The sequence below is a fragment of the Gopherus evgoodei genome, chromosome 5 (genome assembly GCF_007399415.2).
Source record: "Gopherus evgoodei ecotype Sinaloan lineage chromosome 5, rGopEvg1_v1.p, whole genome shotgun sequence".
In the NCBI taxonomy this organism is placed as follows: Eukaryota; Metazoa; Chordata; order Testudines; family Testudinidae; genus Gopherus; species Gopherus evgoodei.
Window position 1 is genome coordinate 7068328 of NC_044326.1, and position 258551 is coordinate 7326878.

Sequence of the window (258551 nt, forward strand, 5' to 3'; positions counted from 1 at the left end):
ATGACACTGTCAGTAGAGTTGGTCGGAATTTTTGGCCAAAAAAAAAAAAAATCCCATTTGACAAAGTCACAGCCAAAGCTTTGAGGGAAAAGCTTGAGGTTTCTGGCAAATTTCTTGACTCAAAACTTTGAAGAAAAAGTTTCAAAATTGCCAAGATATGATGTTTTGACACTTTCAAAATGAAAAATTCCAGTTTCTTGGTTCAAAATGACTTCTCTGAAATTTGAGCCAATTTATAGTGAGGTGGGAGGGGGAACAGACAGCATGTGTGAAAAATTAGGGTGGGGGCCATAAGGCAATAGGCGCCTACATAAGACACAGGCCTGAATATCAAGACTGTCCCTGTAAAATCAGGACATCTGGTCACCTTAGTGGGTGTGGGTATGAAACGCACATGTGGAGTCAACTCAAAATGTGTAGATTGATCAGAACCAAATTTTATCAATTCATGAAAATGTTGTGTTTTGGTTTCTTTTTCCCCCTTACGATTTGGAATGTGAAATGTTTGAAATCTCTCACTGCTTGCCCATCTGGCGCTAGTAGCCAATTTTATTTGTTACATGAAAATGCAATTATTTTGTTATCCTTAAATGTTCATAGGCCTTAGAACTTCTGGTATGCATCTCCTGCTTCTTAAACATGATTTTTGAGTGACCTAAACTAAAATAAGAATTATGTTGTCTCTTATGCCTCACATCCCTGATCAGACCGCTAGTGACCATTCTCCACCGTGACCAAAAATCTGAGATAATGGTGCCTACTTGTACAGAAACCACTTTCACATTCTATAAAAAGTGACAGAGTCCTGTGGCACCTTACAGACTAACAGATGTATTGGAGCATAAGTTTCGTGGGTGAATACCAACATGCTCCAATACATCTGTTAGTCTGTAAGGTGCCACAGGACTCCGTCGCTTTTTACAGATCCAAACTAACACGGCTACTCCTCTGATACTTTCACATTCTACAGCATGTTCATAACCCACAGGGGTAATGTTGTCAATTAGTATCACTTTCATATCTCTGAATTGTAGGTCTGGTGGTGGCTCTCATTTAAAATGTTGAGAATGAGAGTTTAGTCCTTGATAGTCATGTGCTTAACTTTTGTGTGAGGTAAGCTGTGATGGGGACCACTGACTGCCTGTGCCACCTAGTTGTCAGGCTGGGGTGGGACAAGTGGCCTTGCAACTTCAGGGTCTTCCCCAACTAGATTCTGTGCCAAGAGAGAACCTTGTATTGTTGTCCCTTGTTTAAGCATTGATAGGAGAGCCAGAGCTCACTCTCTCCCACTGAGTCCTGGATTGGATCCCAGTGTAGGCAGCCGAGCCCTGCCCCTTGGGATGCTATGCAGCTACCTCCCTGGATTACTTCCTACCAGTGCCCTCTCTTCCCTTGGAGTAAAGACAAGAACTGAACACAAACATAAAGTTTCCAACCTTCAAAAGTCACCAGTCCCTCCTTTGCAGGCTTGGTCAGGTCAGCATCGCAACGTGTCGGGCAGCAAGAGTTCCTGTGTTGCTCTTTCCCAGAGTTCAGCGCACAGGTCAGCTACCTCCTCTGTCTGCCCACCACTGAGCTACTCTGCTTCCCTTAATAAGTTCTCGCTCCTCTCAGCCTTTGCAGGGGTGGTGGTATGGAGAGGCTTGGGCCCAGAGCAATTCCTAAACCACTTCTTCTCCAGTGTGAGGTTTGCATACCTCCATCACAGAAGTGTGTGGTTGCTGACTGGCTGGGAAAAAAACTGATTTGGTCTGGAACATGGCATTGTTCTCCTTCAGCCTCTAATCCACTGTTGATATAAACCCTTTATTCCACTTCTATCATTTAAAAATGACTTAGGTGAAATCCAGTTGGGGTGTTTGCATAACTGAATAACTTAACAGTAGGTGAAAAACTTGATCTCTCTCCATAGTCTAACATGAAATGAGGAGGGGGCTGGCAAGGTTTCTACACACATGAGCTTATGTAAATGTTTTAATGCAAATCTCAGCATTCTGGTATGTAGATTTAGGGCAGACCTTGGAAGATTTTAGTTATATAATTTTTTTTTGCCAGAGGCCTGCTCAGATGTATTTCATATACAGTAACTTTAAAGGGAAGCGATATCTGTGTGCTTCAGTCCAACACTGTGAAATTTCAGAAGCTAAGAAGCACATCGGTATTAATAGGATAGTGGAAATTTTTACAGATCTGTTGGGAATCGTGGGTGCTTGAGGAGGGAGTAAAGAACAGAGGCGCAGAGATGTGACTTTGACTTTTGATGCAAGTGCCATGATACAGTGATGGCAATTTTGAATGACTGATCTTGTGTCAGTCTTATGATGCAAATTGCTTGGATGACTGAAAGAACGTACAGCACCCTTCAATCACATGCAGCCTGTTTTCCTCCCTAGAGGTCTATGCACCACTTTCTGTGCACGTACTCCTGCAGGAGGAGCCAATTGGCGTTACTTGGCCTTTCTAGAGTGGCAGGTGACCTGCAGTGTAGATCAATGTACTGTGTTGGTATTTGATTAGGTGCTTCTGCTTGGTAGACGGTTTGAAGCAATTGCATTATGTCTTGGCTGGGGAGGAGGGGTGAGTAGTTTTGAACAATTGGCGGGGTGCTCAGAATCTGTGTATAGATGTCTTTCAATCTGAATTAAAAAAAAAAAGTAATATGTTCTCATGTCCTTAATTTGTTGTATCCTTCGTTACTGTTCATTCTTTATTCCCCCACACCCTCAGGTGCACATCTACCAATTTTCACCATTTATTTCAGTCTTGCATTGTTATTACTCACTATTAAGTCCTCAAGACTAGTAGCACATGAGGTCAGGGTAACAGAATATTTGATCAACTTTTGACTTCCTCCAATCTCTGTATATAAACTGTAGCTAATTTGTCCATTTTATTATCCCTTTAGTGTTATGGTCAACTCCTGTTATTTCATATATAATCAATGTATGCTAAATAGATTTAAACTGTACAATTAAGTATAGATTGACAAGTATTTAGGAGTGATGAGTGTGCATTGCAAGGCCTACAGGCTGAGGATTTATAACGCAGGGGTAATTGTAACTTATTGCTTTAATAAAATGTGTAGTACAAATACGACTTGACTTGTGATTGCGTCTGTGTCGCTATCTTCAGACTTCATGTGTACCTGGAGTCTCCAAATTTTGAGAAAAGCATGAGAGGCGAATTTCACTCTGTCAAGCTTGAAACTGTAGCAACAGGAGCTGAACCCATTGTAGTTTGAATTCAGTGATTTTCTTATTAATGTAAACAAAAACAGGCTACAAAACCTGCTATGCCCCTGAAGGTGTCTCCCTACTTGAAAATGTTTGAGCCTATTGACCAAGTCTAAAACAGTTTCTACATCAGCTCTTTGAAATGTGTCTCCTACAGAGACGAAAGGCAGCTACCTGCTTTCTTTTTAGTCTTTTATACACAGCCTTAATCTCGCCAAAGCTAAAGATGATGCCCAGTTCTGGACAGAAGTTCTGCAAACTTTATTTACTCAGCTCTCCACTGACCAGAAGGGCTGGAATAGGATGGGCCAGGGGGCCATGGCCTTCCTCTGTTTTTGAAAATGGACGGGCCAGGCCCATCCACTTTTCAGTAGCCCCCTAAAGCCCCTTTCCTGCCCCGCCCCTCCCCCAGCCAGGCCAGCAGCTGAGGCCCAGCCGGTGAGCCTGGGCAGAGGTAGGGCACTGCGCCGCGGACTCTCCACTTGCCCGGGAGGATGTCACTGCACCACAACTCCCCTCCCCCACCCCCATCCAGGACAGGGGGGTCCGCGCCTCCCCACAGCTGTCCATGGATCTTACCTGGACCCAGCTCTGGCTGGGAGGCTGCCACCCGGCCATGGTTAGAGCTGTGCAGACAGCTGTGGGCAGCTGTGCCATAGACTACCTGCCCTGGACGGAGGGCCCACAGGGTGAGGACACAGGCTGGGGCTGCTCTCAACCCCCTCACCCTAGGCAGGTGGAGGGTCCGCAGTTCAGATCCCCAGAGCTGCCCACATGGCTTTTACCATGGCTAGGCTGCAGCCACCCAGCCGGATCCACGTCCAGGTAAGAGCCGCGAGCAGCTGTGGGGAACCGTGAACCACCCTGGCTTGGCCAGGGGCCTGTTGGGTGGGGCCATAGACCGTGGGCAGGGCCTCAGGAAGAAAAGGAGAGGTGGGGAGCCCTGCCCTCCCCCACTTTTACGCAGGCCGTGCCGCCCTTGTCAGTGACCCGGCTTCTTTGGAGTAATATTTCTGCTAGTTAATGCCCCAAGAAGGGGATCTAGTCTGAAAACACGTAAATGGAAACTAGCACTTCTCCTCCATTAACTCCTGATTACTTTGAGTAGCTTGTTATCATAACCTAGTCCCAGATTTGGACCTTAGCGTCCAAAATATGGGGGTTAGCATGAAAACCTCCAAGCTTAGTTACCAGCTTGGACCTGGTAAAGCTGCCACCACCCAAAAAATTAGTGTTTTGGGGCACTCTGGTCCCCCCAAAAACCCCAAGACCCAAATCCCTTGAGTCTCACAACAAAGGTAAATAAACCTTTTCCCTTCCCCCCTCCAGGTGTTCCTGGAGAGAGACACAGATGCAAGCTCCGTGAATCTAAACAGAGGGATTCCACTCTCCCCGTTTCCAGCCTTGGAAAACAGAAGTACCGAGAGCTAATCTCTCTTCCCCCCTCACCCAGAGGGAATGCAAAGTCAGGCTAGTAAATCTAACACACACAGATTTCCCCCTGACTTCTTCCTTCCACCAATTCCCTGGTGAGCACAGACTCAATTCCCTGGAGTTCCCCACTAAAGAAAAACTCCAACAGGTTTAAAAAAGAAAGCTTTATATAAAAAGAAAGGAAAAATACATAAAAATGGTCTCTCTGTATTAAGGTGACAAATACAGGGTCAATTGCTTAAAAGAAATATGAATAAACAGCCTTATTCAAAAAGAATACAATTCAAAGCACTCCAGCAACTACACACATGTAACTACAAAAAAACAAACCTATCTTTTTGTACTTACAACTGGGAAACAGAAGATTAGAAAGCAGGAAATAGAGAAATCCTTCCCATAGCCGAGAGAGACACAGGCACAAGACAAAGAACTCAGACACAAACTTCCCTCCACTCAGACCTGAAAAAGTCTGGTTTCCTGATTGGTCCTCTGGTCAGGTGTTTCAGGTTACTTCTTTCCAGGTGTAAGAGACATTAACCCTTAGCTATCTGTTTGACATTTGTCAGTATAGAGTCACTTGCCCCCTCTGTTGTCCTCGTGTGGAGTATTTGAGGTGAAATTTGATTGTGGCTGGGAAGGAAGGGATTTGGAGCTGTAGCTTGCACTAAACCTTAGTGGGCAACTGGAGTATAGGCCCGATAGTCCCTAGGTTCTGGCTTTGGTGCCAGGGTGTATGTACAGTGTGGTGTATGCTGACAATCTACCTGAGGGATTTTTAACTGATATGCTGCAATTAAGTCTTTTAAAAAATCAATTGGAGAAAACAGTATTCCTGGCTTTTACTTGTTATGCAGATAACATGACTGCAGTGTGAATTGTGCCAGTCGTGGGTGTTTTGAGTTTTTTGTTTTTTAACGTCACAACACATCCACAGGAAGGTCATGGGACCGTAAACTCCTTGTTGGCCCAGTTTGGAACTCAGCAGCAGGATAAACACACAATTGCATCAGCCACCCTGATCAGATTATCAACTAGCTGGCTAATATTTTTTCTTGTGCTGTGTGCTTTCTCACAGGCAAAACAGCAGGCTGCTTCTTCTAATGAGCAATGGATGATCACAGGGAGGAGTATACGAAGGAAGTTTTATTTCATGTGTGAAGTTGTGAAGACCCTTCAGTGCTGAGTTGATAGGGGCTTCTTACCATGTGTTCAAATACACACCAGAGTTTGAAACTGGCAGGACTTAAGTGGTTTTTAAACTAGATGAGAAGAGGGATCAGTGGGACCTTTCATTTGACTTCATCTGCCACATGCTTCCAATCTTAAAATGATTTTTTGCAACACAAAATCAAAGTACTATGTACAGGACATGGGCTATGGGTATCATAAGAAACAGCCAGGTGTGGCCCCACACACACTCTGCCCCCAGGCCACCACCTCCTGCTTCATTTGTGGGACCCCATGCAGGGGCGGCTCCAGGCACCAGCACGCCAAGCACGTGCTTAGGATGGCAAGCCACAGGGGGCGCTCTGCTGCTCACTGCCAGGGCGGCAGGCAGGTTGCCTTCGGCGGCAAGCCTGCAGAGGGTCCGCTTGTCCGGTAGCTTCGGTGGACCTCCCGCCGGCGTGCCACAGAATCCGCGGGACTGGGGACCTCCTGCAGGCAAGCCGCCGAAGGCTGCCTGCCTGCCGTGCTTAGGGTGGCAAAATACCTAGAGCCACCCCACCCCATGTGTGGTGGCCCTGGCTTGGGCTAGGACTGCGCTGTATGCCCTCCCGGCGCTTGGAGGTGGGGGGGGAGACTGGGGGCACTACCCTGGGAATGGGGGCCAGCGGCTGCTGTGCAGGGGCTCTGGGCCCCGGTGGGGGGTACGGAAAGGGGCAGGGCTTTCAAGTGGAAGGGGCGGGACTTGGGCTAGCCTCAGCCAGCAGGCAATTCATGTGTCGCCCATGGTACAGGAGAGCAAGACACACTTGAATGAACGAGAAGTGATGTAGATGATGGAGAAGTCTGACTTAATGAGTCTAAGTGAAGTTCATTGGCCTGACGTTCACAATTGGAATGTCAACACTGATCGCTACAATATAGGTCGGGAGGGAAAGAGGAGAGGAGGAAGTGGAGCATGCTCTGAAAATTATTTACAAAACCAATGGAATAAAATTTTCCATAATTGAGGCTAGCGGCACAATATTTTGGGAACTGATATAAGAAATGGAAAAACAAAGGAGCAAGGGTTGTAAGTAATTGTTATGTATGTCCCAGGATTGAAAGGGAATGGACACTTCCTAAGCTAGCTGTTCAAGTTGGAAACCATTAGAAAATTTATATTTGACCACTTGGGCATCTCTGACAAATACAGCTAGGCCTGGGTCACTGCAGAGGTGCTTTAAATTACACTCCTAGTAGTAGTAGTAGTAGTAGTAGTATTAATTATCTGTGTTTCTGTAGTGCCTGGGAGCCCCAGTCATGGACCAGGATCCCATGGCGCCAGGTGCTGTACAAACTCTGAATGAAATCACAGTCCCTATCCCAAAAAGCTTCCAATCTAAATATAAAACAGGAGACAATGGGTGGATACAGACAGACTGATGGGGCGGGGGGGGACTACAAGCAAACAATGAGACATTAGTCCTCATGATAAGCTGTGGTCTCCACACACCAGCAGCCTAGCTGTTAATTTTTTTGTAGGCATCACAGCAAAGAAGAGTTTTTAAGGAGGGATTTGAAGGAAATCGAAGTAGCTTTGCAGATGTTCATAGAGAATACCTCCCAAGTGTAATGGAGAGCAGCCATATATACATGTAAGGGACAGATGTTTGGTGGGGTGCCACTGGGACTGATGTTAATCTGGGTTTTCTTGAACATATTTATCTGGAGGAATAAGTAAATGGCATGTTAACTAAATCGTACCATCACCACCGAAGTGAACTCAGTAAAAAGTTAATTAATATCATGCTTTTAAATCTGGTTAAGCAAGGCTCAAAGGCTGGTGCTTCAGACAACAATTTTTAGTCCTTTGCGTGTCTTCTACATAATTATATGCAAATATGCAACTTTACTAATGTTCTTGTTGTAAAGTCAAGCACTCAAAAGATAGAAAATGCCAAATTTTAGGATGCCTGTGCATATGTACTATGATAATTACATGCTCACAAGCTCCTCCACTATCTTTGTGGGCAACTTCCTAGCTGTTTAAAAAAAGCAAACTGGGAAAAAAAACAACTTGTATTGATGATCACATGGTTCCTTAGCGTGGTTGGAACCTTTATACCCACTGCACAGACTTCTGACATTTTGAGCTACTGAAGTAACTGATAGCAGTAGTAGGTTGCTACCTTTTAACGTGTTGTGTCTTGTCTTGTCTTATACCCCCTCTAGTTCTGGTCTGCATAGTCAGTGGGTTTCACATATTTGTGACAGCCATGGAATGGACAGGTCTCATGGGGATGGCAAAAGGCAAATCCCTGACACAAAGGTCACTCCTGCCAAAGTTCAAATCCCTGCTCCAAATCATGGGAGCACTGGAGCTTTTCAGAGAGAAAGTCACCAGAATTTTTTTTAACATGGACAAAACACATTTTTCTCTAGGCTTATTCTCAGAAATGGCAGAAGCTTTTGGCTAAAATGTTCCAAAACAATTCATCCTGAGACAGACACCTGGCATGTGAAACGTCAGCTTGAATGGTTAAAGTTCTTGACAAACTTTTTATAAGCAACTGAAAAAGCTTTTAGGTAGTGGGAAGTGTCGGGCAACATTATATTGTTTCAAAATGAGTAGTTTGTGGGATGAATATTTTAGGCTTCTTTTCAGCAGAAAATATTGTCATGAGCTGGGTGAAAACTTTTGTTATGGGATTGAGACTGATAGGTGTGAAGTCACCCTTCAGTTAACATAACTGTAAGCATAAGGCCCACCTAAGGTCAAAGGAAAGTGTGAAGACAGAACACAAAGAAACCGAAGGCCTGTCTACAGTGGCAGAGTTACAGCGCCACTCAGAGCACTGAAAGGAAACCACTGTTGTGCGTTCACACTGTCAGCTGCCCGCACAATAGCGTGTTCACACTTGTGGCACTTGCAGTGGTATTCAGAGCAGCGCACTCAGGGCAGCTATCCTACAGAGCATCTCTTCCTTTTCTGTCACTAAAAGTTGTGGGAAGGTGGAGGGGGTAGCAGGGAATCCTGTCCTGTCCCAGTGCCCCGTGATGCATTGCTTCACATCCCACCAATCCCTGTGCTTCCGTCCCCATTTGGCACCATCTTTCAATGGTATGTGTATTGTGTACCCTGCCTCTTCAGGCTGCAGGAATGGATCCTGAACTGTTGGCCAGTAAGCTGCTTGCTCTGACCAACACATCACGAGCGGCAGTGGAATTATATCCTTAAACTACAAAGGCATGAGGAGTGTGACGTTGATCTCGAAACACATAGCACCTATGATATGAGATTGCTTGGGGCATTCACAGAGGTGCTGACCGCAGTGTAACGCTGCTTCTGGGCTCGGGAAACAAGCACTGAGTGGCAGGATCACACTGTGATACATGGTCTGGGATGACGAGCAGTGGCTGCAGAATTTCGGATGAGGAAAGCCACATTCCTGGCACTGTGTGATGAGCTTGCTCGAGCTGTGTGGCGCAAGGACACAAGAATGAGAGCTGCCCTGTCATTGGAGCAGCACATGGTGATTGCACTGTGGAAACTGGCTACTCTAGACTGCTACCAATCAGTCACTAACCAATTCAGAGTGGGAAAGTCAACCATTGGACTCGTATTAACAGAAATGTGCAGGGCCATTAATAGCATCCTGCTCCGAAAGACCGTGACTCTGGGCAATGTGCGTGACGTTGTAGATAGGGAAGCCCATTTGTGCAAAGCTAACTGCAGATGGGTGATAGATGGCATAGATATTCCCATTCTGCCACCAGACCACCTAGCCACCAAGTACATTTATCGGAAGGAGTGTTTCCCAGTAGTTCTCCAGGTGCTTATGGATCACCGTTGACGTTTCATGGACACTAATGCAGGCTGGTCCAGAAAGGTGCATGATGCGTGCATCTTTCGGAACACTGGCCTGTTCAGGAATCTACAAGCAGGGACTTTCTTCCTGGACTAGAAGATCACCGTAGAGGAATTCGAAATGCCTATTGTGATCCTGGGAGACCCCGCCTACCTCTTAATGCTGTGGCTTATGAAGCCATACACAAGGCAACTTGACAGTAGCAAGGAGTGGTTCAACAGGCTAAACAAGTGCAGAATGACTGTTTGACTGTGCTTTTGGCCTTTTAAAAGCCCGCTGGTGCTGCCTTTATGGGAAGCTGGACCTGGCCAATGACAATATTCCTATGTTCATAGCCACGTGCTGTGCACTCCATATATTTGTGAAGGGAAGGATGAAGGCTTCACTCAGGGCTGGACTGCAGAGTCTCAGCACTTGGAGGCTGTATTGAACAGCCAGAGACCAGGGCTATTAGAGGAGTGCAGTGGGGCCATGAGGATCAGGGATGCCTTGAGGCACCAATTTGAAGCTGAAAGCCACTAATATTTGTTGCTATGATCAGGAGCGCAGTGTTTGTAGTGCAAGGATGTGATTGGTGCCAATGATGCAATATGTGGGTTTCACAATTGTACGTTGCTTTGCAGGGCTCTTTTTTTGCTTTCAATTAATAGACTAGAGATTCCTTTAAAACCAAAACAATTCTTTCATTAAAAGACAACAACTGGAGGAGAGAGTCAAACAAACAAAAAAACAGCAGTGTGGGGGATGGGAGAAGGGAAGGTCCCAGGCAGAGGAGGGTCCAGGCATGGCTAAAGATTTGTGCATGTCCAGAGATCATATCCAACCTTGTCTTTTAGAGTACAGTGCAGCAGGTACTGTACTTCAGCCGGGCTAAACTGCAGATGGCTGGGTGTTGAGTGGAGTGGGTAGTGAGTGGGCAAGAGGGGAATGTCATGGGTAGAGACTGGAGCTAGGAGGTTGATAAGAATGTGTTAGTGGTGTCTGGGGGGAGCACTGGAAAGAGTTTTTTGCAACAGTGGCTGCAGGGGAGGGTGGGCGTGGAGCTGCTTGGTTTGAAGAGCGAGTATCTCCTTGGTGCTCCGTAACTTTTAAGAGCCACTCTGTGGCCTCTTTCTGGTGTGCTGCATTCTCCTTTCAGTCCCTCTTCTCACTGTCCTGCTGCTCCTTCAAATCCTGCTTTTTGGCAGCAGTGCACATCAGAATTTCACACAGAAAGTCCTCCTTAGATCTTGGCCGCTTTTGAATTCTGTACAGCCATTCAGCCTCCGATAAAAGAGGGAGGCTGGGCTCTCAAAGTCATCCCTGCAACGTTTAAATGCAACATTTTACAGAAGCAGCATTGTTTGCAACACAGAGACCACGGATTCAGTGCTTTAAAACACAGCCAGTACTCTCAGACCTTTCACTAACTGGCTAATCCCAGGCAAGAACACAAGCCACAAAACCCCCAGAATGATGAGTAGCTGTGGGGGAAATCAGCATGGTCCAGGGAGGGTGTACATTGGGCACGTGCTTTTGGGGACAGCCAGCACTGTAGGGGGGGCCTGATGATCGTTCCTGTCCCCACACTTTCCACAAAATGTGATCGTTATAGAAGAGATCTCACTGCTGAGGGCAAGCAGGGAATCAAGGGAGGGCCTTCTCCAAGACTGCGGCTTCCACCCTGGCCCTTATGCGGCTCACCTGTGTGCAGCAATGGTCCCCCTCCCGTGCCCCCGCCCCCCAGTAACAGCAGCGTGGCAGGGGAAAGTTATCAGTAATGGGGGAAGAAACAAAGTAGCTCTGCCAAAGAACCAGCGGCAGCGAATTGCCCGGTATCCTGGAGATCTCGAAGGGAGATTCCCGTGAAGTCAGGGAGTGAATCCACAGCCTGTTCTGCCACTCAGACTAGGCATATGATGAGAGACAAGCCTGCTTTCTGCATCTCTCTTCCCCCAACAATTCGCTTCAGCGATTTGATTCCCAAAATCAAATTCACTTACCAGGGGCCTCCTCTCCTGTTTGCGCTTTGCCAAGATCCAACAGCTGTGACTAGCCTCCTCCGGGGTAGAAAAGAGCTCCTGACTGCATGCATCTCTGACCTTGGAGTCATCCTCTGCTTCTGGGTCCCCCTCCACATCCTTGTCCCAGATTTCCTCCTCTTGGCTCGAGCCACTTTTGACTGGCCCATGAGCCACCAAAGTATCCACAGTGGCCTTCGTCGTGGAGGTGGGGTCGCCGCTGAGTATCGCATCCAGCTCTTTGTAAAGCCGGCAGCTCGTGGGCGCAGCACTGGAACGGCGGTTTGCCTTCCATGCCTGTGATAAGTGTTCTACCGCTCCTTCACTTTGACCCTACACAGCAATGTGTCCCAGTCACAGCCCCTTTCTGTCATGCATTGTGAAATCTGTCCGTAGGTATCATCATTCCTATGGCTGGCGCGCAGCTGGGACTGAACAATCTCCTCTCCCCAAATACTGATGAGGTCCAGTGACTTGGCACTACTCCAAGTGGGGGATCGCCTGGTCCATGGAGCAGGCGTGGCCACCTGGAAAGATGTACTGACACCACGGCATGCATCACTGACCAAACAGAAAGGGGACCAGAGGTGAAAGTAAGCTGATACTATCCGGTACAGCGTACCAGCAAGACCCAGTACGCTGTGCTGGATTGCACTGGTTTCCGCAGCTGGGATATAAAGGGCTCTGGGCTCCTGCGGCTGTCGGGAGCCCAGAACCCTTTAAATTCCCCACCCCCGCAGTTCTGGCAGCCGGGTTTTAAAGGGTTGGGGCTCCCCTCAGCAGCAGGAGCTCTGGACCCTTTAAATCCCAGCTCCAGCCCGGCTGCCGGAGCTGCAGCTGGGATTTAAAGGGCCCGGAACTCTGCAGCAGCTGGAGCCCTGGGCCCTTTAATTAGCCCTGGGGGCTCCCAGCCACCTCTGCAGCTGGGAGCCCTGGGCTGACTTAAAGGCCCTGGATCTCCCAGCCACAGCCAGTGCCCCAGGGTCTTTAAATCTTGAGATGCACCGCCTCTTCCGGATGAGGCCATGCCCCCTCAGGACTCCGGCAGTACTGGTAAGTCCTGTAAGTTACTTTCACCCCTGAAGGGGACTTTAAAAATTCCAAAGGAATTTACAGGTTGGGGCTCATGGTTGGTCTCCTGAGGGCCAGGCAGTAGAGTTGAAACTGATGTACGGAGAGGCGAGGACAGGCGTTATGGGACACTTCTGGAGCCACCGCAGCGCTGTAACTCCAGCGCAAAAAAGCTCTGTGCCTTTCAGGGTGGTTTTTATATAGCACTGCAACTGCACAGTTTCTGCACACTAAGTGGCTTGGCAGTGTGTACACCTCAGGAATCACAGTGCAGAAAGCTGCTTTACTGCGCAGAAACTTGCCAGTGTAGACAGGGCCTGAGCACAGTGCCACTCCACTCACCCCTCCCATCCCAAAAGCCCCCACTTGATAGAGGGGCAGCCTAAAGGAGCAGCTGAAAACACTGTGGCTGACCCTGGAAGAAACCTGGGAAGAGGGTTTTGGGTTGGGGTGCTCTTGATGCCGTGAGCACATGAAGCTGTTTGCTGCTATTTGATTCCTTCTGTGTTCAGAGAGACAGAACTTTGTATATTTCTTCGTAAATAAACAAAACTGCATCAAAGAAATGCCTGACTCCCACCAATTTCTGCTCCAACTGGTGCACCCACAGGGCCCCAAACTTTGACTAGCCACTTAGGTTCAAAAGGGACAATAATATTTTGCAGATATTGAGTCCTACTGAATTTGCTAAGAACTCGACAAATTCAGATCTCCCCGGGTTTTTATCAGCCCAGAATTTTAGCTTTGTTGCATCTTTCGAGGTTGCATCATCTGTGTTTAAATAGTACATTATTCTTGACTCTACCACGATAGTAGAAAAGACTAATAGGGACTGTATTAAAAATACACTCATAACACATACTTCAAGGGTCATGGGTCACGTGATCCTCCCATAGATATACAATCAGACCCTGAAAGAACATTGTCTGCCTGAGAATTTCCTCTGACACACCACCCTGCTGAAACAGCAGGACAGCAGTCATGTTTCATTTTTCAAAGAGCACTATTCAGCCAAGTTTTGTAATTAGGACAATGAGCAGTGCAGATCTGTAAAACAGCATGTCTTTTCAGGGTTGATTTTATTTTTAAAAGCAGATATGATTCCAATACATTTTATTCCCATTTCACTTACTCTCCTTATTGAATCTCGAAGGATAAATGTGGTGTTGACATACTAAAATCTTTAAATGGAAGCCTAAAGCTGGCTGGTGTACTTCAAATCTGTTCTCCTTATCTGCACTGCATCAGTGTCCATTTTCCGCCCCCCCCCCCCGCCCCTGCCGCCGTTCCTCAAATTTCCTTGTCAATTGCTGGAAATGGGCCACTTTCATTACCACTACAGTTTTTTCTCTCTTGTTTATAATAGCTCACCTTAACTGATCACTCTCCTTATAGTGTATATGGTAATACCCATTGTTTCATGGGGTGTGTGTGTGTGTGTGTGTGTGTGAGTGTGTGTGTGTGTGTGTGTATATATATCTCTTCCTACTGTATTTTCTACTACACGCATCCGATGAAGTGAGCTGTAGCCCACAGAAGCTTATGCTCAAATAAATTTGTTAGTCTCTCAGGTGCCACAAGTATTCCTGTTCTTTTTGCGGATACAGACTAATACAGCTGCTACTCTGAAATCTGTTTTTGTTGAGGAGACTTAAATGTACAGGTCAAGGGGAGGAAAGGTCTTAAAGTAGATGTTCAGACTACAGGAAGCTTGGAAAAGGAGAACTTTTTTTGTACCAAAAAGCAACTTGCCATTGTTTCAAGGTATTTTTGCTACTGAAATTTTTTTTTGTGCTTTTTTTAAAATGACTTTCTGGCTTTCAGTCCTTCGTAATAGCACTTAAATATCACTTTACATGCTCTGCTCAGTGCTTTCACAGACTCTAGGACTGGAAGGGACCTCGAGAGGTCATCGAGTCCAGTCCCCTGCCCTCATGGCAGGACCAAATACTGTCTAGACCATCCCTAATAGACATTTATCTAACCTACTCTTAAATATCTCCAGAGATGGAGATTCCACAACTTCCCTAGGCAATCTATTCCAGTGTTTAACTACCCTGACAGTTAGGAACTTTTTCCTAATGTCCAACCTAAATCTCCCTTGCTGCAATTTAAGCCCATTGCTTCTTGTTCTATCATTGGAGGCTAAGGTGAACAAGTTTTCTCCCTCCTCCTGATGACACCCTTTTAGATACCTGAAAACTGCTATCAGGTCCCCTCTCAGTCTTCTCTTTTCCAAACTACATTACATAAATCTCACATTTCACATTACATAAATTTCACATTACATAAATCTGTGTGACCTCTTGTAGTGAAATCATATTTATGTCCATTGGCAGCAAGTGATTGTGAGGGCACAAATACAGCATTATGATTTCACTGCGCATCAAACGGGAAAGCGGGCCATGACACATGGAGAACTACACAGCTTAAGTGTATAACACAGACACAAAATAGGGGGAACAACGAAAATGTCAGCAGAAGCTTGAAACACTGTGGCCCTAATTCTTTGAAATAGTAAGGTTTCTATGAGCCTAGTTTTTGAGACTCGGAGTAACTAATCTTCAGTGATATTGAGCTAGCATGAGTATGTTTGATGTGTGAAATGAGTGACAAGCATATTGCAACCTATGAATGCAAGGAAAATTGCATTATGAGGAAGGGAAACACTTCTTTATGAATTCATACTGTTAATTAGCAACTGAGATCATTTTTTCTGATTGTTTTCATTACTGTTTTGGATATATGTTGGTCAACTATATGGAAGTTTGCCTAGGGTAAAAATTTGTTTAAACAAAGATCCTGGTCAACATTTTGGTTTTCAATGAAAGGAATTTTAGTGAGAATTTCAGTTTTTCATCAACACTTTTCATTTAGTTTTGGTGGGGAAAAAAATCACCTTGATACTACAGAGGGAAAAAGTGTGAAAGGCAATAAGTGGCTTTTTTTCCACAGAAATCTAATTTTTTGACCTTTTTCTCAAAATTACATTTTTAAAAAACTTTCAGTGAAAACCTTGTTAAAAAAATCAACCACCAGAAGTCGTCGTATCTCAACTTCTAATATAATTTTATGTCCCTGTATTTATATGTGATGAAAATCTGACTTCTAGGGGAAATAAAAGTTTCATCTCTAAATAAATAAAAACCTGAACCTAAAAGCTTTTATGCAGAATGGGAACTTTTAATTAAGTCGTAAAAATGGTGAAACAGAGTGCTAACTGATCTTGGAACACTTCCAAGAGAGTACCTGCAATATCAGAAAGAAAACTGCGCCAGTGCATCTATTGCTGGAATACTGTAATGCCAAGTTCTGTTGTCCACAATGCAAGAAGCATGTTGATAAATTGGAGAGGGTCAGGGAAGAGCCATGAGAATGATTGACTAAAGGATTAGAAAACATGCCTTTATAATCATGGACTCAGAGTTCAGCCCATTTAGCTTAACAAAGAGGAGGGTAAAGGTGAGTTGATCAGTCTATAAGAACCTACATGGGGGAATAAATACTTAATAATGGGCTCTTCAGTCCAACAGAGAAAGGTATAACCTGATCCAATGACTGGAAGTTGAAGCTAGACAAATTCAGACTGGAAATAAGGTGTAAATTTTTAACAATGAGAGTAATTAACCATTGGAACAATTTTACATAGTTCTATATTCTCCATCACTGGCAATTTTCCAATCAAGACTGGATGTTCTTCTAAACTATCTGCTGTTAGGAATTATTTTGGGGATGAGCCATAGCCTGTCATACAGGAAGGTCAGAGAAGATGATCACAGTGGTCCCTCCTGGCCTTGGAATCTCTGAACTACTGTCTCTCAGCATCCATGCATGCTCTCAGTGAGTGTACAGCTGATAGGGCAGTACCCTTAGCCATTAGTTCACTACTGCAGGTTAAAGAGATCAAAAATTTGAAATTGTACTTTAGGGCAACAGGATTTCACACTAGGCGCGTGTGTGTGTGTGTGTGTGTGTGTGTATATATGTATATGTGTGTGTATATATGTATATGTATATATATATATATATATATATATATATATATATATATATATAAAAAATACTGAATCTTAACTTTCCTTTTTCTGTGTTTGGAAGTCAGAATTAACACTAGGTACTACCTTATTTCAACAGTCTTACCTCCCTGGGCTTATGATCTTATCAAATCTCACAAGTTATCAGAGTCTGGCTGGGCCAGTAGCTGAAAGGGAGAACTCTAGAAGCCTCCGGCCCCAATCCTGCAAAGACATAAGCTCATGTTCCACTCGGCATAGTGTGAGAAGACATTGAAGTCAATGGGCTGCTCACAATGCATGAGGTTAAGCATATGCGTAAATCTCAGTGGGATTTGGATGCTAGTTTGCCCCATGGAAGGAATATTAGCAATTCACTCTTCCCCCTGATTCATTACTAAATCAATGCCCCCAACACAAAGGGTATGTCTGTGCAGTAAAGAAAAACCCGCGGCTGGCCCGTGCCAGGCAGCTTGGACTCTCGGGGCTGAGGCTGCTAGGGCTATTTCATTGCTGGGTAAACTTCTGGGCTTGGGTTGGAGCCTGAGCTGTGGGACCCTCCCACCTTGCAGGGGTTAGAGCCTGGGCTCCAGCCTGAGCCTGGACATCTTTACAGCCTTGAAACAGCCTGCAAGCCCAAGTTTGCTGGCACAGGCCAGCAGCAGGTTTTTCTTTGCTGTGAAAACCTACCCAAAGTTGTGAGACACTGTGCTGCTAGAGGTTCTGGAAAACTGATTTCCCAGCCAGATGTGGTTATTAAAGACACTGCAGCACATCTTGTCAGAGCAGGAATATTAACTTCAGATCCTGGTCAAATTCTAATTGAACGCTGACATTCTGCCTGCCTAAATGTTCTGAGGTTCAGTTATATATTGTCTGCTTGATGCCTTAAACTGTTGTGTGGCTATTTCGGTGTGCTGTTCAATTTTTGTCTTGTTCTAGAACAGCGGTGGTTACCATATACAGTAGTTTCTTCACTCAAAGTGCGGCATTAGATTTATTGGGGGGGGTTGTGTTGAATTCTTGTAAGGCACCTTACATTGTTCCATATGTCACGTTGATTACTCATTACTGACACTAATAAATAGTACAGTCTTGCTATTAACACCCTTATTTTAATGCTGGTAAAAATGCCGTCAGATGTATTTGTGTAAGACATTGAAGTGCCTGACCATACCAATCTTATTCTTCAGTTACAATCTAATTTTGATAGGCTCTAAAGAAAAATGTTCACATTTATCGTTAAAAGTATCCCGTTGTCATTTGATTCTTTGATCTTTCTGCTTCGGAGATGAGCAAAAGCAATGACTGGAAATTACACATTTTGGACAACTTTTCCAAAGGGCAGACCGACCATGCATTTAAATGTGCACCTGCGGAGAAGGATGCGGCTTGGAAAGGAATGCATGCCTACTAGATCGCTGGGGGATGAATCGCTTGAGTCGCTGTCTGTAGCGTGAAATATGAATTTGAAGTGGATTTAATAATGTTGCTGGAATAGCTTCTGCAACTAAAGGCAGATGTCAATGTAATTTATTGTAGAGGCCACTCTTTCAATTATTTAAAAATATGCATTTGAAAAATAGTCTAGAAGGACTGATGGGTCTGAGGAAGCTACTTAATTATATAAACCCTAATAGTTCCTATGAAGCTTTCTAAATTGCAGCTTCACCCCTGACTCCATTCTAATTTTGGCTACATTTCAAGGGGTTTTTTTAATATAAAAGAATTGAGATGATAGTGGCACGTTAGGGAAGTTGCTGGAAGAAACGATGGAACTAATATCTGTGCTTTCAACTATGCAGGTTTGCCTGCCATTTGGTAATCAGTTTTACAATCTGGGCACCCTTCCTTGAGCTTTGGCTGCTTCTTGGATGTCCAGCAGTTACTAACACTGCTGTCTTCATTGGCACCATGTATGATAGTGCAACTTTTCTCTTGTTGTAGACCTCGCTACAGTGATCCATGCTTTGGTCACATCGAGTCTGGATTATGGCAGTATGTGCTCTACACCAGGCCACACCTGCACATCATTTGGAAACTTCTGTTAGCGCAGAACGCATCAGTACATTTGTCTAGCAAGGAAGCACATCAGTGCTCCAGTTTACATACTGATTTCTGGGTGCAACTCGAGGTGCTGGTATTGGTTTTTATTAAGGGCTTGTCATGTTTTGACAGTAGGTGAATAGGGTGTAATTCTACACACCATCTATCTATGCAAAAATCTAATCATCTTGTTCTCTGCCATGTGCCTTCAGTTCTCTCAGAACACAGAACGCCAGGTCCATTTAGGAAATCTTGAACTTACCTAAAAAAAATTTTCCCTCTCCTTCATGAAATTAGGTCCACAGATCTGTTACAACGGGAACTCAGCCCGTTCATAGCTTGGGCACAGAACCAGCCCTATCAGTCACTGGCAGTCAGGAAATGTCCCATCCCTGGAGTTCCCACCTGTTGAGACACCTTCTAAAGCCAGGATAATTTCATTCTAATATCTTTAATAGATTTGTAAAGCCTTGGTTAACACAGACGCAAGCTTCTCGTAATGCAGAGAATGGGGATGAAGTCCCCTAATGAAATCAACCTGATTCTTTGGATGTCAATTTTCATCTGATTAGGGGTGATGCCTTTTGTTGACAGGGTAGAATCTGTGGAACTTATTTCTTCAGAAAGGGAAACTTTTCAGGTAAGTTTTTTTTGTCTAGCCCATTGTGATAGGGTACACAAGTTGGTTACAATGGGAGTTGTTTTTTACAGCAGTGTATCTTCCAGGGTGGGAAGCAGGGTCATCCTTTTAACTATAGACATCCAAAATTAAGGTCATTGATACACGCTTAATCTTCCCCTTACTAGGGCAATACAGCATGGAGGTGACTTCTGCTGAAAATGGTGACATTATGTAAAGCTTAGAAGACTGATCTGTAGAACTGGGTCACACATGCACAATGAGGCCCCCAAAAAATCATGAAATTGGCTTAAAAATCATGAGGTTTCTTCTCCACAACCACCATGGAGGCAAAGAAAACAGGAGGGATATTCAGGAGGCAGGGCTTTCCTCCACTACTAATGATTGACAGGTCAAGCAGGCTGATCTGTGGACTGCACAATGAAGAAATTAATGCTGTTGGAGACAGAGCCCCATCTTGGGATGACTTGCATCCTATGCAATTCTATTAACTTAAAAAATCCATAATCTGGCCCATATAAACTACAGTGATTCCCCAATTGCTAACAGAAGTAAACATTACTTCAGTGTTTGCAGTAATTACCTATAGCAAGTGTAGGGAATTATTCTGATACCAAGGTAACTGAGGAACCTAATAATTCTGTTACTGAGGTAACAATTATCTGGGAGGTAATAGGTCAGTTTCTAAAGGTGACCACTATAATCAGTTTTGCATGTCGCTGTCAGTTTAAAGAATGCCTTCTTTTAAATTCTGTACAACAGCCTTTTTACTGCCTTGAGTTAGATGCTGCTGCTTGCAAAAGGAGCAAGCTGTCCACTGACTAAGCATCTCCTCCCCTCCCATCTTCTTCCTCCCTTACTGTGAAAAGAAAAGACCAGTTTGTTAGCAATGTTATCAAGAGGAAGCAGCTGAATTGTTCTGCAAGTTAAAAGTATCTGACGAAAAACAAAGCAAATCGGTCTCTAGGGCTTCTGATGGAACCGCTAGACTGTCCTCTATTTTTGCAGCACTTCAAGATATTCTGTGCTTCTAGTTTCATTCAGAAATAAACCATAGATACTACCATGTGGGGCCCCTTGTGCAATTATCTTCCGGCTTGGAGAATCATTGTAAACCCTTTCAGATGTTTCTGCAGTACCAAGGTTTGAGTGATGAAATGGGACCCGGAGGTGCTATTAAAATACAAGTAACATTCTTGAGAGCATTGCGGCCTCAGTGAAACCTGTCTGAAATGATCACTCAAGGAACCAAGAAAAAAGGTCTAATAAAGGATGGTCGCTTTTTTATTTTATTTTATTTTATTTTATTTATTTTTAATTCAAGGTAGCTGAGGCTGTTATTGGAGCAGTTCAGGGGAGCCCAGAGTCTAACACAATGGGGCTCTGATTCTGGACTGGGCCTCCCAGTAATAATTTTATATCCAGTATGATTTAGTCTATCTGCTTATAAAACATTTGAGGTATTTGTATCTTACCTGTGTTTCAAGTATCTTGTATTTGCAAAACTACAATTAAAAACGTATTTGTAATACTTTTACAGTACCTATATTCTCACTGTGTGTAAAATACAATAATTCCAAAGAGCAAATAAGCCAATAAAAAGTTAGATTCAGCTTGTCCCTCAAGAATATCCATATCCCTCTGGGTCTTCAACAATGTCATTGACTACACATACTCCTTCCTTCCCCTCCGCCTTCTCAAAAGCTTGGGAAGACTCATCAGCCCTGCAGTTTGCCCTGAAGGTGGTCAAATTCAGACTCTCTCAATCCCAGGCAGGAAGCTCATTCCAGATCCAGACTTTGGGTGTGTGACCTTGTAAGTTCCGTCCCTTTCTTGTTCCTTCCTGCTTTTGCTGGTGCTTCATCTGTTGTTCTAGAGATGATGTGGATGAGGAATATTCTCTGTTTCCCCCACTTGAAAAATGAGCTGGGGTAGGGGAGATGGCCTAGGTACTTAGCAGCATAGGTCCCATTGACCTACCTTCACTGACTGGAGGGGTAGAGGATATGTGATGGTGGTGGCTCAATGTTGTGTACCCTTGCTTTTGAGGGTTTCAGGTATGGGGTGTGGGTGGGTGGGAATTAGAGCTGGTCAGGAATTTTACAGGTAAATGGAACCATTTTTATTGGAAACCAAAGTGTTTAAAGGAAAGCTTTTGGTTTCAATGAACTTCCACCACAACACAAGTACAGGGATCTAGCATCAGAAACCTGCCTGGTTTCCCCCCCCCCCCCCAGCTCATCCAGCAGGCTGCTAGAGAGGCTTTCAGAGTCAGTGAGGGTCCCATCATGAGGACTTCCTCAGAGATGGGGATCCCAGCACTTCCCAGCCAGGAGTCTGGGAGCTCCAGCTGGAGCTGACGTACTGAGAGATTCTAGGCTCTGTGGTGGGGGGTCTCCCTGGACTCTAAGGGACTCCCAGGGCTGCTCTCCAGAGAAGGGCAGGGTGAGGTGTTCCTGGGACTCAGAGAAGCCAGACGCTCCATTATGTTTTGGAAAAACTGAGCAGAAGCACTTTAGATTTTTTTCCAAAATGACAAATCTACAGAATTTCCTTCCCATGGGAAACTTTGAATTTTTTAGTTTCATTCCAAATCAGCACAAAAAACTTTGTCAAAGTGTCACAATTTCCTATGAAACAGAAATTCTGAGCATCAAAGTTACGACAGGCTCTATTAGCAACTGTAGCTGCTTCACCAACTCAGATTGTACTGCCTTAATTTCCTATGGGATTTTTTAACGCATAATTGGGAAAGAGACTGAACAAGGAGTGAGGAGACATGGACTTATGACGGGTTAGAAGTGCAGCTCCTGACAGAGAGGATATTTCATGCCTGCAAATCCTTATGTTCCAGAAACAGCTTGCGAGCTCTCACATGCCTTCGCTGTTGCTGGATAAAGTCTGACAGGACAGCATAGCTCCTAATGATGAAGGTTCTGTGTGTGCCTAGTCCAGGGTGAAAGTAATTTACAGGACTTAACCGGTACTGCCGGAGTCCTGAGGGGGCGTGGCCTCATCCTCAACCTCTCTCTCTCTCTCTCTCTGCTTGCCAATGTGATCACTATCCAGGGCCGTCCTTAGGATTTATGGGGCCCTACGCAGTATTATTAAACTGGTGCCCCTATGCCGGATGGCAGCCCAAGCTCACAGCCTGGTGGGGTGGGGGGAGGGACTTGACAGCAAAGGATAATGAGATGCTCGGCCTGCCTCATGGTGGCGGAGAGTCACAGAGAGTCGCAGAGACTTCCATGCACTCTCCCTCATGCAGAATGGACATGAAGAAAGTACCTAATTAAAAGCACTAAAATTTGGGAATAAAAAATGTCAGTCATGGGTTTTTTGATATGCCCTGAAGTTTGTCAGAGATTTATTTGCAAAAACTTCATAGTAAGGGTGAGTCAGCTGTCCTGCTGAATATAACATTACATATAATGGAATACATGATGCAGCTCTTCTATGTTTTACATTTTCTTCATCAATATTTCTAAGTTTGAATTTATATTTTAAATGTACTCAAATCTTAAACCAGCATTCCAGATTACTACATATTTAACTCACTGAAACAAAGACCTTCTTTTAAATTAATCAGAGAGGTTTAGTGTGTTCATAACAATGTTCATTGCTTTTAGAAAAAGGGAACAGTAATTTACTTTGTGTGATCTCCATAACAAGAGACATGGTTATGAAATTTCACCAACTTTAAAAAAAATATGTTTCCAAAGATTTTAGGTATAACAAGGATTTTGTCTTACTAAGGTACTGATTTTGCTGGAGGGTTCTTTTAAAACTAGTTTGTTGGATAGTCAGAAGTAAAGAAAGGGAACTCTTTGTCCAGCTATCTGGAAGGGAAGGACTGTTGTCCCTTTAAGGGCTCTCTTCAGTGGGGAGTGGGGGGAGAGGTGGTGAAGGGATGGACAGAAAGGACAGGAAGACTTGGAAGCACTTTTTTTTTAACTATAGTAATTAAAATGTGTATTTTAGATAAGGGAGGTCTTTTGAAGGATTTATTTAAAAAACTATGTGTGAAGATCCACACATTTAAGGCTAAAGATGATTGTGCATCTAAAACTCTATGCAAGCATTTTTTAGAAATGTGATTTTATAATCTTCACCAGCTCACTAATGAAATATTTTTAAAGCAAATTTTAAACTAACGTCCTGGAGACTGACATGTTCTGTGTAAATATTACATTAATGCACAACTGTTTTTGTCAGTAAAGTCAGAAACTGACAGTATAAAAATTTATTTGGGCATAAGCTTTCGTGGACATCTGATGAAATGGGTTCTAGTCCACAAAAGCTTATGCCCAAATAATTTGTTAGTCTTTGAGGTGACACAAGGACTCGTCCTTGTTTTTGCTGATACAGACTAACAGGACTACCACTCTGAAACCTGTCAGTATATACCTTGGGGTTGGCAAATGCCTGTTAAATGGCTTTATTACCCCTTGAATGTCTCTTTAACAGTTTCAGTGTTGTGCTAATAGGTCTGGCACGCTGGAGGTTTTTTCACTTTTAACTACTAGATTCCCTCCCAAGGAAGACTCACCAGGCTAGAGCAGCCATCTGTGGGAGCCTTGCAGGAAGGGTCAGAACAGGGATAGGAAAACAAGCAGTGGACACTAAGACCCAGTGGTGCCCCAAATTTTCAGGTGCCCTACGCAGCTGCCTATGTTGCCTATGCCTAAGGACGGCCCTGTCACTATCACTTGTTGTTTGGGATAGAAGGCCATGTGTTGGCAGTGGCACTTATCCACTGGTTCTAGTCTTCCACTGAACCAGACTTGTAGCTACTTGCAGCTTGTTTCTCCTTCAGGTATCAAGAACAGACAGGAGAGGGAGGATGAGATTGTGGTCTGGGACTAGGGAGATCTGGGTTTCATTCCTGGTTCTGCTAAAGGTTCCCTGTTTTATATTGGGCAAGTTATTTAATCTCTCTGTTCCTCAGTTTCTCTTACTTCTACTTCTCTTCCTCCCCTCCCATCCCCCAGTGATGTTGTGAAACACTTTGAGAACCTCAGGAGGAAGGTGCTGCAGACCTAGGCTGTACCTCCTTGATCTATCTAAACTGCTTTGCATTGGGTGAACTGACCTGGATAGTGCTCACCAAGAGTGGAGTATCTTGTGCTTTATAAAAGGGCTGCACAGTATTTTAGGATTTATAGTCCTCTTGATACCAGCCAGCATCCTGTTGTTAGTTGCTACCGCTGTGGTGCTTTGCTCTTGTTTGATGATAACAGTCGGTTGCGTGCGTGTTTCCTCTGTGTGTTGCCCCAGCTCTGCACAGATCGTTGACACAGCAAACCCCAAGAGAACCCCCAAAGACCACAGGATCTAGTAAGGTACGAAGGAGCCCGAGCCAGGTTTATTGTCAAATTAAGCACAGTAATAGTTTCCAGCAGACTCTACAGGACGTACTACAAATATGTGCCCCCGGCAATGGACACAGCCAAGTCAATGGCAGGACTTTCCACTGCCCCTTAGGCTGGCCAAAGATGCGCACTCCGGGACCTACTTTTATACATTTACAGGACAGATTACTCATCCTTACTGATGAATTGAGGTACAGCCCCTTGGCTCGTTGGGTGCTGTCTCTCCTTTGATCATATTGTTCCAAACAAACAGATCTTACCATCATGCTGTCCTGTCTTTAAGATGCACCTGCGCGTTTCTTGTTATATCTATGGAGTGTCCTGATGTCATCTTGGCACAAGTTCCTCTTCTCGCTACTTCTGTGAGTGAGGCCTGCCTCCAGCTTTTGCTTAGCAGTGCCTAGAAGTAGTTTGGTTCAGGCTTCATCTTGCTATACACCGTACTAACCTTTTTGCTGCTGTGGTTCACTGAGTGATGATTTTAACATTGGCACTAACAGTACACCCGTATCATTTTTCTCTACAGCATTATCTTATTCAATACTTCTCTGCCAGAGTACTGTTTCTGCCCACAGGCATTACTTGACTGAGTCACATTAAATTTTGCATTTTGCTTGTCAGCCTATTTGCCTAATAGACGGAGAGTATCTTGAAAAATACCTCTGTCCCTCAGTGTCTTTACTACTTCTGTTTCTGCATTGTCTGCAAATTGAATGATTTTTTTTTTCATAATAGCGTAACATTTCTGCTCTGTACAGGTGGTCTTGGCCACTGAGATGCAATCTGGAAGTGGGTTGTGCTGGGTTGCCCACTGGGCCATATCTAACACACTGAGCTGCCAAATCCCGTGGTCACTGGAGTCAGGGCAGGTACACCCCTCTCCTTTTGTGCCCACTGCTGAGTCAGTCCCTGCTGCCTGCCAAATGCTTTGCTCCTGGAGGGGAAAGCCAAATTTCAGGAGGTTGCATAGCAAGCTCTGCAGCCCTTTGAAGCTGTGCTGCCCTGTAGCTGAGCACTGTGTGACGGGAGAGAGCACCTCAGGCAGCCACTACCAGCCTACAGACCTGATGCATTGACCCAAACCCAGCACCCCTACTGAGGACCCACCATTCGCAGCAATCCTCAGTTACCTATTTATTTATTTTTTATTTATTTTACCTCCATCCCTATAGGCCCAACTAAAACCAGCACCTTCATTACCCACCATTCACAACCCACCTCCTTGCACTTAAATATCATCTAGGGTTTGTTTCTTTCCAGGACCAGGACCCACTTTGACTGACTGTGGGATCTGGATCTGGGTGGGTGAGTCAAGCCAAGAAACCATGAATAATTAATGCATCCTGGGTAGGAATAGAATGAGCGTGGCTGACATTCATTAGAATCCTGGTCTATTACAGAGCCCTGTGGGCCTCCACTCCTTGCTAATGTCCATGAAGAATACCATATTTAAAGCCTGCTTTTTGCTTTCTGGCTACTAATCAATTCATTTATCCATGCTAATGGTGAACTAGGTAACTTGGAGAATGGGTACAATAATCCATCATCTGAAACTCCTCAGAGCTTTCTGATTAGCCATATTGTCCGTGCCTGTGTTTTGCTCTGTGGATTGAGGACTTCACTTTCCAACGGCATTAGCTCGGTGTCTCTAGTAAGCAATAAAACTAGAACCAGCCCAATGGATCAATACATTGGCTTCTAACTTCGGGAGACTTCGGCAATGCTAGGCTATGAGTGAAAATTGATTTAGAGGTTTCAGCTAAATCATGCGTAGGTATTTGTCCATGTTATCACAGCTTGTACTAGTTTGACATAACTTATCATGATCAGCACTGTGTGGAACTGAAGCAGTAAGAAAACTTAGGATAGAGGTGTATGGATAGGAGATGCTTTCCTTGCACCTGCCTACACTGTCTCTGACTCGAGCAGTACTTAGTCACTTGCATAACATTACTTGTACTGACACCACTCTTTTTTTTTAACTGACAACTTGAACGTTTTCTTTTTTGTCTGATTTAGTAATATTGCCCAGCCATGTGGCAACACTTTGGGAGACGGTCTAGTGCTGTGCATCTGGTGGGTTTTGTGTTGCTCCAAACATCCTGATGAGTGTCCGTGCTTCCCTGATAGATCTTGACATATCCATTTCTGAACTTACTTTTTCCCCCTGTGCTCTTCAGGCTGCATTCAAGCTCTCTAGGAGGAAGTTTTTGGCTATTTCTGGATCACAGGATTTTTCATAATGTCTATGGAAGTTTGCACATTCCTTCTCCAGACATGATGACATAGGTGTTTGACAGTCATGTGGGATAGACTTGGGGCAGTCTTAATTGCATTAGCCAATCTTGTAAAAGCTTGCTCTATTCACATGTTATATGGGATACAGACTATATATTGGTCAATGAGCTTAGTGTAATTTTCCCAGTCTGCTTTTCTGTAGCTCCAACATAGCCTGGGGCTAATAGTCAGTATAGGTATGAAGATCCCTATTTTGATGAGCATTGGATGATGCTAACGGTAGGGCAAGTGTTTTTAAAGACCCAGCAGGTGGCTGGTAGAGGGCTGTCTCCAGCAGAAGTGACCCCAGCTGAGGTCAGGGGAGTAGCCCTGGTTCCAGCAGACACAGTGAAGAGTTGCTGGTTGCCTAGGGTATTGAAGATGTCATTTATTGAGGGTGGCCCAGTTTGCAGGGTCTATCCTAACTTGATCAGATTCTCCATAGCCCCAGATGGCATGGTGGGTTTAGTCTCTGACAGAGAAAAGGCACTAAAATCAATGAAAACAAGGAAATCCTGAGTTTTTTGACAATGTCTCACCAGAACGATGTCAGAAAGATAGGGTATCAAACAATTGATTACCAGTATCGCCTTCCTTAGCGTGCTTTCGATTGCTTAACTAAAGGAAAAGGATTCTAGAGTTGAAGTACCCTTAACAATGACAACTAATAGTATAGGATATAAGAAGGCACAGATAGTATTGGATACAATTTGGCTACATAAATAAGAAAATTTGTCTATATAACCATTCTTGTTTTCAGAATCAAATCACATAACCACAATAGAAAACAGCACTTCTACTCAGTTACTGCCTTGGGAAAGTGACTTCTAGATTTTTTGACTGAGTACCTCAGAATAGGACCTCACTTGTGACATTTTGGTTCTCAGCTCTGGTGTTGCTAAAACAACAGAGGAAAGAAAAACTAAAGCTAGATAACAAGACAATTTGGTCAGTTACTGACATGCCGATTTACAAAGGTCGTCTTCCCAATGGATCTGTAATAATCAGCTTTTGTTATCTATTTTCCTACAAATTATGTTAGCCCCAGGGTCTAACTAACACTCCTAACTATCTAACATAAATGCCTGCATTTATGACAAACCGTGTAGATTGTGTGCAGCTCAAGAAGTTTGCATGCTTAATCTCATGTTATGTGTGATGCACCTTGAATATGAAAGGAGGTATGAAAACATTAACTGTGGTAGATACATTTACAGTGTTCCACAATTTTAGTCAACAATAGCAATTTGTTAGTTTCAAAGCTACTTTACAATAATCTGAACTGGAACCTTTTTTTTACAAAATAAAGACACACTGTAACTGCGACAATCTTTAAAATACATACCCAAGTGCATGTATACTTTGTTACTAATTAGGTACTCAGTTTAAGGAAGTGGTCAATTTGATTGATATGGGTCAACACCCAAAAGAATGTCTGTGTGTTGTGTATCTCCAGATCTTGCTCAGCCATCAGCTTTCAGCTCAGTTACTGTTCAGAGCAGGAGATGACACTGCAAATACAGATGGAGCAAAGGATGGGCACAACTAGCCTTTCCCTGGTCCACTAGCAGGCAACTGGAATAGCTGGAAAATAGAAAGAGACCATTAAAAGTGCCTATCTGACATAGCAGCAGCAGCAGCAGCAGCAGGCCTCCCAGATGGCCAGCTCAGGACCTCAGTTTTCTTCCTTCTAAGTGTCTTTGGCTTTCAGGCTGTGCTGAAGGAGACAGGCCATTTTGTCCTATTTGATGGGCAGTTCAACTCAGTTCTTCCTCTTGGAGGTGCTGGTGTGGAGCAATCAGATCATGATTCATAATTCTGCCAAAGATTCAAAATGTCCAGACAAAATGCGTCTCCCCCTCTCACAATCCAGTCAGGGAATGAGACATCAGCTTTTGAGTTCTTGTGACTTAAGATGGGAATTTTGCAGGCTCTTTGTGCAATGAAGTTTGTCATACAGGCTTGTTTAAGACAAGTTAGTTTTACCAGCAGTTATGGTCTATCTTGGGACATACCTGAACAGCAGCTGGTTTGCAGCTTACCTCTGCATGTTGCTTTCTGTGATTGCATTTTGTAGTGCATCCCTGGGCTATCTTTGCAGTTGTGCTTATTCAAGTTGCACTTTCTCCATCCACACTCTGCAAGTAGCTGAAATGTCTAGTTTAAATTTCATGTAATTTACAGAGCCCTTCCATATTTTTGAGGCTGTTTTTAAATCCATTTTAACTGTCCATTATACAATGCAAGAAAAGTTGTTCTCCAGCGGACCAGAACAGCTGTATAAATCTTCCATTTCTGTTCTATTTGTTTTAACGATACTAGTGGGACCTTGATGTGTGTGGCTGAGCTTATGCACTAACCAGTTACATTTTTGATTTATTCCATTCTGTGGTCAAGTGTCCTTATAAACACTTGTTTTCGTTCCTTTTTTTCATTTATTGGCCCCTTTCAGCACAGGTGTATTTTACTAACTTGATCACATGTTTGACAGCAAATATAAGCCCTACTTGTTCACTTTGACTTTTAAACTAAAAGAAATTTCTTCACACAATGCGCAGTCCACCTGTAGAACCACTTGCCAGAGGATGTTGTGAAGGCCAAGACTGTAACAGGGTTCAAAAAGAACTAGATCAATTCATGGAGGATGGGTCCATCAATGGCTATTAGCCAGGATAGGCAGGGATGTTGTCCCTAGCCTCTGTTTGCCAGAAGCTGGGAATGGGTGACAGAGGATGGATCACTTGATGATTACCTGTTCTGTTCATTCCCTCTGGGGCACCGGGCATTGGTCACTGTCAGAAGACAGGATACTGGGCAAGATGGACCTTTGGTCAGACCCAGTATGGCCATTCTTATGTAAATCAAAATGAACACAACCCCTTTCTTCCTAACATGATTACCCAGGAAGTAAACCCTGTCATTAGCGTTTACAATATTTTGCCCAGAGTTGTATCACTTATACCTGACTTGGCTTTTATGCACATTTTACTTATAATATTACATTCCATTAAGATTCCTATTTACTACGTCTATCTGGTACATCATGTAATTGATATTGATTTAATATTATTTATATTTCATTTATTATTCAAGACGGGGGGGGGGGGGGGAGGAAGTCTCTTTAGCTGCACCAGCAGTGCACTCTTGCAAAAGGCTGCAGCAGCTCTGAATTTCCTCAGACTATTGAAGAAATCCAGCTATTAGCCATTGGGATTTTATTCTCTTTGTCCTCCAGTCTGTCTTTTCTAAAAGGCTTGATGCCTGAGCAATTTTAAATCATCATAATTCATAATTTTGGGGCCATAGTTACTTCAACTACTGCAACATCTTGGGAAGAAAAGCCTACACTAGCTGTCTCTCCTGCATTGTACAGGAGAATGTGATGCCCAAGATAGGGCAAAAAGCTACGGTGAGAGCTTTACCAAAGCCAGGTAAAGACCACTCTTTAGCAGCTAGCTATTGCCCACTGTCACTTCTGAGCTGTAACTACAAACTTCTGGAGTGGGTGATCCTGCAGAGAATTATACCTACAACAGAGCAACTTTTGAGTGATGATCAAGCAGGTTTCTGACTAAATCAAAGCACCTGAGATGAAGTGTTAGCACTTGGAATCCATTCTCCACATACATACTAAGAAGAGAAGCAAACTGGAGCTCTCTTTTTTGACCTTACCTATGATGCCATCTGGCACACTGCACTGCTATACAAGATGTCAAGAGGTTTTCCTAGATGGGTTGCCATGGCAACTGAGCTGATGTTCCAAGGTAGATGTCCTCAGGTGGCTCTGGGCCACAAACCCAGCACCTAGAGAGATTCCAGAAGAATGGACTTCCTCAAGGTTTAGTGCTGACATAACCTTTATTTAATGTATTGACCAGTGATCTCCCACACATAATCTCCAGGTGGTTCATGTACACTGACAGATATCAGCTTGGCCTTGAGGGACCATGATTTCCAAAAGTTTGAGAACCTGAACTGTGATATGGTTGCCATGAGTCACTTAGGTGAGTGAGTCATTTAACTTGTCTCTGCCTTAGTTCTCCATCTGTAAAATGGGTTTCGTACCTTATTGCAAGCTAGTACACTTTAATGGATCAATTTTTGTCCTGACTTTCCCCACATTCAAACCATTTGAAGTACTGTGGTTGCATGGCATTTCTGAAGAGAGAATTGGTTTGTATCCTTTCAAAGGCTACTGAAAGAAATGGAGACTGAAATCAAGTACACCAAAGACCATGCCAATATGCGTCCACCTACACTGTGCTTGGAGTCAACTTGAGCTCAACATCTTTTTGAGTGGTCAGTGGCTGGCACCACCACTTGCTTTGGATTGTTACTAGGGGTCCCTGTAGATCACATGCTCACATACAAACACCATCTCACTAAAGTAGCTCAAAAGATCAAAAGCAGAAACGGTCTCTGAACAAACTGGTAGGATCCTCATGGGGAGCCAATACACAGACACTGAGTAGTTTTGGGGTTCACTCTCTGCTCCTCAATGTCGAGTACTCATTTGGTGAACACTGTTCCCCGGTTTAACCAAACCCTGCACTACACTAGACTAGCAGACATACAGCTCATTCATATCATCAGAATTATCATAGGCAAATTGAAGCCAACAAAATTTTTATGGTTATCGGTCCTAGCCAATATTTCTCCACCAAGCAGCTGTTGTCAGAATGCAGCCAACAAACTGATCACAAGGGTAGAGCAAATCCCATACTTGCCACTGTTCAGGGATTTATGAGATGTTCCTCGCTACTCACTGAATAGCAGGAATCCTACCTGGACATTGCTTGTCCAGTTTCCCTCCAGCTGATAACATTATCATCTTCCTGTGGCAGACAGAATAGAAACAAACACATCATCACCAGGCCAGATGGATGGCTACCTGACTTTAGCTTCCATGCCATCTCTAGAGCCCGTTTAACAGGTTCAGGTGTGGCCAGGTTCACCCTGTCAAGACCAGCCATGCTGGGGGAACCCAAAACATGTGGTGCTGTGCAGAGGATGTTGCACATACGCTGGATTGTTGTTCTTTTCATTCTGGGCTCTCTCGAGGTCTGACTAAGGAGCTGCTGACTGCATCAAGACTGTTTAGCTTTTGGGTTTTGTTTTTGTAATTTTCCCAACACCCCACTTCTCATGCTCTGTCTTTCTGTTCCTGGGGATGGAAGGTCAGGAAGAGAACCCCTGCTCCTCAAGAAGATCCAGTTAAATAAAGCTCTGTTCTCCTTTGTCAGGTGATGCCCCCTTCCTGAGCAGCTTCAAATGCCAAACCAAGTGATGTTGTCTAACTCCAGTCCTCCTTTCTCTCCCATTCTGATAAGGTGCTAGACCATAGAGAGCCTGTTGTTCCAGCTCAGACCCATTTGAGTGGATGACCATCAAGGCTGATATCCGCTCCCTCACATATATAGATTTCTCTTGACACCTTATAGGTGTCCTAGTTCAAGACTGAGGCTCAGGGCTTGTCTACGTGAACAGTTAGACCATGGCAAGCTGGGGTGTGAATCTAGCGGCTGCTAGTTTGCCATGATCTCTGTGTTCATGCACACCCTGCTAACACTCGCTAACCATTTGTTAGAGCACTTCGATCTAATCCTCTTTGGGACAGGACTGGACCAAAGCACTTTAGCAGAGTGTTAAAACACATCAGCAGTGTGCACACAACAGTTAGACTGCAGCAGGCTAGTGCAGGCTACATCCACACGCCAGCTTGGTGTGGCCTAGTTGTTCATGTCATCAAGCCCTTGGTACAAAAGTGACGGGCACGGGTAGTTTACAATCAAAATGGCATTCAGAAAACAGAATGGGGTTAGAAGATTGATGTAGATGTTTAGAGACATACTAATCTGTCATGTGACTGAATTCCAAAACCAAAATCCATCATAATCAAGTGTGTATTTGAGCTTTTTTTTGTTTTGTTTTGTTTTTTAAAGCTAGGAAACCACTAACTCTCTTCATTGAAGGATATTAATTGCTAAATTTCAGTTTTCAAACTTCAGCAATTTTTGATACCTGTCAAGTAGAAAGTGATCTATTGAATTTTATGTCTTGCTTCTTGTATAGTAGAGTTTGTGGTATTTTTCTTGAATAAATAATAAAGAGAAGATAGTTTTAAAAGTGGGTGGATGCAAGATGGGGGTGAGACACCCCAAAAATGTGACTAGAATTGTTTTAAAATGTATTAAATAGCACTAGATATCCTCGCAAGCTGATACCAAACCCAACTTTGAAGTTTGAGAGTTGTGTATAAAATAATATGTTGCCAGAAATCTATTAATTATACATTTGGGGGGGTTCATGTGTATTTAGTATTACACTTAAAATGTTTCTGATGCACCAGGTGTATAGGTAGGATAGTGCATGAGTAATAAGGGTGTAGGGGTCACACCTTCCATTTAAAACAAACCACACCTCCCTGTGAGAATCTTTGAACACAAGCACACAAAAAAACATATGGAGGCACAGCTGTGCAGGGGCCGATAGTTTTAGGAAACCAGAATCCTGCACAACTACATTTACTGAGCAAGTTGTTTGCGCCCCTCAAATACACAGATTATTTTATTTTTGGTGAAATGATTGAGTTTAGAATCTCATGGCACAGAATTGGAATCGAGCCATTGAATTTAGAGATAAGACCCACTAGCTTTTTCAATTCATTACCTGGAGAATACAGGTTTGCTTGGACATAATTGTTTCTTTTTTTTTTTTAATTTCCCAGCCCAAGTTTTTGAATAACTTTAGTTTTTTGGAAGGGGAAGACTAATTCATAATCTAATAGAAATTCCTGATTGATTAAATCATTCTCCCGATATTTGCAATAAAGTACCTTCTTCAATTGCATTACATTACTTCTAGTGTCCTCTGTGAATTGTCCTAAATGATTCTTTTCCCTTTCATAATGATGGCTCCCTTCAGACATTCAGACTAATTTTGTTTCATTCTTTCCCCATAGGTTAGTTACCCTGAGACCATAATCACTATATTGTTCATTTTCTGGATCCTCTCCAATTTGTCAATATCTTTCTTAAATGGGGGCACCCCAAATTGCAGCCATTAAACATACTTAAATCAGTGCTGAATATTAAGTAATGTCTTTTGACATTAAAATGATCTCCACTATCACTGCAGTGCACCATCTCTTGTTAATGAAAATAAGGCCACAACAAGAGGCTCTGAAATGGCAACTTTTTAAAAGCAAACTTTTAAAAGGTTTGACTCAGTCTGGTTCACATTCTGTGGGCATTTCCTGAAGCTTCTAAATTGTAGGGAAAGTAATAGGTAGGGTGAGGGTGGGGTTCTTTTAAAAAAAAATTGAATAGCAAAATATAGTACATCCTCTATCACAATTTCTTTCCTTCATGATTTTTTCTATTCCGTTAGACATAAGTGAATCGTTTAATGCTAAGAAACTCTAGTTGCATCGGTGAAGCATGTCTGTTTTCTACAGATAAGGGCTTGTGCTGTAATATCACTTGGCTTTTTAAAATCAATATATAAACCTAAGAGTATAATTAGCCTGTGCATTCTTTAGGCATAGTATTCTTACCTTTATAAAGCTTTGCCAGAATTGTGTTTTAAAGAGGCAAGGATCAGAAGAAGAGCTGAGAATTTCAGAGATACATACTGTAATGTTTAAGAAAGCAGAGAGAATCCAGAACTACACCCACACCCATACCCTCCACACACCATGATTTTAAGCACTTTCCTGGCTGTTATTCAGGACTGTAATAGTACAGGTGCCATTGAGCCAATAACACCATGAGATCACTTCAGGATGATGGAGGACAGTGCTTTGAGATTTCTCTCTCTCTCTCTCCTACCACAGTCCTCTCTCACAGACAACTGAGTGAACAAAGTGCCTGGATCAGACAGTTGCAATCTCAACCTCTCATCTGTGGCTGCTTCCTGAGGAAACTTGTCTTTGCTGGAGTCTGTTGTTCCCCATCTTGGGGTGCCACTTGGGAATGGTTGGTTGGTTCCAGGAGTTCTTTAGATTATTTTTGTTACCATCTATGATGGAGTTTGAAGCAAATCCAGGGACACTTAGCGATGGGATCTGATTCTTAGTCTGGGCCTTCCTACTCTATTCCTAGGAATTGCTCTCTGTCCTGCACTACAGCATGGTCAAGGAACCCTATATGAGCCCCACATGCTTCACTTTAGCCTTCTGGGGAAGTTTTGTGAAGGCCACAAAGACCGGGTGTTTCTGTTTCCTTGTCTCAGGACATACCTATTAGGATACTCACTGCCACTTATTTTGTCCCATCTTATTATGACTATGGACACATCTGTGCTTATGCAGGTGCTCCTTCCGATTGATTTGATGAAAGAAATAATGAAGATAGTGCAAGATTCTGACTAGTGTTCCTTATCTCCTCCTTTGAATGCCAATGTAAGTTCATCCTCATCATCTCAGCCAGGTGATTTCCAGAGCTTTCAAAATCTGCTGGGACGAATGGCAAGGACTATGAATCTCAGAACTTTAGTTGTTCAGGAGATGATGTGCTGCTTAGTTGGCTGACTTGAATTACAGTGGAAAGGGGAAATGCTCACCCCCAATTAATGAGATTGTCCTGAAACCAGCATGCTATCTTCCTGCTCATCCTGATCAGGAGAGCAGATGAGATGTCTCCAGCATGGATTGGAGTATTGCTATCCTTACCCTGGATCACTTGTTATATCAGCCGTCAGACAAAGGCTGGCTTACAGATCCACCTGTAGACAGAGACAAAATGGCTGGATTTATTTGCACTGTTACTTATCAGTCAGCGACATTGTAGTTGCAGAGTCCAAATTATTAGGAATTTAAAATAAGAGATGACTCCTCTTTGCAAGGAAACTGTCTTAGTTTTGAATTTTTGGAACACCAGCCAGAAGTGATGAGCCTCAAATCCATCTTGACTGGATGACAGCATGCGTTGAGAGCCATAAATCACTTATCAATACGACAATCTGGGTCTTCTGATGCAACTGGACAAGCTGTCAACAGAAGATGTATAGTTGTCAGAAATTCATGTGTTCTTTCTGTTGATCTCTCACACACACAAGCCTGGTCCTTGGAAATTTCACAAAGTTCATTAGACCTCTGCTCAACTCTACCGAGACTGACAGATGGTTCTGAGCATTCTAATTCTGTACTGAATGTCAAAAATAGATACACTAAATCTTGGTAAGGACTTCTGAATACAGCACAATCAAATAGGTTTGTCTGTCAGATATGAAGGGATAAAACAGGATTAAGAATTTTTGAAAATGTGATTGTCACCTATTATTTGGGAGTCTGGTATCTCTGACATGGCTTATCTGATTTAACCTAAAGAATTCAAATTTTTTCCTCAGGCCACAGACTACACTTGCAAAATTTTGCCTCAAAAGGCCCCTTCTGAGGAAGCTAGAGACTGGCCAAAAACTGGTTTGTAATAGAAAATGTATAAGACCTGTCTTAATTGGGTATGGATGGGACGAAAATGAGGGACACCCATAGCAATTTTTGTTTAGTGTGCAGTTCCACAAAATGATTATCTGTATTAACTATCAACAAGCATTCACTTGAAAAGCAATGTGTGGTTTAGATGCATTAAGGCATACTTCCTTTACAGCCTTCTAGCTAATCAGTATTCAAACCAAGCAATGGACATGCTGCCAAAAACAAAGAAAAAAGTATTTTTGCACTACTCCTGAGTCGTCATCTAGCGCAGACATTTTTCCTCACATCAGGTGCTCCAGGCCATAGGAATCACACTTGCTTAAAATAGCTTTGATGCCTAACTGCCATTTAATACAATTTGTGTGGTTGTAATAGTTAAAAATAAAACTTTGTAACTTCAAAAGAACTTGGTTTCACGTACCTTGCACGGCAGTGTGATTGTTTTTGAGGCTGGGAGTCTGATTGCAAAACACAAAGTAATTTTGAATTTAATATTATTCGTTCCTTTACTTAAGTGTTTATGTTAAAGTTGTGGTTACAGATACAGACTTTAATTTCCTATAAGCAGGGTGAGCTGCTAATTTCTGTCCATGACTATATCTTTTAAGGCTACATAAATAAAGCAAAGCTTCCCAATAGTTTTAGGGCCCAAATTTTGGGCTCTACACCATTGATCACTCAGCAATTTTCATAATTAATTTAAATGGAGAACTCTTGTTAACAATCAATAACCTGATATGGCCCTTTGATTTTGTTGGTGTGTATTTTAAAAAAAAATTACTGTAGCTACAAAAATCCGTGACAACGTACTTAAACTTAAACATCCCCTATTAAGAGTTGTAACTCTCTGAAACTGACTATAGCCAAAAATTAAACCAATTAAGTTCTTTTCACTGTCCAAAATAAGTGATTTGCAGAAAGGAAGTATAAATGGTCATCTCCACTGAAGTCAACAAAGTAATGACAATTTACACCAACTACTGATCTACCCTATAAATGATGAAAATGAAATCTGTGTGTCTATAACAATCCATTTCCTATTTACAGTCAAAGATATTACTAAGCTAGATTTACCCTTGATAGTATTCAAAAAAATCTGCTTAAACGGACTCCATCAATTCAAAATGTGAATAATTAATTTAAAAAATTAATAATTAAGTTTCAGGCCTCCGCCTGCCCTTGAGATGCTTTGCCATTTTGTACATATTTAAACTATTCCGTTTCTTTCCTTGTTTAAAGTGCTTTCCCCTCCCATGTTGCTGCATCCTACAGACATACAGACAGTGAAACTGACTATATAAAGTGCTGTCCAGTGCAGGAAGTGAACAGTTACAGAAATCTTTGCTGTTTACTTTTTTGCTACTGATACAAGTATCATACATTGTGGGGGAGTTTTTGTTCATTTTTTTAAAGTTGATGTCACTTCAAAGGGACACCTTGATATGCATTGGGTCAAGTTCTCACCTGAAAATGGACGCCACAATCATTGCATTGAATACAAGCTGAGAGAATGGAAGTGCTCCTAAGCATCTGAGGATAGAATTGAGGGCACTGGGTATGGCACAGATCTAAAGTGAAACTGTTATGTCAGATCCTACAAAACAAAATTTTGGCGCTGGCTATCCTGGCTTTTTCATCTTCCTGAGGTCTGTTGTTGTTGTATCACTTTACCAAATACCAAAGTGACATGGGATTGTACAGTATTTGGATTAAATATGTATAGTTACAGCCGCTTAGCTTGGGATTCCACTGCATCTCCACTACACGAATCCCTAATCGAATACGAATGCCTAAGTGCAGCATATAGAAAAGAGAAAATTAAAGAATGGACTTTTCACCTTGGGTTGGGGGAAAAACATCAAACAAAGTGTTCTTCACACACCCCAATGTGGCGTGTTGGTGAGTGAAATGCTGTCAGACTTTGACGTTGTTTTGTACTGAGTACCTTGGTGCGAGTTAGTTCTTTAGCTCTTCTTGCACTCACTGTTAGCAGACTGCCAGCAGCTGTTAAGTCTGCTCAGCAAGATGAAAGGCACCATCCCCAAACATGAAGATTTTTCAAAACCACATCCCAGCATATGATTCTTGTTTGTCTCAGAAGTGTATTTAGCCGATCCAAAAGCTGCTCGAGTCGTTCTGTGGCTGTACAGCTTTTCTTCATCGCAAGTCCTTGTGAACCTGCTGCTAAGGAGTCTTGGGCTGCTGAAAGCATCGTTTTACATGGAAGATGTCTTTCCTTGTTAGGTTTTTGCTCGCCATTTTCAATGCATTTTTTCTGCTCCGCATAAAATCGCAGTGTTATATGGCTCTCGGCTCTCCCTGATGATGTTTGTGAAGGTACCAGGTAAAGTTTGTTTCTGCCTATATCTTAATTTAGTATAATCTGGCAAGGAAAACAGGTATTTTTTACACACAAATGTTTTAAAATAAGAATAGAAGTAGTAATTTTTTTGTTTTTTATGAAAACTAAATATATTAGAATCTTGTTTCAGGTCATCAGGGGTCATTGCTAATAATTTAGTGTTCTTCCAGTTATTTGTTACTTTTACAGCTGGGTTGTTCTTTAAATTGCACTACTATATAAAGTACACAGTTGTATTTGATCTTGTTGTCTGTATGTTGAGCTTTATAATACCTTCAGAAAAGGCAAATCTTAGATAAGGGCCATCCTTTATTATTCCTGGTAATGCATCCTCTAACTTCTAAAATAACTAAACAAACTCCATAGTAACGCCTTAGCTAGAGCAAGCTGCCTCCAGCAATAGTAAAAACATGCCCATAGTTGGAGCCATAGCTAATAGGAACAAAGAATTGATTGCTGACAACAGGAGCCAGGTAATTTGAAGTTTTTTAAATTCAGCTTTTGTAAAAGAACAGCTGGTGATTTCTTAGAGTAAGGGGAAATTTTTCTGCAGATGTCCAAAATAAGGTTGAAAAATCAGCTACCCCCCCTCATGCAGTTGCAGCTTTTATACTGGGATCTATATTGTAATCATTATGAAGGAAATAGCCACATTATGCTAATTTGCCTCGACCCACCAGAAGCAGCATAATATAAACTTTTTTTCTTTTCTGGATGAGACACTATGCCAAACAAAATAAGTGAGAAGTAACTTTCTTTTAGGCCATATGTAAGTGGTAATATGTAACTTACGTACAGTATATTTCTCAAATATTTGAACTCATTAGACCATAATCATGAGAAGCATTAAAGCTCTCAAGAGCATACTAATGGCACAGAAATGGAGCCATTGGCATCTATCATGTCGATTAACCCATATATTTAAAGACCCCCTTTATAGCAGCTGCTTATAGGATATAGTGAGCAATGGCTCTGATGGAGACCCTGTATTCTATTGTCAATCATCCATGAATATAGACATGCCTCTGAAGACTCAATAGCGGATGTCTTTATTAAAATACCATAAACACACATCTTAGATACAATAAAGAAATTTGGTGTTCAGGCCTGTACTCTTGCCATGATATCTAACCTGTGTGACTGTTCCTACTCTATCTGTAATCTTTCCTTAAGCCTAACTATGGGCCAAATTTTGCCTTCATCTGGAGATACAAAACTAGGAGTCAGCCATATTCATGTATCTGAGGCCAGCATTTGGTCACAGGCTGTTTGCCACGAACATATCCTGACACAATGAGTTCCACAGGCTAGTTATTTTGTCCCTTTTTCTCTGTTCTGTAAATTTGTTGCCTTTTTAATTTCCTTGTATCCTTTCACTTGCCTAATATAAAGCAGGGCAAAGAGGAACAGCAAACTGACCACCTCTTTGTTGTTTGACTCATCCGGGTATATACCCCTGCCAGAACATGACGGTTCTCTACAAATACCCTTGAGTGTTTTGTCTAGTCTAAGGCTTCATATTACAGGTGACACAATGATCCCACATTCTATCTTGTATAAATAAATATTCATTGGGCCATAGTAGAACATCATCAACAGGAGAGATTGAGACACACACTAGAATACTCAATAGTCTGGTGAGTTATGGGCCTAAACTGAGGTGTGGGAGACTCAAATTCAAATCCCTGCTCTGAATCAGGCAAAGTGAGGATATGAACGCTAGTCGCCCACCTTCGTAGGCGATCATTCTTAACACCTGTGCTATTGGGTCTAAGGGGAGTAGTGCCACCTACTGGGTAGGTTGTGTTCTCAGAGCACAGCTGATCACTCTGCAGGCAAGATAGGATGGGGGGAATGCCTAGTTTGTGAATCCCACCAAGCAGCTTTGGCAGGATCATGGCAGCTTTGTGCAGAAACGTAGGTGCCAAGGGAATTTTGCCAGTGGAAACACAGGCACCCAAATTCCAGAGTCAGGCAGCAGCTGAGAAGTAGTTTTATGAATGGCAGTAGCACTTAAATGTTGGACATGAGCTCCTAAGACCCCCTTTGAATCTAGCCCCTTGCTGTAGGCTGCTTGTTTCAGAGGGAGAGCAGACGCTGACTGCACCTGACTGTTACCTTGTCACATATCACTAACCAAGTACTCACTTGACAGACTGTCCGTATACAAACCTGTCCACCACATACATATGTACCTCTTGTGTACCAAATGGTAGCTGGTATTTTGTCTCCTATGGAAGCGCTCCTTGTAGTAGCCATTGTTCCTCCATTCTCCTTCATATCTTATTTTTCATGTGTAATAACATCTAGCACTTCCAAGTAGGGTCTACTGGGGTATCTTTCAGTGGTGATAGAGGGGAGTTCAAGGGTGTTTTTGTACAAGCAGAAGGCAATGCTGATCGGGTTGGGAGTGCTTCTTGGTCCTCCCACCCCCCACTCCTTTCCTTCCAATATTTGGTGTGCTCCATTTGTAAATGAAGAACATTAACTCTGTTCTAAAGGGGGGGGGGAGTCCAGTTAAGCTTATACATTTAAATATAGTGAGTAAATATTTTTTATCTCCTTTTAGCTTTTACCCTTGTGTATGCTTGGCAACAGGATCTTTTATGCTGTATGTGCGTTACCACGCTTGTGTCTAAAGTCACAGAGAAATGTGCATTCTTCTCCGAACGAACGTTTATATGGATTTTACTCTTGGTGAGCAAGTGCCACATGCACACGAGATCGGATTCTCTAGGCTAACCGTGTGTATCAGCGCCATGCCTGTGCCCTGGATGACGGAACCCCTTCCCACCAAGGGTATAAATGTGGAGTAGTGTCCGACCATCTCTTGGTTCCTTCTCTCCTGTGGCTGTGAGATGGAACACATAGCAGCATATACTTCTGTTGTACACTCTGCAATTTAGCTTAGGGTTTTTTAGGATTAGTGTAGTTTATTAGAACTCATTCTGCTATGGTTCAGGCAGCCTCTGGTGTCTGTTTGGGTAACAGTGTCATACCGGAGATATATAGAGTAGCTATTTGGAGCTTGTTGCACATATTTACTGCTCATGCAGGCATCTAGATCGAATGCCAGTCTTGGCTGGGCTGGCCTGCTGTCACTAGTCAAAATAGGACTCCTCATACCCCTCTCCAAGCAAACTGGCAACTGCCTGTTGGTCACCAAGAGTGGAATGTGTGTGGACAATACATCTTGAAGAACTGCACTTACTATTCTCAGCCTTTGGTATTGTATGACTAGGTTTGGAAGGATTAGATTTTTGTAGATAAATATCAGTAAACATCGATTTCAACCTACCCTTGCCCCTACAAAATGAGGGAAAAAATGTCTATCTATAACTGAACATTATAGATAGGCCTTTTAAGAAAAATGCAGCTTGAGAACTTACTAGCATTCGATTTAAGAATACTGACTTCAATTATTTTACTCATAGACTCTAGGACTGGAAGGGACCTCGAGAGGTCATCAAGTCCAGTCCCCTGCCCTCATGGCAGGACCAAATACTGTCTAGACCATCCCTGATAGACATCTATCTAACCTACTCTTAAATATCTCCAGCGATGGAGATTCCACAACTTCCCTAGGCAATCTATTCCAGTGTTTAACTACCCTGACATTTTGATGTGATGTTGACCATTTGTGTTTTAACGTTTATCAGCTTGTAACTTTTTTTGAATCTCAACATCTACTGCCATTAACTACCCCCATAATTTGATAGCCCCAATAATTTCATGTAATAGTGAAAATTTAAATAGACCAAAAAATACTTAAAATCCACAATTGTGTGCAACTGTGAAGATTAAAATGGGGAAAAATGCTTAAAATAGAACATTGGTATCATCTGTCAAAATTATAACACAAATCAAATTTTGCAAAGCCTGTTTGATTTACTAAATAACGTCGTGCTGCTCAGAAGTTTGCATTTCCTGATGTTACCCAGTCCATAATAATTTTCTGTAATAAAACGAGCACGTTGGTGTAACAGGTGCAGGCAGAGTCCCAGCTCCCCTCTGGTATAGTTGTCTGGCTGCTCTATCCCAATCCTCCTTCAATGCCAGCAGCAATCTTGGAGCAATCTTTGTGGAGAGGTTCGGTGACCTTTCTCCCCAGCAGCAGGTAATGCTGGGTCTGTTAGCTCATGCTTATAAATTCCTGGAGCACCCATGCAAAAGAGGCATTCCTAGGTGTGTTGTGCACTCCGGGGCTCCCATTGGTAGGGAAACCCTGAGAGGTGCAGAAACTGGGAGCCGAGTGAGCTAGTCACCAATGTTCTTCTGCCTGAGATGTTCTCGATCCCTAACTGGTGGGTGGATGCGTGAGAGAGACGCATAGCTGAGAACATCGCGCTTTTGTTTGTGTTTAAAGCATCAGACTCAACTTTGCAGGAGTACGTTTTTTTTTTTTATGCAGGTTCCTGTCTTTTATGCTGCATTAAACCCAGATTTTTTTAACTCCTTGAATAGAGCACTCTGCCTTCACCTCAGTCTGATGATTTTTGTTTTCTCTGGTCTTTTTGTTTTCATGATATGTGGGAATGAATATAAAGATTAGATAAAAGGTTAAATAGGGCTTTAAGAACCATAATCTGACCTACTTTAAAATTGTTCTAATATGACAGAAGTTTTCTTCCCCACATTCTCTGGGTCTGCTTCAATTGTGCCCTGCACCTGGTGCGGTTATTTACACCTGTGCAAAGAGTGTGGGTAAAAATGCTACCATATCATAATGGTAGCATCTAAAATCTAATTTGTGCATGTTGTGCACAGTTGTAAATGACTGCCCAAGGTGCAGGGCAACAAAGAATCAGGCCCTTAATATCTAGTTTGCTTGAAAACAAAACAACCAAACCCTACTGCTCCAAGGCTGGCCCTGCAAATCCACTGGCAGATCAGTGCACGAGAATGAGGAGAATTAGAACCTAGATCTCAGATGTTAACCCTTTGTGCTAGGATTATTATCCTTTGCACGAGAGGGTGAGCTGGAAGAGTTCTGTGTGCTCCTCCAGCACAGCGTTGACCTCTCCGGTGCTGCCCAGTCTTCATTTGTTATCCTCTGAAGAGGCTGCCAAAAATGATAACTTGTGCTCCCTCTGCTGTGCAGTAGCAATTACTGAAACTCAGCAGTTCTGTCTCTAGAGCTGGCCGATCGGCTGCTTATCGTGGTGGTGTAGCTGTGTCGGTCTGAGACAAGGTGGGTGAGGTCGTATCTTTTATTGGGCCAACTTCTGTTTGTTGAGAGAGACCAGCTTTCAAGCGTACAGGGCCTGCAGATGAGCTCTGAGTAAGCTCGAAAGCTGGTCTCTCTCACCAATAGAAGTTGATCCAATGATAGACGTTGCTGCTGTTACACACGCACACAAGGATTTTTGGCATCAGGTTTACTTGTGAAGCAAAACTCTTGTTTAAGCCTCACTCGAAGCACAGCAGAGAAATTTTGAAGGGTTTAGAGTATATTCTAAAGAGGGAATAAAATAAATAGGAAAACATAACAAATGCTTTGAATCATGCTTTGGGTGTGGCTGAGTCAGGCCTTGCAGACAACTTTTCCCCCTGAAATCCTGCTATCTGAGCTGGTGCTAATCTACTATAGATATGTGGATCCTGGTACTTCCTAATGCAACAGTGTTACAAAAAAACCCCTCCTCTCTAGCATGGGGCCACTTTTTTTCATTCTGGGCCTCAAACACTGCTCTGTAGATCAGTGTAGCCCACTGGAATAATCTGGACTCTGATGCATACTGGCACAAGAGTACCATCAAAACAGGTGTCTGGCCTCTGCATTCAGCTGTTTTTTGGGCTCAACCTCTCGCCTCCCCATCCTCCTATCCATTTAAAAGACAAATACAAGCAGTGCTCCAGAAAAATCTGGAGTCTATACATTTTGGTGCAAGAGCACATCAAATATCATATTTATCTAGATCTAGCAGATCTGGCTCTGAACTCCCAAATCATACCACTTACACAGGTAAATGTAAACTGATGTTGGAGTGCTAAAAAAGTCTTTATCCAAATATTCTGTTCAAGAAGGTCCAAAGTCCCTAGCCACCATGTTAAACTCTCTGGAGTAAGCTGCTTTTTTGTCATCCTCCACTCCAAATCAGTGATATGCTGGAGAAGGTAATGAGGTCTCACTGGATCCCATAGTTAAAACCTTTCTACTGCCCTAAAGGGATGGGGACTCAGTTGGGTTCCCTGTCTCTAATGGAGCTTGCACCCCTGCACTGAAATGACTAAATTTACCCCTATGTAGATGGTATTTTGGGTCTCATAGAAATACACATGAAGAGCAGGGTCTGAGCCTTTGGAATGGATCAAATTGAAGGGGTTTTTTTTTGTTTGTTTTTAAACTCTCCACTTCAGTACTCAGTTTCAAATTAAAGACACTGAACAGGATGTACTGCTATCATTATCTAGTCACTCTGGAGTTCAGGAAGAAGGCTAACCATTTCCAGCAATGTCTGACAGGCCAGGGGGAAACTTTTTATGGGAGAACCATGGTGAATTATTACCAGCATATTACTGCCCAGATCATATGGTTAGCAAAGAGACCGGGACTGGACTGTTCTTCAAAGGAAGTCATTCTCCAGAATTAACCAGCCACACTTTGACCTTCTGCAGATGCAACTTTTCTTTTTCATCATTTCTCAGGGTGCAGTTTTTTCCCTCGTTCCAACACCCTGCATCCCTCCCTCCCCCCCCCACGCACCTCCCTGTTTCTGGATGAATTTATTGTCCATGTTGCTGTCCTCTCTCACACAGCCTAACCTTCTCCATCTGACTCCTAGGTCTGGGGCTATTTTGCCACTCACCACCTTAGCTAATTCTCTGGTTCTCTCAGTCACTGAGTTGCATCTTTCTGATATTTTTTTCCTACAGTTTTGCCCTCTCCTCAGCTGATCACTCAGTCCTCTTGTCCTTCAGCTCATAAGTACCTCTGACGTCTTTGCTGCTCTCTATACAGACCCCTGCTGCAGTCAGTGAGCTCTATACCAGTAGCACACTGCATCTCTCTCTCTCTCTCTGAGGCTTTGTCTACACTGTCAAGTGAAAGACAACTTTTGTTGTGCAGAGGTGTTGTTACACAGACACACACACCCCCTCAAAGACAAAAGTTTTGTCGATGACAGGCGCTGGTGTGAACAGCGCTTTGTCACCCGTTGGGGGTGGAAGTTTTTTGTCAGCAGTTGAGCTTGCTTCCACTGACAAACAGCGGCTACACACTGCACCTTTTAGCAGCACAGCTGTAGGGGCACTGCCATGTCGCTAAAAGCGGCAGAGTGTCTCTCTCTTAACAGATTCCCGCCTTTTTGATTCTTTCCTCAAACCTTCTCCTTTGCCCTCCTGACAGGATGCCCAGGATCATCTTGGGAGGCAGCAATTTTCTTATAGAAGAAGTTGACAAGTACTTCCCCATCTCTCTCTCATCTGTCCTTTCCTCCCTGTCCTGTGTTCTTCCTTCATTCTTCCCAGCTTCTGATAACATCTCCTACCGCTAGCCACGCCTCACTGCTCAGCCTTTAGCCTTGACCCCATCTTGTCTATCTGTTGTCCACTCCTGCTCTTTCATCTGTATCTCAGGTCTTGTTTACATGAGAGAGGTTACACCAGCTAATTAAGGTGATTTTTTTAAAATCAATTTAGTTAGACTTCAAAAAAAAGTCTGGGTAGACACTCTTATTTTGGTTTAGCTTACGTCGATTAGGAGCTGGTTTAAGGTAAACAAGAGTAAGCCACTCAAAGTATATCAAGGGTCCACACAGAGGTATTAAAAATGGACTATAACAGGGTTCAAAAAATAATTAGATAAATTCATGGAGGATAGATCCATAAATGGCTATTAGCCAGGATAGGCAGGGATGGTGTCCCTAGCCTCCGTCTGCCAGAAGCTGGGAATGGGTGAAAGGAGATGGATCACTTGATGATTACCTGTTCTGTTCATTCCCTCTGAGGCACCTGGCATCAGCCACTGTCGGAAGATAGGGTACTGGGCTAGGTGGACCTTTGGTCTGACCCAGTATGCCCGTTCTTATGACTAAAGTTAAACCTGCAACTTTTCTGGTGTGAAGGCTTCATGGCATTTTTTTTTTTTTTTTTTTTTTTTTACTCCTGCAAACATTCCTTGGTTTTCTCTAACCTAAAAAAACCCCCTCCAGCTCCTTCCTTAATCCTGCTTACCCTTCCAGTTACAACCCTATCACCCACCATACTGCTTGAGAATGCTGTATTTTTTACTCTGCATTGGCTTTCTCCTCAATTCACCTGCAGATTTGCCTCTGCTTTGTCCTCGTCACCAAACCGGTTATCAAAAGTCTCCAACCTCCTCTTAGCCAAGCCAAAGTGCTTGAACTGGACACTAGAGAGAGAATGTTGGAGGAGGAAAGTGACCAAGTCAGAATGGCAAGTGGAAATTATGAGAACAGCTGCAGAACTTCAGACTGGTTGGAAGAGGGGAGGGGGAGCCCAGAGGGCAGTAACTTAGAGCAATTAAGATCAAAGGCGACCAAGAAGTGAACCAAGTTTTATCACTCCGTGCAGAAAGAAAAAAGGAAATTGATCATTTGTCATCAATATTATTTTAATTACCAAATAATAAAGAACCCAGTTCTGCTTTCGTTGAAGTGCACATGCTTCCCCTTCACCCTCAAAGAAAGCTGCAGGGTGCCCAAGGACAGAACTGGCTCTTGGCACTGTTAAATGAATATTTTAAGTTTATTTGCTACGTTCTTGTAGCTGCGTCGATCCCAGGATATGAGAGAGACAGGCTAGGTGAGGTAAAAGAGATTCTCTCTCTTGCCTTGTCTCTTTGATTTCATTACATGAAAATACCCTACAAGTACATACAACTCCCTATCTGGTATCCACTGACTTTTTCTTTTGGTCTACATGCTATCTAAAAAGGGACTGATTTCTGCAAGGCCCTTAATACCCAATGAAGTCAATGAGAGCTAAGAGCTCACCACTTTCCAGTATAGGACCCCAGGCGATTCTGAATAGGTTTGGGTACAAACCACATCCAAACTGAACATGAAGGTTAAATTATTAAGACCACAGATTTTAAGCCATTAAACTAACAAGCATTAATTTATGCAACATCAGAAAAATGTTAGTAGAACCACAAATCGGTATTCTTTTAAATGAATTCATCAGCTAAAACCAAACAGGATCTGATCAAAAACAGAACACCCAACTCTCCGTCCCATGTTTGCTTTGGACACAAGGAGTCTGGATTTTTTTTGTGTGCTGGAAGTAGTTACGCTTGTCTGTTTGGAGAGTGAACTCCTTTACCATTCGGAGCCAAAAACTAGTTGGGTCCAAATGGATTTAGGTGCTAGATATGTGTGGGTTTCTTTCTACTTCTTTTTTCCAGTGCCCTTTACCAGGATGCCCTAGGGTCCATATGTTTCTGTTGGACTAATACCAGGGATATTTGCTTTTTTCGATGGTATAGTCTGGGGTTTCTGAGCCAAAAGTGAGCTGGCTCCAGGTGCAAGACCAGAGTTTTTGTGGTGCTGTTATGCCAGAATGTGCTGGGGGGCCTGGTTTTTCATAGATTCATTTTTCAGGTGGACTCATGCTAGCGAGTACCATTCTGGGGTTCCAGGCAAAAACTCCTCCCAAACTGGTTGGATCCAGGTGTCTGATACGAGTTTTGTGGCAGTCTAGTGCCAGGATATGTCACTGGATTTTTGTGGTGTAATTGCTGTAGCTATATGGGATCTATATAGAAAATATGATTTGAGGGTCCAGGGCCAAAAACTGGTTAGGTCAAGTTTTTAGATACACCCTGAAACTCTCTCAATTTCCTTCTATATGTTTTAAAGATGACATCATCTTTCCCTGGCCAGTCTTTAAATTCAGAACTTATTTTGTTTCAGTCTAAGTATTAAGTTTCCTTCCATTTCTGTATAGTGAAGCTTTTAATAATGATGCTTGAAATTTAACAAACAGACCTTTAGCCACTCCCTTTGTCTTTTACCTTCTGCACTCCCTAGAGTTATTCATCTATCGCTTCTTTGGTGAGAATGCATAATGGCGAGGCAAATCAAACACTGCTCAGATGGCAAACAAATAGATCATGATGGTAACTGCCAAACGAGTTCAGTAAGAAAACCACATGCATGCCTGGGACTCTAGAGAAGAACTGACAAGGTGTTTGTGTGTCCTGCTTTTTAAAGTGAAAGGGGCATTGTCACGTTAAAAACCACAGGTGTGTCCAAACATTTCGTATCTGCTGTTGTTACAAGCCCCACTCAAGATCATGTATGTTTCTATTTTATCCATTCTGTTTTGTGCATTTGATGGCACTTTTGAGTATAGTCAATTTCACCATTTCCCTATTAATGAAGGGGAAACTGATTACCCAAATTGAATTATTGATTACTCAGAGCCATGTTTCTGCAGAAGTGAGGTTTTTTTCCCCCCCTCAAAAGCTTATGCCCAAATAAATCTGCTAGTCTTTAAGGTGCCATGGGACTCCTTGTTGTTTGTGTGGATACAGACTAACACCGCTACCCCCTGATACTTGATTTCCCCAATAGACCCTTACAAACCTGAGCAGGAAAACAGTTTCTGTAACAACTCTTTTTTCAAAAGAGGAGACAATATTTCCGGAGCTGCTATTGAAGGGGGAGAGGGGGGCGCTATCAGAAAACGTCTTTTCTTTTAATGAGTTGGTTAAAAAACATGCAAGTTGCCTGTGCTCCTTTAAGGAGTTTGCAAGAGTACTTAAGGTACTGGTGGGTTTGCTGATTGGCTCCTCTGCCGATCACTGAGGGCCGGTCCATGCGGTGGGGAAGGTGAGAAGGGCGGGTCCGTGGAACCACCGTTCATAAGAGCAGGTGGGGCTGCAAATCCCTTTTCGAGTCAATGGCAGGGGCGAGTGAGGGGTGGATCAGGGTGGAGGAGCACTAGGACCCAGGCGGGGGCTTGTCGTTGTTGCTCTTCCCCTTTCAGCCCGCACTGCTTGGTGCACAAGGACTTTCAGTTTTGGCTGCGCTGCTGCTGCTTCTTTCAAAAAAAAAAAAAAGTCTTGAAGTGTCAGGAGCAGGATGGTGAAGATGGGGTGAGAGCCACGCAGCCATGGCAGCAGCGAAGCGGGTTTTCCACCTCCAGCCATGCGGTAAGGCGCAGGGACCCGAGCGGCAGCCAGGCACGAGAGCGGGGCGGCTAGTTCAGATCGCAACATGCAAGAGGGGTGTGTGTGCTGGCAGCTCCCAGGCGCGATGTGCAATGTTTGCTGTGGAGGGTTTTCCTGTAGTGCAATGAGACGGGCTCAGGGAGCAGACGGTTCGAGCAGCCTTTGCAAGAGCCTTTCGTTTTCATGTGCAGCTGGCTACTTCCCCCGCCCCCGATTTCCGCTCCCCCCAAATTGCCAAAAGAAAAAGTGTTAAGTTTTGACTGAGTTGCATCATTGTTTACAACCCTTTTGTTTATAAGCGAGTTGTGGTCCGATGCAAGGTAGAAGAGACCGGGTTTGCAACATGGAGCTAATTTGACAGCAGTTGAGGCAATTTAAACAAAATTGGTGCCGATATGACCTGAAAATAAACAACCGCTTCCTTCAGAGGAGCAGGGGGATAAATTAGCAGTTTAAACGTTTATGTTGTACTGTAGTGTTTACATAGGTTGTCATTGGGAGAAAAATTAGCATCGGGTGTCTTTTTAACTAACTGTAGTGAGAGAAGTGAGTCTGGCTTCTCTTTAGAAAAGTGGTCCGCGTAAAAGTTGTAACATAACTTAATCAATTTAACCTGATTGCAAATGGTTGGAGTGTGTGCATGTGTTGGCAGAACCCCAGTAAATTTTTCTGACGGTGAGTTTTGGAAAGGCTGTTTGGAAACAAATCGCTGACATACTTTTAAATGCACTTCGAAATAAGGTTCTTTGCTACCAGATGGATGACAAATTTAATGTTGTGCAATTATTTTGTTTCTAAATGGATTTCAGTACTTCCTTGAAAAGCACTGTGACTGATCTAATGTTGCTTTTTATGAAAAATTAAGTTGCATTGGATTTATAGCTGTTTCTCCATGAAAGTTCATTCTAGAATAAAAGGAACTGTTTAGTTCAGAGGTAGCAATAACATGGTCTTGGAACTCTAAGGTGCCCCAAGTACTCCTGTCTTGGAACAGGGACTCAAACTTTCCTGTTGATTTTTTGTTTTGGCGGAGTTCATGTTTTTTCTCTTCAGTTCATTGGTGATCTTTGTGTACTGTACCTCGTTAAAAACTGCTTGACCTGCTTTGAACACCAATTTTCCAAAGAAATAATGTTTCCTGTCTCTCTACTTGTGAGCTCTGCTAAAAATCTTGCCGTGGTAGTTTTGGGGGCAAGCCTGTGTTAAATGGGTGTTTTGTTGGCGTTCTGCTGTTATCCAGATAGATGATGTTGGTGCCAGAAGTGTGTACATGGACACTCTATCTGATGGCATTTGGATTTTTTCCGAGCTTTTATCCTCATCCTTGTAGATGACAGGAAAAGTTGCAGTGCTTGTTTGTATAGAAGTTTTCTATCTATCGTTAAGTCTTCCAGCTGAGATTTGAAATGTGTTTTAGCAGCCCACTAAACAGTGTGTTACTTTTCCACATAGTCTGCAGTTATGAAATTAAATGACTTTTTTACTGTACTCATGGCCTATGCTGTAGAGCTTAGGAAGGATGGTGCTAAAATACTTAAGCTTCTTCTATGCTACAACCTGCACCATTCCCACCAGCAGCGGTGGGCTTTGTAACTTAACTTCTATTGTAGACGGCCACCACTATCTCTAACTTTTCTAGTCTCTGAGCCGCTTTTGTGAAGCTGCCATTTTGTGACAGTTACCTGCCATAGAAATATTTTCTTCTCCCTCACTCCAAAGATGGATGGGTTTGAAGTCCAGAATTGGCAAGTCAGTCCTTGACAGCTTAAAGGTCTGATGGCCTATGATTAAACACAGAAACACCAGCATTACACCAAAACTGTGTGTCTGGCTTTTTCCAGATAAATACAGCACTTATTTGTAGTGCTGATGGGTCAGGAGACGTTGGCCTTTAAAATGGTGATGCCTTGGCTTATAGCGAAGCCATAGTAGATAAATTGAGGCTTTCATAAGTTATTAAACCAACTTTTTTTACACCGAATGAGGCTCACAATAAATAACTAGGCAACCTGGCTTTACAGGCAGAGGGGTCCAAAAGGAGTACTAATGAACTTTCCTAAAATCACTTTTGCTAAACCATGGAATAAACAAAACACTTGATGCTTTTATTGGCGCTTCCTGGAGGTGATCAGCTTGAGTAATGTGCTTAGCCCAGAGTCATGTCAATGACTTTACCTGACACTGTTGTATATTTGTGTGTGATTCTTTTTATATAACCCCTCCCCTGCCACCCACAGTTTACATAGCACACGTGTGCTAAGTATGTATGGGACAAAAGCACTACACTGTATTTAATAAATTGAGATTTAAAAAAAAGATGCATGTGACATTAACCTCCAGGGGTCTAGGGAGGTATTTGTGAAACCCAATGAATTCCAGTAGTGTCCTGTCAGCTAATGCTCAGGGGTTATTCTCTGAACACCTGCAATGATGCCCTGCTGACCAAGAATCCCATGGATACAATCAATGTTTCTTTGAAGTCCTGCTTCCTTCTAGAATGTTTCACTTGCCATAAACATGCCCAATAGGGCAAACTGTTTAGGTATTTTTAATGACACATCACTTGAAACCAAATCATCCGCCCTCTAATTATATATATATATATATGTAAAACTACAATTAATTACACCATGAGAGGTGAATTATGTGCATGTGTACAGTATATCTGCAGTGATAACTGCATAGAAATAGTATGCTAAATCCACCCCACAGTGCCTCAGTTTCCCTATGTGTGAAAAGAGGCATTGAAATTTGTGTCCTTTTATAAAGGGCTTTGTGATCTAAGGGTGAAAAGTGCTTGATGGTGGTGGTGTTTTGCCTACTCTACTAATGCTAATTTGCATGTAGGCTTGCAGAAATCTACTGCATCTGTCATCTGCCTCTGTCGGAAGACAGGATACTGAGCTATATGGGTCATTGGTCTGACCCAATGTGGCCGTACTTATGTTCCTATGTACTGCCTGTATTTGAAAAGCAGATGCTTGATGGCTCTGTGCTGAGAGCTATTGCAGCAGGTGGTGAAGATTTAGCAGAGGGCAGTTTTTCAACTTACAGCAGAATAGGTTTTTTTATTGCAAGCAAGTCTGTTTTGTTAAAATATTCCTGTCCTGTGAACAGGACTGTAACCATGGCACGGTGCGGTTCCGTATCTGTCAACGGGGGGGGAAGGGATAGCTCAGTGGTTTGAGCATTGGCTTGATAAACCCAGGGTTGTGAGTTCAATCCTTGAGGGGGCCATTTAGGGATCTGGGGTAAAAATCTGTCTGGGGATTAGTCCTGCTCTGAGCAGGGGGTTGGACTAGATGACCTCTTGAGGTCCCTCCCAACCCTGTTATTCTATGATTCTAATTCTACTCATCTGCAGCTAGAACAATGTCTTTTTCTAGCTTCTAGCCCTGTAACCTCACTCGGGGTTCCGGGAGTCAAGCTGTATTCTTTCCTTCTTTCTCATCATCATTTGTAACAGAGGTCCTGCAGACTACACTGTACTGACAAACACCAGTGCAACCCCATTGTCATCAAATTAAGCCGAGTGCCACCTGTGCAAACCCATTCCTTTCAGTGGGCTTTGTTAAGACATAACTAATTTTGAGTAGGTAAACAATCCTGTGGACAGGACACAAAAGGGATTGGAATCTAGTTCCCTCTCCCGTGGTGAGGCTGACTCTTCAGGGCTAATTGTGTGTGTGTTTTTAAAGGCAAAAAACACTGAAAGCTGACTTCACCCATTGAAGTACATGGGAAAACTTTTGCTCACATATGGACAACTAAGAAGTGTCTGTTACACAAGCAACTGTCAAGCAGGCATCCCACTTTTAAGGACTTTTTTTACACTAAATAACTTGCCTCTTGTGGTTCCTAGACATACTCTGGTGTGATGTGTCTTACTGTGGCAGAGATTGGTGTGGGGTAAATTAGAGAGAGCCTTAGCCTGCTGTCTCATAGCATGGGTACGGGAACCAACTTAGAGAAGGTTACAGACGATGTCAGCGGCAGCAGGGTGAACAAGTATTAAAATGTTTTGTCGCAGAGTGGAGTTAGCTCCCTCAGAGCTGAAACTTGCTTTCCATTATAATCTGATTTTTGAAATAACTCCTCTCCCTACCCTGCACCGACTGTCCCTAAGCTAGTTGAGTGTTGTATCCTGCAGATTTTCACACATCCCATATCATCTCACTGTCAAATCTTTCAGAGGAACTTGGGGCCATGGGGGAGGAATCGGAAAAGGTTTTTTTTAGAAGAGACCCCGCATACTGAGTAAAAATAGGGAGCTTCCCATTGTATTTGAGAATGGTGCTTTAGGACTGTGTACTCTAGCACCAGTTCTGGTGCCTGCAATTCAAGAAGGATGTTGATAAATCGGGGACGATTCAGAGAAGAGCCATGAGCATGATGGAATGAATTAGAAAACCTGCCTTAATGTGATAGACTCAAGGAGCTCAATCTACTTAGTTTTAAGAAAGAGAAGGTTCGGGGTGATTTGAAGGAGATGAGCTGGGGTCCATTAATGAGGGCTATAAAATAAGGCAGTAGAAGGATGCCTGGGGATTACCAGGATTTCCTTGCACTTCCCTTCCCCCTGAGGCCAGGGAGGAAACGGGGCCAGGAAGCTCTCTGGACCAGGCCAGGGAGCAGTGAGGAACTGGGGGGGGATACTGGTCATCTGCTTCCACAGAAGGACTTTGGTGCTAACAACTCAGAAGACTCTGTAAGTTAGGGACTAATGTTTTGTCCCCCGCCCCCACAGTTGGGGCAATCCATCACTGTTTGGTGTCTTTTGGAACCCGGGTCTCTAAGACAGGGGCTACCTACTATTTAGCTTGGGTGGCAAGACGCACCCCTGAGTGGAAGTGGCAGGAAGGCTATTGTTTTCCTCCCGCCCTTTTGTTTTCTTTCTTTACCCTGTCACCCTTGGGTCGCACTCTGGCTGCTGCTTGTAATGTGTGTTTATTGAGGAATAATTAAAATCATGTTAACATTCAGAAATGTAAAATGACCAACTGACTTCATTTTGGACTGAGCCAGAGGCTAGTGATGGAGAGGGTGTGGATCACAGCGTGGTAGGAATGAGTGTTGAAATGGGGCGGGACAGGATTCGGAGCAGGGTCTATGGACCTGGGCACCTGGACGGAACAAGGAGTAATGGTCTCAAGTTGCAGTGAGGGAGTTTTAGGTTGGATATTAGGAAAAAAATTTCACTAGGAGGGTGATGAAGCACTGGAACAGGTTACCTAGGGAGGAAGTGGAATCTCCTTCCTTAAAGCTTTTTAAGGTCAGGCTTGACAAAGCCCTGGCTGGGATGATTTAGTTGGGAATTGGCCCTGCTTTGAGCAGGGGGTTGTACTGGATGACCTCCTGAGGTCCCTTCCAACCTTGATATTCTACGATGGGGAGATGCACAAAGGTGTGGCTTGGGGACTTGCTCCTTGTCTCTTAATAAGGGGGCAGGAGGCTGAGGGAGGCGTGATAGGAGACGGTAGCTAAACTATAGCTGTTGGTAGGGCACAAACAGTATTGTTTGGATTGTGAGCTGCCAAGTTATCCCCACTGTATATGCATGGGGGAGGTGGGAGAGAGGGAGTCTCCTCTCCATCCCTCGAGAAGCTGCCGTAGTCTGGCTGCTTGTACTCTGGCGTGGCTGGCGACAACTGCAGTACTGCGGGTGGTTTTCTCTTCTCTGCACTGGAGAAGATCTCCCCCCCCCTTTCCCCTCCCTCTGCCAGCGTGTTGGGAGGCGCAGAGATGACCCCTGTTATAGTGGGGTCATGTAGCAGTGCCATACTCTGCAAGTAGTTCCATTTTAAAGGATGCATGTTTATTCCCGGTCTTCCCTTTATGATCTCTGCTATCCCAGATGCTGCACTCATCTCTCTCGTTCCTTACCTCTCCTTGAGGTTAATTGAGCCCCAGGGTTTAACATGCATGTGTAACACAACAAACGTGCACAGTCCATTCCAGTGGGAACGGATGGGTTTTTTTTGGGAGGGGGAGGGGCTATTTTATGCTTATGGTACACAACAAACATACGGCTTGAGCTATTCCTGAAAACGACTGTAGTACTGAGAATGCTGCTTGAATATATTACCCTGGCTTATCAGCCCAATGCAGAGCTAGAATTGAGGCTTTTCCTATGCAGTCTCTTTGCATTTGCATGGTGTTGAAACGTAGGCTAGAAAAGCAGCATTTCCAGATACTTTACAGTGCTGTGTATCAGCATGCAGGGTGTTTTTGTTCTGTTTATATTATTTCCCGCCAGAGAACTGTACCTGACAGCGAAAGGTTGCTAGATTGCTTATGGTTTGTACTGGTAGGATATGCAATTATTCCATGCCCCATCAGTTATTCCAGACCCTACACTCTGCTCTTCAGTTTCCTTTCTTAACCTGAATTAACCCCCCTCCATATCTCTCTACCCTCCTCCTGAACAGCCACTCAGGAGTTCAATCTTAACTCTGACCACGTTTATTGGTTACATGCTCATGCATTTTCACAGAGAGCTACCCCGGTGGTGGTTGACAGGGCTGGGGGACTGGGAGGAGAGGTTTTGGGGTTGGGGAGGGGGACTGTATAAGTGGCCTGGGTTGTGGGGAAGCCCAGTGATTTTGCTGTGGCACACATTGGTGCCAGCTGGCAAAGGGTTCGCTACTCTGCCTGAGCAACTCCTAACAGGCCTGACAAACTCACTGCACCTAATGCCGCTTTCATAGTATTTATCAGTCAGTGGTGTCTTGCAAGCTTGACAAGCAAATGAAAGCTTGTATAACGCTGGTCATTGATACCTTTGTGACATGTATGTACTGAGGATATTTTTAAAAGTTATGTAGATCTACTGGAATTATGTTTTTAAAGCCTGCAATCAGGTAGAGCTGACAAACCGGTTTCTTCCAGACAGGAGATAAGACCTGTGTCTATCAAATGTAAATTACGCATTGTAAGCTACATCTGCATATGGCATAAACAGGGGGATGGGAAGACACCTGAGACTAAGCTGCAAGGGGCTGTCCTCTCCCAGGGGTGCAAAGACCATGAACTTTGGGGTAGAAGAGGAAAGCAAAAGGACACCTGGTTTATCCTTCATCGAGGAAGCAAAACGGACTGTGCTCATTGCGTTCGTGAAAGCTGGGTCCTGGCCAAGAGGGCTAGTGATGCTGCACGGATGCTTTAGGTGAGAAACCGCTTTAGACAAGGGCTTAACTTGCACAGGCTGTTTAGGTTTTTGTTTTATTTGTGACCGGTGGCTGTTATCCTTGCTCGCTATCTCTTCAATCTTTACCTTTGTCAATGAATGCCGTATCTGTTTACACTATAAGCAGCTTACAGTGCTGTGATGTTATGTTGGAGCTGATACTCAGTTGAATCAAACAAGCTGGGGTGTGTATTGTCTCTGGGGACAGCTTATCTGGTAATTACTGCGAGTGTGTGGTGATGGGCTGGACCCTACAGGGGAGGTTTCTGAATTGTTTGGGGCCTGGGCTGCACCCGGTGTGAACTTGCAAGGCAAAGAAGGAGCTAGCAGAGCCCTGAGGAGATTGTGTGGGTGGCTAACAGACCGGGCGTGTCAGGGAGCTGACACACAGTTTAATACAAGCAAGTCACGTTCTTGCCTGGGGAGGAGGGTACCATGATGACTCTCAGTCCTGGACACCCCAAGACAGCGTCACACCTGCTCGGAGGTATTGGTACTTGAAGGTTTCCCCCGTACTGCTGGCTAATGCACTGGGAAGCAGAGCATTCCTGCACCGAGCACCAGCCCTTGGATGGCTCCTGACCGAGCTGGTGTTCGGGTGCAGCGGAGAACCAAGGCGGTGGCATTGGAGGAGTCCTACAAGGGTCAATGCCTTTGTGCAGCCACCTCAAGCTTTCCCACACAACCCAGGCCTCTGCTCTCCCCTACATCTTCTCCCACATTCAAACCTCGTCTGCCTCCCTCAGCTCCATGTGCATCCCCGCTAAACCATTTCATCCTTCCTTGGCCTTGCTATCTCCAGCTGTTCCTTGGGTGCCTTCAGAGTCCCCTGCTGTACCCCGGCTACTTAGCTTGGCCCAGTAGAACGCAGCAGGGGAGTCAGGAAAAACAAAATCTCGGCCAAAAAAAGGGCAAAAAAACTGTAGACTGTCCGTATGTTTTTGTCTGTAGCTGAAATATCAGGCTGGCAGTGTTGGAAATGAGAATTACCTGATAGACCTGAGCAGTACGCAAAAGGATAAATGGACACAAATCAGATATTAGGAATGGCAATATACAAAAACCTGTAGGAGAACACTTCAACCTCCCTGGCCACACTATAGCAGATCTTAAGGTGGCCATCCTGCAGCAAAAAACTTCAGGACCAGACTTCAAAGAGAAACTGCTGAGCTTCAGTTCATCTGCAAATTTGACACTATCAGCTCAGGATTAAAAACAAAGACTGTCAATGGCTTGCCAACTACAAAACCAGTTTCTCCTCCCTTGGTTTTCACACCTCAACTGCCAGAACAGGGCCTCGTCCTCCCTGATTGAACTAACCTCATTATCTCTAGCTTGCCTGCATATATATACCTGCCCCTGGAAATTTCCACTACATGCATCTGACGAAGTGGGTATTCACCCACGAAAGCTCATGCTCCAAAACGTCTGTTAGTCTATAAGGTGCCACAGGATTCTTTGCTGCTCTTACAGATCCAGACTAACACGGCTACCCCTCTGATACTGGGCAGTACTGTTGGTTAATCTTGTTCACAAAAAAAAATAATTTTGCATTTGTTCATTTACATGTGGTATAGTGCCCAGGAAGGACCTGTACAGGAGGGACTTGCATGTGGGTTGCCGGGGTCTGTGGCTTTCACTTGAACCTGGAGTTGGTTTCAGAAGTGCGGCTGCCTCTAGGTAAACAGCCAGTGCAAAAGCAAGCCTGACTAGAGAAGACGTGTATTCTCTTCCTGTCTCTCTACAGCAGATCTCTAGTAGTTCTGGAGGATCTGGTCCTAGAGTGAAATCTCGAACAAACTCTGACTTCTGTTGAGACACAAATACTAAATACCCCCAACTACAGTATGTGGCCCTATTGTTTCATTATCTGAGCACCCGCTAACAGAATTAATCCTGAGCTAGAAACAAATCTAAATTAAATATTTTTTTGCAAAATTGTTTCTCAATGGTAAACAGCCTTTGATTATATGAAATGAATTTTAGTTATCATAGGACATTTCCTAATGGACATCACAAAATTCTGTCTTAACTGTACTCTCTGTCCATTAACCCCCTGTGTACTGTCAACAGCCTCTCTGCATCCAGGAGTTCCTGATTTATTTGGGTTTGTGTATTCACATAACTGTATGTATTGCTTTCTATGCATAGACTCCTTGCAGCAATTTACTAGAAGACTGTCGGTTACAAAACATCAGGCAAAGAACACAGTTAGATACAGTGGCTGTGGCTTTAAGAGATCTCTGCTCGATCTACCTTTTGGCAGCAGTTTTTCCTCCTTTTCCTACATCTTCACATCCTTTTATTGTCATCTTTGTACTTCTGTCTGTAAGGTACAGTAGCTGCTCACTTCAGTTGGTGCCTGAATGCTACCAGGTTTCTTAAGGAGGAGCACTGGCTTTCTCGATATGGTATTCATCAAAAAGCATTAGCTCGGAAGTGCAGGGTCACTTTAATTGAATTGTTCTATTTTTCCAGAAGCAAATAGCTCTGAGAGACAGTAAACCTCGGTGGCTGCAGGAGAGAGATTCCAAGTTTAGGATAGCTGAACCTGCTGTCGAATGTAGATTGCTTTGACTTAATTAGCTACTGGATCTCCAGTATCTTCATTCCCTAGTTGTTTTACTTCTGCAAACAGTAATCTCTCTGAAAGCCAAAGTGGAGTATATACCTCTGGAATCTAATGGGTCATCCTTTCACTCCACCCATGTACTACTCTCCAATTGGAAGTGAGGGAGAAAGATGGACTGGATTCATTAATATTGGAGCCACTGAGGAACCACAGGCCATTGCCTCTCGTGCCACCTGAACATAAGTGGCATTAGGAAACAAGTGTTCAAGCTTATTGAAAGCTTTAGGGAAAGCAACAAACAAGATCTAAAGCTGTTTGCAATTTAGCAGCATCTTTCATTAAAGTAGTAGTGCAGGTAAGTTAGTCTAAAAAAATCGTAGCTTACATAGAGGTACTGTTGTTGCTGGGTGATGGATTTAACCAGGAAATTTAGAAATCAAGTAATCTGTCTGGTCGATTAAAGAGCTAAGTAAGACAATACTTGTTGTGTTTCCATGGGTTTTGCTGCTTAGTAATGAAATCTGTTGCTTGTTTCTCGTATTCTAGATGCCTGTGTGTTTAGGGATGCAGAATACCTTTTTTGATTCTAATTAAACATCAGTTTACTGTATGTATCCGGAAAACAGTTACAGAAATTGCATGGGGAGATACGAGCAAGGAGATATGTTCTGTCTTTTTAAAAAACTAGTATGCTAAAACATTGTTACAATCTGTCCTTTACATATTGCGAAATGTAAAAAAAAATGAATATATAATTTTCATATATCTGTCTAAGATGAGATGCTGGTAGAACATCCCTGCTACAGTGGCAATGTAACTGATCTTGATGAACTTAATAAATTAACAGACCAGGAATGAATATTGTTAGTCTAATGACATTCTTTTACCTGAATATCAGGCATCCTTCTCTTTCCACTATATTTTGGTTGTTTTTGCTGCTGCTTCATGGAGGTTCATGGTATGTCAGGATATAGAAATTCTGCTGTATGGCTTGGTTTTGTTTGTTAGCCTGCCTAGTTTGTTGGTTACTATTAATTTTTCCCATTTCTCTGGTTTGTAATTTTTTTTTTAATGTGCTGAGGCTGTCTTGTTTGCTTTCAAAGGCTGCTTTCACTTTTATGGGCAATGAGAAATTCTGCCTTTCCACATGCTGTAATATTTGTCTTTTTTTTGTTCTGAAGCAGGGCTGAAGGTACTTTGGTCAGCTAGTCGGGTGATTCTGTCAGCACTTAGCAATGCTGCTCTAGTTTTGATCCTTTCAGTGTTTCCGTTATAAAACTTGTTTTATGTGGGCTACAGACTGGTCACTTTGAGTTCAGTGTGAATTTTAGTTGGCCACAGGTTCAGACCAGATGGGTTTTTTTTTTGGCTTGCAGAATACAAGTTGCAATAAAATTTGTCCAGCCACAGTTAGAGATGGAAACGCCTTTTGGTATTCGTCTCCCTTTTTTTGTTTTGGCTTTTTGTTTTAATTAAAGGTTTTTATTTTAAGAATGAGTATTTCTTATTAACACATTATGTGGGCTCAAACACACACCAAAAATCTTACTACCTTGGGTGACTGTTGTTTTACAAACTCTTCTATTCTGAGTGTCCAAGATGGGGACTTCAAGGCCCATATTTTATTTAAAACTAAATCAGACAACAGTTTTAGCTGTCTTGCACCACTGTTTTCACAATACTCATAAATACAAAAGGAGAGTTATACAGAATGACTTTACTGAGACTGTCTGAGATTTGACTCATACCGGATTGTTTGGAGCTGGTAAGCACTTGCACTGGGTCCTGCATAGTAACAATAGTGCACTCTGCCCATGGTGGTCTCTAATGTGAAAAAAGGCCTGTTGATAAAATGCCAGCATGCAATGACAAAACTGTACAGAATACTGCCAGAAGTTGGATATTATACTTGAAGGACCCAAAATGCCCAAACAAAGTCAGTTTTTTCCCCACAAAGTTAAAATACCATTACAAGATTGATAGGCCTCTGTAAGTACAGCCACTGGATGAAAGAGGGACTTTCAGTGGCACCTGTGCTCCTAAGTCACTTAAGTACTGTTGGAAATTCCACCTGAAGTGAAGAGCCTTAACTTGGAGAACGCCTGGGTCTTGTCAGATTGTTGTATCTCTGATGATTGGGTTTTCCCCACCCTTCACATGTAGCATCGTCTGGAATTCAAGCCACAGATCCCAGTAGACCGTGACTATGTTTTGAGGATCTAACGAAATGGTACTGGATAGCAGCACTTTCTTTTCCTTTCATTCCGAGGAAAGTAAATGGGCCAAAGCTTTTATCTGTGTGTCAGCCAAATCCTGAGTGGTCGTTGTTCCCTGGCTCCTCTTCTTTTTCCTGATCAGCTAATAAAAGCATCTATTGTGTGTAAACCCCATGCAGTTGTGCTGGACTGTAACTGTTGTAAGAAGTGCAGGAAGTGTGGCAGTGCCATAGTTCCTCTTGCTATGGTGGGACCCGTCACTCCTACGTGACACCTGTAGAGGAATGCTGGCCAAGAGAGTGAAATTTTTTTTTTTTAAAAGAAAAGAGTAGAAAGTATTCTGCTAATTAAGCAGCTATACAGATCTGATTCTAAAAAAGGAATAGTTTTGTAATCACCTCTGGGAGGCACCCTTGCATATTGAGCTGTCCAGTGGGTTAACTTGATGACTCAGCTTGGGCAGTCTGGTGCTTTTGGAGAAAATCTATCAACACAGCCTTTTTGCTTTGTTCTGAAGGCTGGGGTAGCACTGTCATTACTACAGACAGTGACCTTTTGTTAAGTGGTTTTATTACTACTAAGGGGGCAGTCTAGCAAAAAAACTCTACAAGGAACAGTAAGGAGAATGCTTTGATACCAGACAAGACTGATCCCCGTGTTTGTGTGTGGATGCATGTTTGCTTGTGATTGCACAGTTTGTGAGGAGGTTGCCTGATGCATTGTTTCAATATGATGTTTTCTCTCTCCACAGCCAGCAGTTGTGAAAATCAGATCTCCCCATCCCACTGCCCCACTCCTATGGGTTGGGATTTCCCCCTTACTAGAAGAGTGTCCACAATTGATTAAGATTTAAGAACAGCCTTTTTCTTCTTGCAGTGGAAATGGAGGATTTTAAAAAGAACACTGAACATACGCTTTGAATAGAATCCCCAGTCTAATAGTTAATGTCCAATAGGCTGTAAAAAAAAAAACAAAAAAAAAAAACTTTTCCCCTGTATTCATGTGGTAGACTTTGGGTCAAGGATGTAACTGTGGTACACGATGATTATGGTTATGGGCACTGCTTTTGTAGTGCACTTTCTGGGCTAGCCTGTGAAATTGGAGTGGATTGTGCTGAGACTCACTGAAACCTCAGAAGCTGTTTAGAGCTTTCTAGTTATAGGTGAAGGAGGTCTCTCCTGCAAATGCTGGATGTAGGTGCATTCTGTATTGGGTGGGTTCATTATGAGATTGGATCCCATTAAGAACGGTGAGGAGTATTTTACATTAAGGGGGGAAAAACCCCTAAGGAAAAGGCTAGAGAACATATTAAATGTATGTAGTTATGGCTGCCCAGGTATTCTATTTAAGAGTGCCCAAGATTTATTGAAATGTCTGTTTGGTTTTCAGTAATAGGCCCAGTTCTTGCCATGGCCCCATCACTTTTTACCTGCCAAAAGGGTGAGGGGAGGGAGAGAGGTGTTGTGGGGGTGTGGCCTCAGGGGAAAGGGGTGGTACAAGGGCATGGCTATGGTTCAGGTGCTGTTGGCCTCCTCACTTTTAGGGAGCTTCCATTGTCCCTGAGTGTACATGAACACTGCTCTGGGCAGGACTCATGGGGGGAGGGCTAAGGTGGCTTTCCATTCCTCTCCCCAACCTTTGCATGCTCCTTATTCTAGGGAAGGGAGCTGTGCTGGCCCTAGGTGCAAGTTAAAAAAAGCCTATGGAGTGCCCTTCACTTGTATCTGGCAGCCTGTGGTTCCAAGAGGCCGTTGATTCAGAGGCAAGTGAAAGATGCACGTAAATCCAAACACATCTATGATTCACAGAAGGATCAAATGCTGTAATTACTTGTCATGTTGGATTGGACTATTCTAAAATCAAAGTTCTTTTTGGTCCATGCTTTGGCTGTCACTTAATTGGTAAATGTAAATACACTCCAGGCTTTAAAATAAGGCTAAGATACCTATAGTACCTTGTATATAAATCGCACTATGCAACTCTTTCATAGAATTATAAGACTGGAAAGGACTTTGAGAGGCCATCTGGTCCAGTTCGTTGCCCTTGAGACAAGACTAAGGGTATATTTATGCTTACCGGGGATCAACGCTGCAGTGATTGATCCACTGGAGGTCGATTTAGCAGGTCTATCAAAGACCCGCTAAACTGACCACAGATCGCTTTCCCGTTAACTCTCGTTCCACCGGAACGAGAAGCGTAAGGTAAGTTGATGGTGGCTCCCATTGGCCCAGCACAGTGTAGGCATCGCAATAAGTCAAGCTACATCAAGTCAGTCTACGTTATTCATGTAGCTGGAGTTGCATAATCTATGTCAACATAACCCTGTAATGTAGACCTGCCCTAAGTATTATCTAGACCTGCCCTAGCAGGTGATTTTTTATTTTATTTTATTTTATTTTATTTTATTTTACTTGCTCTTAAAATTTTTTCCAATAACGTGATTCTACAACCTCCCTAGGCAATTTATTCCAGTGTTTAACCACCCTGACAGTTAGGAAGTTGTTCCGAATGTCCAGCCTAAACCTCCCTTGCTGCAGTTTAAGCCCATCGCTTCTTGTCCTAGCCTCAGAGGTTAACGAGAACAATATTTTCTCCCTCCTCCTTGTAACAAAATAATCTCAAAACACTTTCCAGAGTTAACGGGCAGATGCTATTTGCATCTGCGTACGGATCACTCACTGAAATGAGCCACCTCTGAAATAGAACACCTAACAAGTAGGTACCATGTTACTATCACGGGAATGATGTTGCTAATGAGATGATGTAATGTTATTTTAGGAGTGGGGTGGAAACTACCATCCTAATGCATGCTGGAAGCCTCCTTGCATGCCAAGTAGGAGCATGTGTTTTCTAGAAGCCTGAACAGACTCAGTGAGTTGCATCAATACATTTCTCCTACTAAATGTATTGCAGCTGATGAACAATGCACAGCACCAAACTGTTTAGGACACAAAATGAAGACCAGACTATCTAGTTGAAACTGCAGGAGGAATTTGGGTAGGTAGAACATACTGTTTCAAAGAATGCCATAAGGTATTTGAGGAGCAGCAGGGATCAGGAATGCTGTTTCGTCTCTCTTCTAAAAGACTGCACTTCCATCACCCTCTCACAACAACATATTGTGGTTCGATACTGACTTCGGTCCTGTCTTTGCTGAGGGTTGGCTTTTAGGACAGGATAACTAATGCACATGAGAACTTGCTGCAAAAACACAGTGGAGACAAAGCAGTTTAGTTTTACCGCAAGATGAGGTCCAGCAGGAGGTAGAGGGTTGACCTCGCCCGTGACTTCTTAGTAAACAAGTGCCTTGTCCCCAGTGATTTTTAGCAAGAGGTAATTGTCCCATGTTTGTTGTTGCATAGTGTTTAAAACAATAACAACAACAACAAAAAAACCTCTTGTCCGTGAAGAGACAGTCTCAGAGGAAGAGTCCTACCTCTGAGTGACTAACAGAGCTTATGGTAGTACCTGAGTGTTTCTTGGAGGGCTCCCATCCAAGTACTAACCAAGCCCAACTCTTAATTTGTGAGGAATGAGGAAGTGTAATATGAGAGAGCTGCCCAATTTTGAAACCTGGTATTGCTTGTTGCTGGTGTGTATGTGACTTGTGTTTGTCAGTCATTTTAGTTGTAAGGTAACTATGTACATTAGAATGCAAGACTTGTAGGATTTTGTCTTTGTACCTAAGTATAGCCTGTGAATTTTTGGACAATTTTTGTGGATATTGTAGAATGTATATTTGTAGTTGTCTCTATGGAGACGGAAATGCATACATATATTTAGAGAGATGTATGTTATAGACAAATATTGTTGGTAGTGTGTTGCCTGTCTACAGATGCAGAGGATGTAGTCCTTGCACCAATGGTTCACAATCTAAATCAGATGCACATTATAGTCAAATATATAAGATACATGAGCTGTGGGTTGACAGTTTGAGTGGCGCAGTATTTTAAGGTAAACTGTAGATTTGAAATATTTCTTAGACATTAACTGTTGCTGACTCAAGAAATCAGCAAAAATGAATCCTAGGACTGGAACGGACCTCGAGGTCCCCTAGTCCGGTCCCCTGCACTCATGGCCGGACTAAGTATTATCTAGACCATCCCTGACAGGTGTTTCTCCAACCTGCTCTTAACTTCAGTGATGGAGATTCCACAACCTCCCTAGGCAATTTATTCCAGTGCTTAACCACCCTGACAGTTAGCAAGTTTTTCCTAATGTCCAACCTAAACCTCCCTTGCTGCAGGTTGCGGCAAGTATTTTCAGTACAGGATAGTGCTCTTATGCTGGTCAAGAGCCTGAAAATAGTGTTTTAGGGACATGTATCCAGTCTCTCTTGCACTGAAGTAAACAGTGCTACTGTACTGTTACCATGTTGACCCAAGTAGTTAGCCAGTGTTTGGGGTCTTGCAGGTGTTTCCATTTAGGTGGAGAAATTGATAGTCGGGATTTTGTGTGTACACATCCTTGGTAAATAAGCAGGAATTATTAGTCCTGTTTTCTTGAACATAGTATGACTCAATCAGGGGACGTTTTCTTTGCTCACAGTTCCAAAACTCTTACATCTAGGACTCTGCCCTAAAAGCTCTCTGTAGGCTTCTTGCTTAGGGTCTTGCTCCCAGGGCTTGCTCTAGCTGTCTCCTTGGCTCTGCTGCTGCTTCCTCAGCTTTGGTGCTTCTTCTGCATCTCTCCCACGCATACAGCTGCAAATGAAATCAGTCTTTTGTCCCCCTCTATTTATTATCAGACCCCTGGAAAAACCCTGGGATTGCATAGTGGAGCCACTGGCCAGGCTTGCCATGAGGTCTAGTCCTTGGATGGTAGTTTCCCATAGTTACAGCTGCCTCTAAACAAAGGGGCATTTAATTGTTTACTCATTTTTGCCTGAATGGAAGGCAATCACCATGCCCAACAGCCTCAACCAGCTAGGGTGACTGCCTGTCCTCAAGCACAGCATACATTCTTCAATAGCTGGCTTGCTGATGAAGCTGTGTACTTCAGTAAGTGACTAGCGCTTTTAAGCCGAATGGCCCTGTGTTTTCAAAAATTGCTGTGCATTTTCTGTGTAAAAATGAGGCCCCTTTCTAAGGTGTGTCAAGCAGAATAGCTAAAAACTTATTACTGATTTTTGGGTGTCTTAACTTCTGAAAATTTAGGCTGAAATGTTCCCCAATTAAAGTTGAAGCTTTTGTCAAGGTTACCACAAAGCCTCAGACATTCAAGGAATCTGCATATTTTAGCAGAGGTTCCTTTTTGTTTTGACTTGGTTGGGTTTTTTTTTTTTTTTTAAAGTTCATGATGATGGGATACAGTGATCTAATCATAAGATGGTTGGGTCTCTGATCTTGGAGGCAGTTTGCCAAAGAGCGAGTTTTCTAGGAGATCTGGTATTAAAACATCCTTGGTCAAAGCTAACTGCTACCGTCTGTTAATTTTAATGACGTAAAGCAATTTAAGGTGATTTAATGGCTTTTGAAGGGTATTTTTGTGGTACAAAAAAAGCACGTATCTGGCTATTCTGTATGTCCTAGTGCAGGCAGGTTGGAGATGCCACCAATGAAGATGTATAAATATATATCTAAAAACATTTGGCATGCAGACATCCTGTTTCAAATTTGTGTGTAGCCCTAGTCTTGTTTCTTCTTAAGAGAGCAATTCTTTCATTTCTAAAAATGAGGAAACGTGATATATCATTAGCAAAATGTATGGGAAAAACTTTCAGTATTTATTGAGCAGATGTAAGAAGTCTGCAGTAAATTTTGCACGTTGCTTTCTTTAACATGGAAGGGTGCATGCTGGCAATCAATTAGACAGAGAATTATGTTTTACATCAAACAAGATGCTTGGGTTGTAGGAAAGCTGTTGCCTCAGAAGATGCCAGCAGCAGAACATTTTATTTCAATCTTTTTTTGAAAATATCCAGAGAATGTTTTCATTTGTAATCTAGTAATATTGCATGGCTCAAGAGAGCTTATTACTAACCTTGATAACAAGAAAGTTAAAACTGGTTATTAAAGGAATTGCTAGGACACATCTCCCCAAGGAATTTAATAATGGAAGATGGCATAATGGATTTTTTCTTTTTCATTTTGTTGCTAGATCCAAATGTAAAAATGTAAGAAATCAGGAAGTACAAATATTATTGTCCTGATCTCTCTCTGCTGGGATTGGCCTATTCATCTTTATTGTGGGCTTTTCTGTTTTTGTTTCTGAGACCAAAAATCCTAAACAGCAACATAAATTAGAATTTCCTACCTGACCGGCAGTGTCAGGAATTGAACCATCACATTCTTTAAACTTTGTACATTACGTCTGAGTCATTGAAATGGCTTAAAGTCAAAGGGCGGTTGTTTTTCTGAACGTGTATCTTCTAAATCTACGGAATGGATATTAACATTTACCATTTGCAGCTTTTGATTAGAGGGCCATAACAAACTGTGAACTGAATATATATAAAATCTTCTTTTTTTTTTTTAAAGCTTTAAAAAGCAAGGAAATCATAAGACTTCACCATTTTCTAAATAATCCTAATTTAAATAGATACTCTCTAGGGAGCAAGAAGAGTTGGTTATGCATGCTTTTGACTGATGAAAAGATTTGAAAAACACATTAAATTGCCAAAAAGTTCTAGCGTGATTACTAGGGTTTTGTTGGCAACTAAATAGGAGGAAGGTAGTATTTTCCTTTAGTGAGCAAAGAAGCCAAAAACATAATTGTTTCTTCCTAGAGCAGCTAGAATAATCTACACATTTAACTATGTTGGAAGAAGAAAATTTTTTTTTCTATTGATATTGTCTTTCCTAAATACTGAATTTACTATGTTGCTTGCAAAGTCCTTGTCTGTAAAACTGAAGTGGGCAAGGTAGTTTAGAGTTTTTTTTTTTTTTTTTTTAATGTCCTTGAAACCACTTTTCTTTATGGATCACTGTATGTATCTCTCTTTTTTGTCTCTGATCTAATCTCTCATCTTATAGCACTATGCTACTTGCTACACAGATGGGGTTTTTCTTCTGAGTTTATAACCTAAATTTTAGATTCAAGATTGGCAATGAGTAGGGAAGGAATGGGGGTAAAGAAGGACCACTGTCGTAAGAAGAATATGTGGCTTAGGGATTTATGTATGTGTAGCGTGAAGTCCTAGCCCTACATGAATCAAAAAACTCCCAAAAACTTCAGTGGGGCTAGGAGTTGACCCATAGTTTGGTGCATAAAGATAAAGGTAGGAGATTGAATACTATTAACTCCTTTATTGTGTTTTAGGGTGGTGGCATAAAAAAAGGTTCAAAGACACTTTGTAGAAGAAATGAATGCAGAGGGTAGGAAAGCTGGCTTCATTGGTGGGATGGGTGCCATACGAAATAGATCATTAATTATTTTCTTTGCTTATAGGGTTTTAAAGTCCTAAGCATTAAAATGTGCCAACAAAAACAATTTTGCTAAGCATTTAGAGTAGAAAGATCTTCATTTACTATGGAATTGTTAATTGCTTTGTTTGAACTTGAATCTCTTCATAGCGCATCCTCTTTTTTTTACTGGGGTTGTTTATGTACAGGATTCTGCTCCTTTAATATCAAACTGGGGCTTATACTGGATACTTGATTATGTGTGGATTTTTTTGTTGTTTTCAGGAAAATGGTAAGAATTAATACATAGTATTACATAGTATTTGATGGTTTTTTTTTTTAAACGTTTGAAGGCACAACAGCAAGAAAATGATGGCAAACTGTAGTGCTAAAACCAATCTCCCCAGCAGAGCTCATTCATTTCCATGAATGCAATGTGAACCTTTCTGTTGATAACTGATCTCAAACAAGCTGATACAAAACTGTGGACACCTTAAGGGAGAACATAACAGTTCAGTTACAGACCTGAAGAAGAGCTCTGTGTAAGCTTGAAAGCTTTCTCTCACCAACAGAGGTTGGTCCCATGAAACGCATCACTACTTTGGGCTTGTCTACATCAGAAAGTTGCAGCGCTGGTGAGGGAGTTACAGCGCTGCAACTTAGGAGGTGTACACATCTGCAGGGCACCACCAGCGCTGCAACTCCCTGTTTGCAGCGCTGGCCGTACTCCCGTTTTGTCTCGGGTGTAGAGGATCCAGCGCTGGTGATCCAGCGCTGGTAATCAAGTATAGACACTTACCAGCGCTTTTCTTGACCTCCGTGGAATAAGCAGGTATCCCAGCATACCTGAGGAAGCCTCTGGTAATCAAGTTGGTCTCCTTCCCCGGCTTGCTCTCGCGTTCCCCGAACCCCGAGCAAGCAGGTCTCCTTCCCTGAGGTTTGCAGGGTGGTTCGGGGAACGCGAGAGCAAACCGCGGCGAAGCTGGTCTCCTTTCCCGGTTTGCTCTCTCGTTCCCCGAGCAAGCAGGTCTCCTTCCCTGCGGTTTGCAGGGTGGTTCGGGGAACGCGAGAGCAAACCGCGGCGAAGCTGGTCTCCTTTCCCGGTTTGCTCTCTCGTTCCTCCAACCCCTGAGCAAGCAGGTCTCCTTCCCTGCGGTTTGCAGGGTGGTTCGGGGAACGCGAGAGCAAACCGCGGCGAAGCTGGTCTCCTTTCCCGGTTTGCTCTCTCGTTCCTCCAACCCCCGAGCAAGCAGGTCTCCTTCCCTGCGGTTTGCAGGGTGGTTCGGGGAACGCGAGAGCAAACCGCAGCGAAGCTGGTCTCCTTTCCCGGTTTGCTCTCTCGTTCCTCCAACCCCCGAGCAAGCAGGTCTCCTTCCCTGCGGTTTGCAGGGTGGTTCGGGGAACGCGAGAGCAAACCGCAGCGAAGCTGGTCTCCTTTCCCGGTTTGCTCTCGCATTCCCCGAACTCCCCTTGAAGCCGCCCAACAGCGCTGCAGTGTGGCCACATCTAACACCACTTGCAGTGCTGGTTGCTGTAAGTGTGGCCACTCTGCAGCGCTGGCCCTATACAGCTGTACTAATACAGCTGTAACAACCAGCGCTGCAAAATTTTAGATGTAGACATGGCCTTTGTCTCTCTGATATCCTGGGACCAACACAACTACAACACTACATACTGTTACTTTCCTGTAAACTTTGGATTTTGTTACCGTATGATTTAAAATATTTGCATAAAACAGGAGCTCTTGCTTCCTGATTCATCTGCTTCTGCTACTTCTATCCCCACCTGTAATCAGTCTTTCTGCAGCTGTGTCACAACTGGTGTCTACTTATAGGACTATGATGTACAAGTAGAGATTTTTACCTTCAGCTGAGGTTCAAGCAGGAGACACAGATGGACTCTCCTTGCCTGTACCCTTAGTAGCAAAGAATAAAAGGGAAAAACAGAGAAAACATCTATGAGCAGATTTGTTTTAAGTCACAGGTTCAATATTTTCCATAAGATACTGCTGGCTCTTTGGTGTATTAGAGGGTGACATGAGAAGGGCATTGTGGGACTGTTCCCTACAGTATAACTGGCTAGTGTTTCATTGTCAAGATTTAAACATTCTGAAGTGATGATGCTGCCATCATTACCCTTTGAAGATTATTCTGATACTTTGCCAGAACCTTTCCATTTCTTGTGCCACCCTAAATAACTGTTCTCTCTCCACTGTTTACACCCTGCAAATACTTGTAGATAGATCTGTTCCGTCTGAGTCATTGCTTTGCCGTATATTGTATAAAAGTGTGGTAAACATGTAAGGTTCTAGATACAAACTATCCATAGACGTATGTTCCAATATAATGTAAAGAGACCATACTTTTGTGTTCCATCTTAAACAGAATTTTTTAAATATTTATTAGATACAAAATGCTTTTAGGAAGTAAGATTATGCTGAAAATGTATTGATCCGCTGGATGATAGAGAAAAGAGATGGGCCCTAGTTCTGCAAACATTTATGTACATGCTTAAATGTAAACACAAGTAGTCCCATGCATACATTTTGTGCGGGACTGGGCCTATAATCAACACATATGTAAACATGTTTATCTCACAGGCTCCTAAAGCATATTCCAAACCTATTGGGATACAAAGTAATAAGTTCAGCCAATTCTGTGTGTGTGGTAATAGCTGTCCATTGCTATGCAATAGTTTTAAGACTTTACCCAATTGAAACTGTAGGACAACTTACGTAATGAGAATGCAATTACCGGAGTTGGAATTCAGCCAAGACATTCCAGGGTTAACACCCTACTTTTTCAAAACATGCCACTGGACCTTTAATTACCAGGTTAAAACCTTGGTTTTATGACTCATCTGAAAAACAGCATTTCCAGCATAACTGTCCCCTAGGCAACATGCTTGAGCATTGGTTCGTTATTTACTCAAGGGAAATAGTGCCACCTAATGAAACACTGCTGCTTATGGCAGTGCCCTGGCTTGTCCCTTTTGTTTCCCATCCAAGTAGTGATCAGGCCACAATGCTACTTAAGTTATGATAAAATCACAGCCCAGGAGGGATGCTGCAGATATGAGGCACTTTTAATATAGAATGCAACAGTCTTTGAACTACTTTCATTCATCAGGTTTTATATATATGAAGTATACAAACTCCTTACTCTGCTAGGCACTAAAAATAATGGACTGAACAGGCACACTGAATTTATGGCTTATTACAACAATCTGTAACACACTAAGGGCTAGTCTACACTAGGGTGACCAGACAGCAAGTGTGAAAAATGGGAACAGAGGGTAGGGGGTAATAGGAGCCTATATAAGAAAAAGCCCCAAATATCAGGACTGTCCCTGTAAAATTGGGACATCTGGTCATCTAGTCTACATTGGCAATGCTAAAGCTCTCCCAGCTTTAACACCCACCTCCATGAGGGGCATATCTCCCAGCGCTGGGGCACTGTCTACACTGGCGCTTTACAGCTCTGAAACTTGCTGTGTATGGGGGGCGGGGAGGGGGTGTTTTTTCACCCCTCTGAGCCAGAAAGTTGCAGGGCTGTAATTGCCACTGTAGACAAGCCCTAACCTCCTCTTTTGTCCTATAGCTGCAGAGGTGTTAACAGGCCACTCGACCTTGAATGGTCCCTTACAATATGTAACTACTTATGCTAAACAATCTGTTCCACCTTGCATTTTGCTGTGACAGTGGGAAGCACCTTTCCCAGACCTGAAGAAGAGCTCTGTGTGGCTCAAAAGCTTGTCTCTCACCAACAGAAGTTGGTCCAATAAGATACTATAATCTCACTCGCCTTGTCTCTCTAATATATACACACACATTTTTATAATAAAAAGTATAGGCTTTGGTTAAAATAAATGCAGATTCGTATATTTGTATTATTACATTGGCCATCAGAAGATAACCATGTTAGTTCAGGAATGCAATGGAAATATAATAAATAGGATGTGGAGGAGACTATAGAGTTGAAGCAGAGAAGAGCCCCTTATTTCACTTTGATTTATGATTTCAAAATGTTATGAAAGCACCTGTGACCTGTTTGTTTAAACAAAAACACTACGATGCACAAGAGTGGTTGTGTGTGTGTGTGTGTGTGTGTGTGTGTGTGTGTGAATTCCATCAGACCCTTGATATGTGGACTTCTTGCTCATTATAAATTGAGAGTCTAGGCCGGGGATAGTTAGCTTTTTTTTCTGTCAAGGTCCAGATTTCTTGGTCAAGGTATTGTCAAGGTCCCGACTCCAGAGATGATGATGGGGAAAAAATGTTTTAGGTCCATTCAAAAGCGTCTGGCAGTCTGGATTTGGCCGGTATTCCGCCTATTGACCATCCCTGGTCTACTTTGTGGCTCTTCCATCAGGATATCTCATTTTTTAACTCGATCTGTTTTTTAATGTATGTACGCAGCAACTGAAAAGAAGTGCCTATTGATTGATTGCTCTTGGTGCTTGACCGTGCCTTAAAAATGGACCCTTCAGTCATTAACATAACAATCATATTTTCCCATTCCCTCCCAGCTAGATAAAACAAATGACTCTCTTTTTTGGGGGGGAGGGGGGGATCTTTGGACTGTGGTTCATTGCTTGTCCAGCAGCCCAATCGTTTCTCTTACTCCTCACTCTCCCTCTTGGGGAAGCACACGGTTATTTCTGTTTTGTCCTGGGCTGGTGTCCGGGTTCATCCTTTTTAACTTGTGTTCTTTAAATAGCCCCAAGTGTATAAACACTTGGAGCAAATGCAGCCAAATGGAAGTCTCTGAGACACATTTGGCAGTGACTGATGGGGTGAAGTTACAAGCTGGATGTAAGTAGGTTAGAAAATGACTATAAGCAGCAAAATAACATAACTTGTACCCAAAATGCCAGAGTCTCTGCTGGCGTAACTCAGCTTATGTCAAATGGAGTTATGCCAGCAGCAGATTTGGCCCTAATTGTGTAAAATGAGTGTAACCTCTGTTCCATGTAGGTTGTGGGAGAAGGGTGATGGGTAGGGTATTCGTAGCAGGAAAATGAAGTACCAGGATCCTATACTGTAAATTAAAGAGGCCTGCTTCATGTTGTTTTATACCATCTCTAATAGCTATAGGCCCAAATTTCTGTCTCTGGCCCTTGTTTTGCACATCTGATGAATGCCAGATCACTGCAGGTCATGCCCTTCTTACACCACTGTTTACAAACCAGTGAATTTGTCCCTCAAATACTGCATGTGGCTATGTGAAGTGTTCAGGTGAATGTTTTAATGTATTCATGAGTATTTAGAGCTCCATTCCCACACTTTTTATGGTGAGTTGAACTGAAGAAGGGTTACACCTTGGCCAGTTCCTGGTATAAAGAAGGTCCTCAGTGGTCCCAAACTAGGGTGACCACCTATCCCAAATTGGGCAGGACAGTCCTAAAATGCAGAGTTCAAGTCCCGGTCCTAGGGAATAACACTGGGACAGCATTTGTCCTGGATTCCCTGCAGCACCTCCCTATGCCTGTGTAAGGTCAGGGGTCCTGCCAGTCTCTTCTGGGGCGGGGGGGAAGAGCTGAAGTGAGCAGGTGGGAGGGTCTGGGGCTCCCCACAGCATCCTGGGCAGTGCAGCTCTTACCATGGCCCAGCTCTGGCTTCCGGCTGGGCCAGAGGGCAAGGTCTCGGCAGGGAAGAGGAGGGGTAGGGGACGGGGTCCTGGAGCGTGGCGGTGCTCCTGCATGTGTCCTGCTTTCGCCTTTTGAGAAGACTGTTGCCCTTTCCTAAACCAGCAATCTGGATTGTTTAGGGTGGGTTTAAAAATTCAACTTGGCCCAAATGCCGGATTTACACATGCATCTCTAAGAGTAGGCAGCTGGCCCACATCATCATTCAGAACTGATGGGGCACATTTCAGCTGGCTGTTAAACCCTTTTGTCCTGTGTCTGCCAAGTGTCAATCATACTTTGTGTAACTGCTGATACTGAGTTAAACCTAGCCATAGTGGCAAGTCAACTGTTTTAAGCACGGGTACGCAGGGGCCTGTTCCTGACATGAGTTCAGTCTCCCAGTTGTTTGGATGGGAGTGTGACATTGCCTCTATTTTGGGACACTGTTGGAACAAATGGTATCTGTCTGCTATATCCAGTGTCGGTCTGTGGGCAGGAGAAGACAAGAGCGTGTTTTTTTTGTCATGCGGGAGAAAGTTCTAGTTCAGGTGCCCTGATTGTTCCTTTAAAAGGAGCAGAATGGATTGTAAAATCAAGCTCTCATTTAAGTGAAGGTCTTGTTAGAATTAATTATCCAAGCACACGGGGCCATATTTGGTACATACCGTCTGGATGCCACTCTTTTTTTAATAGGATCGTCCCTTAGCAGACTTTTGTGTTAATACTTGCACCCATGTGGTCCTTCAGATCTGACGTGTCACGGCAATGTAATCAGGCTTGTGCAGATGTTGACTAATGTAGTATCTTCTGCTGGAAGCACTAAACAGGACAGCTGAAGCATGAGTTGTGGGTTTGTTTTTTTTTAAACGCTTTTTGCAGGAGATGGTGACGGTATTGAACATTCTGGGAAATGTTAAAGTCAATAAACAAAAGGTTAAACTTCTCAGTACCAGAATAAATCATTTAATGTCTGTAATAGCTTTCTTCTTCCGTCTGTGTGAGAGCATTTATGATGATGAGCTAAGCCAGGGGTCTCAAACATGCGGGGATATTTTCTGCGGCCTGCAAGCTCCTCGCCCTCCCCCCCACCCTTCCCCAGCGTTTTACCTAGAGTGGCTCCGACCCGACGCGCACCGGGGGCTGTTGCTTCAAGCACTGCCCCCAGCAGCTCCTATTGGCTGGGAATGGGGAATCGCGGCCAATGGGAGCTGCTGGGGGTGGTGCCTGAAGCAACAGCAATACACACCCCTGTGCTCCTCCTTCCTCAGGTTCTGTCGGCTTCCCGGAGTGGCGAGGGGGGCAGGGCAGGTGGGCTGGCGGGCAGGGAGCCTGCCCTGCCCCCGGTGCACGTCGGGCGTGAGCCTGCACCCCTCCTGCACCCCAACCCACTGCCCTGAGCTCCCTGCTGCACCAAGACCCTCTGCTGTACCACGACCCCCTGCCCCCCTCCTGCACCCCAACCCCCTGCCCTGAACCCCCTGCCGCACCCTGCACACCCTGACCCCCTGCTGCACCCCTCACCCCTCCTGCACCCCAGCTCCCTGCCCTAAGCCCCCTACCGCACCCCACATCCCTCCTGCCCCCCCCGGGCAGGGAGGGGGTGGAGTGGGGCGGGGCAAAGGCAGGGCCTCATGGAAGGGGTGGAGTGGGGGCGGCGCCAATGGTGGCAGGGGGGAGGTGTCAGTAAATGCGGTCGTCGAGCCAATGTACTAGTTCTCATGTGGCCCTTGTGGTCATTTGAGTTTGAGACCCCTGAGCTAAGCAGTTAAACCCAAGTATTCAGATTTGTTATGGTTCTCACACTTGGACTTAATCTCTCTCTTTTTTTCTCCCCTCCCCCCCACTTTTTTTTTTTTTTTTTTTTTTAGAAAGTCCACCGGCAGCGATGTCCAGAAATGGGTATTTTTTTGAAGAGACTGGCAAGTATAATTTTATTTTCTACTCATTTGTTGCATGTTATATTGTATATAAAAGAAACTACCGTAGTGACCTAGCTGTATCAGTGGAAAAATAACTACCAGTAGGTTGATTTTGAAAATCATCTGCAACAGATGGCATATCAAATCCATTTCACATATAACCTAAACTGGGTTTGAACCCAGATTTGTATGGATGAAAGGAATGTTGCATAATTCTAGTGCTACAAATAGTCTGTACAATCAAGTCCCATAGATGTTAATGCCTTACTGCTTTGAATATCAGTATCTTCAGATTTTCCGTGCATGTTCCTGTCTTGGGTGGTTCCTTGTCTTGTTTTGTTTCAGGGTGTTCTCCTCCCCCTTGATATGCCAGATACAGCATGGTCAGTATCCGGGAGTCACTCTCACGATAGGCAAACTAGGCAGCTGCCTAGGGTGGTAGATTTCTGGGACATTAGACTCTCCCCATCGAGCACAGCTGAGAGCTTGCTGTATGTTGTGACCGCCTCGCCACCTCCCCACACACAGCCGTCCAGCTCTCTGGGGCTACCACCTCCTATTGTAGGGCTGCTCAGGCTGGGGTCAAGCTCCCCTGGGAGAAGATACTGGGGCTTTGCCCCCCATCTGGGTGGTCTTATAGCAGCTGAGGCCTGGAGCAACTGGTGCCCTGCTCAGGGAAACCAACACTAGCTCAGAGCTAGCTGGGAGGCCTGCATGCGCCTGCTGCTTCCATACCAGATGAGCTTTCCACTCTGGGTCCCTCCATCGGTAGTGGCGACAGCAATGGATGCGGCTGGCAGGGTTGCCCGGCAGAGCTTGATGGCCACAAGCCGGGGCTCTGAGGAGCAGGAAATGGCCCCCAGCCAGGCTGGTGGGGAAGCACTCCTGCCCCCTCCCCAGATGCTTCCCATTACCAGGGCAGGTAAGATGGCGGTCGCAGCTCAGATGCTGGGTGGCTTGGAGTTGCTCTTGATAGCACCACAAGAGCTTGCTGGGGCTTCAGCCTCAAGCACAGGGACCTGCCCAGCTTTGTGTCGGTATCCAGCCCCCACCTGCTGTCCCTCACCCCTCCCTGGTGGGCCCTGCTGCCCCCCCCCCGGACTCTCCTTGCAGCCGGTGCTTCAATTCCATCATGTCTGGGCTCTCAAGGTGCTGCCCCCACACGGGCTAGAAGCCTAACAGCTAGGAGCTCCTCTGGAAAGGTGCAGGGAAGGGCGGACACTTAGGGCCAGGTGGAGGGTACAGGCTGCCATGGGCTGGGGATACAGAATGCTTAGGGCTAGATGCGAGACTGGAGATGTGGGGCTGTGCTGGGGGCTCCTGGATTCAGCAATCCTTCCCCCCCAATTCTGCCAATGGGAAGGAGCCCATCACCCCCTCTGCAAGGGGGATGAGTGCCCCCAGCCTGAGTGGGTTTGTAGGGGCCCTATGGGTGGGAGCTGTTACCTGCCAGTGTGTGGGTCCCTTTGTGGTTAAACTGAGCATCTCCTGAGGTACTGAACTGGGGCCTGCTCCTCCCTTGAGCCCCAGGCAGCTGGTGCCAACCTGCCTGAAAAGGGCCATTGGCATATTGGCCACGCTGGGAGCGGGCGTCAGCCACTTGCAGGCCCCAGAACAGAGCCTGGGGGACTTTCATCCTGGCCTGACCAAGCTCAGCCCACCCGAGTGTCGCTGTTCCCACCCTGCAGGGTCTGTGCCTGGGGCCCAGGGGCCTCTGCAGGCCCAGGCTGAGGTCTGCCCCGTCAGCCTCCATCCCAGCTGGATGTGGGTGGCAGCAGGAGGGGAGGCAGAGGTGAGCGTTTCACCTCATGGAAGGAAAAGAAAGAGTACCTTCCCCAATGCCAGCAGTATGTCCCCTTTCAGGGCATTCAGCATCCAGCAGTGGCAACAGATGCCAAGGGCCCTTAGCCTCTTTCTCCAGATGCCAAAAACAGAGAGACTTTTTTTTCTGGCATTTTGTTAAGACTCCAGAGCTTTTTAGTTCACCTGCTGCCTTGAGCAATCTTCAAGAGCTGGAGGCAGGCTTCCGGCATTTTGTTCTCCAGATGGCCCATGGTCACCTTGAGCGCACTGTGTCCTGACCGTTCTTTTTGCACTACACTGTTAACTAATCTCCTCCATGCATATGGGATGTAGCTCTAAGAAACCCAAGGACTTGAGCTAATCATGCAGACTCTTCTTTTCCATTATTAGGTTTCTCTGGTTTTGATTGTAGGTGGCTCTTTAAATACAATGCTCTTATTGTATTGCATCCAGACTGATTATAATTGTAAAGGTGGATTTTTTTGTTACTTGGTCCTTAAACCTCCTGTTATTCATTTTTCCTTCTCCTAGCCTTACAGTTATAAAATCTGACCTTTTTTAAAAGTTCACATTTGCTGCTAATCCTAGATGAATCATCTTCTTATCTGCGCTAATTGTGATGTGGTCACAGTGAACCTCCTGCACAGAATTTAGGAATAATAATTATTATAGCACTTATCTAGAGTTTTACAAGCATTAATCTTTGCATCACCTGGTGTGTGAACCCGTTATGCTTAATAATCTGACCTACCTTCTATTTAGTTTATGCGCTCTTGTTCTTGTCCCCAGACCCGAGGAACAGCTCTGTGAAGCTCAGAAACTTGCCCTTCCACCAGCTGAAGTTGGTCTAATTACGGATATTACTTTACCATACTGCGTCTCTTCTCATCACCCTGTGAGGGAGGAAAGATTTGTTAGCCCCCTTTCATGTTTGGGGAAATAGGTGTACAGAAGTTAAATGACTTGCCCAGAAATGCAGGCAGAGTCTGAACTACAACTCAATTTAGAGCAAACCATATTTAAATTCCTAAGTCCACTTCCTCCCTCTAAAGTGAGTCACCCTTCCATTTAATATAAATGGCTTTGTAAAGCAGGCTTATCATTTAACTTGCTTCTCCAAACCATGCCCCAATGTGTCACTCAACCAGTTAATCCTGAGATAGCTAAAGTTGCCCATTGTTGTACCAGCAACTTCCTTTACTACTTTCAATACGTTAAGGACCTTTTTGTTGCCCTGTACTGGGGCAATACTCCGACGTTCATGTTTTTTGTTACTTAGATTTCATAACCATGAGCTGGAACACAAATTGTTATCTCCATCCTGGAATGATCTGTTGATAGTATCTCGAAGTATAATTGCAGTCTTTTCCTTCCCTGTTCCCGAGCCCTTCAGCATTGTCTTTTAATTAGGGATAAGAATATCTCATTGGCTTATGGTTTATCTCGCCTCATCTTTAAGATACTGATCTGAGAAACTAATAGTCCCTCTTGCCAAGCCAAATATTTCTGCTCTTCCCTTCTAGGTTTTCATTTTTTTTTAAATGAAAACACTGATATTCTTTATTTCTAGCGGTACAGCAACTGTTAGCTCCACTGAGTTGAAACCCTAATTTTGCTTGGATCGATGCTTGGATCTATAGGCCTTGACCACGGGAAGAGTAATACTTTCTAACAGATTCTTCCTTTGAGTCTTTGATATTCCCAACTCCCAATAATATCTCTAACACCTTTTATCACTTTTATAGCCATCTGCTCCTGTTTAGTACTTTTGAACTCATCCTTCATGCACACATTGAGATTTGTACATTCTGTGGTCCTGCATGTCGACTGAGAGAATTTCAAAGAAAACTACCGCCGAGACCTGGGATTAAGTTAGAGTGTGTGCATGAGAAACAAGGATAAAATATTCTTTAAAAGTTTTAACAAGTAGCTTTACAGAGTCGAGCCCAAGCTGGCAAGATGAGTAGTAAATTTCAATTTTCTTGAAGTACAGTTTGCTGGTCTTTAGCAGTAACATTGTGTTTTGACTTGTATACCAAACTGAGCAGATTTAAGAGACATGAATAAAAATCTCTCTTCTTTGCTGGTAAAATACTTAATTTATTTGGGTGGCTGTTTATTTATCGCTGCTGTTGCGTTGTCTTTTTTCTTTTCCTTTCCTTTTTTTGCCATAGGTGTCAGTATTATTCCCCTCGCCCTCCGCAGATCTGGCAAATAGCAACAGTGTTTGATACAGATAGTGTTTGAGTTGACCAGTTGGTATCCTGAATGAGATTTCATGTCAGTTAGAGTCCTTCCTGGCAATTTTAAATGTCTGTTCGAGTGATTGTAAGGACTCAGTCCAAATCTGAAGATAATTAGAATCTTGATGAAATGCAGCTCTGCACGCAGTGTTCAGAATAACTCATTAAGCTAGTTGTCTTTTTTCCTAGTGGAACCTTCTAGTTCTGCTCATTGTTAAAAGGGATACAGATACCTAAACTTTAACTGTAAGCGGATTAGTTCTAACACAATTATATTCTACTAATACTAATTCTATTTGCCAACATAATTAACTTTTTAAATGATCAGGCAACATGTGGTGGCACTGCATCTTCATTTTATCTGAAGAGAATCTTGTTTTAATTATGAGGGGTGATAAATCCTAAAAGAAGGAACCCTAACATTCTATGGAATAACTGAAATTGTGCATTGTTTTAAAGCTGGGTCAGCAAATACTACAACATAACTTTCACTTTCCAGAGTGAATCTTATTGTTTGCTCTGCTGATTTATTAATTGGTTTTGCTGGCACAATAAATTGCAATTCTGCTGGAGGGACTTTCCTGGCTGGGGATCTTTGGACATATTTTATCTATTTGTTGTTGTTGTTTTTGGTTTTGTATTTAAATTTGGAATGTGTGTCATGGTTTTGCTTTTTAAAAAAAAATTAGTTTTATCTAACCATGAAATTAATCTAAATGCTATACTGAAATGAATCTTTTCACAATGGGAATTGGATTTTCCGGGTACAACGTCTGTTTGCCAGCCACAAATGCACCACAACTGCTGATGAGAAACCAGAAATCAGCTTGCGTGTCTTGCTAAAGATTTTTATTTCTAGGGCCTATTGCTAAGATAGCTATAAATTAAAATGAAGGTTTCTAATTTTGCGCCTTTGTAGTACAGAGCTGGAACTTGGCACACTGCTGTGTTTAAAACAAGCAAACCAACAAAAAAAACAACCCACCACCCATTGATTACTCAGATTAATTACAAGATTTCTTAAGTAACTAGCTGTATAACAGAATACTATTCAGATAAGCCTTATTGCTTTTGTAGTAGCATATCAGTTTTTTTCAAATCTGTTATAAATTATTAAGGCAGCAGAGAAAACTTTGCATTTCCATCTGGCTTATTTTATGACAACCCCCCACCCCCCACTGCAATAAGGTTGGAAATCATGGCTGTACAGTAGTAAAGAAAAAGCATTCATCCCAAGACAGTATCTCATAAGTCTCTGTGTTAAAATAGTGATCTTCAAACCCATGGGGAAATAGTGCCTTTCCTAACTATCTTTTCCATTTTTCCCAAGTGGCTATGGGTCTTGGGGATTGGCAGACATAGCCCATTACCTCTGGAGCGAAGAGAGCCCTGAAATGGAAGTGAAATGCTTCTTATTTAACTCAACACTGAAGTTGTCTAAAGGGCTTCCCCAATTCAGAGATCCATATAGCATAGTTACCTGTTAGGGGTTTGTTATGATTAATTTGCTAAGAAGTTAAATTGGGACAGAGCTGCTCGGAAAGGTCTCGACCCATGGAGCTAAGTAAAAGCTTAACGTTCTAGTAAAGCAAAGTTTTAATGTTTGTCCTTTTAAGATCGGCAGATGTAGTTGTAAACACAATCATTAACTTTTTTATGACTTGTATTAATCTCCCCCATACTGCTTTAATATTTTAAGTCTACTTTCTGTGGGGAGTCAGCTGGAAAAATAACATTTCTCTTTATGGTTGCTGGGTAGAATGCCAGAAGTATTTTTCATTATCCTCTATTATCATGACAAAGGGTGCGGTGAGTACAATCTGTAGCTTGATTTGGTAAATTTTCCTGACAATTTTGCAGACTTTGTTTAAACTGGAAATGATTGAGAGGATTTTTTTTTTTAATTTACCTGTATGTCTGCAGCTGGAAGTAGGATACAAATGTACAGTTTTGATCACCCTGCCTTGAAGAAAAAAGCCTCTTATCCATGCTTTGGGTTCCTGTGGTGATAATTTTGGCTCAGAAATTGCTCTTCTGCATTACCCTTGTTTTCAAGCAAGTGGGTTATGTGTAAGTGTGCATATTAAATGTAATGATGGCGTTTTGTGTGTGTGTGTGTGAGAGAGAGAGAGGGTTTTTTGTTTTGTTTTGTTTTTTTACAAACTTATTCTGGAATGTGATGAATACAAAATAGAGGGAATTGGTAACATATGTATAAAGTAAATTCTTCCCTGTCTGTAAAGTCCTTTGATTATTCTCCTACTAATATTAACAAAGCAGAAAGTTGGAGGCAATACTGCACCTGCATATTTTTGTAATCCCGTTTTCAGTGTGGAGATGCAGGACATGACGCTCCATAGGTAAAGTTGAATTCCGTTTGGCACTTAAAACCAGGGATTCATTCTCTTCGTCTCCCTGAATTTACAGCATTCTCCAAACAAAGAAGAAATTTTCTGAGCATTTACAAGGAAATCTGTTAATTACTCTGAGCTAAAAATTAATTAAAAATTGGGCCCTTTAAGCAGTTTAGCATCTGTCAATCTTTTCTTTTTTGTCCTGAGTGACAAGAAGGGGGAAAATATGGAGTAGCAAAAGAACTGTCTTTAAAAATCAGTTTAATGTAATCTGAGATCCTAAACACTAAAATGTCTTTTAACCATGTGATCATGGTTGGCATTCCTATGGGGCAAAGGTAAGGTCATTTAGATACCTTTTACCTATGCATTTCTTAACTTTTATAACGTTTGGATTTTAAGTATAACTTTAACTCTGAATTCCCTGGATTAACAATGCTTGGTTTTAGGATACAATGATTACAACTTTCCTTTTTAATGTGTTTTATCTTTAAATTATTAGGGTTGCCCACTTTTGGTTGGACAAATTCCTGGAGACTTCATCACATGACAGAATCTTTAATTAAATATTTATCTTTAATCCCTGGAAATTCCAGGACAATCCTGGGAGGTTAGCATCCCTATTAAAGTTATTGATGTGTACTTAGAACCTTACCTCTGTTTTAACACAGCTGTCATGTGATAATAATAGGGATCTGCCCATGTGGGCAGAAACATGCTTCACAACATTTTCATATTGTAATGAATTTGGTTCAGGATAGTCCTTTTTATTATCAACCATACTAACAGAAATTGTGCTGTAGCCTAACTGAACTGATCAGCATGTGTGAGGTTTACAGTTTGAAACCATAAAAATAAGCCCAGTGGTTTTTTGTTTGTTTTAATGAATTGGAATCTATGATAAACACATCCCAAGTAATGATGTTGGAGAGAAACCATCCCTATTTTAGGGGAAAAACCAGTCTGGGCTGCTAAATTAAAACAAGAACGGAGTTGATACTGCTACTTTAATGTTTGGCCGCAGTACCACAAAGGCTAGTTTGCCAAATCAACAGAGGGACTACCCGGTATTTTGCAGTCCATGCTGTCTGCTTAGAAACAAACGTAAAAAGCAATCTGAAACGTAACAATGCAAGTGTTGTATCAGTAACTTTCAATATTGCCAGCCACAAGTGTTCAGAAATTATCCGGGCATCCCAAAATCACGAGTGGCTCAAGAACAACCCCAAAAGTATTGTATGTGTCATCTGGTTTTTGAGTTTCTAGCATTTCCATTTCTTCACGAGGGCTGCAAGTCTTTTTTTTTTTTTTTTTTTGTTTGTTTGTTTTAAACCCCAAACACTGAAATTCTGTTGTAATTGCATGAATGCAGGAGCTGGTGTCATAAAAAAATGCCATGTATCATGAGACTTGCAGTGAAATGATCAGAGTGGGCATCATCGAGCTTGAGTTGCTAGTTGAACACAAGTGCTTATAAACACTGTGCTGTTAAAGTCTTTTTTAAGCAGGGTTAAATTTGTAAAATGTACATGGCTTGGAATGCTTGAGGGTAAAGTGTAACTTGAAAGGCATTTTTCAATAATTGGCCTAAATATTCATGGTGTTAGCATACTGAGTCATGCGAATGCCACCTCAAAACAACCACAATTTTACAGCTCCTGTGTAGATATTGACAACATAACTTTTACAGTTTTATCAATTATTTTGTCTCCCAGTTTCTCCTCTTCACCCCGCCCCCCCAAAACATCATTTCTAGGGAGAAAGCTGCATATGTAAACAAGATGTCAGTTTTTAAATATAGGGTCACAAAAATCTGTCTTTACTCAGCATGTGTGTTCTCAGTGCAGTGCAACATCTAAATCTTGCTACAAGGAGAAATGACTGATCATTTGAAATGCTGTTCTCCGTTCTGTGCCATTTGCCTGCTCCAGTTAATGTTTAGAATTGTGCCCAATACGCTGATGGCAATAATAGACGTGTTCACATTAGACAGCTCTTAAATTGCTTGTGCTATAATGTAGTTCACTCACTTGTAGTCCCAACTGTTGATGTCTACAAAGTGGATCATACAGTGTTTTCTCTACTTGCGCTTTGTACACCTGCTTTTTGAGGACTTTATATTGAAATGGGATCTCATTAAATGAACTATGGTCTAGCAGCGCATATCTCAAATAGGCTGGCATGTAAAATGAAGCAATTACTGATGAGAGTAGTCTTGTTAAGAGAACCTCTCACAGTGAGAATTTAAGGCTGTGATTTTTCAAAGATACAGAGGACAATTAGGTGCATAACTCCCACTGACTTTCAAAGCATGATTTTCAGTGGGAATTGGGCAGCTAGCTTCTCTTTGTGCCTATGAAAACCTCCCACTATGTTGGTGCAGTTAGCAGGGACGCTAGCTTTCTTGCATAAGAACGGCCACACTGGGCCAGACCAAAGGTCCATATAGCTCAGCATCCTGTCTTCCGACAGTGGGCAATTATGGGGTGCCCCAGAGGGAATGAAGAGAACAGGTAATCAAGTGATCCATCCCCTGTCGCCCATTCCCAGCTTCTGGCAAACAGAGGCTAGGGATGCCATCCCTGCCCATCCTGGCTAATGGCCATTGATGGACATATCCTCCATGAACTTATCCAGTTCTTGTTTATCATGTTCATTAGATTTCTTCTTATCGTCAGGGCTGGTGGTGCAGATGATTATTATGGTCGCCTGACACTTCCAACTGTCAAGCACAGTTTTTTTTCAGTTGCTTATAGCGTTGCCAAACCTCAACGGATTGCGTTGAAATTTCACATGCAGTGTGTTTGGAAAATTTCAGCCAAAGCAATTCACTTGTTTCACAGAATGGGGAAAATTCATTGGTTTTTGCCCATGTTAAAAAGTTCATGACCTTTTCTATAAATGCTTTAGCATCCCCCATGCTTTGGAGCATGGACTTGAAATTGGCAGGGTGTGACCTATGCCAAGGATGTGACTTCTGCCATCCCTATGAAATATGCATGTTTTGGCCAAGTGATAAGCCTTTGAAAAATAGCAGTTTGCACGTGCTCACTAGAGACTGTTTGCTTTTTAGCAGCAAAAATCTCCTAAGATTCCATCCTTACTGAGCAGGCTCTGGTCTCTTACATCTCCTACCCATGACCAGACTCCATGTGCTATCCCTACAGAACCGTGCATGTTCCAGCAGGGCTAAAAGCCAAGCGGGACATTTCCCTATAATGGCTGCTCTGTGCCAGGCACTGAATTGAGAGCAGATAGCCTATCTCTGTGTTCTCAATGACCCCCTGTGCTGGTGGCCAGGGAGCATGGAGGAGGAAGCAATCTAACTTTAATGCAGAGGGAAAAAAGTTAGACAAGGGGAGAGGAAGAGGAGTAGATTGGGACCAGGTCTGGTGAGACTGGGACTGGCTGGATGAGGAGATGGGGACTAGGAAACAGTGGGAGAGTGTGGGCAGGAGGAGGGATGATGAACCTGACAAGGAGCTGGCAAGTGGGGGGAGACTTGAGACTGGCTGGGTAAGGAGACTGGACCTGGAGAGGGGAAGAGACTGGGAATGGAAGGGAAGATTTGGACTTGGACAGTAAGCCCAGAGCAGAACCTAGGACTGGCTGGGCTGGGAGACTAGGGCTGGGATGAGAAGCTGACGAGTGGAGACTGGGACACGGGGGTCAGTGTTGGAGAAGAGACAGGACTGGGAACTGGACAGGTTAGAGAGGATGGGGCAGAAGGAGTTAAATTTGGGATAGGCACAAGAATGTGTGACCTCCCCATCCCCCGGAGCATATCCTCTCCAGAGCCTGGAATGGAACCCATGATTCCTGAGCCTGATTGTTCATCTGCAGTCAGCAAATATCTGTGAAATCCACTAGCAAAATTGTGTGCATCATTCCCCTCTAGTGCTGATCCACGTAGAGCAGAGGTTGGCAACCTTTCAGAAGTGGTATGCCTGGTGGTTTAAATGTTTAAGAAGCTTCATTTAAATAAATTTAAATTAAAATGCAAAGTCTCCGGACCGGTGGCCAGGAACCGGGCAGCATGTCGCTGAAAATCAGCTCACATACTGCCTTTGGCGCGCATGCCATAGGTTGCCTACCCCTGACATAGAGGATGACAACCTACTAGTGCTGTCTGTTGTTCCATTAGCTTGAGTGACAGAGGTTTGTGCAATAGATGTAAAGATTCCAACCTTGCTGGTGACCCATACAGGTGTCCTTATGATGCCACACAACGGAATTTTTTTTCATTGTGCTTTTTTAAAAATCCTAGACAATTGCACCCAAAAACTACATTACAAGAACATTACTAAGATAGGAAAGACAAGCAGTCAAAACATAGGACATGCCAGAATTCAGCCCCTGTGTGCATATGTATTCTGATACAATTCTTAATTACATGACCAAATAACTACGTGATCGCAAACTTTTTTTTTTCCCCAGGCCCCCAGACTTTTCACAAGTAGTTTCTTGTTTTCTGGGTGCTTGACTTAAGACCTGAGGTCTCATTTTCAGAAGTGCTGAGCACTCACAGCCACAAGTAAAGTTAATGAGAGCTGTACTTTAAAACTACCAAAGTGCTGTATTTGCAAAGTACTGTGAAAAATCAAATCCAAGGTGTCTGAAATTGGGTACTTGAAATTTAGTGGAGTTTTTTTACCTTACTCTGTCCCTCAGTTTCCAAGCTCCCCATCTGTCAAATGGGGATAGCCCCCACCCCCTATACCTCCCAGAGGTGTTGTGAAAATAAATTAACTTATGTCTGTGGAGCACTTGGCTACTATACTGATGAGCACCATGGAAAAGCCCATGAGGAAAATAATAATTCTGTCTCAGAACAGGGTTTGAATAGTTTGCAAGTAATAGGCCCTGAGGCCATACATTAAACAATGAGGAGAAAACAAAATATTGAATAGGCACTTATTCAGGGAGCACCACCCTTCCTGTGCTCTGAATGAGGCAGGGGTCCTGTGGGGGATAGATCGCATGTGATCATGTAATTAAAGACTGTATCATAATGCATACCTACCAGGGGGCCAGACTAAGATTACACAGGCATTTCCTAGCTTTGGAGCGTTTGACTTGATTAAGGTTGCAGTGTTCTTTAACACAGCTTTTTTTTGTGTCTTTCTAGAGCCGTAGACTGAGGGGGAATAAGGACCTCCTAGATCATGAGTTCAGGGGAGATCAGAGGACAGTAGGTTCTCCCACCGTGAGCAGAGTGGAGAGGGGTGGGCAGAGCAAGCTGGCACAAAGGCAGCAGTGAATTACTCTCCTCTCCCTCCAAGGTGAAAAGTAGGAGCAGGGAAGGCATTTGACAGAATGGTGATTGAGAGACTATTTCTTTTCTTGGCTCTTTTGGAAAAAGACTTGTGTGCCACCTCCTTTTATTCAGGGATTGGAGTGAAGGCTCAATCAAGCAGTTTTGACAATACTTCAGTTCTATGTGGCACAACCCATCTTCAAAGCACTGGCACAGTTATTTTGCTGGTACCAACGGTGTCTTTGATGGAACAATTCAGAAAAAGATGCTGTAGATAGGTACAAATGACATGCTGTGACTTATTGAAGTTTGAGGATCTGACTAGATATTGCAGAGTCTGAATCTATTTCTCAAGTCAAGGTCAAATTAGAGGTAAATGCATTTTATATTTGGCAGAAGATTTTGCTGCAAATTCTTTATTTAAAGTAGTTTTCTATGGTTGTGCAAGACACAAATTGCTTCTCTCTACTTGAAGCTTGGTGGGATATTTTCCAGTGTGAAATAGAAATTTCATCTAAGGCAGCTGAAATCTGCAACACCCCACCAAAAATCCCTATCCCAAAACACCATTAAACAAAAATTAAAACTCCAGGATAGTTAACAGATTCTGCTGCCTCCTGCAGCCTCATCTACATTTTTTTGCAAACAGAGTAGAAACATCACTGGGTCTCCCTTTGCGGATGGATTGTTGCCAGACTTTTCAGTAAATTCTCACGAATCAGTTGCTGAACTACAGAGTCAGGAGAGAGTGCAATGTATTTGCCTGCCAGACAGCTAACAGGAAAATAGAAAATGTTTAGTGAGATCATGGGCAAAATGTGAATGGATTTGAAGAAGAATTAAAAAACGAAATGGAAAGTGTTATGTCTGCATCAATAAATTGATTAAGGGATCCCAAGTGACTGTGGCTTCCTAAGCCACAGGCTTCTATTTTGAGGAAAAATAGAAACCTGCTCAATAGTGTCTGTGTTGTTACTTTCATGAGACTTCATAATCCAAACATGTTTGGTTTATTTGTAAAATTTCAAGAGGTACCAAGCTTGGTTTGACACCACCCCCTGCTCTGAAGAGGGAGGAATGATGAAACTGGACATTTTTCTAATCAGGGAGGTGATTGTAGTGGGACAAGTTTTGAGGCTGAATATGTTGCCTTACCAAAAACCATACCCACGATACTTTTCTGTTTTCCTGGATTCCACGTCCCCCGTTGTTCCGCTGCCTCTTCAAACCCTCCCACCCCTTCTACTCACCCTCCCCTCAGTTCTGCTGACTCTTCCAATAGAAGATTAACAAGCTCTGGCATGGTTTAGTCACTCCTTCCCAGTCTTAATAGCCTCCCATCTTTCTACCGTGTCAGGTCCCCACCAAGACTAAATGTCAGCCCTTCACCTGCCCCTTAAGACCCACTCCTTTCTAACTGTTGACCTTCCTCTACCTTCTTCCTTGACGTCTCACTTTTTTTTTAATGAAAGCTGGTCATGGTCTTCCACACTCTCTTTAAAAATCCTCTACCTGAATGTCCCCTCCATCTACCATCCTCCCTCTGTTTTTCCCTCACTTCCAAATCTTCCCAGTAATGGGGTTGGAACTTACACCCAGTCAACCATCACATCCTGTCCTGTTTGTTTTCAGGACTGACCACTGCTGCTCTGTGCTCACTTAGGCCTTGTCTACACTGGCAAGTTTCTGCGCAGTAAAGCAGCTTTCTGCAGTGCAACTCCCAAGGTGTACACACTGTCTAGCCACTTAGTGCGCAGAAACTGCACAGTTTCAGTGCTGTAAAAAACAAAAACAAAAACACCACCCTGCCGGGAGGCGTGCAGCTTTCTGTGCCGGGGGTACAGCATCGCGGTGCCAGTGTAGACACCCTGATTGATTACAGTGCTGCAATTTGCCTCCAGGAGGTGTCCCACAATGCCCGTTCTCGCCTCTCTGGTCTTCGGTTGGAACTCTACTGCCCTGCCCTTAGGTGACCAACCGTGAGCCCCACCCCTTAAATTCCTTGGGAATTTTGAAAGTCCCCTTCCTGTTTGCTTGGTGACGCATGCAGAGGTGTCATCACATCTTTCCAGATCAGGGACCTCATCAGCACTTTAGGGAGAGGAGGCTGTCCAGTCCCACCTGCACTCCTGCCATTGGAATTATGATACCTCTGACAGATTTCACGATGCATGACAGAAAGGGGCCATGACCAGGACACTTGCAGTGCAGGGTCAAAGTGAAGGAGCTGCCGTATGCGTACCACAAGGCACAGGAGGCAAACCGCCGTTCGGTGCTGATCCCACGAGCTGCTGGCTGTACAAAGAACTGGACGCGATACTCGGGTGGCGACCCCACTCCACTGCGAAGGCCACTGTAGATACTTCAGTGACTTATGTGCCAATCGAGATTGGACTGAGCCAGGAGGAGGAAATCCTTGGACGAGGATGTGGAGAGGTTGGTGGGGCTCGGAGGTTGGAGATGCTTGTATCCAGGAGCTATTTTCTACACTGGCAGATGCCAACCTGTCTCAGCTGTCGGATCTTGGCAAAGTGCAAACAGGAGAGGAGGCTCCTGGTAAGTGGCTTTGATCTTGGGAATTGCTGAAGTGAATTGTTGTGTGCAGGAGGGCTGCAGAAAGCAGGCTTGTGTCTGTATGATGCGCATAGCACTGTGTGCCTAGTGTGAGCGGCGGAACAGGGTATTGCTTGACAAGAATCTGCCTCAGAGATCTCAAGGAAACTCTCATGGAGATAGTGGGCAATTCGCAGCCACTGGTTCTTTGGCAGAGCTGCTTGTTTCTTGCCCCATTAAGGGTAACTTTCCTGTGCCATTCTGCCATCACTGTAGGGGGAACCATTGCTGCACAGAGGTTGAGCTGCATAAGGGCCAGGATGGAAGCCACAGTTTTGGAGAAGACCCTCCTTTGATTCCCTGCTTGCCCTCAGCAGCGAGATATCTCCATAATGAACGCAGCCTGTGGAAAATGTGGGGACAAGGAATGATTATAAGGCCCCCGCAACAGTGCTGGCCCTCCCCAAAAGCCATATGCCCAGAATACAGGATGGTCCTGGCACACTGATTTCCCCTGCCCCTGCGGTTACTCACCATTTGGGTGGTCTTGTGGCTCGTGTGTGCTTGCCTGGGGTCAGGCGGTTAGTGATAGGTTTGTGAATAGTGGCTGTTTTAAATCCGGGGTCTGTATGTTGCAACCAATACTGCTTCTGTAAAATGTTGCATTTTGGCTTCACAATTATGACCTTGGGAGCGCAGCCTCCCTCTTTGTTATCACCAGCTGAATGGCTGCGCAGAGTTAGAAAGCAGCCACAAAGAACTAAAGAGGACTTTCTGTGTAATGTCATGATGCACTCTGCAGCCAGAAAACAGGAATTGAAGGAGTGGCGGGACAGCGAGAAAAGGGACTGAAAGATGAAAATGGTGCACCAGAACGAAGCCGCGGACACACTCCAGGTGCTACCAGCACTGCAATCCGAGCAGCTCTGGACCTGCCTTCCCCTGCAACTGCTATCACAAAACTTTCTTTCCCATATGCCCCCCAGACACCACCAACACACTGTTATCAGCCTCCTGGCTTCAGTCTGTTCCCATGGCATTCCACTCCTTCCCCCCTCACAGTCCAGCCCTGCAGACTCCCAGTACTCGCTACACTGGACACCCAGCCCTCTGCAGTCTAGCCTTGCTGAAGAACTGTACCAGCTGCACTGGACTCCAGCGGACAAGGTTGCATATGATACCTGGACATACACAAATCATTAACCGTCCTGGGACTCCACCTTCTCCTGGGACCCAACCGTTATTGTTTTTTTTAATGAAAGTATTGTTTTGGCTTGAAAGCAATCTTTATTCCATTAACTGAAAGCAAGCAGAATCCTGCAAAGCAACAGGCAATTTTCTGCAATCTTCACAGTGCATCATCTGCACAAATCACAATCACTTCCTAGTATTACAAGCACTGCACTCCTGAGCATAGCAACAAATATTAGTGGCTTTCAGCTTCAAATTGCTGTCTCAAGGCATTCCTGATCCTCATGGCTCCGCGCTGTTCCCCTCTAATAGCCCTGGTCTCTGGCTGTTCAAATTCAGTCTCAGGTGCTGAGCCTCTGCATTCCAGCCTTGAGTGCACCTTTCACCCCTCCCATCACAAATACTATGGAGCATATAGGACGCGACTATGAGCATAGAAATATTGTCCAGCCTCACATGTATAGGCAGTGCCAGTGGGCCTTTAAATGGCCAAAAGCAGAGTCACCAGTCATTCTGCGCTTGTCAGCCTGTTGTCGAACTGCTTCTTGCTGCTGTCAGGTGCCCTGTGTATGGCTTCATAAGCCACGGCATTAAGGGGTAGGCTGAGTCTCCCAAGGATCACAATGGGCATTTTGACTTTCCCTACGGTGATCTTCTAGTCCGGGAAGAAAGTCCCTTCTTGCAGCTTTCTGAACAGGCCAGTGTTCCGAAAGATGTTTGTGTCATGCTCCTTTCTAGACCAGCCTGCATCCGTGAAATGCCCATGGTGATCCACAAACACTTGGAGAACCATTGAGAAATATCCCTTCCGATTAATATACTTGGTGGCTAGATGGTCTCGTGCCAGAATTGGAATATTCATGTCATCTGTCTCCACTCTGCAGTTGGAAGCCCATTTGTGCAAAGCCATCCATAATGTTACTCACATTGCCCAGAGTCACGGTCCTTTGGAGCAAGATACGATTAATGACCCAGCACATTTCCGTTAATACGAGTCCTATGGTTGACTTTTCCACTCCAAACTGGTTAGTGACTGAACAGTAGCAATCTGGAGTAGCCAGTTTCCACAGTGCAATCACCACATGCTTCTCCAACGGCAGGGCAGCTCTCGTTCTTATGTCCTTGCGCCGCACGGCTTGGGCAAGCTCATCACACAGTGCCATGAATGTGGCTTTCCTCATCCAAAAGTTCTGCAGCCACTGCTCATCATCCCAGATGTATCACAATGTGATCCTGCCACTCAGGGCTTGTTTCTCGACCCCATAAGCGGCATTCCACTGTGGTCAGGACCTCCATGAATGCCACAAGCAATCTCGTGGTGTAACTACTAGGCATGGTCGCACTCCTCTTGCCTTTGTAGTTTAAGGAATAACTCCACTGCCACTCATGATATGTTAGTGAGAGTGAGCAGCATATTGGTCCACAGTGCATGATCCATTCCTTCCGACCAAAGAGGCAGAGCACGCAGTACACAAATCATTGAAAGATGGTGCCAAATGTGGACAGAAGCACAGGGATTGCTGGATGAGAAGCAATGCATCATGGGGCATTGGGACAGGACACCCCGCAACCCCCTCCACCTTCCCACAACTCTTAGTGGCAGAAGAGGAAGAGATGCTCTGTGGGATAGCTGCCCAGAGTGCACCTGCAAGTGCCACAAGTGTGAACACGCTTTTGCGCAGGCAGCTGACAGAGTGAACACACAGTGGTTTCTCTTCAGTGCTCTGAGTGGTGATGTAACTCTGCCAGTGTAGACATATCCTTACTATCTGATTGCTTCCCTAGCCCACTGCAATTGGCTTAGTCTTATCTAGAATTGAGTATCAACCAGCTTCTGGCCATCCATGCCTCAGTTGCACTCAAACATTGAAAGACGCTCAACCGCATTCTGTTGGGCTGGGCGAGTCAGATATGAAGCAGTGAGTTAACAATGTACTTAAACCATTATAACCCGAGTATAGATCCTTACTAGGCTCTCCTCAACGGCACACATTGCATAAGAGGGGTGACAACAAAGAACCAGGAAGCTGCTTGGGGCAATTGCTATTCTTCCCCAAGTTATCTTCTGGAATATCTGTCAGACAGAAAAGAATATTAAGTCAATTGTGGGCAGCCCTGTCCACTTCCACCAGGGACTGTAATGAGTCAACAACACCTAATTATCCACGGTATCTAAGGCAGCTGATGGAGCTAATGATATGTGCACGGACACCAGGTATTATCCATTCCAGCAGTGAAATCAGCCAACATAAAAATTGCAGTATCTGTGCCTGACTTAGGTCAGAGCCTTGGTTGACAAAGTTAAATGAAACCAACCCAGTCTCAATGCTCTGAAAGTTTTCTTGCCACAGCCTGTTCTATAACCTTAAACAAAAATGATCAATGGGATACTGATTGGCTAAATTGCCAGTGTCGAGAGATGACTTTCGTTGAGCACAGACCAAACACATGCCTCCTTTTAAATCAATTGACAGCCTGCCCTCCTCAAAGGAGGCACTGATAATTTCAACCAGCCAAAGACTCAATACTTGCCAACTGGCCCCCACCTGCCTGGGAAGACTAGGATTCGAAGCACAGACGGTGGCATGAAGTTCTTCCAAAATGTCCATAAATAGCACTGGCTTAAATTCAAGCAGTGAAGGCCTCGCTTTTGTCTCCTCCAAGCTTTAACACACCTCCATGGACACAGACAGTTTAGTCTAAATTGGATTGATTTCAATCCACAAAGCTACCTTGCAATGGATGGACTTGCATCAGAAACTGTAGGAAGACTGTCCAGATTAATTGAGCATTCCACCACTAAATAAAATTGTTGATGGAGCCACCACAGTGGCAATGCTATGATGGATACAGGATCCCTCCAGGATTGTCCTGGAATCTCCAAGGATTAAAGATTAGCCATTAATTAAAGATTTGTCATGTGATGAAACCTCCAGGAATACGTCCAGCCAAAATTGCCAACCTTGGTCACAACCCCCAGGCATACCCTACCCTGCAGCTCTCAGCTGTTTGCTTCTCCCTCTCTCCGTGGCCGCAGCTTGCAAGCTCCAGGAGCTGCTGCACAGGGAGAGGGCCCGCGTGGGAAACCCTGGCAGAAATCTGGTGGGGCTACGTGACCCTACATGCCCACCCATGCATCGCCTCTGCATTTTCCCTCTCCCATGAGCTGTTGCAGGTAAATCATGGTGAACTGTGAGGAAGAAGCTGGAGAATAGGGTTGCCTGAAGGCTGCTGTTTTGACAGCCAAGCACAAAACATTATTACCTGGTCCTGGGAATAATACAGTCTCCCCCAGAGCCCTCCGGAAGCCCTTGAGTAGGATAATTTGAAATTGTAGAAATGGTTAAGCATGTCCATTGTAGCATTTGTATAAAGTAGTGTGTGTGTGAGGGAGGAAATAAAGTACTTAGCTTGTTTCTCATAGTGGGGAAGGACAGTGAAGAGTAAACTTGGGTTTTGGGTGTTTTTTTGTTTTTGTTTTTTGTTTTTTTTGATGTAGGTAATCTTGTATGTTCTTATTCGAGAAGTTGCACTCAGAGACGCATGGTAGTGCTCCTCTGAGGTGACGGGTCTATTCAGGCTTTTATGCAAGGCCCAATGAATTCTACTTTCTGCAGAATGAAAGTTGGTATAGGCTTCTGATCCTAAACCAGAAGATGCATAATAGGTATCTTCTGAGTCGGCACATTGTGCAAGAACAAGCCTCGAAAGATAATTTTGCAACAGGAAGTCCTGAAGTTCAAGTTTCATAGTTTAGAGTTCCTGTTTGTGGTCTTGAAATTAGGGAGTTCTTTGTTTTGTGGTGGCAAACTGTCAGCCTGATGTCCTGAAATATGTATTTGAGTTTAAACTCTTCTTCTTGGCAGTCTTTTTTTACATTTAGATTTCTTTCAAGGATTAAAAAAATGTTCCATCAATGTTATATTGGTTTCTATTCAAGTGGCTTTTGTTTCTGTTGAAACTAGTTGCTTAGCTTGCTGTTGTCTCTAAAAACACATTAATAAAATATGTCCATATATTTTGTCTGTGTGCTATGTATTACTTGCCACAAAAGGGGTGGAAATTGCCTAAATAACTTTTCTGGTAATATAAAACTTGTTAATGCATCACATTTGATTTGAAGAATTACACTGCACCAGGGTATTTCAGTTAGTTTGTAATAAAAGGAAGTGGTGAATGAGACTAGATTAAGCTATAATGATAAGGCTGCAAAAGGATCTAAAGTTGTCTCTTGTAATTAAGAAATTTGTCTGCCTTTTTGGTGTATCATCTCATCTGATCAGCCATGCTTCTGTTCCTTACCCCGTTAGGACACAACAATTAAGACTTGTCTTCTTCTCATGTATCCGCTACCTCCTCCCCTGCAAGAGAAAATGTTTGTAGCTCTTTCAGTTTTCAAATAACGAATCGAAAGTGAAGTTTCTGTATTGCTAGAAGCTAGATTAAATGGTAAACCCTGGCTTTCTGACTTGGATGGTTTCACTGGGACATGAATGGAGCAATAGAAATGTTCACTTGTAGATCATCCGTTTGGTAGCCCAGAAAGAGAGTGACTGACATCTCAAATGAGGGATGCATTTGTGCTTTGCAGGTATGGGGCCTACATTTTTTTTTCCTCCCCCTCTATCCATCTCATAGCTTTTGAGTGACATGTCTAAGATGAGTTGTTCTCAATCCTGCTTCAGTTGGACAAGTTTCAACATCACAGCCCTCTACCCCTACACATGTTGCATTAATTAGCACCATCGTTGGCAGTCTGATAATAGAGATCCAGTACTGAATGCACATTGGCGTTGGACTTCCCCCTCATAACTAGACCCAGCCTCTAAGGAACGACATGCTTTAGGTTTGTAGGGGTGCTTGCGCTGCTGCTACTCATGCTATGTCTGTTCTGCAGCCAAATGGGAAGCTTCATTCTCCATGACTATTGCTCCTTCCCCTTTCACCAGTGCTATAGTCACACAATTAATCCTTGAAAAAAGGAATTTCCTAACAATAAGCAAATAAATTTTTGATGCTTCCATATAGCATATATAAATGAAATTTACATAATGTGTTGTATTTTCTTTGTTTTTTTTTTAAGCAATATTTTTCAACACAAGTTACTTGACTTCTCTGAATTGTTTGCTACTACATCCTGTGTGAAAGTCTTAGGGCTTGTCTACACTTAGCAGGGGATCAACACGCAGTGATCCATACATCGGCGATCAGTTTAGCGGGTCTAGTGAAGACCCACTAAATCAACGGCAGATCACTCTCCCATCAAGTCCTGTACTCCCCCTGAACGAAAAGTGCAAGGGGAGTTGGGAGATGCTTTCCCGTCGACATAGCATAGTGTGGACTCCGCAGTAAATAGATCTGAAGTTGGTGTAACTTAGCTACGTTATTCACATAGCTGAAGTTGCGTAATTTAGATCAGTCGCCCCCCCCCCCCCCCCCGCATAGTATAGGCAAGGCCCAGGGGTGACAGATTTGTATAATTTTTGGTGGTGCCCAGAATGGGTCTAAGTCCTGCTCCCACTCCCACACCTGCCTAAGGCTCTGGAAGTGAGTTTGGGTGTGGGAGGGGTGTAGGCTCTGGGAGGAAGTTTGGGTGCAGGAAGGGGTTTGGGCTCTGGGCTGGGAAAGGGGTTAGGGTGCAGGCTCTGGCAGGGCATTTGGGTGCAGGAGGGGTGCAGGCTCTGGAAGGGAGTTTGAGCTGGGGCAGGGGTTTGGGGTACAGGAGAGGGTGAGGGGTGTGGTGCTTATCTTCTGAAAGCAACCTGCACACCCCTCTGGCAGCGGCTCCTAGGCGGGAGGACAAGGCTGTCTCTGCGTGCCGCTTCCTGTAGGCACCACCCTCGCAGCTCCCATTGGCCGCATTTCCCGGTCAATAGGAGCTGTGGAGTCGGCTCTGGGGGGGGTGTCTCCCCCCCAGGGCTGCAGAGATGTGGTGTGGAGCAGGGGCAGGCAGGAAGCCGTCTTAGCCTCACTGTGCAGTTGGTGGTGGCGGCTGGAGGTCCCCAGACCCTTTTAAATCATCCAGGGGCAGCAGATGGGGCCAAGAGATTCTCCAAGGGAGGCACACAGGGGCAGCAGGTGAGGCTGGGGGAGAGACCCAGCCCAGAGCAGTGGTGGAGCCGGGCCCCCAGGCCCTGAATATTCCTGGAGTACCATGGGCCTATATAACTTGCTGCCCCGAGAAGGCCTTAGAGGTTTACTAATGCTAATATATAGGACAGCATTCTTCTCCAAGGCCACAGCAGAGCTCTGTTCTGGTCTTCTGTGCTTTGTGAGTGTGTGGAATGCCATAATGTAACAATTTTGAAGTAGAAAATCCTCTTGCAGGCTTGAGGAGATGTCACCCGCAAAGTAAAATTGCAAAATATTCCTTTCTGTTTTGCTCATGAAAAAGGTTTGATATAATGAGGGACCTTTTCATTGTGGTCTTGGTTCAATTGCTTGTGAAGGGCAAAGAGTATAATGAAGGCGTGTTATTTTTATTTGCAGGTTATCTTAAATGTGACACCGATGACGGCTGTGAGAACAAAGAAGAAGTAGGAGGAGAAGAGCTCTTTGACACTGTAAATTCCTCAATTGTTTCCGGGGACAGCATCAGATTCTTTGTGAATGTCAATTTAGAAGTACAACAGAATGTAACTGGTAAGTGTGTTGTGTTCTCTACAATCCTTATTGAAATGTGAGGAGGTCAAACTATGCCTGCGTTGATCTCCCTATTTTTCTGATGAAGACTTCCCTGGTAGGTATTTGCCCAACAAAAGCTGATGGTCTAGACAGTATTTGGTCCTGCCATGAGGGCAGAGGACTGGGCTCGATGACCTCTCGAGGTCCCTTCCAGTCCTTGAGTCTGAGTATCCAAGGAAGATTTTCAAAGTCACAGACCTCAATTAGGAATCTAACTACTATTGACTTTCAGTGACAGGTACCCAAATATCATTTGAGCCTCTGAAAAGCTGACCCCATGTGCATGCCTAGAAGCACCCATTGACTTCAGTGAGACCTGCTGCGTGCTCAGCATTTTTAAAAATTGAGATCTTTTAATGTACGTGCCGACTTATTTGATATAGGTGTAGTTCTAAAAATGGACTTGGGAGACACATTTAAAGAACTCATTTTTGAAATCATATACCTCTGTGTACACTAAGTTCTCTTTTTTTTTTTTTTTTACTTTCAGTGAGTGTGAGAGGGTGGTGAAATGAGGTTGAAGTGGGTTTTCTCTTGAGCTCTGAAAGTACTGAGGTGGACTATCATAATGACCACTTCTAGAAGTGAGTTCCATAGCGGTGGGCTGATGCCAGAAAAAGCTCTGTCTTGCATTTTTCAGTGGAACCTGAATTAAATAGGTTGTTTTCCAGTAACAAAACTTTTCTCTTTCACATCAACATTTGTAAGGCTTGGTCTACTACAATACAGAGTTAGGACAACGTAAGCCAGGTGATCTAATTATTAGGACTGTCGAGATTTAAAAAAATTAATGATTAATCGCACTGTTAAACAGTAATAGAATACCATTTATTTAAATATTCGTTTTCTACATTTTCAAATATATTGATTTCCATTACACACACAGAATACAAAGTGTACAGTGCTCGCTTTATATTATTTTTATTGCAAATATTTACACTGTAAAAAACAAAATAAAACTTATTTTTCAATTCTCCTAATACAAGTTCTGTAGTGCAATCTCTTTTTATCATGAAAGTTGAACTTACAAATGTAGAATTATATACAAAAAAAACCTGATTTCTGAATACAATGTAAAACTTCAGAGCCCATAAGTCTGCTCTGTCCTACTTCTTGTTCAGCCAGTCGCTCAGACAAACAAGTTTGTTTACATTTTGCAGGAGATAATACTACCCGCTTCATATTTACAATGTCACCCGAAAGTGAGAAGAGGTGTTCAGGTTGCATTGTTATAGCCAGTGTGGCAAGATATTTACGTGCCAGATGTGCTAAACATTCATATGTCCCTTCATGCGTCAACCACCCTTCCAGAGGTCAGGCATCCACGTTGATAATGGGTTCTGCTCGATGACAATCCAAAGGAGTGCAGACCGACACATGTTCATTTTCATTATCTAAGTCAGATACCACCAGCAGAAGTTTGATTTTCTTTTTTGGTGGTTTGGGTTCTGTAATTTCTGCATCGAAGTGTTGCTCTCTTAAGACTTTTGAAAGCATGCTCTACACCGAGTCCCTTTCAGATATTGGAAGGTACTTCAGATTCTTAAACCTTGGTTTGAGTGCTGTAGCTATCCTTAGAAATCTCACAATGACAAAATGCAAAGAAGGTACCAAATCTGCAGTGAAAGTGTTCTTAAAATGAACATCAGTTGCTGGGTCATCATCCAAGACTTATATAATGTAAAATGTATGGCAGAATGTGGGTAAAACACAAAGTAGGAGACATACAATTCTCCCTCAAAAAGTTCAGTCACAAATTTAATTAACACATTATTTTTTAACGAGTGTCATCAGCATGTTCTCTTGAATGGTGGCCAAAGCATGAAGGGACGTATGAATGTTCTGCATATCTGGAATGTAAATACCTTGCAATGCCAGCTACAAAAGTCCTATGTGAATGCCCATTCTTACTTTCTGGTGACATTGTAATTAAGAAGCAGGCAGCATTATCTCCTGTAAATAGGGTGACCAGATGTCCTGATTTTATAGGGACAGTCCTCATTTTTGGGTCTTTTTCTTATATAGGCTCCTATTACCCCCCACCTTCTGTCCCGATTTTTCACATTTACTGTCTGGTCACCCTACCTATAAATGCAAACAAACTTGTTTCTCTCTGTGATTGCCTGAACAAGAAGTAGGACTGAGTGGACTTTTTGTCTTTGAGTGCAGTTAAGTAACAAAAAAACCCTACATTTGTAAGTTGCACTTTCACAGCAAAGAGATTGCACTACAGTACTTGACTGAGGTGAATTGAAAAATGCTATTTCTTTATTTTACAAATATTTGCACTGTAAAAATGGCAATCAAAAATAGAAATGTAAAGTGAGCAGTGTCAACTTTGTATGCTGTGTTGTGTTTGAACATGTAGGGGAAAAAAATCCAAAAAGATTTAAGATTTCAGTTGGTATTGTTTAACAGTGTGATTAAAACTGCAATTAATTTTTTTTGAGTTAATCACATGAGTTAACAGCAATTAACTGACCAGCCCACTAATTATATTAGTGTACATGCTGTAGCTGTGCTCACACTGATGTAAGTGCCCTATTACACTAACATAGTGACTCCATCTCCTCAAGAGGCCTGGGGCTTATGTCAATGTTGTTAGGGCTATGCAGTGTCCATGTAGACCCTGTGGGTATAACAGTAGTTAATTAGCGGGACTGCGTTTCCTGATTTGAACATCACTCTTGTGTACTGGTGTCTTGTTTCTAATTTGTATTTTTATTGTAATATATAAAAGGAGAGAGGGAGAAACATGCATAACATGACTGCATCCAATACAAATGAATGTGCCATAAAACAGAACACAGGATTTACATGTATTCACATGTTCCCAGGTCAGATCTTCATTTGATAAACCTGTATCATATTTCTGTGCAACTGTAACTTCAAATACCTTTGTCATGGTAGCAAATGTAACTGGCACATTATACATAATTCTGGGCAAATAACTGATTTGATTTGGTTTGGTTTGCTAGCAGTTCCAAAAAATAGAGGAAAAGGAAAATATCCATAAACTCAATCGTGAAAAATTGATTAAATTGAAACAATCCATTCCAAGATCTCAGTCTTGCCATGACCCGGTGACTATTCATGGTCATTGATTGACTATATAAATTGCCACTATGAATGACCGTGAATAGCCATTGAGCCAACAAAAGAAGTGAGAATGACTCTTGTCTGGTAGTTAGGGACTCACTTTGTATGTGGGAGGCCAAGTTCAAATCCCATAGCTCAGTGGATTGAGCATTGGCCTGCTACCCAGGGTTGTGAGCTCAATCCTTGAGGGGGCCACTTAGGGGTCTGAGGCAAAAATCAGTACTTGGTCCTGCTAGTGAAGGCAGGGGGGTGGACTCAATGACCTTTTAAGGTCCCATCCAGTTCTAGGAGATTTGTATATCTCCAGTGACTATTTATACCAAATGGAACAACTTCAACAAGAGAGATTGAGAGCCCCTTACCAGAATATCCAAAAGCCTAGTGGAAAAGGTCACCAACACTATAGGAGGATGCCCATGTCCAAATCCCTTCCCCAGATCAAGTCAATGGTGAAATTGAACCTGGTTTCTCACATCCCGAGTGACTGTCTTAACCATCAGGCTAAACTTACAAGGAAGGCACTTCTACCTCTCGTGTTCCGAAAAATATTTTTGGCCAAAATTCTTTGAACTCATCTCAATTTTGCAAATAGCTTTGGGTTGATTGAGACAGCATTTTTCAGCAAATAAACTAATTTGTCCAAAAAAATTCACCCAGCTCTAATCATAAACACCGAAGCTTCAGTAAGCAAATCATAGTAATCCTGGATAATTAATTGTGTACCTCCAAGAAGGCTGGTCAGATGATTCTGCTTCCTTAGATTAGCTATTCTATTTCTAGGCTTACCAGCACAAACTATCCTGTGTTCACACAGGTTGTCTATAATCCACACCACGTATGTTGTTGGGAGCTCCAAATGACTGACTAATAGGTTCCAAGGCCAGAAGAGACCACTGTGATCATCTAGTCTGATCTCTGGGATGCGTTATGCAAGATAACTCCCACAAAATAATTCCTACAATATATCTTTTGGAAAATAACATTCAATCCTGATTTTAAAATTCAGTGATGTAGAATCCACCACAACCCTTCGTATATTGTTCCAATTGTTAGTTATCACTGTTCTTTTCTTGAAATAAGGCTGCTTTTTTACAGTCTGGATTTGTCAAGCAGGAGAATCTTAAATGGGAATAGAGAGGTTTATTTTTACTTCTATATTAGGCATTAGTATGGCCACTGCTGGAATACCATGTCCAGTTCTGGTGTCCACAGTTCAAGAAGGATGTTGATAAATTGAAGCAGGTTCAGAGAAAAACCCTGTGAATGGTTAAAGGATTAGAAAACATGCCTTATAGTGGTAGACTCAAGGAGCTCAGTCTCTTTAACAAGGAGAAGGTTAAGGGGTGACGTAAGTACAGTTTATAAGTACCTATGTGGGGAACAAATATTTCATAGTAGGCTGTTCAATCTAGCAGAGAAAAGGATAACCTATTTTAGCGTCTGGCAGTTGGAGCTAGACAAATTCAGACTGGAAATGAGGTGCAAATTTTTAACAGGGTAATTAACCATTGGACATCTTACCAAGGGTCATGGTGGATTCTCAGTCATTCACAATTTTTCAATAAATGTTGGATATTTGTCTAAGATATGCTTTAGGAATTATTTTGGGGAAGTTATGTGGGCTGTGTTATGCGGGAGATTAGGCTAGATGATCACAATAGTCTCATCTGGCCTTGGAAGCTATGCATCTAGGTTACATTTACAGACTTCAGATCATACTTTTATGTGAAAGTTCCAGCTGTGTTTTGAAGTTGATTCATAAAAATGATTGAGGCGCTAATATTTCTAAAAGCATAGAAGACACATACACCTGGATTTTGCTCACTGTTTTCTTTACCTATTTTGTCAAAGCTTAATAAAGCCTCTTGGTAACTTACTCAGTGACTAATTTTCTTGTGGGTTGGGCTATTTTGTCATACAACCTCTGTTGCAGTCAATGGCAGTGGCTGAGCTAACAGCAGCTTGACTCGAGAAATTTAATTGGGGAAGTTCTATGGCCTGCGTTCTGCAGGAAGTCAAACTAGGTGATCGCAGCGGTCCCTTCTGGCGTCAGAATATAAATCTCTGAAAGGGAGCTGCTTGCAAGACCCTTTCGAAGATGTCACTCCACCCCTTGTTCAGAGGGAGCCTGGATCTATCATCTGTAATGCATGATGAGACGCTCGTCTCTTGTGCTAGCCGTTTGTTGAAGAGGCATCAAACATGGTTGTTATCATTTTGACTAAATAATATTTTAATCCTCTGTACCTGGAGGTCATTCAGTACTGATGACATGAAGCAAACTTTAAAATAACTAACTGACTAAATGAAAGTAGCCACAATGAGAGATCCAGGAGATTACGTACATAAGATTGCAGTAACTATTAGGTTGACTAGTCTCCTGTGTTGGGTGCTAATTCTGTCCAACTTCTATTGCAGATTCTTTGGGGCAAGGATCTTGATATTCTGCAAGGCCTGGGCTACACTAGCGAGGGGGGGGTTGAACTAAGATACGCAACTTCAGCTACATGAATAGCATGGCTGAAGTCGAAGTATCTTAGTTTGACTTACCTGGCCATCCTCATGGCCGCGAGTTGACTGCCGTGGTGCCCCCGTTGACTCCACTTACTCCTGCCGAGGTGAAGTGCGGGCGTCGATTAGCAGATCGATTTATTGCGTCCAGACGTGACGCGATAAGTCAATCCCCAATATATCTAAGACTACCCGCCGGCGGGTAGTAAGATGTTCCCCAAGTGTGACAGGTCAGCCTCCAGACACACCAATTGGAGAACAGGGTGTCTGAACACCAAAGTGTAAGCAGTTGAATCAGCTGTGGTATACAATGTCCTTGTGTATGAAAACATATGGAGTAAGATGTTTTATGAAAGCCTGTAATGTTCTGAATTTGATGGTCATTATGGCCTGTATATAGACTGTGGATATGAATTTGTGTATGTGAGTAGGTATAAAACAATGCTCATAATTTATGCTGCTACATTCAGCTCCACCACACAGCAAGGCGGTGGTCAGCCAGGTGTGGGAGGAGGATCTGTCTCCCCCAGACAGACTAGCTCCAAGCACCTAGCATTGTATAACCCAGGAAGAGACAAATGGTTGGCCATTAGCGTTAATGGGAAAACATTGTGCTAGATTTCCCCACCCTAAGCAACCATGAGTAACCATGCCAGGAGAAAAGAAAAGCAGGGAGGGAGCCCTTAAGAAGAAACTGAAGTTTTCTTAATCAGGGGTAGCCTCTAAGCAGTGAAACGCTGGATGCTCTCTATGACAGAGTGTATTCTGGGAAACTGCTCAGTGACAACAGGTAAATTATATGAGACTAATTCCCTGTTCTAATATACCCTATATACTTGATCATAAGCTGGTTCATTTATAAGCCAACCACCCCCTTCCCTCAGATGGGTAAGTAAAAATGGAAAATTTTTATGACCCATTCATAAGCCGACCCTGTAATTCAGGGGTCGGCAAACTTTGGCTCCCGGGCCATCAGGATAAGCTGCTAGTGGGCCGAGATGGTTTGTTTACCTAGAGCATCCATAGGCATGGAGGTAAAACTAAGTAAGCAAAGTGTCCCGATGTGCCAGCTGCTTACCCTGATGGGCCAGAACAGCAACTGGTGGGGAAACTTTTTTTTTGGGGGGGGGGGAAGAAGCTGGGGGTCAGGGGAGTAACCCCTGTGACCACCCCCCACATTACCCCACCCCTAGCCCAGGACCTCCACGCTCTCCCTATCCCAACCCTTCCCAGGTTATCTGGGGAGGGTCAGGGGAGGATGTCTCTGGCCTGGCTGGAGTTGCTCCAGTGGGCCAAACCGGGCAGCGTGGCTGCAGCATGGGCAGACCAGGCAGCGAGGCCACAGCCTGCCAGCCCCAGAGCTGCAGCTGCTTCAGAGGCTGGGGGGAGAGCAGCGTGGCCAGAAGCAAAGAGACTCTGGCCCCACCTCTTCCCTTCTGGCCCTGCTGGCTCTGCTTTCTCTCCTTGCTCCCTCTGTTGGGGGGAGGGGCTGTCTCCCACCTCCCCCTCTCTAGACCCGTTCATAAGCTGACCCCCTTCTCTGTTGCTTCCCTTTTTTACTAAAAACATTCGGCTTATGAATGAGTATATAAGGCAAGTGTAAAGCCTGAAGTTGCTTTTTTATGTTGCGGGGGAGGAGGGTGTATTTGCATGTGTTTGCTATATTACATGATTTTCTCTCTGAATCTGTGATTTTTCTATTAAATAAACTTTTAGTTAATTTTTACCTTAAGCAGGTCTCCGGTGTGCAAACTGTGGCATGTGTGTGCCAAAGTAAGCTGGTGTCTGGGGGGCTGGTTTCACGCCTTCGAAGTGGGGTGGCGGTGATGAACCAGAGGGGAAAAGCCAGAGTGTGTCTTAGTTACGAACTCAGGAAGGATCGATTTGGGGCGACTTGAGAGCAGCAGGCCTGTTGGGGTCACCCTGCAAGGAATGAGTGGGCTGATGAGAGCCAAGGTGAAACTTTTGCTTGGGGGCTGTTTGCGGGGTGTCCTGGCTCTGAGCCGTAGCAGCATCCAAGTTATAGGTTAAGAGGTGACCGAACTCCTTACTGCTCTGGGCAATCCCCAGAACATAGGGGTAAGGCAGCTCCCCCACTTTCAGGTCCAGTACAAATAATCATCCCTTGTGAAAGCACCTAGAGCCACCCGGGATAGGTGCTTGAAAGAAGTGTAAATTAATAGTGTAGAATTATGAGCTGGTTGACAGCTCTGCTATGATTCCTTTCTAGTTAATAACCTCATGTAATGGACATACAGCTCAGTACATGCCTAATTAGATGCTCTTTGCTATAACTTTTATTTTAAAATGTCTTTGCGTGGGATTAAACAATGTTGAGCAACAGAGCATAGCATGGGCCATAAAATTATGCCAACTAATTAACTATTGTCAGATAATTCTGTACCATAGGGAAGGATGTAGCTAAAAAATAGAATATACATTTAAAAAAAAAAACCCTCATTCTTAGCTAGTCCAGGCTATTACTGTATAAACCAGCTTTCACCCATATCAGCCTAGGTGCCCAGATACTAAAGGTTGGCTCAGTTTTGGCACTGGGGTCACTGAACCTGTTCACATACATGTGTGTTGCTTCCTTATGGTTGCTGGAGAGCGCCCAATCAAGCTCGTTCTTCAGCCCCTGGAATTTGAATATTGGATGCTATCATCTTTGGCAGAGGTAGATAGGCTGTACTGTTGAATGGCAGTGTTTTATTTCTGGTAGGAAGCACTCGGGGTGATTACAGGTGCTTGCTTATGTCGGCCTGGGGCCTTGCTATTGCTCATCATGTAGATAAGGTTTTTTGGGAAGATTGGGGTGTGTGTGTTTTCAGGCTGTCTAAAGGAACAGTCTCAGCAAAGCTGCTGCCTTTTAGGATACTCTGGTTGGTTCTTAAAAACTCTTTTGGGGGGATGGAAAAGTGGGGAAAGGTTCGAACAAGGAATTGGTGGTAGTAGGGAAGTCTGTGAGGGTATTGCAATGGAGGCTATACAGGGTTGGCACAATCTCCTATAGGCCTGTTTTCAAGACTCATTTTAATATTTGCAAATATAAAAGCAAAGGGGTTTACCATGTACTTACATCTCTGGGTAGACGTGCACAATAAACACAAAGAAATGCCCTTCTTACCTGCTTTCTATATAGGCCTCTACCCTGGTCCAAGCCGCTCCTCCTCTTCCCACTTTCCCTCTCTGATATCCCATGCAGGGAGCTGTCTGTCCTCCCCAGGATTAGCACCCCCTTTCTGCTCTGTATCCAAGAGTTGCAGATCCCAACAGAGCTTTCACCCTTGTGGAATTAGACTGTTGCATTGTTCTTTGCAACCCCATGCTCCAGAGACCACAATGGTGGATTAAAGTATGCAAAGAATGCCCAGGGAAAAAGGAGAACTCAAACTGGAGTGGTCCATTCAGTTGGAGGTTCATGAGCCTCATGGCTTTAGTTGCTGTCATTTTATCATCTGTTTGCAGACTGTATATTTCATAATAGCAAATACTTATTCATGCCCCTGACTGCAACAAGGAAGCCTGAATGTTTTTGTTCTTGAAAGTTGATGGTGGGGGGGAATTCCTGGTTATTAGTGACTGGTGAAAAATCAATCCAAAGGAAGGATGTGGCTTTGTTAGAAATAATAATGGAACACAATTTACACTTCACAAGAAATTATAAAGACTGTTCCACCCTCTAGACAATAGACCATTCCTAGATACCGAGAGCCAACAGTTTCCTGTAATACACTCCAGAGACACACGCGCGTGCACACACTCGCCTGCTGCTTTACTAGCAAAACACAGCTTTCCAGCGTGCTGTCAGGCCCCTGTTAAGATAATTTTTTTTATAAACGGGGATGAGGAACGCTGTAGTGGCGCCAAGGAATTCCAGGGAGAGTAGTGGCCAGAGACAAGTGGTCTGGGTCTGACTGGGTGTCCTTCTGCACACAATGGTCACATTTCCTCACATGAATACCAAAGGCCTTTTTATGTCTACTGACACAATGCTGACCCAGGGATTACATCTGATAACTCCTATTTTAGAAGTGTGATGTCAGTGTGGGATGTTGGGCTCTTAGGGTTTCCTATACTATAATGGAAAGTGGATACACCAATTGTGTTGTCACATTGTGGAGAGGGGTGGCCTCCCTTCGAGCTTCCTGATCAGGGTATTTTCAAAGCACTCTTTACAAATTTAACACCCTTCCTCCCCCCCTCCCCCCCCAACACACACACACACACACACACACACTTTTTGAGTCTTATGCAAGTATTTATGCAAGAGGTCTCTGCTAATTCTAGCTCCTTCACAGTGGATCTGCTTCAGAGGTGCCTGGAAGCCCAGATGTTTTTGTGAGAGTTTTATTTAGTGCCCTATTTGAGCAGATTACCATTTTAAAAGGAATATTTTCCAGCGTGATGGTTAGGGCTAGAGCAGGAGATTATTTTTCTTGCAGGTATCAAAACCTCTTATTTCAAGAGAATCCGGCTCTGCATAGTGACTTGTGTCTGAACATTTCAATTCATAACAGGAGTGGGGTGGTGTCTTTCTCTAGTCACAAGTGCCTTTGTGCATTTTTCCCCCTCCCACACCTTCTATGAGAGGAGCTTCCAGTCAGAATTCATCATCAAGCCAACACCTTGCTCCCCTTCCAGTTTTCCCTCAGAACTAACAGCTAGACAGACAGTGAGCTGTGATCACCTGGCCAAGAACTATGCACATCCCATTAGATTTGTTACCCTGCTTCCTTTCCCCACCCCCAAGCTCACTCGTTCCTCTTATTCGTTTATGGCTCTTAAAATGTAAGCTATTTGGGGCCAGGGAACACCATTGCTTATGTCAGAGGTTCTAAAACTGTGGTCCACGGACCACCAGTGGTCCGCGAGCTCCATTCAGGTGGTCCGTGGATAGTTCCCTCTAAAGCGTGCGCCTGGGCAGCCGCACGCAACAGAATGAAAGGCCACCCACCTAATTAGTGGAGCAGGCGCAGCTCCACTGATTAGGTGCCTGGACCCTGGAGAAGGTGCACGTCAGAGGTGGTGGCGGCCTTGGGGGGGAAAGAGGGTAGGTGGGAGGAGGCAATGGGGTGAAAAGAGCTGGGGGGGGGGTTTGGGATGTGCAGGGCTGTGGCGGCCAGAGAAAGAGGCACTTTCCCCAGCTCCAGGGCTGTGGCTGCCAGGGAGAGGACCCCCCACCTCTTTCCCAGCCCCAGCTCAGGGGCTGCCATGGCAGGGGAGAGAGGGCACATTCATCGCATTAGAAAGGTAAGACTACTGAAATTAAAATATGAGTTGTGTGCTTTTATTTGTAAAACAAAAAAATGTTTATTATTACGGGTTTTTATATAGCGCTGTTATCCAAAGCACTTTACAATAGTTAGCTAACGGTACAAACACTTGGAAAGATCATGAAGTGGTTCACCGAGACCCTTGGCAATTTTCAAGTGGGCCGCGGAAAAAAAAAAGTTGTGACCCACTGGCTTGTGTTGCACAGCACCTAATACAATGAGGCATCATCTGGTCGGCCGGAAGGTGCTACCACACTGTAAATTTAACTTGTGATAGTGGCAGCAGCCGCATCATTTTGTGAGCATTGAGGATTGGGGGCCCAGAGAGCAAGCCTGAAAAATCAGGATGGGGGTGCGGGGCAATAGGTGCCTATATAAGACACAGCCTCGAATATCGGGGCTATAAAATCGGGACATCTGGTCATCCTAACTGGGGACCAAATTTTGCTCTTACACCTGAAAAATTTCATAGTAATTAGATCCCTGTGAGGAAAGATGGAAGAATTTATTCCTAGGGGCTGTGGTTGCCAATGCTTCAGGATTGGCCTGGAGTCCCCTGGAATTGGCATTGGTTTCCCAGTGACTATTGAAATCAATCCAGGAGATTTTAATAGGGTATTCTTAAGAAAATGATATTGTCATGTTGGAGGGAAAAAAAATCTCCCAGAATAGCATCAGTCAGAGTTGGATACCCTACTAGGGGCTCTGATTTTATGTAGGGTTTAAATCTTCAAATTATTCTCCCCAGTGCCAAATCCAAATGTCAAAATTAGAGTTACAATGGGGGTGAGAGGGAGAAGTTCATGTGAAGCTAATTGCCTTTATCCCTTGTCCGTTTGCAGCTGATAAAGCACTGCTAGAAATCAGGAAGACAGAGGCTCAGGTTTTCAATGCTGGCTGTTGACCAGCTTGCAAATGAAAGGCCCTCAGCTAAGTCGCTGAGTGAATAGTCAGGGCAAGCAGCAAAGCAGAAGAGCCATTTGAGCCAGAAGAGCCACTGGAACGCCCCCTCAAGAACAGTGGTGTGAGTTGAGTTCCTGTCACTGCTCGCAGTGCCCCCACTGCATTCTGTGTCAAAAGCGTGGCCTACAAATTACATAGATCCTGAAGAAAACAAAATGGCAGGATGGTCGTTGGTGCTGCAGTCCAGAGTGCAAGCCAATGCTGTTAGAAATGTGTTTTAATTTGTTTGAGTCCTTGGGGAAGAATCACCAGCCCTGATCCAGAATTATTAGCTTTTGTCTAAGTGCCCAAACATGATCACTTCAAAACCTGAAAATAAGACTTTTAAAACTAGAAGATAATGAAATTGCTCTTATTTTGCTCAGTTTTATTTGCTGGAGTTTACTTATTTTATTATGCTAGCACTTGGAGGAATCCCCTGGGTTCTGGACCCTTTTGCTGTGGCTGCTGTACTAAAAAGCCAGTCCCTGCTGCAGAGATCTTAAATCTAAGGGTCGGTCTACATACAATTTGTGCACTGTCCGTAATGTGGAGACATCTCAAACACATGTGATTGTGATTTTTGCAGACCCCAAAGGCCAGTCCTGGGGGCCTAGGAGGGGAAAGGAAATTTGAGTTAGAGAAAGTGAGATGCAAGCAACAAGCTTTCAAACCTACCATTCAGTTTAAATGAGTTTGTTTTCAAGGCTGCTTTTGCATAGAAAAATTCTGGCAGTTCCTGTTGAAAAACGAAATCTGAAACTTTCTTTTGCATTTCCAAGTTACCCAATCATGGGAGGTTAGCAGGCTATGCAAAGACTGTCTCAGAGAAAACTTTGCCTTAAGGTGCATAGAGTAAATGTCACAATAAACATCCAATCATCCTATTTATGAATCTTTGTCATGTCAGACCCATCCTTGTCAAGCTGTAGAAGCTAACCTGTCCTGTTAGTCTGCTTGCAACTGCAGATGGTTGGAAAGAGACTTTGTCCTAGGTACTAGATAATACTATAATAAAACCGAGAAAAGCAATGGTGCACCGCTAGAAGTTCTGAGTGCCCATATGCAAAGCCACAAGTGTGAATTCAACATGGTGCAATTTGTCATAGTCACTGTAAAAGTATTTTAAAGTCCCGATGAATTTCTCACAGCTCGTCTGAGCAAACCGGTAGACGTGTGTGTGTGTGTATGCGTATGCGTATGTATCATACGAATCATAATGTGTGATACCTAAGCACAGGTTCTGATGTACATCTGGGGTTTATTCGCTGATTTGTATTGATCAGTTTTTTAAATCTCCAGACAAACTGGAATACAGTCTAACAAATGCAAGGTTAGACTCCTTGCCCTATTATTGTTTTCTGTTTGCTACATGCAGAGATACGTAGAGGTAATGAAAGTACTATATTTATTAGACTTTTGTAATAGATTTTCAAACCACATTCTTGGTTGGGATTTTTTAAATTTTATTTTCAGCAAGGAGGAGCTTGAAGAACAGAATTGAAAATACAAAACGACTGTGGTATGTTTTTTAATTCTTAGATATTTTTAAAAATATCAATTCTCCCACCTCCCTTTTTTTAAATTAAATTATTTTATGTAACTGTTCAAATTAGATCCGTGTTTGATGCATTCTATCTAGCTCTAATTTATGCTGTTTGCTCAGTCTGTTTACCTAGGTACCCATCGCTGGGGTATCTAAGCACCAAGAGCCAGCAATCTAAGAAAACACATAAAGACAAAGGCCACTAAAGCTCCTGCCACACGCATGCCCCAGTGTGTTAGCTATGTTCTTTCTGTATCAGATTCAAGAATTCCGCTAGATCAGAACGGGACAGTGTTATTAACAAGGAAGACTTGCATGATATGCTTCCTTTCCTGGGAAAGCATCCAAGCTGTGTTCTTGGATACTGTGATGAATGAGGCTTCAGGCCATATAAAACTTCCATACATTCCTGAGGATATTTGATGAGAAGTTTAAATGGCCCTGGTCCAGAAGATGTAATCAGAGATGCTTTTGCTTGCTTTTGATGATGAAGCAAAAGAGTTCATTCAAGAAGATTACTTAAGAGAATTGCTGATGGTAATTGGACTGGTTTACTGCTGAGTTAGTAGATGAACTGAACAGAGAGGGTCATGAAGTGACGAAGGGTAACTTCAGTTATATTCGATTCATGCGCATCCATAAGGATGGAGCAAAGGACAGACTGCAAATAATCAAATACCCACAGATATAGTTTATTTTGAGTTTCATTTCATTTCTTTGATTGGTGGTTTTTGTTTTGGTTTTTTTACTGGAGCCACCAGATTGCATACTTTCAGCTTTTGCATTCCTCTCTATTTTTACTGATTCCAAGTCTCTCTAGCACACTTCTATCTGTGTAATCAGACTGTAAATGGAGGCTATTGTAAAGGGAAAATATTTGGGAATAATGAAGAGTGACTATAAAAGCCTGGGGAAAATGCCCATTGTTTCTGGTCGCTGGAGGCTTATGTTTTTCTACTAAATACCATTTTCAAGTAAAGATGACTTATAAATCAAATATTCCTGGCAAAGATATTTTAACAATCATAACTTTCATATGGAGACTTACATTAATCTATAATACTTCAGAGTTAATTACACTTTAACTAGTTGATTGATGAAAGAAATGGATGTAGCCTGTGTACTCTGAGATTCTCTATGGAAGAAAGTGATTACATCTGAACTGCCTTATAATGTTTCACTGTGCTTAAAGGGGTGTGTGTGCGGGCTTGTCTTCCCTGTAGAGTTAACTTGAGTTGTAACTCATGTGGTGCCCCAACTTGAGGTCCATCCATGCACGCTAAACCCTTAACTTAAGTGTGGTAGTGCTTTTTAACTTGGGGGGGATATATGTGCACAACTTGTCAGCTGCTAATAGTCATTTTGTGCACAGAGCCATTCACTTTCTGCAGCTCCAGTGTTCTACAGAGTGGCAGGTTGGGGGTTGGGACCCTTCAGGAGAACATGAGGTTATTACATGGGGGGTCGCGAGCAGTCAGCCTCCACCCCAAACCCTGCTTTGCCTCTCACATTTATAATGGTGTTAAATATATAAAAAAGTGTTTTTAATTTATATGGGTGCGGAGAGGGAGGTCACACTCAGAGGCTTGCTATGTGAAAGGGGTCACCAGTACAAAAGTTTGAGAACCACTGCTCTAGAGCAGTGCTTAACTCAAGTTTAACTCTGCAGTGAAGGCATAGCTTGTATGTCTGGTGAACCCCATCTTCTGCTGGTGTCAATCAGCTTTATTTGCACTGAAGATAACGGAGTTAAGTAGAGCACCAGTTGAGGACAGGCCCATGTAGTACTTGTAAATGAGAAGGGGAGCAGATCAAAAATATTTTTGCACATAAAAATAAGATAATAGAAGCAGTTCAGCCATTTAAAGATGTGGCTTTAAAAACAGCCAATTTAGAAAAGATTAGTAGCTTTTAAGATCCTTGATTGTGCTCTACCCAGTCACGGCTCCACACATAAAGCGCTCTTACGCTTTTTGTGTCTTCAGCAAAGATGTGGTCCATATTTCCATTGAACTCAGTGGCTCTGTAGAAGAGTTGTTTAAGCATTTTCACTGTGTGTCTGTGTCATAAAACAAAGTACTGAAAATACACTGGTGCTTTTGGTACTGTGAAGAGCAAAGGAGGAATTTTTAACAAGTGCAATCCCAAGAGATATGAATTCAGACCTGTGAAATATAAGGCAGACGTTTTATCCACTGGCCATTCAACTGTCCTTGGTTAACATACATCGGAAATTACTTTTTACATCTAGTGTACCAAGTAATCACTCTTTTTTTTAATACTACAGTACTTATGTACATAAGCAGAAAGTATTTCCTAGAGTGTTTCCTACTTCATACCAACAGCTATAGATATGCAAAATTTTCTTAATTGATTATGAATTTATTTTGCTCTTTGGAGAGGATTGGGAGTAGGAATTTCCTATGCTTTGCTATTCAGTTCTCCATAATTTAGGTAACAAATTAAAAATCGCTTTACTATATATTGTGTGGCTAGCAAATGGGGGTAAGAATTTAGAATACAGAATCACATTAAAATGACTTTCTAAGTGCCTTTTTTAGGTCTTCATAAGTTTCCAGTCTTATGCATGTAATATTACACACAAAGTAAGTCTACAAAAACTCTAAAAATAGTTTGTGGTGCTTGATCTTGTCAAGGTAATACCATAGAGTTTGATCATTTATAAGTAGATGGTGGTGATATTTTCCCATTCTGTCTCCAAGTCTTCGTGTCACTGTCACCACTGCTCACTGAAGTCAATGGGAGTTTTTTGCATTAATTACTGTGGATGCATGGCTGGACTCTGAATGAGGAAATACTCTTGATCCTTTTGAAACATTTTGTCAGTAAACCTGAATGAGAGACAGATTCGTAGGCTACAATTATATATTTTACCTACTGGATTGGGGATTAGATGAAAATAATCTTGTCACTAATGGAAAAAATCATATTTTTGCAGAACCTTGAAGCATTTTGCTGACTTATTTCCATTTTTTTTGTTCTTGATTTCAATATTAAAGCAAATTTCTGCACACTAAATAGCTCTTTTGTTGCTGCAGTCACAAATTTGTCTGGAAAGATTATTAAATGTTGCCAATGTCAGACCAAAAAGCTTCATTTATCAGTAGAATGATAAACTTTCACCCTGCATTATATTGTAGAATATTTGCAAATCCTTTGTTTGATGCCTGTTGCCTGCCAGTTATCTACGATTGTAATATTCTTCTCAAATTCTTTTCCAGTAGAAAGTGAAAGTGCTGGCTGTGTTTTATTACATACATCTAGAAAGGTAAGTAGCAGTTTTGTTTAACTGGTTAATCCTTTTTAACTCACTCCTGTAAATCATAATATGTTACTAGAAAAAGTAAAGTTGATCATTTCTGGCCTAATCAGAAGACATTTCAATGCTTTGCTCTCTCAGAATACTTCTGTTTCTATTTACATCCCAAAAGCCATGTACTGTCCTCCTTTTCCTAACACAATTTCTTTGGCCATCAAAATCTAATATTCTTATTACTGGGCCTTTTTTATTCATCGCTTGCTCTCATGAAACTACCTGAAAGGTGGTCCAGGCTTACACACAGCAATACAGTCTCCTTAGCTTGCCTCAAACTTAAAAACAAAAGCACCCAATAGATATTGTAACTGTGTGATTCAGTTTCCTGTTTATCCCAGCTAATCAGATCTGCCTTCAGGAGGTTCAGCAGGAGTGAACTCCCTTGCAGCAGTGTAGCCAAAGAGGATTATTGTCAAATAATGTTTGTTTTGCACTTAGTTATGCGGCCATAACATGTTAGTGCTAACAGAGAAATGAAAAAATTCATATAGAAACCACATTACTGCAAACAATTTAATAAATAGGTAAATCAACCAGAAAGCGTGTTGCAAAGGAAATGGAAACTTACCCGATATCACTTAAAATCTAGAATCTTGGCAATCCTGTGGGATCTGGAAACTGGGAGAGAGACAGTCTAAATGTGTGGTGTTCCCTTTCTAACTCTTCTTGACTCATTCCCCAATTTCCCACCCGCCCACGAGCTCCGAAGTAAGACTCGCTAGCCCTTCAAAACCCAATAGGTTACATAAATATACCTTTACCCCAATATAACATGACCTGATATAGCATGAATTCGGATATAATGCGGTAAAGCAGCGCTCCGGAAGGGCAGGGCTGCACACTCCAGCAGATCAAAGCAAGTTCGATATAACGCAGTAAGATTATTTTGGCTCCCGAGGACAGTGTTATATCGGGGTAGAGGTGTATAATTATTAAAACTATTATTATTTTGGGCCAGATTTTGAAGCTTGGGTATTTTTATGTGCAGAAATCTGTATTTAGACACTTAAATGCTTGTTTTAGGCACTTAAATGCTGATTCAGGTGCCTGAAACCATATCCGTGTATAGGCACTCTAATTTAGCATTTGTATACCTAAAATGGGTATTTAGATGCCTAACTTCAGGCACCCATGTTTGGAAATTGGTTTAAATAGTTTGATTGCCCCTCTCCACAAAAAGACCCAAAAATGTTTTGGGTGCTAAACAGAATAAAACACACAGTCTCTTAAAAAGCCAAATTCTAACCACAGAAGAGAGTTCATTTTTAGAAAGAAGAAACAAAGGAAGGCAGTAGTGAATACACAGCAGTTTGTCTGTTTGCTTTTTGAATTGAAAGATGTAGCTCACCTGTTTGTATACAAGTAGCACTTAAAGGATTTTAGGGCATAATTACTATTATTTATTATTCAATCTGTCATATCTGCTTTGACTAGGATTAGCTAAGGATTCTGTAGCCAATTTGCTTGACCCCAAAGGAGGACTGGTTCAGAGGCCTTGTGTTGCTGTGCTCAGATTCATAGATTCTAGGGCTGGAAGGGACCTCGAGAGGTCATCGAGTCTAGTCCCCTGCCCTCATGGCAGGATCAAATACTGTCTAGACCATCCCGGATAGACATTTATCTAACCTACTCTTAAATATCTTCAGAGATGGAGACTCCACAACCTCCCTAGGCAGTTTATTCCAGTGTTTAACCACCCTGACAGTTAGGAACTTTTCCCTAATGTCCAACCTAAACCTCCCATGCTGCAGTTTAAGCCCATTGCTTCTTGCTCTATTCTTAGAGGCTAAGATGAACAAGTTTTCTCCCTTGTCCTTATGACACCCTTTTAGATACCTGAAAACTGCTATCATGTCCCCTCTCAGTCTTCTCTTTTTTCCAAAATAAACAAACCCAATTCTTTCAGCCTTCCTTCATAGGTCATGTTCTCAAGACCTTTAATCATTCTTATTGCTCTTCTCTGGACCCTCTCCAATTTCTCCATCTTTCTTGAAATGCGGTGATCAGAACTGGACACAATACTTCAGTTGAGGCCTAACCAGCGCAGAGTAGAGTGGAAGAATGACTTGTTGTGTCTTGCTCACAACACACCTGTTAATGCATCCCAGAATCATGTTTGTTTGTTTTTTTTGCAACAGCATCACACTGTTGACTCATATTTAGCTTGTGGTCCACTATAACCCCTAGATCCCTTTCTGCCGTACTCCTAGACAGTCTCTTCCCATTCAGTATGTGTGAAACTGATTGTTCCTTCCTAAGTGGAGCACTTTGCATTTGTCTGTATTAAACTGCATCCTGTTTACCTCAGACCATTTCTCCAGTTTTCCAGATCATTTTGAATTATGACCCTTTCCTCCAAAGCAGTTGCAGTCCCTCCCAGTTTGGTATCATCTGCAAGATGTGATGGTGCAAGTGACATAGATGCACTCAGACCAGTGATTCTCAACCTATTTATCATTGTGGGCTGCATATGCAGCTCTCTGTTTTAGGGGGGAGAGGGTGCATTCACACAATATATACACTACATGTGTGGCCCTGAGGGTGTCACATGGGTTGTAGCTGTGTGCTGATTGGGCCCACGGGTTGAGAACTACTGACCTAAGGAGAATGGATGTATTTCTCCCCCCGCCCCCTTTTTTTAAACTAGATTCTCACTTTTGTTTGGAATTTGCTCCTTTCTGGTGAATCCTTCTCTATGAATGCCAGAGTAGTCAGCACTCAAAGCATCTTGCAAGTCATAGGCCACCACGTTATTTGGGGTGCTCAGGGTAGGAGTAAGGTGTTGCTTTTTCTGCCATCCTCCCACACTAACCCTCATCTGCAGCCCCAAAGTCCCCAGATATAACACATTCAGAGCTGTCACCGACTTGTTTTCAGAAAGATACTGCTGTCCTTCAGGACACCCTTCCCCAGCCAGCCACCTGCTATGCTGGCTGAATGTGTGCCTCCTTCCCCACCAGTCAGACGCAGGCAGAGTTGACTTAATTTCTTTTTTGACAGCGGTGATGTGAGTGCCTCTTCCGTACTCTACTCAAGTCTCTTTTTTCTCTGCTTCTGGAGCCCCCCTTCTCTTGGTATTGCCCAAAGATGAGAACACGCCCGATGGGGGCAACTGGGTAGTTCAGAAGGCAGTGGATGGAGGGGTAGCAGTGCAACAGGAGAGGAGGGTTGCGAGACCAACAGAGGAACATGACATGTTGTGACCATTTTGATTGGGGACATGCGGCGCCCCCGCTGCAGCTCTTGGTGAACGAGCAATGCACGAGTAGTGTGTGTGGTGACTCTCAATAGAATGGGAGAGACCAATTTGTTTACAGACTAGCCACTTTTCATTGAGGTAAATTCCAAAGCGTTGTGCCTGCTAGAATGCACAGGCAGATTATCTCCCTTGTAACAGGTGATGGCATCACAGATAGCTACAGCGGAGCACCATTTCCTTATGCTCTTGTAGGTGTTTTGCCATCAACTACTGGCAGGGAAAATGAGAATGCTGAATGTATTTTCTCAGCAGGTATGTCAAGAAAGAACTGATCTGTTTTTTCCATTTTAAATATCTCTCTGGTCCGAGTTGCAGAGCATTGATCGCTGCTAGCTGTTGTCTTTCATTCAAGTCTGCGAGTATATTGCAGTGATTTTTAAAGGAGAATTAAATTCTTAATGCTTGCTTTCCAGTTAAACAAGTTACAGCTTTAGACTGGATACTTGTAATCTTTCTATTGAAGAGTTTTCAATTCAGCCAGTTCTCTGGAATGGACCGATACCTTTGCTTTTTTCTCTGTTGAGACATATTTTAGTATCCAGTCTTGGACAGTGGCTCATGGCAGATACTTGAGGAGTACATAAATTCCTATAGTGCAGCTATTCCTGTAGTCCTATGGATAGCTCAGTGATTTGAGCATTGGCCTGCTAAACCCAGGGCTGTGAGTTCAGTCCTTGAGGGGGCCATTTAGGGAACTGGGTTTAAAAAAACAAACAAACAAAAAAAAACTGTCTGGGAATTTGCCCTGCTTTGAGCAGCAGGTTGGACTAGATCTCCTGAGGTCCCGTCCAACCCTGATATTTTATAATCTACAGAGAGGAAATATTTCTTGCCTCCAGCTGTTGATCAGCTTATGCCCTGTAAGCATGAGAATCAAAGAAGCCAAACATATTGTTTGATTCTAAGATTGTTGGCAGGATTTGAACCTGCTTATGAGAGCCCCAACCAATTGAGTGAATTGCCTCAAGCAACCTCAGCTTTGGGAAAACTAGGAAATAATGTTCATGAGAATAAATTTTTGGAACACATTTTTGAAACTTTCTTGCAGCATTTGTGAGCAGATGTAATCACCAAAGCAGCAGTAGCCCAACAGATAAAACTCCTTTTGGGCCTTGTTAATAACTCACTTTTATTGTTGTTGGCCGTGAAGCCATGGTTATCACTTGTGAAGGGGGAAAACAATGTTAATTATGTTCTTGAATGAAAAGACTCTTTGTTTCCCTCTTGCAATGAAGACAGCTTTGGTTTGCAGTGGTGCAATTGTACTTTGGGAGTACAAAGAATTTTTTTCTTCCTCTTATAAACAACTGTATTGTTATAAGACTTTTTTTCAGTTTTCATTAGGACAATTCCAGCATAAAGCTTCCCATTGTGACTTAAACATTGTTTAAGACAAGATTAATGACCAATCCTTCACAAATATTTTACGCTTAAACAAGTGAATTTTCTCTTCATAGAGCAGATTTCGGGCTTGTCTACGCTACCCGCTGGATCGATCCAGCGGGGTTCGATTTATTGCATCTAGGCTAGATGTGATAAATCAAGTGCTGAGCTCTCTCCCGTTGACTCTGGTACTCCACCAGAATGAGCAGTGCAAGCAGAGTCAGTGGGAAAGGGTCAGCTGTTGACTTATCCCCGTGAAGACATCACGGGGAGTAGATCTAAGTACATCGACTTCAGCTACGCTATTCACGTAGCTGCAGTTGGATATCTTAGATCGACCCCTCGCGGTAGTGTAGACAAGCCCTTAGTTTGAGCTAAGCCCCCCGCATTTCCAGCTAAGGCCCTGGCTACCTTGCGGGGTCTGTAGCAGCATAGCTATAGTGCTGTAGCTATGTTGGTGTAACCCTATAGTGCAGACCCAGCCTACACCAATGGAAGGGGTAGCGTTCTTCTGTTGACCTAGCCAAGGGGTTAGTTCAGCATGAGTGCCATAGTTACATTAACCTAAAATTTAAGTCATTTTTGATAGCTACCTGATACTATCTTACGATACTTCTCTGGCCCACATGACTGTAGTTTTTGAGCATCTCACAGTCTTTAGCATTTTTACCCTCGCAGCCTGTGAGACAGTTCAATGCGGTCATCCCCATTTTCAGATAGTCTTTCCGTGCCTCATTTCCCCAAGTGACTTGCCCATGGTCACTCAGGAAGTCTGGCAGAGCAGGGATTTGAACCCTGGTCTGCCAACTCCTAGGCTAGTGCTCTAATCACTAGACCAGTGGTTCTCAGCTCAGGGTACACTACCCCTGGAGGTATGCAGAGGTCTTCCAGTGGGTACATCAACTCCTCTACATTTTTACCTAGTTTTACGACAGGCTACAGAAAAAGCACTAACTTGTCTATACTGCTTTATATACTATACACTGAAATATAGTTACAAGATTAATATTCCAGTTGATTTATTTTATAACTGTCTGGTAAAAATGAGAAAGTCAGCCATTTTTCAGCACTGGTGTGCTGTGACACTTCTTCTTTTTTTTTTTTGTATTTTTATGTCTGATTTCATAAGCCGGTAGTTTTTAAGTGAGGTGAAACTTGGGGGTACGCAAGACAAATCAGACTCCTGAAAGGGGTACAGTAGTCTGGAAAAGTCGAGAGCCAGTGACCTAGACCATTCTTCCTGTCTAGAATTGTGACTTACACTGTGTGTCACTGGGGAAATTCCTACTGGTACAGCCCAAAAGGGGTAAGCCATCTGCATTGGAGTGCCCTCTGTATTTCTTTACCCTTTGGTTTGAAATACACTGCTGAGGGTGCGATGTGCCATTCGCTTCAACGACCGAAGGTTGGGGATTCTAGCACGTAGGATTCAACAGGGTGCTGTATATCTCTGTAAAAGGCAGCTGGAGAAGCAGTATGTTGTGAGGTGAATCAGAGGGGCGATGGGCATGTTCAGAGCGCTTAATGCTGCTCTGCCAACAGATACTGCTGTTCAGTCCAGTTTTCTCTCAAACATCTTTGTGGTTCTCCCATCGCCCCTTAAGCATGGGAGAAGAACCCTGTTAAAATCTGCAAAGTCACTCTGTTACCTTATTTACAAAAGCTCCTTAAACCTCACCTCTGCCATGGTTCTTGCAAATCATGCCTGTCTGGCTTTGATTAGGTGAGTGGCAAATGGAGACTTCTGCTTAACTTTTTGTTTTGCTGTTGTCTTACCCTCCCCTGTTTATCTGAGTTGTCTCGTAAGATGGATTGTGGTCGCTGGGGTTGTCTGTACAGTGTCTAGTACAATAGGGCCCTCTGTTCCTCAGTTGGACTTCCTGGGGTTACCACAATATAGGTAGTAATATGAAGATCAATCTCCCTTTTAATGAACATACGGCAACAAAGACTTTGAGAAGAGAGAAGCCTAGTTCCTTAGAATAATTTAGACGGAGAAGGATTATTTGAGAAGAGAGAAGCCTAGTTCCTTAGAATAATTTAGACGGAGAAGGATTATTTTATGTAAGAAACTGATTCATGCAAAGTAAAACAGTGTTCATTGCAATGGATGTGTTGCTTGTACTGACAACTTGATTGTTAGTCATTAGTATAATGTTAGTCACACTTTGATTAGGCTATAAATGGAAAAGGGTAAGAGGTTACATTTGTCATGTGTGAGACAATTGTGGACCCCAACAATAAGGATATAGGGTAACATTTTTGAAAGTGCTTGTCACCTTTTCAAAGGTTATTTAGGAGCCTAAATGAATCAGATTTAGACTCCTGTAGGCCTAACTCACTCTAGAAAATGGGACTTAGGAACCTTAACCATTCATTTAGCACTAGTATTTAAATTTTTTATTTTTATATGTCCTTTTGCCAGAACTTTGCCTGAAGCACCTGCAGAATTGTAACTGTATTGCAGTATCTGTTTGATTGTGTACATATTGTGGTCTGATTATTTTCTTTTAACGGTACCCAAACACCCACAATTTCCAGTGCCATGAGCTGGAACTGCAGATCCTTAGTTCAATGATAACTGAATTATTTAACTAACAAAAAAAATAACCTATAGAGTTATCACAGTGCTGCTGCTCTGCTGTGGTCAAGCCTGGTTGTGTTCAGTCTCTATCTCTGACTTTCTTGTCTGAGAGTGGGAGTCTGTGGCACTCCTAGTGTCCCGCAGGATGTGTATCATAAAATCTTTAGATCTGTGTCAGTTTTACAGCCCGAATGAACTGCATATTTGTGGCTAACTATACAGGGAGTCGGGTTGCTCTAGTAGTTCATTAGTACATCTAGCGTGAGTATGAAACGTCTAATGAGAGAACCTTTCCCTAATACAGTACCTGAAGCTAAAGAATTTTGAGGAAGAAGTCAGAGCCCACCGTGACCTGGATGGGTTCCTGGCCAGAGCTATCATCATACTGGATGAGACAGCAACCTCCTTGGATGATGTCCTTCGAGAGATGCTGAAACACTTTGCTGAAGATTCTGACAACACAGAGCCAAGCTGTAACTTTGACAAAATAATGAGCACTTTATTCACCGATTCGGGAGCCCCCAGAGAAGGGAATGGTAACTACCGCTTCATTTATTGTAACTGTGGAGTTTCTATCTGAGCTGCATGTTTTGACTCTTATGAACAGCATCTAAATTGCTTTGTACCGTTTCCATTATGGCTTATGAGTCTCAATATTCACTGCTCGTTCCCCGTGACCACATGCTCATATGTTGTGTGTCGTGCTGTTGGTAACATTTAGATCTGAGTCACTTATTAATGTGGTAGCTGAGTTATCCCATGTTGTGTCTGTCTGAATTGTTAAGATACATTTTATACTTAACCTAGACACAAAGTCAATATTCTAGTTTGTCATATTGGTTCAGTCTGAAAGGATGGGTCATCAGCAGCATTAAAGTGCTCTGTTTTTCATTACCCTTTGGTTTGGAATATTTCTCTTTCTGTAAGAGCTTGTTTGTTTGTGGTGTTGGTTAGAGTCCCTTCAGGACTGGTACTGCTTGCTCCCAGAAACACTCAGCTTTGCCATGGGAATCCCTCTAAGCCTAAAATCACCGAACTTGACACATGCTTGTGAATTTCTCTCCGGCTCTGCTGAAATCCTTCATGGTTGCATATATCTAACCATTGAGGGGACCTGGACAGAACTTCCTGTGGAGCCATTTAACATTGTTTCTCAGTCAAATGAAAACAAGGAGTCTGGAACATTATGTAGCTCTGCAATTTCTCTTCATTTGCAAATTTAACACCATTAATTTGGGCTTGAATAGGGACTGGCTGGCTCACTACAAAAGCAATTTCCGCTCTCTTGGTATTGACACCTCGTCATTAGTTATTGGGAGTGGACCACATCCACCCTGACTGAATTGGCCCTGTCAACACTGGTTCTCCACTTGTAAGGTAACTCCCTTCTCTTCATGTGCCAGTATATTTATGCCTGCATCTGTAACTTTCACTGCATGCATCTAAAGAAGTGGGTTTTTTTACCCATGAAAGCTTATGCCCAAATAAATCAATTAATCTTAAAGGTGCCACCAGACTCCTTGTCGATTTTGTGGCTACAGACTAACATGGCTCCCCTCTGAGACTTGACAATCAAATGAAAGTGCAAGAGGCAGTTCCTCTTCTCCAGAAATTCAGTGAGATGCTGTGGGAGCAACACCAGCTGGCCTACAGCTTAAGACACTGGAGCCAGTGATCAAATCGTAGTCAACCATGTGACAGTACATGGCACCAGCACCTGATCCTCCAGTCCGTTACCCATGCAACACTAACTGAACAAAGAGGCATTGATTGTAAGCATCCATGTGCCTTTTAGAAACTCTTCATTGAAAATAAAATATTTACGTGAATACAAAAATGTGTGTTACTTAAAATACAGGAGTCCCACCTTTAATTTAATTAACAAATTTGACAAGACTCCTGAGTGAGTAACACATGTTCCTGCTTTGGTTATTCTGTGCTAAGCGTTCATTCGTTCATATGGGCATATATTTATAGCTATATGCAATACAGATTTTTCTGCCTCTTTTCAATGGCAATTGAGCATAAAGTTATAAATTGTTCCACAGAACAAACAATGGGAATAAAATAGTCCAACCAAAGGATAAGATTTAATCTTTTGATAATTGGATTTGGCCTAACCTTTTCCCCCTCTCCCCCTCCTTTCTATAAGAGAGGCCTTATAGCCTGACTCGGTCAGCTCTGTTACGAAGAGAAGAACATTGCCACTCAAGGCTGTAAAATGTCTTTTAAGGACAGTATTTGAAAACATCAGGTTGCTGTGTTTTTATCTTTTATCCTTTTCTCCTGTGCATCAATCCAATCAGCAGATAAGTGAATCAAAGTGCAGTATTCATGCCAGTACTTTCCATCAGAACTCTGCATGAGTCTGGTTTCATGAAGCTGCAATTCTGCAGAGTTACAATTTCCAGTACATTTCTAAGTGTCTTTTTTTTTTTTCCACCCCCTCTAGTTCACCTCCTATCAGATACAATTCAGGGGGTCACAGCAACCGTCACAGGGGTTCAGTATCAACAGTCCTGGCTCTGTATCATGTAAGTATATCAGACTATTGGGAACCCTTCCTGGGCTTCTCAGAACTAGAAACATTTTTTTTCTGTACAAAACAATATGTATTTCACTTTATACATGAGAATGTATTCCCTTCTGCTCATGGGCACATAATAATAATACATGGCACTATCTTCCATCCAAAGGTCTTGAATTGCATTTTCAAACATTAATGAATTAAACTTATTAACACTGATCTGATGTGCTGTGAATGTTCCCCATTTTACAGATGGGGAAACGGAGGCAGATAGTTTAAATAATTAACAAAAGTTGCACAATATTTTTTACCTCTCTGTAGGATTAGATAAAATATTGCTGGAATACTGTGTCCAGTTGTGGTATGCACACTTTTAAAAGGATATTCAGAAATTGAATAGGTTCATGGTCTGGAAAACATTTGTTACAATGAGACAGTTGAGCAGCTCAATCTGTTTGTTATATCTAAGATGATTAAGAGACAGTTTGATCACTGTCTGCCCACTACCTACCGAGAGGGAAGAGCTCCTACACCAAAGGGCTCTTCAGTTTCCAGGCGCTGGTCTCAGTATACCTTTGCCTGATAGATTAAAGTGCGATGCACATATTTAACAATGAGGGTAATTAAATATTGAAACAGACTATCGGGGGATGTGGTAAACTCCATCACTTGGCATCTTTAATTTAAACTCGGTGTTTCTGTGAAAGATATATTTTAGTTCAGCTGCAAGTTGTTGGGCTGGATGAAATCACTGGGTGAAATTCTTTGGTCTGTGTTATGCAGGAAGTCAGACCTAGATGATCACGCTGGTCCTTTCTGGCATTAAAAAATCTATTCATCTAGAAGTCACTGACCGATCTCGGAAATGAGCTCCGATCTTCTGACTTTATCCTCTGCATTACCACGCGCTCACGTTTCTTTCAAATATAGTTTTAGAAAAGATGTAGTATCATCAGGAATTATATGTGCGTATGAAGAGGAGAATATATATGTCCCTGGTTAGTCTGATAGATTGCTGAAGAGTGACTGAGAGTCTCGTCATGAGATGTCTTCTGTTTCAAACTGAAGTGGATATTATGGTGGCCTTGAGGATTTCCATTCTTCTCATAATACTTGTCCTCATCTCTGGACCCTGCCACTACATCCATGCTGTGATGTTTGTTCTGGGCTCATAAATCTATCAGAGCTTTGGCTTGGTTGGGGTTTTTGCATGTTGTGTAACAGAGAATGCTACAGAGAATGACTCTTCAGAGATAATTAAATATATTACATATTATACAATTTTCTGGTGTTAATTTGTGGTATGAAATTAAGAGCAAGTTACTTGTAGCATTGTCCTACATAAGTATATGCGCTATTATTTACTGATCAATCTACAAGTCGAACGTGTATAGAACTCCACATTTAGGCAGATGGGTATTTGATGCATAATTGTTTTACTCTAGTAAGCTGGTAAGTGCTACTGATTAAGTATGGTTGAAGTTGTGTCTCAGCCAGGGTTAATCAGGCTATGTCCTGGGAACTCTGGAGGGGTGAAAGTTAATTGTGAGATTGTAATGCAATGCATGCTCAGCCTGTGTTACAACCTGTAGACTGGAATAGTGCTCACGGCCCCTCCTATCCACCGGTACGAGTGGTTTATATCACACGATCTACATATGTGCCCCAGTGACTGAACATGTTGAGAAGACTAACTATGTTTACTTACCTGTTGGGGAAAGGACTTACTGTCTTTAGGCAGAATTTTTCAAGGCTTACCTTAGCCACATCTTAGTGGAAGGGTTTTCTCCTTTGAGCCATTGTTTGGTGATGCATTTCCTTGTGGCTGGTGACTTGGTAGGTTTTGGAGAACGGGTAGTTTATCATCACAGCGTATACTGAGAGATTTTTATATATGTGGCCACTACGTTTGGATCTGTTTCAGAAGACGGCTTGGCAACCTGCTTGTCAACATCCCTTTCAGAAAATGGTAAAGCCTGATATAAATCAATTATTAATTAACATGATTGATTTAGTTTAGAATTCTCTCCCTAGCGGTGTGTACAGTTTGCAGGATGTCTGTCGAGAAATCATCACTTTTGGCACCTCGAAATTCTGGTAAACCCTAAGAGAGCTCTTCTCTTCTTTACCGCTTTTGTCACATCACACCCACTCCTTGAGTTGAAGCTATCTTTATTTGCTGAGTTATTTGCAAAAATAGGCACCTGCATGCTGTGATCCTGGTGACCATACAAGTACCTAGATTGTAAACTCTCCATTTGTACAGTGCCTGTCAGAATGAGGTCCTTGTCAGTGTCTAGGGCTCCTACACCCTATGGCAATACAAACAATAAATAATCATCATACTGTCAAGACAGTAAATTAGATTATAAACTCTTTTGGGGGAGAGACCTTGTTTTTTATGTCTATAAAATGTCATGTACACTACAGGACAGCATAAATAATATAGTTACTGTACTGCTATTGAGAGCTGCATAGGGAATGGTAACACGTCCTTTAGAAAGGTCTGTTTTTCTGAACGTTTGCGGTTCATTTCCAAACAGGGCAAGGTTTGCCGTACTTTTTCAGAGTTTCAAGTCTGAGGGTTGATATAGAGGCATCAGTAGTTTTAATATGTTTGATCTATAAAGTGTGCATATGGTATTGATTTCAATAAGGAAGCTGGAAGAGCTATTCCTTCCCTCCTACCTCAATAGAAGTTCCTTCAATATGTGTAGAACAGTATCTGATATCCAAAGTAGGGATAATAAACATAAACAAACTAGGGAAATGCAACCTAGAGGGAGCTACTATAAGGTGGGTACATTAGGGGTTGGAAAATCATTCCCAGAGAGTAGTTATCAGGTTAACAGTCAACCAGTTCTTGGTTTGGTTCTGTTCAATATCATCAATGATTTAGAAAGAAATCGATGATTTAGCAGTGGTTCTCAACCAGGCTGCAGGGGGTCCACCAAGCAAGTTTTGTTCAATATCTTCATTAATGATCTGGAGGACAGCGTGGACTGCACTCTCAGCAAGTTTGCAGATTACACTAAACTGGGAGGAGTGGTAGATATGCTGGAGGGTAGGGATAGGATACGGAGGGACCTAGACAAATTAGAGGACTGGGCCAAAAGAAACCTAATGAGGTTCAATAAGGACAAGTGCAGAGTCCTGTACTTAGGCCGGAAGAATCCCATTCACTGTTACAGACTAGGGACCGAATGGCTAGGAAGCAGTTCTGCAGAAAAGGACCCAGGGGTTGCAGTGGGCGAGAAGCTGGATATGAGTCGACAGTGTGCCCTTGTTGCCAAGAAGGCTAACAGCATTTTAGGCTGTATAAGTAGGGGTATTGCCAGCAGATCGAGGGACTGATCATTCCCCTCTATTCAACATTGATGAGGCCTCATCTGGAGTACTGTGTCCAGTTATGGGCCCCACATTACGAGAAGGATGTGGAAAAATTGGAAAAAGTCCAGTGGAGGGCAGCAAAAATGATTAGGGGGCTGGAGCACATGACCTACGGGGAGAGGCTGAGGGAACTGGGATTGTTTAGTCTGCAGAAGAGAAGAATGAGAGGGGATTTGATAGCTGCTTTCAACTACCTGAAAGGGGGTTCCAAAGAGGAGAGAACTAGACTGTTCTCAGTGGTACCTGATGACAGAACAAGGAGTAATGGTCTCTAGTTGCAGTAGGGGAGGTTTAGGTTGGATATTAGGAAAACCTTTTTCACTAGGAGGGTGGTGAAGCACTGGAATGGGTTACCTAGGGAGGTGGTGGAATTTCCTTCTGTAGAGGTTTTTAAGGCCTGACTTGACAAAGGCCTGGCTGGGATGATTTAGTTGGGAATTGGTCCTGCTTTGAGCAGGGGGTTGGACTAGATGACCTCCTGAGGTCCCTTCCAACCCTGATATTCTGTGACCATTGTTAGACTTACTGGGGCCCAGAGCAGAAAGCCGAAGTACCACTGCATGAGACTGAAGCCCGGGGCCCTGAGCCCTGTCACCAGGGGCTGAAGCAGAAGCCTGAGCAACTTAGCTTCACGGGCCGTGGGCAGTTGCCCTGCTTGCTACCCCTTAATGCTGGCCCTGGCTTTTATATGCAGAAAACCCATTATTGTAGCACAGATGGGTGATGGAATTTTTATAGCCTGTTTGTGGGGCCTCAGAAAGGAAAAAGTTGAGAAGCCCTGGCATATGAAGTTTGTGGATGCTACCAATCTGGGAGGGGTTGCTTTGAAGGATAGGGTTATCATTCAGAATGATCTGGACAAACTGAAGAAAATAGGATGAAATTCAATAAGGACAAATGCAAAGTACTGTAAAAGCTCTTTTATCTGGTACTGCACCAACTGGCATTTCTGATCTGCACTGAAAGTCCAGTTTATAGTGCAGTTGGTGCAGGGTCAGCAGGGGGCTGAGGCATAGGGGCTACGGGGCGTGCTCTGGGAGGGAGTTTGGGTCCGGTAGGGGGTTGGGTCACTGGAGGGACTCGGAGTGCCAGATGGCAGGGAGTGCTCCCCTCCAGCGGCTCCTTGTAAGCACCTCCCCATCTCTGCTGTTGCTGTTCAAGGCACGGCCAGGTGGCTCTGCAGGCACGCTGCCTCCATCCCTGTCATGGTATAATCCCCCACTCTGAACCTTAGCGTCCAAAACATGGGGTACCCAGAGAGAACAGCAACCAAAAACTAACAGCACACACAAAAACTTCCCTCCCTCAAGATTTGAAAGTATCCTGTCCCCTGATTGGTCCTCTGGTCAGGTGACAGCCAGGCTCACTGAACTTGTTAACACTTTACAGGCAAAAGAGACATGAAGTACTCCTGTTCTATTAACCCTTAACTATCTGTTTATGACAATCCCCTATCCCAGAGCGCTCCCAGCTCCATGGCTCCCAGCTCATTGACCAGGAACCATGGCCAATGGGAGCTGCAGGGCACAGCACCTGTAGACCAAGGCTGCAAGGCACAAAAAGTAATTCTTCTGCTCTACTGCATGCTGATTAGATCTCTGCTGGAGTATTGCTTCTAGTTCTGGATGCCGTGTTTCAGGAAAGATGTGGGCAGATTGGAGAAAGTCCAGAGAAGAGCAACAGAAATGATAAAGGTCTAGAAAACATGACCTATGAGGGAAGATTGAAAATAATGGGTTTGTTTAGTTTGGAAAAGAGAAGACTGAGAGGGGACATGGTAACTGTTTTCAAGTATAGGTCGTTACAAGAAAGAGAGAGTAAAATTGTTCTCTTTAACCACTGAGGATAGGACAAGAAGCAATGGCCGTAAATTGCAGCAAGGGCAATTTAGGTTGGATTTAGGAAAAACTTTGTCAGGGTGGTTAAGGAGTGGCATAAATTGCTTAGGGAGGTTATGGAATCTCTGTATAACCTGCTCTTAAAAATCTCCAATGATGAACACCTGTCAGGGATGATCTAGATAATACTTTAGTCCTGCCTCAATGAAAGAGACTAGGCTATATGATGACCTCTTGAGGTCCCCTCTAGTCCTATGAGTCAATCTTCCAATCTACTAGCAGTTTTTAGGTGGCCTGCTTGCGATCTGGTGAAGTCTGGGAGTGCTTGCGCCTAGTTTCATGCTATCTGTAGGCCTTGCGAGAGCCCTAGGTATAACTGAGAGTATGAACCAAAGGATGAAAAAGTGTAGGTCTGACCTTGGCAAAATAATACACTAAGTACTGGCTACCCATGTAAATGCATTCCTGACCTGGGAGGATGGTATGGGAACACCTACCCAGAGTTCTCAAGTAACTATGTGAGCATGTTCTTAAGAGATGGTACAGGAACACACTGACCCCTCGTAAGATAAGAATGGGATGATAGGACAATGGATAATAACGTTTTGCTTGAACTAACAGGCTCATGGATAAGGGTGATGACTAACAACATCTGGAGTGTCCCACACAATGAATAGAAGGAGAAGTCATAGGAGGGGCCTCTTTGTTTGGCCTAGGGAACAAGATCCTGGTGTACTGACTGAGTGGGTACTTAGTCAAGGGCATACACGTGTTAGCGTACCTGTAGCTCCTATGAAGCACTAGTACTGTGCTTTTTTGACAGTAAACCAGGCCACATGCCGTCACCTCTGAACTGAGACTGTGGTTTTTCCTATGAATAACATCAAGCTCTGTTGAATTAACGTGCTGCACTGTCTGCTAGAGCCGCTGATGTCGGAGCTCCAAGAGCAGCAACACTGCCACCAGTAACAACCCTGCAGCATCAGCAGAAACTTTCCACTGCACTCACAACACTATCCTGTGGAAGCTTGTATTGAATTCTATTCCCCCTCCTGTAAACAGGTGTCCGAAGATGAGTAATTAGGCCTTGGCTACACTCACACTTTACAGCGCTGCAACTGGGGTGTGAAAAAACACCCCCCTGAGCGCTGCAAGATACAGCGCTATAAAGCGTCAGTGTAATCAGGGCAGCAGCGCTGGGAGCGCGGCTCCCAGCGCTGCACGCTACACCCGTAAGGGATGTGGTTTACATGCAGCGCTGGGAGAGCTCTCTCCCAGCGCTGCCGCTCTGACTACATTCACACTTCAAAGCGCTGCCGCGGCAGTGCTTTGAAATTCCAAATGTAGCCATACCCTAAGCTTGCGAGGAGTGTTGGGAATAAGTACTCTAAAGAGGGACAGGAATCATGGCAGGAGGCTCATCTGCAGATGAGTTGGGAAGGATAACAGAATCAATAAAGAATCAATTATTCTACTGGTAAACTTCGCCACAGGTTTTCTATGCTGAAATTTTTGTCCTGTAGATTTTAGTTTCAGTGCTGTTCTAGGACTGTACCTACCTAGAGCTGCTGTGCATGACCCAAACAAGTATTAAATACTTAGACTAAAGTTGAATTTTTTTTAATTGACCGAGTCTTCAGTGGGACTGTCTTCTTGAACACTTCAGACATTTTAATTCAGCTGTGTTTTTAGTGTATGTAGGGGAAAAGAAATCTGTTTTTAATATGTTTTTAGTGGCAATAGAGTCTCTCTTTTCCCATCCTGGCATCAATCAGCTTAGCTGAAGGTGTAGTGTTGAAGGCTTTCAAAAATAAATTCACTCCCAGTCTGTGGACAATCATGGAAAATTTCAGCCCAAGAAACCAACTTGTCAGAAGGTCGTGAGCAACTGAAAACTGAGCTTTATAGTGAAAGGATACAGTCCCGACATAAGCTTTACTATAGCAGGTGTCATCAAGCATCCACTACAGTCATGTATAACATGCTTATTTGGACATGTTCATAGAGCAAGTCACTTCATAAAGCACTGATCAAAGGCGAAAATGTGGTACAAATATTCTGATTAATTTAATACATATGGTTTTATGGCATAAATTTATGCGTTGTCTTCTACAAAGGGCAACCCTAAGATTGAATAATAGCGTGTTTGAGTAATACTTATTTCCTTGGCAATCAGGATTTGAAAAAAATAAGCTTATAACCCAAAGGTGTATAGGGCTATTATCCACAATTTTCCTTATTTCCTTCTTCTTTTGTGATTCTAATTAAAAGAGAGGGAGGAAGGTTCTGAGGGAAAGAAGTGGATGAGTTGTGCACTATAATTATATCTATTATTTTACTGTATTTTTGCTGTAGTTAGTGTAGAAAAGCTTTTTAATAGAGCTATATTTTTAGAGCATATGCCCTGCCTGCAGAAAAATTACAACTCACTTAACTTGAATGGAAGATTTTGTCAGGGAGAATAATCTGTTTTTCCTGTAATATTAATAGGAAAATAACCTAAAATAAATCTTTTTGCCATTGTTCTTCTGCAGTGTGTCATTTCTCATCCTGACCCTCAGTTATCCTTTAAACTGATACTGCTGTCTTTCTTTTTTCCAAAACTGTATTTCTCATTGCTGGAGTGAGAGTAAAACTGAATGCGGTAGGCATTGTGTATAATGATATAAGTTTTTATGTTAATTGTTTAAAACATCTAAAGCAAATGAAAGGATGGTGATTGGAGTAAGAACTTAAAAGCTTAACTAAGGAAAACATTCAAGATCTAATATAAATCCCCCAAAATAAGAAAAGTGAAGTTTAAATGAACGCTCTTCTTGCTGTGCTTTGGTACAAAATGTTGCAGTTGAAAAGTATTTGTAGATAACCTTTTGAATTCATATCTGCAAAAACTGGCTGCACAAAATATCCTAGCAGGAGAGGACACTTGGTTTACTTCAGCTGTGTGTGTTCTGGATTCTGGGGGGGGTATGTCTTCTCTCTGCCTCTCCTCAGCCCCGAATTCCACTAATTCTAAGAGTGATGAAAATCAAACAAGCTAAAGCCAAAGTTATTCTGATACCCCAGACCTGATCAAAAGAACAGTAGCTCTCAGATCTACTGCAACTATCTGTCTCTCCCCACAATTCCAGATCTGTTGACCCAGCAGAGGTGTCGGAGTTGCCATCTGGACCCAGACTCTCTCCACTTGACAGCCTGGGTCATAGGACTTTGAGAGATCTTGAACTGTCCTGTTCAGACAAAGTGCAGGAGATTCTGTTGAACTCTAGGAAGTATTCAACTTGCTTATGTTACGATCATAAGTGGAAAAGGTTCTCTTTGTGAGTAATCAGCAATAACATTAAACCCAGCTTCAGCTCCTGTTCAGTCCATACCAAAGTACAAATGTAATTTGAAACCTCCATATTGTTTGTTAGTAAAAGTACATCTCACAGCCTTCTCTTGTTCTTTGCTGCTTAGTCCAGCGAAAGACTCTGTTCAGCCACAATTTGAAAAAAGATTTTTGAAAGGGTTAATGAACATCTACTCTCTGGTTAGAGTGCCCACATCTACGTGGAATCTTGGTCTCATACTCATTCAGCTCCTGAACGTTTCTTCGAACTCCATGAAAGAATGTTCTCTGCTTCGTCTGTCAATTAAAACGACCTTTATTATAGCAACTGCAGCCACAGAAAGAGAGAGAGCTTCAGGATCTCCTGGTGAGACCTCCTTTTACCGTTGTTTGCAGAGATAAAGTTATCCTTTGTTTGAATCCAAAATTTCTCCACAGAGTGTTAACACAATTACGTCCTAACTAAACTTGCCAGTGGCTTTTCCATAGGCCTCACTCTCGCTCACAGAGAAAGCTAAGCTACCTACCCTGGGTGCTAATAGAGCTGTAGATTTTTATTTGAATGGATCTGTGAAATACAGGAGCTGCCCTGTGTGGCACAACACAGTGGCATTCATTTGAGTACTAGTTTTAATGTGGGTTTCGGCCTCTCTGATGTACCAAGTTCATAGGCAGCTCAGGACTGGCTCTTTGCTCGCTGGTGGTTCACTATGTTGTGTCAGCAACTCTTGTCAAGCCTGACACACTCACTACACCTTACACCATGTTGTCATAATCTGTACATAAAAGGTGTATCACAAAGTATCATATGCAAACTGATAACACGCTGGTGATGAATATTATTGCATGATGTATGAGTGGGTGTTATATGGAGAATTATAAGTATGTGCTGGAAATACTTTCTTAAAAGGTGTTTTGTAGACAGAGCTTCAGTAACCTATTCCTAGACAAAGGAATGGTTCTGTCTGCTTCAAGGTGTCTCCAGTATAACCTGAGCAAGGGGAGATAATGAAGGTATATTTACATAGAAGGTAAACAAAGCCATCAAACTAGTGAGTGGCGGAGATCACCATAAACTGCCATGATTGGGGGAGGAGACTACAAAAATTACCCTGGCTCCAAGCAAGCTGAGCCCCCAGGAGGGCTTCCTGACTTTGAAAACGAAGGTAGAACTTTAAGAATATGAGCAGAGAGGAAAAGCCATTTTTAGCATTCCTCACTTGAGGAGTCAGAGAAATGAAGCACTTCGAGCTCTGTATGTTGCGTCCTGGCTAAAGGACAGGCCAGCCAGACTGGAAGAACAACTGTGGTGAGAAAAATGTCTTTGAACAAAAGGCTCTAGTTTGTCATGTTTTAGCTTTAAAAGCATATTTTTGCTTCTGCTTGTTTGTGACCATTTCTGTCCTTATTCCCTATACTTGGTATCACTTAAATTATGTCCTTTTGCTAATAAACTTTTTACGTTGACTATAAACCAACTCAGGGCTTTGATTGAAGTGGGGGGTTTGTCAACCCCCCTGAAGTGAATTAACTGCTTATTACCATCTCTTTAAAGGAATAGCGAACTTGCTACGGTTTTGTGGGTGCTACAGTAAGAAGGGCTGAGCACTGCAAAGAAGGGTGGTTTGTGGGGAGAACTGGGGCTGGAAAGGTTGTTGAGGTCCCCCTGTAAAGAGTAACTGGGCGGTGGAAGCCAGAGGGAGATCCATGTGTTATATAAGCTGGCTGTTGGTATCCGAGACCTGAATCAAAGCTGCACAGCGCCCTGGCACTAGGGTAACAGAGCAAGTGGTGAGTAAACCCCTTACTGGTCTAGGTTGAACCCCAAAGCGTGTCACCAGTATCCATGCATCTGTGGAACAGATTAAAAGAACTGTGCCCATTGCACTCTGTCTGGCCATCTGAAATGGTGCGTGCCATTTTGAACATCAACGTGAACAGGACAGCAAGATACTTTACGGATGGAGCAACTCAACAGTCCCTGAAGTACATTTCTTTTCCAGTTCAGATGACTTGGAATGCCGTTCTTCAGAGCAGGAGCTCTACCAGAGGTCAGTGAGCTAAACTATACACTGCCTCAGTCAAGGGTGGAATAATTCTTGTGAAATCGCTCACTAGCCTATTTGCTAGAAGCTGGGAATGGGCAACAATCATTTGATGATTTCCTGTTCTGTTCATTCCCTCTGGGACACCTGGAATTAGCTACTGTCGGAAGACAGGATACTGAGCTAGATGGACCTTCGGTCTGACCCAGGATGGCCGTTCTTACATTCATTGAGTTTACTACGTACAGAAATCCACTGCACTGTTTCTCTGCCACTCGTTGCTTGCTTGAAATAGGCAATGGCTTGTGTTGCCTTCTAGTTTTTGTTAGAACAGAAGACTTCAGTCAGTCTTCCCAGGTTGTGTGTCTGAGAATTCATGGACAGAGTGGCCTGTTAGATACTAGACCCAGAAACTAGAGTAAATAAGAGATTTTGTCAAAATCTGGTTAGTTGGTTGGTTCTTGCTTCACTCTTGCGTTTGGAGGTGATTTGCTGGGGACTTAAGGCTGCAGGAGAGGCAGTCCCCAGCTGACAGATCCTGACTGATGTGTTACAGTCTCATACTTCCATGCAGGTAGAAATCTGCATTTTGAGTGTTTCATCCATGAGCTTGAGACTTCTGAGCCAGAGGGGATAACTTTTAGGACTGTGGTCATTGACAGCACCTTTCTGTCAAAAATCCCTTCCAAAGATTGTCATCGGACTGAAAATAAAGGGGCTGATCTGGGTAAGACCTCTTTTTACAATGTACTATAATTCTAAACCAGATCTCGTCCCTGAAATACATGAGTGTCTGTTTTTTCTGTCTCATAGGAGCCAGCTGATTTTGATAGTTAATTCAAAATATAGTGCAGTGGACCTTCTCCTAAAACCGGGGGTCAGGAATTAATCTAATCCCAGCTTTCATGAATCACTTGGCTTGTAAAAGGTGCCCTGCTTTAATAGGAGCTTTAGGAGACACTGGGTCTCCTCAGGTCTCCCCTACATATTATCCCCCTCTATGTCTAGCTCCTCCATGCCCCTGAGGTTAAGGGATAGATCGTGCTCTGTATCTGTGTAGGTTAAGATACTAATACTTACTTCCCAGGACAGTGATGAGGCTTAATTATCCAATGCTTAAGAGAGAATTTGCCGTATAAGTTTTTAATATAGCAGCAAGCAACAGCCGTCGGGTCTTTCCTTGCATCTCTGTCCTTGATGTTCTTGTTGGGATGATTCTTGAATAACCCCTGTATTTTTATATGGGTTACTTAAACAGAATTCTTCATAGCATTTTTATTAACTTGAAGCAATGTTGGCACCAAGCTATTCCTTACTTGCCAGGATACAGTTTCTATTTTTAAAAGGGCTGAGTTTGGAAAAGTCAGACCATGAGGAGGCAAATGTCAAGTCGTGGAAGAGCCATTTCCTTTGATTGCATTTATAAGGCACATGACGGATTTGTTTTGAAATTGTACAGTTGATTTGATAAAGCTCTCGTGACTAACGAAGCAAAGGAATAATCTCTCAACAAGATGGGAGTGTAGCTTGATATTTGCTTATTCTAATATATTAATTTGTCGTCATAATAGTCCCTCTGGAGGAGCCAGCTAACTCAAACTCGCAGGTAACATTTTAAAACATGATGCATGAGGCTATTTTGGATGCTGAGCAAAATTGCTGTACACACATTAACTTTTAAGAGTAGTAAATAATTTTTTCAGTTTTAATGTCTGTGATTAGTCATAGCATGGGATACTGATGCATCTCTGCTTCATCACACCAAACATAACTAGGCAAGTGGATTGGATTTTGCACATTTTAAAAAGTAATTATTAGTCTGGACTCCAAAGAATTTTTCTGTTATCGTCTTAAAGTTGCGATGAAAAATCCCTTTCATTACTATTTTAGATTTTAAAATAGCACATTTTCAAATCTGAGATGTTTAAAATATAGTAATTGGTGCAAAATTATGCCTAATAATAACAGTGTATCATTTTTAATAATGAAATGTACTCCTCTGCCATGTTTTTCCTTGACAGCTATCTATTTTTCTATAAAAAGAGAGGCTCCTTTAGAGGAATGATTACAGGACTTTATTCTATTAATGACACCCTATGTATACAAGTGCCTTTGCCCTCATGCTTACAAGAGTAAGCTTTCTAAAGTTCTTAAACACCTATTTTTTCTGTATAAAAAGTCTGCAACCACCATAATCAGCCTTGCTTTTGTAGTTCTGGTTATTTCTTTGCACACAGGGATGTTGTGGAACTTTTCTCCGCCTTCAATTTACTTTTCCATTCAAGCTGTCAAGTCAAAACCTTCTTGTCCAATAACTTAACTCTCTAAAGATGAATTATTGGTGATTGAGGAGATGGTCCAATTTCTGTTGTGGCCAGTTCTTCTTCGAGTGATTGCTCACATCCATTCCAGTTAGGTGTGCGCGCCGCGCGTGCACGTTCGTCGGAAACTTTTTACCCTAGCAACTCCAGTGGGCCGGCAGGTCGCCCCCTGGAGTGGCGCCGCCATGGCGCCCAATATATATCCCTGCCGGCCCGCCCGCTCCTCAGTTCCTTCTTACCGCCGTGTCGGTCGTTGGAACTGTGGAGCGCGGCATAGCTGTCCTCCACGTCCCTAGCTCTCCTAGTTTCTATCGCTTGTTTATCGCTTATCTCTAGTTCTATATAGTTGTTAATTAGTATTGTTAAGTAGATAGTTTAGTAAATAGCTGTTAAGTAGTTTCTTGCCGGGGGCTTAGCCCTTCCCGGCACCGGGCGCCAGGCTCATGCCTGTTTCGCCAGGCTTCAAGCAGTGTGCGGCCTGCAAGAAGCCCATGCCTACCAGCGATCCCCACGAAGCGTGCCTGAAGTGCCTCGGGGAATCGCACAGATCTGACAAGTGCCGCATCTGTAAGGCTTTTAAGCCGAGGACAAAAAAGGAGAGGGATCAGAGGCTCCGAACTCTCCTAATGGAGGCGGCACTTGACCCGTCGACTTCGCAGACCGTGGTTTCGGCACCGGCACCGGATCGCTCCGGCACCGAGAAGACTCCTCGGCACCGACCTTCTCCGGCACCGGAATCAGTGCCTAGGCCGTCGAAGTCTAATACTCCGGCCAGGCAGACCCGGCTTGAACGCCCGGCCTCGACATCGGCCGCGGCGCCGCCGGCACCGTCAGCACCGTTGACTCCGGGCCCGGCGGGTCTGTTGAGTCCGGTGCCGCCGAGCTCCCCCATGAGATCTGGGGTTGAGATAATGGTCCCATCCACACCGGAGACCTTCGCCTCGGCTCGGGACCTTATTGCCCTGACGGAGCCTACTCGGCTGCCACCCCCGGTTCCTCCGGTGCGGGTCACGTCCAGAGGCAAGCCCATGATGTCGGCACCGCCCACGGACAGTCGTTCGCCATCCAGGCCCCGACGTCTTGGGCGCTCCAGATCCCGACGCCGCTCGCAGTCCCGGCACCGCTCCCCTCAGCGGTACCGGTCGCACTCGCGGCACCGGTCGGCATCGAGACGGTCGCGGTCAGGCTCCAGTCGACACCGGCACCGCGACTCCAGGAGCAGGTCCCGACGCTACTCGCCGCACCGGTCGACCTCCCGGCACCGAGCTGGTGGCAGGTCCCGGTCCCGATCTCGCTCGACCTCCCGGCACCGAGCTGGTGGCAGGTCCCGGTCCCGGTCGATCTCCCGGCACCGAGCTGGTAGTAGGTCCCGGCACCGAAGCGGCGCCCGGCACCGTGACAGATCCCGGTCCCGAAGCAGCGCCCGGCACCGTGACAGATCCCGGTCCCGAAGCAGCGCCCGGCACCGTGACAGATCCCGGTCCCGGCACCGTTATGACTCCCGGCACCGGTCCCCGGCACCGAGACGATCCTCCGTGCCGGCCCGCGCAGACCCGTACCATCCAGGGTCGGCCCCGCCGTGGCCCTCCAGGCAGCCGTCCGTGTCCTCCCAGACGGACAGCGGCTATGCGCTGGGCACCGACCGGCAGGCGGCGCTGTTTGCTGATCCGCCGCTGCAGGACCAAGGCCCCCCACAGTGGGGATTCTGGACACCCTGGGCGTACCATCAGGCCCAGGGCCCCCAGCAGCTCCCTGCTAGGCCGGCGACTGCGGAGCGTAGGGCCCCTGAAGCCTCTTTGTCTCGCCCCCCTCCCTCCCCGGAAGGGGACGAAGGGTCCAAACAGCAGGACTCCGCTGCGGCTCCGGAGACAGAGGCGAGGGCTGAGGAAGACCCTCAGTTGGACACTATTGTGCCTGGGGTCTCATCATCCTCCTCCCCGGATGAGGCGGTGGCGGGTACCTCCTCCAACAGTCCCCCCCCGCTGGATCTCAGGGCGCACCAGGACCTCCTCAGGCGATTGGCTCAAAACCTGAGTCTGCAGGCAGAGGAGGTCTCGGAGATAGAGGACCCAATTGTTACCATCCTCTCTTCCGATGCTCCCACCAGGGTCGCCCTGCCGTTTATACGGACCATTCAGGCCAATGCCAATACTATCTGGCAGTCCCCGGCCTCCATCCCTCCGACAGCGAAAGGAGTCGAGAGGAAGTACATGGCCCCTTCTAAGGGGTACGAATATTTACATGTTCACCCGACTCCCGGTTCACTGGTAGTGCAATCGGTGAACGATAGGGAGCGTCACGGCCAGGAGGCTCCGGCCCCCAAATCCAGAGAAGCCAGGCGGATGGACCTCCTTGGCCGTAAGGTGTATTCGGCTGGGGCGCTGCAGCTCAGGGTCTCTAACCAACAGGCCCTGCTGAGCAGATACGCCTTTAACTCCTGGGTGGCAGTGGACAAATTTAAGGAGCTGCTGCCACAGGATGCTCGCCAAGAGTTCACGGCCATCTTGGACGAAGGCAAGAAGGTCGCGCGCACGGCCTTGCAAGCCTCCTTGGACGCTGCGGACTCGGCTGCCCGTACCCTCGCGTCAGGAGTTACGATGCGTCGCATCTCCTGGCTGCAGGTTTCCGGCCTTCCGCCAGAGCTCCAGCACACGATACAGGACCTTCCTTTCGAAGGCCAGGGCCTGTTTTCCGATAAGACAGACCCCAGACTTAAGAGTTTAAAGGACAACCGGGTCATTGCGCGGTCCCTCGGGATGCACACCCCCGTGACACAGCGTAGACCCTTTAGGCCGCAGCAACAGCAGCACCGTCGGCCGTTTTCCCAGTTCCGCCAGCGGCAGGACCCTTACAGGCGCCGCGGCAGGAACGGGAGGCGCAGGCAGTCGGGGAACCAAGGGGGGCAGAACCAAGGCTCCTCAAAACCCCCGCCTGGTCCTAAGCCTTCATTTTGAAGGTGCGCTCGAGGGCGCAGTAACAGTTTCCTCTACGGATCCTTCCCCTCCGTTTTCCAACCGCCTTTCGTTTTTCCTCCCGGCGTGGTCCCAAATAACATCGGACCGCTGGGTCTTGAGCGTGGTGCAGACGGGGTACCGCCTGCAGTTTGTTTCGTTCCCTCCTTCCCGCCCTCCTTCCTCGTCCCTCTTCAGGGACCCCTCTCACGAGCAATTCCTTCGGCAGGAGGTGCGGACGCTCCTCAGCAAAGGAGCTATAGAGGCGGTTCCCGAAAACGAGAAAGGCAAGGGGTTTTATTCCCGCTATTTTCTGATCCCCAAGGCCAAGGGGGGCCTCAGGCCTATCCTCGACCTGCGAGAACTCAACAAATACCTCGTGAAGTTGAAGTTCCGCATGGTATCCCTGGGGACCATTATTCCATCCCTGGATCCGGGAGACTGGTACGCCGCCCTCGACATGCAGGACGCGTATTTCCACGTTGCCATTTGGCCACGCCACAGACGCTTCCTCCGCTTCGTTGTGGGGGCTCGTCATTATCAATTTGCGGTCCTCCCGTTTGGCCTGTCCACGGCCCCGAGGGTGTTTACAAAATGCATGGCAGTTGTCGTGGCGCATCTTCGGCGCAACCGTGTCCACGTGTTCCCTTATCTGGACGATTGGTTGATTCGGGGCACGTCGGAACAGCAGGTGAACAGCCATGTCCGCGTGATCACCGGCATGTTTGCGAGTCTGGGCCTCTTGATAAACACAGACAAGTCCACCCTGAGGCCCACTCAGAAGGTGGAATTTATCGGGGCCGTCCTGGACGCCACTGTGGGCAGGGCCTCGCTGCCTCGGCAGCGGTTCCAGACCATGGCGGCGATCGTTCAACGCTTGCGGTCAGCCCCGTTGACGTCAGTGAGGACATGTCTAACCCTGTTAGGCCACATGGCGGCGTGCACTTTTGTGACCGACTACGCTCGGCTCCGCATGAGGCCTCTCCAGCTGTGGCTTATCAGTCATTACAGACCAAGGCAACCGCTAGACATGTTAATCACAGTCCCCCAGAAGGTCTTAGATTCCCTCGGCTGGTGGGTGGACCAGTCCGTATTGTGTGCGGGTCTTCCCTTTCACCCGTCTCAGCCCTCGGTATCCCTGACAACGGATGCCTCAGATCTAGGCTGGGGGGCCCACCTAGGGACCCTGCGGACGCAGGGCCTATGGTCCCAGGAGGAGGTGGGGCTACATATCAACATGAGGGAGTTGAGAGCGGTCCGCCTTGCTTGCCAAACGTTTTGTCATCAGCTTCAGGGTCGTTGTGTAGCCGTGTTCACGGACAACACGACGACCATGTATTATATCAACAAGCAGGGCGGCACCAGGTCCTCCTCCCTGTGCCTCGAGGCGATACGACTCTGGGACTTTTGCGTAGCCCACTCCATTCACCTCAGGGCTTCCTTCCTTCCCGGAGTACGGAACACGCTGGCGGATCGATTGAGCAGATCCTTCCTGTCACACGAGTGGTCCCTTCGACCGGACGTCGCTCTCTCCATTTTCCGGAGGTGGGGTTATCCCCGGGTGGACCTCTTTGCGTCCAAGGGGAACAGGAAGTGCCAAGCGTTCTGCTCCTTTCAGGGCAGGGAGCCGGGGTCGATAGCGGATGCCTTCCTCATCCAGTGGTCGACCCACCTGTACTATGCGTTTCCTCTGTTCCCTCTGGTTCACAAGGTCCTCCTGAAGGTGCGCAGAGACAGGGCTCGTGTGATCATGGTGGCCCCGGCATGGCCCAGACAGCACTGGTACACCATGCTGCTAGACTTGGCCGTAGCCGACCCAGTTCCCCTGCCCCTTCATCCGGACCTGATTACCCAGGACCACGGGTCCCTCTGTCACCCAGACCTGCAGTCGCTGCACCTAGCGGCGTGGCTCCTGCGTGGCTAACTGGTTCCGAGCTGCGCTGCTCCACGCCTGTGAGAGAGGTGCTCTTGAGCAGCAGGAAACCATCCACAAGAGCCACATATTCGGCAAAATGGAAACGCTTCTCCTGTTGGTGCGTAGAGAGAAATCTCCGCCCTATGGAAGTTTCGGTATCCGAAATCTTAGATTATGTTTGGTCCCTCAAAGAACATGGTCTGGCCTTATCGTCGTTGCGAGTCCATCTGGCAGCTATCTCCACCTTTCACCCGGGTGCGGACGGTCGCTCCGTTTTTTCTCACCCGACGGTGTCGAGATTCCTTAAGGGGCTGGAACGGTTATTCCCTAACGTCCGTCCCCCTGCTCCAACCTGGGATCTTAACCTGGTGTTGTCCCGGCTCATGGGGCCCCCCTTTGAGCCGTTAGCTACTTGCTCCCTGCTTTACCTCTCTTGGAAGGCTGCCTTTCTAGTAGCTATCACCTCAGCTAGACGGGTGTCGGAACTCCGAGCCCTTGTGGTGGACCCCCCATACACGGTCTTCCACAAAGACAAGGTGCAGCTTAGACCACACCCTGCCTTTCTACCCAAGGTGGTCTCAGCCTTCCACGTCAACCAAGAGATTTTCCTCCCGGTTTTTTTCCCAAAACCTCACTCCTCAGGCAGGGAGCAGCAGCTCCACTCGCTGGATGTCCGTAGAGCTCTCGCGTTCTACATAGAGAGGACCAAACCCTTCCGCAAATCCCCCCAGCTTTTCGTGGCGGTAGCGGACCGTATGAAAGGGCTTCCTATCTCCTCCCAGAGGTTATCCTCGTGGGTTACGTCCTGTATCAGGACCTGTTATGACTTGGCCCATGTCCCTACGGGCCGTGTGACTGCGCATTCTACCAGGGCGCAGGCGTCGTCGCTGGCTTTCCTGGCCCGTGTGCCCATCCAGGAAATCTGTCGGGCAGCGACCTGGTCATCGGTCCACACCTTTGCTTCCCACTACGCCCTGGTCCAGCAGTCGAGAGAGGATGCGGCCTTCGGAACTGCAGTGCTCCATGCCGCGACTTCTCACTCCGACCCCACCGCCTAGGTATGGCTTGGGAGTCACCTAACTGGAATGGATGTGAGCAATCACTCGAAGAAGAAAAGACGGTTACTCACCTTTGTAACTGTTGTTCTTCGAGATGTGTTGCTCACATCCATTCCACACCCGCCCTCCTTCCCCACTGTCGGAGTAGCCGGCAAGAAGGAACTGAGGAGCGGGCGGGCCGGCAGGGATATATATTGGGCGCCATGGCGGCGCCACTCCAGGGGGCGACCTGCCGGCCCACTGGAGTTGCTAGGGTAAAAAGTTTCCGACGAACGTGCACGCGCGGCGCGCACACCTAACTGGAATGGATGTGAGCAACACATCTCGAAGAACAACAGTTACAAAGGTGAGTAACCGTCTTTTCTTCCTTGCATTCTGTTCTGTAGACATTCTTTTTGATAGTGACAGGTAAGGATGGGATCTACTTGCACCTGGATAGCCCACCAGGAGAGGGTCAAGACTATGTCAAGAAGCAAGTCTGCGGGACTGGATATTCTAGTACATTGCCAGATATTCCTCTTGGCAAGGTGTCAATAAAAGTCCAAATGAACCATCCAAGTTGTCAAGACTGCGTCTCTCACAAGTGGTTCTGGTCTCAGAAGGTTTAAGACTTGATGTATCACACTTGGGGTATTGCTTTCTTAGATGTACCTGCAGTGCAAAAGAACCAAAATGTTGTTGTGCTACTGTAAGATAGGAAAAGGCTAGCTCTAATGAGCAATCAGGGTTCCATTTTTCTTACTGATGAAAGTAATTAATTTCCTTTCTTGCCCTCATGAGATGGCTGGGTTTTATTTCTGATGAGTGTGTATGTCTTAAACATTAATAATTTTGTGTAAGAGATGTCTGTTATTGCTTAGATAAGTTCCTGGGCTTAGGTCAGGTCTTCAGCTGGCGTGAATCTCTGCATCTTTGCTGATGTCAGTGGAGTTATGCCAGTTCATGCCAGCTAACCTCTTGTCTTGAACGCTGCTTTAAAAGTAGTTTTCTTAAAAAAAGAAATATATTGAGCAGTGGTGCAGAAATGAGAACTGTAATTTAAAGAGCCTTTTATGAATACCGTGTTAGAGAATATGGTATTATGGCATCTTCATAAATAAGACCTGGTATTTAAACACAGTTCATCACTTCATCTGGATCATTTTGTCATGACTGCATTTCAGCCCAGTCTTTTATTTTAGAGGGCCTTCACAATTCAAAAATTGTAACGTGTCAGTGAACGCTAGTGTTCATGTGAGGATATGTGCACTGTTGCCCCAACCGTAGTGTTAATCCAGGGATCTTGGAGAAGGTTATAGCTGAAAGGTCTCTAGTGAAGCAGAGCTACTGACAGACTTGCTTTAGGGATCATGCTGCTTTTCTTTTAGCATAAGACAGTGGTCCCCAAACTGTGAGGTGTGCCTCTTAGGGGGGCATGAAGGAACATTTTGAGGTGGGGTGGGGGGCGTGGTGAAGCTCAGGCCAGCCCCCAAGAGGGGCAGGGAGGGAGTGCCACCCAGCCCCACTCTGCCGCCAATTCTGCTCCGGCTCCTGGCCACAGCCCCGCCCTTGGCCCTTGACTCCGACCACAGCCTCCGCCTGACTCTGGCCCTGTTTCCGGCCCTGGCTCTTGACTGTGGCTGGGGGAAAGGGGGATAAGATAAAGAGTTTGGGGACCGCTGGCATAAGGGCTTGGCTTGTCTACACACAGAAGTTGCACCTGTTTCAATAAGGTTAAATGCTGATTTTGTTAACCCCCTGCCAAGACACTTGCATCATGTTAACATTTGTTTAGCTCGTGTGATGGCCAACTTTTTGGCCCAAGGGCCACATCTGGGTATGGAAATTGTATGGCAAGCCATGAATGCTCATGAAGTTGGTGGGGCGGGGTGAGGGCTCTGGGGTGGGGCTGGGGATGAGGGAGTTGGGGGCAGCAAGGGGATCAGGGCTGGGGCAAGGGGTTGGGGCACAGGAGGAGCACAGTGGTGCAGGCTCCGGGCAGCGCTTACCTCGAGCAGCTCCCACAAGCAGTGGCATGTCCTCCCTCCAGCTCCTACACAGAGGCACAGCCAGACAGCTCTGTGCACTGCCCCGTCTGCAGACGCCACCCCTGCAGCTCCCATTGGCCATGGTTCCCAGCCAGGTGGAGCTGCAGGGGTGACGCTTGGGGCAGGGGCTGTGTGTGGAGCCGCAAGCACCAGACTGTGTTCCCCAACGGGAGCTCAAGGGCCAGATTCAAATGTCTAATGGGCTGAATGCGGCCCATGGGCCGTAGTTTACCCACCCCTGGTTTAGCTTGTATCAGTAAACTTAGCAACACAAGTTAAACCAATAGAAGACAGGCTGAAACAGATTTTAAGTGCCCCCACGCATGGCTTAAATAAATCAGTAGATAAAATCACACCTTGAATTCAATGGTGCAGTTTGGGTGTAGACTACTCTTGTAAATTTCCTCCTAGGGCGCTGGAAGAAATCTCAAAAGAGTTCTATTTTTGCATAATATTTATGAAAGGTGAACGACTTGAAGCGCTAGACTCCAAAGTCCTTTAGCCACAAAACAGGTGTAGCCACAAAAAAAGGTGGATAGTGACCATGCAGGCTTTCCCACTTCCCCACTGATATACTCAGTGTTGCCAAATCTCATAATCTGATCATAAGTCTCGTGAGATCTGAATCTCATTTTTAGGTTTTCAGTTTTCATGGCTCCTGAAAAGAGCTGGACTCAAGTGGAGCCTAATGGCTAAAAAGCTGGACAACAAAGAAAAATCCTCTTTATTTTTTTCAATAAAATCTTCTGATGCTGCAGGGAGGTTCAAACTTTTGAATGTCTTGGACTGTCTGTACTGATTACTTCCTTTGATTTGGAAGGTCCATTTTAGGAGTGAAAAGGTCTCACAACTAAATCAAAGTAGGGTCTTTTTGCTAAGAGAGCACATTGTGATGGTTAGATCTGTGGAGTGGTCATCTGTATTGAACTGAAGTCACCTATTCATTTCTAGCAGGTTTACTTATCTCTCCTATTGCAATAACCAGCCTCCCCTCTGCTATATTTTAATAGGTTTCCTACAGGCAAAAGTCTTAATACTCAGTTAACTCTTAGATTCATAGATTCTAGGATCAGAAGGGACCAATGTGATCATCTAGTCCGACCCCCTGCACAAAGCAGCCCACAGAACCCTACCCATCCAGTTCTACAACAAACCCCTAACCTATGCCTGAGTTATTGAAGTCTTCAAATTGTGGTTTGAAGACCTCAAGCTGCAGAGAATCCACCAGCAAGTGACCCATGCCCCACGCTGCAGAGGAAGGTGAGAAACCTCCAGGGCCTCTGCCAATCTGCCCCAGAGGAAAATTCCTTCCCAACCCCAAATATGGCGATCAGCTAAACCCTGAGCATGTGGGCAAGACTCACCAGCCAGCACTCAGAAAAGAATTCTCTGCAGTATCTCAGATCCCATCCCATCCAACATCCCATCACCAACCACTGGGCATACTTATCTGGCGATAATCAAAGATAAATTACCAAAATTTGGCTCTCCCATAATACCATCCATTCCATAAAGTTATCAAGCTTAATCTTAAAGCTAGATATGTCTTTTGCCCCCACTACTTCCCTTGGAAGGCTACTCCAGAACTTCACTCCTCTAATGGTTAGAAACCTTCGTCTAATTTCAAGTCTAAACTTCCTAGTGTCCAGTTTATACCCATTCGTTCTTGTATCTACATTGATACTAAGCTTAAATAATTCCTCTCCCTCCCTTAATATTAATCCCTCTGATATATTTATAAAGAGCTATCCAATCAACTATTTTGGTTTCTAGCTCCAAAATCCACAAACAGTACAAGGAATTGTGTAACTAGCTGTGTAAATTGGTTTTTGTGCTGAGAAATTAAGATTGCAGCCCTTAATTGGAAAACTTTTCAACAACAAGACTATAATTAGCTGTCCATCAGCTTGGTAGCCTTTTAGAACAGGTCTTGGTTAACTTTATTTTGCAACTTTTCCCATTTCGACTTGTTTTTATTCCTTAAAGGAATACTAGATAAGTTTTAAAAAAAAAAAATGTAAATCCTGAAAAGTTTCCAAAAACAATTTGGAATAATTCAGATCTCATTGAATATGTTTCTAAAGAATCCATCAGTGAGTCACTGACGATGAACTAAGCATAAAATAACTCATTTGGATGAGTTAGTGCAAATCCCATGGGCATATATGGCACTCTTCTGGTTTAGCACAAGAAAGTTATGTTGTTCTGGTTGAAGAAGCTATTGGCTTTTAACATGCATTCTGACTTGGCAGAACAGAGTGTCGTTATTTCATTGCTGGGCATTGTCTAGTTTTTCACGGACAGTCCCACGAGGGAATTGTTGATGTCAGTCTGAGTGTCATTCCAGTGTTGTGGCTCATGTTTAACGTGAGATTTTCTTTTTGGTTCATATCATCTCCTTGCTTTTATTTCATCTTTTTCCATTAACCACTTCAGCTCTTTCATCAGTTCACTGGCTTGTTGGCCGGTATCCACAAAGGTGTCCTGGCAGGAAGGAACTTCTGTGTTACTGAAGGCTATTTTGCAAAGAGAATCTAACCAGTATCAACTGTTAATCCCAGTGCTTGCCTCAATAGGCATCACCTCTTCTTCTAACCATATTACATCCATACAATGGTCACCATTTAGACAAAGTCAACAGTTACCCCACTCCAGTATATACCATATTGTTCCCTATTCTAAGTCTACCATAATGTGTTTACTCTTGATACATGTTGACTTTTTGATGGTGACCACCAAAATTTTGTGTGTACATCAAACTTGTAAGCTTTGTTCTGAAAAGCGAAAGAGCTGCAAGTGTGTGTGTGTGTGTGTATGTGTATATATATATATAATATATAATCAGAGCCTAATTTGAAATATGATACTGCATTTGTGCACTCCAGTCTGGCGGCTATATGTCAGAGAAAGATGATTAACAATAGTAAGATCATGCAGCTACTCTGACAAAAATGTGCAGAGCTTGATGACTCCAAAGTCTTTTGAAAGTTTTAATTTTTCTTCAGGCAAAACACACATACAGCAATCTTCCACTGCCACGCAACCTACCCACCATTAGCTGAATAAATGATTGTAGGCATTGACTGCAGACAAAATACTTGCATTCAACTTCTTCCTCATATATACATGTGTGTGTGTGTATATATATACACGTATATATGAGGAAGAAGTTGAATGCAAGTATTTTGTCTGCAGTCAATGCCTACAATCATTTATTCAGCTAATGATGGTTAGGTTGCGTGGCAGTGGAAGATTGCTGTATGTGTGTTTTGCCTGAAGAAAAATTAAAACTTTCAAAAGACTTTGGAGTCATCAAGCTCTGCACATTGTTGTCAGAGTAGCTGCATGATCTTACTATTGTTAATCATCTTTCTCTGACATATAGCCGCCAGTAGACTGGAGTGCAAAAATGCAGTATCATATTTCAAATTAGGCTCTGATTTTGCATTGAGAAGCATAAGCACTTGCGTAGAGCCCCAAACATGCCTTAATGTAAGATCAGGACATTGTATTGTAGGCAACTTGAAACAGCGATAGTGTTATCTTAAGCGTTTGTTCAGCACTTTGCACAATTTGGCCATGATCCTGATTGAGGCCTTTGGCCACTGCTGAAATACAAAGAACGTTCAGAACTCCAGGCGCATCTTCCTTTTTAAAGAACTGTGTTAATCACTGAGCTTAAAGGCTAAGGAATGAAAGTGTTGACTCAGTGAGCAAACGGAGCAGAATACAAAAGGGTAGATTTTGCTAACAGTACATTAACTGTTCACCTCTCCATTCATGCATGAGGTTTTACCGATTAATATGGGTGAAGATAAGATGACCTAAGATGCTGGACAACTTGACAGATATCCTATCAGTCCCAAAGCTCTAGAAAGTCTATGTGCTTACCCCAGCTATCTTGCTGAACTGGAACCCCCAATTGACAACACAAGACGATTTGGGTACATTCAGACTTACCACCTCAGTGGTTCTAGATTAGATTAAGATTGATTTCAGTTTGCTGCAAATTGTTGAATTCACTTTTAACTCTGTTTTCATTTGTTCCCTGTTGGAAAGGTTTATTGTAGATTGTTTCCAAATGTGTCCGTTAGTAACTGTAACCTTCAAATAATTGCCACTCAAGAAAAGACTGCAGATAAACAGATTGAAAAGTGTATGGATGCATGCACAGAACTTTAAATAGGTTTATTTCTATCCCAAGGGGATGTGTGTATTTTCTGTTATGAGCTGGATTCACGTAAAAAGGGGAAGAAAGGGAATGTGACTAATACAGTATAAATATGTGAAATCCTGCACCCTTTCACATATTCTGTATCGTACAAATAATAAAAGGAACGTAACCATCCCTTGCATCAAAATAAGCATGTCTAACAATAGCCTGTCAAGTTGTTAGTTTGCATAAATCAAGTAACTTAATTATCATTGTCCATCAAAAACCTGTTCACTAGTAAAATGCCCCATATGGATATACTTACAAGCTAACTTTTCAGACCTGTATGGAAGAGTTATTAATTCAGCTCTGGTCTGCACATCCCCTTCTCTCCAAGCCGTTCAGGGACTGCTATTGATATGTCATTTAAGTTGAAAATTAAGGTGATAAACTCTGTTAAGAGAAAGGGAAAAGAGAGACTGGACCAAAGTACTGAAGCCCTGTCCACATCCTTTAATTGCCAATCGTTAATTTGGCAAATATTCACCTGAGAAAAAGCAATGATAACAAAAACAACAAGGAGTCCAGTGGCACCTTAAAGACTAACAGATTTATTTGGGCATAAGCTTTCGTGGTAAAAAATCCACTTCTTCAGATGCCTGGAGTGAAAATTACAGATGCAGGCATTATTGTACAGACACATGAAGAGAAGGGAGTTACCTCACAAGTGGAGAACCAGTGTTGACAGGGCCAATTCGATCAGTGTGGACGTGGTTCACTCCCAATAATTGATGAGGAGCTGTCAATTCCAGGAGAGGAAAAGTTGCTTCTGTAATGAGCCAGCCACTCCTAGGTCTTACTGAAGCCCAAATTAATGGTGGTAAATTTGCAAATGAATTTTAGTTCTGCAGTTTCTCTCTGAAGTCTGTTTCTGAAGTTTTTTTGTTCGAGTATGGCTACTTTTAAATCTGTTATAAAACGTCCAGGAAGATTGAGGTGTTCTCCTACTGGCTTTTGTGTGTTAATAATGATAATAACAGTAACATCATCTTGCTGATATTTATTACATTAAAAATAATGTAAACTCTCATGTTGCAAAATCAAGCACTGCAATTAGGATGGAGTATCAGGGTTGTGTGCTATTCACCCCAATAGTGAAATTATTATGCATTATCTGCTATTGTGTTTGTAAAGAGCTGTCAAGTGTATTAGCAGAATAATTAGCTGTGGTTTTATTGGTAGTGTGATGGTGTTATCCGATGTCTGGCATAGACTTGGGGTGTGATGTTGGACAAATCACCTTGCTTTGCCTCAGTTTCCCCCCTGGTAAAATTGTGAGAATTATGGCTACCCGCCTTGCCAGCGTGTTGTGGTAGTTGACGTAAACAGCAAAGAGAATGCTCCAAAATGTCTGTTAGTCTATAAGGTGCCACAGGATTCTTTGCTGCTTTTACTGCTCTTTTGTGATGCCCCCAAATGGCTTCCATGTTTTAATAAAAAATGTTTTGTTTTTTAACATTATTGGAAGTCTTGTCAATCTTTGAAAGATCTAAATGACTGCTTAATTCTTCAACTTTCCTCTCTAATGGACCTGGGAGATTTCCAACTCAAGTTTCGTCACTGAGCAATGTTGTCACAATTTTGGTCCTCTGAAGGCTGTCTGACTTGTCCAGCAAAAAAAAGGGAGGTCAGGACCTGATATTTGTAATGTATTTAAAAATAATCGAAACCAACCAAGCAGGGAGGGGAAAACCTCTTGAAAAAAAAACAAATATTGAGGCATCTGCTAAGGAAGGAATGAGAGAGGGAGGGGGAGAGAGAGAGAGAGAGAAGCAGTTTGTTTGTTGGCTTTTATCCTTAAATTGTTTGCAACAGCACTTTGAGACCTCTGGATGAATGGATCTACGGAAGTGCAAAGTACTTTCTGTTTATTATTCTTTTTTAAAAATAAAGGGGGAGCCCTCTAGCTAGAACTCTGTGCAATACTGAAAATTTAGGGCAAGTTTCTTTATTGATTTACTGGCTATTATATAACAGCTGGGACAGATGAAGCAAAGTAAGGCCCCAACCCTTGCCAGCTACTCTGTGAACAAGGCCGTGCTGTCACCGAGTGCCTTTCCCACTGAGCAGCTTGCAGGATCAAGGCCTAGAAAGGAAGGAAAATCAGTGCCATTAGAATGCCATTTTTGTCTTTTTACAAACAACAATGTTTAAGCCACCTGTTTTCACCCATTATATTGTATCATAGCTAGAACGGGAATATTTAAAACCTTCATTTGGCAGAAAGGAGAGGGTCTCATGTATTGTCTAACCTAAGCCATAATATTTCCATCTCACTTGACAGTTGCACTATAAAGTCTCTTCAGCGACGTCATGTTTGCATCAGCCGCCTGGAGAGGCCTCAGAACTGGGGGGAGAACTCCTGTGAAGTGAGATTTGTCATCTTGGTTCTTGCGCCTCCTAAAATGGTGAGTGTTTCTCCATCATTCACTCTTGATGCCTCAGAATGCTTTTCTGATAGTTCTCTTGTGGAGCTCCACTGGGGTGCAAGACCACTCATTTTCTAGATGCAGGAGGAAGAAAGCAGGACTGAGGTCACCACAGTGGGTTGTCTGCCAACATCTCCTTCTGACTCAGCAGCGAGCACAAGGTATAAAATTATGACAGATGACTTTACGGTTCCCCAAACTTCTGCAGTCTCATGATAGAGCAGAATGGCTTCCTATCTAGCATTGGAGCTGGAGCCTGGCATGGTCTGTAAGTCTGACTATGACTGATCTCATATCATGCTCTTGCCTCAATGTGTAGCCTATACCAATAGGTTATTTGCTAGGTAAAGCATGGGTATAAGTTACGGCAGTAATGTAATGAGCCTGCAAGGCCTGTAAGACAATAGCTTAGCTAAAAAGGCCTAAGGTTCGAAAGCCCTAGCATAAGCAGCTAACCAGAAGTAACCGTAGATTGGTGATACTCAGACCTCAGTGGTTCTTGAACCAAATTAGCGGTCAGCATTACCCAAAAGAGCCACAGTCGTGTGAATTCTTTGTTTTATTTACTCTAGTATGATAGATTCGTATTTAAACAGCATGACGGGAAGTCTATATTATTCTCTCAGCAAATAAGTTAATAACTTAATGCAAGTTAATAATTGGTCAGTAACATAGTAAAAGCATCCTGATTGGTTAATAACTGAAACTGGTTAATTGAATCACACAGTGTTTTAATATCATGGGCTGCAGTGAGCGACAGGAGACACATTTAAAGAGCCACTTGCAGCTTTTGCGCCCCGGTATTACTGCCATAGATCACAACATAGAACGCTCTAATGACTGAACCGCAGACAAGTAACCACAAGATGCTAGGTTAGCCCAAGATGGTATATTTTGAGGTGGTAACCTCTGCTGATGTCTGGCCACCAGTGTGCCATGGTAACTAATTGACGTACGCGCTAATAAGTGTGAGGTAAAAGCTCACATAACCTGTGAGAGAAGGGCATGCCAAGCTTAGGAGGGTGAAGAGATACAAGTAAGGAGAAGGTGAGGAAACCCCTTCTGAACATGCTTAGGCATAGGGGCATCTGCGTAACACATTATAAAAGTGGTATCCAGGCCTGTGTGCCTTGGGAGATACCAGGACGTTGAGTGGTGGTGATGAGGAAGGTGATGATAGTCATAGACTTTAAGGTCAGAAGGGACCATCATGATCATCGAGTCTGACCTCCTGCACAATGCAGGCCACAGAATCTCACCCACCCACTCTTGTAATAGACCCCTGACCTATGTCTGAGCTATTGAAATCCTCAAATCATGGTTTAAAAACTTCAATGTGCAGAGAATCCTCCAGCAAGTGACCCGTTCCCCACGCTGCAGAGGAAGGCGGAAAACCCCCAGGGCCTCTGCCAATCTGCCCTGGAGGAAAATTTCTTCCTGACCCCAAATATGGTGATCAGCTAAACCCTGAGCATGTGGTCAAGACTCACCAGCCAGACACCCAGGAAAGAATTATCTGCAGTAACTCAGATCTCATCCCATCACAAGCCATTGCGTGTATTTACCGCTAATAGTCAAAGACCAATCTCATTATACCATCTCCTCCATAAGCTTATCAAGCTTAGTCTTGAAGCCAGATATGTCTTTTTGCCTCCACTGCTCCGCTTGGAAGGCTGTTCCAGAACTTCACTCCTCTGATGGTTAGAAGGCTTCATCTAATTTTAAGTCTAAACTTCCTGATGGCCAGTTTATATCCATTTGTTCCTGTGTCCACATTGGTACTTAGCTTAAACAATTCCACCTTCTTTTGGTTAGGCTAAACAAGCCAAGCTCTTTGCGTCTCCTTTCATAAGACAGGTTTTCCATTCCTCGGATCATCCTAGTAGCCCTTCTCTTTAGCTGTTCCAGTTTGAATTCATCCTTCTTAAACATGGGAGACCAGAACTGCACACAGTATTCCAGATGAGGTCTCACCAGTGCCTTGTATAACGGTACTAACAGCTCCCTATCTCTACTGGAAGTACCTAGCCTGATGCATTCCAAGACCACATTTGCTTTTTTCATGGCCATATCACATTGGTGGCTCATAATCATCCTGTGATCAACCAATACTGTGAGGTCCTTCTCCTCCTCTGTTACTTACAGCTGATGAGTCCCAGCTTATAACAAAAATTCTTCTTATTAATTCCTAGGAGGAAGTTAATGACTAACGCTCCAGGTTGTTCTGCAAGGGTAGCCTGAGTGTACGGGTGCACAGACACTCATTCGGTATGAGCTCTCTCTACCTGGTTGGGTTGGAGTGTGTGTAACTTTGCTAACTCTGTTAATAAGCCTGTTGCAGATATAGAAGGTTTTTCCTAAGTCTGAGTGTTGCGACCGTGCATGTTGGAGTTCCCACTGAATGGTAATTTTAATAATACTGGCCCTGAACTTGGGACAAAGACCTACCAAACCTCAGTGTGTTAATTGGGAATTCTTAGGTAATCAATATAATTAATATGCAATCAATAGCTCAGTCAACAAATGCACTGTCATATGGAAGATCTGAGCTCAAGTTCTATTTGAGGATCCCAATTGTTGGGCCAGGAGAGCTGAGGTTCTGAAGTGATGCACTCATGGGGGCATGAACCAACTTGGGAACTGTGATACCCTCTGTTGGTTAAGCTAGAAATCTGCACCTTTCTCCCACTTCAAGTTGTTTTGCCCCACTCTAGCCATATTAGGTCTGTCTGCAGTGTAGAGGTGGCCTTTTGGAGAAGACAGCTGGGATGTACAGCTGTCTTCATACAGCTGTGTAGGGAAAGCGCTGCGGTGTGGCCACACTGACAGCTACGAGCGCTGCGGTGTGGCCACATTTGCTGCGCTGTTGGGAGTGGTGCATTGTGGGCAGCTATCCCAGCTTTCAAGTGGCTGCAACATGCTTTTCAAAAGAGTGGGGGTGAGGGGGAATGTGGGAAGGGGGGGGGGGGGAGAGTGGATTTTTTGATCTGTCAGCTCCCTGCCTTGCAAGTTCTAAGGACTGGAACATACACATCACCAACTTGCAATCAATTTAAAAGTTTCGAGCCCTTCCCCTACCCCTCTCTTATTCACTAAATGCAAATTATGCACTCCTAAATAGCCTTCACACCACATAAGCAGCTGCTCAACACAGAGTCCCCCTCTCCCTCTGCTGTGTGACTTCTCTCTTCAAACAAACAGCTATGAACCTTCCAAAGCAATTCCCCTGTCTGCCTCTGCTCACTCCAGCAAACAGGAGCTGTGTTTGTTTTTTAGATAAGCAGCTCAGGGGAGCTCGGAGTTCAGCCATTCTTCCAGTTTGTTGTGAGCAGGCATTCTGGGATACCTCCTAATACCCTGGAGGCTAATAACGGCATTTTTGGTGGCCACACTTGATGAGCAGCGCTGCATCATCAGCGCTGCAATCATTACACCTCAAGCAGACCAGGTGTACAGCCAGCGCTGCAGCCAGGGAGTTGCAGCACTGGATGTGCCTTGCAGGTGTGGACAGTTATTAAGTTGCAGTGCTGTAAACCCACCACCAGCGCTGCCACTCTCCAGTGTAGCCAAGCCGTCAGTTCAAATCTCTGGTCCACTGCAGACTGCCTGGTCTTGGGCAAGTCATTTAGGTCCATGTTTTAAAAGGTGTTGCTGAGCTCAGCATTATGATGCCTAACTGATTTGGAAGCCTAAGACTCTTTTTCAAAAGGATTTAGGCACTTAGGAGGCAAAATCTCCATTTGAAAATGAGACTTGGATACCTAGATCAGTTAGGCGCTGCAATGCTAGGCGTGGCAATGCCAAAATATCTTTAAAAATCTGGACTTTAATATCTTTGCCTCAGTTCCCCCTCTGTAAACATGGGGATAATAGTGTTTCCCTATTTCCCAGGGGTGGGTGAGGACAAATACATGAACAATTGTGAGGTGCTCAGCTGAGGGTCATAGAAAGAGAGCTGATTTTTTTGAGCATTTATGTCCAGACTGATTCAGCAGTTTCTGCCTTAATTTTTCTTCATTTTTTATATAAAAATGCTTTTGGCACCAGTCACATTGGTGTCTAAAAACTGTACAGACTAAAAACAAATATACAGATGTCGCCCACTGAATGCAGCAAACAAACTGAGCCCACTCAGCTGTACCGATTTCCTTTTTCAATGTATACAAACTGTGTATACATATGGAGTCAGCAACGTGTTAAGGGAAACCCCGCTGTTGCAGGGAGCAGTGTCAGTGACTTAGTAGGGGGTACTCTTCTCTCAGAGTCAGTACTGACCTCGGTAGCCCATGGCGGTGGTGCAGAGAGTGAGGCCAGTGGCGAGGGGGTGCTGGGCACTCTGCGACAGGTATGAAGATAACTCCCAAGGGGCATATGGTACAGGTGGACAGCATACAAATAAAGGGAAGCAAATGAGAAGCATGTGACTGGTAAAGAAAAGCCATGGTTTGTGCTAGTCTATGATTTTTGTTTTGTTTTTTAAATGAATTTATCTACCAAGCCCTAAGTACGTGCTGGGTACAGTTGCTAAAATAATAAACTCATTGACAATATCGAATTAAATCGCCTTGAGAAATTGTCTGGGAAGTAGCGTAAAATCCACACCCCAGTCTTTCCAGGATGATGAGGATGAAAAAACTGATTGGTTCTGACTTCCTTGCTTTTCCCTGAATCGATTTCCTTATCCAAACAGCGCATTCTCCCCTCCCCACTAGTAGTAGTGTTGGTGGCTGTTATTCTGGTGTGTATTACACTAGCTCCATCCGGAGCCCGTTATGCAGTACAGTCATGAAATAAAGAGCCCTGCCTCGCAGAGTTTACAATAAGTCTTAACTCCCTTCTGTCGATGTAGCAGGTTTTCAGACCAAACTGGCTGAGAGCGCTCAACCTAGAACAAACTGCTGCTGTCTCTAGATGTTTAAATCTACAAAGTGCTAGCGATACTGTCTCGGGTGATCTCGAGCAATGTGCAGGGTCTTTTTGATAGTTGGGACACAAACTCTCTCTGGAGGATTAAAATGAAGTTATTGTGCAGTGCGTGCAATCTAAAGTATTCTACGTCTGTGCTCCTGAGTGGTGCATTGGAAGAGCCCTGAAAGCTTTGCTAATGTTAATTAAAAAATCATCTGCCAATCTCACTTATCTAAATGACTATCAAAATTCACCACAAAATGAAAATATAAAAGCAATGATTATGTTTGTGTTAGAGCCGAATGATACTGTTCCTGTGAGGCTTTGGAGCTCTTCGGGGGAGAGCCTTTTTGGACTGTCTTATTGGATTGGATAGTAGGGGGTGTTCAGCACATGAAGGATAGAAGAGGTTGAAGTATTGTGAAGTAATCCTAGAGTGGTTCCCCGCCCCCCACCCCCAAATATCTGCAGAATATACTTCAGAAGTCACCTTAATCTGATGGTTTCCTATGAGACTTGGTCACGGTAGTCTTTAACCTTCTGGATGTAACTTTCAAAACCTATGTCTTGTCTTTGAATCTAAAGTTCTACAGCAATTCATTGAGACGAACCTACAAATGACACATACCTAACATCGCAATGGACTTTGGATCAGTCTTTCGATGCTAAAATCGTAATGTTGTACTTGAGATTGCAATGCACAAACCAGTTCCCCTGTAAGAAATGGTCTCTCAGCACCGAAGCCAGGCTGGAAGCATTTGCTTGCTCTTCCTGCCCTGATTTGCGTGTTTGTGCTAGCGGTGATTTCAGATGAAGTGTGGAATCTTATGTTCTAGTCTTGACAGGCAGGTGAAGGAAGATTGGTGTTTTGGGTGGCATTTATTTTGTTTTGAAGTTTTACAGTTTTTAAACAATTTGAGTTTTTGTTATGGTCCCTAATCTGCACATCCATTTGTTTTCCTCAGAAAAGTACAAAAACTGCCACTGAAGTGGGCCGGACCTTCGCCACAATGTTTTCAGATATAACTTTTCGGCAGAAGCTTCTAGAAACAAAAACCGAAGAAGAATTTAAAGAAGCCTTGGTACATCAGCGCCACCTGCTGACGGTGGTGAATCAGAGACCCTCAGCCGTGAACGAGGGGCACAAAACACACAGCCACAAGCCGCTCAAGGTAGGGCGAGAAAAAATCTAAGTCCTGGCTTTCCACTGTTGTTTCTGTTTAAATAAAGTGCAGGAACCTGGTTGATTATTCATGGGCTTGAATTAGCCCTAGTTATATATTAATGAGTTTATGCATCTCCGTCCTCAAAACAGACTACTGGGTTAGGTCTACACAGCTGCTGGGAGCGAATCCCACATCCCAGGGTGACTGACTCACACTATCAGGGCTTGGGCTAGTGTGCTAAAAATAGCCATGTAGACATCGCTTTGATGGTCGGGCTTGGGCTCGGGCTCTGAAGCCCACCCTACTCCTTAGGTTTCAGAGCCTGAGCTTCAGCCTGGGCAGGAATGTCCAAATTGCTGTTTTTAGCACACTAGCAGAAGCCCCGCTAGACTCACTCCCAGCAGCTGTGGAGACACACCCTTTTTGACACCACCAGCTAGTTCTGCTCAAATGTTCTGGTTTCTTATGCCGTTTAACTGTATCTCTTTTGCAACAGTGAAAATAGAGTAAAAAGCACTATTGCCCCTTTTTAATACCTGAGAAATGCAATGAAACTTGTGTGTATATATATCTCCATGTAACAACTTCCCACTGAAAATTAAAGGAAAACCCTTCAAATGATCATGCTTAATGAGAGCTAGGATGGATGGATTATTGTAAATTGCCAAAGAGAGGCAAATGCACTTTGGCACCCTCAATCAGGAAGATAGCAAGTCTGTCTGAAGAACTGTAACCTTTACTCGCATGGTCATCACTTTGATCTGAGGGTTTCTTGGCTCCCCTGCAGACGAAAATCCTTTGGAAAAGTGACATCTCTTAGCACGCATGCCACATCTCCGCTTTGTCTTCTGAAGCTCCCTTAATGTCATCCTTGCACCCTGTCTGTTCACACACAGGTTTTATCCAAGCTGAAAAGCTGCACATCTAAAAATAAATTGGTGCATGCCACTTCGAATCTCCTACTCTTTTCCCTAGACTACAAGTTATGTGAAGCTTTGAACAGCCTACGGTGTCCAGAGTAGAAACTTTCAATACAAATCCCATGTTCTGGCTGGTTTTCAGAGTTTAAAATGTAATGGTTTAGGACTTAGTGAAGAGCACAAAGAGGGCAGCCTGCCTGCCCTTTCTTACCTTGATCCCAGTCCTCTGCATTTTAAGCACAGAATCCCTTCTTGCAGAGACAAGTCTATAGTAGGTGACTCCTGAGCTCATTTAAACCTCATTCACTCGGGGGTTCAGGTTTGCAGAACCAGTTTAAGCTGTAGAGGGGTAGCCGACCTGTAGGAGATCACTTCAGCCTCCCTGGCCACACAGTAGCAGATGTAAAGGTAGCCATCTTACAGCCAAAAAACAAAACAAAACTTCAGGACCAGATTTCAAAGAGAAACTGCTGAGCTTCAGTTCATCTGCAAAATTTGACACCATCAGCTCAGGATTGAACAAAGACTGTGAATGGCTTGCCAACTACAAAACCAGTTTCTCCTCCCTTGGTGTTCACACCTCAACTGCTAGAAGAGGGCCTTATCCTCCCTGATTTGAACTAACCTCATTATCTCTAGACTGATTCTTGACCGCATATTGATACCTGCCTCTGGAAATTTCCACTACATGCCTCTGACGAAATGGGTATTCACTCACAAAAGCTTATGCTCCAATACGTCTGTTGGTTTTCAAGGTGCCGCAGGACTCCTTGTTGCTTCTTTAAGCTGGTTACAAGCGATTTGAAGCAATGTTTTCTTCTAGTGCAGGTTAAACCCTTTGATCCCTTTCCTCTGAAGCCATTTCTGTAAACACTGGGGCGTGTCACAGTAGGAAACCACAGCCTCTGGGTGAAAAGTTTAACAAGAATAGGAGTATGTCTACGCTGGCAGGGTTACAGCCCTAGCAATTACAGCACCACTCAGAGTGCTGAAGGGAAACCACTGTTTTGTGTTCACACTATCCGCTGCCTGCGTAATAGCGTGTTCACACTTGTGGCACTTGCAGTGGTATTCGGAGCGGTGCACTCTGAGCAACTATCCCACAGAGCATCTCTTCCTCTTTTGCCGCTAAGAGTTGTGGGAAGGCAGAGGGGGCTGTGGGGCATTCTGAGTCCTATCCCAATGCCCCGTGATGCATTGCTTCACATCCCAGCAATCTCTGTGCTTCTGTCCACATTTGGCGCCATCTTTCAATGGTTTGTGTACTGCGTGCTCTGCCTCTCCGGGCTGCAGGAATGGATCCCACACTGTTGACCAACATGCTGCTCGCTCTCACTAACACATCATGAGTGGCAGTGGAGTTATTCCTTAAACTACAAAGGCAAGAGCAGTTCAACACTGATCTTACCATGCATAGTAACTATGGCAGGAGATTGCTTGTGGCATTCATGGAGGTACTGATTATAGTGGAACGCCGCTTTTGGGCTCAGGAAACAAGCACTGAGTGGTGGGATCACATCATGGTGCACGTCTGGGATGACAAGCAGTGGCTGTAGAACTTTCGGATGAGGAAAGCCACGTTTATGGGACTCTATGATGAGCTCGCCCCAGCCCTGCGGCGCAAGGACACGAGAATGAGAGCTGCCCTGCCATTGGAAAAGTGATTGCACTGTGGAAGCTGGCTACTCCAAACTGCTACCGATCAATTCCTAACCAGTTTGGAGTGGGAAAGTCGACTGTTGGACACGTGTTGATGGAAGTGTGCTGGGCCATTAATCGCATCCTGCTCCGAAAGACCGTGACTCTGGGCAACGTGTGTGGCATTGTGGATGGCTTTGCACAAATGGGCTTCCTTAACTGTGGAGGGGGGACAGATGGCACACACATTCCATTTCTGGCACTAAACCACCTAGAGACCGACTACATTAATCAGAAGGGGTATTTCTCAATGGTTCTGCAGTCGCTTGTGGATCACCGTGGGCTTTTCAGAGACATTAATGAAGGCTAGTCCAGAAAGGTGCATGACGTACGCATCTTTTGGAACACTGGCCTGTTCAGGAAGCTGCAAGCAAGGACGTTCTTCCTGGACCAGAAAATCACTATAAGGGAAGTCAAAATGCCCATTGTGATCCTGGGAGACCCTGCCTACCCCTTAATGTCGTGGCTTATGAAGCCATACGTGGGGAACCTGGACAACAGCAAGGAGTGGTTCAACAACAGGCTGAGCAAGTGCAGAATGACTGTTGTCTGTGCTTTTGGCTGTTTAAAGGCCCACTGGCACTGCTTATATGGGAGGCTGGACCTGGCTGATGAAGACAATATTCCTATGCTCATAGCCGTGTGCTGTACGCTGCATAATATTTGCGAAGGGAAGGGTGAAGCTTCACTTAGGGCTGGATCGCTGAGGCTCAGCTCCTGGAGGCTGAGTTTGAACAGCCAGAGGCCGGCATGGGGCCATAAGGATCAGGGATGCCTTGAAGCACCAATTTGAAGCTGAAAGCTACTAAAATTTTGTTGCTGTGCTCGGGAGTGCAGTGCTTGTAATGCTAGGACGTGATTGTGATTGGTGCAGACAATGCATTATGAAGGTGTAAGAAAATTGCCTGTTGCTTTGTAGGGCTCTGTTTGCTTTCAATTAATGGAATAAAGATTGCTTTCAAACCAAGACAATTCTTTTATTAAAAAAACAACAACCGGAGAGAGAGAGAGAGAGAGAGAAACGCACTGAGGGGGATCGGGGAAGAGAGGGTCCCAGGACTGTTAAAGATTTGTGTATGTCCAGGTGTCATATGCAACCTTCTCCTTTGGAGTCCAGTGCAGCGGTTACTGTACGTCAGCAGGGCTAAATTGCAGAGGGATGGGTGTTGAGTGCAGTGCGTACTGGGAGTCTGCAGTGCTGGATTGTGAGCGGGGAGGAGTGGAATGCTGCAGGTAGAGACTAAAGCCAGGATGCTGATAACGGTGTGTTGGAGATGTCTGGGGGGTGCAGGGGAAAGAGTTTTGCGACAGTGGCTGCAGGGGAGGGCAGGCGCAGAGCTGTTCGATTTGCAGTGCTGGTGCACTTGGAGCGTGTCTGCTCAGCGCTCCATAATGTTTAAGAGCCGCTCCATGGCTTCGTTCTGGCGTGCCACGTTCTCCTTTTGGTCCCTCTTCTTTCTGTCCTGCCATTCCTTCAATTCTTGATTTCCAGCCGTGGAGTGCATCATGACATCACGCAGAAAGTCCTCTTTTTAGTTCTTTGTGGCTGCTTTCTAATTCTGCGCAGCCGTTCAGCCGGCATTAGCATAGAGGGAGGCTGGGCTCCCAAGGTCATATCTATGAAGCCAAAATGCAACGTTTTACAGAACCAGTATTGGTTGCAATAAATCAGAGACCATTGATTTAAACACAGCCACTATTCACATACCTGTCACTAACCAGCTGACCCCAGGCAAGCACACGTGAGCCACATGAACCCCCAAATGGTGAGTAACCGCAGGGGTGGGGGAAATCAGTGTGCCAGGACCATACTGTACACTGAATGTGTGACTCTTGGAGAGAGGCAGCATTGGGGAGGGGGGGCTTATAATCATTCCTGTCCCCATATTTTCCACAGGCTGTGTTCATTATGGAATATACCTCACTGCTGAGAGTGAGAAGGGAATCAAGGGAGGGTCTTCTCCAAGACTGCGGCTTCCACCCTGGCCCTTATGCGGCTCACCTGTATGTAGCAATGTTCCCCCCAGCAAAATGGCGTGGGAAAGTTACCCTTAATGGGGCAAGAAACAAAGCAACTCTGCCAAAGAACCTGTGGCAGCAGATTGCCCAGTATCTCCACGAGAGTTCCCTGGAGATCTCTGAGGCAGATTCCTGTGAAGCGAGGGAGTCAATCAAAGCCTGTTCCGCCGCTCAGACTAGGCATGTGGTGTTACGTGCATCATACAGACACAAGCCTGCTTTCTGCAACCCTGCTGCCCCCAACAACTCGCTTCAACAGTTCCCAAAATCAAAGCCATTTACCAGGGCTAATCCGTGAAGGATTAATTAGTCCCTGAAGGAGCAATCCTAGAGGTAGGAGAAGGATAGAGTCACAATCACAACAGGAATAACTGGAGTTAGCGTGTGTGTCTAAATGGAGTGTCTGCCTTGAGCCTTGACCAGGAAGAGGTCACTGGAAACCTCGGTGAGAGCCAAGGGTAGGATGGAGAAACCAGCTCAAAGAGGATCTAGAATGGAATTAAAGGGGCAGCAGTTACAGATTGTGCTGGATGAGCTCGGAGATAAAGGGGAGAAGGGGCAATAATTGGAGGAGCGTGACTTTTTAATAATGAGAGAGCCCAATTCATGTTTATGTGGTGAGGGGGAAGGAAACTTCAGGTGACTGAGAGGATAATGAGAAGGGTGCACGTAAAGGAGGTGAGGACCCAGGGGAATTTGGAAGTCACTGTTTAGGGAGTGAGGGCTTCTATCCATTCTCCTTGGCCATTCATGTGAAATCACTGGTACTGCTGTTATGAGGGTATTAGAGACCAGAAGGGAAGCAAGAAGCTGATTTGAAGTTACAAGTATAACTTTAGCCGAACAGAGCTCTCAAGATGGTTATGGAGAAGAAGGGGATCAGGAGCCCTGATGAACAAGCAGGAAAGTGGGATTATGACCACCCCAAAACTTTTAGCCATGTAAGCAGGCTGGGCTTTTCTTCTCGCTAAGGTTCTGTCTTTTTGTGTGTGTGTGTGTATCCTAGAGAAACATACATAGGCTGCCGCCCCTTTAGAGGGAAGATCATCAGCAACAATAGAAGCTGATGGCTGAGGCCGACTCCTTTTAACAAATCCTGTCCTAAACTTGCCTCATACAGTTAATTAAAACCCAACAAAAACCAAAATTTTAGTTTCCCCGATAAACTTTTTAAAAGTAATAGTTTCATTTCCTTTGGGCAGCTGTTGTGTGCGCCATTGTCCACTATGACATTTTAGCCAACCAAATAGCCCAGTGATAACATTCTTCATTCAAGTAATATGGAGAGAGGAGCAAGGCTCATAAATCTGGAATAAATGAGCAGAAACACCAAATTTTCCCTTAATTCACTGCATGCATAATTTTTTTCTTTTTAATTTGTTCCTTCTATGCTGTCGCCACCACTAGCACCCAGATCAACCTCCATTCATGTGCATGAAGGCTACCGGGGCAGGCACTGAGTTAGCAGCTTGTGCTAACCACACACATGGGTGCAGTCATTTTCTCTTTCTCCCCTAAGGGTAACCATTCTGATGGTTGTTCTCCTGTGCTTGCTATGGCAAGATGAGTAAACATACTCCTCATTAAAGCAACTGTGATTCTCCGTCTGACCTCTGCCTTTGGGAATGTTTATGTCTAAAAATAGTAGCCTTTTGCAATACGCTCAAATGTTTCTATCAGAGGGTTTGGGGTTTTTCAGTTCATATTTCCCTAGTTGTTTAGACCACAAACAAGCTGCTAGAGTTCAAATTTCCAACACAAACAAGCAAGAGATCTTTTAAAGAAGGCTTAAAATAAAGTTCTGTGGGGACACAGCAGTAGTACACATGTGCCAGCACCATGCCAAGAGAAACAGGCAATTGACCAAATAGCTGAAGGCCAATGGGAAAAGTAATGAAGAATACACAGAAACTGAGCTTGTGGGGGATCCCTTTAGATTATACCTGATTGGGAAAAGTCCCAGTTTTCAGCTCAGCTGTGATCTCTTTCCACTCAATAAGTGATTCCATTCCATGTGAAACGGGTGTGGAGTTCTGTCGTTTGCAGTCAAGTCAATGCCACATAGAAACCAATCTCTGGTGAATGTTTTATACTGAATTAAATTCATGTAACTGATTTTTAGTGTTGCAGCATTAAAACTTTCCTTTCAAACACACGACTTCCACCCAGCCTTTCACAGATGAATAGTCAACCAAAGGGGAAAGCAGATAAATCTCCACCTCTTTGAGATGGAGCCACCGTCTGGTTAATTCATGTATGTTATGTCTCCAAATTGTATTGAGTCTCTCATTTAGACTGTAAGCAATGTGGTCAGGGACTGTATTTTCTGTGTGCAGTATTGCAACAAACATACTGTTGACTCTTTTCAAATAAGACCCTTGTAGCCATTAGAGTTTGAAGTAACAGCAGGGTTTAAAGATTTTGCACCTGAACTATTGTGTGGTGTGTTATGCTCTGCGTTGGCAAGGCTAGCAAGAGAAATGAAGTACTTCAATTGTTAGATGATTTAGGTTTTTGAAAGGAATTGAATCAAATTTCTCATTTCATGGTTCAAGGAGCCAAATATATTACGTTCTGCTGGCTCTTTGCAAAAGTGCGGAAGTGTGAAGGTTGTTTTTAAAAAACAGCAGAGATGTATTCAACTCCAAGTTGCTTATTGTAATAATATTGCCCACTCTCAACTTTATCGTGATTCTCTCAATGGTCGGTGTTTTTCTTAAAGCTCCAGCTGCTGGAATTGGAAGGTTGCAAGAGAATTTTTTTTTTTAAACAAAAACAAAGGAGGCTTCCAGCCCCATGGTTGCAGAAGAAAGCCGGATAGCGGAAAGCTATTGCATCCTAAAAATACCAGAAGCAAATAAAAAGAGCCTAATATTTATTTTTAAAAAGCCATGAGATTCTTTTTAATAAAAATCAGTCTTGTGATGGGGGGGACTAGTGGGCGCTAATGATTTTTGAACTTTTAGGGGTTGGCAAAGTCAGGTGTGACCTCTGTTATTGGAAGCAGTTTATCTGATGCAAAAATAGTTTGGGTCCTTCAGATTTACTGGCCTGGATCATCTATTTGGATGGAAACCTAGGGAAGTGGACTTTGTGGGAGGAAATCCCCCAGTCCCTTCTTTTGGAGACTCGCCACATCATCCCTTTAGGGTAGGAGTTGGTATGGAAAAGGCTGCAGGGCCCACCCCAAACCTGCAAAATCCTGAGATCTACAGGAGGCTGGTTGTCCGTTTGGAGGCTTGTGCCTTACTCGACATTGGCTGTGGCACATGGGCTACGCTCCTAAACTCAGTCTCTCTCTTTCTCTCCTCTCACCTCAGTAACATGGCTCCATCAGAGCCTCCCTATTACCACAGCAGCCTCAAGAATCAATTTCCCCGTCTGTGAAGTGGGATGAAAATAACTGTCAAGTATCAGAGGGGGAGCCATGTTAGTCTGGATCTATAAAAAGCGACAAAGTTCTGTGCCACCTTAAAGACTAACGGACGTATTGGGGCATGAGCTTTCGTGAGTGCATCTGATGAAGGGGATATTCACCAATGAAAGCTTATGCTCCAATACGTCTGTTAGTCTATAAGGTGCCGCAGGACTCTTTATGAAAATAATTGTGTCTCACGGAAGGGTTACAGTGCATTGGACTATGTAAATTGCTATAGATGTGCTAACTGTTTATTTTTATTATTATTGCAAAGTCTGGATCTGAATGGCCCATTCAAAACAATTAGTTTTAAGTGCCTATCAGCACTGAATAAGGAGGTTAATCTTTTTAACAATACACGAGCCTTTAAACTGACACAACATTTCCTTCCTTTCTTTCAGTTGCATGAGTTTTTCAATGTTGGCAAGGGAATATTTGATGACATAGCACGAAGATTTCCAGTGTACGCTTTGGACTTCACTGACGGTAGGTTGGCCAATGTTTATAGAAGCACTGGCCTGCTTTTAATTCTTGTGATATGATGTCCTGTTTACAATATGAATTGAATATGTTCTTTGATATCTCTGTTGGCCCCTTTTACTTAAAAGAAAACCAGGATAAAACCTATAAATAATTTCTGAACGGACATGATTTAAGGTCTTGAGAAATTTGCAACATTCTCTTCTTAATGAAGATGTTTGTTTTAAGCTAAATTAATTCCCCATTAAATGGTATGTTGATGATTACGTTGATTTATTGTTGGTATCTGCAAAGGAACGTGAATCAAAATTTATCACAAACGAATCAGTTTTAATTGGTACAGTACATTCCCCTTCTGCTGCTGTCTGTGTAAGCCAGCCATCGCTATCCAGAGATGATGGGGGTGTTGAGCACTGTTACAAATTGAAGTTATGGACGTCTCAGCAGGATGTCTTTTACAAACAATGTGGTCTCATTAAGGTTCATAAGCAATATAGAGAAGCATAGGGCTATAAGCCAAACTAGTTGTTATACTAGGGTTTAACTACCTGGTTTTATTATAGTAGCGTCAATCATAATTTGTAAATGGTCATGAAATTGTATCCGGTATAATTGGCAGTAGGGTGACCACTGTTGGAATACTATGTCTGATTCTGGCATCCATAGTTCAAGAAGGACGTTGACACATTGGAGAGGGTTCAGAGAAGAGCCACGAGAATGATTAAAGGATTAGAAACCTGCCTTATAGTGATAGACTCGAAGAGCTCAACCTTCACTCTGTTAAGCTAAATAGATTAAGGGGTCACTTGGCTACAATCTGAATACCTATAGGGGGAACAAATATTTAATAATGTAGCAGTGAAAGATACAACGCGAACCAATGGCTAGAAGCTGATGCTAAACCAATTCAGGGGGCACATAAGGGGTACATTTTTAACAGAATTATTAACCATTGGAATAATTCATGGTGGATTCTCCATCACTGACAGTTTTTCAGCCAAGATTGGATGTTTTCCTAAAGGATCTGGTTTAGGAATTCTTTTGGGGAAGTTCTATGGCCTGTTTTATACAGAGGGGGGCAAACTAAATAATGGTTCCTTCTAATCTTGAAATCCTTTGAAAAAACACACATTTTTGGGAGTCTACAACTGTTGTAAAAACTGTCTCAGGACAGAACCTTGGCATGCAAAGCCTCCGACCAACAGCAATTTTTATATTCTATTCACTGGTTTTGAGATCTAGGAGTAATGGAAGTTTTAATTTATTACGTAAATTGATTTGGGGGTTCATCTAACTCCAAACAGCTCCACATGTTACAGTGAAAGTTACCAAATGATGTGTCCTGTTAGAAAAGGGTGGAGACTTCCTTACATTCCCATAGAGCCAATGTCCTAAAGTTTGCTGCCCCACAGGAAGCTCTGGCTTTCTACCAACAGGAGGGTCACAAAAGCTGATTGGTCATTGAAAAAATAATTTTTCAAATATATTTTGCAGTTTGTGAATGGCGCAAACTGGTGGAGCCAGATTTTGCAACCACAGGGCCGGTGGGTCGTTACTGATGAGCTGGGAGAGCAAGTCTGCTCCACACTCACCTGGCAGCAGCTGCTCCTGTCCAACAGGCAGGGCCCAGCTCCCCACTCCGGGCATTACAACCTGGTGCATGGAGTCGTAACAGTAGCACCATTCATGTTTGGCCCAGCCAGTCATGTGAGTCGGTGGCATTGCAATGTGGAACACAGAGTCTGGGTCACGGTGCTCCCATGTGTTGGGTCACAGCGCTCAGAGTGGGGAGCCAGGCAGTGGGAGCTCACTCTCCAGCCCCATATGAACATTGGTGTCATGCCCCTTCTTTTGTCTATTTTGTAATATACTTGAAAAGTCACTTTGAGGCAGGGCTGTCAGCCCCAAGCCTTCCCGTTAGCTCCCAACACTGTGGGCAAGGAACTTTTTGTCTTCTACATTGGCATTCTGTTGGGCTGAGTGAAATGGGTCTAGTTTCCTTTTATCCTCCATGTGCTCCCTACCCAGTTGTGCCTGAGTGCTGAAGGTGTCTCCAGGCTGTCTGTGACTACCATAAATGTTCAGCAGCAGCTAAGTGTTTACAAGGTGGTGAAAGGACAGAGTTTCAGTCTTCCCTAGGTTGATGCAAGTGGGGGCAAACCCTTAGAGCTCGATTTTCAGAGTGTATCATGTGAGCCAATTGTGGGCAAAGATGTGCAGAGAAAATTATTTTCATAAGTGGTGCTCAAGTGCCTAGTGCAGCTAAAATAAGTCATTTCTTTGCATATGTATTTTTGTGTTTGTCTGGTGGATGGGGAGATAATTTATCAGAGTTATGCCCCCAGCTCTATCTGTGACTTGCTGTGTGACCATGGGGAAGTCACTCCATCTCTCCACGCCTGGTTCCTCATGTGGTATTGTAAGGATAATATTAACATTAGTAAAGCCTGCGGAGTGCCTTGGATGGAAAGTGCTGGAAGAGTACTAGGCAGTGTGTAGCTTACTACAATGATCCATGCCTTTGTCACCTTAGGACTAGACTATAGCTGCTCACACTACCTGGGATGACTCAAGAGCTGCCCTGTAGCTGCATCAGGGTAGCACACAGATATTTGCAGGCAGGAACCCATCATCCTAATGCTCTCCGCTCTACATTTACTGAAAATTGAATTCTGAATACAATTCAAGATCCTTGTTCTCACATTAAGAACGTTGACTGGGCTCTGAACCCTGTTTTCCCAGACCCATCTCTCTCTCCTCGATACTGTGCTACGCTGCTCTGTGACATCAGCCAACAGATCCCACGTTTCTTTTGTGTTGGGCAGAACGGAGAGTTTTCAGTGGAAAAATTCCTAGGATGGAACTAGCTTTGGCAGGAGACCAAACTGAACCCAAATCTCTCCCTGCAGACCATGCTGCACATCACACCTCTTAAGTGAACTTTTCCCCAAAGCAGCCATATAACAGTGGCACCCAGCACTGACGGAATCTACCACTAGTCCCTATCACTGTGAAGAACTGGCCTAATAGAAGGAGCTAGAGCTGAGCCTTCAAGAGGTGGGGTGTGTGTGTGTATTTTTTTTCTTTTTGTGAGGGGCACAGAGACTACAACAGGGAATGCTATACAAATGTCTATAAATGAGAGCTAGGCAGAGTATGGAAATGCCGTTTTGTGAAGGATTTCAAAATTTGACTTGGTTCTAAATTGAAATGAAATTTGAAACATTTGAAATTCTGTGAAGAATTTTTTATTTTTTTAATTAATCATAACACTTTTTGATTTTGACTTTATTTTTATTCTACAAATTTTTTAAAAATTGAAATGTAAAGCGATTTTTAAAAAAATCGTTTTGTTGTGATTTTCTATATTGTCAGAATTTTTTTCTGAATTTTTCTCAAACAAAAGTTCACCAGAATGACACAGTTTTGCACAAGCATTTTGATTTCAATGGAACTGTGTTTTCTGGTGAGTTCTACTATAAATAAAGACTGTAGTATATTTTTGTAGTTTATGCTAAAAATCGGTGAAGAGCAGGAACACCACAAAAGAGGATGAGTTTAGGTAAGGACCTTTCCTTATTTTGTGTTTGTGAAGTACCTTGCTCATCACTAGCTCAAATAAGCAGAGAAGTTTTGTATGAGCAGTGGTCACAGCTGAAACTTGGTTCAATGATTCTCAGCACTGCACCATCAATATACTTAGCATTTATGACATAACATGAATGATGCAGTCTGTACAGAATGTAGGTGGAGGGGCTGAAATTCTTACAACAATGAAGAACGCAGTGGTATAATTCTTTAAGGATACATGGGATGAAAAATAGATGAGAAACAGTGAACATCTTCCACAAAGCACCAGGCTGGAAGGAGAACAAGGCCATGAAGCTTCTGAATCATCTCAGAGCGTCATGGTCCTGCAAATGGGGTATTTGAATGAGCCAAACTAAGAAACAGCCACAAGGTTCACATTACAGAGAAGGCATTGTTTTTACTGAGGAAGTAGAGAGAGCAGTCTGAGCAGAAGGCACAGTAGCAATGTATGAACGGACCAACAAGACCGACCATTAAATTGTCTTTTTGGAGTCTCATAACTGTGTGGGGGAAGGGGGGGGATTTTGCTGTCCTAGTGGCTTTGTGCTCACAGTGAAGATAAGGGAGCTGCTAGTGCTAGCTAAAGAAGAATGCTTTAGTTCATAAGAGGCTTGTGTTTTTGTGGCAGAAAGACTAGGGGTGAAATCCTAGCACCTTTGACGTCAATGGAACCAGGAAGTCACAGCAGGATTCTAGGGGTGTGTGTGATCTGTATAGAGTTTCTTTCTTGTCTGAAGCACTTGGGTTTGATGCACTTGAATTATGAAAACGACTGGGACACTTTAACTGTCCTTTAAAACTGGGAGTAAAATGAAATGTATGGTGAGCTATGAACTGTTGAGTTCTTGCAGTGTGGCTCATGGGATTTTGCTTGGTTTTTATAAACTTCAGTCCAGCAGCAGCAGTTATCTTTTAATAACTGTATTGATATATTTGAGTAACTCTCCTTGTGACTTACCAATATCATGTACAAAAATAATAGGGCCAAATACAGGATATCCCATTGCTGAACTTGTCCCTAAAAAAATTCTGAAGATTTTAGCTTAAATCATACAGATTTTGAAAAAACTGCTTGTTTTCCCAAAAAAACAAACAAAAAAACACAACCCAAAAATCCTGTTGTTTTTTCTTTTGATCATATGTGATTTACACATTCTCTGCATTCTTTTAAATGTTCTTCCATTCCTTCGGTATGTTTTTTTATGTATAATGGCTTTTTTTTTGGTTTGCTATTTTATTCTACCAGTGCAATACAAAGAGAACTTTGAAACAAATTGAAGATGTACAATGCTGATCAGTTAAATGAAAGTCAGTGCACTGAAGTAAGATACTGGTGTTCCTGGATTTTGTTCTGTGCAATAACAGTGACTCTCTATGTCCCTGTGATGATCCCTTTGCTTCCCATTGCTTCAGTTTCCTTATCTTATGGGATCTGAGATTAATTCTTGTCGACCCTATTCTTCCACCTTACTCATGTTAAGTAGGACCTGGGAATGGGCAACAGGGGATGGATCACTTGTTGATTCCCTGTTCTGTTCATTCCCTCTGAAGCACCTGACCTTGGCCAATGTCGGAAGATAGGATACTGGGCTAGATGGACCATTGGTCTGACCCAGTCTGGCTGTTCTTATGTTTTGACCTCACCATGCAAGTTTTGTTGAAATCAGTAGGATTGCCCTCGTAGGCCTTGATCCTGCACAACACTTAAGCATGCATGTAGCTTTGCTCAAGTGAACAGTCCTATTGAAGGACTACGGATGCATGTGTTTGTGTTTTGCGGGATCAGGGCTATAGTGAGGTACCGTAATGCTCACCAGGGTCAAGATGTTTATAAAGAACTTTTCAAGGTGGTAAGCTTTGTTTAAGTGCTATAGCTAATCTGACTTGTTGGAAAAGGGCGTTTTGCAAGCATGCAAAGTGCCTTAACTGACCAGTGCATCACCTAAGCCTGCAGCTCCCCATTGGTAAATACTCACATGCACTTAAATTGGTGACCACTCTCCTGAGCTGTCTGTCTGTTTTGCTCTCTTGCTTTAAGTGCTCAGTGGGTTTTGGCTTCCTAAAGCCCCATCTCTGGCTATGTTCAAGTGCCAAATTGTACAGATTCTCGACATTTCCATGCATAGCTTGGGCCCCTCTTGTTGAAAGTGAAACCTATTAAAATAATATGGATGTGTGTGAATTTACATCCTCCTAAGTGGACAGAAGTCTGCAGGAAATAATTAATAGCCAAAAGAAATACAAGATACTAAGTTGGTAGAATCCCCCTGAGCATTCTGTTTGTTTTCTCAAATTCAGTTTCCTGAACCTGTGTGTGTTTTCCCTTTACCCAAGAAAGAATCAGTTGAATATAGAGCGCTCCAGCTTAAAGAACGTGTTCTCATAAGCAGTCTTCCTTTAAGGAAAAAGAAATTCTTCATTCTGGCCATCTGTGCTCTTCAAGAATACAGAGCAGACTCACGTCTTCCTTTCACTTCTTGCTTTCACTCTTCCTGCAAATTATAGTGAAATTGTGGTGTTCTTAATTGGGATGGATCTGAGAAGTAGATCAGAAAGCCAGATCTAACCTAACAATTCATAATACAGTTCAAAAATCTCTCTAATGTGGCACTGCAGCATGAAGTGTGTATGTATTGCCCTTCTTTAGGAATGACTCAATGATATCATCTGACAAGTATTTTCCTAATTTAAACATGACTGATACTTTGTTTGCCTTGGGTTTAAAAGATGTGGCTTTGTCTATGAAGCACATCAGTGTAATTGAACTTTTCAGCTGACTTTATTCAATAGCTAATACAATGGGAAAGAAACACTTGCTTACTAATAGCTATACTCGCACATCTCCTAGAATGTCTCAAGTTTATTCAATAAATGTAAAATTAATAGGTCTAAGTGTGTCAGTCTCTGAGCCTTTTTATGAATTACGTTCTAAACATGAATATTCAAGTAATTTGAGGCCAACAATATGCTAATCTGTGCATTTTCCAGAAGATGCTATATGGTGGGGGGTTTTTTTTAATGTCAGATAGCAATTTTTTTTAACCTGAACACAGATAATTGAATATGTGGAAATGATAGAGCACAAAATTTAGAGCTATCATACAAATAAGCATTGTCGCTGGCAGTTTGAATTGTAGCTGTACCTTCATTTTAAGTCACAGCTTCTCTAACAGTCAAGCACTCAAATCTCACAGCTGGACTGCAAGTTGATTGTGCTGCAAATGTACACAGCCCAGTTGGAGGAAGGTAGCTTGTTTTTCCACTAGTTTTATTAGGCTGTTCCAAATGATATACTGTCATGATGCATCCTGCATTTTTTTCAGATGAAGTGGACTGGGTCAGTTTCTGGGCTGCAAATAAACCTGTTAGATCTCTCATCAGACATTGACTTAAAAGAAAAATGTCATTGTGATAAAAATTTGAAGTTAAAAATGCTAATTTTACACATGGTTTATTTGTACGTGCAGAAAAAAACAGCAGCTCAATGAATCTGCAGTGTTACTGTAGCTGTATGGGTTCCAGTACATTAGGCCATGTCTATACGTACAACTGAAGACCCTCTATGCCGACAGGACAAGCTCTCCCACCGACATAGCGCGGTGCACAGGAGCTCTTAACGTTGGTGTAATTTGTCGTTTGGAGGTGGAATATTCACACCTCTGAGCGACGAAAATTTTGCCGACAGAGGCTGTAGTAGACATGCCCTTGAGACACAAGGTGGGTGAGGTAATATCTTTTATTAGACCAACTGCTGTTGATGAGAGAGACAAGCTTCTGAGCTCTTCAGGCCTGGGACAGGTATATAGAGTGACACAGCTAAATACAAGGTGGAGCAGATTGTCTGGCGTAAGTAGTTAACACACATTCTAATCTAAGGAACCATTCAAGGTGAAGTGACCCATTAACACCCCTGCAGGCATAAGACAAAAAAACGGGGGTTAGCGGGTTACTGATTTGTTGTAATAAGCCAAAAATCAAGTGTATTTATTCTTAAGACCATGACTTTTAGTGTCTAGAAAGTTATGAATTTAAACTCCCAGGCTTTTTCTTTTGAAGGTTTCCTTTCAGGACAAGGACTGAGAGGTCAGATACCAAGTGATTGCTTTGTGAAAAGTGTTCGCCCACAAGTGATATAGTGTTTTTGTCTTATCTTTTTTTGTGAGAGTTCATTCAGTTGGTCCAATATAAGATATTACCTCCATCCACCTCGCCTTTTTACTATCTTGGGACCAACACAGCAAAAACAACACTGCGTATAACCTTAACATAGTCATTCTTGTATTGTATCACTTGTTTTTGTAAAAGTATCAAATCAAATAAACTGTGGTTTTTTCCCCCTGTGTATTAATTATTCAAGCCTATAACATTATCAGATTTCTGTCTGGGACAGTGTAGTTCCTGGTGCTTATTTTTCCTATCAAAGGCACTGTGACCTGAGAAGACAATTGATTAGCATGTTGAAACTAACAAAGGACAAATCACAAAATGTTCATATGCTTGATTTTTCGTTAAGAACCCCTAACATGTGGCTGCTACTTTGATCCTCCTCCAAGCTGTCCAGACTTCTTGGGTCTGGAAAATTAGGCTGCAAGTCTAACAAAAACATGTTTTCTCTTGAGATTTCCAGTATTTCCTGTTTCCGATGATGCTAGAACGTCTGTCTGCTAGAACAGCCAATCAGGTGGCATTTTGGCACTTCCGATTTCGGTCTGTTTTGATAAAGTTGCCCTAATTGTAAGCTCAACAGTAAAAAATATGTGAAAGTTGACAATGTTACAATAACCTATAACAACAAATGTTGATGGAAAAATAGGTCAAATTGTTTTCAATATTGAATGTTGTCAACAAATGCAAGAAAACCAGACAGAGAGACTAAATTAGTCCAAACAAAAAGGCAATGGTGATGTATTTCAAGGACTGTGTTAAGATCATGTTTGGTAAAACAAGAAGCTGTGGAACCAGAAATTAATGAGCCCAAATGGGTGTGTCAGGTATTGGGCCTAATTGGAGGACAAAATAATGAGGAGATGGGGTATTCCGCCCGTCACACTCTCTTTGGGTCCTGAAAGACATTTTTTGGAGGACGAAGTAAGGAAGAACAGACAAAGGCTACTGAAGCAGGCTTCACCATCATGGCTGCCAACCCCACTATTTCCTGGGAACCCTGGACCTTCATCATCCTGATTCTGAGATGTCCTGACTAGACCAAGCCAGAGAGATGGATTCAACCCTCCCAGTTCCAGATGAATCCCGAACACCAGCAGAGATAAAACAGGGTTGGACTTTAACAATAGCACGTACAACAGCGGCTCCAGCCCGTCTCAACTAACATCTTCTCTTTCCCCCACCAGGACAGTTATTACCATCTTTAAAACCACCTAAGAGACTGTCACTCAAGGGATTTTCCCCTGTAAAGACTCTCTCCAGGGAAAGGGGTATTGGTAAAATAAAAAGTCATACTCAATTTACATTTAACTGGTTTCCCTTCTTTTATTTATTTATTTTTTTTAAACCAAAGGTCAAATGGCTTTTTAATGCTGCGTTGGCTTAGGTACTAAGCAGGCTGAGGGGGCCTCTGTACCAAACCCCAAACCGTGTTTAATGCTTTTTAATGTTGGATAGTGATTGGATTTATGTTAATATCTTTGCGCCATATATTTCATCTAAATTAATACGAGTCCCAGATGGGAGTGCAGAAGTGCACTAAAATGAAAAATAACTTACCTTTTTTTTTAAAAAATTCAAGCCTCCAAATAAACCTTTGGTTTGAGGTTTGGTTTAGTTTATCCCAACTGGTTCAGCTTCCTTCACTTAAGTCACTTCCTTGGTCCCTAAGAAGTGTCTGTAAATAATTTCTAAATGAGAACAGAATGAAAAATCAAATATAGTTTGTAAATAACAAACAAAAAGCTCACCTCAACAGAAGTGGAATTTTCCTTAATGAAGGTAGATTTTCAGGTTGAAACACTGAACATTCTTTCATACCTATGTTCACTACTTACAGGTTATCTTCCATAGCTTGCCTTTGTACTATAACTGGGCATAAACACCATCAGGAATTGTATCTTTTAAATGGATGCAGATTACATCTCTAGTTTTTCGTTTTAGCAATTAAATTGTCACCAATAACTAAGGATCTGCATGACTGTCTTTGAGTGATGTTTTAATGCCATAGAATCGACTCTGCTGTTGATTATTAATACTGCTATTTTTGGTTTGTTTCAGGGATTATTGGGAATAACAAAGCCATAGGAAAATACATCACAACGATGATCTTTTTATATTTTGCCTGCCTCCTGCCATCCATTGCATTTGGTTCCCTAAATGATGAAAACACAAGAGGAGTTATTGGTGAGCTTACCAGTCTTTTTGGTTTAAAATCCTCTCTATCTGTAAATCAGGGTTGCTTTATGTCTGTTTGGGGGAAATAATGAAATAAGCAAGGTCTGGTGGAGAAGACGTCGGTAATGACTTCTTTTCCAGTAAAAATATGGATGGTTGTGCTCTGACCTCATTTGTCTTAATAGATTAGAAAAACAAATCTGTATCTATGTACAAACTTTTCTGGTATCCCTGGATGTATAGACAAGTACAGACCTAATCATTCTGCTCTGTGCTACCCATGTTGCAATGACACTAAAGGTAATCCTGTTCACAGGGTTGTAAGTCCACACATGCTTTGTGTTTGTACAACACCTAATGCAATGGGGCCCTGCTCCTGATTGGGGCTTGGGGTGGCTATTATAATACAAATAACTAGCCTGGTGGAAGACATTTGCTTACTCTTCTAGTATCACCCAACCTATCCCCGCCTTAGGCCTGATTCATCTTTGCACTGAGGCCCCTTGACACTGTGCTTATAATTCAGCAGCAGCTTAGTGTAGATGAGAATTCAGCCCTGTTTTGTCGTCTACTTATGTATGAAATATTGCTCCTTGTTTCACTTTAAAAGCATGGTTCTCAAACTATGGGGTGTGCCTCCCAAGGGAGGTGCAGGAATGTGTCAAGGAAAGTGCAAGCTGCATGTGTGTGGGGTTTTTTTGTTTTGTTTTGTTTTGTTTTGTGGTGGTGGTGGTGTTTTTTTCTTAAGTGCTCCAGCTGTCAGCCCTGGGCGGCTCGGACCATCAGCCCCAGGAGGCTAGGGCTCATGCAGAAGGACCATACACACCGGGGAGGCAGGGGGAAGGGATAAAGGGGACAACTGGAGCCCCGTTGCCTTGGGCTGACAGCCGGAACCTAAGTACCCGGGTTCTGGCTCTCCTCCCCTCTTCCCGCCCCCCCCAGCCCTCCAGGAGGCAGTGGCAGGTCTCCGACTGTCAGCCCCAGGGTGGCAGCAGTGAGGTTGGCAATGGGGAGCTAAGTCTGCTGTCTGCTGAAAAGTGATATTGACAAATGTCACTTTTCACATTGCCATCCTTACTTCTGCGCTGCTGCTGGTGTGGCACTGCCTTCCACACTGTGCACCCAGCCACGAGCCACGGCTCTCTGCTCTGCCTGGCCGGCGGTGGGTGTGTGTGTGGGTGTGTGTGTAAGGGGGGGTGCAAACAATTACAGATACAAAGAAGGGGGGTGCAATCAAATAAGTTTGAGACCCACTGATTTTAAAAAATCCCTCTGCTCCGCACATAAAAAGGCAATTGCCTAGGATCCCAAGTCTCCCTTTAGACTGTTAATGTAAGTTTGGTTATGTTCCATCGATTTGAATTCCCTAGTAATTTATTGTGCCCTTTGTGTGTTAACTGCTATCTGTGGGTAGGCCTCTGTTTGAATAGTCTTGTTTTCAGTATGTGCTGTTAGTGCCTAGCATTCACGACTTGGGTGGTTTACATTAGCGCAATAACAATCTTGCTGATCACTAAAGAGGGGCGGCTCCAGGCACCAGCGCACCAAGTGCGTGCCTGGGGCAGCAAGTCAGGCTGCCTTAGGTGGCATGCCTGGGGGAGGTCCGCTGGTCTCGCAGCTTTGGTGGGAATTTGGCTGCGGGTATGCCAAAGGCACGGGACCGGCGGACCTCCCAAAGGCATGCCACTGAATCCGCATTACCAGCGGACCTCCCGTAGGCATGCCACCGAAAGCCACCTGACTGCTATGCTTGGGGCGGCAAAATACATAGAGCCGCCCCTGTCACTAAGGGCATGTGTACGTTGATTCGGGCTCACAGGGCTCAGGCTTAGGGGCTGTTTAATTGTGGTTTGGACCTTCAGGCTCGGGCTGGAGCCTGGACTCTGGGACCCTCCCTCTTCGTGGGACCCTCCAGAGCCCAGGCTCCTGCCTGAGCCAATTGCAGTGTAGCCAGACCCTTAGTAGGAAGTGCATTTGTAAATACGTGGGCTTAAAAAATACACTTTTTTTTCATTATTTTTAGATGTGCAGAAGACAATTGTTGGCCAGTGTATCGGTGGACTTCTTTATGCTCTGTTTTCAGGGCAGCCGCTAGTTGTACTCTTAACCACAGCTCCTTTAGCCTTGTACATCAATGGTAAGTTTACCAAAGCATATTGCGGATGGAGGAGAACATACTGCACTCGGAATCGGTGAGATGGCACTCTCTGAGAGCCTTGCCTTCCTTAGAGCTGCACTAACTAAATCTATCGTAGGCGTACAGCTACACAAAGCTACACATTACAGACCTGCTTTCAGCCCTGCAAAAGCGATCTGAGGACGGTTGTTTCACTGAGATTTCTAATAGAATAATTTTAAATTAAAAAAAAAATACAGGTTTTGGTTTTTTTAATGAGAATAAAATTGAATGTCCATGGGATGTTTTTTGTTCTCACTTAGAAATAAATATTTGTATGCATTGAGGATCAGGAACTGCAATATGCATCCTGAATATATAGTCCTGATGAGGTGTGATGAGTGGATTTTCAGTAACAGTGACAGTAGTCCTATTTTTTTTATAGCTGAAGGTACAGGGGTAAGTTGGATCCACCAGTATTTGCATTATAGGTCCAATAAGTCAAATTATAGTGGGGTGACTTGGTGGCTTAGCTCTCCACTATAGAGACTTACTGCTTTGCTACCTTCAAAAGAGCCCTCCCCCCCCCCAATCATTCTTTAAATATTGGTACTGACATTATGTTAATACTTTTGACCGGTCCTCTGCTTATGATGTGCTACCAGTGCTCGTTTAACAAGAACCAATGGAATGTTCAGATGTGCTGTATCAGATTTGGTTACACGGTACCTAGAAAATTCAACAGCAGCCAGATGGTCAAGATATGTAATGCAGGACCTCTCTCTCTCTCCTTTCCTTTCCTTTCCTGTGGGCGTTAAACCTCCCTTTAGATTTGGAACAGTCGATAGAATCGAAACTATTGCCCGTTCATTGCATTTGAACAAATTAGTGTTTTAGCCAAATACAAGTTATTGGTAACTGGATGGGTAACTGGATGAAATTTAATGGCCTGTGACATACAGGTCAGACTTGGTGATCTAATGGTCCCTTGTGACCTCAAACTCTATAAACCTGAATGGTTTAGCTATAAAATCTTAAACGTGAATCCACCACTGAATGTGTTACTGTTGTTGCAGTGATCCGAGGGATCTGTGATGACTACAGCTTGGATTTTAGTGCTTTCTACGCCTGGATTGGACTGTGGAACAGTTTTTTTCTTGTGCTGTATTCTCTCTTTAACTTCAGTCTTGTAATGAAGCTCTTTAAAAGGTACCTCTTGCTTTTTTTCAAGGGAAGCCCCATTTTGATTATATTATTCAGCAAATAGAAAATCATATGTTCTAGAAGTTCCTAATTGTGAACTTGCTATTAAATCTATGGGCTTGTCTACATGAACAATTAGTTTGCAGCAAGCTGAGGTATGAATTGCCATGGACTGATTTTCGGTGTGGACCTTGCTGATGTGCATTATCCGTTCATTAATGAGCTTTGATCTAGTCCTGTTTCAAAGAGGACTGGATCAAAGTATATTAATGAACTGTTAATATGCATCAGCAGAGTCTGCAGGGACTGTTTGTCTTCTGCAGGCTGGTGCACTCTGAATTCGTACCCCCACTTTCAGTAAGCTAAATGTCATGTAAACAAGATGTGTGTTACAACACTAGAATACTCTCAACTGAGAATGTATAGTTTTGGTTTTGGACAGCATGTGCTCATTCCAGTTTTTAGTACTTCTGTTTGCAAGATGTTTTCAAGACTTGTTAGTTTATCACCCAAATGAGTGTTTAACTAAAATCTGTGCACTTGCCTCATAAAATAACAAGTATATTAATATATTGGGGGGTATTCAGACTTTGTCACTCTGACCATATTAATCCATGGGAGATTTTTTTTTTAGATCAACAGAAGAAATCATTGCACTTTTTATATCCATCACATTTGTGCTTGATGCACTCAAAGGGATTACTAAAGGTAAGCACTGAAAGAAGGTGGTGGTTTTCAGTTCTGATCCATACTTGATTTTGCTGTACAAAAGAAAATAACTAGGTTCCAACCTTAAATGCAGTTTCTTTTCAATGCCAAGCATGCTGTTGAACTCCCAGCAAAATGGGATTTGCAGTATACACAGCATTTGTTGTCTATTAAGTATTCATTAAGAGTCTTCAGTTTTTCTAAACTGTGTTGATGGGAGGATGATTCATGACAAGGTTTTATTTTGGATGTGTAGGCTGTATTATAGACACTCTTGTTTCAGTTGTTCTGTTAGGATCAGAGACTAAAATCGAAAGGAGAAGGTGCAATTTAATGACACTGTAGAAATTTTTGCTTCCTGCCACCCACATACATTTTTCTGAACCATATTGTTTTTCTTTCAAAGCCCTGTTCAACAAAAATTCGCCTTTTAGATTCATTTTAGATTCATCCTCCCTTCCACCATCAGTAGCGCAGTGAACTTTTGGGGCAATTGGAGCATAACAGGGGAGGGAAAAAAACATAACCCTTTGAGTAAGCAACCTGGGTTCTGGGGCCCATGTCAGTTGTGCTGGGCTATGTGAAAGCTGGTCCTTGCAGTCTGTGCCTGGGCTGAAGGGATGTAAAATGCAGAATGCTCTAAAGTGTTGTGCTCCAGCTGCCCTTTGTAGATCCTGCTGGTGCACTCTAAAAGGTACCTAGAGCCCGTTAACATAGCCGTGTTTGAAACGGGACGTCCTCAATGAGAACTAGGTACCGTTTAGATTGCGCCATGTGGAGCAGGTTGAGCCCAGCCCCTCTGAAAATCACCTCCAGCCAGACCTTAACTGCGCAGTGCCCCAGCGCCCTCTATACACGAGGCATCATGAGACTGCTGGGTAACCCTCTGCCTGTGGCCATATATGAAGAGAGACCCACACAGATGACTTCAGAATGAGCTGCCATACTAGTCCAGCTCTCTTAAAGGGAAACATACAGGTTTGCAGCAAATGCCTGTCAGGATGCACCTAAAGGAAGCATTTCTGGTCTCTCTGCCAAACCGGTCACAGTGCATGGTTTCTGTGCTGCACACCTCTGCAGTGTTTGATCTTGGGTAAGAGTAACAAAGCTCCCGCAGCCTTTACCTTCACCAGACGCAGGCAACAGGATGAGGCATGAACAAGATAGAATCATAGAATGTCAGGGTTGGAAGGGACCTCAGGAGGTCATCTAGTCCAACCCCCTGCTCAAAGCAGGACCAGCACTCACTAAATCATCCCAGCCAGGGCTTTGTCAAGGTGAGCCTTAAGAACCTATGAGGATGGAGATTTCACCACCTCCCTAGGGAACGCATTGCAGTGCTTCACCACCCTCCTCGTGAAAAAGATGAAATCTCCTTGCAGAAACTGCATGCTAAAGGCAGTGTTCCTTTTGCTTTGCCTTGAAAGCACTTTGACTGAGGGATTAGCTAATGTTACTACCCTTCCTCCTCCCCCCCACCTTTTTTTTTCTTCTGATACTAACAGGGCGAAAGGGGTTTTGAGTTCTGTTGCCTTGAATCCTTTATAATTAAGTTGGTCCCATGGTGTGATTTGTAGTTCTTAGAACCTGCAGGCTCTGCTCTTTATTGCACACTCAAAAACAACTTAAAAAAAATATTATTCAGGCTGCAAAATGAAGCACTGAAAAGTTAGGGAATGCCAGAATTAGGGTTGCTTGAGCAATGTTAATTCAGCCCCTTGTGCATATGCATTGTGATAGTCTTCAACTGCATGACCACAGACTACTTTTTCAATAGGCCCCCAGCCTCATTCAGAGCACAGGATGGGTTGTGCTCACTCAAAGATCAGCTCTTCTGTATTTTTTTTCTCCTCATTGTACAATGTGTGGCCCCAGGCCTTATTTACTGCACACTATTCAGCCTGCTCTGCAGACCGAATTACTAATTTGCCATTTTCTATGGTGCTGATAACAGTAGTTAGAGTGCTTCACAAGCATTAATTAAAGAGTTCTATCCTCATTTTACAGATGAGAAACTGAGGCACAGAGAGATTGAGGTCCTAAGTATCCACTATTTTGGGGTCCCCAATTTCATGCCTAGGACCTGATTTTTCAGAGTACTTAGCATTTTACAGCATTTCTGTGTTCAAAGCTCAGCTCCCATTGATGTCCATTGCAGCTGTGAGCACTCAGCGCTTCTGCAAATCGGACTCTAGCATCTCGGGCTGATCACCCAGAAAATGAGGACCATGCAGTTAGTGATCACCAGTGGAATGTTTGGTTGTAAGTGAGTTGACTAGTATCACACAGAAACTCTGACAGATGCAGGGATAGACTCCAGTTCGATGCAGGACACCCTTGAGACCTGTACAACACTCGTCCCCATCAAAAATAAAACAAAAACCCAACCACCTCTGCTCCTTGAACTAATGGAGTAACTGATAGTAGTAGCTGTCATCCTCTATGTGGATCAGAACTAAAGGGGATTCATGGATATTTGCTGACAGCAGAGGAATGAGGAGTTATGAATCCTAGGTTCCATTCCAGGTGGTGGGGGGAAGTGATCTAATGGGCACAGACTCTTCTGCCCTTTTTGTCCTCTCCAACCTGTCCTTGTCCTACTGTCTCTCTCCCATCCCTTGATCTCCATCCCCTCACCCAACCAGTCCCAGTCTCCACTCCTCAGGCTTCGCATCCCAAGCCAGTCTCCTTGCCCAGTAAATTCCAGTCTCACCCCTTTGGACTTTCCCTCCTCACCAGCTCCTCATCCAATCTGTCTCTTCCCAGCCTCCAGTCATCCCCTCTTCTGACCACATTCCCCATCCCTGCTTGCTTCCAGTCCCAGTCTGAGCTCCGCATCCAATCTGTGCTGTTATCCACTCAGTTTCTTGTCCAGTGTCTTTGCCCAGCCAATACCATTTCTCCCCCTGCAAACTGGCTCCTCCCCGTGGAATACACTGATAGATACTCCCAGTCTCCTTGGCCAGCTGCTCCCAGTTCCAGTCTGCCATCCCAGCCCACTGGTTCTCTCTCTCTTCCTCTTTGTTTTCTGTTTCAATCTCCAACCCCACCCCACTCCCAACTCTCCCTGCCAGGGCAGGATGACGGAGCGGCTCCGGAAATGGACAGGACTACTCTGTTACCTTTCCCTTCAAGGGAGGGCTCTGGTACTCAATCAACTAGTCCTGTCCATCCTCTGGTACTGGCTCAACACCCTGGTCCCGGCCCCGGGCTTCCTGGCCGACCTCCAGACGGCGATTCTGGAGTTCTTTTGGCCAGGGACGCACTGGGTCTCTGCAGGGGTCCTCCACCTGCCCCTGGAGGAGGAGGGAGGGCAGAGTCTGAAGTGCCTGTGCACTCAGGTCCATGTCTTCTGCCTGCAGAAGCTCCTTTATGGTGCAGGGAGTCTGGCATGGAGAGTACTGGCACATGCCTTCCTGCGCTGTTTTCGAGGGCTCCGATATGACCAGCAGGTCTTTTATCTCAATCTGAGAGATCTTCTGCGAGACCTCTCCAGGCTGCCGGTCTTCTACCAGGACCTCCTCTGGACCAGGAAACTGTTCTCAGCGACCATGTCCATGGTGGCCACCGAGGGGGCAGATCTCCTCGCGGAGCCCCTGCTACACAACCCCCAGCTCCATGTGCAGGTGGCGGAGTCCTCCTCGGTGTGTCAGAGGTTGGTCTTGGCAGAAGTCACCAGAGTCGGAGACCTCCTAGATTATGACCGGGGAGACTAGCTGGATCCCCTGACGCTCGCTTGGCGTATGGGACTCTCTAGGCCTTGTACTTCCCGGCGCATACTTCAGGAGGTGAGGGCTGCTTTGCCGCCCACTGCTCGAGCCAACCTCGACCGGGTCCTGCACAAGGGCACGCCTTGCTCACCCTCCACCCCAGGCCCTCCAGACCTTTTCACTGGGCACTTGCCCCATGGACCCAACTGCCCCCTGCCCCGTCCCTTCTCTGTGAGCCAACTGCACAACTTGTAGCCAGTCTGCTTCCAGACAGCACCACGGAAGCATCTATACACGCTCATGCTCCACACGCTTCACTTCCTCACCCTCGTGTCCTGCCCCGACACAAAGTGACGGGACCTCCTGCCACCTCTAGAGGATGAGAGGCCCCAGTGGGCCAGCCTGTACTCCACCCTGGTCCTGAGGCCCGCTGGGGATATCAGCTGGCGGCTCCTTCACAGAGTTTTGAGCACAGCATGTATTTGGTGTGGTCTACCCCTGTATCGGACACCTGCCCCTTCTGCAGCATGAGGGAGACTCTGGTGCACGTTTACTTGGAAGGTGTCAGGTTGTAGCCCCTATTCCAGCTCCTCACGAATATTCTGTTACATTTCTGACTGCACTTTTCCCCTCACTACCTTCTTTATGCACTCCCTATCCGTGGCCCCACAAAGTCACGGGACCTCCTGGCCAGCCTCCTCCTGGCCCTAGCTAAAATGGCCATCTATAAAACCAGGGAGAGGAGGTTGGCCTATGGAGACTCCTGTGACTGTGGGGCCTGTTTCCGATCCTCTCTCCGTTGACGTATCCGGGCAGAGTTCCTCTGGGCAGCATCTACTGGCTCCCTTGATGCCTTTGAGGAGCAGTGGGTGCTGTCTGGGTTCTCTGCTTGGTGTCCCCATCAGGCTCCCTTCTTTTAATCCTTTGACTGCACTCCTGTCCCTGTTTCATTAGTTGTCCCCTGGTCCCAATCTACTCCCCCTGCTTCCTCCCTTGCAGGTCTGTGTCTTTTTCCTTCTGTGTTCAAAGCAGGCGGCTTCCTTCTCCATGTTGTCTGGTTTCAGCAGGGGACAAGGGCATTGACAGTAAAGGAAAGGCATGCTCCCTGCTCTCAAGTTGAATGCCTGGCCCAGAGCAGCCCAGAACTAGAATTGCAAGAAAAGCCCTGCTCACCCCCTGGCTGAAGCATTCCCAACCCAGACAGAATCTTCAGGGAATTTTATACACAAAGCAGAAACAAATTTCAACTTAGCACGTGTGAACTGCAGTTTTTAAATGGCTTATAACTTGGCCAAATTTATCTATGTACAGCCTGTTACACTCTTCCAAATATCTGTCTCCCCGTTTCCTTGGATATTTAGGTTCACCATTGCTATGCCTCCTTTGAGATGGGTTGGTTTTACTACAATATGGAAAAGCCACACGTGTGTCTAGTATACCATATTGAATGTTGGAAGGGTGTGGGCAGAATCACTGAAATGAGGTTTTCACAGACCCTTTTGATCCTTTGTAAATTCTCCTGTAGACTGACTGAGTGATGATACCCAGGGGTTATGAGAGGCTGCATGGACTCAAGACTACAGAACCTGGATCCAGGGGCTCCAAAGTTCTAATCCTGACTCCTGCTTGCTCTATAACCCCAGCAAAACACTTGACCTTTCTATGTCAGTTTTTGCCTACCTTATTATTGACGGACAGTCAGAATCATGGAATATCAGGGTTGGAAGGGACCTCAGGAGGTCATCCAGTCCAACCCCCTGCTCAAAGCAGGACCAATCCCAACTAAATCATCCCAGACAGGGCTTTGTCAAGCCTGACCTTAAAAACCTCCAAGGATGGAGATTGCACCACCTTCCTAGGTAACCCTTTCCAGTGCTTCACCACCCTCCTAGTGAAAAAGTTTTTCCTAATATCCAACCTGAACCTCTCCCACTGCAACTAGAGACCATTACTCCTTGTTCTGTCATCAGGTACCACTGAGAACAGTCTAGATCTATCCTCTTTGGAACCCCCTTTCAGGTAGTTGAAAGCAGCTATCAAATCGCCCCTCATTCTTCTCTCCTGCAGACTAAACAACCCCAGTTCCCTCAGCGTCTCTTCATAAGTCATGTGTCCCAACCCACTAATCATTTTTGTTGCCTTCCGCTGGACTCTTTCCAATTTTTCCACATCCTTCTTGTAGTGTGGGGCCCAAAACTGGACACAGTACTCCAATAGTCATGTGGCTAGGGAGATCAGAAGGGTGAGATCAGAAGATTTCTGCATGCTGTCAGGTTGCATAACACATCAGCTGGCCAGACAATACGCTGCTATGCCATTCCTACTACCTTAAAAGCATTGCATTGGGATGCACTGCTCCCAAGGAAAATGACATTTGTTCCTTAATTTGCTAAGCCATGTTGCTTTTATATATGCTTTGCAAGGTATCTTTAAATACGCAGGAAATGAGGGAGAGAGGTATTATCACACATGGTCATTCAAACACATGCATTCTTTTTGCTATCCTAGTGACAGTTGTTTTCAACTCATGGCCCAACCACCTGAGCCATGCTTCTGTTTGATCTTGACATTTGCACTCTTCAGGAAACGGTTTTGTAACAGCTGAAGCAAACAACAAAGATGAACTAGAGGGAACAAAGGAACTAGAAATTAAACTGCCTTCTAGGACAGTTCAGTTTAAAGTATACAACCTGCTAGTTTAAAGTTTCACAACAGCAGCCGTGTTAGTCTGTATCCACAAAAAGAACAGGAGGACTTGTGGCACCTTAGAAACTAACAAATTTATTTCAGCATAAGCTTTTGTGGGCTACAGCTCACTTCTTCGGATGCTGTGTTCCATTCTATGCATCCAAAGAAGTGAGCTGTAGCCCACGAAAGCTTATGCTGAAATAAATTTGTTAGTCTCTAAGGTGCCACAAGTCCTCCTGTTCTAGTTTAAAGTGTTTGCAGAAATTCAATAGAGAAAAGAACTCGGCTGTTCTGTAGTGTCTCTGGAAAGACTGCTTAGCATACAGCAGCTGAATATTAAACACTAAATCCTTGTTACATGGCAGACTGATCTATCCAACTGCCAATCATTCCAATCAGAACACACATTACAATAAGTAATGAAAAATCAGCTGCATTTCCCCAACATTTCATCCAAAGTGAATACATATAATCTGACTGCTACATTTAAGTAAAATGTGAAGTGACACAAATCAGTAACAGTCTTGAAATTTATTTTAAGATCTATGCTCAATTCTAAACCTACTCTGTGTTCAGGTATTACTGTAGTGCCGAATGTGAAATCACGTACTGTTCCCAGAACATTTATGGTAACTAGACCAACAGGATGACTTAAAATATCAGCATTATTTTGAATTTCTTGGCCTTTTTTTTCTTTTTGGATCTGAACCTTATCAGTAGTCATCAAAACAGAGTGTTTATTTCCTAACAGACAGTTGGGAATAACTGAGGCTATTGGAGATCTTTAACTCCAGCTGGCTATTAATCCTCCTGAATTATTGCCACTGCTGCTGTTAGGAATGTCCTTTAATGGTCAGAGCAGTAGAGTGCAGGTCAAAACTTCTGGGTTCTGTTTACAACTCCAGCACTGACTTTCTGCCCAGTCATTTCAGTACTCGGTGCCTCAGTTTACTCATCTGTAAAATGGGCCTGACAATATCTACTTCACAGGGGTGTTGCAAGTGTAATTAATGTAATAGAATATTCTGAGCTCCTCAGAGGAGATGTGCTATTGAAATGCCAAGTATTATAATCGAGGTGTTATTTAATACATTTGTGATAGCTTTCCTGCCAAGTTTCTGAAGCCGTAGTCGTGCAATGTGCATGAGAGATAACTGGCATTGACTTCTGGCTGTACTGGGCATTGCCAGGATATATAATGGCTAGATAGTACATTATCCATTCAGATTTCAGACCTCTACTTTAAGAAAACTCCGTTTATGGTTCAAAATTTCAGAATCATCCAATCCTTTATTATTAAAAGGAAACTAGCAAGGCAATTTTTGCCCAAAATGCTGTACCTCAGAAAAGTAAGGTATGCATTAACCCAAGGGTTGGCAACCTTTCAGAAGTGCTGTGCCGAGTCTTCATTCATTTGCTCTAATTTAAGGTTCCGCATGCCAGTCATGCATTTGAATGTTTTTAGAAGGTCCCTTTCTATAAGTCTCTTTAATATATAACTAAACTATTGTTATATGTAAAGTAAATAAGGTTTTAAAATGTTTAAGAAAACTTCATTTAAAATTAAATTAAATTGCAGAGCCTCCCCGGAGCAGTGGCCAGGACCCGGGCAGTGTGAGTGCCACTGAAAATCAGCTCGCGTGCCGCCTTCGGCACTGCGCCATAGGTTGCCTACCCCTGCATTAACCTAAAGCCACTAGAAAAGTAACAATAGTTCAAGAGAAATTTATTGTAATAATAAATATTCTCCTGCCGTGTTTGCTGCATTGCAGAATTGTGTAATTGACAATGAAAGTCATTCTAGCAACAAAAGCAAAATGTTCAATGTCAAATCTGAGAAATTTAACAGAAATTTGCATAATTCATGTTCTTATTTTTTTTTTAATGTGCTACTTGTAGCTTTAGTCATGAAACTTATTTTAAAAATACACGAACAGATAGCGAACTGAGACTTCTGTTATCACACAACTATTTGCTTGTTTTGCAGTTATCCCTTATCCACTTCTTTGTCTCATCCACCTATTGCGTTTCTTAACCTAGATTGTCAACTCTTCAGGAAACCTTTTCACTGCCTGTTTGTGCAGCAGTGCCCCAAAGCACTGCTGTAATAGCGATAGTATTAACCTGGCAGTGTAGTTAAAAGAGGGTGATGACAACATTTGGGTAGGCTCTCAAGCAGAAATTAAAAGTAGCTCCACGCTCCTGTGGAACTAGAGCTGGTCAAAAAAATGCCAATTCTATTTCACAGGATTTTTTTTCTATAAAAACTTTATCGTTTTTGTGGAAAAACTGAAACATAAAATTGAAAAAAAGGTGTTTTTTAAAAACCATTTTCAGGAAAAACGTTCTATTTCTGGAAACCAAACTATCACCCAAAATTTTTCATTTTCTGGGTTTTCATCAACCCCGGAAAGTTTTGACCAAAATGAAAAATATCTGCTAAAATGTTTAGGGTTTTAAAAAAAAAAAAACTTTCAGCGCCAAAAAACTTTTTGACGAAAACATTTCAGCCAGGTTGACACACCACTTCAAGGTCTCCTAAGTCCCATTCCAGTTTTGCTGGCTGACTTTCTCCACAGTGGCTGGCATGTACCTCTCCCCTTAATTGACTTCCTTTTCCATTGCTCCTTGCCGCCTGGCTGGCTGCTGTCTTTATCTTCCTCTTCGCCCACTACTCTTTCCTGGCTGCCTCTTTTCCTAATGAGTTTCCCAGACTCTCGCTCATCACATCATCTGAGACCATGGCATAGATTCATAGACTCTAGGACTGGAAGGGACCTTGAGAGGTCATCGAGTCCAGTCCCCTGCCCTCATGGCAGGACCAAATACTGTCTAGACCATCCCTGATAGACATTTATCTAACCTACTCTTAAATATTTCCAGAGATGGAGATTCCACAACCTCCCTAAGCAATTTATTCCAGTGTTTAACTACCCTGACAGTTAGGAACTTTTTCCTAATGTCCAACCTAAATCTCCCTTGCTGCAGTTTAAGCCCATTGCTTCTTGTTCTATCATTGGAGGCTAAGGTGAACAAGTTTTCTCCCTTCTCCTGATGACACCCTTTTAGATACCTGAACACTGCTATCATGTCTCCTCTCAGTCTTCTCTTTTCCAAACTAAACAAACCCAATTCCTTCAGCCTTCCTTCATAGGTCATGTTCTTAAGACCTTTAATCATTCTCGTTGCTCTTCTCTGGACCCTCTCCAGTTTCTCCACATCTTTCTTGAAATGCGGTGCCCAGAACTGGACACAATACTCCAGTTGAGGCCTAACCAGCGCAGAGTAAAGCGGAAGAATGACTTCTTGTGTCTTGTTTACAACACACCTGTTAATGCATCCCAGAATCACATTTGCTTTTTTTGCAACAGTATCACACTGACTGATATTAAGCTTGTGGTCCACTATGACCCCTAGATCTCTTTCTGCCATACTCCTTCCTAGACAGTCTCTTCCCATTCTGTATGTGTGAAACTGATTGTTCCTTTCTAAGTGGAGCGCTTTGCATTTATCTTTATTGAACTTCATCCAGTTTACCTCAGACCATTTCTCCAATTTGTCCAGATCATTTTGAATTTTGACCCTGTCCTCCAAAGCAGTTGCAATCCCTCTCAGTTTGGTATCGTCTGCAGACTTAATAAGCGTACTTTCTATGCCAACATCTAAGTCATTGATGAAGATATTGAACAGAGCTGGTCCCAAAACAGACCCCTGTGGAACCCCACTTGTTATAGCTTTCCAGCGGGATTAGGAGCCATTAATAACTACTCTTTGAGTACGGTTATCCAGCCAGTTATGCACCCACCTTATAGTAACCCCATCTAAATTGTATTTGCCTAGTTTATCGATAAGAATATCATGTGAGACCGTATCAAATGCCTTACTAAAGTCTAGGTATACCACATCCACCGCTTCTCCCTTATCCACAAGACTCGTTATCCTATCAAAGAAAGCTATCAGATTGGTTTGACACGATTTGTTCTTTACAAATCCATGCTGGCTATTCCCTATCACCTTACCACCTTCCAAGTGTTTGCAGATGATTTCTTTAATTACTTGCTCCATTATCTTCCCTGGCACAGAAGTTAAACTAACCGGTCTGTAGTTTCCTGGGTGGTTTGTTTTTATTTCCCTTTTTATAGATAGGCACTATATTTGCCCTTTTTCCAGTCTTCTGGAATCTCTCCCGTCTCCCATGACTTTCCAAAGATAATAGCTAGAGGCTCAGATACCTCCTCTGTTAACTCCTTGAGTATTCTAGCATGCATTTCATCAGGCCCTGGTGACTTGCAGACATCTAACTTTTCTAAGTGGTTTTCAACTTGCTCTTTTTTTATTTTCTTCTAAACTTACCCCCTTCCCATAAGCATTCACTATGTTAGACGTTCCTTCAGACTTCTCAGTGAAGACCAAAACAAAAGTCATTAAGCATCTCTGCCATTTCCAAGTTCCCTGTTACTGTCTCTCCCTCCTCACTGAGCAGTGGGCCTACCCTGTCCTTGGTCTTCCTCTTGCTTCTAATGTATTGATAAAAAGTCTTCTTGTTTCCCTTTATTCCCATAGCTAGTTTGAGCTCATTTTGTGCCTTTGCCTTTCTAATCTTGCCCCTGCATTCCTGTGTTGTTTGCCTATATTCATCCTTTGTAATCTGACCTAGTTTCCATTTTTTATATGACTCCTTTTTATTTTGTAGGTCATGCAAGATCTCGTAGTTAAGCCAAGGTGGTCTTTTGCCACATTTTCTATCTTTCCTACCCATCGGAATAGCTTGCTTTTGGACCCTTAATAGTGTCCCTTTGAAAAACTGCCAACTCTCCTCAGTTGTTTTTCCCCTCAGTCTTGATTCCCATGGGACCTTACCTATCAGCTCTCTGAGCTTACCAAAAATCTGCCTTCCTGAAATCCATTGTCTCTATTTTGCTGTACTCCCTTCTACCCTTCCTTACAATTGCAAACTCTGATTTCATGATCAGTTTCCCCCAAGCTTCCTTCTACTTTCAAATTCTCAACGAGTTCCATCTTCCATCAAATATGGTCAGATCCATCCAGTGCCAAACCTTCCAGAAGTATTCCTCTAATACTATTATGATTTTAATTATAGAATGGAATAGCATCTTTACAGCCGCTACTCTGTTCTATAAATATTTAGCTACAGTCTTTTTAATGTAGATTACCTCACTATGTATTTTATGGACCTTATGAAGCATTATAGGGTATTTAACTTGGATAGTTATAGCAGGCATGTTTGCGTTTGTCATTTATTGAGGTAAATTTTTAAGCTAGTTACAGTCGCCCTGGTAAGCCATAATATCTTAATGCATTTTGCAAATTCAGATTTGAAGCATGTTTTCAAATGGATTATCTCCCAGTTAATTTGTCTGTCCTATAAAACCGAACTTGGACATCTTTGTACTAGTGAGTGTAAGAAAGTACTTACTGCATGTTCATAATAGTAGCTCTCCTGAGTATACTCTACCTTGGATGTTTTCAGTTATTGCCAAGTATACTAGAGCACGAAATTGCCACAGTTTACTTCTTTACATTTAAAGCCATGATACAGTGCGCGGAGCAAAACCAGGTAACAATATGAGGGAGACTTACATTTCTGTACTGTAACTTACAAATGACCTATTTCTTTAAATTTATAAAACAAGCCACATCTCGTGCACAACTGAGTTATAAACTCCTAATAATCTAGTTTCTCTTACCTTCAGTAGTGTGAATGGTGCCATTAGAGTACTAGACTGTGCACAGATGCCAACTTTGTGTGTTCCCCAGGGGATGCTCGACTCCCACTCCACCCCAGGCCCTGCCCCCACTCCACCACTTTCACCAAGCCCCACCCTCGCTCTGCCTCTTCCTGCCCCATTCAATCTCCCCCAAGTGCATCCCACCCTCACTCCTCCCCTTCCCCCCAGTCCCTCCTGCATGCTGCTGAACAGCTAATCCGTGTCAGGCAGGAGGGAGAGGAGCTGATCAGTGGAAGAGCTGATCACTGTTTTGTTTTGTTTTGTTTTTCCTCATGGGAGCTCCAGCCCTGGAGTACCCACGGAGTTGGTGCCCATGTGACTATGGGTAAATAAAGACTACACTATGAAAGTTGTTAATACTGCCTATTTGTTGTTTTGTGCAGTTTTTAAGAAATATTACTACCATGAGCACCAAGGAGAGAGTTACATGGAAAGTACACGTGCTGATGTAATTCCAAGCCTCAGCATCAATACCACCTTCTTGATGAATTCATCAGTGAGCAGGTCTTTGTCGCTGGAGAATCAGACGGGCATGAATGAGGTCGTGCATTATGGACGTGAAACTGCTGTCCTCAGTCTCATGTTGATGCTGGGAACCCTTTGGCTTGGTCATACACTTTATCAGTTTAAGAAAAGGTGAGTTACTTCAGCCTTAGAGTTCATTCTACAGATTCAAATCCCAGTCTTGAGTCTAGGGTATGTCCACACTGCAAATAGGTTTTCCCTATCAAGACTCCTGTGGCTGGTCCGGGCCAGCTGACTTGGACTTCCAGGGCCCAGGCTAAAGGACCATTTAATAATGGTGTAGACATCAGGCTGCAGCGCAACCTCTGGGACTCTCCCATCTTGCAGGGTTCTAGAGACTGGGCTCCAGTGTGAGCCCGAACGTCTTCACTGCAATTAAACAGCCCCTTAGCCTGAGCCCTCGAGTGCAAGCTAGCTGGCATGGGCCAGCCGGGGTGTTTTAATTGCAGTGTAGACATACCCCTAGTGAAGTTAGTGGGAGTTTTGCCATTGACTTCAGTGGGAACAAGAACAGGCCTTAATTTGGCTGGCAATCTGGAAAATCCCAGTCGCCTGCAGCTGCGGCGCAGATCAAACAGCAATACAAGTTGTCGGAGTTGCCTGCTAACCAAATTCAGTAGTGGGCTCCGAGAGCTTCACCAGGCCACTATGAATGCAGTTGCTTGGCTCAGCGAGTAGGCAAACGCTAAGCAACTCTTGTTTGATCAGTGGAAGACATGCTTCCATGTCTGGCTAGGCATTTTAAGACATTAATAGATTTTGAAAGTGTTGCGACAGTCATATAAACTTCCTTTGACTCTCTTGAAGAGTGCGTGGCTAAAACCCAGTTAATCTCATAAGAATGGCCACTCTGGGTCAGACCAGTGGTCCATCTAACCCAGTATCCTGTGTTCCGTTGGTGGCCAGTGCCAGGTGCTGCAGAGATCAGGTAATCACTGAGTGATTGTCCACTCCCAGCTTCTGGCTGTCAGGCTAGGGACACCCAGAGCATGGGGTTGCGTCCCTGACTATCTTTGCTAATAGTCATTGACAGACCTATCCTCCATGAACGTACCTAATTAATTTTTTTTAAACCCATTGTATTTTGGCCTTCACAACATCCTCTGGCAACAAGTTCCACAGGCTGACTTTGTCTTGTGTGAAGCAGTACTTCCTTTTGTTTGTTTTAAACCTCCTGCCTGTTAACTTCATTGGGTGACCCCTGGTTCTTGTGTTATGGGAAGGGGTAAATAACACTTTTTCTCCACACCATTCATGAATTTATAGACCAGTATAATATTGCCCCCAGTCATCATTTTTCCAAGACTCTCTCCTCATACGGAAGATGATCCATCCCCCTAATCATTTTTGTTGCTTTTCTCTGTACCTTTTCTATTTCTAATATATCTTGTTTGAGATGGGGTGACCAAAACTACACAGTGTTCAAGGTGTGACCGTACCATGGATTTATATAGTGGCATTATAATATTTTATGACTTATTATCTATCCGTTTCCTAATGTCTCCTAACATTCTGTTAGCTTTTTGGCTGCCACTGCACATTGAATGGGTGTTTTCAGAGAACTATCCACAGGGACTCCAAGATCTTTCTTGAGTGGTAACAGCTAATTTAGAGCCCATCATTCTGTAGGGATTATTTTCCAATGTGCAGTACTTTGCCTTTATCAGCATTGACTTTCTGCTGCCATTTAATTGTCTAGTCACCCAGTTTTGTGAGATCCCTTTGTAATGTCTCAGTCTACCCTGGATTTAATGATCTTGAGCAATTGTGTATGGTCGGCAGATTTTGCCACTTCACTGTTTTCTAAATGATCTGGAAAAGGGATAACTTTATAGAAATATACTCCCATATTGTAAATAATAATTTCCTGGAAAGGTACCTCATCTCACTTACCTCCAAAAACACAAAAGGCAGTTAGCTGGGTACCCAACTCTCTCTGAGAGTCCATGGGAATTGGGTGCTTTAACTCCTTTTGGAGTCTTTGACAAATCTCCCACTCGAATTGTTAGAGTGGAAAAGTACTGGAGCTGGAAATTGCAGACACAACCCACGTGGCGGGGGCGGGGGAGGAAGGAAGACTGGAAATAAGAGCTAGCTGTCAGCTCTTGAGAACCGTGCATGTTTTTCAAAGCCTGAATCTTCAATTTTGTTCCCTTTTGGATTTCACTGTGATTTTTCACCAAACTTCAGAGACTACATTTCCCATAAACAGAGATTCTACTGCTTAGCTTTCAAAAAACTGGTAGGTACATTACATCATTAAGGACTGTTTAAAATAATATTGGGAGTGAAGAACTAACAATAGCAGCACGGGGCTGAAGTAGCATTCGGTATAGAGCTAGTCACTGCCTGTGGTTTGAATGATTACTCCATTACCGTCATAGTGGGAAAACTGAGTATGTTGAATGCTAATGGAAAGTTGTTGGGGTTTTTTTTTAATTGCAGCCCCTATCTGCATGCAAGGGTCCGTGAAATCCTGTCCGACTGTGCCTTACCCATATCCGTTCTAACCTTCTCCATCGTAGGCTCCTACTTCTTCAAGGAAATAGAAAGTAAGTCTACTTGTTTAATCCTTCAAATTACCGGGGGAAAGGCACTTAAGATGGAATCGAAGAAGAAAACAAGTTAATTGCAAAAAAAATTAGCATCAAAATACAAAAGTTCTTCAGTATATTGTCTCTTAAATACATGCCCCACACATGCATAAATATGCCTCCAATTCTGTCAGTAAAAGTTAATTTATGCAAACACTGACTCAAGCAGTATTGCATATAGTTTTTCTCAGTACGTTAATTTAAATTTGTCATTTCATTTGAATGTCATTAAAATGTGCATCTGTTGTTAGAAAGAGTTGATCCTATTATTCTCATAAAGGACAGAAGGGCAGGGCAGTTAGTAGGCAGGAAGGGTTGTCACCAGCTGTACAGATGTGGTGTTGATGATCTCGGCCTGTTCTTTTAGTCTCCTCTTTATATTTTCCTAATTAAAAGTGTAATGGTCCAAAGCATCTGGGTGATTCTAAGATACACAAGGAAGTCTAACAATGATACACCATTCATTGGACAAACGGATCAGCTTTTCCATATCAGGAAGAGAGAATAGGGACAGGAATTGCATTGACCTGTGATGACGTGAGTTAACGATCTGAGGAAGTGTATGGAAGTAAATAAGAAGTGGCACTTTTGGTGTGACTCTCACTCCATCCAACTGGATTGAGAAGTGGTGAATTGTAGCGTGTGATCTTTCCCTTAGTGACGATGGATTTCTTGTCACCAGCTGAAGCCAGCTCTGTATTATGCTAAAACCCATTGTGTAGCTCATTTGGTGTTGAGAGTATTTTAAAATGCCTATACTAGCAGATTAACTATGAAGTAAGATTGTACAATGAAGATGCCAAATTATTTGTATTTATTTCAGATCCAGAAACGGGCTGTAAAGTCCTATGTCTGTGATAAGAGTTGTTTTTTTTTTTTACTTGCCTTGTCCTCAATTAAAATTTTCATCTCCTTATAAAATAAAAATTGCAGCATGACTAGCCATTATCAGTCAGGGCTAGAGCGATAAATATAGTTTAAAAAAACAGTAGATTTATAGACTTCAGTGCAAGAAGGGGCCATTATGATCCTCTTGCCTGACCTGCATAATGCAGGCCAGAGAACCAGTGGAACCTGTATCAAAGCCAGTAACTTGTGGTTGGGCTGGAACATAAGTTTGCTTCATGCAGGTAGTTGGAAAACAGTACGATGCCTCTTTAACACTTTTTTTTTTCCTGTGTGTTTACAGTGTCCAAATTTAACTACAACCCATCTGAGAGCTTATTTGTGCTGGCCCCAGTCCAGTCTCTCTCAGTTGGCTCTGTAATGAGTGCCATGGGCCTGGGGTTCCTTCTGTCGATGCTTTTCTTCATAGAGCAGAATATAGTGGCATCACTCACAAATGCTCCAGAGAACAGGTAAAATTGTTAATCCCTTTCTTTCCAAACCAGAGTAGTTCTTCTTAGGGATCCTCTATGTGAGCAATGAGACCAGGGCAGTGAATCTACCCAGCCCTAGCTTGGAACTATCCTTGTGCACCCTGCTAATGCTTGTTAACAGTTGAATAGACTTCTTTGACCTAGTCCTCTTTTGAAATGGGACTAGCTCAAAAAGCGTTAATGAACTGTTAATGCATGTCAGCAGGGTACATATGGAGAGTGCCCTCTAGATTCACACTCCTGCTTGCAGCAGTCTAATTGTTCATATAGAGAAGCCCTGAGATAATTTCACTTCAGTACTATATTACTGTGTTCTGAGTAAAGATGGACTGGGAGTGAATTACACAACCTTGCTAGCTCTGTTTGTGTACCCCTTATATATTTGCATGTGGAAGTCTCCCAATTCTTCATACCTGGAATGGTATTTTATGCCAGCCCGAGAGAGACTGCCTCTAGCAATGTGTTCTTTTGGGAGTGATTTCATAGGTAGGGGTCTGCTTAAATCCTGGAGAAGTCACACACTTTTTTGCAGGTTGGTCATGGCATAAATAGCAAATTTTGCACCTGTTGACACATCCATGAAATTTGCTGTTTTATGCTGTGACCAACCCACAAAAACTGTGATTTCTCTGCAGCATTTCTCAAGCTGGGGGTCCTGCCCCAAAAGGAGGTCTCAAGCCAATTAGGGGCTCGTGGCATTCCCACCCTTACTCTTTTGCTGCTGCTGGCAGAGGTGCTGCCTTCAAAACTGGACACCGAGCCAGCAGCTGCCGCTGTCCGTTCTGCCTTCAGAGCTGGGGGGCCGGAGTCCAGATTTCACAAGTGAGACCAGATTTCATGCAATCAGGACATGTGATTGCAGCACATGAAGTCGTGCTCGTGCTAGTTTTGATCCAAGTTAGCTCAAATAATAATAGCAGTGAAGCTACAGCAGCACAGGCTAGCCCTGCCTGCCCAGGACCCTGGGTATGGGCTTGAGTAGCTGACAGCCTGTGCTACTTTGAATCATAGAATATCAGGGCTGGAAGGAACCTCAGGAGGTCATCTAGTCCAACCTCCTGCTCAAAGTAGGACCAATCCCCAACTAAATCATCCCAGCCAGGGCTTTGTCAAGCCTGACCTTAAAAACCTCTAAGGGAGGAGATTCCACCACCTCCCTGGGGAACCATTCCAGTGCTTTACCACCCTCCTACTGAAAGTTTTTCCTAATATCCAATCTAACCTCCCCCACTGCAACTTGAGACCATTACTCCTTGTTCTGTCATCTGGTACCACTGAGAACAGTCTAGATCCATCTTCTTTGGAACCACCTTTAAGGTAATTGAAAGCAGCTATCAAATCCCCCCTCATTCTTCTCTTCTGCAGACTAAATAATACCAGTTCCCTCAGCCTCTCCTCATAAGTCATGTGCTCCAGCCCCCTAATTATTTCTGTTGCCCTCCGCTGGACTCTTTCCATTTTTTCCACATCCTTCTTGTAATGTGGGGCCCAAAACTGGACGCAGCACTCTAGACGAGGCCTCACCTATGTTGAATAGAGGGGAATGATCACATCCCTTAATCTTCCGGCAATGTTCCTATTTACACAGTCCAAAATGCTGTTAGCCTTCTTGGCTATACTACTATGGTTACTCGAACTAGCTTTGCTCTAGAAATAAATCAAAGCTAACTCAGGTATTTCCACATGTACTGCAGTCCCACCTTCCAACTGCTGTGTAAACATACCCATAGTGCCAAGTGTACTCTGGCATTATTCCTAGAAATTTATATTTGGGGATTAAATGGTGCAAGATGTGTGGCTACCACTCATTTTGTTTGTTGGGCCAACAAGTACTCAACCTACCTCGGAACTTCCAAAAACACCAATGTCTAAAGCAGAGGTTCTCAAACTGGGGGGCATGGACTGTATTCTGGGAGGGTGTGAGAAGGCAGAACAGAGAGCAGTGGCTTCTGGCTGGGCACCCAGCTCTGAAGGCAGCGCTGCCGCCAGCAGCAGTGCAGAAGTAATGGTGAAATAAGGTACTGCCACCCTTACTTCTCTGCTGCTGCTGGTGGCAGCACAGCCTTCTGAGCTGAGTGGCTGGAAAGTGATACACTATATGCTTAAATGGCTCTGTTTGAATCAATGATGCCTTACCGTTTTTAATATTTAGTGAGAGTTGAACGTTGGTGGGGGGTTTTTTAATCGGTATATGTACTTTGTGTGATCAAGGGAGGGGGAGCAAAAACTACTACAGACATGAACAAGAGGGGTGCAATCAAACAAGTTTTTGAGAACCACTAGTCTAGAGAGACCAGATAGTCAGACCCTCTCAAATTTGGTTTGTTGAAACAAAGAAGATTATTTCAAGCTTCTGTTAAGAAAACGAGTTGTCAGGAAGCATTTCAGTTTTTGGAAAGAATCTTCAGAAGCAGTCTCTTAAAACTTTTTGACAAAGACAAAGAACCAGCGTTGCATTGGAGCAGTGAGCAAAGCATCTGAAGATTGGTTAGCTCACCTTGCAGCTTTGCCGTTCTTATTTTATGGATTTTACATTTATGATCTCATTTATTCTGAAGTCAATGGTTGTACCTCCCATTTTAATATGTGGTCAGGCTTGTGGTTTCTTGATTTTGGAATGCAGCGAATATTTCTCTTTAAACTAGAGCGGATCAACCAAAAAGTTCTCCCGCATCATGTATTGCAGCTATGCTAATTTCAAAGAATTTTGAAACTGAAAAAGGAGAGTTTGGAACTATGCTGGCTTGCCACTATATAATTCAGTATATGGAAGCAAAGGAGGTCAGGCTTAAAGTAGGACAGTGTGTGTAATCTAGTATCACTTTTATCTAAAAGCTCTGATTTATGCACAAGCTTGGAAACAAGAAGCTGCAGTCTTGAAATATTCCCTTTGATGTTTCTACCAACTACAATCATCAAGGGTGAATTTATAGGATTCCTCCTCCTCCTCCTCCCCACCCCGAACTACCATTTTCTCAGTGGATTTCTTTTGCTAATCTAATGCATGGGAGGGTTTTTCTTTTTTTTTCTTGCAAAACAATATTTTTTAGTGTTTTTTCTGTTTCTCACATTTTATTTGACAAAGGACCATTAGCACAAGAAAGCAGAGAGAAATGGACAGGCTCAAAACAATTGGGTTATGTCTGTTCTGGGATTTCTTCTCTGTGCCATTGGAAAATTCTCCTCTATCCTCTTTGATTCAGCTCTTTAATTAAATAGTGATTGGCATAAATGTAAGTTGTAAATGGATCACTTTGCCATTTTCTTGGTTGAATTTCGTGAGTCATTTTCTGCCTATGCGACATTAGCAGCACATTGATATGGTGACTTTTGGTATTGAGTAGAGTTATAGGTAAAGGGTATGTAACTGGGTTCTTCCTCAGGTATCACAGCCAAACTGCTAACTCTCACATCAGTGTCTTTTTCAAATGAAATGGAGCCTTTCAGTTGTAGTATAGAAAGGCAAAAGATGCTGCTCAACTGAAAGTAGATTGAATTGCTCAGTTACAAGACTCTTCAAAACTGGATTGGGTAAAGCATTACCAATTAAAATCTAGATCTAGCTGGTCCTGCCTCAGCATAGAATCACAGAAGATTAGGGTTGGAGGAGTCCTCAGGAGATCATCTAGTCCAACCCCCTACTCAAAGCAGGATCAACCCCAACTAAATCATCCCAGCCAGGGCTTTGTCAGGCCGGGCCTTAAAAACCTCTAAGGATGGAGATTCCACCACCTCCCTAGGTAACCCATTCCAGTGCTTCACCACCCTCCTAGTGAAATAGTGTTTCCTAATATCCAACCTAGACCTCCCCCACTGCAACTTGAGACCATTGTTCCTTGTTCTGTCGTCTGCCACCTCTGAGAACAGCCGAGCTCCATCCTCTTTGGAACCCCCCTTCAGGCAGCTGAAAGCTACTATAAAATCTCCCCTCCCTGTTCTCTTCTGCAGACTAAATAAGCCCAGTTCCCTCAGCCTTTTCTCATAAGTCATGTGTCCTAACCCCCTAATCATTTTCATTGCCCTCCGTTGGACTCTCTCCAATTTGTCACCATCCTTTCTGTAGTGAGGAGCCCAGAACTGGACGCAGTACTCCAGATGTGGCCTCACCGGTGCCGAATAGAGGGGAATAATCACTTCCCTCGATCTGCTGATAATGCTCCTGATAATGCAGCCCAATATGCCGTTGGCCTTCTTGGCAACAAGGGCACTCAACAGTGCCCTTGTCCATTGTAATCCCCAGGTCCTTTTTTGCGGAACTGCCAGTCAGTCCCTAGCCTGTAGCAGTGCATGGGATTCTTCCGGCCTAAGTGCAGGACTCTGCACTTGTCCTTGTTGAACCTTATCAGATTTCTTTTGTCCCAATCCTCCAATTTGTCTAGGTCACTCTGGAACCTATCTCTACCCTCCAGTGTCTCCACCTCTCCCCCCAGCTTAGTGTCATCTGTGAACTTGCTGAGGGTGCAATCCATCCCATCATCCAGATCATTAATGAAGATATTGACCATGTGGGGGTGGACTAGATGACCTCTCAAGGTTCCTTCCAGCCCTGTGTTTCTATGATTCTGTGATCGGTGAAGAGAAAAATGATGGGTTGACTGGGCAATGTACAGGCAGCTTAATAAATCTTCGCAGTCTCTTACATCTGTGGTTCTGTACATTGAGTTTCGGCATAACTTAGCTGATGTTGCCCATTTTTCAAATTGAGTACGTGCTGTACTTATCTTGAATCAGGTCCCAGGCCGTGGTCTGCTTGCTGTCAACTGAATACTTTAAAAACTTACCAAAAAACCTAGGGGCAACATCCCAGTTTGGGACTGAAACAAGGATAGAGAGAGTAGCCAGATGGATCTAGGCTTTGGAAAAAAGCCCACAATGGCATAAGCAATTAAATACTTTTTTGTACGAGCTAACGGGAAAATCCAAAAAGGGCAGATGGGGAAAAAAACAATAAATGAAGCCTCCGCTCTTCAGGTGCTGCTTTGGCAATGTGGAAGAACAGGATGTGAGCTGAGAACGTGCCTGCTCAAAGCTTGCCTAGAGGGGAAGCAGGCACATAACTCCAATGGATGCTGCTGATTAAAGGTTTCTTTCCTCAGAGTGGGCCCCCCATAGGCCTTTAGTAAATGTTTAAGCATGTAGCTAACTTACCAGGCACACACATGCAATGCATCAAAAAACAGGGCCTGGAAAATTTCAGCTCAACGGATGAAATTTTATGAGCAACTAAAAACCAGAGTTTAAAATGAAAAATGCTTTGACAACCCTTGCTATGACTGTTGCTAGTGCTCCAGCTAGAACAGTAGTACATCTGATGGTAATATTAATTTTGAATGAGTTGAGGTATCTTGTTTATTATGACAGTAATAAATACTGAAGAAATTGTGGACTTGACCATTCTTATAATGGGAAATGTTTCTCTCTCCAGTTGTTCTTTCAAACTGATTGCTCTCCCCTGGCAGCAATCACATTTTCATTACCTTTGAAATTCATGTACTGTCCTCTATAAAAGAGGAGGTCTGTAAAATTCTGTGAGTTGAGATGCACAGTCAGTGTCCATCAATGAACACGCTAGCTCAGTCATAGCAAGGGCAGCATTGTTACTACATGGTTGAGTGCACATAAAAACTTTATTAACTAGAGTTTATTTCAGGTTAGTGAAAGGAACAGCTTATCACTGGGACCTCCTCCTTGTAGCTCTGATTAACACGGGACTGTCTGTCTTTGGATTGCCATGGATACATGCAGCGTTCCCTCATTCCCCAATGCACGTCCGGGCACTGGCTTACGTGGAAGAGAGGGTTGAAAACGGGCACATCTATGAGACGTAAGTTTTGGGGACAAATCCATAGAAGGAGAGAGATCTGGGGATCCTGAGGGGTTTTCCGGGAGTCTTTAAACACTACAAATGATTAATTCACTCATTCAGAACAACCTTTCATGTCAGTCTCCACCAATCCAGACAGCGGATGCTAGGAATGATCTGCCCACATCAACACAGAGGCAGCTGGGATGAAGAAAGATTGTTTTCGGGGTCATTTATTGGTCCCAGGACCGGCTATCAAACCTTGTGGTAAACACCACCACTATTCTGCATCTTTGGAGTAGCTGGCAGTTGCACTGCTCTGACAGGGCATTTTCTTTTGGTGCTAGCCTCAAGGTATGCTGTTGGGAAGCCAGGTTTTCCATATCTCAGTATTTTTTTTTCCCTACTTTTTTTGGTTCATCTGGGAATCCATGAGGAAAAAAACTTTTTATTGAACTCTGTCTCCTCGGAGATATTAGTATTTCTAAGCTCTCTGCTGAAGCCCTGCTGAGCAGTGAGACAGTAGTTTGGTCAGATGCTGCCAGCTTGTCTCATTAGAAAAATATCCAGTGAAACTCCCCCGTGTCTGAAACCTGCGAGGTCAATAGTGGAAAGGGTAGAAAATAGTATCAGTGTGGATCTGTTTCAAAGCTCACTGCAGCATCTTCCGTTGTACCTCAGGAATCTGAGAGACTTCTGTTACACGGATAGCTTTCCTGATGCCACCCCTCTGCCATTAGGGCCTCTTGGGAAAACATTGACAGGACTGAGGCGAGTAGGTGCACATGGCCATAAGCTACACTAAGAATCTTCTCCTTCATGTTCATTCTGCCCTGAGGTGCTTAGATATATAAATGGCAACTTTGAACTGGATGCTGGGGAATGGGAGTATTTTCTGCCTTCTACAGCTCCCATGGAGATTCCAGATCTCTCCTTCCTCACAAAGCTGTAAACTATAAACAAGATGCTCTATGTATTGTTGTCTTCCTCCTCCTCAACTGCCTTGTTGTGAGAGGGAAGCTGAAGTAAAGCTTCAGTAGAAAATCAAAAAAGGATCATTCACCTCTGGGTACTGAAAGCTCCCACCTCTTGCTCTCTGAAAGAAACCAAGCTACAGACTCAGAACACAATGGATGCAAGTAAACACAAGAATCAAGAACCTCCCGTGAAGTGGGCAAAAAATTTCCTCTTTCTTGTCTGCGGAGAAATCTGCATCAGAGTTTAATCCAGGCCAACCTTGGAGTCTGATTGTGTAGCTAAATTAATTCAAGGTAATATGCCTCATATAGTGAGGAGCCCAGTGATCTAGCATTGGTTTAAGGATTCTTTTGAAGAGGAACTAGGATTATATTCTTGAGTCTCCCCCGGTTCCCTGTATTTCCTTAGCTGATGACAAGCCTTCTAGGGTCATAGTCTTAACTGCCAGACTCTTAAGTCTCTGCAGAGCCTGTGTGAACTGATTTTGAAGAGCTTTTTATATAAAATGGACACATTTGTTAGATTTTGCCAGCAATGGGCACATTCCCTCTTGTCCACCCTCGCCTGGCCAGGTTTTAAGCCCTTGCTGCAAAGCATGGAAGTGCTAGAGCTTCTCAACCAAACAATTGTAAGAAATTTTTAACATGGGTACAACATATTTTCCTAATCTTGTTCTTGGAAACAGCTGAATCTTTCTTCCAAAAACTTTTCAGAATAATTCAGCTTCGTAGACTCATAGACTTTAAGGTCAGAAGGGACCATTATGATCATCTAGTCTGACCTCCTACACAACGCAGGCCACAGAATCTCACCCACCCACTCCTGCATCAAACCTGTGCCTGAGCCATTGAAGTCTTTGAATCCTGGTTTAAAGACGTCAAAGTGCAGGGAATCTTCCAGCAAGTGAGGGAAGATGCCCGGCATGGGAAACGTCAGCCCAAATGGGTGAAATCTGGCAAGGTTGCAAGCAACTGACAACTGGTCAGGTAAACTTTGCTATAAGTGGTGCTGCAAGCACTGCCTATAAATAGTGTCCTAGAGCTGGAAGTAGATTCACAGCACTTCTCACATCAAGCCCATTTCCCGTGTACCTAACAGCACTAATATTGCCAGCAAAACCCATCAGTGCTGTTGTTCCTAAACCATCAGGAGAGGGGACCAGGAGCCTATATTTACCCTGCTAGACTTTCAAGTTGTTTTGATGGGTAGAATTATATCTCTTGGTTCTGAAAATAATCATCTAATCGTTCTACACATAAATTCCAAACCTCTTACCTTCGCACACAGGCCCTACCTCCCTCTCTGACCTGGTCTCCTTGGGAATGCCCTCTGTGGCTCTGCCATGTCCAGGTCAGGTTGCAAGCTCTCTTTTACTTGGCTTATAAGGCACCTACTATGCTTTGTGAATGCTCAAAATAACAAATATTTGGATAAATTTGTGAACAGTGAGGCTGTCCAGTAATTGACCCATTTACATCAAAACACAAATTCCTACTGTGTGCTGTCTGCTGAAGAGAGCCTGGGGCACTTTTCATAGGCACATTCATGATTTTCCTGGGCAGGCCAAATTAACTAATGTATTCCATCCCTCGTGTTTCACTATTAACAGAGGGTCATCTGAGAGGCTAGAATAGAATGTTACTGGTCCTAGAAGCTCCTGAATGGTCACTGATGCTGGGACACAAACCATCTAATTCTAGCCATCAAAGAATCAATTATGCTTCCAGCTTGCCTGAGTCCATCATCTCAAGGATCTTTGTTCCACAACAAGCCAGGCCTGGATGCAGACCAGTGGGGAATGAATTCCATCCACCTCAGTGACTGCTGGCCATCCCAATTCTTCTAAAGGTCCTAACAGAATTTGGGGTAATTACAGAATTTGCGGTAAGTCTGTAAATAGCAACTTGTCCCTTTGGAATCTGGAGTTTTGCATGAGGATCTGACCCGTGGTTCTAGGTTTTGCAGGAGGGGCTTGACCAGTGGTAGCAGATGCAAATTTCTGCTGTGCAAATGCAGTTGGGAGATTGAGGGTAATACCTTTTGATGACCCTTCTGTCGTTTTTAGGCTTGATCCTGGATCTGTTCTATCACTCATCCATGGAGCTTAAACATCACCTTCAAAAGACTTTGCATTCCCCCCTTTTAATAGATGGGCTTTATTCTTTAGGTCTTGTAACTAACTGATCTATCCTAATTCTGCCATATTATTCAAGTATAATATTTTCTATTATTTTCCTCTTGTTAAAGAGTAACAGGTTAAAGTTTCTATTTACTGGCATGGAAAGTTACGTTACCCGAGAAGCCTTCACTTCTGGGAATTTAAGTCTGGATCTCACCACAACCTTAAATGCTGCATTTTTTCATTTATTATGTAAAATAGGAGGTTTGAAATTCAGTCTCTCCTACAGGAAGGAGTGTCTATATAATATATCTTGTTAAAAAGAATTAAGTGCGGAAAGGATCCACCCCACAGGGCTGGAAATCTCCGATAGGCCAGAAGGAATTGAAAAGCCCCAGAAATGTGTGTGTATAAAACAGAAAAATGTGTTTCTTTGACTCTCCATTCCTGTGACTTAAAAATGCTTTACTGGAAGCTTGGCTGCCGTTCATCTGGAATACAAGGTTCTACATCCAGATAATGTCACCACAGGATGGCAGTGATGGGGTGGATAAACCCCACAATGGAGAGAGGCAGGCACAGGGACAGTTCTGGGGCCAGGGGAGCCCCACTCTGGCAGGCCTGCTGGGTATGCTCTAGCTGGAGGAGGGATTTGAAAGGAAGAGTCACTTCAGCATAAGTGGGTGGCAGGCAGAGAGACCGGAGCTGCACTCATTGCAACAAAGGGCCTCCCCAGGGGGAGGGCAGCTGCACAAAGCTGGGACATGTCATCCTGCAGATGTCCATAGACCAGGTGAGAAGGGGGGGGGGATAACTCAGTGGTTTGAGCATTGGCCTGCTAAACCCAGGGTTGTGAGTTCAATCCTTGAGGGGGCCACTTAGGGATCTGGGGCAAAAATCACTACTTGGTCCTGCTAGTGAAGGCAGGGGGCTGGACTCAATGACCTTTCAAGGTCCCTTCCAGTTCTAGGAGATAGGTATATCTCTGTTGTTGTTTTATTTTTATTATTATTGGATAACCACAAGCAAGCCACAACACATCCAGAAGGGGGACAGAGTTGTTGGAAGAGACCCGAGGGAGAGTACCTGACACTTTTTGTACGCTACCCAAGTGAGTCCCTTGGTTGGAACTTGGTGGAGTGGGGGAACCTGGGTTCCCCTCCCTCCTAGCCATGGGGCGTGGCCATTTACCATTAGATGCGGGCTCCCCTACTCACAGGCACCTAAACAATCTTCAGTCCAGTTGTCTCTGTGCTGATATAGGCAGGCCTTTGCCAGCAGTTAACCTCAGCATTAGTGCTTACATTTCCTTATAAGGAAATGAAAATACAGGTAAACTGTCTTTTTTTTTTTTTTTAAATAATCTTGGGAGACGAGTTTTCCCCTTTTCGCAGTTTTTGTTAGGCACATAGGACAATGGCAACGATTGCTCACATGTAGGATAGCAATGTCCTTTTTTCTTATCTTATTTTCCGGCTTACTGCAGGGGGCACTCTTTCACATACGGGAATGTTTCTAGACTGTGTGTTGTACAGTGTGTTTTAAAGTAACTTGTCCTTTCTTACTTCCGGTCGATATATTTTCAGTGACAGGTCTGTCAGTCTAAAAATCTGTCAAATTCTGGAAATTTGCATTAAGTAAGTAGGTTTTTAGCATGGGTTAATGAGAAATTTGCAGAGCAACTCCCATACTCCACCATAGGATTAAGTTCCTAATTCCCTACATAATTCTCTGGACACTTTCCCTGGTGTATAAACAAGGGGATTCTTGTGTTTATCAAAAATGCTGATGACTTAGTCAAGAGAATGTGTTTTCAAATGGATTACTAGTTAGTTTCCACAGAAGCAGCTCTCTGACCCCCATTTGGGGAGGGGGTCATGTATATGTATAACATACATGCACACATCAGTGCAGTCTGAAATCAGGTAATGCTGGGAAGGCTTAACGTGCAGAAAGGGGGCTCTAGAATGTTCTAAAGTGATTCTGCTTAGCAAACTGCAGATAACTAAATTAGTTTAGTTTAAGCTCAGATAGGATCCATGGAGCTTGGGAGAAAACAAGAGTAGAGACAGAAAATTAAATAAACAAACTTGGTCCTGGGCCTTGGCACTTATCCAGCTGTTCTGTTTGAGTGGTGGGCTAACTGCCTGGACTGAGTCCAAGATGGCTTCTGTCTTCTGAAAATATTAGCATTTGGCTGGAGATACTTGATTGCTGAATTGGAATGACACATGTCTCATAATAGGCTCCCAGTGTGAGTGAGCCCCAACAGTACTCATGGGGGTTGACCTGTCATTATCCTTCTCAGTCTTTGCTTTCGTGTCACTGTGTCTTCTCCCACCTGCAGGATAGTGAGCGTGAAGGAGACACGACTGACTACACTGGTGGCCAACTTCTTGGTGGGTCTCTCACTCTTCCTCCTGCCCTTCCCACTGCAGTGGATCCCAAAGCCAGTCCTCTATGGCCTCTTCTTATACATCGCCCTGACCTCCATTGATGGGAATCAACTCTTCGAGAGGGTGGCCCTCTTGCTGAAAGAACAGGTATAGAGAGTCATCCTGAAACTGGAAATTTACTGCACAGGATATGGAACAAGAAATAGCGCCTTACACTCTGTTTCCTGAGGAAACTCATATAATGAGTTGATTACTACAGCTTCAAAACATTGCCATTAAATAGTCCATGATTATGTGTTTTAGCCTCCTCGTTCCCCAAGCCATCCTCCCCACACACTCACACACACCCTATATAAGCTATCTTGTGCGTGCAGCCACCATAATAATTACAGGGCAATAGGCCACCACAGGATTCCTGACAGTTTCGCCATTAACCCTGACAGGAAGGGTGCTTCAAAAACCTTATGTTCCTCTCCTTTGATACATGAAGGAGCTTTTATTGCCAGCCTTTGCAATCACACCCTCATTTTGTGTTCCCATTTGGTATTTGTTTGTGGTTTTTACTTCCTTGCAGGTTGGCAAACATGGCACAAGCTCTTCGGACCGTGAACTCACCCATTCTCACAACGATGGGGATGGCATGTTTGAGTCCCTTTGCACTTGGTTTATCCCCAAAACGTTCAGAATTATAGCACTTCTTGGTGTAGGTTAGACATGCGGCTCCCAGTGAAAATTCCTCCGGGCAACAGTTAGCCAGTAACTTTATTTTTTTCTGTTAAAAAAGAATGGAACTAGTGCTTGTAAAAGTGAGGAACACCCTGGTTGTAAGCTCTCTGCTGCTACAGGGACTGTCAGTCTCTCTTTGGGTTCGATAGCATCTGGCAGGATAGGACATTAATCCAGAGTGAGGCATCTGTGTATTGCTGTAATACAAACAATAATATTGACTTGACATACATTCAGTTCAGGCAGATGTATAAACATCTCTGTATGCTGGAATTCTGTGGTGCTGGGAATGCGGTTCTCCATGGAGCCTCATGCTCTGCATGCTTAGGATGCCAAACCACAGGAGTAAGACAAGTCCCTGCCCAAAGAACTTGCAGTGAGAGTAAACAAAGAGGGGGCATGCAGCATTCAAAAGCACCTCAGTGACTGAATAGTTATGGTTCACCCATTAGTTCCATGGTTCTTATCATTGGTTGATACAGTTTTTTTCCTATTGCTTTTATTTTCTTTTATCTGCATTATAAATTACTTAAACTCTGCCATTTGTTGCCTTTAAAATAACCCATTCCAGCCAGGGGGGCTCCGAAGAGTCAGTTACGTGAGGCTTCCCAAGCAACTTTTCCCTTCTGTGAGTTTTGCACAGACGTGATCGAGCTTTAATGCGCTAATCTTTCACCTCGGGAGAAATGGGCTCCAAAGAACCATATATTGTTACTCCTGCTGGAGACAAACCCTGAAGTGTTTGCAGAGTACAAACCATAAATGCTTGAACAATACCATTTTAAATAGATTTGGCGTGTAGTAATATATTTCTACCTTCTGACTGTAAAATATCTGGAACATATATTTTAAAAGCCAACCACAGTGTCTACATACAGGGATAATATCTGTATGCTCTATAAATCCCATAAAATACCAGGTGTATAATGACAATGAATTTGAGAAGTGAGTGAAACTAATGGCATAGTGAAACATTTTTCTTTTTATAAAACAAAGGTTTAAAATCTCAAATCGTGACTAGAAATGTTCAGTTTGTGCAAGTCTAAACTAAACAAATGCAATTTAAAGCTAGCTGGTGAAAAATTAGTTACTCCTTCACTTACTCACCATGTTCCTAAGTTCAGAATTACATTCCCCAGCTACAGAAGATAACTTCACTGAACAAGGCAGGGATATCAGTTATTGGAAGAGAGAAAAAAACTCTTATCTCAGGTTGTGGCATGTGAAAATGCTTTTCAGTTTGCCTGCTAATAGAGTATTTTTAGAAAACCAATTACGTTTCACAGCTGATAAGCAGTTGACTTCCAAGGTAGACTGTCATTCCGGACAGCTACCGATTACAATCCATTGAAAATTTTTCAGTAGAATAGTTTTCCATTGGAAAATGCAGTTTTGCTGAATTCACATTGATTTTCAGGGGCATGTTTAGTTTGACCAAATTTTCATCAGGAAAAAGTGGAAATGATTCATTTCAACAATATTGACATGTTAAAATATTTTAATATTACATGTGTATATATATTATAGATTTTAATATCTAAACATTAACACAAAATAAATCAAAATGATGAAGTTGTGATTAAACGTTTTTACCATATGGGAAACATTTTGATGGTCCTGAACAGAAATTTTTTGGAATTTTTATTAGGCAGGAAATCTTGGTTTTCCAATCCAGGATGGAAACAAATTTCAAAGTGGAGCAGAAATTCCGTTTTCTAATAAGTTGTTCTGCTCATGTTAACAGAACAGAAGCAAAGCCAGTCACTAGGTTAGACAGTAACAAGTAGTAATGTGAATCTCCAACTTATATATTATGGTATTGTAATAAGGGCCAAATTATGGTTGTCCTTCAAGATATTGCCAAGATATTGTCCAACAGTCCGAGAAACCCTTGAGAACTTTCTTACTGCCCAGGATTGTCACTGGAAGTTCTTGGCTTGCCTTTGCACATGCTCTGTGTGCTCATTGTAAATAGTTTTCTAATTGATTGGTACTTCGTTCATAGTGTAGATAGGATTTGTTTCTTTTTCAGTTCCCAGTTTGGGCTTTCCATTTCTTGGTACCAAAGGGTACCCTGCATTTCCTGCACTAGGCCAATGTACCTGAGCAACCCACACTCAAGCTGCTTGAATTCCTTAGGGGGGGGGAACTCATACTTGAGGTTGCTGCCAAATCTGCAAAGACTTTAAGTCTAGAACAAGAGAAGACAGAGAAACCAGGCTGAAGGTTTTGCACATGCCAGCAGCCCTGAGACCTCTGGCAGAGCGCAGCTGTTCGGACTCAGCAGTGACTGCTTTTGTCATTGGTTAGGAATCTTCTATGTTGCCCAAGACCCAGCACTGCTCACTCTCCCAGTGCCTAAGAACAGGCATAAGACCTCTCAGCAGATCGCCAAGAAAGGAAGGTTACTGGCACTAAAAATCTCTAGGCTTGGGATAAGCATAGAGTGCAGCTGAAACCCAAGCACTCTTCTGATACCACAGAAACCAGCACTGTTGACTCAGGCACCGAAATAGGTGCCATCTAGTTCTGGGCCTGATGGAGTGCCTTCTTTGTCGGTGGGACTGCATCATTCCGAGACCATCTTTGAACTGATCACTCTGGTGGCGTCTGTGGCAATGAGAGGTCTGCTGAACCTATTGGTACCGGTTTCCGCGGCAGTGCAGAAGACCATGCAATCAGCACCAGTAAACACCAGTATTGTCAGTGCAGTGCTCCATACCACCACAAACTCTGTTGCCTCTGACATCATTCCTGATGGTATCCATGAAGGGGAAGCCCGCAATGTTGGCAGTGTGATGCTCTTCTCTGACTCGCCACCAGTCTTCAGCACCATTAGGAGCAGCCTCTCCTTGACCTCCTTGACTTGTCCTCCTCTGAATCAGAGATTGGCGCCTGTGCTTCCCAGCCTCAGAGCTGCTCTTGCCACTATCCATCAGGGTGCTACTACCCTAGGGATCATCCAGTGGGAGTAACACTGAGCATGTGGGCTAGGGGCTCACCCCCAGTCCAGTGGCCTTTTTGGAAGCTACGGGGATTCCCCTGGTTTCTAGGTCATACACAAGGCATTTGTGCTCCATGTCCTTGAAGAGACATGGGGAATCTACTCACCAGGTGCCACCTGTTCCTGAGCCCGGTACTGGGCCTGGTGATGAGCAGCAAGAGTTACTTCAGGAGGATGGTGCAGGACAACTAGCCAGAGGAGGAGCAGCCTCAACCTGTGCTGGCCTCTTCAGCTACCTCTCACAGTGAGGCAGTCCCCTTAGGGGGCGTCTCTCTCTCCCCCAGTTATTATAGGGCTCACCAGGAGCTATTGAAGAGGGTGGCCTCAAGCTTGGAAATTCAGATGGAGGTGGCTAAGGAGTCCTTCCTCTGCCTTGTTGATATTTTGGCCACCACAGGGCCTCCGTAAGTGGCCTTCCCTATTAATTAGGTAATTATGGACCCCATTAAGTCTCTTTGGCTGACCCTTTACTACATTCCTCCCACCTCAGAAAGTATTATGTTCCCTCTCAGAGATTTGAATTATCTGTACTTTCATCCCCACTGGGATCTCTGGTGTCAGTGGCCAATGAACAGTAATGGCAGGGCCAAGAGGCTTCATTCCCCAGATCATAGGATGCAAAAAAAGACTAGATCTATGTGGTAGAAAAGTTTATTCTACTGGGGGTTGCAAGACGGGATTGCCAACTAACAAGCTCTTTTGGGATGTTATGATTTTCATGTTTGGGACTGCATGTTAAAATTTAGGGACATGCTTGCAGAGGACTGTAGGCAGGAATTCTCCTCGTTAGTTAATAAGGGGAAATCTATAGGAAGAACTTTGCTGCAGGTGACACTGGATGCTGCAGACTTGGCAGGTAGGACCGTGGTTTCGGTGATTTTTGTGCTTAGGAGCTATTGGCCACTGTCCTCGGGGCTTCCACCAGAAGTCCAACAGACAGTACAAGACCTGCCCTTTGAAGGGTCATCACTGTTTTTGGCACAAACAGACTCTCTAAGCTCCATGGTTTGAAGGACGCTGGGCGACATTAGTCTGTAGGGTTGTACACTCCATCCATAGCCATCCAGGAAACATTTCTGCCTGCAGTGGACCCATCATTACTCGTTCCCTGCACCTCAGCCGGACCTGCGGAGAGAGAAGAGTGGGGGTTATAGTTGTAGACCATCTCCTCCTTCTGCTTCTGCATCAATACCTGTTCCATCCAGACACCCCGGGAGTGCTATACCATCATTTTGGTGGGTCACTACAGAACGCCATGCCAGTTTTCAGAATGCCAGGTTCCATCTTCCCCATATTCGCAAATGGCCTTTCTCATGGCCTCAGTGCTTGGTCCCAGATGACTTTGGACCAAAGGATATTAAGCACTGTGGAAGTAGGATATACCTCCAATTGATTTCTGCCTCTCCCCATTCCTCTTCAGGGACTGCTGTTCCGAGGATCTCCTCCTCCAGGTGTTCAGTCACGCCTTTAGGTAGGAGCCATGGAGGAGGTTCTGCAGTGTCTCAGAGGGAATGGGGTTCTCTTCCCATTATTTCCTAATCCTTAAAGCGAAGGGAGGTATCAGACTAATTTTAGACCTGTGCCAGCTCAACAGATTTCTCAAAAGGAGAAAGTTTTGTATGGTCACCCTGGCTTCCATTATTCCCTTCCTGGAGACTGATATGCCATCCTTGATTTTAAAAGGTGCCTGATTTCATGTGGCAATTTATCAAGCTCACAGAAAGAATATCAGATTCTATGTTTTTCCTGCAATCTCTTTCCTACAAAGAGTGTTGCTAAGTATCAAACGAGACCATTCCTGGGTTATACTAGTACCTCCAACATGGCCCCAGCAGACTAGTTCACCACTCTCCTGGATCTATCTGTGGATGCTTCGAGTTCACTTCCATTGGACCCAGACTTAATCTCTCAAGATCATGGTGTGCTGCTCCACCTGAACTGATGGGCGCTTCTTTTAACTGCTTTGAGGCTCCATGGCTAAATCTCAGAGGGGAGTCTTGCTTGGAGCAAACTCTCAATGTGTCTTGTTAAATAGCAGAAAGCCCTCCACCGGGTCTACTACATGTTGAAGTGGAAGCATTTTCCCATCTGGTCTTGTCAATCTAGGATTTCACCAGTGCAGTCATCAATCCATCATATCCTGGACTATCTATGGCATCTACAACAGCAAGGCTGGCAATTCTATCAAGGTCCACTTGGCAACAATATCAGCTTTTCATTTCCATATGGACAATTGTTCTATATGTTCTCATGATAGGACAATCAGATTTTTGAAGAACCTGGAAAGGTTGTCAGATAAGGAAACTTCTCCCTTGCCCTGGGACTTGAACCTAGTTTTGTCAAGACTCATGGGGCCTCCATTTGATAGCTATCACTCTGGTAGCTATCACTTCGCACTGGAAGGTGGCTGAGCTGCATGCAGGAAGGTGGGCAAATTGCCTTATACAGTCGTCTTTAAGGTTTAAAGTATGTTTGCACCCTCATCCAAGATTTCTCTTTAAAGTGGTATCTCATTTTCATATTAACCAGTTGATTTACTTACCTATCTTTTGCCCCAGAACCACACTCCAATGAAGAGGAGCAATGCCTGCATACTCCTAGATGTTAGGAGATTTTTGGCACTCTACATAGACAGAACTAAAGAGTTCCATTTGTCAGCCCAACCATTCAGACCCATTGCAGACAGAATGAAGGGTCTCCCAGTCTCTTCGAAAAGAACTTTATCTTGGGTAACCTCCTGCATTTGTGTAAATTATGATCTTACAGGCATTTCCCCACCCAGCAAAGTGACGGCACATTACATAAGAGAGATCACAAGTGACCTTGTTGTGTTCACTATCCAGGAAATCTGTACAGCAGCAAACTGCTCTTCAGTTCACACCTTTGTATCCCATTATGCCATCATCCAATACTCTAGAGGTGAAGCTAAATTTGAACAAGTTGTGCTCCAATCTGTATGTCCACGAACATGGATCCCTCCTCCTACTTGATGGCTTGAGTCACCTGAGAATAGAATGCACATGTGCAATCCTTCGAAGAAGAAAAAATGATTGCTAACCTTCTGTAACTGGTATTCTTCTAAATGTATTACCCATGTCCATTCCGCAATCTACTCTCCTATCCCTCCACATCAGAGCTGTCCAGCAAGAAGGAACTGAGATGGTTCTGGGGCAGCTGAGCCCTTTATACCAGCACATAGTGGCACACAGTAGCAGAGGGCCCTTGAGTCGCCCGGATGGGTACCACTGAGGGAAATATTTCCAATGACTTTGTGCAGATTGCATACGCACCAAGATTGAGATTTGTTGCACATGTCCATTGAAAAGGACAACAGTTACGGAAGGTTAGTAACTCTTTTTTTCCACTGGCAACACTTCTATTGATTTCAGTTGAGCCGAGGATTTGGTTCTAATGGAAAAACAGTCTCCTAATTTTATTTGGCATCTATTGAAACCCACTGTTACCTAGGATATCACAGGTACTGTAGATTCTATTGATTGAATATATCCATTTGTAAATAAAGAATGGATATGGATATTGTATGCAGAGTACTCCATTTGTTGGGTCTTGTCTTAGGTTGTAAGCTGTTTGTGGCAGGGACTGTCTTTTTATTTTGTTTTTGTAGAGCACCTAGCACTACGGGGTCCTGGTCCATGACAGGAGCTCTTAGGTGCTATGATACACAGATAACAAATAATATCTGTTTTAGTACAGATTAGCTTGTTGTACCTAGGTTAGGAAACCTGCATAACTGGTGCTGCGATCCTAGACCCATTCATTTATATCAGCATCAGCGGATAGTCACTCCTACTCACACTACATTGCCATCTCCTTGTGTGGGGTCTCTTTTATCCTCTCCCCAGCTAAGTTCCACAGTTGCTCGATCTCAGTTTGGGCTGAACACTGTCCCCTAAAGAGAAGATGGAAAGTTTTCAAATGGTAAAGGGCTCATTAAAACATAGAAAACAAACTGAAATGGGAGCAGCACGCAAACAGATCTGCCTAACACGGCAACACCACGTGATGCACACACTCTCCCTCGCCCCCGGATATTTTACATGTTGCTACAAAGTGCTGCTAATCATCCACTGGGGAATCTAATTATGGCATTTCTATCAGTATTTCTTGTGCTCCAGGTGTTCCCTGAGGCAAGTCTATCTCTGGTTTTCCCCCATTTTTTATTGCCCAGTCATTCTCTATGTTCTGTTGCCAGTACCACAGCCAGAGGTATTAGCTTTAACCCTAGAAATCCCCAATTCAGCCCTTTTGGCTTAAGGAACAGGCCAGTACTCCGCTTAGAAAGTCCTTCAACATCTGCAGTGCCATTTGTGTATTTCTGGTATCTACCCGTTGACTTGATGTGCGATATGAACCCTTACAGCTGTGTGGTGATGGTTTCCCTAAAATAATTTCTCTCATGGGCACACTTTTTATACTTTATTCCCACCTGGACTGATTTGTCTATTGCTGCCTGACGTATACCTCTTATCTCTTTCACAGACGGCTTACCCTCCGACACATTACATCCGCAGGGTACCTCAGAGGAAGATCCACTATTTCACAGGCCTACAGGTTCTTCAGCTCCTCATCCTCTGTGGGTTTGGGATGTCACCATTACCGTACATGAAGATGATTTTTCCTCTCATTATGATAGGAATGATCCCGATCAGGTAAGACGCTCTCTGTATTAGAGACACCTCACTAAGTGACCAGGATGTTTGGCTTCTGACTAGGCAACTGCATACTGCTTAGGGTGGGTGTACACTACCATTGAAGTTGATCTAAATTACATTGCTCAGGGGTGTGTAAAAGCCTCCACACTCCCTGAGCGATGCAAATTTCGCACTGTTCACACCAGCGCTATGTCGGCGGGAGAAGCTCTGCTGCCACCATAGCTTATACTTCTTGCCAAGGTGGAGTCATGATGGTGATGGGAGAGCGCTCCTCCATCGGCATGATGCATCTTCACCAGACACACGACAGTGCACAGCTGCACTAATGTAGTGCTGTAGTGTAGACTTGCCCTTTGATTTCTCTGTGATCCTGTGCCATACTCTGCACTGGCTTGAGTGGTCACACAAGGTGTCAACTTGCTCCCCTGGAACCAGCTACCTGGATCATGGCTAGCAGTGTGTGATGGATGGGATCTTTCTCAGGACTTCCCAAGGTGGTGTGGGGCAGGGAGCCTTGGAACCATACACACCAGCCAGGATATCTAAGTGAAAGCCGCCCATGACCGAGACAGACTGTAGCACAGAAGCAAGGAGGAACCCAGAAGACAGATTAGTCTGCTCTAGGGGTAGCATGACAGTGGCTTGATTGGGGTAAAGCTGTGATTGAGTCTTCAACCTGTAATGGCCTAGATTACGTGTGCAGCACCCCCGCTTGACCTTAACTAGTTACTCTCAGCAGAATTGTTACATACAGTAAAGAATGTTCTCCTAAAGAACTCTCAGTATTAACTTAGTGCTTTATAGCTTCAAACCACGGCACAATTAGCAGTCTCCTGGGCAGTGCTCCTTAGTGTTAAGATTACATTGGCACATGTTCACAATTGGCTGAAATTTGCCTTAGGGACCCGGAAGTGATTTGGGTTTTTTTTGTTTTTTTTTTGTGTTTGTGGGTTGTTGTTGTTTTTTCCCTACATTTCAGGAGACTCCCTTGATGCTTTAGGGACCATTAGTGAGGTGAAATAAATTCATTTTCTCAGCATTGTAGGAGTTGGGTTTTTTTGGCTCATTAAATAAAACAATTGACCGACGCCCTCTTTTGTATTCTGTCCTTTCTTAGGTGTGGTGGGAAATGAATTAAATATCAAACAGTAATAAGCTATTAAAAATCACTTCTAAGCATGCTTGTTGGGCATCAGCCAGCACTGTAGCAGTTTAATGATGCCCTGCTGCCTTTAATGCATTACAATACAGCGTTTCCCACATGATCCAAAAGACACTGGGGCTGTTCGGAGAATCTGTGAGAAAAAGATTGCAAATGAACAGTGTGTGTCAAAGGTGGAAACTAATGGCCCAATCCTGTCCCCATTGAAGGGAAGGTCAAAACTGCCATGGTCTCCCTTAGAATCAGGATTAGGCTCTGGGTGGCTGTCGTTTTCTGTTGCTGCCCTTAACTGCTGCTTTTCCATATGAGCTGCTGGTCACTTAGCCCAGCCTTGCAAAAAATGCCTCCAGCCAGACAATGACAGCAGCACGTGTGTGAGCATCTCCTTTCCCTTCCCCTCAGCGGCTGTGCCTAAATGAAAATTTTAGGTAATTCTCTTTCAGTTGCTGTAACAGTGCGTCACCATTGGTGCTAATGTAACCCCCACGCCTCCTGGGTGTGGTGCTCTGTCCCATCTAGAGGCACCGAGACCCCTTAGAAAGAGAGTTAAGTGAGTCTGCTCTGCAGCCAGTTGGCTTTTAGCTCATGCAGTAGAAGCTCATGTACTAAGCTCCAGAGGCCCCAGGTTCAGTCCCGCCTGCTGACGACCGGGCATTACGGTAATACAGGGAACACTAGTACAGACCATCCACAGGTGTTTGTACCACCTTGCCATCTAGCCTTGCTGTCAGGAGAACTCTTCACAGCTCACGGTAGAGCGAGGTGTGGATTGAAAGCGGAAGTGAAATCATTTAAATGTTATCCTGCATATGTTTTGCTTTCCTTTAATTAGAAGGAAGGAGGGAACTGGATTGCAAAAAAACAACAAAACCTCCACATACAACAACACCAAGGTTACATTGTTTAACTCTATAAAAAAAATAGACATTGCAGAATCATAGAATCGTAGGAATGGAAGGGACTTTGAGAGGTCATCTAGTCCAGTCCCCTGCACTCCAAGTCACAATTTTCATAGCAACATTCACTATCTCACGCTGCACATAGACAATATTAGGGATTACTGCTTAGACTGCAAGATGGATACTTCAGTACGTGCAATCAGAGCAAGTTTGTAACTGTGAGAACCTTTGCTTCTCTGTGTCCTGAATTTTTGTCCTCGTTAGTTAGTGTTACAGCAGGGCTGAGCAGGGTGGATAAAAACAGATGGTTTTTCTTGGGCCAGGAATTGGATTTTTTATTTAAATTTATTTAAATTAATGTTTTTCTTGACAAAATAAACCTGTTTACCATGAAATCTGAATTTAATACAAAATATGTTAAGGTCTAAACATCTTATAATCAAAACATTTAAATAAAAATTAAATTATGCTGAATCCATGAGCCTCTATCAAAAACTTTTGAGTCAAATGCTGCTTCTCTACATAGAGAGAGAACCAGAAGTTAAACAACCAACTTTTGACACCAAGCTTTAAGAATATGGCACAATAGGACATGTGCTGTATTAAAGGCTTGATCCTGTGGGGGATCCAGGGGCTGTGCTACTGGGTGCAAGAGGCTGGCAAAGTCACCACAGACACTAGGGCCTAGCCTCTGACTCCAGGAGACACCATCATGTATCTTGTCAGGATCATCCAGTGAGCCCACGGGGCCTTTTCTATAGCTTCTCTCTACCTGAGCTCCAATTGGCTCAGTTCTCAAATTATGAATATTTATGGCTTCACCCATCGTTGACCATTTTCTAACTTACACAAATGTACAATTGATAAGAATCTGAAAATACTGAGCTATATAATTGCTTAAATAAATGTACATAGTTACAATGAACCCTTCTGAGTAGCAAAAAGATATACCAAATACTTTCAAGGCTCTATTTAACTGTACATCAACATGTTTTAATGGTTATATGAACCAGTGACAGTGTTCCTTTCTTTAGAACAGGGGTAGGCAACCTATGACACGAGTGCCAAAGGCTGCATGCGAACTGATTTTCAGTGGCACTCACACTACCCAGGTCTTGGCCACCAGTCCAGGAGGCTCTGTATTTAAATTTAATTTTAAATGAAGCTTCTTAAACGTTTTAAAAACCTTATTTACTTTACATACAACAGTTTAGTTATATATTATAGACTTATAGAAAGAGACCTTCTAAAAGCGTTAAAATGTATTATTGGCATGTGAAACTTTAAATTAGAGTGAATAAATGAAGACTCGTCGCACCACTTCTGAAAGATTGCCGACCCCTGCTCTAGAAAATAACTGAAATACAAATGGAAAAGTTGATTAATATTGATGAATTAAATGAAAGCTTTCCACTTGGTGCTTGAAATCATGCTTTAAATCAACCCATCCTGCTTCTGAGAGTCCCCAACCAAGACTCGAGGCCCTGTTGTGCTAGGCGTTGTACATACACATAGTCAGTGACAGTCCTTGCCCCCACATTGTTGATCATTTAAATAGACAAGACAGACACGGGGTAGGAGAAGGGAAGTATTATCCCCATTTTATAGATAAGGAAGTGAAAGGGAGATTAAGTGTCTTGCTCAAGGTCACATGGGGAGTGTGTGGCAGAGCTGGGGACAGAATCATATCCAGTAAGTCCCAGCAGAATTTTGCAGAACTTAACAGTGTGTGCGCAGAATTTCCTTTCCCCCACAGAAATGGGCTGCAGTGCTGCTGGCTGCCACTAGGGGATCCTGGACCTGGCAAAGCTCAGCTCGCACACAGAAGACACTGCTGGGGGGAGGGAGAGGGAGCTGGAGGGTTCCTGGCAGCTGCAGCATGCCCTAAGAGAAGGAGAGGCCAGCATGCAGGAAACTCTGTGTAAGCCTGGGGCCAAGCATCTGGGTGTTTCTCCCTCTGGATCCCTTGGCTCCGAGGGCCCACAGTTGAGCTCTGCGGGAAGAGGTGTGGGTGTCTGGCCACCTGGCTGGAACAGGAACTGGGTTGGCATAGGGGGTTTCTTTAACTCTCTACTCCTGGGGGAATTTTTTCCTGTGTCCATATTCTTACAGACATACTTGCTGACAGGTATTTTGAAATAACTTACCAAAATAATTGAAACTGGTGTGATTATGTAGTGTTATTTTGACCGATAAAATTTGCAGAATTTTAAAATACCGTGCGCAGAATTTTTAATGTTTTGGCGCAGAATGCCTCCTGGAGTAATTATTTCGGAGACTCTACTCTGGCTGTAATGGAATATTCCATCCAGAGAAAATGTGACCTCTCTCAATTCTTAGCAGGGTCAGAGCTTTGGGGATGCTGCTGACTAAACATGACTTCTCTGGCACTGTATCCCCATGGATAGGAGTATTTTAAGCATCCCTTTTCCTCTTTGCACAATCATTTGTGTTTCACAACATGAATTGAATGTAGATCAAACAGAGTTTGTGTTTTCCTGGATGCTTTCATTTTCCAGTGTTTATCTCATGTCAGATCAATTTGAGGAGTTCAGGGCATTGCGCTGCAGCTAATGAGATTTGAAATCTCCTTTCCTGGCTACCTATTGAGGCGCTCTAAATATAAACCAGGCTTACTACATTGTTGTCATTATTATTTAAATAGCTGAAAAGTAACTTCCTGTGCCGTTGAGGAAGCAGAGGATTAATCTACAAATATCCAGTCAGATGTATTAAGGAGAAAGCTTATTAATGTTGACTGTGTTCAGGGCCGGCTCCAGGCACCAGCCAACCAAGCACGTGCTTGGGGCGGGGCAGCGCTCAGGTTTGGTTTTGTTTGTTTTGGCCAGGCAGCGCTCGGAGGGTGTGTGTGTGTTTTGGTGGCGCTCGGGAGGGGGAGGGGGGCTGGGCTGCGCCCGGGGGGAGTGTTACAGCAGGGCGGTGTTCCTTTTTTTTTTCACTTGGGGTGGCAAAAAAAGTTAAAGCCGGCCCTGACTGCATTGCCACTTAGTGTGTGTTTCCCTTAAAGGAGATACCATTATTATTATGTTTTATAAAAGTAGATTCCAGCGGCCCCGATCTGTACCGTGCCTGGCACAATGGGGTCCTGGTTTTAATGTGGAATAAGGCAGTCCCTCCCACAAAGACCTTACAGAGACAAGACGGAGAACACAGTGAAGCAGGCAGAAGCAAAAGACGAGTGACTATAAAAGCAGTGGTGCTAGCTCTCACGAACAATATGTGATGTGTTTTCTTAAAGCCCCAGCTCTGGAAGGCATTGAGTGTCTGAGAATCTCAGATGACTTTTGTTTATTTGGGTTCTTGTAAAAGGAACTCAGATGTATTATTTTGTTTAAAATGCTGACCTGTTTTAAGCCAGTCTCATAAAGTTTTGGGTCCTGCTTTGTGATTGTTGAATAACAGACATGAGAGCTGGAAATGACATTCTAGGAAAGTTAGACCCCTCCTGAACGCTTCTGCTCCTCAGGCTGGTTTATGTTCTGTTTCGACTGATCAAAAGCTGGTCAGCTGCCTCCCCCAAACCAAACAGGGACACAAATATGGGGGCAAGGCCAACATTCCATCCCATCCTTGTCGCCTTCAGAGGGGAGAGGGAGCACCAGCAGTAGACATGGTGGAGATGCTGCTCTGACAGCTGAAGGCAATTGGTTCTAGGAGGGTCTTTGCAACACTGCTGTTTCAGGGATTCCAGCGATGTGAACAAACATGGCTGTGTTTTCCTGCCAGCTTGACAAACCTGATGTAAATCAGCAAGTTTCATGAATTGCCCCAGACACACCCAGCTCTGAAGAGCCTGGAAAAGGATGAACATAACCCTTATTGCAGCACTAACCTGAATCTAATTATCTCTGTTGTTCACTCATAGGTATAACCTGCTTCCTAGGATCATTGAAGCGAAATACTTAGATGCTATGGATGCTGAGCACTAAAAATGAATCTCTGCTCTGAGAACAGCGAACAGCTTTTCAAATCAAAAGGAAATGGCAGCCTTGCTGAGATGTAGAAGTATTTATCTGAAGTTCTTTTGTTTAGAACCGCCAGGACTCACTTTCTGCTCTAGTCTGGCGCTTGGAGATATACAGTTGAAGACCAATTGGCCATTTAAGTTTTTCAGATCAAAACAGCCTTGGATTGAGAGGCCAGTACTCTTCCGAGTTTTGAGGCAAGCCAGCTTTATGGAAATGTTACCTTCTTCATCCTAAAACTTGAAGTCCCACAGATCAATATGTTTCTCTTGTTGGATTGTGCTATGCTAGGGTTGCCTCACGTTCCCTTTTTTAAGGGGTTTCCCTTTTTTATACACTGTGTCCCTTTTCCCAGAACACTATTGAGATGTAAGGACAGTAATCAACCCTTGCTTTACAGAATTACTGAATAATTTGGAGCTTTAATGCAATTACCCATCTCTCCAGTTCATATTCCAAAAGGATAGCTCTATGTCAGAGGATCTCGTCAAGTTATTGATTAGTGGATGGGCTGGGAAGCAAAAGAATATGGTTGTGCTGAGGATTGTGTGTTATTTAATTTCTTCATGTGTACCAGAAATGTTCAGAGGTTGGATTCGCTTTGTGATGCTGATGTAATTACAGCTGGGTCTAAACCGCTTGAGAATTAGTTCAACCTATTTTACACTGTTACTTCTCAGTAATCAAATATAGAATTGTAGGTATGTACAGCAGCAACCTTTTTGGTTGTGCTCAAATTCACCTGGATGCTGAAATGTGGCAAAATTCAGTCATGCGCATTAATGCGAACATATACATATGTACAGAACGGCCTATGTGTACATATATACATACATAACTTAGATTGGTGTATATATTTTGCATATATATTATACATATATTGGATATCTAGGCATATTCTTTCAAGATATTGAAAATGTTCTTGTGCAATCAGTGTTACCTGTACTATGTTGACATACATTTGTCCTTTGCTTCGGTGCTTCTTTTTTCTTCTTCAAAGCCATTCTTTGTCAAACTGCATTAACCCAATTACTGATTTTTTTTAAACATACTGCTACATTCAAACTTTCCTTCATTTTCCTCTAGTCCCTTGGCTTTTGTGACCTGCATCATCCTGTCTGAATGCTTTCTGACGTGAATTTTCCATTTAATTTTAATGTACCGTATGTAGTGAAAGTTGGTTGTTTTCTAATCAATATTTGTTTGTCACTTCACTGTTTCAGTTTTGTAGCTATCTCCCATTTTCCTCCACCCCCCCGACATTACATTATATTTCTGTATGAATTCTAATTCTTCTGCTATCTATTTTATCTTTTGGTTTATTTAATTTATCTGGTATTATGGTCAGTTTTTCTATACTTGAAGTACTGTGAAACAAGCTATCCTGTAGCGAATTCCATATTCATCTCTAGTGCGGCCAGTGGCAAACTTTACAAGAAAAGAAAGTGGAGCAATGAAGATAATTTTAAAAAGCAAAAATTAGGATCACATTACAATAAATGCAAACAGACAGTAGATTCGTGCAGACAAGTGTTTTTGTTTCAAGCAAATTGTTTGCACAATAAATTGGCAGTGAGGTTTATCAGAGAGAATACATCGGCGATTTGGCTTTCTTTACAAAGTAAAAAAACGCATCTCGCCATCACTGAGAGGAACTGGGGAAGAAAGCTCATATGCTAAAACCAAACTTATAAACCCAATCTCAATAACTAGTTTGCTTTTAATAGCACTCAAAGGGATTCCATCATATTGCAATTGCCTACAGCTTTGAAGGAAAGTACTGAGAGCAGAGCGTTCAGTTTCTCTTTGAAGTTTCATAAGTTTCCCATTGGCAATCCAATCAAGGAGCACCAGGTTGTTCCTAAGGGTTTATATGTTACTGTTGGGAATAAACATTTAGCACAGTGACTGCAGGGAAATAGATTCTCTACTTCATTAGCCATCTGAGCAGCATTGTATCACCTTGAAAATGTAACCTTATGTTCTACTCAACTCCTGCGGCTGTGCTGTGAAGGGCATGGCCTAATTTGGCCCTCTTAATAAATGAAACATGAGCATTGCCATTAATTTGTTTTTACTAGAAATGTCTTAGCACACCAAAAAGAAATAGCTCTAGTAACAAACATGGCTGGCTAACTAACTGACAGATCTGACACTTTTTGCATTATCCAGAACAAGAAGATAAGAATTAAAGGCAACTAGGTTATGCACATTGACTGATATTCTTAATCCTGGAATCAGGTCTTTAGTAGGCTTGCTAGCAGTCATTGCAGAAGTTTCAAATTAAAGTTTATTCATTTCTTTAACTTCACCTAAAGATGAGGTGTATGTTCAGCAAACAAGACTGTTGTATGGTCCAGAGGCAGTCTGTGCCAGTCCACACACAAAAGACCAGGTGACTCAAAAAGAGAACAGTATTGATATCCGTGGCCAGATATTAATTGCAATAAGACAATTTTCCAACAAATTCTTTCCTTCCCAGTGTAAAACACATTGAAATGGAAGCCCCTGAAAAGAAGGTTGGGTGTCTCAAATACTTTGGAGTGACCTGCGTGTTGAAAACATGGGTGTTGGAACTACACATTTGTTGTGTTATGTCACTGATACCTGGGCTCCCAGTGTTTGTGTTTCTAACAACAGATCTCACAATGTGAGAAATCAGACTCCCTGCATGAGAGGGTATAAAGCACATGATGGATCCCCTGCTGGAAGCGGGGCAAGAATGCTGCCTGCAAAGCAGCTGTTTCAAGTAAAAGTCCATAGGTGAAATTCATCTCTATGCAGTCTCATGGAACATAAGTTGTCCATAGGTTTTGGGTTGACCCTCTGCACAGGAGGTGAATTTCACTGTACACATACAGTAAATCTAGTTACAGAAAAGCCTATGAGCATACCTGCAAACTGCATGAAAATACAGTAGGACTAAAAAGGAAAAGAAACCCCTAAAAAACTATGTGCAATAGAACAACTACCATAGGTTCATTGTTCACCTTGTAAACTTACATGAGTTACCACAACCTGTCACTTTTGCATTGACAGACTGTGTGTGTTGCACTTAACAAAAGCCCTTGCAGGAGTAATATATTTTAAATGAGCTTTTTCTCAGTTTCTTGAAAGAACCAAAGATGCTCTTTACTTTTCTCTAAGTCTCTCTGAAAATAGCAGTCCAGATGCAGTGAAAAATGTCGCTGAGTTAAGCAATGTAAAATATAGAAATAGTTACACTTCAACATGATTTGGAGGCAAATTAACTCACAGCTACAATAAAGCACCCTAACTACTTTTATATTACGTTGTTTTGGAACAGTTTGTGATGCAATTTCAATCTCGCATGTATTTTCTTTTCACCATAAACATGACTCTTTGATTTCCCCCCTCCCCCCCAGGGTTTTCACTATATAAATCATGGGCCAGAGAATCAACTGATGTAAATTATCAGTCAATGCAGTCAATAGCACTATTCCTATTTTCCCTATCTGAGAATCTGGCCCTACATTCTAATCTATGGGTATCAGATGAAAAACTTGACTCTGTCAGAATGTCTTGAATTATATCAGGCTCACAAGATACCAGTAATGATGATCCTATTTCAGACCAAAAAAAGTCAGGATTTTCTTACAAGTACCTTTCCCTTCCTGTTACAAATGAAAGCTCTTTTGCTTTTCTTTTTACTGATGTAAGCGGGCATTTCCAGGAAATAGGCTAACTAAGAAAAGAGAGTTTGCTAAACAGAACTATTTCTGCACTTTAATACTTGTGTGAAGGTTAGGACAGTTAGAATGTAATAACCAAAAGTTTTCTTTTATCATAAGCTCTTTAGATAGATATGCACAATGTTATGTATAAATATTGCCAAAGAACTGGATCTGAAGAGATGACGATTGCTGTTAATTAAGAGGGCTTTGTGCTGTATTCTACTGGAGTCAGAAGGTAGTCAATACCTGTGAAATGACTGGAATTTTGTAACCTAAATTAGCTGCCAACATCTGCCAAAATTATGAGGGTACTGGGAAATATAATACACTTTTTTTTTTTTAAAGGCTGTAGTTTGTAGGCACTTAATGGTATCGCTGGAAGTCATCCTGATCAGGTGGAGATGTAATCTTAATTGATAAATAGGTCTGCTGGTCTGAAAGTTCTTTTTACAGCTGATGGAATGCTGTTGCTACATTACACATTGAAATGGATATGTTGAGGTTTGTTGTGTGTATTAAAGAATGCCGATGCTGTATAGGCTGCTGAATGTGCCTTCCAGATTGCTCAGAAACTAACATACAAAAATCTCCTCCAAGCAGCGGCAAAGTTTGAAAGCCTTATTGGATGGTAAAAGCTAGCTGGTTACATACCACCAGGTCACTGTTAGGGTAGTGACATAAAAGAATTCAAACTACTTTCTGGCCAAACATGCTACTTGGTGAAACATCTCAAGGTAGAATCGGATAACTGTACTGTGAGAAACACACATCACTGATGAACTGCACGTGAATTAGAGATACAATCATATAAAAACAATTACAATACACTAAGATGCTGAAATATGACCATTACAAGCCCTTGACTCATTGCATATCACATTAGGACCACACACACAAAAATCTCCTTGATGCACCCAGCTTCTAAAACTTGCATCTCCAACTAAGCCACCGAATTAAGCCAGCTTTTGGAGAGGTGTGTACCTTCCATTTCACTGCATTGAAAACGTAGTTCAACAGCATGATCTTGGGAGAAGCAGGAATTTTGGTTCAAGCTGATTGGATTGTAGACCTAGAGTTAATCAGAACAAACATTCCATTTGCCCTCTCGAGGAGAGAGGAAAGAAATGCCAATGGGAGAAGATACATTGGTCTCACCTCAAGAACAGCCATCATGTTCCAGATTTCTGCTAAGCATTCACTTTGCACATGTCAGAATAGACAGAGATAAGTCACCTAGAACAGTGAGAGGGTCACTTTCTAAAATGTGCACTTATACCTGGAAGCTAGCTGGCAACAGTAGGGATGGTTTAAATTAATAAATTGTTTGCCCTCTCTGTTTCCCATGCCATGGCATTGGCTACTGCTGCTAAATCATTGCTCCCTCTTCTCCTCGTGTTGACCATCATGCATTCCTTCTATGGCTCATACATCAGAGGCAAAATCTACTCTTCTACTCTTCAGTCCAAAGACATTGGCAATGTGTCGCTATAGCAGACCACTCAATCTTCACTGGCATGTCCAAATTCTGAGCTAACTTGAAGGTGTAGGCATGGCAACTGATGCCATCTCAGACAATTATGAATCATTCATAATTTCTGTTATATGATTGTTGTGCTGCTGTTGTTAGAAGTGAAAAGCACATAGCATTGCCAATTTGATGTCAAGTTGCTTAAAGAAAACGTGCCTTGAACTCCCAGTCCTGTCCCCAGGGCTACAGGCCTGGCTTGTATTACAGCAAAGAACTGGAAGCCATGATTGTGTCAAGAGCTGAGGGTATTGGAGGTTGCCAGAATATTTTAAGAGGTTCCAGAAATGCCTGACAACTTCTAATACCTTCTTTCACTGTGGTGTGCCCTTAATCCTTATAGTATCTCCAGCACTGTTGCTTCTTCACAAATGCACATGGTTGCCCTTCAAGCTAAGAAAATTTGTCTATAATTTTACTACAGAAAAGTGCAAGGACATGAATCACTGGGTACGATTCTGAACTGTATTTGATAGAACACTTATGATGTCCTGGGGAATGTATTGCCTCTCCCTCCCCGTCTCTGCCTCTCCTGGTGAGAGAATTCAGTTTCCATTATAAGAGCCAAAGCCTGGATGTTTGATGAGTAGAGGTAGCCCGTTATGGGATATGGTGGCATTTGTAATGTGGATTATTTTTGTTGTGAACCAAGCTAGACCATCCAGCTCATTTCACTTAGACTTGAGCTGAGCGCCCAGGTGTGGAAAGCCACCAAATCCCCCCGGCTAGTATAGACCTCTAAATTTAACTGCTGTTCGACTTCAAGCTTGAAATGCACCAGTCCCAGTGATTTCCTGTATTGTGTCACTGTTGCACTGCTTTCTTGTTATGGTGCTATCCACTTTGTGATTGAGCAAGATGGCAGCAAGGAGGAAAACTGATTAAATGAAAATCCTTTAGGTTAATAGTATTTGGCACTCTGTCCTCAATGCACAAAGAGAAATGCTGGCTGACAGTACCTTCACCTTAGTTACATGATGGGATCCAACAGAAAATCTGTGTATCAGGTTCAACATCCGATGTATCGGTTTTCGTACTTGGTTAACCAAGTTCAGCAGGGCAATGAGACACATGTCAACTTTGCTGGAAGTAGCTGATCCAATGAATGTAGTAGCTAGGTAATTAAGTACCATGGTTTGCAGGTGATCTGTTTTCAGGGCACGATTAATTATGTTCCATGAGTCACACAGCCCCCTCAATATAAACTATTAAGTTCATCAGATGGTGTATCTGTTTCAGTGAAATACATGTCTGAGCAGTAATGTTCTATACACCTTTCCATTATTAAAGTATCCATTTCAATGTGCGATATTTTGTAGCCCCAGACTTCTGGAATTTGGGATGTGGAGCTTCTTCTGATTGGCAACAACCCGCCCTTGCAAACCTGGGTGCGGAAGTTAGGGGCCTGACTTCATACTTCGCCACTTAAATAGGTGACCCAGTTTTTCAGAGGTGCTGAGCATCTGCAACTCCCCTTGACAGCACTGAGATTTGTAGGTGCTCAGAACCTCTGGAAACAGGTCACTTCTAGTTAAATGCCTGAACGCAGAGTTAGTAGCCTAACTTGAAGTGCCCAGGTCTGACCATTGAGGCTGAGGTGCACCTCCACAACTATGACCCTACGTGGCAGATGGCAGTCTTGGCTCCAAAGAGACCCAAACATAGAGAAAGGAAGTAAAAATGCAAGAGTCGGACAAGCCTATCACTTCCTTCACCAAGCGTAGCGGTTGGTGGAAGTCTTGAGTTGTACCTACCTACACGTCAGCTGACTGAGCATGTGTAATGAGTAACTTGGGTTAGAGCGATCTTAAAGAATATTCCAGTTACAGTGTTCTGTATTTTCTTCTCCCTTTCCCCTCCCCCCTGCCCACAGCGAGTAGTATTTATGCCTCAGTTTCCACTGTGAAGATTGGCACTTTGCCATGTGGGTAAGGCAGAATCTTCCCTTTAATTCTTACTTCCCTAAAGTAGTCACCCCTACAGGTTATGTTATGCAGCCAGGTCTCTTTGCCTGTGTTGGACCTGCAAAGAGCCTGTGCAGAAATGACAGATTACAATTCCCCACCCCCTTCTGGGAGATACAGGGTAATGGCATACAGGTAAGCCTCATGGAGCACTCAGAACCTAAAAACAGAGGAGCTTTAATTCTCTGTTCCCTGAGATATTCAGAACTGATTCTTAAATCCTGTATCCTGCTTCCATACAAGCTAATGCTAGAAAAGCTGCTGAGCTCAGACAATCTGTTACATGCCAGGAGATTGCTAGCGGTGATTTTATTTTTCGACATGTCACTTGGAATGCAGCCAGTTAGATTTCTGTACTTGGTGACCAAAAGGTTTCCTTGACAGCTCGGCTAGGAGCTAGTCTATAAATATTTTAAGTGGCAAAACACAAGGGGTTTGTATTTATAGAGATGGAGCCCATAGATATTGCACTTGCTAAGTAGGATTATAAACGCATGCATATTAACTAGTGTTGATTACAGTAAATGATTTTCTTTTGATAAAAGAGTTGCTTCTTGGGGAAAACAATTCCTTTATTGTATAAGGAACTCTGTTGTATTTTGAAACATACAAATAAAAAGAGAAATATACTGTTCATATATTTCGATGCTGAGCTCTGATGTCTTATTATTAAAATTATTATTTATTTTATTATTATTTAAAGTCGCCAAAGGACTGATTTCCTCTTCTAAAACACCACCACCCTACCATGGTTTAATGAAGTTGTCTTAAGGCTCAGGGGCTGGTCTGAAACCAACTGAAGTCAATAGGGAGTCTTTCCATGACTTCAGTTGGCTTCAGGATCAAGCCCGTAAGGATGAGACATTGACATAGAATTCTGCTGTGCTCTGAAATAGCATTTCTGGGTGGAGCAGGTGGAAGGTAGACCTGTGTTGTCCTTTCAAGGGGAGAATCTTGCTTTTTCTTGCAACAGGGTGCTGATTATTTTTAAATGATGTCTCAGGAAGTTCTATCTACCGGAGTTGCTTATATGGACCCCGTTATCATCAAATCTGAGCACCTCCTTATCTTTAATGGATTTAGCCTCACAACACATCTTTGAGCTATTTACCCCTGTTTTGCAGATGGGAAACTGAGTCACAAAGAGGCTAAGTGACTTGCCCAAACCCACCAGGAAGTCTGTGGCAGAGTAGGGAGTTGAATCCAGATCTCTTAAGCCTTAGAGGAGTGGCCTAACGGTTGGACCATCCTCCTGCCTATATCGCTGCTATGATATCCTTAACGAGGTGCCTGCTTCTGTTACCCATGAAAAGGTAGCCGTATTCTCTGCTAACCTAAAACAGAGTTGAATGTGACAATAACAAAATTAGCTAGTGAAATTTATTCATTTGGGAGAATGAAAGTGATCCCCTGTTGTACACATTTCATTCCATCATCAACAGCTGAACTATGGAGCAGCTTTTCACCAGCCTCTTTGCTGTGTGTGTGGAAGAGAGTGATTTTGAGTGATAGCATCTAAAGCGGTTTAAGTATTTCAGTAAAAGGTCAAACATAATCTGAGGACCTATAAGGGAAGAGTCTGGCCTTCAGAATAAGATGTGGAAAAAACATGTGCACCCCACACACCTCATATGTGCACCCATTCACTGAGATGCTGTGCACAAGGACAGTGATTGCATGAGCATGTGAACAAATACACATCCAATTGGACACTGATGTGCAGTTAAAGTTGCTAATTAGGTGCTTAAGGAGGGATTCCCCTTGCGAGACACACATTCTCGTTCCTGGTCAGGCTATTGTACTATTATTTCTGTTATAGCACCTAGGAACCAGAGTCATAGACAGGACACCATTGTGCTGGATTGCTGTACAAATAGAACAAAAATGTTATGGTTTGGCATAAACACAGAGAAGTTTGGTTAGAACATAAAATTCTCTTGCTGGAAGGTGGCACCATAACGGTACTTTATTTCTGAGAATTCAGAGCAATAACACACACGAATTCAAAATCAGTGAGACAAAACAGGCTGCTCCCTAAAAACAGAGGAACAACTCACCTGGCCATACTCTAGGCTGGCTGGTTGGCTGCTGACTGCCTCTGATTGCACGCTTCCCTACACAGCCTCCTGCCTGCAAGCGGGACCAGAAACCCTCTACCCTCCTTCCCCCATACACACTTACAGTGATAACTTGCAATTCCACTACAGTCCTCAGTAGAACACAAAAAAAAGCCCCTGGTCAACAGAGCAATAATCCTCTTAGGGTAGGTAACTCTTGCAAGGTCCTTTTCAAACAGGGGTAGGGTCGCAGTGGGCTGTCAAGCTGCTCAGAAGCAGCCCAGTCAGGGTCACTGAATCTTGGAGCAGCTTCTTGAGCTGCCTGTTACACCAGAGTCCATTTTGGCCCTTAAGAGCCCAGAATCCTTTTGCTTCCCCTTCCTCCTGGACTGCGTGTGCTTTGCCTCCCAAGGGCGAGGCACGCGATCTTGCCCCTAGATCCAATTGCAAGGGGTGTATTAGAAACAACTGAGGTCGAGGGAACTGTGCGTGGAAATTTGACACCGTGGCCTGTAGTTTGTGAAGAGCTTCCCACGTCCTAAACTTTCGTCCAGTGCTGATGCTTCATCTTTCTTAATTAGAGAAGGATGCGATGTCTGTGCTGCATCCTCCGTCCCAACAACATCTCTCTCCTCCTCTCCAGCTTTCTGTACTGCCCCAGAGGTGCTATTTGGTGTTTTCCCGTCTTGCTCCCAATGCCAGGATATGGCAATTCAACATGTAATTTTGTGATGTCCTGGCTTATGGTTGACCACCACCTCTTCTTGCTTTGCTTAGACTGTCCTTTGGTGTGACCTTCAGCAACTGCTCAGGACTGTGAGAATCTCCATTCATTTACATTGCAACAAAGCAGTCCCATATGAAGTCAGTCCACCCACCCTCTCCTCTACTCCTTCCTTTTCCATGCCATTTCCTATATCTGCCCCTATTCCAGCTGTCATGGGGCACACCCTTCACCACCAGACCAGCCCCTCCTTTTGGTACTCTGGGGATTAGCTTGAGGCTGATGCCCCCACCCTTGTCCATGATTTGCACACCATCACTCCAGCTGCCTGCAGCCCTTCTCGCAGCCTCAGGAACCACAGTGTTCTCTTCGAGTCTCAGCCCCCTGGCCATGTCACTCTCTCTGTTTCACCTTCAGGGGGAGGTTTAGCTGCTCAATAGTCCTAGGCAGTCCTCTCACTCATTGCCTCAGTGCCACTCGCCTGGTGGCTGGTAGGGAAACCTGGGCCCACCCTCTTCTCCGGGTTCCAGCCCAGCAACCCTCAGCTCAGCAGCCTGGGCCTTCACTCTTTGACCTCATTGCTCCTCCCCTGAGCTGCTTCCTACCATTGGTTCCCCTTTTCTTCTTAGACCTACCTGTTCCCAGAAACCTCTCTTCCCAGGGAGTGACTGCAGCCTGCCATCTCCCTTCACTCGTCCGTCACCTGGGAGTGTCTGCCTTTTCCCAGCAGCCCCTTCTGATCTCAGCTCCTGAGCTTTATAGGCTCCACCTATTCCTGCCCAGCTGAGCCTCCCTTAGTCAGCTGCCTAATGGGTTAAGTGGCTCATCTGACCGGCATTCAACCCTGCAGGGTGAGTGTAGGGTAGTCACCCCATCGCACCAGCAAAGCATTTAAAACATGTTTGTCTCACTGAAGCTGGGGGGGAGCACATGTTTATGCCCCGTGGTGAATCAGGGGCTTTGTGCAGAGCAATATGGTAAACCTAGGGGTCTAAAATAACCAAAAAACTAGGGGATGTTCCTGAAACAATAACATTGCGTCTCTAGGACACAACCACACAATAAGCCATGTAGTCAAATAGGGTTGCTCAACATGTAGCTTTGAGGCTGAGTGGGGCCTATGGCAGTGGTTCTCAAACTTTTGTACTGGTGGCCCCTTTCACACAGCAAGCCTCTGAGTGCAACCCCCCCTCGCCCCCCCGTAAATTAAAAACACTTTAATATATTTAACACCATTATAAATGCTGGAGGCAAAGGAGAGTTTGGGGTGGAGGCTGACAGATTGCAACCCCTGAGGTAATAACCTTGTGACCCCTTGAGGGGTCCCAGCCCCCAGTTTGAGAATCCTGGGCTATGGTTAGTGAGGAGTAGAGAGGGAAGAGAAGAAATGTTAGAGCCATAATAATTGATGATTTTCTCCCACCGGATGAATGCGAGGTGAGGAGAAGAGCTGAGCAATTGTAGCCCCGTGTGTTGTATCAGCTATCCTGAGCCTTGTCTTCTACCAGGCAGCACCTGTGTGGGGGTGACTGTTGGGGCTGAGTGAATGATTCTCAGTAAATCATTTCCCTGATGGTTTTTAGTATCTTCTACTGTTTGCAGAATGGTTGCCAGCTGTTTGTGGTTTCCTCACATGTAGTATTCACTGGTTGGATTGTTTGTATTCACTGTTGAGAAAGATTGATGTCCATGAGATTTCTCACATTCTTGACATTATGCACTTGCTTATAAGTAGAATCATAGAATATTCCACCACCTTCATAGGTAATCCATTCCAGTGCTTCACCACCCTCCTGGTGAAATAGTGTTTCCTAATATCCAACCTAGACCTCCCCCACTGCAACTTGAGACCACTGCTTCTTGTTCTGCCATCTGCCACCACTGAGAACAGCCGAGCTCCACCCTCTTTGGAACCCCCACTTCAGGTAGCTGAAGGCTGCTATCAAATCCCCCCCTCACTCTTCTATTCTGCAGACTAAATAACCCCAGTTCCCTCAGCCTCTCCTTGTAAGTCATGTGCCCCAGCTCCCTAATCATGTTCATTGCCCTTCGCTGGACACTCCAATTTGCCCACATCCTTTCCGTAGTAGGGGTCCAAAACTGTGCACAGTACTCCAACTGTGGCCTCCCCTGTGCCAAATAGAGGGAAGTGATTATTCCCCTGTATCTGCTGGCAACGCAGGGCACACTGCTGACTCATATCCAGCTTCTCGTCCATTGTAACCCCTAGGTCCTTTTCTGCAGAACTGCTGTGTAGCCAGTCATTCCCCAGCCTGTAGCAGTGCATGGGATTCTTCCTTCCTAAATGCAGGACTCTGCACTTGTCCCTTTGAACCTTATCAGATTCTTCCTTTTGGCCCAATCCTCCAATTTGTCTAGGCCACTCTGGGCCCTATCCTTACCCTCTAGCATAATTAAAAGGAGAGCTTGGAGAAGCCAGAATCTCTAAGGCAGTGATAGCAGCAAAGGCCAAGTTTGGCCAGATCCTGGGCTCTTTTCCACCTGTGCTCTGCAGCCTAAACTTTTGTTTAAAACTCATTAAGTCTCTAGGCCTTATGGTTGTGGAGATAACCAGCCAGGTGTCAGCCAGCTATAAATGGATGCACTGCATCCATCTGAGACTTCAACTAGCCTAAAACAATAGTTCTGTGTAGTGCAAGGTGTCCCCATTCAATACAAACTCTGAAGCCTTAATGATGATCATTTAAATGTCAACGTCCATCGTTCATCAAAGCATCAAGAAGGAAGAAGGCTCACGGGCCTCAGGACAGTCTCCTCCACCCTCAAACAAATACATATTTGAGGCTGGGCATAGTCTGATGCGAGTTTACCTCATTTGGCATCATGAGTGAACAGAGTTTTGAAGAGTTACTGGCACTTGCAGTTTTCCAGGTCATTCAGAAAGTGTGTATCAGGAGCATATATCATATCATGGCCTCTGAGTGGCCAAAGTGGGGAGGTACAGAGCGACAATCTGCTGTGATTGGCGTCTGATTTTTGTGATCTCAAGTAAATGGTGCTTGCTTTTCTGGAAGGAGCTTGAAAGTAGTTCTCTCTCTCCTCTTCCCCCACCTTCCAGCACCCCCATCTTCTGAATCTTTGGAAGCAGATAAAGTGTGGAATGAAATTTGAGGGACATTAGATTTTTTCCTTTCTGCACTGCCCTTTCCAGGGCATCACTCTTAGAAAAATTAGCCTGAATTTGAGATTAGCCCGTCTCTGATATTTATGAACACAGCAGTGGAAGTAATTATTTTGCCGTGCCTTATATTAGAGCAGCGTAAAAGAACTCTGAAAGGGACAGCCACATAGCAAAGGTTCCGTGTTCTCAAGGGATAATGCATTTGATCATCGGTGCATGTGAATGCTGCAAAGAGAGGTTTTTTCTTAACCCCTGTTAGCTAATCAGAGTTGGTTACCTCGGGTTAAAATAGCAGCGAAGACGCAGCCATTCAGCTTTGACCCCAAGTTCGCAGCTTGAGTTAAAGCTCACTCTGGAACCTGCAGTTGCAATCAAGCTGCTAACCTGCCTTAAAAGCCAAGTCACCATGTTTTCATTGCTATATTATCCTGAGTTAGCTAACCCGACTTAAGAACACACCTTTTCTTGCGCTGCAATCGTGGAGTGTGCCTGCGACTCATGGTGACATCCTGAGCTCGCTTTAATCTAGCTAGCTTGAGAACTGGAGTGGTGAAGCAGCAGCAACACAGGATTCAGAGTAATTACCTAGGGTTCTGGGTGGGCTTATACAGTTCCTGCTGCAGCCCCTCACCAAGCTAGCACAGGTACGTCAGCCCAAGCTGCAATCACAACCCGTGATTGCAGCATAGGCGGACCTTTGCACGCCAAGAAAAGGGAAAGATCAAAACGTGCTTTTTGAAAAACTGGTTACCATAATGTGGGATCAGTTATCTAATACAAAATCATACATAATAAAGATCAAGAAGTGCTCATTTTAATCATACCTTCCAGAGGAAAGAGTCTATTCACAGACACTGGCAAACGGCGCTGCCTGGGCACTAAACGTGCAGCTGTATTTTTTTAGTCAGTCTCAATCTTCTATTGAGAACAGATGCCACCTAGAGCATGGTAGGAAAAATACTGCTTTGTGTTTCTTGTACAACGTTTCCAAGAACTACACTGACTGACTTTGTGACACACTTCAGGTACAACCTTTCTTTTTCCACAGAGAGATTGATTTGTTGCTTTTCCTCTTGGCATAGGAGCTTTTCCGGTCCAGATCATTAGCTAATGTAAATCGACACCCTTCCGTTAGTCAGTAGAGCTATTCCAGTTTACACCATCTGAGAATCTGGCCCATGTTGCAAGGAAACTTTATATTAGCAAGCCAAAAGCAAAATGCCTACACTGGGCAAGTATGCAAGTGAAAACATTTGAAAGCTTTTCTCAGCTCCCATAACAATTCAAATCATTAGAGCCCTGTTATAATCAGAATAGAGCACCAGGCCATTTGTCATATATTATGTCAGAGTGTGCATATTTGTGTATGAAAGAGCTGTAGCAAGTGCGCCTGGGCTGAAATTTCATGTGCTCTGTACTTCAGCCGTCACCTTAAGTAAATAATATAATTATATTGGCTCATTAATAAAAGATCATCAAATAGATACTATCCCTTCTTTGCTACGTTCACGATCTGGAACGCCTGTTGATTTTGGCTGACTTGGGTTTTTGTTTGTTTGTTTACTGTGGAGTTTAACATTAAGTGTCTTCCCCCATTTCTGCTTGGTGATTTCTTGATGGCCATTCTACGTGCACAAATTTCCTCTCCATAATATCCTGTATTGATGTACATGTGTCTTATGGAAAGGGAATAATACTTCAGCTCGGATGGAGCCATAACATCACCTGATAGACCTAAAAATGGTCTGACCCTGCATGGCCAATGAGCCTTCTAGCTCAGTATCCTGTCTTCCAACAGTGACCTGTGCCAGATGCTCCAGAGGGAATGAACAGAACAGGGCAATTATCATGTGATCCATCCACTGTCCTCCAGTCTCAAAATCTGGCAGTCAGAGGTGTAGGGACACCCAGAACATGGGGTTGCATCACTGACCATCTTGGCTAATGGACATTAATGAGCCTATCCTCCACAAACATATATAATTCTTTTTTGAATCCAGTTACCATTTTGGTCTTCACGCATCCCCTGGCAATGAATTGCACAGGTTGTGACTGTGTGTTGTGTGAAGAACAACTTCCTTATATTTGTCTTAAACCTGCTGCCCATTAATTTTATTGGGTGCCCCCTGATTTGTATGTTTGAGGGGATGAATAACACTGCCATATTCACCTTCTCCACACCATTCATGATTTTATAGACCTCTATCATTTCCCAGTCGTCTTATTCTCTCCTCATGTGGAAGCTGTTCCATACCCCCTAATCTTTTTTTATTGCCCTTCTTTGTCCCTTTTCCAACTCCAATATATCTTTTTTTGATATGCGGAAACCAGATCTGCAAGCAGTATTCAAGATGTGGGTGTACATGGAAATTTTCTTTCTTTTTGTATGTGTATATCCAAGAGCTATCAGAACGGGGTCGTTTTCCTTCACCCCTCAGACCATGTCTACACTAGAGACCTTACAGTGGCATGGCTGTACCGATCCAGCTGTGCCATATAAGATCACTCCCGTAGCTGCGTTATGCCGATGGGAGAGAGCTCTCCCGTCGACACAATCAAGTCAGCTCAATGAGGGGCGGTAGCCATGTTGGTGGCTGAGCGTCTCCTGCCAACATAGTGCTGTGCACATGAGCGCTTATGCCCGCAAAACGTATGTTATTTTTTTCACACCTCCTGAGTGTCAAAAGTTTTGCCAACGTAAGTGCTAATGTCAACGTGGCCTTATTCTGGCAAAGGCCCAGGGCGCAAGGACTGAGTGAAACTCTGAGGATCTGGCCTGAAGAAACATCTGCCTGTAACTGGATTACGCAGAGGAAACGCTTCCAAAACGTGAAGTAAATAGCAAGTGCCTGATGCTGTGTCAAAGCACCATGAGCTTCCATAGCAGATCTGCACTCCATACCCAGTACGAGTCAGCTGTGCGTTGGCTGCTGCGCTCACCCCAGAGGAGGCTGCCTTTCATGTACAGTCTATGCGGCGCTGAGTCAAGAGAGGAGATAAGGTAGAGCTAACTCAGCCCCAGGCCGCTGAGCCGGGATTGTTTTCGACAGGTGCCAATTAGTTCTATTAGGAACAGGGCTCATTCCCAGCCCCGACCGCAGCCTGCTGGGCTGAAAGCTTCAGTTCTGATGTAAATCTGGAGAGATTTTAAAGGTGAGACCAGAATCTGAAGCCTGTGTTTGTGCTGTGAATCCGGCAGGGGGAGCCTCGCCTATGCATTTAGACTAAACTAATCCTATTATTTTCTTGAAGCAAATGCCTTTATCGCAGTCCGTGGGGTCCTGGCGTTCTCCCTGGGTGCTGGGCTCTGCCCTTTCCCTGAGGAGGTTGAACCATATTTCCCATAGGGAAAATGGGACACAGGGTGGGGCTAGCCTGAGGCTCCCCCGTCAGCCCCACACGAGGGGTGCGGGCTCTGGCCAGGCGGCGCTTACCTCAGGCGGCTCCTGAAAGCAACCAGTGCATCCCTCCGGCAGCAGCTCCTGGGCAGGAGGTCTCTGCGCGCTGCCCCTGCCCACAGGCACATCCCCCCCCAGCTCTCCTTGGCTGCATTTCCTGGCCAATGGGAGTTGCGGAGTTGGCACAGGGGGGAGGGCAGCACGCGGAGACCCCCTGCCACCAGCAGGAGCCACTGGGACCCAGCAGCCACTTCCGGGAGCAGTGCAGGGCCAGGGCTGTCTAGATGGATAGCCCACCCTCATTGCCACGAGCCCCTCGCTGCTGCACATTGGTGGGGTGGGGAATCCTGCCCTGCCAGTGAATTCACTAGCTATTGTGGATTCAGTGTCAGGATGGGGAGAACGTTTATCCGCAGGCCTGTTTAGAATAGAATCTGTTCTGGTGGGTGGCGGGGGGGGGAGGAGAGGTCTGTGGCTTCTTGTCCCTATTAGATAAGAGCTGCCCGTTGTGAGATCCTGAGAGAGGCTGAGCGCTTGTGGCTCCCACAGAAATGAAAGGGGGTTGGTAGGTCCTGCGTGTGCTATTCAGTGATCACCCGATGCTCACAATGCACTGTTCTGTGGATGGTTCCAACTGGCTGATGAGCATAACAACAAGAGCTTTGCAGCAACCCCCTGGCCTATCTCTGGGAAGTTCAGCCCTTAAAGGCATAGCCCCTGGCACTGGGCGTCTCCCAGGATCTGGCCTGCTGTACCTGGTTTTGAAAGTGCAATGGATTCTCTTGCCATGCGGGCAGGAGCAGCGCCAGGGTTTTTGGTGCCCTAGGCAGGGGTTCTTCCGTGCTCCCAGTCTTCGGGGCACTTCAGCGACGGGTCCCGGAGCAAGTGAAGGACCCGCCGCAGAATTGCCGCCGAAGACCCGGAGTGCGGAAGGACATACCACCGCCAAATTGCCACCCCTTCCAATCCTGGTTCCCTAAGCGACCGCCTAGGTCACCTAAATGGAAGCGCTAGCCCTGCATGGGGGGGCCTGCTGTCGGACTGCAAGCTGCCACGTCTCAGTGGGAATAACCAAGCGATAAGTCCCGTGATTGCACTCAGAGCAGACGCAGATGTAAAAATAGCAAACAGACCTGTGCCGTACCCTGCTGATGCCGGTGAAGCTGACACTTCTAGCCTCTGCTAATTTTCTGATCTCACGAATACCTAATACAGAAGTTCCCTCTCCCTACAATGCGCGTACACACTCCTAAGAGCTTTACGCACTATGAAAGAGTTTACTGGGGTAATGCAAGTGGGATCGGAGGGGCCTTGGCAGAGCTGTGTGTGAGATGAGTTTGCTTAATAGCAACGAAGCCAGCTTGGCTGCTCTTAGCCAGTGTTATGAGAACCACATCCCAAGTCCATTGAAGTCAATGGAAAGATTCCCCTTTACTTCAGTGGGTTTTCATTCACTCAGAAGGAAAGCAAGGAACAGCCAGGGTTACAGGGCAGGGCCTGTTTGCCTGTACAGCTACAGAACACACGGCTGGTTTTGGCAGACACCGAGAATTTCAGACCTTTGCTTATTTGAGTGACCAATTGCTGGATGCAATCCGGAGCCTAAAGTGTCTGTGCAAATCAGGCGACAGGCTGCTCAGCTGCTCCTCACCAGCCGTACGCATGCGCAATGACTTGATTTCCACATGCAGGCTTGCCAGATCCTCGTGCAAAGCAGGCATGCGGTTAGGCCCCTAAACTTCCCAAGTGGCTGGGGCTCGGTGTCTATTTTCCAAAAGCAGTTGATGTAAGTTTCAGAATTTCATTGGGGGGGGGGGTGTCCTTGCTGCGTCCCCTTTTCTACTGGCTGCCAAGTGATCTTTGCCATTTCTCCAAGTGATTCCAGATCTCCTCTCCTTGCAATTGATGGGCTGGAAAATTACAGGTGTAACCCACTGGTGAGGATGTATTTCAAGTCCCCTGCTGCACCAGTGAATATGAACTGTTACATCTCCTGGCTATGGTCCTGTAGCTCAAGCTGTAGCCACTTGTGGCTTTAAGTTCTACCTGGTTCAATCTACAGAGTGGCTCTCATACAGGCAATGGGTTCATTATTTAGATAGTGTCACTAGCACCAGCTTCCTTCTTGCCCTGGGGTGCTCAACCTCTGCTCAGGCCCTGCCCCTGCTCCTTGCGTTCCCCCAACACCCCGATACAGGGTTACGGTGTAAACACACCACCCAAAGACGATACAAGGACACACTGGCCCCCTCTGAAAGATAAGGTCAGGATGGCAGCGTGATGGCTAGAGATGTTTTGATTGAACCAACATATTCAAGGTAAAGGGCGGTAACAAGCCACATAACTTGTTTGTATTGGTGTATAAAGAGGGGTCTCAGAGGGAGTGTCTTTGTTTGGCCTAGGGGAATGGAAAGTCCCACCGCTCACTGAGCTGGTCCATTGTCAGGAACATCCACGTACTAGTGGTCTGGCAGAGTCTGCAGGGCACTAGTACCGTTCTCTAGTTGACAATAAACCTGGCTGGGTGCATTTGCTACTAAACCAAGTCTTGTGGGCAGCTCTCTTGAGGTCTGCTGTGTCGGCTTTGTGCACACAGCTGGGCCAACACCTGAAGAAAGTCACTGGCTGTATGTGTTTTAACTACACTTACTGCCCCCCTGTGTACACATCCAAGGATTACATTCGTCCTTTTCACCATGCTCCCAGTGCAATGCTCGTGTTGCATTGTTCAGCCATGATGAGCCCTGAATCCTTTCCGGACTCAGCTTTCCTGGGTACGGTCCCCTGCTCTGCAGGTCTGGCCTGCATTCCTTGTTCCTAGGTGTATAGCTCTCAGGCTGGATTAAAATGCATTGTGTTTGAATGGGTCCAGTTTGCCCTGCAATCCAGTTGACCTTATGCCAGCCCCGTCCTCGTTTATCACTCCACCAATGTCTGTGTCGGCCTCAGAGATTGTATATTTATTTCCAGATCTGTGATGAAAACGTGGACCAGGGTCAAAGCTAGTACCAGGCCCTGTACAAACACAGGACTACATGAGGACCCCTTCCCCAAGGAGCTTAGAAGCCAAGTATTTCCCGAAGGTCAAGACTGGCACCAGGCTGAAGGGAGGCTTCTTATTTCTGACTATTCTCCCTCCTGTTGAGGGCAGGTTGGAGCCCTGGAGAATGAGCTCTTCTGTAAACACATGGGCAGCAGCTGTGCAGGTTCCTTGCTAGCATACCCCAGTACTGACCTGGGAAGGGGAGTTGAGTCACCTTACGCTTGGCCTCTGTCATGTGACTGCCATCAAGGGAGGGCACTGAGCTCCAGTTCTACTGGTGGCTTTTGTGGGGTAGACACCTTTGCACAAAGAACTCGAATGTGACCGTCAGATTCACTGCGCACAGGCCACTGAACAGACAGTTTTGACTAACTTGGTCTGGATTTGACTCGGTATCACATTAGCAGAGCCTGATGCTGTTCACATCACCCCCAGCACTGCAGAACTCTGAAAATCGTGTGCTTTGACTCTTCTAAACAGACGTCTCTCAATCCTTTTGCATCAGATGGTTCCCTTTTTACAGACATATGCAGCGAGGGGGCAGGTGTGGAGAGCAGTTAGCCAGAGCGATAAAGGAATATACACTCCACCTCCATATTCAATAAATACCACTTAACTTTTCCAATGCAAGTGGGGGGGGGGGGTTTCAAGCCACCAGGACAGAATCTGGAAATAATTATGGATATTATTTGAGGTTTATATTAATTTAATAAGTGGCTGCCTAAAACATTGGGTTGATCCATGTTTCTGGAACTTTGGAATGTATTTCAGATGGAATTTTAGAAGTCTGGATGTGCCTGGTTCACTGATCAAATCATGTATATTAAAAACTGGCATTCCAGAGGCCTCGTGTCACTTCTTTCTTGTGCATGTAGCTGTTGGGTAAAGTTTTTTGTCCTGGACTCCTGTTGTTTATGGAGATAGCTCGAAGGCTGGGTCAGATTACAGACGAACCTCCCTTGTAGACATGGGTGGATGGCTCCACCATTGGCCTCACTCCATTAGAGCTACACTTGCTAGGGCCAGGTCTGGATTTGTCCCATAGCCCTCCCAGAGGAGCGAGCGAACAGGAGCAGCTAACAGGGGAGTTGGCGAGGGACTTCGCTGGGTGAAGGAGGAGGGATTGCCGGACCCTTGGGGTAAGTTTGTTGTCTGTGGTGATTGTGTTTGTGCTGTGCTTGCTGCTTGACTGAAATATACCGTGTGGTCTGTTTTTGTTTGGGGGACCGTGTGTGCGCTGAGCCTAGTGGCCTGCTAGGCAAGGCTGACAGCTAGAAGCATCTTGCCGGGGCAGCCAGTCAACCCTTAACCAGGAGACGGGGCTACTCAGGCACAGCGGGGCTTTAAAAAGCCCGCTCCTAAGCAACCAGAGAAGCTAGCAAACAGGAGTGGCTAATGGGGGGAGTTTGGCGAGGGAGTTTACAGGGGGAGCGTGACCAGGGGCTAGATGCACCGAACATTCTTTGCACTTAAAGCTCAAAACACCACTTGATAAAAACAAAGCACCAACAAGGGAACAAGCTTCGAGAGTAAAAAGATAATGCAGGCAGAAGTCCAGCAACAGAGTGGAAGCTACCCAGTTTATTGCGCTGAGTGCAGCATGTATGATTACCTGGCCTACGGGCTGGTGGCGTGTGTGCGCATTCAGTGCAAGGAGGTCCTGGCCTTCAGAGACCGTGTATGGGCTTTAGAGACCAGGGTGGCTGAGCTAAGGGAGACAGAGAGGTACATAGATGAGACTTTCCAGGATGCCGTAGAATGGTCCCACCCCCGCTCTGACAGCCTCTGTGCTGTTGAGGAGGATGAAAGCCTCAGGGAAGGAGAAGATCAAGCTGGAGCAGAGAGAAATGATCCCATAGTTGGGACCCTCCTCCCAGATGATGTATCCTCTCGCACTGAGGATACTTCTCCAGGGAAGGGAATTCCAGTTATTTGGGAAGAGATAGGTATTAGTATATTGGGCAGTTCGATCATTAGCTGGGTTTGCAATGATTGGGAGAACCGCATGGTGACTTGCCTGCCTGGTGCAAAGGTTGTGGATCTCTCAAGACATCTTGATAGGCTTATGTGTAGTGCTGGGGAGGAGCCGATGGTCATGGTACATGTAGGTACTAATGACATAGGGAAGAATAGGAGAGAGGTTCTGGAGGCCAAATTTAGGCTCCTAGGTAAGACATTGAAGTCCAGGACCTCCACAGTAGCATTTTCTGAAATGCTTCCAGTTCCACGCGCAGGGCCAGTTAGACAGGCAGAACTGTAGGGTCTCAATGTGTGGATGAGACGATGGAGTAGGGAGGAGGTGTTTAGATTTATTAGGAAATGGGGAAGCTTTTGAGTGAGGGGGAGCCTATACAGGAGAGATGGGCTCCACCTAAACCAAAGTGGAGCCAGATTGCTGGCACTTCAAATTAAAAAGGTCGTAGAATAGTTTTTGAACTAAGGGCTGGGGGAAAGCAAACAGGTTCGGAGGAGCATGTGGTTCAGATATCCCTTAGGGGAGGATCTATAAATGGAGATTCCCTATGTCCCCATAAAGAGGAGAGGATGGAAAATGATAAAATACAGGGAGGATCTGATGAGAAACAGTCAAATGAAAAAAAGTCCCATTCAATTATGTCATTTTTTGGCTGTCCCTATTGGATGACAAGTTTTTTAAGTGCTTCTATACCAAGGTGAAGTCTAATAAGATGGGTGAACTAGAGTGCCTCATATTAAATGAGGAGATTGATATAATAGGCATCACAGAAACCTAGTGGAATGAGGATAATCAATGGGACATAGTGATATCAGGGTACAAAATATATCGGAAGGACAGAACAGGTGGTGCTGGTGGGGGAGTGACACTATATGTTAAAGACAGCATAGAATCAAATGAAGTAAAAATCTTAAATGATTTAAATTATAATATAGAATCTCTTTGGCTAGTAATTCCATGCTTGGAAAATAAGACTATAGCAGTAGGGCTATATTACAGACCACCTGACCAGGATGGTGTTAGTGACTCTGAAATGTTCAGGGAGATTAGAGAGGCTATTAAAATAAAAAACTCAATAATAATAATAATGGGGTATTTCAACTGTCCCCATATGGACTGGGTACATATCACCTCAGGACTGGATGCAGAGATAAAGTTTCTTGATACCTTAAATGACTGCTTCTTGGAGCAGTTAGTCCTATAACCCACAAGAGGAGATGCAATTCTTGATTTAGTCCTAAGTGGTGCACAGGATCTGGTCCATGAGGTGAATATAGTTGGACCGCTTGGTAATAGTGACCATCATATAATTAAATTTAACATCCCTGTGGTAGGGAAAACTCCACAGCTACCCAACACTGTAGCATTTAATTTCAGAAAGGGGAACTACACAAAAATGAGGTTAGTGAAACAGAAATTAAAAGGTAATGTACCAAAAGTAAAATCCCTGCAAGCTGGGTGGCAACTTTTTAAAGACACCATAATAGAGGTTCAACTTTAAATGTATTCCCCAATTTAAAAAACATAGTAAGAGAACAAAAAGGAACCACCATAGTTAAACAAAGTAAAAGAAGCAATGGAAGGCAAAAAGGCATCCTTTAAAATGTGGCAGATAAATCCTAATGAGGAAAATACAAAAGAGCATAAACTCTGGCAAATGATTCATAGACTCATAGACTCTAGGACTGGAAGGGGCCTCGAGAGGTCATCGAGTCCAGTCCCCTGCCCTCATGGTAGGACCAAATACTGTCTAGACCATCCCTAATAGACATTCATCTAACCTACTCTTAAATATCTCCAGAGATGGAGATTCCACAACTTCCCTAGGCAATCTATTCCAGTGTTTAACTACCCTGACAGTTAGGAACTTTTTCCTAATGTCCAACCTAAATCTCCCTTGCTGCAGTTTAAGCCCATTGCTTCTTGTTCTATCATTGGAGGCTAAGGTGATGTGTAAAAATATAATCAGAAAGACCAAAAAAGAATTTGAAGAACAGCTAGCCAAAGTCTCCAAAAGTAATAGCAATTTTTTTTTAAATACATCAGAAGCAGAAAGCCTGCTAAACAACCAGTGGGGCTGCTGGACGATCAAGATGCTAAAGGCGCAGTCAAAGACGATAAGGCCATTGCGGAGAAACTAAATGAATTCTTTGCATCGGTCTTCACTGTTGAGGATGTGAGGGAGATTTTCAAACCTCAGCCATTCTTTTTAGGTGATAAATCTGAGGAACTGTCCCAAATTGAGGTGTCATTAGAGGAGGTTTTGGAACAAATTGATAAACAAAACAGTAATAAGTCTCCAGGACCCGATGGTATTCACCCAAGAGTTCTGAAGGAACTAAAATGTGAAATTGTAGGACTACTAACTGTCATCTGTAACCTATGATTTAAATCAGCTTCTATACCAGATGACTGGAGGATAGCTAATGTGATGCCAATTTTTAAAAAGGGCTCCAGAGATGACCTTGACAACTACAGGCTAGTAAGCCTCACTTCAGTACCAGCCAAACTGGTTGAAAGAACAAAATTGTCAGACACCCAAATGAACATAATTTGTTGGGAAATAGTCAACATGGTTTTTGTAGAGGGAAATCATGCCTCACCAATCTACTAGAATTCTTGGAGGGAGTGCGACGTTATTGATATAATCTGGGACCATGTAAAACATGGTTGCAACCAAGGTCCTGTTGTGGCACCAAATCTTATGGAAAAGGGGGTCATATGAGGTGTCTAAGACCAGGTTATGGGTTGCTGGTTATGATTATGCTGTCTATATGTATGTATCATTTTGTAGTTGAAATTATGAGTATTGGCTCTATACTGTCTGTATTTCAAACTTATGCTATGCTTCTGGGAGACATCCCAGACAAGTTGGTGTTAGCTCTGCTTAGCCTGCTTGATGGCCCATTAAGGACCATCAGCTACACAATTAACCCATTGAGAGAAGGCAGATACGCCTTGTAACTCAGCAAAGTATGCAGGGACTTGCCCATGTGACTCCAGACTCCATTTTGCTGTAATTTTCCACAGTAAGAACAAAGAAGTGTTCTTACACCTGGGAAAGCCTATAAAAGGCTGATGCCTCATCTCCATCTGTTCTTCAATCCTGCTTCTTATCTCTGGAGGAACTTTGCTACAAACTGAAGCTCTGAACAAAGGACTGACTGACCCATCCCAGCGGGGGATGTTCCAGAGACTTGATTTGAACCTGCAGTTTACTCCATCACTGCTACAAGCCTGAACCAAGAACTTTGCCATTACTTTATGTAATTGATTCCATTTAACCAATTCTAGCTCTCATCTACATCTTTTTCCTTTTATGAATAAACCTTTAGATTTTAGATTCTAAAGGACTGGCAACAGCATGATTTGTGGGTAAGATCTGATGTGTATATTGACCTGGGTCTGTGGCTTGATTCTTTGGGAACGAGAGAACCGTTTTCTTTTATTGGGGTGTTGGTTTTCATAACCATTCTTCCCCAGGATGTGTGGGACTGGTGGTGATATTGGGAGACTGAAGTGTCTAAGGGAATTGCTTGTGTGACTTGTGGTTAGCCAGTGGGGTGAAACCGAAATCCTCTTTGTCTGACTGATTTGGTTTGCCTTAGAGGTGGAAAAAACCCAGCCTTGGGCTGTAACGGCCCTGTTTAAGCAATTGGTCCTGAATTGGCACTCTCAGTTGGGTCTCGCCAGAACCGCATTGTCACAGGGGGTCAACAAGCATGTAGACAAAGAAGATCCAGTGGATATAGTGTATTTAGATTTTCAGAAAGCTTTTGACAAGGTCACTCACCAAAGGCTCTTAAACAAAATAAGCAGTCATGGGATAACAGGGAAGGTTCTCTCATGGATAGGTAACCAGTTAAAAGATAGGAAACAAAGGATAGGAATAAATGGTCAGTTTTCAGAATGGAGAGATGTAAATGGTGTCCCCCAGGGATCTGTACTGGGCCCAGTCCTACTTAACATATTCATAAACAGTCTAGAAAAGGGGGTAAACAGTGAGGTGGCAAAATTTGCAGATGATATAAAAGTACTCAAAGTTAAGTCCCAGGCAGACTGCAAAGAGCTACAAAAGTGTTGCATGGGGGGGCAACAGTTGGGGTTTGTTTGCCTCCCCCAACAAAAGGATCTCTCAAAACTGGGTGATTGGGCAACAAAATCGCAGATGAAATGTAATGTTGTTAAATGCAAAGTAATGCACATTGAAAAACATAATACACACACACACACACACACACACACACACACACACAGAGTCAAGGTTTTTTCCCCACTTTGAACTTTAGGGTTGAAGAAGTGGGGACCTGCATGATCACTTTTAAGCTTAATTACTAGTTTAAATTTGGTACACTGCCACCAGCCAGAAGTCTGTGTCTGGCACACTTCTGTTCACCCAAAACCTTCCCTTGGGAACCTAAGACCCAAACCCCTTGGGTCTTAAAACAAGGAGAAATTAACCATGCCCCTCTTCTTTTCCCTCCACCAATCCCTGGTGAGTTTAGACTCAATCCCTTGGATTCTAAAACAAGGAAAAATCAATCAGGTTCTTAAAAAGAAAGCTTTTAATTAAAGAAAGAAAAGGTAAAATTTATCTCTGTAAAATCAGGATGGAAAATGCTTTACAGAGTACTCAAATTCATATAGACTAGAGGGACTCCCCCATCCCCCACCCCAGCCTGAGATTCAAAGTTACAGCAAACAGAGGTAAAAATCCTTCCAGCAAAAAGACACATTTACAAGTTAAGAAAACAAACATAAGACTAATCCACATTGCCTGACTATTACTTACTATTTTGAAACATGATTCAGAAAGACTGGAAAAGCCTGGGTGTATGTCTGGTCCCTCTCAGTCCTGAGAGCGAACAACGAACAAAACAAAAAGCACAAACAAAGACTTCCCTCCACCAAGATTTGAAAGTATCTTGTCCCCCCCATTGGTCCTCTGGTCAGGTGTCAGCCAGGTTCAATGAGCTTCTTAACCCTTTACAGGTAAAAGAGACGTTAACCCTTAACCATCTGTTTATGACACACTTTCTCTCTCTCTCTCATTCATATATATACACGAATGAGAGAGAGAGAGAAAGTTTCATAAACCGATGGTTAAGGGTTAATGTTAATCATCTGTTTATGACACACTTTCTCTCTCTCTCTTTCTTTCATATATATATATAATATATATATATATAATATAGGCAAAGTACCTTCTTCTCCTCAGCAGGTTCAGTCCTTTTTAGCCTTGGAGAGACAGGCTTGGGCAAAGCAAACCCTTCTAGGTAGCACAGGGTCTGACTAATCCTTCTCTGTCAATCCTTTGTGCTTGTTTACTCCTCTTCTAGGGACAGAGCACAGCCTTCCTTGCTGCAAAGGTTCAGAGCCTTGCTGCACCTAACTTGCTGGCAGCTTCCCTGTTTCTCTCACTCTCCCCAGGCTTCCATGCCAGGGAGGGTTTACAAAGGTTTCCAGCAGTTGGAGCCAGCTGAACCTAATTCATTCCCTGGTAACTCCTGTTTCAGCTGAACCTTATTTCCCCCTGGTTCTCTCTCCTCAGTGGATTGGGAGAGGCCTTTTAACCCCCTGGGACTAATTACTACTCCTCCCTTTGTAGCCATTTGTCCCGGGTTTGCCACATATTCCCCCTCTGCCCCCCCCCCCCGCACTCAACACTACAGGGTTGGGCTACTTGGGTCGGAAAGCAGTGCACTCTTGATAGGGCATCTGCATTGTCATGTTGGGTTCCAGACCTATGTCGAACTTTGAAGTGGAAGGGCTGGAGCGACAGGAACCATCTTGTTACTCTCGCGTTTTTGTCCTTGTTTTGGTGCATCCACTGCAAAGGGGCATGGTCTGTGACAAGGGTAAACCTCCGTCCAAGTAGATAGTAGAGGAGGCTTTCTATGGCCCATATTACCACCAGGCATTCCTTCTCTGCTACAGCGTATTTCTGTTCCCTAGGTAGGAGCTTCCTACTGAGGAAGAGGACGGGGTGTTCGTCATCTCCAACCATTTGTGAAAGCACAGCCCCCAGCCCTACTTCAGAGGCGTCGGTTTGTAGGATAAACTCCTTCCCCCAGTCTGAGGTGACTAGTACGGGGTCTGTGCAGAGGGCCGTTCTCAGATCCGCACAAGCACCTTTGGCTGCAGCAGACCATTTTACTATGTCTGGGCCCCGAGCTTCGGTTAGGTCCTTTAATAGGCATGCCTGAGTGGCTAAGTGGGGAATGAACAGTCTATACTACCTCACTAGGCTCAGGAATGCTCTGACCTGTGTCTTCCAGAGTGGTCGGGGCCACTTCCATATAGCTTCTAACTTGTTGAGCTGGGGCTTCACCATGCCCCTTCCCACTATATACCCAAGGTAGTTGGCTTCAGCTAACCCAATTGAACATTTGGATGGATTTGCAGTCAGTCCTGCCTTCCACAGGGTGTCCAGGAGTGCTTTTACCTTCTCCACGTGCATTTCCCAGTTGGGGCTATATATGATGATGTCATCGAGAGAGGCTGCCGCGTACTTTCCATGGGGTCACACCAGTTTGTCCATTAGCCGTTGGAAAGTAGCGGGGGCCCCATGCAACCCAAAGGGGAGAACAGTGTATTGATATAGTCCTTCTGGAGTTGCAAAGACTGTCTTCTTGTCAGCCTTGGCCAGGGGGATCTGCCAATAGCCCTTGGTAAGGTCAAGGGTAGACATAAACTGTGCCTTTTCCAATCTGTCAATCAACTCATTTATTCTGGGTATAGGGTACGCATCAAATTGGGACACCTCATTCAGCTTGCAGAAGTCATTGCAGAACCTCATACTGCTGTCCGGCTTAGGCACTAAAACCACGGGACTGGACCATTGACTATGCGATTCTTCAATGACTCCTAAGGCCAGCATCTTCCTGACCTCTTTCCTAATCTTTTCTCTCTTGGCCTCCGGGATCCGGTATGGCTTGACATTCACCTTCACTCCAGACTTTGTGAGGATGTGACGGTGAACCTCAGTAGTCCTGCCTGGCTTTTCCGAGAACACATCCTGATTGCATTTTGATCAAGCTGATCACTTCTGATTGTTGTTCCGGAGTCAACTCCGGGAATATTCCCACCAGGTCAGGCTGGTTGCCTTTAGGGGATGGTGCCACCAGCACCAGCACTGGAGCTTCTCTATCCTGCCAAAGTTTCAGCAGATTTATATGATAGATCTGCTCCAGCTTCCGGCGATCCGGCTGTCAGACCTTGTAGTCGACTTCTCCTATAACTTCTATTACCTCATACGGCCCCTGCCACCTGGCCAGGAGCTTGCTCTCCGCTGTGGGTATGAGCACCATCACCCAGTCCCCCACCTGGAACTTCTGGGACTTTGCTTGGCGATTGTAGTACCTCCATTTTGCCCCTTGGGCCTTCTCCGTGTGTTTGCGCACAAGGGGGGCAACTCGGGCTATTCTGTCTTTCATCTATAGCACATGTTCCACAACGTTTCTCCTCGGGTTTGGCTGTTCTTCCCAGTCTTCTTTAGCCAGGTCCAGTATGCTCTGGGGTGTCGACCATATAACAGCTCGAAGGGGGAGAATCCAGTGGAAGCCTGAGGAACGTCCTGTACGGCAAACAGCACGTAAGGTAGCAGGGCATCTCAGTCTTTCCCGTCCCGATTAATCACTTTCCGTAACATGTTTATCAATGTCCTATTAAAAACGTTCAACAAGGCATCGGTCTGGGGATGGTAGACCGATGTTCTAAGGGTCCGTATGTGGAGCATTGCACATAGGTCCTTCATCATCTTAGACACAAAAGGGATTCCTTGGTCCGTCAGGATTTCCTTTGGTGTTCCTACTCTGGACTAATTCTTTGGCTATAGTCTTGGACAGGGTATTCCGTAGGTGCACGGCCTCGGGGTATCGGGTGGCATAATCTAGGACTACCAGAATGTACTGATGGCCCCAGGCTGACTTCTCTAATGGCCCTACTATGTCCATAGGTATTCGCTCAAATGGGACCTCGATAATTGGCAGAGGTACCAGGGGGCCCTTAAGCGTGGTCGGGGACCATGTATCTGACATTGTGGACAGGATGTACAATATTGCCAAACCACCTCATAAATACCAGGCCAAAAAAACCTCTGTAAAATCCAATCAAGGGGCTTATCTACCCCTAGATGGCCCCTGAACAGATGGCTGTGGGCCAGATCCATTACAGCCCTCTGATGCTTCCAGGGGACCAAGAGTTGTTCTATGACTTGCTCTTGGACCCAGACTACTCTGTATAGCAGATCATTCTTAATCATATAATACAGCCCTGGGCCCTTAACTCTCTCCTCCACAGGGACCCCATTTACCTTGACTACTTCTTTACGAATATTGTGGTATATGGGATCATTGACCTGATCCTGACCAAAACTCCCGAGTGCGGTCCCCATTTATCCAAATTCTGTGGGGTCTATCTCTGTCTCTCTCTCAGGGAAAGCCCCTGGGGAACCAGGTCCAACGACAGGGTTGTTAACGGCCGACCCTGTCCCACTGTCGGTTAAGCCCCTTCTTTCCCCTACAAACATAGACTTCTGGTACTGGATCAGGATCCTTGTCCCCCTCCTTTTATCCGCCCTCCGTTCCCTCCGGGTCTTCCTGGACTCCCGGCGGGGAGAACAAATTCTGGCTAAACTCATGGAAGGCTACACCCTGGGTCCCAGAGTCATCATTTTCTTCTTCCTCCTCCCCAGGGAGTAGGCTATCAAACCCCGGGAAGTCTTGTCCTATAAGGACAGGGTAGCGGAGTTTCGGAACTACTCCCACCATCAACTTAGTGGGGTTTCTGAGAACTTCTATTTTTATGGGGATGGTTGGATAATAGTTGACATCCCCATGCACATAGGATATTCCTGAGTGTTTGGCCCAGGAAAGTTGGTCCTGCCTGACCAGCTTCCCCAAGACTAACGTGATTGCACTTCCTGAGTCTATTAATGCTGTGGTCTCTATATCATTCATCTTAACAGGCCTAGTGTATCTATGAGGGACCATCGCAACCCCGACTAGACTTATTAGATCACATGGTCCCCCCATATCTCCCAGTTCACATTGCATAGGCTCTCCTAGATATGGGCATTGGGCAGCGATATGCCCCGATTTGCCACAGGCATAACAACCGTACCCTGTTTGGGGCAGCTCCCTATTTTTCGGGCTGCTGGGCTTTATTCCCCAAGTCTTTCTCCCCCAGTCCTCAAGTCTCTCCGGGACCGCCGGCTGCTCTTCCACCTCCTTCCTCCCCTCCATTGTCCGGCCTGGCACTAGGGCAAACTGGGGTCTCGGTGCAAAGGCTGGTCTCCGATTCTGGCACCTTCCTTCCCCAGTGGTCCGAGAAAGTTCTTGGGCTGCTAAATGTCTCTCTACGAGGGCAACTAGTTCATCATAAGAGGAGGGATCATTTTGGCGGACCCACCCTTGTAAGTCCAGTGGCAACCCCCTCATGTACCTGTTCAACACTAGGATTTCCACTACCTTCTCCGGCCCATGGGTCTCGGGGTGGAGCCACTTCTGGGCGGGGTGGATCAGGTCAAATAGCTGGGACCTTGGTGCTTTGTCATCCCGGTACTTCCACTCATGGAAGCGCTGGGCCCGTATGGCCGGCGTCACACCTGCCCTCGCCAGGATTTCCGCCTTCAGCTGGGGGTAATCCATAGCTGCTTCCGTGGTCATGTCGAAGTAGGCCTTCTCGGCCTCCTCACACAGGAATGGAGCCAGGATGTCTGCCCACTGGTCTTGGAGCCAGGTCCCTCGCGGTGCCGTCCTCTCAAATGCAAGTAGATATGCCTCTACATTGTCATCTGTTGTCATCTTCTATAAATAGTTGCTTGCCCATAGCGGCTGGGTCACCTGGGGCCCGCGCGTCAGCATGGTCAGGGCTTTCAACTGGTTCACCACTTCATTGAGGGTGGCTCGATCTTGGGCCACCTGGCTCATCAGCAGCTGGTTTGTCTCCTGCTGACTCTTGACGGGCCGCCACCTGTACTCTGGTAGCCTTTTGTTGAGCCGCAGTGGCCTGTATCAACGCCTTCACTACATCCTCCATTTTTTTTGTGTGTGATTTACCTTGTCCTGAGATGGCTTGCCACAGAGCCTCACTCACTATGACGTCCCACTCCTGACACCAGGTGGGGCAAAGTACCTTCTTCTCCTCTGCAGGCTCAGTCCTTTTTAGCCTTGGAGACACAGGCTTGGGCAAAGCAAACCCTTCTAGGTAGCACAGGGTCTGACTAATCCTTCTCTGTCAATCCTTTGTGCTTGTTTACTCCTCTTCTAGGGACAGAGCGCAGCCTTCCTTGCTGCAAAGGTTCAGAGCCTTGCTGCACCTAACTTGCTGGTAGCTTCCCTGTTTCTCTCACTCTCCCCCCTGCTTCCATGCCAGGAAGGGTTTACAAAGGTCTCCAGCAGTTGGAGCCAGCTGAACCTAATTCATTCCCTGGTAACCCCTGTTCCAGCTGAACCTTATTTCCCCCTGGTTCTCTCTCCTCAGTGGACTGGGAGAGGCCTTTTAACCCCCTGGGACTAATTACTATCCCTCTCTTTGTAGCCATTTATCCTGGGTTTGCCACAAATATATATAACACACAATGATGGGGTCTAAATTAGTTGTTACCACTCAAGAAAGATCTTGGAGTCATTGCGAATAGTTCTCCGAAATCATCCACTCAATGTGCAGCGGCAGACAAAAAAGTGAACAGAATGTTGGGAATCATCAAGAAAGGAATAGATAATAAGACAGAAAATATCATATTGCCTCTATATAAATCCACGGTACGCCCACACCTTGAATACTGTGTGCAGATGTCGTCGCCCTCTCTCAAAAAAGATATATTGGAACTGGAAAAGGTTCAGAAAAGGGCAAAAAAAATGATTAGTGGTATAGAATGGCTTCAAGATGAGGAGAGATTAATAAGACTGGGACTTTTCAGCTTGGAAAAGAGACGACTAAGGGGGGATATGATTGGGGTCTGTAAAATCATGACTGGTGTGGAGAAAGTAAATAAGGACGTGTTATTTACTCCTTCTCATAATACAAGAACAAGGGGCCACTAAATGAAATGAATAGGTAGCAGGTTTAAAATGAACACAAGAAAATATTTTTTCACGCAACGCACTGTCAAGCTCTGGAACTCCTTGCTAGAGGGTGTTGTGAAGGCCAATACTATAACAGGGTTCAAAAGGGAGATAGATCCATCAATGGCTATTAGCCAGGACGGGCAGGGATGGTGTCCGTAGCCTCTGTTTGCCAGAAGCTGGGGTTGGGTGACAGGGGATGGATCACTTGGTGATTCTCTGTTCTGTTCATTCCCTTTGGGGCACCTGCCATTGGCCACTGTCAGAGGAAGGATACTGGGCTTGATGGACCTTTGGTCTGACCCAGTATGGCCTTTCCTATGTTATGTTGACTTTAGGGGACCTGGCTGAGGACTGAGCGTGAACACAAGTAGTCAGTCCTGCACAGCAGGGAAAGGAGGAGAGTGGGGTAGTTCCCAGCAAAGGACGTGATTTCTGAGCACGTCACAAAGTTTTCCAGTCTCAGCCAACTGCACGGGGAGCTGCATGTTGTATGAAAAATCAAATGAGCACAACCACCTGGGGATGTAGCCTGCCCCCTGGGTAGATGCGTGAAAGAGCAGCTCAGGCCAGCAAACCGCTGCAGGGCAATACATAGACTTGGACTGCAGGAATCCAGTCCAGACTTATCTGGAAAGGGGCTTGTTTTCAGCCCCACCATATGTCTCTGGCACAGAGTAACCCGAAGTGGACCCGCAACACATGTCCAAAGTGATTGTACAGTGCTACCTCTCCCATGGGGTTCCATTTCCCACGTATTCGGTACCGCTGGCGATGACTGCACAAGAGGGGCAGGCCCATAACGACACACTGGATTCTTTCCCAGTCTTCTGGCTGAAATGGGAACAAGAAACTGCTCCCCTTTTAAGGACCGAAAGCCAGCACTGCTTTATGGATTGTCCTCAGAAACCAGCCGAGACTGAGATTTCATCTTTATAGACACAGACATGCTGCCACAGCCTTAAATCTTCCTTCCTTGAATTGTGTTTCTCTTTATCTTGCCCTCCAACCTCTGTCGCTGATTTCGTTCCTTTGTGGGCTGCATGCAGATATTCCTTATCTGTGCCCAGGCCTTCTCTGGGTCATTTTCAATACAGTTCTCTACTCCTGGCGGGTGTGTGTGTGTGGGGGAGGGGAGACCTCTGGTGGGCCAAGCGCTCACGTGAAAATTCTTATTTTATACCAGGAATGTTAAAGCTGTCTTTTAAAAATCAAGCCCTAACACAGTTTTCTTGCCCAGTGAGTTATTTGTGAAATTTCCAGGGATTGTTGATGTGGAAGCAGTCACACAATGGTACGAGGATGTAAACAGTGTCAGAATATATTTAACACAACCCCCAGGAAAATATACAGAGGTGGAGAAAAAACACATTGTTTGTCTAGGAAGGTATTGAGCAAGAGACAATTTTTCTTGGCTTAGCCTCGTGAATAAATCCACGGGGCTCACTTCCACTCTCTTAAGCCAATTTCCCTGCCCCCCCCTTTCCTCTAAATAGATATTTAAAAGGCAGCTTTCTAAAGTCATCAGCTGTAAGTGGGTGGCAGAATTCTACTACATAGGTTGAATGGTTGACATGACCCTTATGCTGTTGGGCCCTGCTTCCCTCATGGAGGGAAAGAAGGTGGGAGTGTCTCCCAGGGTTGCTGTGGCTTATGTCTGTTATGCTAGTGGCTAGGAACCCCACCCCTAGTCAAGAAGCAGGGCACCATTGTGCTAGGGGCTATACAGACTCCTAAGAAAGAAGATTAGATCCACCCCATCTCACAGTCTCGGTGTCAGACAGGCTGCGACAGGTGGACATCATGATGTTCTCCTTCACGTGCTTGTGCAGGTATCCAGTCTGCTGTCGCTAGATGTGTGTCCACTGCAGTCAGTACTGATAGGCCAAAGCCTGCCTGCCCCAATGCCCTCTTGCTCTGAGATGAGGGCGTAAAGTGGCGTGCTGACCTGCCTCCCTCCCCATTCCTTCTTACTGCCTGCGGTGAAAGTCAGAGCTTCCCATTTCTCCTCACAGACTCCATTTTTTCTCT

General features: G+C 44.0%; 1 protein-coding gene across 7 annotated transcripts; it reads left to right on the top strand.

The window, feature by feature from the left end:
- Window positions 1-38561: 38561 nt before the first annotated feature.
- On the top strand, window positions 38562-235416 carry SLC4A11 (solute carrier family 4 member 11). Of its 7 annotated transcripts, none has more exons than XR_004000528.1 (21): window positions 38562-38881; window positions 76850-76900; window positions 98791-98943; window positions 115602-115648; window positions 123227-123458; window positions 125375-125456; window positions 152823-152946; window positions 158841-159047; window positions 167498-167582; window positions 177393-177518; window positions 179533-179646; window positions 180702-180834; window positions 181463-181536; window positions 194068-194320; window positions 196655-196761; window positions 197993-198161; window positions 203821-204006; window positions 209430-209625; window positions 217709-217878; window positions 223829-229245; window positions 235402-235416. XR_004000528.1 is itself a non-coding variant. In XM_030563594.1 (20 exons), the coding sequence occupies exons 1-20, from the start codon at window positions 49979-49981 to the stop codon at window positions 223890-223892; spliced, it is 2613 nt and encodes an 870-aa protein (XP_030419454.1). In that variant the 5' UTR covers window positions 49840-49978; the 3' UTR covers window positions 223893-231752. The 7 variants fall into 7 exon arrangements, 2 of the variants coding, with proteins under 2 accessions (XP_030419454.1, XP_030419455.1); XR_004000525.1 differs by lacking the exon at window positions 38562-38881 and adding an exon at window positions 49840-50018; XR_004000527.1 differs by lacking the exon at window positions 38562-38881 and adding an exon at window positions 49840-50018 and having other exon boundaries at window positions 203833-204006.
- Window positions 235417-258551: the final 23135 nt, after the last annotated feature.

What these genes read in the sequence shown, in the direction of transcription:
- SLC4A11 (XM_030563594.1), top strand. Translation starts at nt 49,979, where the DNA reads ATGGCAGCAGCGAAGCGGGTTTTCCACCTCCAGCCATGCG. An exon ending in TTTCCACCTCCAGCCATGCG is followed by an intron (nt 50,019 to 76,849) that starts GTAAGGCGCAGG and finishes TTTTTTTTTTAG; the next exon opens with AAAGTCCACCGGCAGCGATG. An exon ending in GTAATGAAGCTCTTTAAAAG is followed by an intron (nt 180,835 to 181,462) that starts GTACCTCTTGCT and finishes TTTTTTTTTTAG; the next exon opens with ATCAACAGAAGAAATCATTG.